Source organism: Xenopus tropicalis, chromosome 4 (assembly GCF_000004195.4).
Source record: "Xenopus tropicalis strain Nigerian chromosome 4, UCB_Xtro_10.0, whole genome shotgun sequence".
Lineage (NCBI taxonomy): Eukaryota > Metazoa > Chordata > Amphibia > Anura > Pipidae > Xenopus > Xenopus tropicalis.
The window spans coordinates 32,635,734-32,913,332 of NC_030680.2; the positions used below are offsets into that span (position 1 = coordinate 32,635,734).

The following is a 277,599-nucleotide window of genomic DNA, read 5'->3' on the forward strand; positions in this document are numbered from 1 at the left end:
AATGTGTCTCTTACAAAAACATGTCTTGTTCAGGTATACTAGGGGGCTATTCATAAAGGTTTGCTTTAGAGTTAATGCCAAAGAAAGATCCACATTGTATTTATATGACAGCACATAACACAGAAACCTTTTATAAAACTCCTATAAACTACAACCAGGTCCAGACTCATACATATTTACATATAACTTTTTTTTTACAATGCAGTACAACAACATCTACCTCTGATGAAGAATGTTCCGTATGTCAGTGGCTTTTGAGTGAATTAACAGTATAAATAAATGTGGAAGGCAAAATATTTCAGTTGTCCATAGCTTTTTTCATTCCATGGCATACTGCGCTGGTGTATAATTGGCTGCCTTGGCATGCTGCGCTGGTGTATAATCGGCTGCCATGGCATACTGCGCTGGTGTATAATCGGCTGCCATGGCATACTGCGCTGGTGTATAATCGGCTGCCATGGCATACTGCGCTGGTGTATAATCGGCTGCCATGGCATACTGCGCTGGTGTATAATTGGCTGCCATGGCATACTGCGCTGGTGTATAATCGACTGCGCTGGTGTATAATCGGCTGCCATGGCATACTGCGCTGGTGTATAATCGGCTGCCATGGCATACTGCGCTGGTGTATAATCGGCTGCCATGGCATACTGCGCTGGTGTATAATTGGCTGCCATGGCATACTGCGCTGGTGTATAATCGACTGCGCTGGTGTATAATCGGCTGCCATGGCATACTGCCATGGTGTATAATCGGCTGCCATGGCATACTGCGCTGGTGTATAATCGGCTGCCATGGCATACTGCGCTGGTGTATAATCGGCTGCCATGGCATACTGCGCTGGTGTATAATCGGCTGCCATGGCATACTGCGCTGGTGTATAATTGTGTGCTATGAAATACAGCAGAAGGACACCTAGGGGCTGTGTTTTTTCCAAGAAAAAAACTGTAAAAAAACGAAAACACGAATATACTCAAGAATATTCTTAAGAACCACAAATAGTATGTATTTATGAAAGAAAAAATCCACGAGAAGTCACCAGAAAAAACTCTGCAAGTAAAAGCTGGCGAGGTTCAATAAAAGTCAAAGGGAATTGTCTCTAACAACTTTATTTTCCCTGTTTATAAAAACATTTGTGTTTACTCATCACTTCCTTGCAAGGGTAATCCAATCAGCACTTAACTTTACTTGGGCCAGACATACTGAAGTGTCCGGTAGCAAATCAGGAAATAGACATCTTCTGTAATTGGAAATCAGAACAGGCTTTTGGGGGGTTAATGTTTTACAGTAGGGACATGCAGTTCATCAGCTAAAATTCCAGGTGGTGGATTTGCGGCATACTTCAATGTGGGGCTGTAATAGAATAGGTCAAAATTTTATTAAAAAGTTAGGATTCTCTGCTTGGAAACACCGATGCCATTAGACCTTATTATAGAATATGGCCTGTGTCCTATATAATGTTAATCATTTTACAAATTATTCAGATATATTGTGTTTGTCACAGACATGTTATGTAATGCACCAATAGATGGCACTGGTGGCTTGTCAATATACAGCTAAATGCAAAAGTTTGTATTTCTCTGTGAAAAGAAACACTTAAAGGACAAGGAAAGGTTAATATAAATTAAAAGTAAGTCTAAAGGCATTCTTTTTAAGTACTTACTGTATATCTAAATTCCCAGATCCCTGCTTGCTTCTCTGAGATATGGTGCTGGCAGCCTACAGCAGTGTGAAGCCTACAGTGACATCACTGAAATCTCTCTCCCCTTCCTGTAGGTGCCAGCGGCAGTCTTCCTATTCTCTGAGCATGTGTGTAACTTGATCCTGTCTCCTGTTCTGAGCTACACATGCCCACCAGCCAATCAGAAGCGGATCTGCCGGGGGGGGGGGGGGGATGAAAAACATGTGCAGTATAAAGCAAGGAGGGAAAGGAAGGGAGAATACCTTTTTAAAGATGGCTGCCTGTTCAAGAAAACAGATGTGAAGTAAGTGTGACTGAGTAAATATTTGATTAGGTGAGCCAAAAGTGTGGCGTTTTTACTAAACAATAGGAGGACTATTGGGCAGTATGCTTTTTAAATTTTGACTTGCATTCTCCTTTAATTCCCTTGCTTCTATTATGTACATATGGGCTGCAGTATCAGACTTCCTTCTCTCAGCTAAGACCTCCAGGGTGTGAGCCTGAGCAGCTTGTTCATTTCTCTCTCCTCCCTCATGCCCTGCGTGCTACTGTATAACCTGAGCCAATAGTTACCAGGCTGCAGCAATAGATACAGGCAGAAGGAGAGATGCAGGTAGAAAAGTGACACCAAGCTAATATGGCAGCTGCTATCTTAAACACAGAAAGCTTCTAGGGCTGTTTACTCAGGTATAGTAAAGCATTCAATGAATTAAATATAGTGTTGCACTGTTGTGGCCAATCTATTGGCAATAAACTCAGAAGCTTGGTCTCAGCAGCAACTTTTCTTCTCCTTTAAGGGGAGCTAGCGAAGTCAATGCAAGATTTTTAAGACCAAGAGAACTTGCCAAGAGAACTGCTTGAATGCTGGCCAAGAAGGCAATTTCTCATATAACTGTGAATGACCTGCAGGAAGGTTTGGTTGACAGAGGAGTGGTACTGCACTGCTCCATGGTTCAGCATTGCTTGCACAAACATGATCTGCATGGAAGAGCTATCAGGGGGAAGCCTTACCTGCACACTCATCATAAATTCTATAACGCAGCCCAAAGACTTGTGCCTATACTCAGGGCCATATATATATACATGCATCCTAAGTTGGCAGGCGGCCCTCAGGATCCTATATATTAGGTTTATTTATTAAAAAAAAAATCCCTCCAACCTCCGCCACAAAGTTCTTGCTTTCTAGTTGTTTCAAGATTAAAAAAGGGAGTAATGGCACAGGTTACATAGCAGATAACAAATCCTGTGCTACTGTTCCTTTAAATCACACAGGAAGAAGGTTTCTGGGCTTAGAGTTTATACTCTGGGAGGGTAACCTACAGGCACAAACAGGGGGGCAATAAATAATTGGTTTAACAGGAAAAGTACTCTGGCATATAATATGTTAACAGGATCAGAATGCACAAGGTGTCTGCCACCCTAAATCAGTAGTCAAAGTACAGAAGATTTTTTTGTGCTTGATCTGAATAATTAATACTTAACTTTTAATTAATCTTTCAGTAAAAATAATAAATAAATAAATAGTAAACAGTCAATCTATATACAATCTTATAAAATGAGATCCCAATTCATTAATCCATGTCAACTGGTGACATGGATTAGATATTAAAAACACACACACGCCCTGAGTTAATCTACTTATATCATTAATTAATCATTAAATTCATTTCAGAGCATGATTAGATGTGACTGACACACGGGAGCCCATTTAATATATTTACACTCATATACAGTATATACACCTAGGGGAGGCTGGAGTAGATCAATATTCAATGTGATCGCAATCAGTATGTATATACATCTGGGGGAGGGACACTGGCGTTATATACAGGGGATAGCAGTTTGAATGAATAATATTGTACACATATGAAGTCATTCAAAGGTAACTTGTGCACATAAACATAAGGCACCCAATTGTCAGGGGCCGTGCAGTATCATGGAAGGGGGAGGCAGAAAAAAGCGTTAATGGTTGGTGCAAACATGAAGGCCACGTGCTACACCATTAAATCAGATGCAGTTGCTGCTTCAAATCACGGTGCGCACTCTCCTCTCACTAACTGCCACCCCACCGCTAACCACGGCTATCAGGAGCCGCCTATTCCACTTCTGTATCAATTACAAACGCTTTCGTTCCCCGACAGAACACCACTCCCCCACTACCCGCGGCTATCGAGAGCAAGCTACTCTAAGTCCGTCCCACTTATTAGGCTCACTAGGCTACTCTACACGTAGGGTCACCCATGCCCGACTCTTTTCGTCGCAGACGTGACTTCTTCAATAATGCTAACATAGATTCATCTGTGATGTTTGAAGGGTTAACCTATGCATGCACAATTCTAAGAAGGTCTGTGTATGTGCTTCTTCAGTTGTTATGATTACCTTGACCATCCTGTCAGTATAACCCTAACAATGTTGATTTTGGTATAACCCTTCCCTACCAGTGACATAAAATCCAAAGCTAAAGTGTGCCGGTGACATATATTTTACGCTTATAGAATTCCTTGGAGCAGGCTGCGGCTGGCAGGGAAGGTGTTAAAAACAGTGATGGTTCAGAGGGCAGATATTCAAATATTACACTCCCGACACCTGTTGGTTCAGTTTGGGTCATTGATGCTTCTAATGCATAATGAATTGTTGCTGGAGGAAGAACTTGCGTTTTTTTATTAAGGCCACTTGGGGGAGTAATGTTACAGGATACAGAAGCAGCAGAAAGTTAGAGCTGGGCTTTCCCACAAAGCACTATACATGAAACTGTATAGAAGATATAGCACTGAAATAAATAAATAAAGGCTCACTTATGTACTTATTTAACAAAAGAAAAGTGCAATTTTAATGAGCAAAGTGACAATTTTTTTTTATAAAAATGCAGTGTTTTTTCTTCCATAAGTTACAATGGGCACGGTAGTATCAATAGGATTGCCAACTCACCTACACCACAACTAGTCACTCAAATCTCACCTCTATTACAACCACTTATTATTAATTATTAAAAAATAGTCCCTCAAATGTACCTCATCCAAGGCACAACCAGTCATTCAACTATATCAATCCCCAATAATACCTAAACCACAGCACAACCAGTAGTTCAAAAAATCTCACTCAAACAACAAGTCTCTCAAATATACTTTACCCAAAGCAACTCTCTCATTTGTAATTCAACCATAGCATAACAAGTCTCTCAAAAGGACTCACCCACAGAACAAGCAGTCTCTAAAACATAATTTACCCATTTCTCCACCAAACTCTAAAATATACCTTGGACTCAGCACAGTCGGTGTCTCACTTGATCTTCTCACACAGCATAACCAGTCTCTCAGTGGTACCCACTGTACAGTCTCTGAAATGTACATTAAACCAAAGCACAAACAGTCACTACACTATATGTTATCCAGAGCTGAATCAGTCCCTTACTTGTACCTACCCACAGGATAAACCACTTAAATCAGTTAAATGTACCTAAACCACAGCATAATCAGCCCCTCAAATGTACCTCAACCATATCACAACCACTCACACCACTAGACATTACCCACAGCACAATCAATTGTACTTTACCAAAAGGACAAATGTACATAACCCATAGTACATTTATTCCACTAGATCTCACCCACAGCACAACCAGACTCTCAAATGTACCTCAACTAAAGCAACAGGTCTTTCAATTGTATTTCACCAACACCTCAAACACTCAAGTATTCATCACCAACAGCACAATAAGTATCACAGTTGTACCTCAGAATAGGACAACCAGTCAATGTACTATATGTAACGCACAACACAACCAGTCTCTCATTAGAACCTTAATACCACGAGCCATTACAATAAACCCCACCTAGAGGAGATTCAGTCTCTCAAATGTACCTCACCCACAGCACAAGAAGCTTCTCAGATATTCATTGCCTCAGCCAAACCAGTCTCTTATATGAATGTAATGTGCAGAATAACCAGCCACTCAAATGTACCTCATCCACTGGATCACCCACAGCCCAATTATTCTCTCAGTTCCAGCTACCAACATCATAACCAGTCATTCAAATGTATCTAACCCTCACCACAACCACTTTCTAAAACATACAAAACCCACAGCATAAATCAGTTACTCCACAGGATCTGTTCCACAGAACATTCATGCGCTTAATAATACCTAACCCACAGCAAAAAGAGTTTTTCCAATGTACCTCATCAACAGCACAGTGACTCTACTAGATGTCACCCTCAACTCAAGCAGTATTTTAATTATACATAACCCACAGCACATCCAGTCACTCCACTATTTATCATTCATTTATCAGTCTATCAGTTGTACTTACCAAAATCGTAACCAGTCAAACATACCTTACCCTTCAATATCACCTACAACATCAAAAACAAAACCTAAACCAAAAACAACCTGACGCTCAACTAAATCTCACCCACACCACAACCGGTCTCTGAGATATACCTAACCCACAGCACAAACAATCTCTGAAGTATACCTCATCTACAGCACAACCAGTCATGCCACAATACATCACCCACAGCCCAATCAGTCTTTTAGTGGTACCTAAACACATCATAACCAGTCACTCAAATGCACCAAACCTATAGCACAACCAGGTACTCAATGAAATCTCACCCACAGATTAACCATTCACCCAATTATACAAAACTGAAACCACAAACTGTTTCTCAAATGTACCTCATCCACAGCACAACCACTCACTCCATTAGATGTCACCCACAGCCCAGTCAGTCTCTCAGTCACACCTGCCAGCATCATAACCAGTAATTCAAATGAACCTAAGCATAAAACAACCAGACATTCAACTAAATCTTACACATACCACATCCAGTCTCTCAAATATTCCTAACCCACAGCAAATCAGACTCAACATCTTAACCAGCCACTCAAATGTGCCTAACCAGGTACACAACAACATCTCACCCACAGCCCAACCATTCTCTTAATTATACATACACCACACCAGAATTAGTTTCTCAAAACTACCTTAACCACAGCACACACAGTTTCTCAAGTTTACCTAACCCATAGCACAACCAGTCACTGCACTAGATCTCACCCACATACTAACCATTCTCTCATTTATACCTCACACATACCACAACCAGTCTCTCAGTAGCACCTACCAACATCACCTATCAATCACAAGTCAGTAAAATATACCTGAGCCATAGCACAAGACATTCAAGTAAATATCACACACGGCCCAACCTTTCTTCAATTATACCTAAGCCACACCACAACACAACACAAATTGTACCTAAGAACAACATAAACACTCACTCAAACCAGACACTCAACTAAATCTCACATTCCCCACAAGTATCTCAGTTACACCTCACACTACAAGCCACACCTCAAATAAACCTAACCAAAAAGCACCCAGTCATTCCACTATTCATAACCCGCAGCCCAATCAGTCTGCCTTGCAGTTTCACCTACAAACATTATAACCAGTTACTGAAATGTAGCTCACCCATAGCACAACCAGACATTAAACTAAATGTCACACCGCCACCAGTCTCTTATTACACCTAAACCACACCACAACAAGCCATCCCAGTATTCATCACCCACAGCCCAATCAGTCTCTTAAACTACCTACCAACATTGTACAAATGTACCTAAACCATAGCACAACCAGTCACTTCACTAGATCTCGCCCACAGCCAAACTATTCTTTCAATTATACCAAACCCACAGCACAACCTTTCACTCCATTAAATGACACTCACAGCCCAATCAGTCTCTCAGTCACACCTAGCAGCATTGTAACCAGTCATTCAAATGCACCTAACCCATAGCAAATGCAATACTCAATGACATCTCACTCACAGAACAACCATTCCCTCAATTATACCTAATCTACACTGAAACCAGTCCCTCAAATATTCTCAATTCAAAGCACAACTAGTCACTCCACTCTACATAACCCACAGCCCAATGAGTTTCTCAGTTGCACCTACCAACATCGTAACCAGTCACTCAAATGAAAATAACCCATAGCACAAGTCATATCACTAGATTTCATACACAGCCCAACTATTCTCTTGATTATACAAAACCCGCACCACAACCAGTCTGTGAAAAAGACCTAATCCATAGAACAACCAGTCTTTCCAGTATTCGGCACCCACTGCCAAATTATTCTATCAATTGTACCTAATCAATCAAATGTACCTAACCGATAGCACTCCACAAACATTTTGAGTCAAAGTAGTCATATATATCATAAAAACATGTTATTTTTTATTTTTGCTGTATTGTCATGTTTTTGTGACTTCTCACTACCAATTGTATCACCCTATGTGGATCAACCGACTGCTTTTGCAGCTTTTACTGCACTGTCTGAATCTATAAATCCCAGTATTTCTGGCACAATAAAAGATAGTGTTTTGCTTCTTATCGATATTTTTTTGGCACTCATAGGCCTCTCTACTCAGACAATTGGGAAGCACATGAGTGAGTGCTAGATGAGAAACAGCTGGACAACCCATTCAGTACTAAAGCTAGTCATACGCTGTAGGATTTGCTTGTTTGGCAACCTTGCTAAATGAATAGCTCTTTACTCGAGATGCACAAGTTGCTTAATATCACATCATAATGGGGGCCTAGGGAGACCCCATGGAAGAGGGCCACATGAATTAGTTAATGAGGTCCTCCCTTATAGGATTTCTAACTTTCCTCATAGATATCAGGCTGGTTGATATACAGTTTATTACAATAATTTTCCAGTTTAGGTTTTTAGCCCAGTAGCCAAATGATATCAGGCTATCAGGGGCAGTTTGACTTTTATTCTCTCTAACACAGGGTGACAGGATAGGCTGTACCCACATAGCAAAGTAATAGAGTTATGGGACCTTATCAAGAAATCTTGCCATGCCCCGTAGGCTGCATTTTAATCAAAATAAGTCTAATTTTTAAAAATGATTTCCTTTTTCTCTGTAAAAATAAAAAAATAAATAGTACCTTGTGCTTGACCCTAACTAACATGCCATGAATCCATATTGATGGCAAAACAATCCTTTTGGGTTTATGTAATGTTAAGCATTCTAAAGAACCAGATTAATGTAAGATCTCGTCAGCAAAACCCCAGGTCCCAATATTCTGTATAACAGATCCCATACCTATTTCTAGCCAGCTTATATCTCTGCATGACACAAGCCTTGTGCACAAACGGTTGTGGAGATGGTTGCTTCAAGTCAGAAGTCACCTTCTTCTGAGAGCTGAATACTGCATTTAGGCAGCAAGGTTAAAGGAGCAATAGTTTCACCTTTTTCAACATTAGTTGAATGAATACAGTTTATGCTGAACATACATTTTGCCTATTCTTTCAATTTATTTCTTCCTTGTTCCTTTTTGTTCAATTTTACTTTCTCTCTAATCTCATATTCTTTTATTTGCAGGTATTCTTGCCCGGCTTCCTCTCCAGCAATCTTAACCATAAGTAATGATGACTATAGCTGGAGTGGAGCAGGGAATCCCAGTCAGGGGTCCCAAGGCACTCCAAACCATACACCCTGCATGGTAGATAATCCTTGCTCCCAGGTACTGAATACTAGCACTGGAAAAGTAATATGATTAGCTAGCAACACTAACATATATGGGTGCTGCTATCAGTATATTCTGTTTTATGTGGAATTGCTGTTTGTTTCAGATGTTGCTCTGCTTGGCAAGTATCACTGACACTGAGGTTTTAAAAATAATAATTTGGATGCGACCCCTAGGATCTCAGTAGTGTCAGTTTATACGCGTTTTGCACGTTTTCAACGCGTGATTAGTATACGGGTATAAATATACGTGTACATAACAAATTTCTTAACCAACAATATTAAATTATATTATATCATATTTTATCATATGTTGACCAATACTGAATGTATAAGTTTTCAACGGCTGTTATTATTTGTACTGCAGATTATTTTTCTGCATAATGTAAATATTAATGTTTGAAAATATTTTAATGCCTTTATTTGGCTATAATGTTTAAAAAAATCCCAATAAAAATGATTGAAACTTAAAAATAATAATTTGTTCAAAATATAGGCCAACTAAAACACCAGCATTAGGATTAGCATTAAATGCATGTGTCTCCTTTAATTGCCATGCATAGCATTTATATACAGATTGTTATGCTAGATATTTTACCTATATACTTCCCTTTGGTCCTGGCTCCTCATGGCTCTGATGATGTTTAGAATGGAGCACATGTTTATCTAGAACTGCCTGCAGGGCCAGTGTAGCAGTCTCACCTTTAAATAACTGGAGCAGGCAGGCCAGACCAAAAGTACATAATTTGGCTGGGTACTCAAACCAAACTGGATGCACTAAGAGCATAAACTAATTTGGTGCCAGGCCAGAACATAGGCACCCAGACTATGCTGATGATTGGGTGAGTGAGGCCATACCAGATTAAACCAGAAGGTGAGTTAGATGGGGGAAGTCAGGCCAGACCAGAGGCACCCTGAAGACAAGCTGTAAACAATGGAAGTAAGCTACCTCAAGCTATATACATAATACATACAAATTCAATAGTCTGTTTCTTTATCTTGGTGAATGCTTTATTCACTGTAACTCCGGTTGACACATATACATGGATGAACGAGCACCCTACTGTAACTGTTTAGAGTTTCATGTAACTGATGTAATTTCTATAATTAAAAGTAACCAAAAAGTTATAAAATTTAAGACTGCAGGCCAAGTTCCAGGTCGTGGACTTCTGAGGCTTACCTTGTTCCCTGCTGTGTAACAGATATTTATCAAAGTGGAGTCCAAGCCCATGTTAAAGGCACCAAGGGAATCTGTATATTTGGGGAGTACCTTTCATTTATTGGAACAGCTAGAACAAGTATACTGGTTGTAGCCGGCATTGATTTATTATCTTTGTATTGCAGTCAATAATATGTGATAGTTGTTGAAGCTGCAAGTCTGGATGCTGTACTCTGTACCATCAAACCTATGCAGGGTAAGCACTGTTATGTCACTTCTGTCTCCCCTGTCACTGGGTCTGACTCAGTATATCCATCAGAAGGAAAATCGGGTGACAATTATTAATGTACCAACAATACATAATGTACCAATGTGCCAACAGCCAACTCCATCAGCAGAAGCAACTAAATATGACAAATGTGCCTGTGTTAAACTATGGATGTCAGTATAGCTCTGTTTGACATATTTGTCTGCAGGAAAATTACTTTTGGTTCTATTTTCAGTCATATGAAAAATGTCCCCTTTCTTATTGCTAGAGTGCTGTTTTGGCACTGTAAACTGTCGTGCTACTTATTGGGGTCCACATGTTTAGCAAGATGTTTACACTTCAGCTTTATGTTTACTAAATGTCAGACTTTTGGATGCTTTCAGCTGGGAGTATGATTTAGATAACTGATCTTGACTTTACCTCTGATTGCAGGCCCAAGAAGAAATGGCTTGGAAGATAGCAAAGATGATTGTAAATGATGTCATGCAGCAGGCACAGTGGAGTGCTTCTCCAGAGAAATCTACAAAGGTTGGGCATAGTGAGCAGTAGTGTGTGTATTTAGCAACAGGTGCTAAAGCAGCCAAATGAGTTCTGACAGAGTGGAAATAATTTAATTTGTGTTTTAATAAATCTCCATGTCCTATGAAATCAATTCAATTTTCATCTCCTTGAGCTTGGTACCCGGAGTCTTTATCCTGTGTGTTGCACTTGGCTTTGGTTTACCATGTCAGCCCAATGCTTATTCTCTATAAACTTATTCATGTCTTGATGTTTCAGCAGCAGGTTTCATAAAAGATTCCCCTTCCCTAATGACATTCTATACAAGGGAGAGGCTTCGATTATCACCATTGTAAGCCTGGTGAGCTGTAAATCCACTGCAGGGCCACAGGTGGTTGGAGCCCGAATGGAAACAAATTTATCTTAAAATAATTTTACAATCTAATGTTTTGTCATTGGTACTTATTACATTATATTGACAGTTTCCCTTTGGCTTCTCCTACCTACAAATACAGGAGCATGGGATGTATCTGGGCTTTGGTGTGTCCCCAGTTATTATGGATCTTATAGGGATGTATCTGTATCACAATAAAAGCTTTCCTGGCACAAACCCAACTGTTTATTACTAAACCTATGCCTGGCTGCTGCAGCTGTGACACATGGTTTTGGGGTAACACTGTGTAAACAATGTCTTCAACCAGTCAGTTGCATTGTCCCATCCCTAAGCCTGCTTCAGCCTAAGGTGATTGGCTATCTCCTGTCACATGTTTAGCGATATTGCTAGAGATCACAGCTCATTACCTGCTCTCTCTGTAAGTACATTTTTCAGCTAAATATTATAACTTTATGTTTATCATTCATTAATAGGACGGAATTGCACATGTTGTAGCATTATTTATTTAGTAGCAGGCAGAGATTTCTGCACATTCCCTGTGCCACTGACATTGCTAAAGAGCCAGGATGGCAGTTAATGGCAGTTGGGCAGCAGCTTTATGGATGGAAATATTAAAACATATCAACACAAATGTGTAGGGATATGTCAGTATCACTTTGATTTTGTTTTGTCTGTGTATCTGTCACTTTGTAATGGTAATAGCCAGAATCTTTAGTTATTTGGGAAATGCCCAGTCAACTGCTAAACTCTGTTGGATGATGTTGGGAGTTGTAGTTGAGTAAAAGCTGCAGGGACACAGGTTTGAGCCCAAATGGAAACCAATAAATCTTACAATAATTTCACAATCTAATGTTTTGTCATTGGTACTTATTATATTATACGGTCAGTTTCCCTTTGGCTTCTCCTACCTACAAATACAGGAGCATGGGATGTATCTGGGCTTTGGTGTGTCCCCAGTTATTATGGATCTTATAGGGATGTATCTGTATCACAATAAAAGCTTTTCTGGCACAAACACACCTGTTTATTACTAAACCTATGCCTGGCTGCTGCAGCTTTGACACATGGTTTTGGGGTAAACACTGTCAGTATCACTTTGATCTTTTGTCAGAATCTATACTCATTTAGGGGGTATCTAGCCAGCTGCCAAACTCTGATGGTGGGAGTTCAATAACAGCTGCAGGGCAACAGGTACTGCTGATAATGTGTATTTTCTCACATACCTGCATATTTGCAATCAGCAATTGAGTTTGAAATGTCACCTACAATTTAGAAAACAAAAGCAAAAATGTTATTGGCTGCTATGGGCAACATCACTGGTGATGATGGCTTGCAGACTATAATAAATATGCCCCATAGTCAGCCAATTCCCTTTCAGGTCTCCAAGCTATAGAGATGGTTGGACCCACCTGTCAAGTATAAGAGCAGCTCCCAGTGGGCTCCAGCCAAGAACACTTCCCATCAGCCCTTTCTTATTCCCTACATAACTCATAACATTTAGCAGTATCTATAGCTAATATTTGTGAGTATGAGCCGTGAATATTATTTTTCCCACTGGGCCCTAGGAGGCCCATTCCAACACTGGCTATACACACAATAGCAGGTAATAGATTTAGCATTTAGGAGAATTTAAAGGAATCACAATGTTCACGCCATGTCCATGTTTTGTAGCTTTCATGTTGCCTCCATATTAGCTGTGAAATATACCAATCTCTCTTCTCTATTACAGGAGAAACGGTTATGGGTTGCAAGCTGTGTAGAGTCGAGGTAAGGATGCTCACGTGTTCCCTTTTGTCTCTCTTAGGGGCCTGGGTAAAGAATATGGTGGCACTGGCATAGGGGGGTGTGGGAGTTCAGGGCAAAACAGATGGGGGCCAGGACCAAATTAAACACCTGGGCACATGGAGCTCTACTTACATAGCTGAGACAGATAATTACCCACACACACACATTGTACTGATACAATATATTCTACACAATAGGTACTCATCTTTAAATAATGGTCACAAAAAAAATTCTGCCATTATACGGCAAAATCCAGGGTATGGTATTTTTCATACCCTGGATTTTGCCGTATAATGGCAGAAGTTTTTTCCCCACAATCAGTTTATGAGAAACCATGATCTTAACAGGTGTGGGGGGGAATGTCCTTTAATTTTTTAAACTGTGTTTTACAGAACTCAATTATTCCTACAAAGCATGAGAATGCTTACGTGGAGATCCTAGAGATCAGTGATGTGCGTGACTCTTTGGTGGAGTTTACTGCCACCTTAGAGCTGCCCGACCACCCGGCTCAGCCATCTTTCCTAGGTAAGTGTGATCAGTACTAATAAGCACTTATAATACCAATACTAAGGGTTGCATAGTTGGGTTGGACAAAGTTAAGCAAAGGACTACATTACTGGATAATAATGACATCTCTTGTGTTTTTTATTGTTATAGAATCTCCACGTCCTGCTGGGAATGAAGAGGACCCTGGCTCTTCCCACAACATCGGAGGGGCCATTCCTTTTCATGAGCCTGAGGGCTCCGTACCAGCAGAGACTATGACCAGGGATACAGCCAGCCCCACCAATTTCATCTGGCCTTCATTTGTAAGTACATTGTATGGGTGTATATACAGTATATATGTACAAACACAATTTTCTGACTGTATGCTTAATGTTCTTCTTTTTATTTTATTTAACTTGCCAATATTAAGACCTCATACATGACCCATATATATATGTAGAAGCCCTGAGATGATATTCTGCTTAATGTTTCTTAATATGCTTTATCTCTTCAGGATGCCACGGTGGAGGTCCCTGGTATAGAGAATATATCCGAGGCACTGGTGGTCATTTCCATGAGGGCTAATTCATATGAACCACCAGCATTGGCAGTTTTTTCGGGTAAGTAGGATCATGCACTGACTTAGGGTTGATCATGCAGATTTATTATACACAGTCCATTTAACGTATAGTTGATCCTTATATCTGGAAGTCAATGTGACCTTTTACTCATATAGCGTATAACTAATATCTTTCTGTCCTTTTATTCTTATTGCATTTATATGGATTATATGGTCATTTATGTTTTCTTTTAGTAATGGGAGAAATATATATGAATATAAATTATAAAGTATAGTTCTAGAATTGTACTTATAATGATGATAAACTGTATTATAATTTTGTTCCATTTTTGCATATTCTGAAGATCCTGATTGTGATGCTGGCATGTCCAATAACAACGGACTTATAGTTCCCAATCAGAAGCAAGAGTCTGAGCCAGAGAAGGACACCGAGGATGATAATTCCACCTCTTCCAGTCCTTCATTACCAGTAAGTAGATTCTACTTTTTATGTTTTACAAAAACCAATAAGTATAATTAGATGAGTAAATCTTTACTTCAAGGTTTGCATTTGCAAAGTATTCATTCTTAATGGTGCACATATGAAATTCTTGCAATGTTCATTCTGTGCATAATGCTCATTTGTCCTTTATTTGCAGCTCTGCAGTCCTGACTTTGGTTCAGATTCTGCCAATAACATACAGGGTGCTGAAGGACCATCTATCAGGTATCTGATTTGGGATATATTCTCTTTTCTTTTGGTTTAGAATTGTAACTTGCTTATATATTAAAATATTGGTATTGCATAACTTTCACTTTATGTAAAGCTTAAGCTTTATAGTTCTTTTCTCATAAGAGGGTATTATCAGTAACTGGCCAATACCCTCTGGTAATTGGATACTACAGAAAAGTCACCAAATAAACTGTATATTAGATTAATCTTGTCTGTGAACATGAACAAAACATATATTAACTTTATTTTATTTTTCAGCCCTGTTGAGCCCAGATCTCCCTCACTTGGAAATTTCAACCTGGGCCCAGTGTTGGGAGAAGGAGCATTTGGGAAGGTGAGCGACTCATTGCACAGTTAGGTTTTAGTTACTACTGATTTACCCAGAGTGATTGAACTTTCTGCCTTCTGACTCCAGGTATTCCTAGCCGAGCACAAAAACACCAAAGAACTATGTGCTATCAAGGCCCTGAAAAAAGAGGAGATTTTGAAAAGGGGCAACTTGGACAGGTCAGTGACAGGGGAGAGATTAATATTGGCCATATCTGTGTAATCTTTTCTTGTTATATTCAGCTTTATATGTAGAACAGTTTTCTATTTTTATATTTAGTATCTATCTGACCTCATGATCCTTTAAATAATTAGCAATTGGTTATTATCTGCTGTATTGCCCCGTGTCTGTTTATTAGGATAAAGGGTAAGTGTAATGTTCCCTTGTGTGAGTCTCACATGGTGATAATGGGATAATTTAACCCACAGTGTCTTCAAAGAGAAGGAAATCCTCCAGAGGGTGAGTTCTGCCGAACACCCGTTCCTAGTGTCAATGCATGGAACCTTCCAGACGGAGTCTCACCTATTTTGTGTGATGGAATATCTCCCTGGAGGTGACATGTATGAAATTGTAACATCCGTGGAACTGCAAGAACCTGACGTCATGTAAGTAGAATGGGAATGAGGGAATAAGTTTCTCTAAGGGGCACTTTCAGTGAAGCATCATCTCAGCATATATTTTTACAATGTAACGTAATACACGCAAAGCTACACCTATCATACAGATAACTGCCTTTGTTCTCACTATGATCACCTCAATTCTCACACATCAGCTTATATATCAATAAAGAAAAAATATTTAAAGTAACTGAATTTTATTTTTTCTCTTTTCAGGTTTTACACCGCATGTGTCGTTCTTGGCCTGGAGGCATTACACCACCTTGGCATTGTCCATAGGTAAGCATTAATATTAATAAAATCATCTTTATTTCCAGATCGAGCTGGTAACAGTGTGTTAATCATTCGCTTGCTGTTATTGTAAGGATTTCTTTTTGTATAACTACTAAACTATTGACTTGGTTTTAATTCAGAGATATAAAGCTTGAGAATTTGCTGTTGGACCGGGATGGCTACCTTAAGATCGTAGACTTCGGCCTCAGCAAAGACAGTAAGTGTTGCTTATAATTCTGGGGCATACAGGGGATAAGATCAGATTATTAGGTATTGTTATATTTAGATATAGTGTTATATATAAGTGGCATAAACAGATCTGAGTGGCTGTGTAGTTTGAAAGGAAGCAGTTAAGGAAAGTTCCTCATTACTTTACATTAGGGCCCCAGATCTGCAGTTTCCTCACAGTGTTTCTTGTGTTTAAGGCTTTGGATACAGCGACCGCACTAACACCATGTGCGGCACAAAAGCTTACATCGCCCCCGAGATCTTCCTGAAACATGGATACGGCATGGCCGTTGACTGGTGGGCCCTAGGAATCACCACCTATATAATGCTCATGTGTGAGGTAAGCACAATTCCTATATTATCATTGGGGAATCATTGCCATTGCTGTTTCATAATGTTACTAAACATAGTGTAATACTATAATTAATATATAAGTATAATACATATTATAGTCTCCATATTTACAAGCATAATTTCCCATACTGACAGAAATAATGTAGCATGAATAATACTGTATTTGGCTTCCCTTTATCATTTATAGAAGAAATACCCCCAAGGCACTGTACTAAGAGATGGTATCTGTATGACCAGCTGCACATGAGAGATGTAGTTCAGTACAGAGCCTGCACTAAGTTCATATAGCAAAAAATCTCTTGGGAATGTTGTTTCACCAAAGAAATAATGATTCACTTTTTCAGTTACCATTCAACAACGAAGACCCGGTTGAGCTAATGCAGAGCATCCTTTACGACAACATCGAGTTACCAGACTATCTATCAGAGGATGTCTCTGCATTTATAAAAGAAGTAAGTTGGCCTCAGCAAATTAGTATCATGTGCCTTTAGTCACTTGTTATACTAAGGGCATACATGCTGTATAGTTATTATTATTACTACCATGATATAACATATGGCCTTTAGTGTCTTTTAGTGGCAGTTACAGGCTTTCACTGAACTTTACAATATGTATTATTACCCCAGAAAGTCCCTTCTATTCCATAGGGTCAGACTATGAATGCCAGAAGAAGTGGGTACTCAGTTTAGTAAAGGGGTATTACCGATAATGGCTTGTCCCCTAAATACAGAACTTAATCTATGGTTCATATAAGCAGTTAATAAATTAAATATGAGCTTAATTAGTCCATTCAAGCAGATCAGTTACATATGCATATGGTTACTTTCTCTATGGGGTTAGAAAATTGCTTGTATTTCCTGGGTGGATACTTTCCCAGTAGAATAATAAAATAGACATAAACAATAATGATTTAACAACAATGTTTGTTTTTATTTTTTGTAGCTTTTAGAAAAAGATCCAGAACATCGCCTCGGTTCGGGTGAGGCTGGTGCAGAAATGGTGAAAGAGCACCCCTTCTTCAAAGTAGGTTTTTATTCTATTCCTTTCAATTTACAAACAGAAAAGCACTAATGAATATTGCCATAGCCTCGTAATGCATTATAATTTCTTGTACCAGCAATTCTAGTTTTTGGACCAGATACTCATCATTAAATATTACCTTTTCATTTAACTTTCAGGATATGGACTGGGACCATCTAGTACACCGAAGCATAAGGCCTCCATTTGAACTGGACAACCAAGACCACCTGGAGAGCCAAGAGAACCCTGAATGCCAAGCTCCGGCACTGACACCGCCTGCTGTAAGGATTCCATCAGAGCTGCAAGAGGCATTCAGAGGATTCTAAATGAACATCAAATAAGTAGACGGAATAGATGGGGAGGGTGGAGGGCCAGTCCATATCTATAGAAGAAGTCCATTCATGAAGATCAGAGATCTAGAATATCGAATATCCAGAAGATCCAGAATACCTAGAAAGATCCAGAACATCGCCTCGGTTCGGATGAGGCTGGTGCCGAAATGGTGAAAGAGCACCTCTTCTTCAGAGTAGGTTTCTATTCTATTTATTTTGATTTACAGACAAAAAAAGCACTAATGAATATTGCCAGAGCCTCGTAATGCATTTTAACTTTTTTTTCCAGCAATTCTAGTTTTTGGACCAGATACTTATTATAAAATATAACCTATCTTTCAGGGTATGGACTGGGACCATCTATTACACCAAAGAATAAGGCCTCTGTTTGAACTGGACAACCAAGACCACCTGGAGAGCCGTGAGAACCCTGAAAGCACTGACACCGCCTGCTGTAAGGATTCCATCAGAGCTGCAAGAGGCATTCAGAGGATTCTCAATGAACATCAAATAAGTAGACGGAATGGATGGGGAGGGTGGAGGGCCAGTCCATACCCATATAAGAAGTCTATTCATATAAAGTGACAATCAGGTGAGCCACCTTAATAAGTTCTGACTGAGTAGGCAAATGTAGGAATAGTCTGCTCATGGTTTGTAACATATTCCAAAACTTCACCTGTATAACAGGCAAGTAAGATCTAGAAGCAAGGTGAGAAACAAACTGTATTTTTATCACAACAGCTGACACTGTAACATCCTGCCTGGTTTTAAACCAGCACTCTGCAGGTTATTATGCAGTCTGTTATAACGCTGCTCTATTTGAACAGATAACTAAGTGTTTGGTTCAGTTTGCCCCACAATGCATTCTGTAATTACTGACTCCTTCTCTACAATCGACATTTGGCACCCTTGCCTGCCCCATGGGAGTCTCTGGATTCTTATATGGTAAGACCTGTTAGCACCCGAGCAGCTGAGATTTAGGCCCAAAGCCAAAGGTGGCTGTTATAGAAGAGCAGGCCAAGACTCCCTGTGGTTTGGGATTCCCTTAAGTGACAAACAGGAAAGTAAAACCTGGCACTAAGTTAGGAAACAAACCAATAGTTGGCACTACCTCACATTATTTGTATTTGTTTTCTGGTAAGGTTGCAGTTGCCACCTTGGGAGATCCAGAGAAGAAGATATTGAAGATATTAAAGATGGTTACCATGTTTATCCATGCCAAGGTATGAAAAGTAGGTTTATTCCTAAACAGAATGAAGGATGTACCATGGGGTTTTTTGCACAGGCATTCTATCCTATGAAAATCATTTTGCCTCAAATGGGCATTATGAAAGAGTACAGGGCACTGAAAGACTCAAATAGTAAACAAATATGTTATATTTGTTTTTTGCACACCATTTGTACCCCTATGTGAGTAACTGGTTAATTTGCAGAATTAATTATGAAGTCTATAATAAAATAATTTACAATGCTGAATGATTCATCTGACTGCTTATTTATTTATAATCAACACATAAGTTCAGTTGCCCTTTAGATGTAAATCCCATTGTGTGATTCTGTTTTTCAGATGTGAGATAGCGTGGCGACAGTCAAAGGAAATCTTATTCTGTAATGAAGATCATGGATCATATACTGAACATTGTACCAAACACTCACTGGAGTCCGTGTGAAGAAAGAAGCCTGTACCCCACCTGCCTAGTGCCACCCATTTTTCCTACTCCAATAGGCACTATTTCATATATAACATGTTTGTTCTGCTCACATTATGTATATAATTATACAAATAAAAATATTGCTTCTAAGAATATCATCTTCGTATTTATTAATGTCTGTAAAGTGAAGCGTGAATGTGTTGTTGCTATGCGCTATATAAATAACACAATAATAAACTCAGCAGTGCTGCCCTTTTTGGAAAAGTACCTCTGGTGAAAGAATTGCCATCAGCACCACCATGTACCTGGTTTATGTGTATATAGAAGGGAAGTCAGGGGGTTTATAGACAAGCCAACCTGCGGCCCTCCAGCTCCAGTACCATTTTAACTTTACTCTTAGGGACTACTGTGACTTCAAGTTCATAAGAAGCTGGAGGTACCACATTACTATAATACAGAGAGGCTCCTTTCCATACATATATGTATATATATAAATATATCAAAGAAAGTACACCCACACTTATCTCCAAATATTTTGTCAGGTTGCATGGTAAAAAAAATGTATATGTTTGGTAAGGACCAAAACTTTCATTTGCAGGTTGCAGGTTACACAAGATAAAGATGCAGGGAGTTGTATGTGATACAAAAATTCAGTCAAGGCAACTCCGGTGTGCCCCAAGGGGGTGTGGGCCCATGTGCAGTCGCACTCCTGCAACCCCCAAACTGACTAGTATTATTAATTCTTACCTACAGCTGTTGCTGCCCGGGGCCACATTATGTACAGGGTACAAGGCAGCCATGTATATGGTATAGGAAACAATAGGAACCATGGGGCAACACAGCGGAGTAGGTTGGTGCTGTCTTCCTTCATGCAGAGAGGGGGTGGGATTTTGTACACAATAGGGGTCATTTATAAACCCAAGTGCAATGTGTAATTTCAGATGCAAATAACCATTTTTATTTATTTTTTACCCATTATGCAGAGTAAATGTGGCTACACTAAAGTTGCATGGCCTGTGATAGTGCCCAAAACAGACACAGTTGTGCTTGTGTTACAAAGCTATATTGGTTCACGTTGCGTTAGTATTCTCAGACCTGGGATTGTGCCAGTTGCAGAGTGAGTGTCCCAGTTGCACATGGTTCACTGGGAGCAAGTCTGGCAAGATGAACTCATTGGCTGCAAAGATAAAAATGCAGGGGCATGTATGGTGCAAGTACAAGGATAGGCACTCATTATTTCATCCATCTTAGCCCACACACACTTTGGGATGTGTTCTTACCGTGCAATGTACTACAGAGATGGTGTGATATAGAGGTTAGGGGAGCCTGTGTTGTAGGAAGTGGGACATAAATAACCCTCTCATCCAGTACTGAAGGTGCAGTGGGACAGCCCCAGGCTATAAAGCACGATGAGCTGCTCTACCTGATGTTGGACTAAGTCCTGTGTTTTGTAAATGGGGGAGATAGATCATAGACCAGCCATGGTCACTCTGGTCAAGGTGATAATGAATTAAAATTTTATTTGTCCCAGCAACAGCTACCGTTGTACTGGGAGTAGTAATTTAACACCAGCTGGAGAGATAAAGGTTACCCGCCCCATGCCATGGGGAAAAGCTTCACTGGGGTGTGTTACAAGCTCTGGCATCAGTTCCTTTAGACTAAAATGCCAATATGGCCAGTAGGCTTGATGGCATGCAAAGTCATTTTCTGCTAAATACAGGGCACAGAATAATAATATCTCTCTTTGCTTTACAGGGATTATCCTTTAATATACGGAAGGATCCATCTATCCTACCTCTCTTAGAGTAGAGTTAAGAAACTCTTTTCAGTATTAGCCTTAGTGCCAGAGAGACTATAAGGGGGAATGTACTAAACAGTGCAATGTTTGCTCCTGTTTTACCAATCAGTAAATTAATAGTGCTTGCTGGTTTGCTATAGTAAAAGGGAGCATCTGATTAGAAAGTGAAGGTACTTTTTGCTTCTGGGCTTTTGAGCCTCACACATAAAAACAAGGGATCATTTACCATGCAGAATGCAGTGTGCAAGGTGCAGAAAAGGGCCACAGTCTTTTTTTTTGCACACTGCATTCCTCCCTTCTAGTTTTCCCCCATGAACACAGCTAACCTGTGCCCCCTGACACAGCTCACCACACCAAAGTGCCAGATTTATAATCTGTTACTCAGTGAAGAGAGCAGTATTGATAAGTGTGCAAAAAGGGGCACGCTCTGTCACTTGCGCTCTGGGAAATAATAAATGTCCCCTACAGAGTCAGAAAAGAGGAAAAGTTGTACTCACTAAATTTTAAACCATTAGGTGGGGGTGCAATTAAGCCGTGACCACAAAATTCATACAGACAGCAACAAGAAGTCCTTTGCACTCACCCATTATCAATATATATAGGACATTAAGATATCCTCTGCCTTAATCTACCAAGATATGCCCTCCCCTTTGAGCAAAATTGGGATTCTTTCTCCATATATTGCAATATACTATGCTGGCCGACTACTTCATCCCTGGTCATACTTGACTAAGTCAATGTCACCCCCGGTCACTTATGGCCAACTGCAATGAGTCTCCTGTTAAGGTCTTCCTCAGCAGGAACACTTATTGCCAAGTTCCAAACTCTCTTTAGAAGCAGCGTCAGCACAAGATCTATTAGTTGGGTACATAGAATTTGTATAAGTAATCAGACAGAAACATACCTAACATCACCATGTGCATTGCCACACCTGAGCCTGAGTCGTGTAACAGTCACTCCCATTGGACTGAAACAGTGGAAACGTTTATTCTGGAGACAGAAATGGCATTTCACCATCTGGCAGTTTGATGGAAAAGTCTGTGTTTGGCAGATATCAGGAGATCATTCCCTGCTAAATGCATAATTCCAACTGTAAAGGTTGGTGGAGGGGGAATAATGCTCTGGGCATGTCTATGATTTGCTACAGTGTACAATGACATTCTTGGTTCTTGACTGTTTCAGCACAATAATCCCTTTATGCACAAAGAGAGTTCCATACAGAGTGGGTTTGCTGAGAATGGACTCGTAGACCTTAATTGGCCTGCACAGAACCCCTGGATTGGAACCCCAACTACAAGTCAAGCCTGGTCCCCAACACTAGCGCCCAAATTCACTAAATGCTCTTGCAGCTCAATGGAAGTAAAATCCCACCAGTATCTAGTTCCTACTAGATGCTGGTGGGATTTTACTTCCATTCAGCCGCAAGAGCATTTAGTGTATTTGGGAAGCCTTCCTAGAAGAATAGGGGCTGTTATAGCAGCAAAGGGAGAGGCAACTTCATATTATTGTCCTTGGTTTTGAATAAGATGTTGGTAGGTGAATGTGAATATAAGTTATGTAATATAAGCCAACTCGGGGTGGTAATATTTTTGATTTACTTCCTCCAATTTGCTGCTGTATCACATGTTAGTGCAAACACTATTCACTGAGAGCTAGGGCCTAGGGGAACTATGCTCAGGTGTGAGTTGTGTAAGCACTAAGCGGCACGCAGAGTGACTAAATATAATTTCTAGCAGCCAAAATTAGAGAATGCTTTACATCCCATCCCATGTCCTGCTCCCTTTCCTATTGCCTTATCTCTGCAGTAATAATGTGCGCATCAGGAAAAACTCAACCGGCACCCGACCCAAACCCACAAAACCTTAACCCTTCACCCAACCTGCACCTGCAATGGTTGCCCAAATTTCAAACCCAATCTGCTTGACCTAAGGGTAAATTTGCAGGCTATGGGTCAACCCTTAGTGTCACATATTCAGGTGGGCCCTGTACCGCACAGCAAGGACAGTAGCAACCAAGTGTTAGATAGAGAATGCCAAAAGCACTATGAGTGGGTGTCTAAGCTGGCACTCACTAGTGGCTGTGGGATAGCTACAGCCATAAACATAATACAGGTATGAGACCTGTTATCCAGAATACTTGGAACCTGGGGTCTTCAGGATGAGGGGTCTTTGCAAGAAAAAGGAAATAATCTTTTAGAATGAAAATTATTTGCTTAAAATGGAGTCTATGGGAGATGGCCTCCGGTAATTCAAATCTTTCTGGATAATGGGGTTTTGCAAAAAAAATCCTATACCTGTATAAGGTTTAATGAAGGTGTGATCTCTCCAAAACAGCTGTACAACTGCCATATATTAGTATATAAAGTCTCTTTGAACAAGGCCATCAGTATGCAAAAACTCCAACCTTCTCTTCTGGTTACATAAATTCTGTATATAAAAGTTAACAAGCGATGAACACATTTTTTGGCAGGCATGGATTTGCTGCGAAATTCACAGTTGGTGAATTTTTTCACGTAAAAAATCTGTCAAATAAGTCACATCAAATATGTTGCAGTTGCATTAGAAAAGTCACGGTGGTGTCAAAAGAATCATGTGCATCAAAAAAGTTGAAACAGGACAGATTCACTCATCACTAATGGTAACTTGTTTGGCCCTACCAAAATTACGTGGAAATATACTGCATTATATGGTTATAATGAAGATAGAGAGAATCCATTGAATCTGTGTGCTGCTGTCAGATACCTCAATTTAGGGACCGACTCGCAATATACTGTATTTGTACAATAAAAATGTTATGATACAAGGCTGATAATTTATCAGATTCACATTTCCTGAAAGCATAGAAATTATGCATCCTGTATTAGAATGTATTAATAATAAGTAGCCTCAATTTCTATGCAACCTAATTTTATTTAATCTATGCAAGCTAATTTGTTAATGATTTCCCCCCTTAAGCTTAGTCCTTCAACAGCAGCCCAGAGCACACTGAGCATGTGCAGCGCCACTGACACTCAAAAGATGGCCTAACAGGATGGAAGAATGCATTCTCCTGTGGACAACTTTAAAATCATAAATTATAACTATTATAAGGCTGCTAAATTTCTAGACTGGCACAGTATGTTCAATATATAAAAAAAAAAATTTAATTGTTGGGCTCCTACTGCCACAAAAAAATTGTGATTGAATAACCCTCAGGCATCTCTAGCTCAATATAGTGAAACAACAAGTGAAGAAATGGGAGCATAAAATGACAATAAAATGAAGCCATAAGAGAAAAAAAGCAAAGCAATGTAAATACCCATACAATAGAGCTCTTGGGGGATCTGTCCTCTCTGCAATATGATTCTACCAAAAGTTATCCCTGATGTGTGGTAGTGGGTCCTCTATCCTGGGGGGGTCCTGGGAAAATGTCCCTTTTGCCCATTTATTAAAACTTCCCTGTTTCTACCTGCATTCTTCATTAGTTTTCCTTTAACCCATCTGATGCGTCATAGGTTGCCAATCACTGTTGTAGACTTTAGACTACATTACCTGTTTGTTCTCTCCTCCATCACTTTATTTGTGCCTCCCCACTCCCTACTTTCCTCCCTTCATTTCTTCTCTTACTCTTTCCAACTCTACATTCTATAGCAAATTTTCTGAACCATGTTAATCTTTACTAACGCCCCTGTTTTCCATTAGCGCATATTTTCCCCAAATGACAACATAACTGTTTCCCAAACCACAGCCTAATCCGACTGCACTGCCTCCACACCCTGTCCCATGAGATGGAATTTCCACTCTCCCCATGACAACAGCATTTTCTATGGGAATCAGCCTGCTGACCCAAACGTGTCTTAATATTTCTCTTTTCCATCCTCCGGGAGCATTTGCCATTACAGTAACAATGATATCTTTTGGTTGTGCCAGTTTGCAGAAAATGGCAACATTTTGTTTTTATGCTAATTATGTTCAAAGCTGTTTTGCCCCCCCCACTTGGCCAAGGTTTTTATACACATCTTTAATGCACCTGCCTCCATTACCATTTGAAACCTTTGCCATGAACTCAATAAGCAGTTAGATTATGTGATTGTAAGGCACCAACGTTTTCTGGGAAATAAATACTTCGTAAATGACTTTAATTACATTGCCATGAAGTATTGGCACCTGTTGGCTGGCAAAACACCGGCCATTTGGAAATCCTAGCCACAGGATTAAAATTATGGGACACGAGTGCATATTTTTAAAGTGAGCACAGTATGCAAAAGTGCAAATCAGCATGTTTATTTACCCACCAGCTGCATGTCTTCCCCCAGAATTCCAGCATTATTGTGACATAACCCACGAGGGGAAACGTGGAATCACCACCACGTCCAGGCAGGCAGTACTTTCACAATTCTCTTGCATCTGTATTTGAACATGTGGGCTATTCATCAGAACAGGCTGAAAACTTTCCTGATAGCAACCCAATGGCCCACTCACTGCCTGCCTAACCTTGTTAATGTTTGCCAGCTAAATTTAAAGTTGGAGAGGGCTTAGGGAAGGGGATTAATATGCAGCATACCCCGTGCTCTGCCATATTGTAGTTATGCGACTGGACAGATAACTTATAGATAAGGTTTATGATGTGTATATTGTGATGTATATATTTTTTGGGGGGCCCTTACTGCTTTGAACTCTCCCCAAGATAAAGAGAGAGTAAACATGCCAGGTAACCAGTGTCTTTATGTTCCTGAAGATTTTATTCTCCACATTAAAATACAGACCCTTTCCTATAAATCAGTCAAATTATTTATTTAGTAAGGAAAGAAATGTTAATGGGTTACTGGCTTTAGCCCACTAGGTGGTGCTGCCTTGTACCAAACTCTGCTCTTTGCTGCCATTCTGTGCTGTGCTTCATGCTGTGGGAGAAACCATTTGCGCTTTTTAGGGGGAGAAGGGAGGGTTTTGCTGGACTAGTTCATTTTCCCAAATAGAAGAAGAGTGGGCGTTGTGAGTATCCAGGCATGGCAAGAATGGGCTGTATATTTACTCACATATAAATATAAATGTGTAGTGCAATATACAGATAAGTGAATAGGGAGGTGCAAATAGTGCTGTTAGGAGGAAGCTCACAGGAAACCATTGAGTTTTAACTGCATATACACCAACTAACTACTCGCTGACTAAAACCAATACCTCCTGAATATATAGGCACTAGCATGCACAGGGGTCCTGGAGGGAACCTCTAGGTGATAGTTATGAGGTATTATTTGGTGAAATGACTTAATGAAGGAAATTTATGAGCACTTCCTGATTAAATGAGGAATATTGGTGTGTTACCAACTTTTAGTCTCCACAATACATTTTTTACTCTGAAACATACAGGGATACTACTGTGGAGAATTAGGAACCACAAACATACAGCTTTATTACCAACATAAATATTATTTATCATTGTGAATGATAACATGCAAGCCATTCATCAGTTTGCAGTGGCTGTGGAATAATTGTATTTCAGATGTTTACATAGAACTGGCTAGTACAGTAGGAATAATGAAAGTAAGCACTTTATGGCTAATATCACACTTTTACACTGCTGCAAAATAAAGTGCCATAGAGGTAAGCAGCGAATGTCCCATGTCCATGTGTGCCATCTGAGCCCAGAACTGCCGTCTTACACAAAGGGATTTTGCCGTAGAACAATATAATGATGCCCATTTTATGGACTCATAACACATTGAATAGTCAGCCAGCCACACAGAGAAAGTGCTTGACTTTGTTTTTGTTTGGGGAACGTTAAATAACGCTAGGTTATTTGGCCTATAAGTCTCATTAACCCATAAGTGTGCATTATTCTCTGCTTATTTAGTAAGAGAAGAAAGCCACTTCCCCTCCAACATCTGTAGCCTATCCAATCAGTGTAGGAGCCATATTGGTAAAATCTGTCCATGCAGATATTCTTTGTGTTCACTTTATAGGACACACCTTATGCTATTTTTGTGGTGATGATAAACTGATGAAATGAAAAATGATACTTGATGGGATGTATGTGTGCAGGAGGATAGAGATCAGAAATGCTCCCTATGAACCATTAATACTTATTTTTTCTTCCTCTTTCAGAGATTTAATAACATGCCTATAAAACCCTTTTCCTTTCCTCTCCCGGAAACGCGTTTTTTTCATACCGAAAAGGATGTATACAAGTTCAAATTCCACTACGGCACAAACTTTACGTAAGTTTTTCAGATATAGGTATCAAATATAGGGATGCACTGAATCCAATTTTTTGGGTTCGCCCGAACCCACCCTGACGGATTCTGCCGAATCCCGAACTGAATCCGAATCCTAATTAGCACATGAGCTGCACATGCGGCAAAATGTTTTTTCCCCTGACCATTTAACCCTCTTGAGTGCTAATTAGCATATTCTAATTTATGCTAATTGGAATTTTGTTTGGCTGGGAACTGTGGATTCGGCCGAAACCGAATCCTTCAAAAAAAGCCTGGATTCGGCCCGAATCCTGAACCAAATCCAGGATTCGGTGCATCCCTAATCAAATATGTGCAATATTAGTTGTTGTTTAGATTATACATATAGTGGCAGTGGCAATATCCTTTTAGACTATAGATCACAGCCACTTTAAAAATAGAAATAAAAATATGGATGGAAAAGCAGAGGTAGATATTAAGAAAATTGATCAGTTCAGTCTCATGGCTATCACTTACAGCTTATTCATACTCATTCCAGTCATACATCAACTCCTAAAGGGCTGTTTTTGCTTGGTTAACAACAAAAATGTGCATTAAATCACCTCTAAAAAGCAAATATAAATAAGACCTATAAAAAGTAGTAAACACATTATGATATTATAGAGTTAGTTATACGGGTATAGGATCCCTTATCCGGAAACCCATTATCCAGAAAGCTCTGAATTACGGAAAGCCCGTTTTTTTTAAGTTATGGAGATCCAAATTACGGAAAGATCACAGCCACTTTAAAAATAGAAATAAAAATATGGATGGAAAAGCAGAGGTAGATATTAAGAAAACTGATCAGTTCAGTCTCATGGCTATCACTCACAGCTTATTCATACTCATTCCAGTCATACATCAACTCCTAAAGGGCTGATTTTGCTTGGTTAAAAACAATAATGTGCAGGAAATCACTTCTAAAAAGCAAATATAAATAAGACCTATAAAAAGTAGTAAACACATTATGATATTATAGAGTTAGTTATACGGGTATAGGATCCCTTATCTGGACACCCATTATCCAGAAAGCTCTGAATTACGGAAAGCCCATTTTTTTAAGTTATGGAGATCCAAATTACGGAAAGATCCCTTATCCGGAAAACCCCAGGTCCCGAGCATTCTGGATAACAGGTCCCATGCCTGTACAGGTATAGGATAACCTATCCGGAAACTCATTATCCAGAAAGCTCTGAATTACGGAAAGCTCGTCTCCCATAGACTTCATTTTAATCATATAATTCAGAATTTTAAAACTTATTTCCTTTTTCTCTATAATAATAAAACAGTACCTTGTACTTGATCCCAACTAAGATATAATTTATTCTTATTGGGGGCAGAACAGTCCTATTGGGTTTAATTAATGGTTAAATGGTTCCCTTTTCTCTGTAATAATAAAACAGTACCTGTACTTGATCCCAACTAAGATATAATTACCCCTTATTGGGGGCAGAACAGCCCTATTGGGTTTATTTCATGGTTAAATGATTCCCTTTCCTCTGTAATAATAAAACAGTACCTGTACTTGATCCCAACTAAGATATAATTAATCCTTACTGAATGTAAAACAATCCTAGTTGGTTTAATTAATGTTTTATTAATTTTTTTAGTAGACTTAAGGTATGGAGATCCAAATTACAGAAAGACCCCTTGGTCCCGAGCATTCTGAATAACGGGTCCTATACCTGTATAGGCTAAAGTTACCCCAGTTTAAACTGAAAATCAAGATGAAGAAATCGTGACCATTATATATATTTTTTCATTATATTAATTTATTGTATATTTATCCTAGCACGGAAGATACAAAAAGCAAAGAACATCTTTCAAAAGAAATAGTGGTGGGTACATAGGATTTAAACACTTATGTGGCAAACAAATACTACTTTTAACAGCAATTATATTTACAAAGAACTGTAAAACCACTGGCAATTTGTAATGAATGCATATTGGAAACTTCTTTTAATTTAACTTCTTTTATTCTGTGAATTTTTAACACCAATATTACAACTAAAAAAAATACATTTGTTGGTTCAAGAAAAACATTTTGTGAATTATTTGCTATGTAAACAGTTTTCATAAAAATCATGACAGTGTCCCTTTAAGAAAACAAACATTTGTATGATGCCAAATAACCATGTAATAATATTGCAATTTTTTTCTCTTATTTCCTAGGATTCAATCAGAGCTGTCCTTGCAAATTATGAGAATTTGCATCCTTTTTGTACTGACCACTTAATTGTATTTCCATGTATCCTTTCATTTAACAAAATCTAATAGAGACTGTGATTACATTCAGGACTAGTCCTATAAAGAACTAAGAGGTAATTTGCTATGATCCCAGCCTGGCCCGTTCCCCTACGTGAGAGCCAGTGGGGAGCAGGGATTTATATGAACCAATATAGAAAGCAGACCCCACAGTCTGGGCCCCCTCACTCCTGCAGCCAGGGGATCTGCTTTCTCAATTGTTAAGCCACTGTCACACTCCATTTTGAAACTAAAACTGCTCTTTGTTTGCTAAGTTATACATAAGCTAGTAACCAGCCACCAACAACAGAGTATCAACAGGAGAACGACTGAATCATAAAATAAATCAAAATATACTGCAACCTCACATTCACTGACCCCAACAGCAAGAAAACAATTTACAGTACAGGAAAATTTAATGATATATAAACAAGGTTAGTTTAAAGGTGAAAGGTTTGTTTAAAGGTGAAATTTCCCTGTTGGATTTTTGTTTGTAGCCCCAAATGTATCACAGGAGGAGGCAGAAGATAGATTATAGATGAATCACTAATCTCAAGAATCGATGCTGGCACACTGCTGTTTTACAGCCTTAACACAACTGCCCAGATAAGAGTAAATGGGACAGTGCTACTCGCCTGAGGTTTGCATGTGGACATAAAACCTTTAACCCATTTCCATTTGTCTTTACTTTATACATAGAGCCAAAATCCTATTTGCCTGGTGAGCACATATTTCAGCTTTAAAGTATATATCACCATATACCCAGGGGTAATTCATCACTGAAGAAATGAGGACCCATCAGTCTACCAGTCTCTGAGATTTTAGCCATGTGGTTTGTGATATCACTGGTGCCCATTCCCAGTACAATATTCTTTTATGTTCAGGGATGTTATATTATGCCACACATAGCTCTGTACTCTTCCACCCATTTTCCTTCCCATAACTATCCATGTGGAAGGTCTCTGGATGCCCTCACTGGCTATTGAGTAAAGCTGATAAAAAAAAGATTAAAAATGCTTGCTCATGGAGCTCGGTCATGCACATGTTATTGCTTATGAGCAAGCAATGGTCAAGTGAATGGCAAGCAGACTACATGCAAAATGTTCACATCCCAACCATTAGTTCTGCTTTACAGACTTTAAAATATTAGTGAAAATCTCAACTGCAAACGGCATCATAATTTTATGTGCTCTTTTTGGCCATCTTACTTGTGGCAGCTTATACTGCGCTTGGTCCATCAAATTCTTCACCATGTTCTTTTTCATTGTACCGTTATGGCATCCATTATCTGGAAACTCGTTATCCAGAAAACTCTGAATTACAGGAAGGATATCTCCCATAGAGTCCATTTTTATCAAATACTTTTTTTAAAGTGATTTCCTCTTTCTCTGTATCAGTAAAACAGTGCCTTGTACTTGAGCCCAACTAAGATATAATTAATCCTTAATTAACTCCAGGTCCCAAGCAAACAGAGCTGGGCATAATAAGTAAGTGGGTGGCAAAAATTAGAAGACGGCATTGTATTGAGTTTAGTAACAAATATTCTGCTAGTACACACTACCCACCTCCCCAAACCCCTATCTCTCCCTCTATATCTCTTTGCCTCCATTTCTAAAAGTAATATTTTCATTCTTACTTTTTTCAATACAGGGAAATGTTGTCACTCCAGGGATACTGAAGAACAGAGCGGCAATCTCACTGAGGTCAGATTTATCACTACCCCCCATGACTTGGAGTTCTTGGGTTTACTCATGCTCTTTATGTCCAGATCTTTTAACATTTATATTGACATTCTTGTCAACCCTCACCTTCACTGAGATTTTAAGCAATAAGCCAATAATTCCAGCATTTCAGTTTAAAGCAGAATGTTGAAATCTATTCTTTCCTAAATCTTTTAAAAGGGTGGTTTATCTTCAAATTAACTTTGAATAAACAGTCATATTCTGAGACATTTTGCAATTGGTTCTCATTTTTTTATATTTTGTGTGTATTGTGCATGTTAATCACTAGTATTTTCAGCACATTTCTAGTCCAGTTTACCTAATCAACAAGGTAGTAGTTTGTATGAGAGAATGGGAGATGAACTGGAAAGGAACTTAGAGAATTAAATAATAAAAAATAATGATAAAATTGCTGCCTCAAAGAGCAATAGTTTTTTTGGCAGCTGGTGACACCCATTTGAAAGCTGGAAAGCAGAAGGAGAAGACAAATACTTTAAAAACTACAAAAAAACAAACAGAAGACCAGTTGAAAAGTTACTAAGAATAAGCGATTATATAACATACCAAGAGTCAACTTAAAGCTGAGCTACCCCTTTAATTAATATTTTAAGTGTTAACAAATACTCTTTTATGTAGAAACATCTTGTACTTTGGCTTTAGTCTTATTTTGTAATTGGATTACAGGAAAATGTTACTTGTAGGGTCTTGAGAGAGCTGTGTACAAGAAAGCTACACTCTAATCTCCTTCTGCACATACACAGGGAAGGCAGGGAACAATCATGAATTGTTTAATAGAGATTTTAAGAAATAACTACAAATTCCCCTTGTGCTGAATCACTGTGCCATAAAATATGAAAGTGACTGCTCAGAACAGGCCTTTTGGGAAGGGCAGGAATAGCAATGTGTGTAGTATACAATGTATTGAGATGTATTTATATCTGTGTTTGATGTTATTATCGGTGTCACTTTTTATTTGCCCCCAAGAAAGACGATGATGAAGATATGAACCATGATGAGAGCGGCACTTTTTCAGGTAAGAGTTGTTTAGGGCTAAAGTTAAGCTGTCTGTACACATAAACATCCACTCGTATGTGAGGTTGCCAAATGAGTTTATCTTTGCCTGATTTGGCCACCTACATGTAGGTATCAAATTGGGCTGATCTGATTGCTTGGCCCCCAGGAGATCAGACCACATTAACATGCTGTGGACATCTTTAGGCAGTAATGGGTCCTCGGCAATACAGGAAAGCTGTGGTCATGGGCGTCCACAGAAGGGGGCAAGAGGGGGCACTTGCCCCCCCCTGGAAAAGTAGCAAAAAAAACAAAAACCTTACTCTGTTTCTGCACTTTCCCCTCAAGCCCGTTTTTGCTGTGCTCCGATTGGATCTTTCTTCTTGTGGATTCACCAATCAGAGCACAGCTTCCTTGACAGACAGTAAAATTGACCAATCAGAGCACAGATGCACACAGGGATCGGGAGATTTTGCAAACTGGAAACAGAAATAAAGACTGAAAAGATGAATCTGCAGCTGTAACTTTACCTGAGAACCAACTCTCAACTTTTGCTGCAGTTTTCATCCCACAGGTACTATACACAGGTACTATACAGTTCTAAAGAATCACTAGCTGACATTAAATTGTTTAATTTATAATCTATCCCCTACCCTAACACATGGAGGGTAAGTTAACTCTTTCCCTCTGAAAAAGCTCATTGTGTGTTTATATATGTGTTGTTGTTTTTTGCACTTACTATTTTTTTTTTTTTTTGTCATTGTTTTGTTCATTTATAGTAAGTTACAGTGGGGCCAATGTTGTGTATCAGTGCCAGTGTTATAGTGCCAGGGCCTGAATATCTGCCATCTGTACCCACTGTGTTTCACTGTATATAATGTGCTGGGTTTGTAGATACGGACTGCGTCTCACTGTATATAATGGGGAGTCAGTACCCACTGCCTTTCTTGCTATAAAACTAACATAAACACATCTAAAGGGGTGGTTCACTTTTAAGTTAACCTTTAGTATGTTATAAAATGGCCTATTCCTAGCAACTTTGCAATTGGTCTTCCTAATTAATTTTTTTGAATAATTTGCCTTTCTCTTCTGCCTCTATACAGATTTCAAATGGGGGCCAAAAAATATTGCTCTGCGAGGCTACAATTTTATTATTATTATAATTTTGTATTACTTATTTTTCCAAGTAGGCCCCTTAACTATTCATATTCCCATCTCTTGTTTAAATCGCTACCTGGTTGCTAGGGTAAATAAGACCCTAGCAACCAGATAGCTGCTGAAATACCAAATGGAGAGCTGCTGAACAAAAAGCTAAATAACTGAAAAACCATTAAAAATAAAAGTGAATTCGAATGCGAACTACCCCTTTAAGCTAACTGATCCCAAACACAAATGTTTGCAGATCCCCTAACAGAAGTGCGCGTATGAATACTTTTACTACTAATACTAAACATTTTAGGGTAAAAAAAAAAAGCACCCCCACCCACACTTTTGTACAGTATCCCTGGGAGTCAGTGGGAACGGCAAGAGGTAGTTGGGAGGTTAACTTTTTACGTCAGCAGTGAATCCACTAAGTGTCACATTAGCTATAGGTCAGTCTGTGTATGGGCCATATTTAGCCTCCCCTAGTATCATCCTGCAAAAAAAAAAAAAAATATATATATATTTATCTGTTGCAGGATGATGCTAGCTTACTTGCCCCCCCTTGGAAAATTTTCTGCGGACGCCCATGGCTGTGGTCTTTAATAAAACTGGTACATCAAGGCTGTCTAACCTGGAAAAGGATTCCTTAGGTTGTTGTTCAACTACAAATCCTAGTATTTCCCTCAAGATATGTACTTGCAATAACCAAGTACCGAATAACTGAGTGAAAGGTTACAGGTTTCTGCTAAGTCTGAACTGGAAGTCAAAATTGGCCCCCACCAGCATCTTACAGCAGCCTATCTGGCATTTGCCAGAATCCACAGATTGCTAGCATGGTTTCTGCTATGAAAATGTTAAACAAAAAATAATGTGGTCATAATGCATTTTGCTTTCTCTCCGCTGCTGAAGAAGCCAGTAACAGGGAATTCATTACACACTTCATAACTTCAGTTGCTGATTTTCCCTTCAGTGAATAGACCCCCCCACTATACCATCTGTCATATTGCTGCTTAACAAAGGATAAAGTGATATCTCCAAATTTCTTTAACCTTTGTTCTGAGCATGTTATATACTCTCCAGTGAAACGCTATAGAGAATAACTGCAGGGACAACAAACAGCAGGGTAGAATAGTGCTGCTGCTATATATGCCACAGGGAACACAGAGGGAGTAGAACTATAATCCCATTTATACATAGCTAAGCAAAACAAACAGAAGGGAGCTATGGCACTGCTTTAATTCTCCTTAAAAGGACAGGAAGATTGGAACTGAAATGGTAGTAGTAGTTATGAGCTGTTTTGTGAGCACCAGAGGCAGGGCCACTTTAAGGTACCAGTGTGCCCAGGGCAAAGATCTCATTGGTGGGCCCCCAGATCTACAACAAAAAAAGTGCTCAACCACTAAATTTTAATCAATTAGGTGGGGATGCTACCCCAAGATAATTGAGCAAGAGAACTTGAATCTGTCAACGCAGGAAATAAAGAAATAGCTTATAGTTAGTGAAGTAGACATAAGATCCAGACATGCTGGCTTGGACCAACAGTGATCACAAATAGCATTTTATTAAAAAAAAACAAACTCCAAAGGAAAATTTATTCTAATAGAAGATTAAAGTAAATAGTTACATGAAGCTCCTCCAGCTGATTAAAATGAGGGCTCTTCCATTTCTAGGCTATGCGTAAGTCAAAAGTTATAGCAGTTGAAAGTTTGATGGAGGTCCCCCAGTCGTGGTGAGCCCTGGGCAATTGCCTCTTTTGCCCAGTTATTAAAATTTCCCTGATTAGAGGAATGAATCTATTAAAGATGTTAATTAAAAATAACTTTAGCCACCAAAAATATATCTCCAGTGACCACCACTCCTGCCCTAGTGGAGCTTACAGTCTAAGGTCTCCATCATAACTTTGTTTTTCTTTTATATCAGAAGCCAGTTAACCTGTCTGTATGTTTTTGACGTGCAGGAGACATGGTGAGACAATACAGACTCTTTGCAGACAGACATGCCTAACCTCTGAGCGAATGTGAAATACCAGGCAGGGACTCAGTTGTTGACATGACACTGGTCTGCCCCCCTTCCCAGATACCTAGACACTGCTGTTGCTCTGCAGACTGTTAAAGAATCATATGAGTCTTAAAGGGTCACTTTCTTACACAAGTGCAAGTGCAGAGCACAATGTCAGACTCATTTGACCTGTTTTTTTACAGTCTTTGTGTTTTTTAAGTCAGTGTTCTGGCATTTCCAGGACTCTGCGGCAAAATGACGTCTACCCATGAGTCAAGTCAGCTGCGTGTATTCACACCAACAGCTTGAAGGTGGCGGTAGCTTGAGGGCTCCTCTGCTCCAGTACATTATTTAGATTAGAAGTTGGGTTGGATAAACCATCTCCGAGTGTGGGAAGTGGAGACAAGTACCATCAACTAATGGCATTATTTTGTACAACGACTACGGTTGTAAATGAACCCGTAGTCTATCCTGCACACTTAGAGAAATGATCAAGAACTTTATATACACCAAGAAAAAATGAAAACTTCTTTTTATTTTGCCCCCTTTCTGCCCCCTAAACACAGCTTAGATCTGTGCATTTACCTTTACCAAGGGGTATAACTGTCACAGAAACATAGACATGTGTGCAGCCAGACAATTTTAACAACCAGGATTATTTCTGGAGACAAAAACTCCTGGGACAGAATAAGAACAATTCAAGGAAACTGGAATTAATCCTTTGCATTGTCACAAATATTGATCTTAAATTCTGTGGTCTTGTTGTATGTTTTTTTATTTTACACCTGCTAATTTCTACATAACTAATACTGTTCTGATTTCAGATGAAGCTGTTACACAGAAACCAAAGTGCCCAGACCAAGCAGACCAGGATGAATGCCCATCTTCTGACTTCAGTGGTGAAACAGGTGGAATTCTAAGATTCCTTTCAAGGTATCTAACCTGACATTAAGTCACTTAAATAATGGTCAGTTTCAGGGGGCTGGTGGACCCCAACCGGCCATCAAAGGTTTCTTACTGCAGGCTTGTCTGGAGCTTTAATTAAGTCCTGTTTAAGTTCCAGTATCTTGTCCAGTGCTCCTGCCCCACGCAGGGCTGCTTGAGATAATCTGGCATGAAATGCTAAAGACTGCTCTAATACTGGAAAGAGGATGAGAATCTGGCCAACATCCAGCAAGCAGATAGTTTGGGTGTTAGAGCAGTTTGATCACAAATATTGGTTGATAGACATGAATGTTGATAGGGTGGATAACTAGGTAGAAGTTTAGGTGTGTAGCTCCAAACAGAATGATGATCTTTATTTGCACAGAATCCTGTGCAGAAGCGGTTTTTAAAACCCAAGCCAGACCAACGACCCAGACCTGCATTTTTACTTGCTTTGCCCACTACCGAACACAACACACCACTGCCTTATCCACAACCCAATCTACAACCCTGTGACCGCCATTAAACAAAATGTGCTTGTGCTGCAAACCAGAACCGGAAACATGTTTAAAAAAAGTGAAATAGAGATAATATATAGACCAGACAGCAGCAGTGTTATACAGTAAATTTAGTCCCTCTCCTTTAAGTGTAATGCCAAGAGAAGATACACAGTTCAACTACTATAATCCAGGGTTTCTGTTTTCAGTATCAATGCTGAGGAATGACTTTGTAGAGCATGGACAGGAAACCTCTGCCCCCACAATTACTTTCGCTACAGGGTGTATAATGCTAGGAGTTTTAGTTCTACAGAAGAGGGAGCTCCAAAGCTTGTCTGCCTCTGTAATAGGGTCCTGCTATGAGTTTGTGGGGTGTGGTTTGTGGAGAGACAAGTTAAAGACTTTTAAATCACATATGAAAAGACTGATAATGTGTGCTTATAAGAGCATAACAGTACAGCCTGCCCGGGCAAGCCCTGCTTTCAAACAACAACCCTCTATCTTTAGATTGTTTCCAGCATGTGTAAATTAGGATATTTATCTCCTTGTATATTTTGAAACACATTCAAAAGTGAGAACAGACCTTGCCTATTGTGAAGCTGAGGGCCCTAGGGCCCTGTTTACACCGATCTTTTACTAAATAAATCAAATGTGTAACATACAATCAGAAGCAAATGTTAAATTCTAAACTTCCAATCTGTTCTTTAATTCTTCTGCTGATTGTACCCATTAATATTTATGGGGCAAAGGAATTAAACATGAGGACTAAAGGCAAAATCACTGTTACATAGTTACATAGGGTTGAAAAAAGACCAGAGTCCATCAAGTTCAACCCATCCAAGTAAACCCAGCACACACAACCCACACCTACCAATCTATACACTCACATACATAAACTATATATACAACCACTAATACTAACTGTAGATATTAGTATCACAATAGCCTTGGATATTCTGATTGAAGAACTCATCCAGGCCCCTCTTATAGGCATTAACAGAATCTGCCATTACCACATCTCTAGGAAGGGCATTCCACAACCTCACTGCCCTCACCGTGAAAACCCCCCTACGCTGCTTCAAATGGAAGCTCCGTTCCTCTAATCTATAGGGGTGACCTCTGGTGCGTTGATTGTTTTTATGGGAAAAAAGAACATCCCCCATCTGCCTATAATCCCCTCTAATGTTTACAGAGTAATCATGTCCCTTCGCAAGCGCCTCTTTTCCAGAGAAAACAACCCCAACCTCGACAGTCTAACCTCATAGTTAGTTGCACGTCTCTGCACTCTCTCCAGCTCATTAATATCCCTCTTAAGGACTGGAGCCCAAAACTGCACCGCATACTCAAGGTGATGCCTTACCAGGGACCTATAAAGGGGCAAAATTATGTTCTCATCCCTTGAGTCAATGCCTTTTTTTATACAAGACAGCACTTTATTTGCTTTAGTAGCCACAGAATGACACTGCCTGGAATTAGCCAACTTGTTATCTACAAAAACCCCTAGATCCTTCTCCATTAAGGATACCCCCATATTGTACACAAAACACTTGTGAAATGCAATCTGCACTCAGCGCTAGACCAAATGTCTATCACAAGGCACCAAGCCCAGAATTAGAGTTAGGCAGAGCTGCATTCTAAGGGGGGGGGGGTGCAAAGTCCCTACAATTTCATCTGTACCCCCTCTTAGCAGAACATTTGGGATAGGGGGGACTGGTGGGAGCTGTGGCAAACAGCAGGTTTGGGGAAGTAGGATTGTGTCAAAGGTTTGGTTGTTGGTGTAAAGGGGGATCTGGTCTAGCGGCTGGTTGTGAAGTGGGGAGGTGGATCCTGTCTGGCGGCTGGTTGCAGAGGGAAGCAAGCATCGGGTCTGACAGCTGGTTGTGGTGGTGAGGCGGATCAGATCTTTTGCAGAGAAAAGATAGCAGGTGGCTTCAAACAGGAAGATGAGGGGGTGGTGGGGGCAGAACTGGCAGAAATTTGTAGTCTCAGCTCTGCAAGGCACAGAGCACATCATTAGTGGTAGAGGACTCCCTATAGTCTTGCCTTTCCCAGTGCTTCTTGCTTGCACATTCTAAATGATTCCCAAGCTAGACATACTGACAGCATGCCAGGTCAGGTTTGGATAGAATTCAGAGAGGGCAGATTAGTGTTAGGCACAGGCTAACTTTTTGGTGACCCCACCCATCACTAGTTCACATGCCAGTATAGTAATATCAGAAATGATATATGCAAATAGTCCTGGTCAGCTGCAAGGGTTCCCTTGGAAATCCTTTATGATGGCTGCTGCAATTGGCACCCCCAAGTGAATTTAAGTTTCTTGGGATTTTATTCTCCCCCCGAGCTTTTGATATATTGAGTATTTTTTGTACCCTGTCCATGAGCAATGGCAGCATCTTGAGCAGCCAGCAAGGTCTCTGGGGTTGTCAACCCCCCTAGTAAACAACTGACATAGAAGGAAACTGTATTGTTCTTCCCAGCTAATCCAAAAAGTCTTAGAATCTCATATAAATCATATTGTACCCACTATAAAGATATAGGGGGGACCTTAATGATTGTTTTGCTATTCCCATGTCCAGCTGTTTGTTATTTTTCCCAAGGTGTATAAAATAATAGAGTGTGTTTCATTCTGTTTCCTGCCAGGCTCAATCCACTCCAGATTCTATTCCGTGGATGGAAGCACATTTAATATCAGCTGCCTCTGCCTGCCATAAGCCATTGCAGCAGTGCATTTATTATGCTCGGATTCATTATGCACTAATTTCATTTGTGACGGATCAGATGCCATGGATTGCATTTGGAGTCTTTTCCTCTACTGTATTCTGTTACATTATGCACTGTCAGTTCTAAATTAAAAGTTAATGAAACTGCTAAAACATCCTCTTTTTGTTTTTGCTAGCTTACACACCCTAGGGGTGCCAGACTGTGCCAGTTCATGAGGTGCCAGCTTCTCTATCCCTTTTATTCGCTTGACCGATTGCATATGAGCAAAGATAATTGCTCTTACTATTCTGATGATATTAGACACTTACGTTGTTTCCCTGGGCTAAGTGAGGAGTGGATATTGCTTAAAAGCATCAGTGTAATTCCCTGTAAATATGAACTATTTAAACATTGTCTCTAATGCAGTAGGTAGTGGGTGGGGGGGGGGGGGTGGCGTCCAGATTCCTCTGACACATGTCATAATGATAAATGAGCTGCTGAGTCCACCAGTTTATTGCTCAGAATTGATAATGGCACAAAAGGAGGAGGAGTGGCAATATGCAACACTGACATGGACCTTAGCTACCTAACTTGCCTGTAGTTAGGGATAAAGCTTGTGCTGAACATACCAGTAGTTTTTAAGGGGACAGTATACACCCCTTTTCAATATGAGCCTAATGAATAGAACTTGTGCCGAACGTAGTTCTTGTCTACTATTAATAAGAAAATATCTGTAGAAACTTTCTGTTACTTACTGATCCTAATGAACCTCCAAGGAGTTGAGAAAACCAGTCCACTGAGAAGCCTATAATAATGAGCTGATCAAAGGCTGCTTCTTAGACAAGGAAGGGGTTTGTTTGTTCGAAGGTAGAGTTGTAAACAAATGTGAACTATGATGTTTATCAAGGAAGGGAGGTGGTAAGATAAGTGAAAATAGCCCAACAACTAAATTAGTACTATAATGGCAAGGGAAATATAGATTTTTTAAAATTAAAATAATAGCCAGAATGTGATTTCAGCAAAAGTCCCATTTCTTGTGTTAATTTTTAGCTAAGTGTTTTTTATGTATATACTGTGTTTTTGTTATATCATGCAATAAGCAGCCCAATCAAAACAAATCACCTGTCCACTGAGAATGATCTGAATAATATACCCTTTTTTCCCACAGCTAAAGCCTTTGTTAGACTGTCAGATAGGGAGCATCCCATTATACAGATGGCTTCTCAGATATTGAGATATTTATAATACCCAGTGATTGTATTTATTTGGTAATATCACTGTAAAAAAACAGTTGTATTTTTACACTTTGTTATTTATCCTTCTTCTAGCTGCTGGAATACCAAGCTGGAGAGCTGCTGAACAGAACACTAAATAACTAAAAAACGTAAAAAGTAAAAAAAACAAGACCAATTGCAAATTTTGTTAGAAAATCAATGTCTACATCATACAAAAAATGTAATTTAAAGCTGAACTACCCCATTAAGGATTTAAAACATATTTAATGAGCAGGCCAGATAGCCCATCAAACTGTGTGTAGAAGGAAGTAGGGGGCCACCAGGCGTTATCCCTGTACATGTGCAAACATTTTCCTGGAATGCAGGAGTTAATTTATTGTGCAGAGAATGCTTCAGCAGTGATAACATCTTTCCCTAAATAGAGGAGACATCGGGAAGTGGAAAATGTGATTCAGGCAGATTAACAGCTCACAGACAATGTCTTCATTTGCTTTGAATTTATCCTCCCTAATTCATCTCTTTATCCTTTGAAAACGTTCTACCTCATCGAGTTCTGAGCTCAGCATTAGTGTCTGCTGCACAGCTGACATTATCGGGGGAAAGATCCTGTCTGCTGCTGCTGCTGCTGCATAGTCTGCTCTCTTCTTTAGTGATATCTGAATTGTGTTTTCTTTAATAACCATGAAATATCCAAATTGCTTTATAGATTAGAGTCACAAACAGAGGAGTGTCACAAAGACAAAATGTACAGTAGAGCTTCAAAGAAATGAAGAAGTGCGGTAATGACTGCAGAAAGTGGACATCACTCCTTAAGCCTGTGAGTCTTCCCTTAGGCTGATGCCACACAGGGCTGATACTTTGCCTGGGAAAAAGGCTGAGGATGAGCCCCTCTGCTGGCATGAGCCTTCTTCTACCATTGCAGGCACATGTGACGGATATTGACGCTGAGCCACGGGAGTTTGCATTTCGGAGCCAATTTCCGCTACATGTGCCTGCACCTAGGCCAATGCAATGGTTTTGGTTGCAGGCAAGGAAGCAGATTGACGCCAGCCGAGGGGCTCATTCTTAGCCTGTTGTTACCACAGGCCAAAAAACAGCCCTGTGTGGCATTCACCTTAAGTTGGTTGGTCGACAAAATCTGCAGAACTGTCCCCTCTAGACCGAGCCTGCAGCTGATTGGCCCATGTATTGGGAACACCCAATGGCCTACCTGACCAATCTATGCGGCAGGATAGAAAATCCCATAAGCTGAAGACTTTATAAGCATGTTGATGTGGTCCTTTCTCCTTAACAATTTGATCACTGGGTAATAAAATGGCAAACTTTGGAGACTTGCATATACATGCTATAAACTGCCTTTTATATTAGTTCAACCTGGGTTTCTAATTTAGATGCCCTTTTAGCCAATTACCCAAATAGGCAAGAGAACAGCTCCAGGCAATTTACAGTCTTGTTGAAAATAACCAAGCTTTAAGTGTGCCAATGGAGCAGAGAAGCAGTAGTGCCAGAGGCTTTGCATGGCCGTTGCACAGTGTTTAATTGACAGCAACTTGTATCTGTCAGGAGTGATCAGCATCAGTGCTTTGAGTCTGCGCATACTGGCACAAAAACCAAAACTTGCTCCAAATCAGCAGCAGCTGCATCATTTCTTATAAAATAGATTCAATCAGTCATGTGACTCCCCTAATTCTTGTTTATAATAAATGGCAATGGCATCAATAAGTACAGTTAATAAGATGTGTTTTACAGATTATTCATGGCCCTTGTGTTTATAAGACTAGGCCTTGACCTTGATGTCATGTATATTCCTTTTATGTAGCACTAATAAAGTTTGAATTTTATTGTGGGGACCTGAGCTGTCAGTGTTTCAAATAAAGGGTTGGGGGCATTCTAATGGTCTTTGTCAGAAGCACAGTAAGAGGGGAATAGCCAATCACAGTCCTGCAGTTACACAAGCAAAGATATGCTTCAGTTCCCTATCAGGTCCACCTAGCTGCTGTAACTAAAACCACTTGCAAATATACTACCTTTATATGGGCAAGTGGTTTCTCAGTGACTTCTAACATATATTCCCTATGCAATTACCACTCTCCAATATCAGAGAGGGCCACATATAAGGATAACTGTATCTGTATATTAAACAGGTTACATATATATAGATATGAAGTCTTGGAAATCCCTATGTGAAGTGCAATAGTTTTGGCTTCCCTACTGTCCATCTGCTGTTCATTCCATGTGGCCGAAGACTCCTCTCCAAAGAACATGGAGTCTGTTATCAGAAGATGAGGATGCTCAGTGTCTTTAAGCATTGTGTTATATGCGTTACAACAATGCGTACAGTATTCTACCAGAGCAATGATGAATTAAATCTCTGTCGCCTCTAAAACTGAGTTATGAGCCTCAGGGAAGGGAGTGATAGTAAAGGTGGGAATGCTAGGGTGAAAGAGGTACATATGGGTGTGTCTAAGCTATATATTTAGCTATATATACACCCACAGTTTAATAGGAAAAGCAAGCTGAAAAATTGGTACTCGCTCATCACTTGAGGTAAGTGCCTGCTGGCATATATTGAATTTACTTCTACTTATTCTATACATTGGCACATATGGGGCTGTTTAGAAAATGGCGTTGGGGAGCAATTTCTAGGGGGCTGGGGCTAAGGAACCACAGAATGTACTAAGGGCTAGTACAATAGAATACTATTTTGTATGGGATCTGTTATCTAGAAAGCTTCAAATTACAGCAAGTTAATCTCCCATAGATTCCATTTCAATCAATACATATTTTTTCTTTTTCTCTGTAATAATAAAACAGTACTTTGTACTTGATCCCAGATAGGATGTAATCAATCCATATTGGTGGCAAAACAGCCCTATTGGGTTTTAATTACGGAAAGATGCCTTATCTGAAAAAACTCCAGGTCCCAAACATTCTGAATAAAAGGTCCCATACCTGTACCAAGTATAGGGTATCTGAACCTTCCATAATTTCATACCGGATCCTTAATATAGTGGGGCTCAACACTTTGTAAATGTGCAGTCAGAAAATTACTTTTATTATTGCGCCTGCAGTACAACGAACAATTCAACACTTTGTAGGCTTATTAGACTTTTTTCCAAATGATGAGTTCACTGCTGTGGGTACTGTTCTGGTCCCCACCATTCGGACTACATTAGAAAAATCTTGCATGTACACAAGACTAAAATATTATTCATATTGGTTTACAGATATTTACACCCTTCTCGGACACGTTCGCCATGGCTCTGCTTTCAGCTTCAGTCCTGTTGGTCCTTGCTGTGATGGTGCAGGAGAGCTTGGGGGTTGCCAGGCCTGGGTGCCATCTCCATCGTAAGTCTTCTTCTCTTACAAAGCATCCAAATAGTAATTGGGGACCTATCATGAGTGGTTTCTATAGTGACTTGGCAGTATCTAGGGACCTGCATGTGAGGCAGGGTTTATCAGCCCTCTATGGTTATCTCCTTCAGCAGAGTAAAATTAAATGAGAATATTATGCTGGTATGTATCCATATTGCAGAGATTTCTAACTTTTTAGTCGTGACCCAAATATTGGTCTGCAATCTGTGTAATCCCCTTTAACACTATGTAATCTCTTCCTACAATAAAAATTAGCAATTAAAACGCGGTGCATAACTAGTCGATATTTGGGGCAGGAATACAAACCTTTAATGTCTTGTTACTTTGAAAATGACAACTGTTGGTTCACAAGTGATGGAATTTGTTAAATTTCCTGACATTTTAATTTGCAATTATATCTGTGTTTCTGGTATTCTGCCTAATGGGAACCCTAAAAATTATGAATGCCACACATGTCACATTTTCAGTCATTTGGGGGAGGAAATATCTTCTATTATTTGTCTTTTTCATATGCAGTAGAGGCTTTATACCTATGCCAGGGACAGTAATGAAGCTCCATGGGTTGCCCTATGTGCACAAATGCATATTTTTGGGGTACAGTGGGATACAGTGTAATGAGCAACAGTCATTGTTTTTTGTTTAACAATTTAGCTTTTTGTTAAGCATCTCTGGAATTTCATAAGCTGTCTGGTTACTAGGGTCCAATATACCCTAACAACCAGGCAGTGGTCTAAATGAGAGACTAGAAGGTGGATATGAGTAAGCCTGTATAAAAATAATAGTTAATAAAAAGTAACAATAACAATAAAATAGTAGCAGTCTATGGGAGATGGTCTTCCCGTAATTCAGAACTTTCTGGATAACCAGATAATGGATCCCATACCTGTATCAAGAATGACATAACAAACTACTTCTTTTTGTGTGTGATCTCTTAATGAGTACAAACTAACACATTCACTTCCCTTGCATTATAGCATTTAATGTCACCATCAGCAGCGACCGTCAAGGGACCTGCCGAGGGACGCAGGTTATCAACGCGTGTGTGGGTTATTGTGAGTCCAGCGCTTTCCCATCCAAGTACTCTGTGTTGGTGGCAAGTGGATTCAAGCACAATATAACATCAGCGTCTCAATGCTGCACCATTAGCAAAATGCAAAAGGTATGAAATAGCGACTTTAAAACACAAGAAGTAGGCAGTTATACTGGGAGGCGGGACATCACTATAGAAACAAAACAGAACTATAGGTCACCTCTCTGATTGGATGCACCAATCACTATACTTATGTTTCAGTACTCAGTGCAGACCAGCAGACAGAACAGGATTATGTGGCAGTCCCTCTCACAACAAGCAAACACCATAGACTGACAAAAGGAAAAAGCTGTGTATTGTTCCTCCAGAGCAGACAGATGGAGCAGAGGGTGGTTAAACATTGCATTTAGTTCAATAGCTAAAGGTGTGATAGAGATATAATTAAATGGAGTGATATAGTAGAACATTGAGGCATCTGAGGCAAATATCTGGAACAGTCTTTCTGGTACTGTCAAGCTGGCTCCTGAGGGCCAAGAAGGTTGCAGTTTAAAGAATCCTATTTTTGGCATAAAAGTCATATAGAATGGGGGTTAATTTGCTGTTCTATATGTTGTTGGAGCTATATCTGAATGGCTGAGGCCTTAATGTTTTGCTATATCTGTAACATTTCCTATATCTGTAACACTGTTATGAGCTAAGGAGGGCCATCACCAAGGGTTCAACCTTCAAGGGTGACTTGAACCAAATAACAGTTGTGAAGAAGTTTGCTCCTACTGTATGTGTCCATCTTCTCTATGAGCTGACAAATAGAATGGAGCTCTTGTATTTATTCCTACTATTTGGCCAACAGAACAGATCAGTGTGCCAATGTATAGGCTAAATAACAGAACGGAGCTATGTATTGGTCCATCCTACTATAGGTTGACGCAGTAGGACAGATTAACAGAACGGAGCTATGTATTGGTCCATCCTACTATAGGCTGACACAGTAGGACAAACTAACAGAACGGAGTTATGTATTGGTCCATCCTACTATAGGTTGACACAGTAGGACAAACTAAGAGAACGGAGCTATGTATTGGTCCATCCTACTATAGGCTGACACAGTAGGACAAACTAACAGAACGGAGCTATGTATTGGTCCATCCTACTATAGGCTGACACAGTAGGACAAACTAAGAGAACGGAGCTATGTATTGGTCCATCCTACTATAGACTGACACAGTAGGACAAACTAAGAGAACGGAGCTATGGGGCCGACATGTAGAGTAGATAGGAATAATGGCACAAGAGATCAACTTTGTTACATTTTATATCTTTTTCCAGGTCAAAGTTCAGCTGTACTGTGGTGGGTCCCGTCATGAAGAGATTGAGATTGGTACAGCCCTGTCTTGCCAGTGTGACATGTGCCGTTTGTCACGATATTAACACAGACACAGACACAAGCAGTCCCCTTGCAGTGATATAGTGGCAGTCTACTTGGCTCCCTCTTGAGAACAGACCCTCTCTTTCATATGTAATAAAAGGCACAAAGCTTGCCCAGGTGCAGTAACCCATAGCAACATAAAATGTAGGTAGCATTTACTAGCCACCTGGTTAGAAACAAATGCTTCTAAAAAAGTGACCAAGTAAATGTCACCTGCTGATTGGTTGATAGAGATAACTAGACCTGTAGCAAACTTTGTGCTATTTATTACATAACCCCCATTTATTTATGAGTAACATGCTGTAACGCTATTTATATTCTGAAACTTGCTGGTTTATGAAAATTTGATCCTATATTAAGTTTATTTATTTATTCTAAATATTGCAATGTCTTTAAAATAAAATTCAACATATTTAAAAAACATATATTTGGTCTTTTTTTTAAAAAAAATCATCTAAAAATACTCCAAATTGATACCAATGGTAGAAGATTTCTATCAACTGAGTGCCTGGTATGACTAAATGCTGTGTGAAACATCTTCTGTTCATTCTTACCCCCTTGTAATAAAAGATACAACATTTGCAACAGGTACAGTAACCCATGGCAACCAACACAATGTTTGTTTTTAAACAGATAAGCAGTAAATGCTACCTGCTGATTGGTTGCCATAGCTGGCTAGATCTGTAGCAAACTTTGCACCTTTTATTAATGATTTATGTAATGAATAAATCAAATACAACCCCACCACTTGACTTCTCTGTGTAGACACAAACATTTCATTACAGCATCCTTAGAGTGACTGTCCTGGGCTCTGCCTCCACCACCAACCAGAGTCCCTCACTCCTTTCCTCAATCTCAATTCCTCAGACGCAAGCAGCCAGTGCATTTACAGAGACCCTGGATGCAAGTGTAAGAGCACAAAGGGGTGCAAAACTTGCTGTTAGTTAAACATGAGGCCCAGCAAGTGGCGTTCATGGGCACAAGACAGCCCTATCCTGACCAATTGCCTGCAAGGTTCACCCTGCTCTGCATTTAAAGGGCAGGGAAAGGCAAAGTCACTTGGGGGTGCCAAAATGTTAGGCACCCCCAAGTGACTTTAATCGCTTACCTTGTACCCCGGGGTACCTGGAGCGATAGTAGAGTGAAAAGTCGACTTCTCTCAGCTTTTTCACTCTATTGCTCATGCGCGCGTGATCGATCAGGAAGGAGGAAGCGCTACAGGTACCCCGGGCTGGTGCTGTTCTCTCTGAACAGGGGCACCAGCCCGGGGTAAAAGGTAGGCTATTAAAGTCACTTGGGGGTGCCTAACATTTTGGCACCCCCAAGTGACTTTGCCTTTCCTTCTCCTTTAAATGAACCCTATATTTCCTTTAATATTCATATTAAAAAATCAATGAATAATCTTGAGCCAAACATTGCTCCTCCATCCCTAAATGTGTAATGGCATGATCCAACTGCGGCATCCATACAATAAATAACTTGTTTGAGAACTTTCTTCTACACTTTATGGCTTTACCAGTGTTACAGCTTGTGAGGGGCTCAACCACCCCTTGTGCCACATGAAGGGTTTTTGTGATATATGGGTCATGTGCCACCCCTAATATATATTGTGGACCGGTCTGGTCTTTGATTATTTTAAATTAAAGCCTAAGGAAAAGGAGGTGGTTCGCTCACTAGATTAGGCAGATTGGCAGAAATGTTGGTTTAAATGGAATAGGGATCTTACATAGTGCTGCTGGGGCACAGTAGGTCCTGGCACAACTGGCAGAGCCTCTGGTACTCTGGGAGTCCAACTGTGCATTTTTCTGCTATTTTATAACACTGAAGCAGAACCTTGTTCGGACTGAGAGGGTAACCAGTTTAAACTGGGTTTCCTAGGGCCCATTAGAGACTCTGACACCCTAGATCACTCTCACGGCAATTAGATATAGATAGCTCCAAATTGTATATTTGTATTGGCCCATGGTAAAATGAAGATGGTATGATTGAAATTATCCTAGTAGGCCAGTTTGAAGCCAAAGTGCAATCTATGTATATATCTCAGAAACATGCCTTTGCTTGATGTTTGGTGGGCTCCAAATGTATTTTAATGTGGGGCCCAGTAACTTCTAGGTGCCATTTTATTGGAGTTTCATAGAGGTTCTCAACACTGTGATCTCATTGTGATCTTACAGATACTGCAGAAAGTGAAAGGTTTTATAAATATATATATATATGTCAACTATGCAAGAAACATTGCCTACACTGATTCCAAATCGAAGAATACCCCATAATTCCCTATGAGAGACTACTACTTCATAACATAATCATATATGGGCCAGTTGAGTGAAAGATCAGCTCTCAGCCCCTGGATTAGATACAGAGTAGTTTGGCCATCCAGGTCAATGAATCTGTGAATCCTCTCCCTTTTGTATTGAAGTTATACAGTATGTTAATATATTATTAAATATTCTCTTCTGAACCAACTAGAAGATACCTGAAAATAACTTTTGCCATAATTAACAGCAATACAAAAACATAAAAAACATGTTCTCGTTTTAAGACCCAGCATTTAATTTGACAGTGAATAAGTTAAATATTGTCTTCACCCCACCCCTCCCCCTCAGCGAATTCAACAGATCAAACGTTGACCATTTTAAATATGAAATAAATAATACCATAAATAATCGTTTAAAAAAATAAAATTGAAAGGAAAAGCTGCACGTTATATATTCTGAGAGAAAAAGGCTGTAAGTGACACCTTTAGAAAGAGGAATGCCAATTTCCCTTACACAGATACCTGGGGAAAGGGGCAGAGATAGAGACTTCCCTGACCAAAATGAAATAAAATAGACAGTAAGGGAGCAAGAGGAAAAAACGGGGGGCTCCTCCTATACAGTATAAGGGGCAGGCAGTTGCTAGACAGTCTTTATATATTTAGCCCTAAGGTTTTTTGCAAGGTGTGAGAATCAGTCCCCTTCCACGTTGGTCAAAATATTTACCAGGTCAATGAAGGTTTTGCAGAACCTTACTGAAGTCACAATGGAATGTCAGAATGTGTTAGACATATGCTTTCATAGAATCCTTTTTCTAAAAGTGCTAGCCTACTATCATGGGGGTGAGCTTCCACAGTCTTGGAACTGGTCTTTGCCATTCATAACATGAACCCTTCATTGTTCTGAAATAATGCTAAAAAGCAACCTAACTGACCTGTAACTGTGGGTGGCAACTATATTATTATGCCACTGGGAAGCTGAAAGCTCCAGGCTTTTCCCCTACCTTTACTAAAACCCAAATGAGCACAAACCATGTTTAACATCTGAATAGATCTTCTTATGACTTATGGCCTTCACCCAACTGCAATTGCTTATAGCTAGACTTGAGACACAGGTTTCTCAAACTCCCAATTTATCTTGAAGACACAAACCCTTTCTATGAAAGTCCTACTAGTCAATCTACCTAGAGCTCCAAGATGCTATACTACTGGAAAAACCCCTGCTTACAGCTTATTGCAACAATAATTAAGATTCTAGGTAACAGGTAGCAGCTAAATGGCTTACTGGGTAGGTAAACGTAAATATTCATTCTGTACCCCATCCCCTTCCCTTCCCAGCTTGCCACAGTGTTCTTGTCTTGGACTGTAAGCAGCTCACTGCTTCCCTGATGTTCTTGCCATAAAGTTAGTGGGAACCATTCCAGAGTCTGTGTATATACCCAAAATACTTCATGGATGATGCTTGATGTAGACAAACTAAAGTTAAAAGAGAAGCTGTTCACAAAGCTTTAGTCTTGGAAACAAAAGGAGGCTACATAATTTTTCCCAGGTCATTTCAATCCCAAGACGGAAGCTTAAAACGCAATTCATTATTCCCATTCTTCCTTTCGTGGTAGAAGGTGGCATTACGGTGCTTCCCAGAAGCTTTTTCAAGCCAGAGCGCAATTCTGTGTACTTTCCCCCCCGATGATTCTGTGATCTTGCTATTGGCCCCAAAGATCATCTGAGAAGAGGGTTGTTGGAAGGATCTTCCCAGAAGCACTTGCAGCTGTAGAAATGAAATATAAGAGTAGCAACCAATAGAAATTATCTTCCTGGAAATCTCTAGCGTGAAAAGTTGTAACAGCCAAAACCTTATCAAGCACACTGTTTGGATATACAGTAGTCATATAAAGGATACTGAACCATGAATCATTTTCCCTCTAACTTCCACAGTGGTTATATTTTTTCCATGCACCATGACATTGAATGTAATTTATTGGTCGTAATGTCTGTTTTTAATCCAGTATTATCTAAATGTAGGTGCAAAAAGCCATTTTAGAAGTCTCAGGCCCTTGGGGGCCCTGAAGGCCCTGCTCTGACATGATGTACACTAAGACATGAAACAAGCATCAAAATAGGTGAAACATGGGTAAGTGGTAGAGACATCTTGTATGCAACATTAAGGCATGTTGACTGCTGCCGTGACCTCACGAAACGCTCTATTACTAAAAAGCAAAGAGAATGCCTTCTTGCAAAAGATGTAGTACGGTGACACATTTTGCCCAAATCCTCTGCTTTTATATCAAAAGATTTCTGTGACCGTTTGCTGGAAGAACCAGCCTATGGATGTGGGGGACGAATAGGTCCGGCTACCCAGAAGCCTTTCCTCCCATGAATCCAGCATGGTGATAGATCTCCAGAGTAAGATTTGCTAAAGTTTGTGTCCCTGAATCTTTTTTTTTTTTAAGGAATAAGTTGACTGTTTCCTGTCTGAATAATAGAGACGTGTAAGCTTATTCATAGGTGTAGACAATGATACAGTGGGCTTCTCAGAAGCTTCTGCTCTTGTTGACGGGATAAAAATGATTGGTTGAGAGACTTTCCCAGAAGCCTCTGTTCCCACGTACAGAAAGAGACAGGAGACGCAGGCCTTTCCAGAAGCCTCTGTTGTCAACGGGAAGTGACCAGTGCTGATTGTTGAAGAGGCATTCCCAGAAGCCATTGCTTTTACGTGACACAGGAGACGTGACTTGGTGACAGGCTTGCCCAGAAGCCCTTCCTTTCTAAAACAAAGGGGATCCAGACCTGCAGGGAACTTCCCAGAAGTCCCCTTTTGCCACTTGGCAGGAAGTGACAGTCTGTTCAGTGGCTTTTCCCAGAAGCCTTTGCTTTTTGTAGTGGAGATGACAAACTGTGATACATAGAAAAGTTATTCCCAGGATCCTCTGCTTTATAGATATCCAGTGGCCTTTATCAGAAGTATTTACTGTTGCTGACAGAATTCCATATAGTGTGATTTGCAGCACATACTATGCATCCTCTACACCTATCAGTAACAGGAAAAGACAACTGTAAAAAACCAAAAGGACCTTCCAATAAGTTGTTGTCTCCACAGGCTTTGATGCTGGCCACGCAATCACAATAAAAGCATAAAGAAACTTTGGTTGTCCCCTCTTTGTGGGAAATAGTGTGGGATGCTAACAGTGGTTGTGAAAATAATGGGGAGGAGGGGGGTGTGAATTGGCTGGATTGATCTTCTGTTAGATTGGTGGAAAGTGGTGGGAGACCTCCTAACTTTTACTGCCCCGGCTGTGCTGTAAATTGAGCTGGTTCATCTGTGCCTCCTCGAGACCATTCATTTTCTTAAGACGGAGATCATCCAGCTTTCTCCACAGCTCCTGGCGCTCCTTCTCACGCTTCATCTCCCTGTGATGGAAAGGAAAGCCCAGAGTTAAGAAAGGGATTGTTGCCCAGTTTAAAGTCCTTGTCTAAACAAATGCTATCAACAAAGCTAATATCCTGGATGTCTGTATCAGGTCTTCATCACTATCCACATTTCTTACTGAACACTTATTTAAGACTTATTTTCCTTTTCCACAATCAAATTGCACACTTCTACTATCCATACACAGCCCTCACCCCACAACACTACCATTAAAGTTCACTAAACTTCTCTCTCTATGAAGCTTTCCCTTTATATTGACACAATATAATATCCTCTTCTCAGCTTGACCTCCAATCTCCAGTATCAAGAATCCAAGCCACTGTCCCTTAGTAATTAGAAAGATTCTGTTCTATTTATATAGTTAATGCCACAAGGGGCTGATTTTTAGCCTGGGACAAACACAGGCAGAGAATCAGCCCCTTCAATAGCATCAGCCTTCTCACCTGGAGCCACTGTTTAGCCCTGAGTCTAAGCACACAGAGCAGATTATGGCACAAAATGCACTGGCACCAGTCTGCACTATGTGCCTACACCTGAGCCGATGCAATGGTAAGGCTGATTCCAGCGTAGGAGCTGATTCATATTTTTCTCTATTTTTCCAATAACAAAATAGATATACACAGAAGATTTAACATTGATTGTTTATCTTATGGGTGACAATATTTATATATATTGTCAACAACATTGTTTAAATACCTAGTGTATATTTATAGATTTATACTTACTGTTGTCTGTCTAGTTTATAAGATGCCGTAAGCTCATCAAACAGCTTTCCATTCATCTCCATAAAAGTCTTGAGAACATTATAAATCAGGGAGACAATTGTCCTGTAGGCAGATAAAGAAAATACAGAAGCTGCCAAAAATCTATCCCAGTAGCAGTAACTAAAAACTAACATGGGAATTGGAGAAAGAACTGCCTAGCAGTGATCCTGTGAGGGAAGATTCCTTTCATACTTTCAAAGCCTTAAATATCTTTTCATTTAAACAAAATACCATATGATAATTTAAAATAAATATTCCAATATGCATGGCATATCGTACCAGTGCAGTTATCCATAGCAGCCAATCAGCAATTAGTTCTTGTCAGTCTATTACAAGTTAGAAAATGAAAGTAAGGATCTGATTGGTTACAAAGGGATACTGCACTAATGCATATTGGTTCTTATGTTGATAAACTAGCCCGAATATGTTTATGAAGGTAAAAAGCGTCTCCACTTCTAACAAAAAGCTACAGGTGTGATGTTTGTATCTTGCTGGATTAACAGTGCAGAGGGCTGAACTTGTCTTTTCTTTCTTCTTCAAGTTAAAGATATATGTGTATATATATATATAGAGAGAGAGAGAGTGTGTGTAACAACCCAGTGTGTAGGGATCGGTGAAATCTGACTTTCTGGCTTCCTGAAGATAAGGGAGATTATTTACTATAAGTAGGCACAGTCGCTAGATATACCTATACACAGAGCAACTGCCAGTACACCTGTATGTTCAGCTGCAAGGGTGCCCAGTTCTCGCCCATGGAGTAATGCAAAGTAAGGAGCGCAGTTTTGTGCAATTTGCCCAGCATTATCTGAGCTGAGAATGCATATAACGGTCAGGAAATACTTACTGGTTCCAGTGCTCTTTGGAGACCTGGTAAAGGGTGCCGAATATCAAGGGAAGTATGGTGTGACAATTCTCTTCTATGAGGCTAAGGATGTATTCATTGTTCCAAAAATAAAGGGCTCGCTCTGCAACCTGATCGAGAAAGAACAAAAACAGATAAAAGGGGAGGGACAGGGGGAAGATTTGTGCAGTATAAGTTGGAGAAGTGGATGCTGGGGCTCAAATCCAAATGATCACATTTTTTCTCCTATCTCCTTGTGTTCTCTGTATACTGTATATACTGTACATTACCTTATAGTGATGCAGGCTCGCATAACATGAGTTACTAGTAATCATGTATGTGTCACCCTCTCTGAGTCACTCTGCACTGAGTCATCAGGTCATGTGTCTTCTGTATTTTAAAAGGAGGGGGGTAACAAATTGGCATTGTCTGGTATATACCCTGTTGTTGTAGCCTGCGTCTCTGCATTACATGTGCTCAGAACCAATGTACCTGGAAGTGTGGGCTGGAGACACAGCGGGCAATCTGCTTAAAGAGAGGTTCCTGGATCTTCACAAACTGTGATGGTTCGATAACATCCAGGATCTCCTCCAGTTCTCCCAGGAACATCACCTGGATAACAGAAGCAATGGATTCTCCAGTCAGATCCACTGGACAAGAAGGCAAATTAATCCCAAATTACACTCATCCACATACATCTCACTGCACCTTTCACTTGCTGACTGCCTTCTTCATCATAAGGGCCTGTCTCCCTACCTCTGCTTTGTTTATTAGTGTATGTCTCTTGCGTATTTAACTCATTCTTAGTCTATATCTCTCTCCTGCTGACTCCTTGCTTTGGGAGTGCATCGCCCCTTGCTGACTCCTTTCCCAATATATAATATAAGGCACTAAAGAGGGATTGCACTGTGTAAAATTGCATTTTTGTGAATGTTTAGCCCTGTTTGCAGTGTAATACTGTTCACTAAAGGTAATGTATATGGATGTTTCAGGGACAGGCCCCTTCATCAGCACTTAATGAAAGGGCCTGTCCCCGAAACGAATGCTTGATGGGATCTCACTTAAATAAAACGAATTAAAAAAAAAAGGACTTTGACTTATTTTTGCGGATGAGCAAACACTGAGCATCTCCCTACAAGTAATTTTGATACTGTGAATAAGAAGGGAATTATTAACTCACTGTAAATCTCCGAGTGCCAACCCCAATCAGAATACCCGGTGCTCCTAACCAGAACAAGCCACATTAGACTGGATGATCTAGTCACCTGTTTGATTCCAGCTTTAAAGGGGTGTTTCACCTTTATGTTAACTTTTAGTATGTTATAGAATTTCCTATTCCTAGCAACTTTTCATTTTGTCTTCCTTTTTTTTTTTATTTTTTACAGGTTTTTAAATATTTGCCTTCCTCTTCTGCCTCTTTCCAGCTTTCAAATGGGAGTCACTGACCCTGGCAGCCAAAAAACTATTGCTCTGTGATGCTACAATCGTATTGTTATTGTTACTTTTTTATTCCTTATGTTTCTATTCAGCCCCTCTCCTATTCATATTCCAAACTCTCATTCAAACCACTGCCTGTTTGCTAGGGTAAATAAGATCCAAAGAACAAGATAGCTGCTAAAAATAAAGCTAAATAACTGGAAAGAACACACAAAAAAAATAAAAAATGGAGAGCAATTACAAATTGTTTCAGAATATCAATTTTTACATCATTCAAAATGCTAATTTAAATGTAAACTACCCTTTAACCCTTCACCAAAATCTTATTCTATGGCAAATTAAAAGAAGAAAGAATATATTCTTTAAGCACACTCTCTCTCTTTCCTAATGGTCAGTCCGCAACCTGACCTTATGTGTTAAATCATAACTCCCGGTTAAGAAAGGTGCGACTGAATAACTAGGTTGTGTTTAATAAGTAAAAAAACTGGCTGGAGTTGCAGAAAACTGCCACATACCTCTTTCTGAGTGCAGGTTTTTGGCCAATATTTTAACAAACCTCGAATAACCTGCATAGAAGACACAAATATTATTTGAAAAGATTTAAAAGAATTAGAACTGTACTTTATCCCTAACATGTTTGGCTGTATCTGCAACTGCCACAAGGTGGCGCCACTATAATATGCAATATTATTTGCCTGGGATCTGAATACACTGAGTGCAGGAAAACCGGATTGGTTACATTGGCAACAATTTCTTCATGTTTTTTTTCCCACAATGCATTTCACAAAATTCTAGTGTTACTGCAGGTGCAAAGGAAGGTTGAATCTAAGGTAACTGTGATGCGCCAGCGTGCAATTGCATCAGAATGACAACCCTTTGCACAAAAGTGATTTGCCAGAATTAATAATGCAATGGTGTGTGCACTTAGGGTATGAGTGACATGTTCCACCTATGGTTCTGGCACAACTGCGCTTCAGTGAATGATGCTAGACTCTTTGGTAACTCTGGAACCTGATCAGGAGGTTTTGGTAGCTCCCGGGCTCCATTTTTTTTGCAGCTGCACCATGTATTTTTGCAGTTCCAGGTATCACTGGTGGCTGCTTTGGCTTGGCAGATGCACCAAGGGGCGCCTGGCTTTTTTTGTTCTTAAACTACCAAGTCCAGAAAATAGGATGTTTACAGGGTCGGACTGGGCCGCCGGGACACCGGGAAAAATCCCGGGGGGGGGGAGGCTATGGGCGTGGGCCATATGGGCAGGCCATGGGCGCGGGCCCCGGTGGGCCCTTCACCCCCAGTCCGACCCTGGATGTTTAACATTGCTTTTGGTGAGTTCTGTAGACTACATTAAAGGAAAACTATAACCCCCCCAAACAATGTAGGTATCCATAAAATATATAAAAGCAAACGGCTCATATGTAAAACCCTGATTCATACATGTTAGGTCACATCAGCCAATTAATGGACAAAGTTTTGTCTTTTACTCTCACATTTCTTCCTGTTACAGTTAGAGCTGCATTATTTCCTGTCAGCTGATCTCTGAGGGAGCACACAGTTCATCACTAAATATATATATATATTCAAGTTTGGTAAGATTCTTTAATGGGCCACTTAGTATGATATAAACTATCTGTTGGTTAAGTATTCATTATGGGTGTATAGTTTTCCTTTAAGTAGAAATGCAATAATCATTTATTTGGCCAAGCAGGAAATAAAAAGGATTTAACAAATTGTGCCTATTTATTTTCTGTGATTTATAGGCAAAATAATGTACGAATAGTATGGTGCTCTGGCAGCGCATAACATTTAGGTTTCTGATTTTGCCGCATAAAGCAGTTTACTTACATGTTCTGTTAATGAAGAATCTTTTTCCAGGAACTGCACTGCACAATAGGCAAGCTGGGTGGGGAAAGAATATTGGTTAAACAAGTATTGCAGCAAGTCGTATTGGAAACAGCCATTTTACTTAAATCAGGTATAGGGATAAAAACCTATCCTGCCCCAATCTTGGGCTGGCAGCCTATTCGCCTGATTCTCCCAATGATCAATATCTGTTTGAAACACATTCAGATACTGATTGGGCAGCCAGGGAAATAGTGACGTGTAAGTGCCAGACGGATACAGGTTGTGCATGGACACTGCATGTGATGCAATCACTAACCCAAGAACTTAACATTTGGATCAACCCGTTCTGGTTTGCTGCTTAGGTTGGCAGATCTGGAAAAGAACGGCTGTTTAATGACCTTAGCAATGGAACAGAACTTTCTGTGCGCACCCAGTTTAACACTACTAGAAAGTAGCTGTAAAATCATCCTGTCTGTCAGGGTTAATTACCCAGTCATTTATGGCATGACATTCACACCACCAGCTCCATAGCTGACTTGCACCTAATACAACCTGCTAGCTCCTTCTGCACTCTGATCTACATCTCTCTCATCCCTGATGTCCCCATAAGCAGCACTCCCTTCTCTGAATCAAAGGATCTAACAATCTGTCTGCTATTTATTAATCTAGATTTAAGCAATGTCATGTAAGTCCTCCCTCCACAGGGTGGCACAGTAACAAACAGACGGCAGCTGCGAGTCAGTCCTTTCTCGACACAGTACTACAGCTCCAAAACGAAAAAAACCCAATCATGTGCCCCATGGATACATTAAAAATATATAAACTTTATAGGGTATATATATATATATATATATATATATATATTTAAGAAGAAAAAGAAGCCGCTCTCTCAGGACTTAGGTGCAAAAATAAAAAGTAATTTCCTGGCCATCCCCTCCGTAGCATCTTAACACCTGGGTAGCCCTCTTAGCGCAGCGATGACAGAAGGAAAAAACAGCATAAAATCCCCTCCCTTGGTCCATTCCATGTCTTTTTTCCTTCTGTCAGCGCAGAAGTTGATTTACCGGGTGGGGAGTTCTCTCTTCACTCTCTCTCTCCCCATCCGATGCCGCGCTGCTCAGCCTCCAGAGTGAGTGTCTCAGCGCTGGTGGTGGTGTCTCGGGCTGTGGCCCCCCCTAAGGATCAGTTGTTGGGGTTTTTTCCCCCACCCATTACCTGTCCTCGGCAGTGAAGGTGTGTGGCACTTTTCTCTGACGTCAGTGGAAGCTGTATTGCTCGTCAGATGCCGCTACTCGTGGGGAAGTTGTTGCAGTCGTCCTGCCTGTGTCTCCTGTATCTTGCCACCTCTCAAGGTAAAAAAAAAAAAAAAAAAGCAGAGAGTAGAATTTTATGCTGGGTGGCGATTTATTTTGTTTGTTCTGTTTCAGTATGTCACAGACCCCTGAACATTCGGATACTCCGGCTACAGAGTTTAAGTCCTGCCTCACTTGTTATGAACCTGCGCTTAAAGGCAAGAAGTTTTGTAAGGATTGCATTCTCCAATTCCTTGCCCCAGCTGCTGAATCTGCTAAGCATTCTGGAAGTGCTTTTATATCTGTTGACCCAGAGCCAGAGGATTCGGCTAAGGAAGAGGCTTGTCCTAAGGACTTATTAGCTTGGATCAAAGATGCTGTTGCGGAGGGAGTAAAACATGCTTCAGAGAGGAAGCGTCCTAGACCCTCCACTAGCAAACAAGTTGAGGACTGCAGTTCATCCTCTTCCGCCAAGGATGATATGGAGGGATATTCTTCTTCTTCTGATGAGGATGAGGAATCGTTCGGATTCGACTTTAAACTTGTGTCTCCGCTTATTAAAGCTGTTAGACAGACCCTTTCAATTCAGGATTCCTCTGCAAGCTCTTCATCAGTCCTTATCAGTAAAAAGAAGAAGGCAAGTTTCCCTCTGCATGATGAGATTAAAGCCCTTATTGAGTCTGAGTGGGAAAAGACTGCAAAGAAGATCCCTACAGAATCTAAGTTCTCTAAACTCTATCCTTTCCCTGAGGAAGTTTCTGCTAAGTGGGATAGATTGCCAGTTGTCGATGCCCCAGTGGCAAGGCTCTCAAGGAAAACTGCCCTCCCGATTGACGATGTATCTTCTCTTAAACATCCGATGGATCGTCGCATGGAGACTGATCTGAGGAGGCTTTTTCTGGCCACAGGTGCTTTGTATAGACCCACTGTGGCTCAAATTTCTGTGGCTAAGGCCATGACAATATGGGTAGAGAACTTAGAGCAAGCTGTTAATTCTAAGGCTTCACGAGATTCATTAAGGGAGATCCTGGCTGACCTGAAGGTAGCTGCGGGTTTTTCTCTAGAAGCAGCTATCGATTCCACTAAACTAGTGGCACGCACTACAGCCTTATCCATTTCAACGAGAAGAGCCTTATGGCTAAAAGGTTGGTATGCTGACACAGCCTCTAAGAATACCTTATGCAAACTGCCTTATGAAGGAGATAGACTTTTTGGCAAGTCACTAGACGACATTATATCCAAATCCTCAGGTGGTAAGTCTTCCTTCTTGCCTCAAAATAAACGTTTTAAGGAGACGTTTAGAAGGTCCCAGTCTGAGAGATACTTCACTAGACGTCGTGAGGAAAGTAGAGGCTTCAGGCAAGGCAAGGAGTCCTTTCGTGGCCAAAATTGGCGTTCTGCCCAGTCCTCCTTGTTCCAGAATCGTAAAACCAGATTCATCAGGTCACCTAAGCCCCAGCCCAAGTCAGCATGAGATGGAGCCTGTCCAGGTTCCTCAAGTTGGGGCACGTCTTCTACAGTTCAGAGAAGCCTGGGCAGGAATTACTCACGACTCCTGGGTGTTAGACATTATACTCAGGGGTTACAAAATAGAATTTTTCAAAAGGCCAAGTCAAACCTTCTTTTGTCAAACAAGGATCCCTATACAAGCAGAGGGCCAGCTAGCAATGGACGAGTATATTCAGCAGCTTCTCACAAAGGGAGCAGTAGTGCCAGTTCCATCTCGCTCCAGAAGAAAGGGGTTCTATTCCCCACTATTCCTTGTTACAAAGAGCTCAGGAGAGCTGCGTCCGATTTTAGATTTGCGAAGGCTGAACAGATCGATAAAGGTCCAGCCGTTCAAGATGGAGTCTATAGCTACCATCAGGCCAATGATCAGCTCGGGCGATTGGCTAATAACTATAGACTTAAAGGACGCCTATCTTCATGTCCCCGTGGCAGTGGAGCATCAGTCCTTTCTAAGATTCGCCTGGAGAGACCTTCATCTTCAATTCGTCTGTTTGCCCTTTGGCCTTTCCACATCTCCCCGAACCTTCTCCAAGGTCCTTGTGGTAGTCATAGCTTGGCTCAGGCGTGCCGGTCTGGAGATCTTTCATTACCTAGACGACCTTCTAGTGGTCTCCAGGACCATGGCACAAGCTGTGGTAGATCGAGATCGGGCTCTGTCCAAGCTCAAGGAGGTCGGTTGGATCATCAATGTTGCCAAGAGTCAACTACAGCCGACCCAGGCCCTGGTCTTTCTGGGGGCTTACATAGATACGAAGGACAACAGTTTGAGCCTGTCTCAAGATCGGATCTTAAAGGTCACAACAGAAGCATCCAGGCTATGTCAGTTTTCCCGAATTACAGCGCGCCACATGATGAGACTGTTAGGGATGATGGCCTCCTGTATTGGGCTAGTAAAATGGGCCAGATGGAAGATGAGGCCACTCCAACATGTATTTCTGTCCCATTGGAACAAAGAACTAGAGAATTGGTCTCAAATCCTTCCTCTTCCAGCTGTAGTCAGGAGCTCCCTCTCCTGGTGGCGGGACGAAGTAAATCTAAAAAACGGGTTTCCTCTTCGAGATCCTTGCTGGGTAGAACTCTTCACAGACGCTTCAGCAGAAGGTTGGGGAGCTCATTGTCTTGGGCATTCGGCTCAAGGATCCTGGGGTACAAATTTGGGACACATCCCCTCAAATATCATCGAGCTAAGAGCAGTCAACAGAGCTCTGGATGCTTTCTCAGATCTCGTACAGGGGTCTTGTGTAAAGGTGAGATCGGACAATATTTCCACCATCTCATATATAAGAAAGCAAGGGGGTACCAAGAGTGTGACTCTTCTTCAGGAACTAGAACCCATCATGGACTGGGCAAGAGAACATCTACAAGATCTAACGGCCGTTCATATCCCTGGAAGAGAAAATCAAGCAGCAGACTTTCTTTCTCGAAGGTCACTAGATTATACGGAATGGGAGCTCAGTCAGGAGGTGTTTCTGACGATAACTCAGAAATGGGGGACCCCGGCCATAGATCTGATGGCGACCCCCCAGAATGCCAAGGTGGCCCGGTTTTACTCGAGATTTCATCACCCTCAGTCAGAAGCAGTGGATGCCTTAGCCCAGAGCTGGGAAGAGGGGCTCCTCTATGTATTCCCTCCTCTTCCCATGATTTCTCTTATTCTTCGGAAAATAATGGTGTCCAGGGCAACAGTGATAGCCATCCTCCCAGATTGGCCGCGGCGGCCATGGTATCCCCTCCTCAGGAGGCTTTCGGTGGAGAAACCTCTTCAGCTCCCCAGCAGGCAGGATGTTCTCAGGCAAGGGCCAGTTTTCCACCCCTTTCCCCAGCATCTGAACCTCAAGGCATGGAGATTGAGAGGAGAAGGCTTATAGATTTAGGGTTTACGGAGGAGGTTATTGCTACTCTCCTTAGAGCCAGGAAGGCCTCTACTACCTCTCAATATTGCAAGATTTGGGACCGCTTCCAAGCATGGGCTAGAGAGAGAAGTCTCGAATTCCAGGAGCCTTCTACAGCCACAGTGTTGGAATTCTTGCAGGCGGGCCTAGACAGAGGTCTGTCGTGGAGTTCTCTAAGAGTTCAAATTTCTGCCCTGTCTGCCATCCTAAATATCAAATGGGCTGAGAATCCCTTAGTTGTCCGATTTCTAGCAGCTGTGAAGCGAATTCGTCCACCCATTAGGTCCCATGCTCCTCCTTGGGATCTTCCATTAGTTTTGAAGGCCTTGTCTATGAAGCCTTTTGCTCCGATGGAAGATATTTCTATATGGCATCTGACACTCAAAACAGTTCTGTTAGTGGCAGTCACCTCGGCAAGGAGAATCAGTGAATTAAGAGCCTTATCGTCTGAACCTCCCTTCACAGTTTTCTATCCAGAGAAGGTTGTTCTGCGGACCATGCCTAACTTTCTACCCAAGGTAGTTTCTACCTTCCACCTGAATGAGCCTATAGTACTTCCTTCCTTCCATCCGGTTTCATCTACAGAAACGGAAACTCCGAAGAAGAACTTAGATGTCAGGAATTGCCTTGAAACCTACATTCTCAGAACACAACCCTTTAGAAAGTCTTCTAACCTCTTTGTCATTCCGGGAGGAATAAATAAAGGTCAGATTGCCTCGGTTAGGACCATTGGAAGATGGATCGTGATGGCCATAACTACAGCATACAGAGAGCAGGCGCTTCCGTTACCTAGTGGGGTCAAGGCACACTCGACCAGAGGATTGGCAGCATCCTGGGCGGCAGAAGCACAGGCAGCGCCAGAATCGATTTGTAAGGCTGCGACTTGGAAATCCACTAATACTTTTCTCAGACATTATAAATTAGATGTTTCTGCTCAAAATGATTCTTTATTTGGCCTCAAGGTTTTGCAGGCCGTGTCTCACTGTGATTAAAGTTTTCTGTTCAGCATATTAATGTGTTCCCTTCCCTTTTTTTGGTATTGCTCGGGTACTTACCCAGGTGTTAAGATGCTACGGAGGGGATGGCCAGGAAAGGAGAAAATTGTTTCATACTTACCGTAATTTTCTTTTCCTGGCCATCTCCCGTAGTAGCATCTTAACACCTGGGTAGCCCTCTTAGCGCAGCGATGACAGAAGGAAAAAACAGCATAAAATCCCCTCCCTTGGTCCATTCCATGTCTAGTAACAAGCTTCTGGAATATACAACTCAAAAATGATTAATAGGGAGGGAAGATGCTACTACGGGAGATGGCCAGGAAAAGAAAATTACGGTAAGTATGAAACAATTTTCTCCTTTATTGAGTAGACGAACTGACGTTTCGGCTGAACACCTCAGCCTTTCTCAAAGTCAAAAACACATTGTGAATGCTAACATTAAATACAGTGACTGGCGGGAAAATACAAACAGAAACTGGGCGTGACGTCACAGTTTCACGTAGTCCAATACACATCAAGCGTGAAATACTCATTAGCATAATAAACAAATGCGTGTCTCATTGTTTATGTATAAACAAATGCTTTGTACATCCGCAATAAACATAACACCTAAAGAAAGAACCGATACCAGTGGACAGAAAGAGTGAAACTAAAAGTATCACGTATAAACAAACAATGTATCAGATATTGAGTTGAAAGAAAATTATCCAACATGTAACAAGTAGTGAGAGACAAAGTGACACAGGGGTGAGCTTACAGTTAACACGACCAGGGGGAAGCAGTATATAAGGAGCAGAGAGTATAAGTAGCCACAAGAGTATATATACCTGCTTGTTAAGGTAGCGGGAGCTGTTAGCTATGAGTGAGAGACAAAGTGACACAGGGGTGAGGTTACAGTTAGCACGGCAAGGGGGGAGCAGTATATGTAAAGAACAAAGAGTATAAGTGGCCGAAAGGGTATATATACCTGCTTGTTAAGGTAGTGGGAGCCGTTAGTAAAGAGGCAAAATGTCAGAGGCACCAATGGGACCACATAGTGCCCTGAACAAATGCTATCTTAAAGTGCAGCAGTCCTTGGGCCAACATTAGGTAGTAAATTGGGTTCAGGGTTACCACTCACTTTGCCAGTTGTAGGCATAATCATAGAAGGCTTGTCTTTCAAAGTAGAACCATCCCGGATAATAGGCTGCACTGTTGCATGATCCCAGGCAGTATGTGCATGCAATCAATTCAACAGGTCTTGCCTACAGGACAGGGTTTACACAGTTTAACGCTGTTTGTGTTGTGGGTATATGGCCCATAAATAAAGAGTTGGTACCCAAATTATGGCCGAACGGCCCGAGACAGGGACTGGTCAGCACAGGTGGTATTAGTACCCCCCATATGGAGGACATAAACCAACCAGGCATTCCTATAGTGTCCCGTCAAAATGGAAGTAAAAAACAATGCCCATGTTGGAAGCTTGGTCATAGGTTGCTGCAGGTGTCTATTAAATAAATCTCAGTAGCACAACCGCAAGTCACTGCAGTCGTGTGCCACAGTTAAGGGATGCTAGAGATATTAAGCTAATCTACACAAGAGCAGGTAGTTTGTAAGTATTTTATAGACAGCAGAATTGAAAACAGAAATGTCAAAAGGACGTATTTTAAGAGGGAAAATACATGCACTGTAAAGAGCGGAGCCGGGAAGCAACTGAAACCCAAACGAGGGGAGGCACACTTATTGATACAAATACACCGACTGTGACAAAAAACACGTAACACATAACAATGATTAAAAAGTAGCTAGGCATAACAATGATTCTAGAGTAGCTAGACACTATATAGGAACTTGTAGGAACTGAATGTTCAAAATTATTGTTAACCAACAAATCCAATAGCAGTGCCTACAAGCCTGTATTACATTCAGTGTCAAAATAGGTGTATAGAAAAATGTACAGACCAATTACTGCTTTGCATATCATGAAATGACGATTACATGCATTTACTCGTGTGTTGTAATAAAGGTGATGGTTACAAGAGATCAGTCAAGCTAATTCGCCTTCAATTATGGTAAATAAAATGGTGAATATGAGACAAGTTCATTCAATCCAAAAGGACTCAGCGTGTTGAGTTTGTGGATCCAGCGGAGTTCAGCTCGCAATAGTAGCTTTTCTCTATTACCACCACGAACCGGAGGTGGAATAAAGTCTATAATCATGCTCCTCATACTAGCCAGCGAGTGATGGTGTGTCAAAAAATGTAGGGCTACCGGAGTGTCTGCCTTTCCTGTGTCTATTGCAGTACGGATTGCCGATCTATTGTATCAATAAGTGTGCCTCCCCTCGTTTGGGTTTCAGTTGCTTCCCGGCTCCGCTCTTTACAGTGCATGTATTTTCCCTCTTAAAATACGTCCTTTTGACATTTCTGTTTTCAATTCTGCTGTCTATAAAATACTTACAAACTACCTGCTCTTGTGTAGATTAGCTTAATATCTCTAGCATCCCTTAACTGTGGCACACGACTGCAGTGACTTGCGGTTGTGCTACTGAGATTTATTTAATAGACACCTGCAGCAACCTATGACCAAGCTTCTAACATGGGCATTGTTTTTTACTTCCATTTTGACGGGACACTATAGGAATGCCTGGTTGGTTTATGTCCTCCATATGGGGGGTACTAATACCACCTGTGCTGACCAGTCCCTGTCTCGGGCCGTTCGGCCATAATTTGGGTACCAACTCTTTATTTATGGGCCATATACCCACAACACAAACAGCGTTAAACTGTGTAAACCCTGTCCTGTAGGCAAGACCTGTTGAATTGATTGCATGCACATACTGCCTGGGATCATGCAACAGTGCAGCCTATTATCCGGGATGGTTCTACTTTGAAAGACAAGCCTTCTATGATTATGCCTACAACTGGCAAAGTGAGTGGTAACCCTGAACCCAATTTACTACCTAATGTTGGCCCAAGGACTGCTGCACTTTAAGATAGCATTTGTTCAGGGCACTATGTGGTCCCATTGGTGCCTCTGACATTTTGCCTCTTTACTAACGGCTCCCACTACCTTAACAAGCAGGTATATATACCCTTTCGGCCACTTATACTCTTTGTTCTTTACATATACTGCTCCCCCCTTGCCGTGCTAACTGTAACCTCACCCCTGTGTCACTTTGTCTCTCACTCATAGCTAACAGCTCCCGCTACCTTAACAAGCAGGTATATATACTCTTGTGGCTACTTATACTCTCTGCTCCTTATATACTGCTTCCCCCTGGTCGTGTTAACTGTAACCTCACCCCTGTGTCACTTTGTCTCTCACTACTTGTTACATGTTGGATAATTTTCTTTCAACTCAATATCTGATACATTGTTTGTTTATACGTGATACTTTTAGTTTCACTCTTTCTGTCCACTGGTATCGGTTCTTTCTTTAGGTGTTATGTTTATTGCGGATGTACAAAGCATTTGTTTATACATAAACAATGAGACACGCATTTGTTTATTATGCTAATGAGTATTTCACGCTTGATGTGTATTGGACTACGTGAAACTGTGACGTCACGCCCAGTTTCTGTTTGTATTTTCCCGCCAGTCACTGTATTTAATGTTAGCATTCACAATGTGTTTTTGACTTTGAGAAAGGCTGAGGTGTTCAGCCGAAACGTCAGTTCATCTACTCAATAAATTACTTTTTATTTTTGCACCTAAGTCCTGAGAGAGCGGCTTCTTTTTCTTCTTATCTCGGTTTCACTGTGAAGACTGCACCCAGGCGGATTTGAGATTTATACGTGAGTGCCAGTATTGCATTTTGACTTTCTATATATATATATATATACATAAGAGCCATAAATATTATGTATATTATATCCTAAACGGTGCTTTGTGATGTCATCAGTTATAATTGGTGCTAAGTGATGTAATTTCTGTCACATAACTCACTCAAGTTTGTATATTATAATAAATAATGTACCCCATATTGTAAAATAGGAGGATATTATAAGTCACCTTGGGGTTCCATGACATGAATAAAAGAATTCTATAAGAAATATAATAACATAACATAATATCCTTATATTATTACAATATGGAGTACACTGTTCACTATATATGCATATATATATAATACTCATGTATCATAGCATGGAAAAGCTGCTTTGTGCCCACACTGCCTTGACTCCTTACCTGAGCATGGAATATAGAGAGAGATTTTGCAGAGTGCAGAGGTATCAAAACCCGGACAAGAAACTGTTTGTGCTCAGACTTCAGAGGTAAAGCGAACCCATTGATTATGCTGCAAAACAAGGTGGGAGAAGAGTATCATGAGAAATAAAGCAGGACCAGCTTAGTGGCCCTTTAAAATACTTGTTATTATAGGGGTAAAGGAGATCAATTTAGGAATACAGTGGCAGGCAGATTGTAAGCTTTATGGCAGGGGTCCCCACCCACTGGGCTGGGGACCAGTGCCGGGCCGTGGGCTGCGCTAAACTGGGCCATCTCTGGTCCCAATTACCCGTGATCCCAACTCTATGACAACTGCTATGTGAAGCCCAGGAAGCTTTCTACTGATCATGAAAAGGACCAAAGTACTTAAAGCTCCATATTAAGCCTCAGGGGATGTCACCACTTAGGTGGGAGTAAGAAGAGCAAGGGTGCTGGGCGCATCTAGTTGCAGGGAAACAAGCTCAAGTCTATACCCACCACCCCTGGTCTTGCTTTAAACCGGTCGATGGTGCAAAAAAGGTTGGAGACCACTGCTCTATGGGACATACAGCTCTGTTGGTGATGTAATGGATATAGCCCTATAGAAATTCAACCCATGGTCGGACTGGGCAGGCAGGATATCAGGAAAACACCTGTGGGCCCCACTGACCCAGGCCTAAGTCCTTGCTCTGAACTTTTGGCACTTCGTCCTCACCCTGATTGCAGCTGGAAGGAGAAAGTAAAAGGTATGCAGGGTGGAAGCTGGTGATTGGAGGCTCCTAATGTGGCTGCCCTGGTGGGCCCCATACACCCTGATGCAGCTACATTTGCACTTTAAGGTCAGATTAAGAACATGGTCCCATTAAGGACATGTTTTCCCACAGGATTAAGGATGCAGTCTCTGTAAGGTTATGGAGAGGAACCCTAACATGCACCTGCACTGGAAACAATACAGAGCACAGAACATCTGAAGTCTCCCCACATACCATTGCTCGAAGGGGTCTGTTTGCTAAATTAGTCGGTTACTTTGATTGTTCCACTGACCTGCCTAGAATTTCCAAAAGCTCAGCAACTCCATTGAACCTCTCTGTCTCATAGATGAATCTGAAAAAGAAACAGATGCGACATTTTATCTGAATTATAGAAGCAGAGAAGCCTTTATGTGTATGTAGATATGCAACTTTTATACAGGAGAACAAATACTGAAAAGAGGAAAAACACACGATTGCCCCTGCCTTTCCAGCTGGATTAATTGGAAATTAGCACAAAGCACCAGCACAAGTGAAAAGTGGTGATTGGAGTGGCAACTGGAGTTGGAGAGGCCTTTGATAAGACAGGGACTATATTATTCATACTGAGGACCTGATCCCACCAGGCATAATCACATTACTCTCACTTGACAACTTGCAAGCTATTTAGCTTGGACTCCTGACCCCTGAGTGGCTCCTCCCAGGCAGTGCCCATTACAGAAACATGAAATATTAAGGTTGCCCTGCTAAATCTGTACCTGAGGAAGATGTTGTTGCACTGTTTACGTATATATGCTCGAAGACCGAGGAATTTTCCATATACACGATGCAGGATGGTTTTCAGATATTCCCTCTCTCTTGGGTCTTCACTGTCAAATAGCTCAAGAAGCTTTCACAGCAAGTGAGGAAAAGAAAATAAACAGAATTATAGAACAATTTTATGTTGGAGACAGGCCCGAATTGGCAATCTGTGGGTTCTGGAAAATGCCAGAGGGGCTGCTGTAAAATGCTAAAGACAGTCACTCTTGGGCTGGTGGGCGGCTGTTTGGGCCTCTGAGTACTTGAAACACCAGGACCAATTTTGAAGCCCAGTCTGGGCCTGGTTGAAGGTAATGATGCAGAATATGAATGTGTGTATTTGAAGGAACACTAAAGAACATTTAGCATTTCCCCACCAAGTACCCTAGTGATGTTGGTTAGGCCTGCCCACTGTACATGCCCTAGAATCAGCCCTAGTGAAACAGTAAATAAACCCAATGAAGAGGGGTAAGACTTTTGTATGGGGGAGATAAGAATGAGTGTGATGGAAGTCAGGGAGGTCTTTCCCTCAACGTATCCTGTTTGGAGACTGGGTAAGCAATAAACAGGGATTCAGTTTGACCATAACGGTACAAACCACTTTTTTTCACAGCAGTAAATATATCATTCATGTGTAACATCTTTTATGTATTTGTAATTCTACCTCCCGGATGGATTTTAGGAACAGAGGGCAAATGAACGTGGCACATATGCACTCACCATGAGGACAAACTTCTGGTCCACATATCTCTTGGCCAAAGAAGGCTGAAAGTCTTGACTCTCCAGGAACCGAAGGAAGAATTCATACACCAACTGGGGTTGCAGAGAGACAATGGGGAGGAAAGGGGGATTTAGGGTTGATATAGATAAGAGCATCCAGGAGGAAGGGTAATGGAAACCAGTAGATAATGAGGAAAGGCAGATTTAGAAAAGACAGATATAGAGAAGTGAAAGACATTGTGGGGAGAAATGTGAAGAGAGGGAGAGAGGCCGGAGAAAGAAGGAAATAACGAAAGAGTGAGAAACAGAGTTAGATACAGAGAAACAGAGAAGATACAGAGGGAACAAGAGATGGAAACAGTTATTTATTTAAATATATATAGAGATTGCCATAGAGACAGTGAAAATGAAGAGATGACATTAAAGAGTGGGAGGGAAATTTTGGAGTAGGAGGGAAACAGAGGAAAGAGATATTAATAGGAGTTCTCATAGAAATTCATGCATAGTGGAGCCTATGTAGGCATTAAACTGTCAGACCCACTTCTGTCATCCACTTATTGCCATTGTTCTGTTGCTATAAATAAGACACGTAAATGGCAATATGGCAACTATTCCATTGTAAAATATTAATGCTCAGGAGCACATGGTCATATGACCTTTTGTAGAGTCAAAAATATTAATATTACACATATTTCAGTCTACACGATGCACTCCTATCAGTGACTGATGCGAAACCTACAGCAATATGATTTCCATTTATAAGACGAATTCTGCATTTTTTTTGCTTAGTAACAAGCGGGAAAAAAATATTTAATACTCCTACACTTTTTAGAGCATTCAATATTTTATTTTGTTTAGATATCCTCTGTAGACATATGTCCCTGCCATAAAAATACATAGAGTTGTCTGCAAACAATAAAAGACGGAATATATAATGTCACCACAACTATCTCGCCAAATATCTGCATCTCGGGTAGATACCATGCCCTTTATCTTTAGATTTTATTTGTAAATCCATTCTGGAGCCTGGACATCAGCAATAGAAGTTATGGAGATATACATCCACATGTATGCAAGCCTTAGGCAAGCAGGGGCCGGGCACGAGACAAGCCCATAAAGGGTAAGAATGCCCAATAACACGAAATTGGCACACACATCTTTAAGTTTTCTCTATATCAGAGGTGGTTACAGTCTATAAAACAATTAAAAGCAGTGCAACCTTTAAAAAAAAAAATGATCGTTTGTGCGTGCTGACTGTAAAGGATTACCCTATATAGCAACTAAGTCAATAAATTATAGCAAATGAGTACTGTATAAGTAACAAAACATAAATACCTTTCTACTACATAGATCAGTGCAGTCAGGGTCAGACTGGGAGGTACAGGGCCCACCGGGGCTATTGCCTCAGGGGCCCCTGTACCCCCGAATGGGCCCCTGACGCAGCCTTTACACACCCCCCACCACCCATCGGCCCCCCTCCCCTAAGCGTGCGTAAATCAAACTTAAATTCAGAGAGCCAGGGCAGGGAAACCAGCAGCCCAGGGGAGTGCCCTGCGGGGATTGAGTCTGGGCCCACCAGGGAAGGGGCACGCTGGGTTTTTACCCTGAGTGCAATTCAACCATTAATGGCCTGCAGAAAACCGAAGCAATGCACATACCTTCCAAATTTATTGCTGGTAGGAAGGCATTTCGGGATGATGCCCAACATGCTGGGCTATTACACTTTAATTAAGAAAAACTATATTTATGCTACGTTACTTATTAAGTGCCCTGTAGCTATCATTTATTGACTTGCTTCAAGGGAACGACTGTGAAACACAGACTATTCAACTAGCAAATGGTGTTAGTCTACAGGCAAACATTTTCCTAGATTCTGCATACTTCCGCACATAGTTACAGTTGGCTTGAAAACTGTACCTCAAGTTCAACCCCAAATGAACCCCACTGTACATACCTACACAGACCTATCTTTACACTCACATATATAAGCTATATATACCTATATCTATATTAACTAGCTGAAAATCTCGAGATCAAAATAGCCTTGGATACTATGCTTATTCAATAAATCATCAAAGCCCCTCTTAAAGGCATTAACAGAATCTGCCATTACCACATCTCTAGGAAGGGCATTCCCCAACCTCACTGCCCTCACCGTGAAAACCCCCCTACACAGCTTCAAATGGAAGCTCCGTTCCTCTAATGTAAAGGGGGGGCCTCTGGTGCACTGATGTTTTCTATGGGGAATGAAGCAGGAAGCACTGTTACATGGCAGCCTCTGTCATGCTCTGAATAATAGAAAACTGATTAGCCTACTCTTATGGGCGGGGAGGTCTGAAACCAAATCATCATTAGCTCTCCAGTTGATCTAGTCCCAAGCATGCTAAATAAAAACTGCCATAAATGAAACTTAATAATATCAGTGAGATGAGTAGAGGAACACAATGAAGGGGTTAATTGGGAAACACAAGTTGGAAATCACTTATGATTATTTGTAAGTATCATGCACAAAAATTCCATATAAATAATTCAGCAGATGGACTTTATAAGGTAGATTTCTCCAAGGAAACATTCTATTTTTACCATTAGAAATAATTCCCTTTAATGCACTGAGGCTACAGGCCTTACAAAATAATTGGTATGTTGTTCATCAAAATGAAGGCCAACTTGCAGCAACACACTTTCTTTATTCAGCCATGAATATTAAAGATTTGGCAAACACCCACATGCAGAGAAGAACATTTAAAAGGACAAGAAAAACATTCTAAATATACATGATGTAATGGAATATCACGGAGCACCACAATTTAGCAAATCAGAAAATAAGGTGGGTGGCTGTGTTTTCTTCTAAACACACTCTCGTCTCTCACAAGCCCACACTTACAATTGCCAGCATTGGAAAGTGACAAAATTAAGGCCTGGACATTTTTTTAGTCCACATATTTTTCTGAAATTTGGCACCAATTCTCACCAAACATATGCATATGGGTATTAACAGTCATAAAATCCCACCCGTGGAAGCTGATCAAATCATCAGTGTCATGATTCTGTTGCCTGCAGGCACCCACTTACAGACAGCAGGTCAGCTCTCTAAGGGATCATTATATATTTTCTTCAAATTCTTCATGTAGAATATTGTCCGCTGCTCAGCATGGAAAGCGATATATTAAGTTCAGGGGCAAATGTCACTTTTGGCTTTTACTGACAATTCTTTTTTATAATATTAAAAGAGTAATATTTCTATATGTACTGTATGTCTACCAAACCTATAATTTATAGGAATTATATATATGGAATTATATTAATGATAGATAAAGGCAGTTAATCAACTTTTCTTCACTGCAGAGGGAATGACCCATGGGCCATTAGCTTTATATGATCCTTGCAGAATGGCACTGCTGCAAGAGCTTCAGAGATCACTGAATCAGCTCAGCATTTTCATCTATTTCCTTATGATAGTGCTGGGCTATCTAAGCATACAGGAGCACATTGGAGTGGCTTAAGGGCACAGCCTGAAAGCCTGTTAGGGTTAGGAAAGCAGTTTTAAATATTCTTTGAAATTATGTCTATATGGCTGGAATCTTGGCATGAGGTAAGGGGGCTTCTATGGAATCCTTTTGCTAACCTTATATAGCTCATATTTATCTCTGTAATTGTCTGCCTACTTGGTTTAAAAATGTGAGCCACACCCTTCCTGGACTATAAATCTAAAGGTGGCTATACATGGGCCAATAAAAGCTGCCAATGGTCTGAGTCAGCAGCTTATCAACCCATGTATGGGGCCATCAGACAGGTGCAGTCCTCATCCCGATAGTCTGCATCCCATAGTAACATAATAAGCTAGGTTGGTCATGTTCAACCTTTTATACCCATATATATAATAGCTAACTGCTAGTTGATCCAGAGAAGGGCAAAAAAAACCTTCTGAAGCCTCTAATTTGCCACAGAGGGGGAAAAAATTCCTTCCTGACTCCAAGATGGCAATCGGACCAGTCCCTGGATCAACTTGTAGCTATCTCCCATAACCCTGTATTTCCTCACTTGCTAAAAAGCCACCCAACCCCTTATTGAAGCTATATAATGTATCAGCCAGCACGACTGATTCAGGGAAAAATGGGTGCCCTTGTGCCTGCTGCATTGACCTACTGGTAAATAAAGTGCCTCTTTTCCTATGTAAATAACACTAACTTGGCCAGTCTTGCTTCATAATTAAGACATTACATACCCATTCTATATCCTTTACCAGCTTAGTTGCCCTTCTCTGGATCTTCTCTAACTCAATGTCACATTTGAGCATTAGAGACCAAAACTGCATGGTATATTCTAGATGGTGCCTTACGAAGACTCTGTAAAGTGGAAGATGTCCCTTTCAATACAGCTCAAAACCTTGTTTGCCCTTGCAGCTGCTGCCTGGCATTTCCTGCTACAGCCAAGTTTATTATCTATAACAGTGATCCCCAACCAGTGGCTCGTGAGCAACATGTTGCTCTCCAACCCCTTGGATGTTGCTCCCAGTGGCTTCAAAGTAGGTGCTCATTTTTTAATTTCTGGCTTGGGGGCAACTTTTGGTTGCATAAAACCCAGTGTAAAGCCAAACAGAGCCTCCTGTGGGCTGCCAGTCCACATAGGGGCAACCAAATAGCCAATTATAGCTCTTATTGTCACCCCCAGGAACTTTTTCCATGCTTGTGTTGCTCCCCAACACTTTTTCCATTTGAATGTGGCTCACGAGTTAGAAAGGTTGGGGATCCCTGATCTATAAGGACTCCAAGGTCCTTCTCCAAGTGCAGTTCCATTAAGGGTATAAGTGGCTTACATATTTTTATATCACAGGTGCATGACCTTACATTTATCCACATTAAATATCATCTGCCACTTAGCCGCCCAGATTGCCAGTTGGTCAAGATCCTTCTGCAAGGATGCCACATCCTGAAAGGAATAATTGGGCTGCAGAGTTTTGTGTCATCTGAAAACACTGGTGCATTACTTACAAAACCTTCCTGTCATTAATGAACAAGTTAAATAAATGTGGACCCACTGAGAACCTTACTCCAAGTAGAGAATGTACCATTAATAACCACCCTCTGTACCCGATCCTGTTGTGTAGTCAGTTTCCTATCCATGTGCAAATAATTTCACTAAAACCAACAGACCTTAGTTTATAAAGCAGTGGTTTGTGGGGCACCGTATGAAATGCTTTGATTCCAAACAGATTACATCTACTGCACCCCCACTGTCCAGCTTCTTACTCACCTCATCATAAAAGCAATTAAATTGGTCTGACATGACCTGTCCTTCATAAAGCCATGCTGATTACTGCACATAATGCCATTCTCCAGAACATAATTCTGAATGTGATCCCTAACAAGCCTTCTAAGAACTTGCACACCAAAGATATAAAAAATTACTGGCCTATAATTGCCAGGTTGAGATCGTAATCCCTTTTTAAATATATGAATGCCATCCAATCCACAGGTACCATACTAGATGATTGTGATCCGATAGTTCACTGACCACGCCTGATCCAAGTATGACCAGCTAAACTCCTGGCTTCCAAATATCCTCCCATGCAAATTGCAAAGGCACCAAAATGTTTCATGGATTCAGCATTATAGCATAAAAATAAATAAATATATATGTATATATGTGTATAATATGAATTATAAGAAATGTATTATATTTTTAATGAAAATAAAATGGGAAATAAATTCTACCTAAGCAAAAAGTACTTTGGGCTTTTTACGATTACTGAGCCATAGATTTGGACTCCACTGGTATATAGGGTTGCAACCTGGTAAGATACCAGCCACGGCCAGTATTACTCACTTACTGGCAATGTAGCCTACTTATTCAGCTCCTGGCCTGCCTCTGAACTGCCCTCGCTTCCCTTCCCCTGTATGCCTGAAATCCGGCCTACTCACAGAATTTGGTCCGGCTCTGTCAAGCCCCATCCCCTTTGCATCCATTCCCTGCCTCATGATGACATAACTCTGCTCTCTTTTGGACCCACCCCTTCCCCTTCTGCTTTAATAATCCTAATTATTTTTCTTCATATCCTATCAGGTAATTTGAGGTATCCATACCTGTAAATGGGGCCAGGAGGGCTCAAAATTTGGCTCATCTTCTTCAGGGTCAAACTCTGGGTTATCAGTAGGAGGCAACGTCCGAAATATATTCACTGAGATCTGAGGGGAAAGAAAAACAACATGGCTGTGTCACAGCATCAACCCACAGAGCTACAGAAACAGTCATATCTTCCTTCTGTCTGCAGGGATTTGTCACCCTGCCGTGGGAGGGACATGCTCATTAATCCTCAGCAATTAGAGTCCATTTTCTTTCCTAGTACATGAGAATTCCCTAATTATTTGGAGCATGTTTTAGGAATAATATATTTATATTGCACAAGATCTTTGGATATAATTGAATTCATTTGTCTGGTGTGTCATTTTTGTCAGTTGGTTTGGACAAATGAATATATTATAAAAAAAATTGTACTCCCTACTTTAAAATTAGTAGTCTCCTTGGAGTTCAGTGACCTTTATAAAAGCACTCATCATGCAGCCTTGTGCATTGATATGTTCATGGAACTTCTCAGTGAGTTCTAAAAGAGAAACAAAGAGACTAGGATAATAAAAAGATTAAATGAGCAAAGGAGGAATAATAGTTTAAAGAATGGGCCCATGGTCCAAGGTTTTCTGGTGGGCCCCTGGCATCTCAGTCCGACACTGGTCACTGCTCCTGGGCAAACTTAGTGCTTTTTATTACATAAGGGGGATAATGTTTTAATGTCCTGATGATGAGTGCAGAGGACCTCTTGTCTATGTCTGTAAGAATTTTGCGGCAATCAGGATGGTTGTTCTAGGTAGTGGACAGTGGTCCTAAAACAGATCACATAGGATTTAGCCTCTTTAGCAGCTTTGTTGAGATTTTTGAAATTTGTTCTGTACTTTTCATGTTTTCAGCCAGTGTATACATTGTATACCATGTTTACATATGCATTAACTAAAAATATGAACAGTACAGTACAAATTTCAAAAATTACAACAAATCTGGCTGCAAAGAGGCGAAATCCTATGTGATAAGTTTTAGGACCACGTCTACTACCTAGGACAACTGTCCTATAAGTCAACTTTTCCCAAAGTCTGTTTTTTTCTCTTACCATTTTGATGACCTCAGGATACACCGGCTCTATTAGAACTCCCCTGTTTGTTGCAATGCACTCTACCAGCTCGTTTAGAGCTGCTCTTTTGATCTCTTTGCCTTTGAGATCTGCCACACAGTCCATGAACTGGAAGATAACAGAGCATTGCTGCAGTTTCTTACAGAACAAATCATGCAGCTCCGAAACCGGTGCATCTGAGAAAAAACAATCAATAAAAATGCAGGTTAGTCATATATATGGGTGTAGTTTTAGAGAGCAAACCAGAATGCCATGGAGTTTGTGGAATGTAGAGAGTCCTGAAGGGACTGAGTCACTGTTTTGCTATATCTGTCCATAAACATCATCTATGCAATTTTTGGGGTTCTAAAAAGACTTTACTTTGGGGCCCTGTATTATCTTGTTAAATCATGTAACACACTAGTCCCACTGTTTATTGTCACTTTGTGCGTAGGCAAGACTGACTATTGCGTATCATTATAGTGCAATACAGTTTGAGCTGGCTTTCTAGCATCAACCTATTCTTCTTATGTGGCCAAAGCAATGCCACCTCCATCAATCTGTGACTAAAGCTTAAGGTGTTCATATACTGGCCTATTCTCTACGGAAGAGGTCCCCAAACTTTTTTGCCAATAAGTTAGTGAGCAACACAAGCATTAATATAGTTCCTGAGGGTGCCAGTAAGAGCTATGATTGGCTATTTGGTAGTCCCTATGGGGACTGGCAGCCTATAGAAGACTCTGTTTGGCAGTACACCTGATTTTTATGCAACCAAAATTTGCCTACAAGTCAGAAATTCAAAAATGATCATCTGCTTTGAGGCCACTAGGAGCAAAATCCAATGGGTTGGTGAGCAACATGTTGCTCATGAGCCACTGGTTCGGCATCCAAGAGATCAAGAGAAGCTGCAGATCCTTGTCACTTACTCATCTGCCAAACACCTGTCAACATGGTGCATCAGCAGAAATTTGAAATTTTCATTCAGGTCTAGTGGCGTAACTACCGTGCGCAAAAAATTCTTTAAAGGGAACTGGCACACAGCTATCCAAACATGATCTGCTGTCCGTACTCTCCCCGTCCCCGTCCGCCCATTCCCCACCCACTCATGTCTCCCACTCACGTCCCCTATCCACCTACATCAGCAGGTAGGAGAGTTGCCGGGGAGGGAGCAGTTCTTTTCAGCAGAACCTGAGATCTGGGCACCCCTATCCACCACCCCCCCCCCTTACCGAGACCGCAGGGTCTGCTTCCTTTAGGGCTTTGGCACACGGGGAGATTAGTCGCCCGTATGCCATCCCACCAGCGATTTACAATTTCGCAGGTGGGATGGCAATCCGGGGAGATTAGTCGCCCGTGAACAGGAAGTTTTGTGGCGGGCGACTAATCTCCCCGTGTGCCAGAGCCCTTATAGTTACGCCATTGTCCAGGACCAGTCTCATTTACATAACCTTTGCTTAAATGTTTAAAGTACAATGTCAATTTAAAGGGGCCTTTCCCTTAACCCTTGAGCTTGCCATAAACAGGCTAATAAAACTGTCAGCTTGGTCCCTCCAGAATGAGTTGGCAGCTTATTGGCCCATGTATGAAGCTCTCCTGACTGTTACACTAACTGAAAAGGTTAGAAAATCCACTTAGACAAGGGCCGCATCAGCACATCCATACAGTCCTCTCCTCATGGGCCTGTACAATTGTTGCTCAGGGGCCAAATGATTGGATCAGCCCTGTTTGGCCCAGCCCACAGGTTAATAGGGAAGAATAGCAATATTAAAGATTTTTTTTCAGAAAAAGGTTGCAACCCTAGAAAGAGGAGGTAAGGCCAGTCACCCTAAAAAAGGCACAGATTTGCTAAAGAAGGGCATGCTCCCTAGTGTAGTAAGCCTGCAACTCTGATTCAATTTGTAGATTTAAGTGGCAGCGCCCCACTGATTTGCTGCAGTCAAAATTGGGACTTTTTATCACCTGTCCACTGGATTTTGAACTTGACAATTGAACTTTGATACCTGCACTATGAATACACTATAAGCTTCTCCATATTATCTGTGTATTACCTATAAGTAAGCACCCCACCTGTTCTCACAAAGCTGCAAGGTACACCAGCAACAATAGGGAGAAAAGCATGAGGCAGTTAATTAACATCACCTTTTTAATAATATAATTTTTTTAAAAAGAAAATATAGTGGCCCTTTAAATTGGCAGGTTTCTAGAATCTTTTTCTCTTTTCTAACCTCCATGGAGGAACTGCAGCCTATTCTCATTGATGCACAGACAAATTATTCATATTATTGTTGTTCCTGTGAGGTCAGAAATTGTGAGGCATCATACAATAACACTGACACACCCCTATTCACCCTTATCTGACCAAACTCTATCACTTTTAAAAGGAGAACTCCGCCCAAACAGTAAGCATCATTTCAAGCAACTTTGTAATATCCATGCATTAAAAATATGCAGCCTTTTCACAGTATGGTTTGGAACAGTTACGTAAGAAGAGAAACATCACAGTGCAATGCATTGTGGGTTATGTAGTTCCTGCATGCTGTCTGTAAGCTTTGGAGAAGTTGCTACAATTTGTAACATCAGTGTTTTAGTTCCTCCTCCCCTGCCAGGATTTCAAATGATGCAGAAACAAAAGAACTGTTTTGCTACTGGATTTCAGCAAATAAAAATGGTATTTATTCATACTTTTGGAGGGGCTTTTTAACAAATTTTGGTTCAGAAAACTGAGGCCCTGCCCTTTTCTCTGCAATACCCCCTCCCCCTCATGACTGAAACCTTGGTGCAGCTGGGGTTTGTAGCAAAGTACCCACTTGTTCTTCTTTTCAGCAAATAGGAGCTGCAAAAATATGTGTGATATTAACCCAAAGTTACCAGATAATGTCAAAAATCATAGACTACTTCAACCCCAGGACTTAATAGTTAATGGGCAATTGTATAATTTCAGAATCTAGAGACAAGGAATACACTCGGGTTATCAGGCTTGTGACCTACCAGCTACTGTCAATTACTAGCCCACAACGTCTGTGAGTCTGACACGCTGCTGTAGGATGTAGTGAGGGAGCAGATGAGTGCAATTTGCTGATGGTGGTTATGGGAGTGGATAGCAGAGCCTAATGCACAGGGGAAATGGTGAATGGGAAAGAACATGGGGAGGGCGAGTAGAAAGGAGAGAAAGGGAGGATGCAGGAGAGGGAGAACCTGGAAAGACAGAGAAAGCCATACGGCAGCAACAGATCCACCAGGGACGCTGCCTGCAGAGGCTGTAACCAAGGACACCCACAAAGTGTCAGTGCCACCATATGCCGCCTTGTTGCAATTGATGTGTGTTACAGTACTGTCTCTGTATTCATATGGAACCCTTTGTTCTGTGCACACAGACTTTGTAGTGTATAATAATGATAATATTAATGATCATTTTGCCTCTCATTGAGGCACCGAGGTTTTGTTCTGCCTACGAGCACACAGATCTGTATAGTGGTACACGCTTACCCGGGACCTATATAGGGAAAAACAAGGTATGACAATAAAACTCATACTGCATAATGTGCTAGATTAGTAGCAAGTATAGTAGATGCCCCATTAGCTGCTGCCAGTTGTCTGCGAGTAAAGTCACTTATGATTGGCCCCCATTAAAGAATATCTATAAATGCTTGGCTTTAATGTACTGAGAATGTGCAGACTGCACTTTGTAAATAACGATCATTTACAAAATCATTTACATTATGCACACTGACAGCAAGACATACCATTACCATGCACAGATAATGAAAATGATAATGCATTTAAGCACTTATTATATACTATATATATACTGATACCCTGCTGTATGTACACACTATGAAGTGATACACTGTGATCACTGCCATATCAGGATACTGAATATACTGATCCACAACAAACCTTAATATACATTAATATACTGCAGTATCTATACACTACATACAATGCAGCACAGCCAGCGACTGCTAGAAAAGGAGGGGTTGGAAGCATGGAGGACCCAGTGGAGGTCCCTGCTAATGAAATATTTCAGTATACTGCATTTAGCAATGTGCATGTTATATGCATCCATACACTCCTATCCCCATATGTAATAAGAGGCATGACATTTTCCCTTGGGCAGTAACCCATAGCAATAAGATGTTTGCTTTTAAGCAGGTGACAGAAAATGCTTGCTGCTGATTGGTTGATACAGTATCTTTACAGTAAAGACACGGATGCAGTAGAAATGTGGAGCACTTTGTACAGATCAGGTATCATATTTAACTACAGTACTGTATATACTACATTTAGTGATACCCTTCGTAAACTGATATCATGCATAAGTATGATGCAGGACTGTACCATTACATTAAATATAATAATACAGTATCCAGTGCCGTAAAATATGGCAGCCATGTTTGCCTTCAATATTCTAACCACACAAGACCTATAAATGCTTAGCAGGGTGTGATACAGAGTGGATCTGTTGTTAGAATTTGTGCCCCAGCACATTACATGTTACAGAACTGTGAGTCTGGGAAATTAGGAATGGGAATGATTGCCTCATTAAATTATATGGCACATTTTCATTCTTTCACAAATTGGTTTTACAGAAATTTAGGGATGGATGAGGTGTTGGAAAAAAGGATCACTGCAAAGATCAGGCTAAATACCTATATTTATTTTTGTACAGGTGGAATGCATATTTAGTACCTGGAATGCTTGGCACCTGGGGCTTTCTGGATAAGTCGTCTTCTCTTAATTTGGATACCTTAAGGCAGTGGAGGGCCGTGCAAAACAGGCACCCTAGGCAATCCGAGTGACAACCTTGGGGTGAAGTGAACAAGTGGTGGAGGGATTCTTGGCAAACCAAGAAACTTGGCACCCCCCCCCCCTCATTGTTGCACCCTAGGCACATGTCTCTTCTGCCTAACCCTAGTTTTGGCCCTGCCTTAAGGCTACTACAAACAATTAAACATTAAAAACCCAATAGCAATGGTTTGCAACAACATGGTTTTATTCTAGTTTAGTTAACAAAGCTAATGTACCTCAGTCAAAATCTGAAGTAGAATAAAAGGTAGAATCAGTGGGGAGAACCAATTTGTTCCCCGGTGATTCTAGTTGCTTACTTGCTACCATGGACCAAGGCACATCTTAAAATAGTGCACCAGCCTGGGGTACTTTTCATCTGAGACCCCCCAATTCATATTGTTTCATTGTCCTAGGCACCCCCTGCTCCCACGCAAGCTGTGCATGTGTGCAGTACAGAAATATGTGGAGGTTCTGTAATGCACATGTGCTTGCCCAGGGCAGCTGAGGTGATGCCCAAGACACGGTAATAATGTGGCCGAGTAACAGTACAGGTTGGCATGTTTCTTGAAGAAGAGCATCAGCGCTTTGATGGGGTTGAAACTAACAGCTCAACACCACTCACCCAGAAACTCTACCTTTTTGTCCTTCTTTATTAGTTGTTTATTTAAATTCTATGGGAAATGGCGCATTCCACATATATTTAGGTTTTCTAGGTGATGGTTTCCAGATAATAGACCCAATACCTGTACTACAATAACATCACTGGCTGCTGCCGATTTCAAATTAAGTTCAGCAGTAGCCTATTAATATTATGGCAAGATTACGTGGTGTTTTGCACTATTTATTGCTTCATTTACTGAGTATCAGTAACATTCAATCCACAACATTATCCACCTATCTACAAAGCAATTTTTGGTTTCTGTGGTATGCTAGACCTCCGGGTGCACCTGGTGTACCTCCTCGGTGGTACTTTTATTGCATTCCCCTTAAAGTACATTAAGTTGTGCAATGTGGCTGATGTATCATTGTGATGGCTGCTAAATAACAGTCATAAGAATGCTGTTGATCACTAACAGGAAATTTAGTGAATAGAAAGTTGAAAGAACTAAGAGTCGGCACTTAGCGAAGATGCATTAGATGCACAAAATGAACTCCGAATTGGAGTCTCGGTCTTATATAGCTTTGTAATTATATAGGATCACATGAAATATCCAACTATCAATCATTAGGATTATGTCACACATAATGTAGCTAAAATACGCTGGTGGAGTAACACCGGATATCTCTTGCGCAGGGCTGGAACTAGAGATTGGCAGAAAAGATACGTGCCTAGGGTGCAGTGGTGGGGGGTGATAGACATGTACCTCTTCTTTCTCCTACCCTTAGTTTGGGCCCTTGTCCCCCCCACTGCCTGCACTTTGTTACCTGCCCAATTCCCACCCCACACACCAATGCAGCACACACATGGGGAGGCAAGGTGGCCGTCCTGTGCCTGATGTCATTCATGAGCCAAAAATGCTCAAATGTGCCCCTAAGACTGAACACCACCTGTTGAGAGTAGTGATGAGGCGCAGGGGCATATGGGGCATATGCTTGAATGTGTACAGTGACACTACCCTTCACTGCAAACCTAGCTTAAGTGTCAAAATCTACAAGAGCTGAAATTTTTAAAATTCCATTAATATACAAAGCAGCCAAGGTTTCCAGATCATTCAAAAATCAGGGTCATTTTTAGAAAGCATGTAGATGGCAAGTTACCAGATGTAACCTTACTGAATCTGGCTATGCACGTTAAGATCCACTCAATAGTTTGCTTTCTTTGCCCACCCACGTAATGAGCCAAATTGGGCAGATCCAGTTGTTTGATCTGATAAATTGAAGACCCAAGCTTGCCAACAGCTGGCTTTTATTGGCATATGTATGGCCACCTTAACACTGCACTTATACGCACTACTTGCACTTTTTTAACTTTATATGGATCCAAAAAAAGACAAAATAGATTCAGTGAGTTATATAGTAACATAGACACTAAACCTCAGTACAGTAACCCAATCAGATGCCTGCTTACATTATTCTAAGTACAGTTCCCCAGTAGCTTTTAAAATGGGCACATTCTCTACATATTTCTACATTGCCCAGTCTTTGTCACAGGTTTTGAGCACCATTCCTGAAACTCACATATTTAGACCTAGCTTACAGGTTGGGTTCTCATCTATAAAATGTATTTACTGTAAGTCTGATAAGGAAACATTTCAGAAGCATAGTGCATGACTGCACTGAAATGAACACTGGCCATGGCTGTACATCTCAGTGCAAAACAATAGCCTATGCTAGCCACAAGCACACACATTTTTAGATACTGTGATGTCTACTAACCCTCCATGTCATCAGCATGATAATGATCCTGCCTGGGAATTTTGGATTCCATCTAAATGTATTAAAGTGCTGTAGAAATGTGTCAGTGGTATGTAAATAACAGGAAATAAATAATGAGTAAATAATTAGGAATTAGGTTTTAAAATATCCACCCTAATGACATGGGATTAGTTGTGCAGGGTGGGTGATGGAGGGAGCGGAACAATGACATTTAGGGGCAGGTGGGCCAATATAGGCAAAATCAAGACTAAATCAGGGCAGAGTCCTGATTGTTTATCATAATTCTAATATTGAGATAGTTGACCCACAAGTATAGGATGTTATATCTCGAAAAGAAAGAGAAATACTAATTCAAGGCAAAGGCAGCAATTGGCATCAGGCTTTGAAGTCCCCTTGGTTCACCCCAAACATCAGCTACTGGGGACACAAATTGCCCCTGCCTGCTAGAATAAGTGGGCAAGGTAGTTGGTAATGTTCTAATTATTGCACTAATCGATCTGGTGATTATTCATCCGACATTGGTCACAGAATCGATTGGGCAGGTCTAAAAATTTTCATTGTTAGCAATAAAATTTGCCCATTGTCTAAGTGTTTGCAGGACCAAGCAGGTAGATTTCCTAGCTTCAACTAGACAATATCGCTTGAAATACACATTTTCATTGATTGACTTTTTCAAGATAAGCTTGGTCCTGCAATAAATAAAAGATAAACTAAAGATAACTAAAGAGAATTCTTAATGTGTCAGCTTTAGAGCTTATAGCACAGTGGTGATAGTGTTCTATCATTCATATCAACCAGGAAACAATGGATAATATAAAGGGGAACTCCACCCAAACACAACTTAAGCTTATTTAAAAGTAAACAAAATTTCAAGCAGCTTTGCAATATACAGTGGAGGAAATAATTATTTGACCCCTCACTGATTTTGTAAGTTTGTCCAATGACAAAGAAATGAAAAGTCTCAGAACAGTATCATTTCAATGGTAGGTTTATTTTAACAGTGACAGATAGCACATCAAAAGGAAAATCGAAAAAATAACTTTAAATAAAAGATAGCAACTGATTTGCATTTCATTGAGTGAAATAAGTTTTTGAACCCCTACCAACCATTAAGAGTTCTGGCTCCCACAGAGTGGTTAGACACTTCTACTCAATTAGTCAACCTCATTAAGGACACCTGTCTTAACTAGTCACCTGTATAAAAGACACCTGTCCACAGAATCAATCAATCAAGCAGACTCCAAACTCTCCAACATGGGAAAGACCAAAGAGCTGTCCAAGGATGTCAGAGACAAAATTGTAGACCTGCACAAGGCTGGAATGGGCTACAAAACCATTAGCAAGAAGCTGGGAGAGAAGGTGACAACTGTTGGTGCGATTGTTCGAAAATGGAAGGAGCACAAAATGACCATCAATCGACCTCGCTCTGGGGCTCCACGCAAGATCTCACCTCGTGGGGTGTCAATGATTCTGAGAAAGGTGAAAAAGCATCCTAGAACTACACGGGAGGAGTTAGTTAATGACCTCAAATTAGCAGGGACCACAGTCACCAAGAAAACCATTGGAAACACATTACACCGCAATGGATTAAAATCCTGCAGGGCTCGCAAGGTCCCCCTGCTCAAGAAGGCACATGTGCAGGCCCGTCTGAAGTTTGCCAATGAACACCTGAATGATTCTGTGAGTGACTGGGAGAAGGTGCTGTGGTCTGATGAGACCAAAATAGAGCTCTTTGGCATTAACTCAACTCGCTGTGTTTGGAGGAAGAAAAATGCTGCCTATGACCCCCAAAACACCGTCCCCACCGTCAAGCATGGGGGTGGAAACATTTTGCTTTGGGGGTGTTTTTCTGCTAAGGGCACAGGACAACTTATTCGCATTAACGGGAAAATGGACGGAGCCATGTATCGTGAAATCCTGAACGACAACCTCCTTCCCTCTGCCAGGAAACTGAAAATGGGTCGTGGATGGGTGTTCCAGCACGACAATGACCCAAAACATACAGCAAAGGCAACAAAGGAGTGGCTCAAGAAGAAGCACATTAAAGTCATGGAGTGGCCTAGTCAGTCTCCGGACCTTAATCCAATAGAAAACCTATGGAGGGAGCTCAAGCTCAGAGTTGCACAGAGACAGCCTCGAAACCTTAGGGATTTAGAGATGATCTGCAAAGAGGAGTGGACCAACATTCCTCCTAAAATGTGCGCAAACTTGGTCATCAATTACAAGAAACGTTTGACCTCTGTGCTTGCAAACAAGGGTTTTTCCACTAAGTATTAAGTCTTTTTTTGTTAGAGGGTTCAAAAACTTATTTCACTCAATGAAATGCAAATCAGTTGCTATCTTTTATTTAAAGTTATTTTTTCGATTTTCCTTTTGATGTGCTATCTGCCACTGTTAAAATAAACCTACCATTGAAATGATACTGTTCTGAGACTTTTCATTTCTTTGTCATTGGACAAACTTACAAAATCAGTGAGGGGTCAAATAATTATTTCCTCCACTGTACATCACTTGAAAAATATGCAGCCTTTTCATGATTTCTAATGCAATAATATGGTTTGGAACAGTTTCCTAAGCCCCGCCCCCTGTCCCCCTGCTGATCTGGCTTACTACTTTCAGACTTAAATAAAATGTGACAGTAGTTGACTGTCCTCAGACTGCCTTCAGCCTGCATTCTCCAAGTCCCACAATTCCCTGAACATGTGATGTCAATAAGAAAAGGAACATCCTTCCTGCATGTTGTCCGTAAACTTTGGAGACGTTTTTACCATTTGTAACATCAGTGTTTTAGTCCCTCCTCCCTTTTCCAGAATTTCAAATGATGTATAAAAAGAACTGTTTTGCAGCTAAATTTCAACATATAAAAATGGTATTCAAGGTAGATTTGGGTACAGTATATTAAGGGTTTCTATGTTGTGTGGGTTTTTTAACAAATTTTGACTAAGAAGCCTCTTTAAGAAAAGACAAAATAGAAGCAATTTTTGGGCATACAATTCTTGCTCCACATTAACAGAAAACAGAGCATAGAATTAAAAGTGCTGATAAATATGGAAACATCAGTTCCCCCAGCAATTGAAAAATATGTTCCACGGTACAAGAAGTACAAGTCAGTACTGACAGACACTGAGCACGTTTATTGTAACATGATGACAGATTTCTATCTGCCCCCCTTGGAATTAGATTTTTGGCCATACGGGCTATAGGGCAGCAGTATGGAATAAGGCAGAAAGAATCAGCCGGAATTGAAGGGATGATGGAAGGGGAAAAAGAGGAAAATATAAGCCTGGGATGTCTGGTTCACGTCAGCCTCTTAAAAAGACATTAGGAAGGATGTTAATGTTATGTGTACAAAAAGTGCTATTGATCTGAGGAATCACATTAGAGAGAGAACGTGAAGGTGGGGAGGAGAGAGGAGATTAAGGGGCGAGGAAGGCCTGGTTTATATAAGTGAGTCTGAACAGCTAAATGAGAGCAACGTTTCTCCAGAAAGGAGCAGCAATTTATTCTTGCCCCCCATTCACAAGTAGGTGATAAATGTGCAGAATAACTGCATTTCTTTATGATGTGACATCAGCTGGTGACCTTGATAAGGCCATGGATATCTCCAGCAGCTTATTCAACCATACCGTGTTATCCCACTATAGTGCGTAGAGCGGCAAGGAACAACGCAAGCCATTAATAATAGAACGTTTGCTGATTGAGATTGCTCAGCTCTTAATGACATCAGTTAGTATGACGTTGTGCCTTGCATACCCATAGGCTACAAACTGCTCTTCACTGCTTGATTCTTCATACAACTGTCACCCGCAAAATTGAGCTGAGGCTGTTGAAAAAAAAGGTGACAGCTATAGGACAGGAACACTAGAGCCTCCATAGGAGGCTACTGACAAAACTTCACTGCCCTGACATCTAAGTGAATGAATACACAGATATTTGTCTTTTAATGGGGTCATGCATGTTGGGGGTAGGTTTTCCAGAATGTCCACAGTGCTGCTACCACCAACTGCAGGTACCACTGCCAGACACAGATAAACAAATGCTGATCTTTTCTTGCCAACCTCAAACGTTTGCCACCCAAATACATGCAAAGCACATCAACTCCAGGTCAGAACAACTGATAAATGAAGTTTAAAAGGGGCAACTCAGTTGGAACATTTCACCAATATACATAATATTGTTTATTGAATAATAAATATATTCCCCAATGGAGCCAGGCGTTAACTGGTTCCTCACATGTATATATGGCTGAGAGAAATTTCCACTTATGATCTGTCAGGGGAAAGAGTGCACTTTCTCTATTGGCATCCACAAGCAAAACAGGCAGATTAGGGATTAGTTGCTGGTTGCAGATTGCAAACAACCAATAGCAATAAGTCTGCCAGGAGGACAGCTGCTTTGGGCCCCCTAGGGATGCATACGCAGACCCAGGCATACTGAGTAACAACCACTTGTGTAACCCTAGCCTAAAAATCAATGCCTCATGCTTCTTTCTGTCATTGATAGCACCTCTATTACTGCATGAATGCCTCTGACAATGACTTTCCGATAAACCACGTCACTTGTCTAGGTTTTTCAGTTCCACTCTACAAGATGTAAAATCACTATAACATTGTGTGTGTAACCAAGCCTGAGAGAGAGAGACTGAGAAATGGCTGAGCACTATGTCAGCTGGACTCAGGCCCGGACTGGCAATCTGTGGGTTCTGGCAAATGCCAGAGGGACTGCTGTAAGATGCCATAGGCAGTCACTATTTAGTGGGCTAGTGGGGAATTGTGTGGGCCTGTGTGTGAAATGCCTATTCTGAATCCCAGTTGGAGCCTGACTGGACTTGGAAAAATAGAATAAACGACATGCTCACCTTTGAGAGGGGGCAAAGGTGTCAGTTCTTGCTGTTTGCTCTGGTACCGGAACTGAGAGGAACTATGTGAGCGACGTTGGCGGGATCGGCGGAGGGAGCGCCGAGAAAAACCATCCACCTTATCTGCAGCCAAAACAGGGGACAGTCCTGGGGAGGATGGACTAGTTGGGGTGACGGGAAGCTTGGTCTCCATTTTTGTGAGGTTGATGGCAGCAAACCTTTACAGTTCAGCAACAGGCAACAGAGGGTGATGGTAGCAGTCTGGGGTGGACTAAATAGTTAGCTCCATGTATGTACTCGATGAACCAGGCTCAGCCATTGCACCAGAAATAAAGGCTGAAATTAAAAGGGATTGTAAATTAACATTCAGGCAAAGGTACAAAATTATCTTGTTAACAGAAAAACACACAAAAAAACACATTTAGCATGATCACTCTGTTACCAGAAAATGAAAGCAAAACTCTGATTGTGCAAATGCACTGGCGCAATTTACAACCAAAGGCCTATTGAATTCAGCATAAAAACGTGGTGCCAAACAATTAGGGACAATTTTAGGCTTGGATGGGGAATGCGGGTGGGTAACATTAGGGGAAGCAGATTGTAAGAGTACTTTTGGGGCACCCAGCAGTTAATGGAAAAGGCTCTTAAAATGATCTAGTTATGATACTAAGAGAGGGTATTTGCCCTGAGCCACCAGTATCAAAAGGTACAATGTATAGAGTAACTATTGCAGGATATTACATACATCAGCTGGATCTCAGGGGGTGCAGAGGATTGTAGTTTAACAAGTGGAGAGATACGGATTAGACAGTCCTGATGATTGTAATAGCCCCCTGCATGGGGGCTTAGTCTCCAGTCCAAAAAATAATGTTAATGGAAATTATTGTATATAAGAGAGGTTAAAGTCTATAATTATTATAGCTAGGTGTACAATCTTCAACGACCCAGCTAGGAAACTGCATACAAGTGCATTTCATTGTGGCCCTTTTATCAGTCCTTAGTGAAGGTAAGTGCTGTTATCTTGAGCGTTAAATACATTACAGCTGCCTTTTCAGATACATTGCCAGGCAAAGTGCTGATATCATGTTCTCTGATGATGGATGTGAATTATTAGTCTATATATTCGATTTGACAATATATTCATCATGTTACATTAAAGGAAAACTAGCCCTTATTTGTAGGTAGCGTTTACTGTATATACCATACATATGTACCATCCCTTTCATTGTAGAATAAAAGCAGAGCAATACAGGGCCCTGGGTTACAGCAAGGCTGTTGCAGGGACAATTAGTAGTGGGACTTTCCTACTTATAAGCATTCGACTGTTGCTCAAGTTCGGTTTTCAGCACCACCTGACAGGTTGAGTTATACAGTATCCATCTTGCCCTGCTATTGCCATCTTGCTCTGCCACACCTGGTTTCCACCCTGTTATCTTCCATTACTCCTAGCTACAACTACTGCTATGCAGGGCCTCACTAAGTGCCAGACCCAAGGCAACCCCTGTCAGCTCTCATAGTTGTGATTAATTACATATATACAGAGAGATCATAAGGGCTTTGTCCACTGTGTTTTGTTTGTTGGTAACTTTGCAATGATGGTTATGGGTGGCCCTGTAGCTCTGAGTGAGATTATCACTGGAAACTACTCACAGCCAAGTTTTCAAACAATTCTGGGTTTAGGGCTACTTACTGTGTTTTCAACTACTGTGAATATCCCACTGCACATTACTGGTGTTTTGGTTGCTAAACACCAGTACCAGTATAAAGTTGGCAGATACACTAGCTGTCTTTGAATGCTGGTTTGCCCATCCTTGACAGTCAGCAGCTTATTGGCCCAAGTATGAGGCCAAAGAAATGGCTTCTCTGACCAATATTTGGTGGGCATTTGTCATATATCAAGCAGGAAAGATAGAAAATCCTGTTGGGCAATGAGCATATTAAGCCAGGGTTGTATTCTCTCCCGCAAAATGGTGATGATCTGGCAACCTTGCTAAAAGATAGGATCCTTCATTGTACAGGTATAGGACCTGTTATCCAGAATGCTTGGGTCCAAGGGTATTCTGGATAAGGAGTCTTTCCGTAATTTGGATCTCCATTCCTCTACTAAAAAATCAATAAAACATTAATTAAACCCAATAGGATTATTTTGCATCCAATAAGGATTATTTATATCTTAGTTGGGATCAGGTACAGGTACTGTTTTATTATTACAGAGAAAATGGAAATACATTTTAAAATTCTGAATTATTTGATTAAAATGGAGTCTATGGGAGATGGGCTTTCCGTAATTCAGAGCTTCCTGGATAACGGGTTTCCAGATAAGGGATCCCATACCTGTATAGCCAATTTAAAGCAGCTAAGAAATATGGCTGCGCTCTAGGTGCAAGTGCTCTTAGATCCAAGTGGCCCTTGGTGCCCTTGCACTTGTGCCCAGGGGCTTTGAAAATGAACCCTAATAACTGTTGTCCTCATACTTAACTGCATGTTTAAATGAGAAGCACTAGAATGAAAAAGCTGGAATTTTGCCTAAACCTAACCTTGGCACTTTGCACCTGGCGCAAAGCAGGAAAAAGATCATGGTGCTCACTCAGAAATTCTCTGGACAGGTGCAGTTTTCTGATAACAGGAGCACCGGCCTGGGGTATCAGGTAAGTGATTTTAAAACTAAACTTGCCAATAAGGGTCATGTCCCTTGAATGGTGTACCTACCAATACACTGCCACTCCATGCAAATACATTTTTTGCAGTTAACAACAGCAGATGTATACAGTGAGAATACAGTGTTGAACTGGCCCACCAGGGTAGCAAGAAAACCACTGGGCCCTCCCACTCACCCAGCCATTTGGCCCTTTTAGCCTATACCGTGGCCATTCCCCATTACTGTATAGAGAAGAAACTGCTAGAAGGATAGATGAAAGTATGTAAAGAGCAGAGAATTGGAGAATAAAGAGGTGAATTAAGACAGAAGAAAAAATAGTTTAGAGAGTTTAAGACCCAGGTTATCACCCTACGTGCCATTCTTTGACCTTTTTTCTTATATCCTAAAACTGGATCTGGTTATAATGAGCCTTAGCTCATTTGGATGGCACTGTGACACTGTGCATGTACAAGTGAGCACCATAGCCCTAACTGACCTGGCACAAAGGTCTCAGCAGGACTTTGCATGACATGGCAAGTACTAACCTCTGTAACTTTCCCTCCTGTATTCTCTTACTTTGATATTTCCCTTTCTTGCAGCGTTGGTATATAATTGACAAAGAGACCAAAAAGAAAAACCCCACACAATCCAGAATATTTCCAAAAGTAATTCGCAATGGGACTAAAACAATGGCAGTAATCGTGTACAACAATGGCTTTAAAGGGACAACAACTGCACGTACTGTTGTCAAAAATACGAGGTGTTTCTGGTAATAAAGAAAAGGCTGTAAAGGTCAAGACTTTATCCACAGGTCCTTCTTGTTGCATCCCTTAGTGGGTTTCAGTATTCAGTCTTCAGCTTGTCACAGTGTAGCTGCACTGACAACCCAGTATGTCCAGAAATTGCATTCTAAGGCTCTCTCTACAATGGGCTATAGGTGTAGGCTTGTAGGGTCCAGCCAGCAGGATTCTGGGAGCAAGAGCTGGGATGGTCTCCTGGACCGGGGAGTACAAAGCCAGGACTAAATTATCAGGCCCTAAATCTTCATCCAAAACAGGATGCTGTCCTTTAGCAAATGGTTGCAATCCACAATCCACTATAGACTTGGCTGTCTCTTTGCTCTTTTCACTCTCCTCTGTCCAGTCCTCCCTTAGCACAATTAACCGGCCCTTCTTTCCTTAGAGCATCCCTGTGGGATCTTGCAGAACAGAAATATGGGAAGATACTGGGAATGCATGGAAATGAGCCGTAACACCTACCCCTTGGGACCTGTAATGATGGTAATGGTGCAGTCCGGCAATTTAATCAGAAAGCGGCGCAGCTGAGACCCTCGGCGGAAAATGGGATTCTACTTTTAGGATTTCCTTCCTTATGGGATTTTTCTTAGGCCTCTGTGACCCTCCTTTCTGTCATCTGTCCTTGATGCAAAGGGTCCGTCTTCTTTCCCCATATAAAATATCTGCAGCTTCCCTGTTCTTTTAGTGGCCAGTGGATGAAAAGCCTATGGAGGATTAAAAGGATTTCCCTTTTCCTAAATAACAGCAGCCCCCTCTTTATCTGAGGCTGCAGGATCAGTACAATGACAAAACCCAAACCAATACCTCCCCCTCCCCTTCACTTCTCCCAGATGTCATGTGATCCTGGCTATGCACATCCATTGGCCTTTTAATAATAGGGTCTGCGTCACTGCTGGGGGGTGATGTCACCACCCTATAAAGCCATTGGCTGTGATCATGCTGGATTTAAAGGAACAGCTGCTTGTAGTTATATAGGCTGCATAGGAAAGGATGGAATGAATGAGTGTATGCAGAATACAGATAGTATTTCAGTGTGTATCTATCTATCTATCTATCTATAAAATGATGACTAAGAATCTGTCAATACAAATGCACATATTCCCTATTTAAGCAAGGAATGCCCAGCTGCTTAAAAATATTAATGTAGTTAGATGCAGATCTGTATTAAAAAGCACATACGGAGGCTGTAGCTTTGGCTTAATACAGTAAAGGTGCTACAATTAATGAAATCCTGCATATACTTGTGATTTTTTTATTTGTATAATACAATATATCATGCAGGCATGTTACACTGGTTGCCTGCATCTATTATGAACTACAACTCCCAGCAGTCTCCAGCAGCATGGAAACTGAAAGCTGTAGTACTTGCTTTGTAATTAATTACAAAGCAAGTTAAGATTAATTAATCTTAGTTGGGATCAAGTACAAGGTACTGTTTTAATATTACAGAGAAAATGGAAATCATTTATAAAAATGTACATTATTTGATTGAAATTGAGTCTATGGGAGATGGCCTTTCTGTAATTCTGAACTTTCTGGATAATGGGTTTCCAGATAAGGGGTCCGATACCTGTACTGTTTTACTATTACAGAGAAAAAAGAAATTCATTTTAAAAATTATTGCTTATAATGGAGTTTATGGGAGATAACCTTTCCGTAATTCAGAGCTTTCTGGATAATGGGTTTCCAGATAATGGATCCCATACCTGTACACTTAGTAGTATTAAGGGGTTATCGAGGGATATTGTGGCCTAACTGAAGCATATTTGGGTGCATGGGGTATATGTTACACCTTCAGGGTATTGGTGACTGTATGTTTAAATTTATGGGATTTTTTGGTATATGGCATGTTGCATGGGGAATGTGGGCTATGTAAGGTATTGTGAGGAATACTGTGGATGAGCTCATGTACCTTGGGGCACTGACAGGGCTACCAAATTTATTTGATCGAAACCCCTGACCACATTTTTGTGAGCCCCACTAGAATTAAGGTCCCCGTACTCGGGCCGATTCTAGCTGGCGATATCGGTCCCTTAGACTGATTTGGCAGCTAATCGGCCCGTGTATGGGCACTACCGACGGGCCTGATATCTGGCCTGAAATCGGCCATATCTCGATCGGGTAGGTTAGAAAATCTAGTCGGATTGGGGACCGCATCGGCTCGTTGATGCGGTCCCCGGACCGACTTTTCCTATGCCCGTCATTATAATTCGATCGTTTGGCCCCAGCTGCTTCTCAAAGTGAGGAATCCTCTATATCTGTAAATAAATTATACATTAGCATTTTTGCATCATATAGGAAATGTAAAGATAATTGTTAAGGGCCATATACCTACACAAGTGCAGTGTGCAAAGTGCAATTTCTGATGCAATTCGTCATGTTTGTTACTCAGAATGCAGTGTTTGTCACACAATTCCAAAGTCACTGCAGCCACGAGGGGGAGTTGCGGCTGATGTGTCTAAACACGCACATTAGCACTTGCCACAGATTGGATGAATTGCACTGAAAATGTGCAACAGGGTCATTTCCAATTCTCTGAATCATGATAATGTCTGCACGGGATTGTTTAAGTGCAGTTACGCCGCAATGCCAACCCTTAGATTTATCACCAGCCTAACAGTGGTGGTAGCAGCTTTAGAAGTAGCTTTAATGAATGGTGTCAATAAATGTACTGACTGCCTCCATTTTTGCGTGGCCGTGGCTGGTGGCTGCCGTGGTAAATGAACTGTTTATAACATATGTTCAGCTGATGAGCCAGTAACAATATACTTATCCTCACTAAAGCAAAGGGGATTAAATGACAAAGAATAAGACAGTGATTACCTCCACTGAACAATGGATATCATTAGGCGGAGGCCAATAGCTAATGTGGTGCCAAACTTAACCTCTTCATAGCCATGCAATGGTTGTCTATATCATGCTTTAACCCTGCAGCATTTATATACAAAAGTAAGATGGAAAAAGGATCAGCAATATCCAATTCTGCCCATTTATAGTCCCATCCTACAGCTGTGCATTAAGAATTCCTTATTAGACAGACAGGTTTCACCATCAATATAACATGTGCCATTAAAGGCCATCTATCTGTGCCTAACCTGGCCCAGTGGTTCTTGTAAGTTTCAAGGAGATGGGCAGGAAGATGTCACAAATGAGCAGGGAAATAATCACAGATGGGTGGGAAGATGTCAGGGCAGGAAGATGTCACAGATGGGCAGGAAAATGTCACGGATAGAAGGGAATATGTCACAGATGGGCAGGGAGAATGTGGACATGGGAGGTGAAGAAATGGAAGTCTTCCTGGTTTACACTGGCTGAGGATGCTGGGATAGCTGGTGTGATGTATCTGCAGGTATCTGTTAGCCATCTAAATGTACTACTCACCTGATACCCATTACAGAAGCAATTTCTTGGCCGCATGTAAACCCACCACTCCTATGGGTTTTGAGACAGCCTGTGGGCTCTAGTGGGCATTTTTCCACCAGGTAAATCTGGAGGTGCTGCCATGTATGTTGAGTGTATATACATCTAGGGGGCATATCTTTATAGTGTGTAAGCTAACATCAATGTAATGTTGACTATAGCAAACCAATCAGATCTTTGCTATGACTGGTTGCTATGGGTAACATCACTGGTTACACACTAATAAATATGACCACTAGTGTTCCTGCCATAAGGCAAGATAGGGCTTCTGTTGTGTTACAGTAAGGAAACAGAAATAGCTAGATGAGTTGCAGGAAATGGATTTCTCCATGCAAGCACAATAGGTGCCAATAACATTTCCAGCAGACGCTGCTTCTCTGTGTTATACTTCTAAAGGTAGAAGGCTTATTGCATATTTCTTCCTAAATATGAAACTAATACAAGTCACTTTGTCTAAGTGGGCTAAAACAAGAAATACATCCTCACTGGGATCCACTGAGGTCTGACACAGACAAGTTATCACTGGGAAACAGGGGTGTTACCACAGAGGAAGCAAGGCTTTAATTAATGAGCAGTTAAAATATATCTGAGTAGAATAGATCAACTGTAATTTGCCTTTTTCTTGATAACCAGAGAATCAACAGGACAAATTGTATGTAGAAGAAGGGTTGATTCCCTTCACAGAATTACAGGACTGACAGTGATAGATTTAAGTCCCTATCAATTATACTTGGATCAGTCTGATTGGAACGCTATTAACCTGCTTGTGTGTTTTTATTTTTGTGTGTGGAGAAACCTACGCAGACATGGGGGGATCACACAAAGCTTTCTGCAGGCTGTGTCTGGGTTGGCATCAAAATCAGGAGCTCAGCGCTGCAAGGCAGCATTGCTAAGAACTGTTTCCCCCTTAAAGGTAAAGTTGTAAATACACAGTTTTCCAAATGTCTTTCCACCCACAGAAAAAAGGCTGTGTGTGACATTGGCCAAAGTCACAGCTTCAAGATAAGCACAAGCCAAATTCCAGGGACACAGCCAATGTGTTATTTCATAATAATTACAGAACACATTTTTAATTAAGACTGCTTTCTCTTCTGGAAGTAACCATCCTAAATTCAGTATTCGTTCTGCCTGATATGTGTATACACTGAATATACAGATATGGGTCAGCTTCAGAGCAACCTGAAGTACAAAATCATTTCAGGGCCCCCTGTAAAACATAAAATGGAACAGCTTAATCAGTGCTACACTAGGCCCCCTAAACCTCCTGGGCCCTCTATAATAATCACTAGAGAAAACCATTGATAGGGATATTCAGTTTCTCTCAATGCACACTAGATGTCTCTTTTGTACCCTTACTAGATAAAATTCTATGTTTAGCCCTAAAAAAGTACAATAATTTTAGTTATGGCAGTTTGGTTTTCCTAATCCCTGATAAAACCGCACAAACATTTTAGGTATCTTTATGTTGCCCAGACCATAACTATCAACCTGTTTGCCACTTGGCAGGTTCGAAAATGTAATCTGGTTATGCACCATTCTGCTTAGTACATTGGCAGATGAGGAAGTAATGAGGAGCCATATAGTGTCGGACTGGGGTGTGGGAGGCGCACTGGGACTGGGACTACCATCTCTGTGCCCCCCCCCCCCCCACTCCAGTTGTGAACTCCTCCATCCACTGGCAGCCTACCCCCTCCTGCACACCAAGTCGCATTCCTTTTATTTGCACTGGTGATGGAGGGGGGTGAAGCCCACAAAGTTCCCCTGGGGGGGAGGAGGTCTGGGTTGGCAGGGCCTACAGGATTGTTTTTCTCAGTGTCCTGCTGGCCAAGTCTGACCAAGTGTTTTCATGGAGCTCAGCACCTTATCTGAATCGTTGAAATCTCAGGAACTTCACTGACCACTAACACCCATCTTTAACATGTGAGGGGTTCACGATTTGGCCAATTCTTTTCTGTGCTACAAAATAGGCTGTTAAAGCCACAGTTGTTAGTAATGGTCTGCTCAGTATAAATGACAGGCCACTCATTTTTACATTGAACCGCCTGTTTAATCAGTTTAATTGCATATTGTCCAGTTAAAAATAAACTTTTTATTATTATCTCGAGCATATATTTAGTAACATACACACAAAGACATTATAATGCCAAGTAGGACGCCATGCTCAGATGACCCTCTGGTACTTATTAGCATTATTTAGGAAATGCAAACAGGAAGAGGGCAAAGGGTGCGCTTATAATACACAGTTTCGGACACAAACATCCTGTACTGAAGGCAATATTTAATCACAGCCACTAACTACTTCATAAGAGGGAGAGCATGTCAAAGGCTGGTGAGAAAGTGCAAGGACTGTTAACTTGAAAAACGTATTCCTAAACATTTGGAAGATACTGAGTTACAGGAGGAACCAATGATTACTGTAGGTATAATTGATTTGGATCAGTGCCTACCTCCCAGTTTACCTTTCCTTTAGTGGAGCCATGCCTCATGCATATTTCCTTGCACAATAAGTAGAGGGTACACTAGGGCAAGATCCAGGCTGCAGGTTGGGCTAAAGGGCTCAGCGAGGAAGAAACTAGAGATTTGCATGATAAACTTTACAATGTTGGAATGGCCTCCCTGGACCCACCATAAAACCTGATATCCAGGGTTGCCAGAATTGCTTTTAGCCTATGGAGAAACAGAAAGAGCTGATAGGGATTGTCCATTGCTGGGGCCCCCTGAGGTATCTTCTTGTACTCTGGGCAGTCTGACCCTGTTAGTTTGTTATTCATTTCAGCCCAAACCTACTGGAGCTTACAGTCTCTGTCAGGAGCCAGTTAACATGACTATATGGTTTGGAAGGAAACTGGAATACCTGGAGGAAACCAACACATAAATGACAGGGCAGATTTATTAAAGACTGAGCTGGCACATTATTAAGAATTCTGAATAATTTTTAACGAATTGACACATTTATAAAATAATATAGCTGTGTCAGTTTGTTAGTTTGCCATCAAACACTAGGCCCAAACTGGCAATCTGTAGTCTCTGGTAAATGCTGTGCTGTAAGATGCCATAGACAGTCACTATTAATTGGGCTGGAGTGGGGCTGTTAGGGCCCCTGTGTACTGGAAATGCCAGGGCCTATTTTGAATCTTAGTCCTGGAAATGCCACTATTTTAACAATTACAGCCGTGCTTCAGATTGGATTGGAATGCACTGATCTCACAGATGGACTAATACAGAAACAATAATATACCAGCTATTATCAATATTCTTGCAATGGAGTTTGGAGCGGCAGATTGATTTTGCATTGAAATCACCAACAATCATCATTGTTTTTCAAAAACACATAGGGGCCGATTCACTAAAGGTCTATAACGCTTATTGCATGATTTTTTGCGTTAAAAAGCATGCAATAAATAAGTACTGATTTCGCAGGTGTTAATCCGCATATCGCATGTGCAGAAAAACGCATCATCACAAAGCGTTATTTCTAACGCTTTGCGTTAATTAGTGAATAGAAATAATACTAACACATGATTCACAAAAGCATATGAAGCGTTAAACGCACAAAATATCGCATTGATCTGTGCGAATATTAACACCTACTTGGGGCAGGCAGTACTTAAAGAAATTTGCAGTTTGTGAGCTTTTGGCAACACAACATGGAGTTTGCAGTCGTATTTTTTCAAGTATGTGTTGGCCCTAGAGTGATGCATACTCCAGTTTTCAGGGAAATTGTAATTTTCAGAACAGTAGTTTTCTGAAAGTAACTGCTACGTGCGTAATATCGTGCTATCGTAATATCATGGGCTAAATATCACACGCAGTGGGACATAACAATGGGAAGGAGCAAGATATAAGCTCCCAGTAGGTATCAAAATAGCACTCAGTAGTAAGAAATCCAAGTCCGGCTTGGGACTCCTACAGTTACATGGGAGTAGGAGAAACAATAGGTTACCTGATAGCAGTTCTAATGTGTAGCGCTGGCTCCTTCTGAAAGCTCAGACTCAGGCACAATGCACTGAGATGGCTGCCTACACACCAATATTACAGCTTAAAAATACATTTGTTTGTTTAGGAATAAAATGTTAAATGGTAGAGTGAATTATTTGCTACGTAAACAGTGTAATTTAGAAATGAAAAGTACATGATAAAAATCATAACAGAATCCCTTTAAGCATTACCAACAGTATAAATTGCGAGCCTGAGAGGTACAGAACAAAACTTAAAAATAATAAGACTCGTTACAAATCATCATAAAGTACTATATTCTACATCATAAAGTTTTAAGGATAACTACTGCAATTTTAACCCATTCACTGCTTGGAACCTTTGACCTTGCCACTCCACATGTTAACAGAAACTTCTGTATGATACTGTTTTAATATATTATGTTAATTATAAATAGCCAATAATATTATATTGGTGCCATTGGTTGTGTAACATAAGACATAATCAGCTCCCATACACATCAAATTAAGATATGGCAGTAATGTCTGAACTGTAGTCCTTCCTGGTATGAATTGATATCATCTCCTAGAGCCAAAACCTGTTCAGGATCCTGCTAGTTCTTATTCAGCCATAGCCAGAGAGTATCAGACTAGGTGTTGCAAGAAGTCACCCTGAAGAATTCCATATTATTTCCAAAACTACCACTGAAATGAAACTTATAAAATATAATCATAAGATATTGAATAATTGAGTAAATACTGCGCTTGTCATTGCTCAGTGATGTTGTGGCTGAGAACACTGGCATCACTAGAAATAACAGCGGCATTACAAGAATCAATATAAAAAATTGTTCCCATATGGCTTACTCGAGTCAATGTCTTCCATTTATGAGTATTAAAAAAATGCAGTACTGATAAACTAGATTCTTGGGTGTTTGACCCTAAGGCGCATTGCAAAGCCAAGCTATTTCTCTATTTCCAGCTTAAATTTGTCTCTTTGTAGATTTATTTACTTTGACCCTGCCAGTCAAAGCAAGTAATGCTCAAAAATGCGGACCAATTTTGAAGCCATAATTGCCTAACCCACAGGAACACTACCAGCAGGCTTGGACTGGCAATTGGTGGATTCTGGCAAATGCCAGAGGGGCTGCTGTAAGATGCCACAGACAGTCACTATTTATTGGGCTGGTAGGGGGGCTGTTTGTGTCTCTGTGTACTTGAGATGCCAGAGTGGCTGCTGTAAGATGCCACAGACAGTCACTATTTAGTGGGCCTGTGAGGGCTGTTTGGGCCTCTGTGTACTTGAAATGCCAGGGCCTATTCTGAATCCCAGTCCAGACCTGACTACCTATGTTGTTTTCTAGCATCTCATAAAGAGAATGCAAAGGAAAATGGGCATTTGCTTGAAAAATGGCAGGCAGGCTGCTGGTTCGACATTTCCGTTTTATACTTGCCTTGGACTTTGCAACCCAAATGTTAAAACAAACTAATTCTGTCTCTCACAGTCAATTTACAGTTAATTGTCAAAATAGTGTCAGTTTGGTGCAGCATAAAATATAGTTAATTAGTGATTGTCCATTCCTGTAGGAGCGGAAGTTGTTTGGCCTCTGATAGGGGGCTGTAGTTGATTATCCAGGGGTGGGAAAGCTAATTATTCATGCTGTGTTAAGCTGGAACTACGTCAGTGATCTTCAAGGGCCTATTTTGCTTCCTGCTCAGCCAACCAACCCGGCTGTACCCGGAGCATTAGTGTCAACAGCAATTGGCTTAAAGAAATATAATGAATAAAACAATTTCATTTTATGAAATTTTCTACTTTTAGAAAGAGTCATTTTTTTAAGCAATGATGAAGCAACCAACAGTTAGAAACTGTAAAGTAAATGTAAAGTTAACTTCAATATACAGTAATACAATGTAAAATTTACAGATTGTTATGCTGAGGTTATGTAATAAAAGGTGATATGGGTCTACTTACCAATAGTATCTGATCCATAATGGTGGATAAAAAAATGTTATATATATATATATATATATTCATGGCCTACATGAGCTGGTTTGACTTGCTTGGTCCTACCAGCACCTTTGCATGCTGTAAGGTGCCATAGACAGTCACTATTTATTGGGTTGGTGCAGGGCTATTTGGGCCTCTGTGTAGTTGAAATGCCAGTGTCTAGGGTGGCAGCTTTTGGGGGTTGCCCTTGGGTGCCTATATGGCAAATTAAAACAAAAAACCCATCCTGCCTCTGGATACTCGCTGCTGAGCTGAGGAGGAGAGGGTACCCTAGTGGAATTACAGAGAAACTACAGTATGACCCTACAGAAATGAATGATTTCAGTAGACCAGTGCTGTCCAACTGGCGGCCCGCGGGCCGCAAAAATAGTTATTTTGCAGACTGTAGGAGCAGTGCCAGCATTGTGTCACTGTAGGCTGCCTGTGTGTGCCATACACACAGGCATCATAGGGCAAGCAGAGTATGGCACACACAGGCAGGGTAGGGCAGGCAGAGTATGGCACACACAGGCCAAGTATGGCACAAACCAGCCAAGAATGGCAAACACAGTGAGAGTATGGCACATGCAGGCAGGGTAATGAAGGCAGAGTATGGCACACACAGGCAGGGTATGGCACACACAGGCAGGGTATGGCACACACAGGCCAAGTATGGCACAAACCAGCCAAGAATGGCACACACAGTGAAAGTATGGCACACAGACAGGGTAGGGAAGGCAGAGTATGGCACACACAGGCAGGGTAGGGAAGGCGAGTATGGCACACACAGGCAGGGTAGGGCAGGCAGAGTATGGCAGGTTTTTGCTGTACTACAACCATTAATATGGGTATGGTCATGTGATAACATGGGTGTGGTTTCAAGTAGGTGCGGTTTCAAAAAGGGGAGTGGTCAAAACTGGCTTCCATTATCGGCCCTCCACCACGTAGGTCGGAAAAATTCCGGCCCTCGGTACAACAGAAGTTGGACAGCACTGCAGTAGACAGCTGACTATGCAGATAGAGATCTGGGCATGTTCATCAGATCAGACTTCATTCATTCGATTAATGTTGTGTATGTCCAAGAGTAGTCAAGGGTGTCAAAGTCAGTAGCCACTGTCTTTTCATGTAATAGTGGCAAACAGTTTAATTCCCTCTAGGTGCAGTGGGGGGGGGGCAAGCATAAACCTTTTCTGGCTGACTTGGCCCTACATGTTCTATGAAAAATATCATTTGGGTCCCTAAAAAACCTGTCTGTAAGTCTAACAGCTGGTCATTAGCTCTAATGGACACTAAATATAGCAATAGCTTTTAGTAACAGGGAGACCGTTAGTCTGCTTTAATATCAGACATCTGTTAAAAGCAGCTAAATCATAGCATGTACTTATTATAGGTAGCAGAGCACTAAGAACATGCACAACAAAGCCTCTTGTTCTTGCTTAGCATGCACTTTCTGTCCTCCCTTTGGCTGGCCGCTCTCTCTGTATGGCTGTAACCTTCCCACTATTACTCCATCCCATAGGAGCTTGGGATGCCGCACACTCATGGTTTAAACTGAAGAAACACACAGTATGCTGCTGGAAGGTATTTAAGCAATAGATTTTCATTGTTAGGTATCCATAGCTACTACCTCTTTTTAATCTATTAGGAATCAAATTCAATATTATACCTAAACAATTCATATACAGTATGTTCACTGTTATAATACATAAATGTATTTAGTAACACTACATAAATTGATATCGGAGATGTGTTCCCTTATACTTGTCTCCGCAAGTTCCAAAGTCCCACATACTGGCAACCACATTTAATACAAGTCAAAAGATATATAACACATTTAGTATTACTACTGATATATTCTTTAATAGCATATGATTTACCATTATTTATAGATATAAAAGTATTAAAGCATTGTACATGGGAACAAGTGACACATCTAAACATGCCCCTCTGGGATAATATATAGGTGTTGTTTTATGGCCATTATATTCCTTGAGAAGGCTAGGAGGTAAGATATTAGCTGCGGGCAACAAATCTACACCATTGGCCAGTATCTTATCTAGAGTAGGGTCAGTTCTCAGAATGTATGTATGTATGTATAACTTTATTTATAAAGTGCCACAAAGGTACGCAGCACTGTACAATCTTGCAAAATACAAAATTACACACAGGGAGGACAAGTCAAATTCAAGATTTGAATGTATAGATTTTTTTTGTCAATTCAATTTGACAATTACTATATGGTTACTATAATTAAGGAAGCAGGGTGGCGCCTTATCTAAAGACTTTTTTTTATTGTGAGTAATATCAAGTTCCATGGAGTCAGATATAATTCGTTCACTCTGTCTGTTGTATTTCCTAAAAAGGGTATGGCGAGGTGTATTCAAAGCTCACAAAAAAGATGTTTTCAGTACACACAAGGAATAACCCATAGTGATTAATCAATCACTCACTACTGCAGGTAATAGGTATTATTGAATAGAGAATTCTATAGCATTCCTAAAGAATGCTTTAAGAGGTGGTTGGTAAAACTGTATTTGTCTAAATGAAATCATAAAGCTTTAAGACCATTTTCATGTGGGATACAGGAATAAAGAAGTCATGTCAACTGTTGCCCAATGATACACAGTATTCCATACTAAAGTCTGCATAATGTAAAGTATATGATCACTTTCCCACATGTAGTTGGGAAGGCGTAAAACCATGGGCTGTAGATAACTATCCATTAATTCAGACGGGTTCTTCCAGTGACCAGCTACAGTGGGTCTTTCTGGTGGGGGAATAATGGATTTATGAACTTTTGGAAAGTGGTGGAAAATTGGTGTAATGGGACAGGGTACTTTGAGAAATTCTATTGCCTGGGTAAATATAACCCGGATTTTATTTGCTGAATCAATGAGATTGTAAAGAATGACTTGGTATATTTTAGTAGGACTGGAAGAAAGTATAGCATAAGTATTAATTTCAGCCAATTGTCTTTTTTCCCTTTGCAACATACATTGGTCTAAATATAAACTAACCCCTTTTTGGCTAAAAAAGCCTTAGGACTAAACCATATAAATAAATATGGCTGGAAATTCCATATTTTATAAACTGTACTTACTGCACCAGCCTAAAGATTTTAAGCCTTTCAAAATTGTCACAGGAGCTCACCATGCTCAGTGTGCTCTGGGAAGTTGTTGAGAAGCTAAGCTTAGGGTTGGTAGTAAACCATCAAGCAGAAACTAAAGATCACAAGTCATAAAAGTGGATTCTATAGGGATGATTATTATATTCTGATACAAATGACACTGGTTTTTGAGCTACCATTTAATGAAGATCTGAATTAATTATGAATCAGCCTTGTATGGGTGCTTTTTTATTTTATATATACTATATAATACTAATACAATTCTAAATATACTATATAATAACATAGTATATTGTAAGTCTGTCACTTAGGCATTCCCCCTCCGTCCTCTACCCACCCCTACCTTGCTCACCATTCAGCCAGGCATAGCACAAAGGGGGGCACAAGTGCTCCTAGAAGGGGCTGTTGCTCCCCTTAGTGCTCTTGCACCTGCGATCCCTGGAGTTGTAAATAACCCCTACTGACAGAACCCACTGCAGGAACCCCGGAATTACCTCCACATTCAGGGAAGCAGCAATTCCAGTGTTCCCCAGTATCCCTTTGTATAACTATATGGAAGTGCAACACACACAACATTTTAGTGCAATGTCACTTGCATCTGCTTTTATAAGGACTATTTGATCTCTAAATGTGTTGCACAGGGGTTGGAGGGGGTTTGTAGTAAAATGAAAAATAATTTGTAGTAACTGTGTGATTTTCTGAAGCCACATTTAAATTTTACTCTGCAGCTAAAACTATCGGGCTTATTTACATCCACAAGTGCAGCTGCAGTCCCTGCAATTTTCCCGCTTGCATTGCGTGTCACAACCACTTTTTAGGGTTGCCACCTTTTTTTCTTGTAATACTGGCCTTTTGGTCAGTGGAGTAGGAGGGGTCTAACAGGGCCCACCAGGTTTTTTTCTGGTGTCCCGCTGGCTGGGCCAACCAAGTACCAGCTGGGTGGTAACCCTACCACTTTCATTTCCATATAGTTGCACTCAACACTGATCGGTCCTTCCTGCCTTTTGCCGTAAATCAGGCGCTGCTGCACCTACTGATGAAGGGGAATCCTGGAACTACCACCACTGCCAGACCAGGCAGCAGCTCCAAGGTTCCCTCAGTGCCCCAAGTCAACTGCCACAATTAGTTGCACTGAAGAATAGGGTTCACATGTCACTCATATGCTGAAAACCAGAAATAATACCAGTGAAACCCCACAAATGACGCCAGGCACTTTTTAAAATATTTTCCCTGTGCTTTGTTAACTTATTGTCTCTGTTTTATCCTTCATGGAAAATTGCACTTTGGCCACTGCACTTGCGGGTGCACAAGAGCCCTTCCACTCAGCCTTAACTTTACTGCCTTCCACTCAGGGCCAGAACTAGATGTAGGCAGGAGAAGCACTTACCCAGGGTGCCTTTATGCCTGCCTGCCACTAGTTTAAGTCAGTCTGATGTCCGAATTCAGCATAAGAAGCCGGGATTTGGTGTGCGCCGGCGATCACCATTGCATGTGGGCAATGGGGTCTGATCAGAGGTGAGGAGCGGAGTGTCTATGGGGGGACTTGCCTTGGGCATTCCCAACCCAAGGCCCGCCGCTGATTCCACTGAGAGAAACCAGTATTGTACTTAACTCATGTTTCATAATGTAACTATTGTCCCGCCAGTACTTACGCAAGTGCATGTTTTTTATGAATTCAAAAGCAAAGCACACAAAAGGGTGACTTAATGTTGTTTGTGGGCAATTCTGCGCTTCATTGGATCACTATAAAACTTTGTATTTTACAAGTAGATAGACAAAATAGATAGACAGCTAACATTTGTACATCTAAATGGGAAAAAATATAACTTTAAGTAAATCAATCATTGAATGTGGCAGTGATTCTTGGGCAGAAATTGCTTCTTGACTGTGCTGCCAAAACACTCGCATCCAGGAATCTGAGAAGCAGAGTTGATTTTAACATTCAGACTAGAAATTGTTAGCGTGGGCAATTTCCATAAATGTCAGCAGAACATTCACTTCCATTCATTCATGTCCTGTAAATCAGCAGAGGGAGGAACTGCCAGCTACTGACAAACTATGCCAGGATGAAATACTAATGCAGGTATGGGACCCATTATACAGAATGCACGTGACCAAGGGTATTCCGGATAAGGCGTGTTTCCGTAATTTGGATCTCCATACCTTAAGTCTACTAAAAAATCAATAAAACATCAATTAAACCCAATAGGATTGTTTTGCGTCCAATAAGGATTATTTATATCTTAGTTTTATTATTACAGAGAAAAAGGAAAGCAGTTTTCAAATTCTGAATTATTTGATTAAAATGGAGTCTATGGGAGACAGGCTTTCCGTAATTCGGAGCTTTCTGGAAAACAGGTTTCCGGATAAGGGACCCAATACCTGTACTCTTATGATTTCTGGTTTTGCCAAGGTGAATGAAGCTTGGCAGGGTCATTAACAAAAACGGAGCAAAAAGTGGCCCAAATTGGCATTTTTTTTTACCAACGTGGATGCAAACTAATGATGAATGGTCATGTGTTGATGTAGATTTATGTCAACTGTATGTGTGTAGGCGCAGCACTGTGTAGGTGTAGCTTTTTGCACTTACATTCAAAAACAATCCTGCATATTTTGCCTTATTTGATGCTGGATGGGTGGACTAAATTGGTCTGATCAGAACAATGGGACCCTGGAACAATGATCTGATCATAATGTGGGTCTATCTAGACTTGCTGGGTGAGGACTGCAACAGGAAAATCTCAGTCTTGTGCAGTGATGTAATTAACAGGGGAAGGGTTTCCAACTTTTCTTATATTTTTTATCATTCTTCCCTATTAATAACATTGCCTTTGCACCCAGGGGTTTTGCTAAATAACCCCTATGGTCTTTTAGCTAAGGTGCTGCTGGTTCTGCTTCCTTACAGTCCGTCACTTGTTACAGCTAGGGATGCCACGTCCCCGGTAAAACACCCGCCAAGGTCAGGGCTGGTATTACAAATTTACCAGCAATATAGTTGCTTCTAAATTTGTCATATCCCTAAATTTAGCTCCTGGCCCGACTACCTTAGCTCTCAACCCGCCTCAATCCACTTTCTAGCTGCCTGATGTTCCGCAGCTCCACCCCTGTGACATCACTGCCATACCATTCTGCCATTTATTGCATTGGCCCAACCCCTTTTGTCACTGCCCCCAGTGAATTGGTAAAACAAATTTTAAAAGGTTGATACATAATGCCATGACTGCTTCCACATTAGAATGAACTGTATCATGCACTACACAAAATAAAGTCATTGTCAAAAAAATGAGCTGGGACCTTGTGTTCTGGTAGTGAAAAGTCTCCAGTGAGCAAGACGGTACCTCAGGAGGAGATGTAAATGTTGGTGCACACAGTCAAATGCTCCACTACTGTACCTAGGAAATGTAATGCATGAAGTTCTGAGGAGCAAACAGCCAGTGCTTATATAATACAGCAAAGTCTCACTCTCTGCATTTCTTCTAAAAGAGAAAATGTAATTTGTTTGAACTTTGTCAGGTTGTTTTGACTAAGGTGAGATTCAGTGGCTTGTGTTCAACACAGCAATTATGTTATTAAGAGAGAGACGATTCCAAAGTACCTTGAGAACAGCTAATGACAACCCCAATGACATTAATAAAGCAGCAGTAAATGTTGAACAAATAGAGATTTATCCACAAATAGGTTGTTGGACATCATTTTTTATTATGGCTGTCTCAGCAACACATGAAGAAAGCAGTCTCATCCAGTTCCAACCCTGTGTAACCAGAGAATGAGGGGAGGATTGTGTGTCCAGCAGCCATGGCACAACCCAGATTCTGTTAGGGTCAGTCTGTCAATTAATATCTAAGTAAATTAAGTGGGCAAACTAGAATTAGTTACTTCCCCTTTAAAAAATAACAAATACTTTACGCTCCATATGTAAAAATAAATGCACCATATGTGATGTACATAAGTGATATACACCCACTAATACAGCAATTATCCCTGCAGCACGGGGTAGCAACGCATGAATGAAATGCTCTCAGCAAGGCATTTTAGTAAGGGAATTATTAGAAACACAACTGCAGGCAAATAGGTTTGTGGAGATGCTGATATTTGTGGAGAACTGTCTATTCACAATAAAGTAAATTTACTGAATTGAGTAAATCTGCTGCTAAATGAAACATATGGGGTAAGCTCTAGGGACAGGGCAGGGATATCCCACTTCTTGTCTCTCTTTTCTCACCTTGATATAAAACCTTAATATAACTATACATTTATGTAGTTTGTATATGCCTCTTGTCCTCCTGTTAGTGCTATCAGGGGCAGATATATCAAAATGTGAGATTAGAGCTCACTGCTGCAAAATGCACCCACTTTCTATTCATTCCTATGGGATTTTTAGAAGTTTATTTATTAATGGATTAGAGTTAGAGTTCACCATTTGATAAAAACTTTTCTAAAAATCCCATAGGAATGAATAGAGTAGAGAAGTTTTTCTGTGGTGAGCTCTAATCTCACATTTTGATACATGCCCCTTAATGTGTGGTAAGAGACATGCAGTGCTGCATACACAAGCATAACTAAATACTGTAAAGAAAAATGTTCATCCATGGGCACCTTAACGCAGTAAGGAAAGTTGTGCTCAGAAAGACTGAGCAACAATGTGATTTTTAGCTAAGATTAAAATAAGAGCTGAAACAGTAAAAGCTTAAAGATAATGGCAGACAGGGTGATTTCAAGCATTTGGCCCCCCAGCCATTTTGTAGCTCTGTAGAAGGGGACCAAATACTCTAAATAACCCCCCTTCCCTTAAAAGAGAAGAGAAATCATCAGCAAGTGCTGGTCATGTGAATTAACAATTGCTTAGCGCTTAAATACGCGTACTGTGAGCAATGGCACACTGGGAAATTAGTTGCCTGCAGTTAAATCTCTGCTACCGCAGGCAACTAATCTCCCCAAAATGCCTTTTTACCAGCAATAAAGTGAATTACAGTGGGGAGACATATGTGGGGCTTCATTTTCTGAAGTCCCCCAAAGTTTTCTGCGCATGAAATTTCAGGCAATTTCATAAACCGAAGAACTGAGTATGCCTGTCCACTGACCAGTGCCATTTGGAAGGCATATCGGGGGGATTAGTTGCCTGAGGTAGCAGAGATTTAACTGCAGGCGAATGATCTCCCTGTGTACCATCACCCTAACGTACATGTCTTTCTGATGTGTTAGTTAAAGAGTGGCATCTGAATCTGAATGCCACAGCAGATTTATCTGGCACAAGGTGCACAGCACTACCGTTCTCTACAGGCAAAAATGGATGACAGTGGCGTTGCTACAGAAGAAGCAGACCCCATGGCCATGGAAGGGCAAGGGCTTGCTTCTTTTGTAGGTGGGCCCACAGGTGACCTATGATGCACATGAAACTGTGGGTGACCCGTGATTTTTTTTTTTTAATTTGCTTTGTGGGTGACCCACAATTTTTTTTGCTAACCCTTGCTTTCATCAGGTCGATGGTGGCTTGGAGCAAAAAATCTTGCCGGGGGACCGTGTCCATAAAATTACGACACTGGCCATGCTTAGTGCTCTTGCACTTCTTCCTGTGAGAGAAGTAAATGACCCATTTAATGTGATTCTTTTAATGTGATCCTAGCACCCCTGCTCATCTTCTGTGCTGCTGTACACTGAGCCCAACTGCGTGTGTGTGTGTTTGTGTACAGACACACACACAAATAAATACTTAACAATGCTTCTCAATGCTATGGACAAAAAATTACCTTCATTATAATGACAAACTGGGAAAGGTTAAAGGACACACTTAAATGCTGTGACATCCGGTACTCTATTAGGAAAAGAGTCATCATAATTGGGACATCTGGCAACTGAGATTGGATAAAAGTTTAACAGGGTTGGTTATAAAAATAGACTGCGTTTTCTGTTCACCCCAGAGCATCCTGAGACTGTCTGTGTGTGCTATGAGGGAAGACCTGCTCCATACAACATCATTGCTCCTGGGCAGCTATTGATAGCAGGAACTCAGTGGGAAGCTTTTGGCTTTAAGGTTTGAATTGCATTTACTAAGTAATAGTATTTAGCAGATAGTATATTTCTTAAAAATGTATCATTATAGGAATATATTAATTACTTGAATAGATATATATATATATTATTTCTTTATTAAATCAACTGAGAAATGCTCTGAGTGCTGTCACTAGTACCTTTATATATAACAGTATACAGTATTTTTTATATATATATATATATATATATATATTCAGAAAAGCGATCCGCACTCACGATTACTGTAGAATAGTGCCCGGGTGCCGTTGGGAAATATCAAATATACTTAACTGCTAATGAGCGCACTCCAGGGTCTTTAGCTTAAAAAATTCGATCTTTTTTTCAAAGTTGCCATCATATCAACGTTTCGGCTCTGGCCTAGAGCCTTTCTCAAGATACAGATATATATATATATATATATATATATTATAAGCATTGGCTTAGGGACACACTTAGTCAGCTCTATGCCTTGGTGCAAAAAGAAAAAAAGAAAATGTATACAAAAATGCAAAAAAGGCAGTTCTTTTTATATGGGTTTGAAATGCCAGTACCTTATCTGCTAAGCCTGACCTTTTCTTCTAGAATTTCCCAAGACAAATTCCATGTTTTTATCTTTTGTCTAGAAAGAACCAAGATCCTTCTTGCTCTTAATGTAACAATAAGCAGTGAGAGAACTGAAGACATCCACCTGGCTATGATACAGTATATCAGCTACATCTTTCACAACATCTAAGAAAAAGAGAGCGAAACCAAAGGCCAACCTGTACAATCATTAAATATAATAACTTTCATCCATCATAACTTGGGCTGTTGTCCAGGGCATTTCAGCTGGATGTATATTTATATTTTTGACTGGTCTTTAAGCAGAATTTCTTACCTTTAATGCGGAATCTGGAGCAAACTGTTTACAGACACATCTCCCGATAACTTCTCCTTCCTTCAACTGGGACATCAGCTTATCACTTCAGCCGCACAATAACACTTTAGTCTGTTTGTTGGCTTTCAAATATGGCATTCTCTGAGCTTGTGGAAAAGGTGGGCAGCATGGGACTGTTCCAGATCCTCACAGTCATTTTTCTCTCCATTCCGGTTCTTTTTATTTATGGCCACAACCTGGTGCAAAATTTCAGCGCGGGAGTCCCTGGCTATCACTGCAGAGTAAATGTCACTGATGAATTCAACCCTGCGGTTCAAAGGCTTGGTCATGAGATATGTCAGAGGGTGGCGGTTAATGATACAGGAATTGTAATAATGGAGTCGTGCAAAACAGGCTGGGCCTATGACAAAAGCATCTTCTCCTCTACTATTGTGACAGAGGTACAGTAGATTCATGTTCAATATACATGGCATATAAATCAATGTTTATATTTGTTGCTATAGAACTTCAAAAATAAATCTGTAGATGCCATTAAATCTATCACAAGGCCTTATATCCTAGAGCAGGAATGGGCCTGGCATTTATAGTACACAGAGTCCCAAACAGCCCCCACCAGCCCAATAAATAGTGACTGCTAAGGGCATCCCCTATGTCATTTGCCAGTATTTACTGATTGCCAGTCCAGGTCTAATAACAATACATATGAGCGTTAATATTAGGTGCGCAAGGAAAGGTCAATGTATAAAATGTAATTTAGTACCAATATTTTATTGCTTCTCAGTGGGACCTTGTGTGTGGTTTGGAGTCTCTGAAGGAACTCGCACAATCTCTGTTTATGGCTGGAGTGCTACTGGGTGCGCTCATATTCGGCCATCTTTCTGATAGGTAAGTACAGATCCAGCTTTAGCCCTTGTGCATAGTTCCATATGTATAATATATGTGGTCTTGAGAAAGGTCTTAGAAGGAGACCAAAACGTTGACCTATCTTTTTAAAGGATCCCGGTGTGCAACTCTCTATCTCAGATTTTGTATGACAATGCCTATTTAGTAGCACCTGGGTCAGCTGTTTGGGATTTTGGGAGTGCTGAAGTCTTTTGGACATTTATATATATATGTGTATATATATTATATAGTGCTGCTGCAAAGACTATGCGCCTAAAGAAACAGATCCAAACGGACACTGGGGACTCAGAAATCATGTCTAGTGATTGTTGGATTTCATTTCTGACAATAAAATATAGTGTGTTTCCTACTGTACCAGAATAGCGTTATGTGATGGTGCCAATATAAATGGGTGCATACCAAGATCCCATTTGACTTCAGTGTAAGTCAGTGGATAAAATTTCTGATTATCCTTAGATGCCCTTGCATTTGTAAGCAGTGGTTTCAACTGCAAGCGTGTTTTAAAAGGGAGCCATTTTTGTTTGCGCAAGTACTTTTTAATATGTATCTCCTCACAGAGGCACTACTTTGCAAAATCAGTTTGCTCAATGATTTAAGGCCACTTTTTGTTCTGTGCAGGTATGGGCGGCGTGCTATTCTGCTGTGCTCTCTCTTTATGATCGGGGTGATGGGCACTGGAGCTGCATTTTCCCCCAATTTCAGTACCTACTGCTGCTTCCGGCTGTTATTAGGCGTTGGATTGTCTGGACTTCTTCTCAATTACTTCTGCTTAAGTAAGTCTGTTCAGGCTACAAAATTAGGTTTACAGGATACAACATTTCAGAAGACATAACTAACACATTACTGGAGAAATCTGGTGCAAAGCAAATGCTCCATTAGTATGAAAGAAACAGTAACGACAACTCCCATACCATATCAGGAGAGTAACTTTATAGTCTTGGGTCCTCCAGCATATGAAAAAGTTCTGGGGCTCATCTACCCTGTATTGGTGGTGGCAAGCCCCATTATACCAACCATGCATGTACTGTGATCCACCCCCCCCCCTTAACTACAGAGTCTGCTCCCCCTTATAGTTATGCCACTGTATGAAGAGGTTGTTTTTGTATAATCAGTAAATGTTTAAGCAAAGGAAAAAGTGTTTGTGCCTTTATAAATCAGGATTATTTTTGCTATAACCATAAAGAGAAAAACAATGAGTGCACTTGTATTAATGTATTATTTAGCTTGAAACAGACCATGAAAGCTATGTGCCTCTCCACCTTAGGAAACATCAAACAGATTCTTCCCATTTGTCTGCAATGATAGTCTTTTTATTATTATATCTAGAGAATTTGTTTGATTTATTCTCTGTCTCTCTACATAAGTGATGGCAGGCTGCCATAGTGTAAATCCAATAACAGTAATATGAAATTGTGCAGATTCCATCCACTGTTTTCAGAGGGGTGGGTAGCTGAGCAGCAAAGATAATTCTTCTGATGATTAAGCACAGCTTCTGATTTGGAGCTTAAAAACTGCTCATCTAACCTACCTATGGACATTAAAGGCCTCATTTATAAGGGTCTGTCCAGGGCCTTGCTGCCAGCTTTGCTCTTTCCATGAGAAAAAACCTTGTGCCAGGCTTGCTCAGTTGTAGCTTGCAAGGTAGGGGGTGCAAGATGGCATGCCCACGTGCCTCGCCAAGCCCGCAAGTATATCTATAGGGCAGTTTTGAAAATCCCATAGTCTTTTGAACCTATCCGTACACTGAAGGAAGCTCATAAAAGGCCATTATTGGAAATGGTCAGCGTAACAGTTGATCAATTTAAGTTACAATAATATAAAATAGTTTTAAAATAGTAATCTTAATCCTGACAACAGCATGATATACAGCGGTGCTTGAAAGTTTGTGAACCCTTAAAAATTTTCTATATAACATCAAGTCCTAAAAGTAGACAAGAAAAACCTTATTAAACAAAAAGTATTGTATAGTTCAGAATTCATTGTTCCATCGATGATGGCAATCCATCTGGGCCCAGATTCACTAAAACAGGCCCAAACTACAACACTCAAACCACCATGTTTTGCAGATGGGATAAGGTTCTTATGTTGGAATGCACTGTTTTTCCTTCTCCAAATGTAACGCTCCTCATTTAAGCCAAAAAGTTCTGTTTAGGCTTTATCTATCCACACATTCTTCCAGTATCCTTCTGGTTTATTCACATGATCTTTAGCAAACTGTAGATAGTTAGCATTTGGTGGTTGGTTGGTGATTGGTGAAGTCTAAACTCTTTAGAGATGGTCTTGCAGCCTTTTCCATCTTTATAGGGCATCAACAACTCTTTATCTGAGGTACTCAGACACCTCCCTTGTTCAAGCCATGATACACATCCAAAAATGTGTTCTATGTGTGATCAGGCTTTGCAGGATCTCCATTCTTTAAATAAAACAGGGTCTTTCACTCACCAGTCTGATTTTTTTCAATAAATACATGACCAAATATAATATTTTTTGTTTCATTTGTTTAACTAGGTTTTCTTCATGTACTTTTAGGACATGTTTTGAATTAGATGTTTTAGATCACATACATATAAAAATATAGAAAATATTAAAGGGTTCACAAACATTTTTGAACCACTGTAAAATCATATATATAGTTATACTGCAGGGACATTATTACAATGTCAGGAAGCAAGGTTTTTTGAGACAAATGAAAACAGATTTGGGTAGGGTTTTTGTCATCTTGGTACATTATTAGCTAAATAGAAGTTGATGAGCAAATTGCTATGATTTCAAGTCTGAAGATCATATTTTACTCATATATCATAACTCTCAATTCCTTACAGGTTTAGAGTTGGTGCCCCCAAAGTCCCGTACCCTGGTTGTCGCCATACAGGGTTATTGCAGTACATCTGGGCAGGTGCTGTTGGCAGGGCTTGCTTATGCCCTGAGAGACTGGCGTTGGTTGCAGCTGGCAATTTCCTTGCCCTTTTTCATCTTTTTCCTCTATTCCTGGTAAGCTTGTGTCTATAGACTATTGATAAGCATCAATATCAATGGTGTATGGCCTTTTTGTCAACTTTTTATAACACAGTTTGGAAAATTTGGAGAAAGGCTTTAGAAAGTGAGATTAGCATAGAATGATGCTACTCTAGCCTAGACTAAAACCTTTATATTATACCCTTTATTCTTAAGAAGAATTGCTAAGCATACACAGATCTATACAATGAATTTTTTAGACATAGAAGTGAGTCGTTGCCCTAAATAGCATCCTATTTGTGGTTCCTTAAGCAGTTGTAAATCGAGGGAATGGCAATATCACATTGCACTTCTGTAAGAAACCCTCCACTTTTCAAAATTAAGGCTTAGTTATTTTAGTAACAATGGCAGTTATTGAACCCATGCAATGACCCATAGCAACCAATCAGCAAAAAGCTTTGACCAGTTTACTCCGGTTTACAAATGAAAGTAGAAATCTGACCATGGGTGACTGCATTTGTGCAATTTAGCCCCTTATTAGTAAATTAGCTTCTCAGGGTCCTAAACAATAGCCACACATTCTCCCAGCAACAAATGCAATAACACTTAAATAAATTAGACTAAACCTAAATAGTTTGCATCACTTCTAATGATATTTTATGATACTCGGGTATTTGGGCAATAGTTGCAGTATGTGATCCCAGTCAGTCGAATCCAAGTTCAGTCCCATTTAATTTGCCCATACACGGCCAGTATCTGAACAATCAGTCTGCCAGCTGAACAGACTGATACCAAACAAGGGGCCATAAAAGATATTGTTCTGACTGCTGGCGTAACAGAGTGAACAATTTGAACATCAGGAGGTGAAGGCACTGTAATACTCTTGACTGCCTCATCTGCCAAAGCACCATGCCCTGGTGGCCGGTGAATCAATAAGTAATATATTCAGACCTGCCTATTATTTATAGTACATATTAAGCAGGGCAAGCATACACATATGGAATATCGATACTGTACAGGTATGCCCAGCTGTACCCATATAGTAACTGGAAGGTCTTTAGTGTTGCCAAAACCTCCTGACATAAAAACATTTTAAAGGAGAACTAAAGTGTAACTAATGAAGTAGTGCAGAAATGCTGTAAAGGTATGAGACCCATTATCCAGAATGCTCGGGACCTGGGGTATTCCAGATAAGGGTTCTTTCTGTAATTCAGATCTCCTACCTTAAGTCTACTTAAAGATTTATTTAAACAGTAATTAAATCCAATAGGATTGTTTTGGCTCCAATAAGGATTTATTATACCTTAGTTGGGATCAAGTACAAGGTTCTGTTTTATGATTACAGAGAAAAAGGAAACCATTTTTAAAAATGTGAATTATTGATTAAAATGGAGTCTATGGGAGATGGCCTTTCCGTAATTCGGAACTTTCTGGATAATGGGTTTCCGGATAGGGGGATCTGATACCTGTACATTATGTTTCGGGCCACTGTACGAGCCCAAGGCAACCACAGCCCTTTAGCAGGGAAGATCTGTTCCTCCAATGATGCCCCAGTAGCTCCCCTTCTTTTTTTTCTGCTGATTTACTTTACATGCTCTGTGCTGCTGTCACTTACTGAGCTTAGGGACCAACTCACAATATACTGTACTTATAGAATAAAAACAATATAAGGCTGATTAGTAAATAGTAGACTGTTAGTTCATGTTGGCTCTGAATCCAGCCCAGAGAATGTTCAGTGCAGTGACCTTGGGCTGGTACAGAATCCCAAAACATAAGTTGCCACATTTCTAATTCGTTGTTTAAGCTTTAGTTCTCCTTTAAGCAAAAAATAGGCTTTGGAAAATTGTGTCTTGCTCATCATTATCATTCCATATGGTCAGTTACCTGAATGGAATTCTCACCTAAATTCTCTCCATGCATTGCAGGTGGCTTCCGGAATCTTTCCGCTGGCTGATGGTAAACAACAAACCAGAAAGAGCACTAAAAAATCTACAGAGAGTTGCAAAACTGAATGGAAGAAAGGAAGAGGGACAGAAAATCAGCCTGGAGGTAAGAAAGGGCATACAAAAGGGTCACAAACAATTCAGCATTAGATGTTACACAAAAACAAATTGAATGTGTTCCAAGTGCATGCCTTCTCTACACACAGATGTTACAGTGTGAACTACAAGAAGAATCATCAAAAAACGAAAACCCAAAGTTGGCTGCCTCCTCCTCCTGGTTAGACCTGTTTAGGACCCGGGGCATGAGGAGGATCTCGTGCTGTATGCTGTGTATAAGGTCAGTAGTGTTTTGCTTTGTTTTGCCAATCTGTCTTTTAATAAATGTATCCACCATTACACCTGAATTCCTGCCATTTTGAGATATAAGTGCACACTGCAACTGAATTTTGCTGTATATATCAAAAATATTCAGCTTTGAAAATACTGGATCTACACGTAATTGAAGAAAAATTGTAGGATTATTTACTTTTTTTCTAAAACTCATGTTTTTTCTTTCCCCTTTTTACAGTTTTTCCATCAATATGTCATATTTTGGCCTTTCGATGGATCTGCCTGTTTTCAGCTATGGCCCTCATGTGGTCCAGGTCATTTTTGGAGGTATAGACCTTGTTGCCAAGTTTATGTGCACTATAGCCCTCAGCTTCCTCGGTAGGCGATGTGTGCAGTCTGGAACTCTCTTTTGTGCTGGAGCCCTACTCCTTTTGACTATGGCCATACCTCAGGGTAAGTTGGAAAGGTATTGTAGAATTGCAACTCCTTGACATTTAATCCAGTTCTTTAGATGCATGAAATGCCTTAAAAATGTACTATTCTTTACAATGTTCTCCTGGTTACTTACTACTAGTCCTTGAGTTCCAAAGCCAAACATACTAGCAGCTATAACTTCAACAGAATGTCTACTAAAGGGTTGTTACGGTTGTTTGAGAGGAATCTTCTGATTCTCATGTAATTTACAATACTGTATCTGAATGTAATAAGCTAGATACACCAAGGTATATCCAGTCTACCAACCAGACTGCTTATCAAGCAGGTATAGCCAAAGGGGGGCATATGGTGGTGGGCCAAAGTGTACTAGCTTAGTTTTTCAGAAACTGAAAAAAATTAGCAACTATGTGGTCACATCATGATGGAATACATTTACAAATGAAATATTCTGCCAATAGTATTTCCCAGAGAGTCTGAACAATGACAGATCCTGGTTTGAATTGGAAAAGGGCCAACAAGGAAAATATCAGCATTCATGCAGCTAGACACAGGGATGGCCAAGATGTAGTCCAACACTGATCAGTGCCCTAAGCAGTAGACAAAATAGTAATACATTTCTAATATATTCTAGGTTTCTATGTTTACAGTTTAAAGAAATGCAAATATAGAAGATAGTTCTATTTAAATCTTGAAAGACATACTACTACCAAATACATTTCCCTGACATTGAGAATCAGGTTGTAGCAATTAACCTTCAAATGTCCTCAATTCAGATCCTGCTCCTCTTGGGACTGGGCACTGCAGAGGACTTTTTCAAGGGTTCTGTGCCTGTTATGCAATCCTTTGTCTGCTAAATTATTGTGCAGGATGTAAACATGAAAACGTCATAGCATTATATATGGATTTTTCTGAAAAAAATCCTCTGTATATTTCAGATTTTCCTTTGCTACGAATAGTTTTTGTGGTCCTGGGCAAGGGCTGCCTCTCTGCCTCCTCGTTGTGTTCCTATCTCTATAGTGGAGAGCTGTTTCCTACAGTAGTCAGGTAGGTTCCAAAGAAACAAACAGTAATGTTCCATGCAACCCCATGCTCACTTTGTTTTACTGCAATTTTGTACAAATATGCAGGTGATCTTACATGAGATCATTAAAAACAGTAATTTTGGCTTTTGAGACTTAACCTTATAAATTCCTATCATTCCCTATTGATTCTTAAGCTGGCTATACTATTAAGATCTGCCCATCTGTTTAGGTCTTCGAACAATCAGATCTCTGCCCCACATGCCCTAATCAGGCGAATCCCACAGTTGATTATCATACAGCACACTTAAAGAGACCCAGTGATGAAACACAATCAATATGGGGCTTGGTCTAAAAAACAAATGGATATAATGGAATAGCAAAGGCTAGTATAACAATAAATGTAAAATCACAGCCAATCAAAGCCAATTATGATATATAATATGATAGATATAACTGAAGGATTTACCTATATTAATTTTCTCATTCCACTTCACTTTAAACCGAGAACCAACATTTTGACTTGCAGGCAAAGTGGTATGGGCCTTACAACCATGATGGCTCGTCTTGGGGGAATTGTTTCTCCAGTAGTACTGATGGCCAGAAGTTCATACCCTTTTCTTCCCTTACTGTTGTTTGGAGTATCTTCTATTGTCTCTGGGATCACTGCTCTTTTCCTGCCTGAACTGCACAATGCACCCCTCCCTGACACCATACAGGAAGTTGAAGACAGGTCAGTGCCTTGAAGTACTTTGTATTTTTACTATATAAATTAAAACATGCCTTTAAAACTAATACTTAACAAACAGTTAATGTTGATTAACATAATAACTTACCTATGAAGGATCTTAGCTAACTTGCATTTACATATCGGTTGCTATTCCCCTTCCTCATCCTTTACCTTAAGCCACCATTTTGTGATGTTCTCTGTGCCAATCACTGATCACGTGACGGAAAACAATGTAGGTTCTACCTGTAACAGGAAGCAGTGTAGGAGTAAAGGGCACAGCTCTGTCCATTCATTGGTTGATGTAACTTGTATGTATGTGTGCCCTTGCTTTGTTTGTGAGTACAGCGCCTCATACAAGCCAGGATAGAATGGCAGTTATTTTTATAGGATTATCCCATGGTTCATACAGTGGGTTTTATGAAAAGGCTTTATTTTATTTTTATTTACATATAAAATGTTTTATGTAGTGTATTTTCATAGAGACCAGCAATGTTTAGAGGTATGGTTTCACCTTATGTATAACATAATTAATAGGACTTTTTGTGCTATTGTCCAAAATTCCCCCTGTGTTTTTTTGGTTTCCTCTGCATTAAGGATGAACTTGATGGACGTGTCTTTTTTCAACCTAAATTACTATGTTACTAAATTCCATGGGTATACTGACTAGCATCTTACATCAGCCCCTCCAGCATTTGCCAGAATCCACAGATTGCCACTCTGGGCAAGCTTGTGCAAGTAGCTGAAATATATACTATGGATATATTGTATGTTAGAGTCATCCAAAGTGTGCCCTATAGATGTAAATTATATGTAATTCCCAGCACTCTGACAACAAAAGATTGTCAGGAGGAACCCCAACTAGAGTAGAATGGGTTGGAAAGCCCTTGTATAACTGATCTGCACAAGGTTGGTGTTTATAATAGACAAAACAGAAGTGAGAAGGGTGGAAAAGGTGTGATGTAGGCCTGACTATTACTAACATTAACTATTATTATTACCCACACTCTTATGTTACTTACCCAGTTCTGAATTTCTGGGGGAAACAGGCAATGTTACTAAGTATGCTTATTCACTAGTTATTACTTGTTACACTTCCAGGGTATTTCAACCTGTGATCCATAATTTATGTTGTAGAGAGGCAGAAATAACGAAATGACTTTGATCTTTCATTACAGGGCCCGACAGAAAGTCACCCCCAGAGAACGAGAAGACGAAATTGTGATCAGTGTTGTTTATTCAACCAGATTCTAAAAGTTCCACTGCTGCCACCATCTGGGACATATGTAGAAAATGTCCCACCATCTGGGACATAGCAACACAAAGCTACCAAGATTGTGATTTTAATAGGAGAGTGAAAAACCAAGGTGCATATATGGAATGTGCTTTATTCAAAGGCTGCAATTTAAACTGGCTGCCTTCATCACCTCCTGTGATGTATATGGATGGACAGATAGACCATCTTTATTTTATAAACAGGAGCCGATGCTGCAATGGGCTGACAAATTTGAGGCATACAAAGTTAAGAGAGAAAGCAGCAAGGATAAGCACGAGACAAATATAATGAAGATGAGGAATTGTATGAAGAAAAAAATAAATATCGGGAACTACAAGGCTTTGAAAGACTGACAAGAAAAAGCTTTAACTACGTAGCAAGAAGAATAAGTATAACGATTTGCCTGCCTGTTGCACTGAAGCCAAAGTGACCAAATGACTTACTGGTTAAGTCAAGGCAAGGACCAAAAAAAGGATACATGTTAAAACATGTAGACAAAATATATGTACATATTTAAGTTGTCTAATTAATTTATAATATTAAAACTTGTGTATAAATTATATAAACACTGTGTGGCTAAATATCTGTTAAAACATTTTTGTGGAGAAATATATTATTTATGTCTATGTTTTTGTTGGCTTATTTTCTATTCAGCTACACTACACTAATTCCTCTTGGTCTTATTGCAAAGTCCTGCTTTTGGGAGGCTAAAATAACCTATGCAATGTGGCAGCTTTGCCTTTACCCAACACCACTGTTGTAATGCACACTTTAGAGCAGCAGTTCCCAAACAATGGGGTTGCCCTCCTGAGGGAGCCTGGATCAGTGCCAGGGTGGAACTTTGGCATAATGCCTATTTGTTCTTCTAGAAACCCCCAAAAGCTAGAAGGTCATTTAAAGGCTAGATTTAGTGTTAAACACTTACCTCTTCCCCCAGATATTTTTAAACCTATTGATGAATGGCTGATACAGCAAAGTTTTCCTATCCTTATCTCTAACATTCTTTCAAGCTAAATGGGCCCCAAACAACATTAGTCCCTCAAGGGATGATTAACCCAAAAAAGGCCAGCCACTGCTTTGATGACTAATAAACTAGAGGTCCACACAGTGCTTCTAGATGAACAAGGTCCTCCTAGTCTAGTTAGCACACACTAATGAGTACGCCGACAATGGTTTATAAGGAGCTTGGTAATACTGACCCTTTCACCAAGTGCCCATTGGGTTCTAAACCCTCATTAGGACCCGCACTGCCTGGCTAGCTGGCCTATTCCTGGCTCTTTACCTCTAAAACTAGCTTTATAATATCTTCCCTTACATGACTTGAATACTGGTATTGACTCTCATCTGAGGTCTCCACTTCACACTATACAAACTACCTGCACCACACACTGCCCTTTAGTGACTAAAAACAGCAATTGCAATAAAACTGAATTTAACCATCAAAAATTTGCTCTTATCACAACTTACATGCTTGCTGAACCACATTAAGGGAATTGTAAAGCAAATGAACCTTGTCCAGGGACCAGGACTGATATAAGGTAATTCTAAAATGACAGTACTAACAAGGGCATAATTTATTAGGCATGCTGCTACTGCAGTCTATAGAGGTTTTCTCAGCAGCTGTAAGGAATGTGCAGATAAAAATAGTTACTAAACATATTATAGGTTAGGAAATTATTATTTACTTTCATTTAGGGAAAATAAATGGAAGATAACACAAGCTTTTAAATAGCGTACAGATGTTTTAGAAGATCACATTATGATAGAATGTTACAATTGTGCTTATTTATAAACAAGGAGTCTAAGTCAGAACAGCAAAAAAAGGGTATAGCTCTAAATGTCCACGGACACAATTCTGCGTTACATTTCTGGTTTTCACCCAGGCAGCCCGGTTTTAGAAAGGGTGTCCAGGTGAAAACTGCCTGTCAGGATTGTTAGAAACATCATCTCCCCAACCCCTACCTGGACACTGCAATTTCAAAAGGTGCCAACCCTACTCTGTGCTCTACAGTTGTACCTCTTTCTGCATATGGTGCTGCCAGCGCCTGTATGGGCTCTATACAGGAAGGACATGGGAACATACTGGTGTTTTGAAGGCCAGGCCACTGAAATACCAAACTGGATGCAACCATACCTGCATATGCCAGGTCTTACATAAAGGTTTCTCTGGTGCCTTTCAGCACTGCACTATATGACTTGCACTAGATTTTCTAGGCTTTATGTATGAGTCTCTTAAGTCAACAGTTTTACAACCCTTATACCTAGTCCTTGATAAATAAGTCTCAAAAAGTTCCCTAAAGGCAGAAATTGTTTGTTTTGTTGTGTCTTGAAAGAAACTGTGTGTGGTTTGAAAGGACTTGGGGGGGGGGGGGGGGGGGTGTGGCCAAAAAAGTCCCAGTGCTGGGATTTGTGACATTTGAAAATATTTAGCTATGCAATTTAAAAATGTGGTTATATCTAAAAAAAAACAAATACAAATAATTTTTATCACTAATCTAACTGAACTGAATTTCACATTCTTCTATTGTTAATGATAATTTTCTGGGGCACAACAATATCCCTTTTAAATATAAATATATCTTGTACGTACAGTCAACTGCAGATCCCATGACTGCTCTGTTTTACATGTATCCCTATATATTCTTGATAAAAGAGCCGTTCAATTTGCATGGATGGGGCCTAAAAATGTATATACAGTTTTGCAATTTTTTTGCAAAAAACAGATGAGCAACGACAACCCATAAGACTGAAATATCTTCTAGTCTTTAAAGGATAAGTAAAGTTAAAAATCACTGGGGGGGTGCCAAATGTTAGACACCCTCAGTGATTGTATTTATCTGATACCCCAGGCCGGTGTTCCTATTAGCAGAAAACTGCACCAGTCTGGGGTACATGCAAGCGAGTGTCTTTGTCTTTCACCATGACAAATGTGCAATAGAGTGAAAAAGATTGCATTTTTGTTTAAGTTCACTTTAATGCACATTTGCAGCTGGCACGAAGAAAGAATATGGAAGAGAATCTCTTGCCTTCATGTACCCTGGGCCAGTGCGGTGTTCTGCTAACAGGAGCACTGGGCCTGGGAAATCAGGTAAGTGAATACAATCACTGGGGGTGCTTAACATTTTGGCACCGCCCCAGTGATGCGACCTTTCTTTCTCCTTTAATCAAAAGCTCAGAAGGTGTCTAGTGATGAGCAAAAAAATTTGGTAGCAATTTTGCAGCAAAATTCCCCATTTCACCATCTGCAAATATTTTTGCAAAGCTGCTGCAAAATTTTGCTGTGACAAACCACCCATAGATCCCGATGCATTTTGAGTGAAAAAAAAGTATCTGTGAAAAAACGCCCAAAATACTCCCAAGTATTCTACACAGAATATGTTGTTGGGAAATTGGTCACTGTGGAAAAAAGCACCACAGAAATTGTTCATAGACAAGTTTCAGGATTAAATAAAATACAGCTGTAGAAAAGTTGCTGCAAAAAAAACGCCAAAAAAAACGCCAAAAAAAACGCCATTGACTTTTGCAAATTTTTTCTGGAAAAGGTTCACGTCTCACTAAAGGTGTCTAAAACAGTCTTACTAAATTATTCAGTAGAGTGGCTTACTTCCCACCTAGCTACCCAATTGGGCTATAAGGACCATGCTTGTTTTTTTTGTTTGAACGTGTGGCAACTTAGATCATCTTAGTTTGTTTTCAACGGGGGCACCTCCACCCTAAAATCCTGTGCCCACTACTACCATTGTACTGTACACTACTGTGATTGCAAAAGGTAAGTGGCAGCAGTTATTTGGTGTGTAATTCTGCTAGTTCCTAGTCATAGTAATGTCCCTATGAGACCTTTTAATACCAATACAATATTAAATTCCTTTTATGCCTTGGCACATATGTCTCACAACTGTAGAACAAACCAGTGCTGTGATCACGTCATAATGTAAATGTTTAATGAACTTATGGCAGTCGTTTGTTTTTTTAAGTTAGAAGTGTGAATCTTTAACACTTTTTAAGGTGCCAAGTCATGCTTACTTGTCCCACACCTTCGTGGTAATAAAGTTATCTTACTCATTACAGATCAGCTTCACTTAGTGAAGGATCCAACAGGACAGAGGGAAGCCATTTCTGCACTCTAGAATTCAAGACTTGGTAGTTATAGAATCTGCAAGTTACGCTTATTAAAAGGCAGTTTTGGATATCACTCTCTAAAGCATAATACCGGACTCATTGATGTTACTCTACCTCATTAACATGCATCTTTATTCATGAAAAAGCAATTAAGGAAAGGTGTTTCACTTATTACCTTCATCTTCGCCTACTTGAATGCAACCTTAACTACACTTGCAGTGTGTCTCCAACTCTAGCCATGTCCATGGCACTGAGCGTATTAGATAAGGACAGCCTTTTCTCTCCATTTCAGGCAATCATGGTAACCCTTTTATCGGCTCCACTGTGTTTTGTTGGCACTCATAATTTTATGCCGGTTTTTGCAGCAGCTGTGCCCCCTTATAACTGCCGCTCAAATATGACAATGGACCAACCCCGCTATCCAGAAGACCCATGCACTCAATATGTATCATCACTATCCAACAGCACAAAGCCATGTGAAGAGGGCTGGGAATATGATCATAGCATATTTACCTCTACAATCATCAGTGAGGTAAGTGATGCTGGTTGCAGTGGTAAGGAGCTTTCAAGAATCAAATTTATGCTCATTTTTAAAATAGTAATCTTGTGATATTAATATGGCTATACCCCTCTTATACAGTGGGACTTGGTATGTGACCGTCAGACTCTGAAGGAAGTGGCTCAATCAGTTTACATGGCAGGGGTGTTGGTGGGTGCAGCAGTGTATGGTGCCCTTGCAGACAGGTGAGATAACCACTTTTTTTTTACATGGTTTCTGCATTATGTATTAATAAAATGTTATTCTATCTATTTATCTATCTATTAATACTATATAACATCAGTCTATGAAGATTCTCATTCATCCAGGTCATGATATACAGTATCTAGTAGAATTAAGTCTAAAACAGTCATGTACTTTGAAGGATTAACACCTTCATCAATGAGAATCTTGGTACCATTGTGATTGGATCATACCTTCTTACACCTGTCAGTTTCAGCTAACACCTAACTGAACAAGTTCAATGGAACCATTGTGATTGGATGTCTGTGACTCTACTACCATCAAGAGTTTAAATACCGGGGAATTCCCTACCAGTCATTTGAACTGAAGAAGCCACTCGGATGAGTGGTGAAACGTTTTCAAGAAAAACTCAGAAAAAGTCCAGTTGTTTTAGACTTAATTCTACTAGATACTATATAACATCAGCTTTATGTTATGTATGGAGCTGCTTCACTTCAATTTAAGGGGGAACTAAACATAATCAAACATAATTTTAAGCAACTTTACAATCTACATTAATTAAAAATATGCAGCCTTTTAATGATTTTTAATGTAACAATATGATCTGGAACAGTTACTTAATCCTTGCCCCCTGTTCTAACAGTAGTCGACTGACCTAAGCCTGCCTTCAGCCTGCATCCTCCAAATTCCACAATTCCCTGCACGTGTGATTTCAATAAGTAAAGGAACATCACAGTGCAATGCATTGTGGGTTAAGTAGCTCCTACATGCTGTCTGTAAGCTGTGGAGAAGTTGTTACAATTTGTAACATCAATGTTTTAGTCCCTCCTCCCCACCAGGATTTCAAACGATGCAGAAAGAGAAGAGCTGTTTTGCAGCTGGATTTTAGCAGCAATAGTATTTATTCATACTTTTTGAAGGAAAAGATTATAGTGATAAGTATATTAGGGGTTTCTGTGTTGTGAAGGCCTCTAAATGCTAAATATTAATCTTAATTTCATGACTACTAGAGATTTTTCACAATAATATATTATTCAGGACTAGCTTTATCATTTGCTTACATATCTATATCCTATCTATATCCTTCCAGAAAGTTCTGAATAACAGAAAGGCCATCTCCCATAGACTCCAATTATAAGCAAAAAATTCCAATTTTTAAAAATGATTTCCTTTTTCTCTGTAATAATAAAACAGTACCTTGTACTTAATCCTAACTAAAGTATAATGAATTCTTATTGAAGGCAAAACAAGCCTATTGGGTTTCTTCAATATTTAAATGATATTTAGCAGACTTAAGTTATAGAGATCCAAATTATGGAAAGATTCCTTATCCGGAAAACTCCAGGTCCCAAGCCTTCTGGATAACAGGTCCCAAATTTAGTGCCTTTTATTACACATAGGGGTAAGTGTTATAAGTGTATCTTGATTGCATATTTACTCTATTTTGCAGCACCATGATCTGGATACTTCCCTGTCACTGAGTGTCATGAACTCTATTTTATATCAAATTATTCAAAAAGCATAATGTCAGGCTATAGGGCTCATTAACTAACAGCTAAGGAGGAAGCAAAAAACACACAAGTACTTTTTATCCAATCACACACTGAGCAACTACACAGGTGCAGGTAAGTGAGTCTTTCTTTGGGTCTGCAGGTCACAGGTCTTAAAATAAGCAAGTTTTTTTTCATTAAAACCATTTTTACACAGTTTAATCAGCAGGCAGTGGGTCAGGATGTGGGTAGGATTGCAACCTTTTCTAGTTTTCCTATATTTTCATCCTCCCTTTTTATTAAGAGGGAACTCAACCCAAACACAACTTTAGCAACTTTGCAATATACATCAATTAAAAAATAACTGGGCTGCTATCCTTTCATAGGCTAATTCTGAATAAAAATAGTACTCCAGCCTATGGAAGGATAGCACCGCCCCCAGCTCAGTGTGGCTGAAATAACTACAGAAATGCTTTTAGCAATGTTGGAGTGTTGGGCTCAGTAAGTACCGCTGGGGGCAGCTTTGGGGGACTTTTGATCCAAAACATTCACGTGTCCCAAATGATAATTAATAACAACACATACTACTAATACTGACATGTTCCTCATAGGAACATGTCAGTATTAGCGATGAGCAAATCTGTGAAACTTTGAAAAGATTTACGAAACTGCTAATTTTTTTGATGCTCTGCGAATTTTTTCACTCCAGAATGTTGTGCCCGTTTTGCGAAACAATCTACCAATTGCCAAACGCAAAAATTCGCCATGAATTCATGCCTGGTGAAAAATTTCACTCATTACAAGTCAGTATCACTGAACTGTTTTGCAGTTCGATCTAAGCATATAAAGGTGGTATTTATTCATACTTTTTGATATCACTTTTTGTGATAGGTATATTAGGTGTTTCTGTGTTGTGTGGGGTTAACAAATTTTGGTTCGGAAGCCGGAGCATCACAAATCATTTTTAAAAGGGCAGGCCTGTAAAAGATCAGCCAGATGGCAACACTAGTTGCGGGTGAATTAGTTGCAGGTCAGATAGCAGTTCCAAGCATGTAAAAATCCAGGGTGTGGGTCTAGGTTTCAAAAACTGGCCCCACACAGGACTCCACCTTAGTGCTCTATCACTTGTAGAAGGGTGATTTGATAAATGGGCCTTTATATATTTAGTGAGGTGAGCTTTAGTAGGGTTATGAAGCAAAAATGATTTAGGTCACTTTTTCTTCTTGCATGAGGGAATCTCATAAATCCTATTTCAAAAATGAGCTGATGGTCAGAAATTCTTCTATCGTATAACCGTGAAATTTATTTTTTTTAAAAAGCAGACAGAACCGCCACATATGTTCATATAATTTTATGAAATTGGATTCCTTGACATGCAGTATTAAATGAGAACATTGGGCTCAAACTGAGGCAGAGAAGGGATGAAGATCAGCATACTGTGTATATGCCACAGAGCACAACATCAGGCAGGTACTGCAAATTCTAGGAGATATTACATTGCTTGGAATTCATAGTACAAAAAATCCTGCCTTTAAGTCATGGGGGGAGAAGCATACTTCATTGCCTCCTATGAGCAGAAATTAAGTGGATTTCTTACCTAACTTCAAGATCACCAAAGGGGCTTAATGCGGCGTTCGATGTCACATGCTTTACATACGTTAAAACTGTGAATCAGAAGGTACTGTTCCACGGAGAAAACTTTTCTTACTTGATTTTCTCTTGAAATTAATTCACATGGTAATGTTGTTAAAATATACATATAAAAAGTAAAAACAAAATCAATCAAATAAATATATATAAAGAAAAAAATAGATTTTAAATTTAAATTCACCTTTTTGATTAATATAAAGAATTGAAAAAAATGAATTAAAAATAAATTGGACTATTTCACTTAATTGATTATTTAAGAACAATGGACCATATTCAATTCAGTGGGAAAAAGTTATCTCTTGGTTTATAACCAGAAAACTCATGTACAACATTTAATTTGAGGAAAAATAATTTTTTTTCCAAACTCAGTTTAACAGAGTTTTCTGAATTGACTTGAATGTCAAACGGAATCTCATCCATGAGTTTTCACACAACAAACTTTTTTTCTCACTGAATTAAATCTGGCCCAATATTTATAAAAACGGGTGATTAATGAAGTCACAATCACTTGAGGGTGCCAAAAGTTACGGGTGGGCGATATCGGGAGAATCCAGGCCAAACGATCGAATTATAACGATGGGTATAGGAAAAGTCGGTCCGGGGACTGCATCAACGAGCCGATGCGGTCCCCGATCCGACTACATTTTTTAACCTGCCCGGTCGAGATCTGCCCGATTTCAGGCCAGATATCGGTCAGGCAAGCCCGTCGGTAGTGCCCATACACGGGCCGATTAGCTGCCGAGTCAGTCTAAGGGACCGATATCGGCAGCCAGAATCGGCCCGTGTATGGGGACCTTTAGTCACATCCCAGTGATACTCTGAGCCTGGGCTCTTATTAGCACGGGTTCTTTTTCTGCTTCTTTTTACTTAAAAATCCCAAGGCCGACACGCGCACAGTAAAGTGTTAAAGTTCGGCTTTTCAATCTACTGCGCACACACACCCATGGAAAGAAAGAAGAGAATCACTCCATGGTGCTCGCTAAGAAGAACCCGGGCTGGTGCAGTTTTCTGCCAATAGAAGCACCGGCTCAGGGTATCAGGTAAGTGAAGTGAAAAGGATGCCTGACTTTTGGCACCCCCCCACCAGTGATTTTTTTATTTTCCTTCTGCTTTAAGGGTTAATGTGTAACAAAAAGGTGTTAAGGTGTAACTGATTTTATAAAGCCTATGATTATGTTCCTTGTGAATAAAACACGTTAGGTGGTTTTGATGTTTGTTTGGGAACAAAGGATTTTAAATTTTATCCAGTGTGCAAGACTCTTACAGATTTAGGCTTACTAGAAGAGGCAGACATCAAACAGAACATTAAATTAATATATACTCAATTGTTGGCTTGTTTATTAATAAGTTGTGCAACCATCATTCAGCTGAATCTCTAGTCAAGCGGAAAGTGTCCATTCCTATTTGTAAGGTTTAAAAACAACCAATGAGCAAATCGCTACTGTAGCGGAGAGCCTGCATGCAGGAGCTGTGGAAACATCTCGTATTGATAATGGTTTTCATTTTATGCTGCAGATTTGGCAGAAGAGCCATGATCTTATGTTCACTCCTGCAAATAGCTGGTATGGGAATCGGTGTAGCCCTTTCTCCAAACATCATTGTTTACTGCCTTTTTCGTTTCCTGACTGGCATGGGAATATGCGGCCTTATCATTAATGACCTTGGTCTTGGTAAGTTTTTGAATTCTATGCATATTGGTGAAAAGGTAAAGTACACTTGGGGGCCTATTTATTATGCTGTGTAAAAAAACAGTGATAAAATTCAGCACATGTGACCAGGCTTCTCCACATAACAAACTGCACAATTTTTTAATGCTTTTTTTCTGCCGGCACTTGTGTAAAATAACCTTGTAAAATCTGGCATTCAGACAGCATAATTCGCCATTTATTTTACACAGCTTTTTACACCGTTCTTTCTGCAAATTTTATGTTACACATCATAATAAATAGGCCCCTTGGTTTAAAGCTAAGCTTACAGTGGTGTGAAAAACTATTTGCCCCCTTCCTGATTTCTTATTCTTTTGCATGTTTGTCACACTTAAATGTTTCTGCTCATCAAAAACCGTTAACTATTAGTCAAAGATAACATAATTGAACACAAAATGCAGTTTTTAAATGAAGGTTTACGTTATTAAGGGAGAAAAAAAACTCCAAATCTACATGGCCCTGTGTGAAAAAGTGATTGCCCCCCTTGTTAAAAAATAACTTAACTGTGGTTTATCAATTTCAATTTTCAATTTCAATATCAATTTCTGTAGTCACCCCCAGGCCTGATTACTGCCACACCTGTTTCAATCAAGAAATCACTTAAATAGGAGCTACCTGACACAGAGAAGTAGACCAAAAGCACCTCAAAAGCTAGACATCATGCCAAGATCCAAAGAAATTCAGGAACAAATGAGAACAAAAGTAATTGAGATCTATCAGTCTGGTAAAGGTTATAAAGCCATTTCTAAAGCTTTGGGACTCCAGCGAACCACAGTGAGAGCCATTATCCACAAATGGCAAAAACATGGAACAGTGGTGAACCTTCCCAGGAGTGGCCGGCTGACCAAAATTACCCCAAGAGCGCAGAGACAACTCATCCGAGAGGCCACAAAAGACCCCAGGACAACATCTAAAGAACTGCAGGCCTCACTTGCCTCAATTAAGGGCAGTGTTCACGACTCCACCATAAGAAAGAGACTGGGCAAAAACGGTGCAAACCACTTTTAAGCAAAAAGAACATTAAGGCTCGTCTCAATTTTGCTAAAAAACATCTCAATGATTGCCAAGACTTTTGGGAAAATACCTTGTGGACCGACGAGACAAAAGTTGAACTTTTTGGAAGGTGCGTGTCCCGTTACATCTGGCGTAAAAGTAACACAGCATTTCAGAAAAAGAACATCATACCAACAGTAAAATATGGTGGTGGTAGTGTGATGGTCTGGGGTTGTTTTGCTGCTTCAGGACCTGGAAGGCTTGCTGTGATAGATGGAACCATGAATTCTACTGTATACCAAAAAATCCTGAAGGAGAATGTCCGGCCATCTGTTCGTCAACTCAAGCTGAAGCGATCTTGGGTGCTGCAGCAGGACAATGACCCAAAACACACTAGCAAATCCACCTCTGAATGGCTGAAGAAAAACAAAATGAAGACTTTGGAGTGGCCTAGTCAAAGTCCTGACCTGAATTCTATTGAGATGTTGTGGCATGACCTTAAAAAGGCGGTTCATGCTAGAAAACCCTCACATAAAGCTGAATTACAACAATTCTGCAAAGATGAGTGGGCCAAAATTCCTCCAGAGCGCTGTAAAAGACTCGTTGCAAGTTATCGCAAACGCTTGATTGCAGTTATTGCTGCTAAGGGTGGCCCAACCAGTTATTAGGTTCAGGGGGCAATTACTTTTTCACACAGGGCCATGTAGGTTTGGATTTTTTTTCTCCCTAAATAATAGAAAACCCTCATTTAAAAACTGCATTTTGTGTTTACTTGTGTTATCTTTGACTAATAGTTAAATGTGTTTGATGATCAGAAACATTTTGTGTGACAAACATGCAAAAGAATAAGAAATCAGGAAGGGGGCAAATAGTTTTTCACACCACTGTATATACACTAGAGCCCCAGTCTTACCATTACAGGTACTTAGGGTTCTGATGGTTTCTGCTTCCTGTTTTAGAAAAGGCATAGGGCTTTAATGGGACTTGGTCTATCTTAAGGGTTGGTCTATCTTTTCCTGTTGCTTTTAAAACTATAGAACATTTAAGTCAAGAAAAGCAAACAAACATTTATGGGGTACAGAATAGCTAAGAATTAGTGTGTGAAGTCCCTCATCTATCTTAAATTAGAAATGTAAAAAGTTTCAAATGTATTTTTTGCTGAAAGCACTGCCATTTACTGGCCATAATAATATTTTTAAATTAGACATATCCAGAGCCTTTATTGTCACTTTAACGATAAGGGCACACTATGCAGACTATGCTTTTAATAGCAATTAATATTCCCACTGAAAATCTATTATCAATGTATACTGGAAAGTTGCTTAGAATTACATTTTCCTTCCATGTGTAAAAAATTGTTTTTGGGAGGACCCCCTTATAATAAATTATGCTAGTTACATAGTTACATAGTTACATAGGGTTGAAAAAAGACCAGTGTCCATCAAGTTCAACCCATCCAAGTAAAACCAGCACACCTAACCCACACCTACCAATCTATACACTCACATACATAAACTATAAATACAACCACTAGTACTAACTGTAGATATTAGTATCACAATAGCCTTGGATATTCTGATTGATCAAGAACTCATCCAGGCCCCTCTTAAAGGCATTAACAGAACCTGCCATTACCACATCACTAGGAAGCAGTGGCGTAGCGTGGGCTTTCGTCGCCTGGGGCCGACCGGAAATTTGCCGCCCCTCTATTTAGTTATTCTAAAAAAATAGACAAAATAAAAAAAGCAGCATTAAATTTTTTTTTTTTTTGATTGATTGAATTTGAAATGCGGTGCGTGGCTGCCCATGGTGGCAGGGCCGCCATCAGAAATCACGGGGCCCCTCCCATCAGTACAGGACACACAGACATAAAAAGTATTAGGGTCACCCTACCACAGTGCCCCCTAACACTATGCTGGCCAGGCCCCCCTAACGCTATTCTGGCCACGGTCCCCCCATACAACTGCCCCATAGACAGTACCCCCATACACAGTGCCCCCAATTGCCCCATACACAGTGCCCCCCACACACATTGCCTCCAATTGCCCATAGAAAGTGCCCCAATTTCCCCATAGACAGTGCCTCCAATTGCCCCATACACAGTGTCCCCATAGACAGCCCCCTCCACACAGTGCCCCCAATTGCCCTTAGACAGTGCCCCAATAGGAAGTGCCCCCATACACAGTGCCCCAATTTCCCCATACACAGTTCCCCCATAGACAGTACCCCCCAAAGACCTTGCCCCCCCCACAGAAAGTGCCCCCATACACAGTGCCCCAATTGCCCCATACACAGTTCCCCCAATAGAAAGTGCCCCCATACACAGTGCCCCCATAAACAGTGCCCCCAATTGCCCCATACAAAGTGCCCCCAATAGGAAGTGCCCCCATACACAGTGCCCCAATTGCCCCATACACAGTGTCCCCATAGACAATACCCCCCAAAGACCTTGCCCCCCAATAGAAAGTGTCCTCATACACAGAGCCCCAATTGCCCCATACACAGTGCCCCCAATAGGAAGTGCCCCCATACACAATACCCCACAAAGACCTGCCCCCCCCCATGGAAAGTGCCCCAATTTCCCCATAGACAGTAGCCCCCACACAGTGCCCCCAATTTCCCCCATAGTACATACCCCCAACAGACCATCGGCGGCAGCTCCTTCTCTCTTACAGGCAACAGGCGCTTCTATAAGGTTGCGCCTCGTCGCTGACGTGTGACGTCATACGCACGGGCGCAACCTTATAAAAGCGCCTGTTGCCTGTAAGAGAGAAGGAGCCGCCGCCGCCCCTTCTGATACGCCGCCCGGGGCCATGGCCCCCTCGGCACCCCCCTCGCTACGCCACTGCTAGGAAGGGCATTCCACAACCTCACTGCCCTCACCGTGAAAAACCACCTACGCTGCTTCAAATGGAAGCTCCTTTCCTCTAATCTAAAGGGGTGACCTCTGGTGCGTTGATTGTTTTTATGGGAAAAAAGAACATCCCCCATCTGCCTATAATCCCCTCTAATGTACTTGTACAGAGTAATCATGTCCCCTCGCAAGCGCCTCTTTTCCAGAGAAAACAACCCCAACCTCGACAGTCTCACCTCATAGTTTAAATCTTCCATCCCCTTAACCAGTTTAGTTGCACGTCTCTGCACTCTCTCCAGCTCATTAATATCCTTCTTAAGGACTGGAGCCCAAAACTGCACTGCATACTCAAGGTGAGGCCTTACCAGGGACCTATAAAGGGGCAAAATTATGTTCTCATCCCTTGAGTCAATGCCCTTTTTTATACAAGACAGCACTTTATTTGCTTTAGTAGCCACAGAATGACACTGCCTGGCATTAGACAACTTGTTATCAACAAAAACCCCTAGATCCTTCTCCATTAAGGATACCCCCAACACACTACCATTCAGTAGATAGTTTGCGTTTATATTATTTCTACCAAAGTGCATAACTTTGCACTTATCAACATTGAACCTCATTTTCCAGTTTGCTGCCCAGTTATCTAATTTTGTCAAATCGCTCTGCAAAGCGGCAGCATCCTGCATGGAACTTATAGTTTTGCACAATTTAGTGTCATCAGCAAAAATAGAAACAGTACTGTCTATGCCCACCTCCAGGTGTAATAAACAAGTTAAAAAGCAAAGGCCCAAGGACTGACCCCTGCGGTACTCCACTAACCACACTGGTCAAATTCGAAAATGTTCCATTTACCACCACTCTTTGTAATCTATCCTTCAGCCAGTTCTCTATCCAATTACAAATATTATGTTCTAGGCCAATATTCCTTAATTTGATTATTAACCTTCTGTGAGGTACTGTATCAAACGCTTTAGCAAAGTCCAAGTAGATGACATCAACTGCCATTCCAGCATCAAGGTTCCTGCTCACCTCCTCATAAAAGGCGACTAAATTAGTCTGGCAAGATCTGTTACGCATAAAACCATGCTGGCACAAACTAATAGTATTGTGAACTGCAATGTATTCAAGTACCCTATCCCTTATTACCCCTTCCAAAAGTTTTCCTACTACTGATGTCAGACTAACAGGCCTATAGTTTTCAGGCTGAGAACGGGATCCCTTTTTAAATAACGGCACCACATTAGCAATCCGCCAGTCTCTTGGCACCATGCCAGACCTCAATGAATCCTGAAAAATTAAGTGAAGAGGTTTGGCAATCACAGCGCTCAGCTCATTTAATACCCTGGGATGAATCCCATCCGGCCCTGGACCTTTGTTTACCTTTACATGTTCAAGTCTCTTTTGAATTTCCTCCCGAGTGACCCATGCGCCAGTAGCTAAATTACTAGAACTGGGCATATTACAAGGGAAGCCTTCATTATCTGGCTCCTCAGATGTATAGACAGATGAAAAATAAGAGTTCAAAATTTCAGCTTTTTCCCCGTTCTCATCAACCAACTTACCCCCCCGTGATAATAAAGTTCCCACCCCTTCTTGCTTCATTTTTTTACTATTCACATAATTAAAAAATAATTTAGGATTCTTTTTACTCCTAGCAGCAATATCCCTTTCCTTTTCTATTTTAGCTTGCTTGATAGCTTTTTTGCATGCTTTATTTGCTTCCTTGTACCTGATGAAAGTTTCCGCTGTCCCAGCTAACTTGAATGCTTTAAAAGCACGTTTTTTCTTACCAACCTCGACAATAACACTTTTATTCAGCCATAAAGGTTTTGCTTTGCGATGCCTCTCCTTGCTTACAAGGGGAATATACTGTTGTGTATACCTACAAAGCAATGTTTTAAAGATGTTCCATTTTCCTTCTGTGTCTAACCCCATGAAAAGCTTTTCCCAGTTGACACATTGCAGAGATGCCCTTATACTGGCAAAGTCTGCACGTCTAAAATTGAGCGTTTTAGTTACTCCCTTATAGAGCTGTCTCTGCAGCATTATCTCTAAGGAGACCATGTTGTGATCACTGTTCCCCAAATGCTCACCCACACAAATGTTAGAGATAAGTTCATTATTATTAGAAATCACCAGGTCCAAAATAGCGTCATTCCTAGTGGGTTCTTGAACTGCCTGAAATAAAAAGTTGTCATTTAGCATATTTACAAACCTACTAGCTTTTTCTGACTTAGCCACCCCATTACTCCAGTCAATGTCCGGATAATTAAAATCCCCCATAACAACAACTTGACCCAGTTTTGAAGCCTCCTCCATTTGCAACAATAGCTGGGCCTCATCCCCCTCATCTATACGGGGTGGTTTATAGCATACACCAATGATCATTTTCTTTGTGACCTTCAGCCCTACTGAAATTTCTACCCAAAGAGATTCGACGTTTTCATTGGTAATGTCTTTATTACATGGCTTTAAGTCTGACTTTACGTAAAGACAAACCCCTCCACCCTTTTTAATCTCTCTGTCCCTCCTAAAAAGTGTATAACCATTTAAATTCGCAGCCCAGTCGCATTTATCATCCCACCAGGTCTCAGTGATACCTATTAAATCATAATTTTCAATACATGCAATAGCTTGCAGCTCCCCTAATTTACCCGACAAGCTACGCGCATTAGCCAGCATGCAGCGGAGATTTTTACTTCTCCCTCTGATGTTTACATTAGCTAAGGGAGAATTAGAGCTAAGGCAATTATGAGACTGCTTTCCTTGTAACGGAAGCTCCTTATCTGATAAACTATATGCCCCCCTCACTCCTCCCCCACAACCCTTTGCTAGTCCCCCTACCCCGTCTACACTAATTTTCCCATGGAATTCTAGCTCACCCTCCCCCCCCTTGTCTAGTTTAAACACTCCTCCAACCTCTTAACCATTCTCTCCCCTAGCACAGCAGACCCCCTTCCATTGAGGTGCAATCCGTCAGGGCTGTATAGATTGTACCCCAAGGAAAAGTCAGCCCAGTGCTCTAGGAACCCAAACCCTTCCTTCCTACACCAAGACTTTAGCCACGCATTTAGCTCCCTAAGCTCCCGCTGTCTCCCTAAACTTGCGCGTGGCACCGGCAAAATTTCAGAAAAAATGACTTTGGAGGACCTTTGCCTAATCTTAGAGCCTAGATCCCTGAACTCACTCTTTAAAGTCCCCCACCTACCGTTCATTTTGTCATTAGTACCGATATGTACCAAGACAGCCAGGTCATGCCCAGCCCCTCCCAATAATGTGTCAACCCGATCAACCACATGCCGAACCCTGGCACCAGGAAGACAGCAAACTGTCCGGTTGAAGCGATCCGCTTGACAGATTACCCTGTCCACTTTCCTAATGATCGAATCCCCTATAACCACCATCTCTTTAGGCCTAGCTCTGCTCTCCTCCCCACCACTACTAGTGAAACTGGTCTCCCGGCTGTTAGAGAGATCAGCCTCACCTAGAACCGCCAATCCAGAGTTCACACTCCCATCTTCTTCACACAATCTGGCAAATCTGTTGGGATGCGCAAACCCTGGAGCAGCCTCCCTTTTCCTTTTCCCCACACTAGATTTTCTAACTGTCACCCAGCTTACTGCCCTATCATCCTTTTGCTGCTCCCCTCCCCCCCTACTATCTGACCCCACTAGTTCTTGTTCAGTTAACAAGAGACCCCTCTCAAGATTGTTGATTGAACGCAGTGTTGCGACGTGTTCCTCTAGGACTCTAACGCGAGCCTCTAAAGTGGCAATTCGCTCACATCCACAACAGAGGTATGCACTTTGGAACTGTTGTTCCACAACTGCATACATGTGGCAGGCTGTGCACTGTGTCAGACCTTCAATGTTGCTACCACTCATTCTCCCAGTTACAAGAACAGTTAAACAAAAATAGGTGTAAGGACTTGTAGTAAATATCTTGTTTTACCTTGTTTTTAACTCCCTTAGTGTTTAACTCCCTGAGTTTATAACTCCACTTACAGTGCCCCCACTTCAAGAGCAATCACTTACAGAGCACCTACCACCAGAGCAAGCTCCACTGGAGTGCCTGTGGTTCTATTTATGCAGTCTGTAAAGGTGAACTAATCAAACCCCACCCTCCTCAAGCTGAGGGTAATTACAAGGGAATGTAACCTGCTGTAAGCCTATGGATCCCACAACTTTGTAAATTAGCTCCAAAAACAACAATTACTTATGAAAAAATATAAATAAAACCCAACAGTTAAAAAAACACAATGGTTTTGATAAAGTTAGTAAAGAATACTTATCCTTTTTAGTTGAAATGAAAGCAAGTTGATTCAACCAGCCACCAGCCTGTTAGTAAACAATTCTACATGGAAAAATATGGTCAGATGTTAGGGCCCTAACTCCCAAGTTAGCCCATATATTTAATCACCTTGCTCTCCATTATGGAGAAACTCAAACTTTAAACACCTTCTATACCTCCCAGACTTTCACTACTGGCCTAATCTTGGTGTCTGACATCTACAAGACCTCCAGATCGAGGGCAACTTTCCAACCCTCGACCAACTAATAGTAAAATTAAACCAGACAAATATTGTCCTCTACAGATACCTCCAATTACGCCATGCAGTTATATCGCAATTCGGAAAGTTGCTTAGAATTACATTTTACTTCCATGTGTAAAAAATTGTTTTTGGGAGGACCCCCTTATAATAAATTATGCTAGTAAACAATTCTACATGGAAAAATATGGTCAGATGTTAGGGCCCTAACTCCCAAGTTAGCCCATATATCATTGCCTCGCTCTCCATTATGGAGAAACTCAAACTTCAAACACCTTCTATACCTCCCAGACTTTCACTACTGGCCTAAACTTGGTGTCTGACATCTACAAGACCTCCTGATTGAGGGCAACTTTCCAACCCTCGACCAACTAATAGTAAAATTAAACCAGACAAATATTGTCCTCTACAGATACCTCCAATTACGCCATGCAGTTATATCGCAATTCGGTACCCAAACAATAACTACAATACTAGCTCTTGAAGCTCCTTTTGAATCAGCAAAACGCAAATGGGTGGGTGATATCCCGCAACTAGACGATGATAAATGGGCAGACATAACAAATGATCTGTATAGTTTCCTGATCTCTACCAAAGATAAAATTATTCAGTTTAAAATAATACACAGGACTTACATTACTCCCCTACGACTAAAGGCAATGGAGAAAACTCAAAGTGCTTCTTGACCCAAATGGCAGACGCTGAGTTTTTCCACTTAAAGGAGAAAGAAAGGCAAAGTCACTTGGGGGTGCAAAAATGTTAGGCACCCCCAAGTGACTTAAATCTCCTACCTTTTACCCCGGGCTGGTGCCCCTGTTCGGAGAGAACAGCACCAGCCCGGGGTAGCTGCAATCGCTTCCTCCTTCCTGGTTCCGTGCGCGTGCATGCGCAGTAGAGTGAATAGTGGAACTTTAACAGAAAAGTCGCTTTTCACTCTACTGCACATGCGCCGACCACTGGCATTATAGGAAAAGGAAGTAGGAAGCGTCCGCTACAGGTAACCCAGTACTGTTTTCTCTGAACAGGGGCACCAGGCCGGGGTACAAGGTAAGCGGTTAAAGTCACTTGGGGGTGCCTAACATTTTGGCCCCCCCTAGTGACTTTGCCTTTCCTTCTCCTTTAATATGGGCTTGTCCCATAATACTTGAGTATTTGACAAAAGTAACTAAATACTTAAATTAACTAATTCCCCTATACTGGGAATTTTATCTCCAGAAGTATGTCTATAGGTTTGATTGTCGACCTAGTACCCTTGAACAAAACTAGAACACTACTCAGATCACTTTATTTTTATGCAAAAAAAAGTGGTGGCAATGAAATGGATGAGTCCTCATCCACCCGATATTCAACAATGGATACAACTTGTCAATACCAGACTCCCACTTATCAAACTAACGTACCTTGCAAGGGGCTGCCCCAATAAATTTGATAATGTATGGGGAACCCTGGATAGAGGCTTAACCTGAGACAAACCCTACTATATAATCTCAAGACTTATGAACCAATGGACTCCCTAACAACCGCAATGCCTCGCTCAGGACTGCCCATGTCACACTGGTTCGAAACTTACCTAACTTTCTCATTGACCAGTGCTACCTTTCTGTGATCATAGCACTGTATATCTCAGTATATTGCTGTGTTGTTAAGAAAACAAAATAAAAACCTTTTTTAAAAAAAAAACAATTCTACATGGAACAAAGACAGCCTCACCTTCAATCTCTGTCTCTAGTTTGGCTTCATTAGTCTATCAAGCCTAACAAGGAAACCACTTCTGAGGTCGTTTTGTAATAAGGAGCCAAGTTCCAAGGAAATTAGCTACTCTTTCTTTTTGTTTGGTAAAGGACAATAGAGAGTACTCATTAATAAAATGTCCAGGCCATTTGTCTATTAAGTGCAGCATATTTTGTAAAGCTGAATAGTAAAGCACATTTGCTTGACGTTATCACTGCTGTATATATCTTCAGCCTCCTGTGATAGTAATTTGAACCATGAAGCCTTTCTTTAGATTCTCACTTAATTTGACTCTAACGTTATCTCTGTTTTGCAGCTATGGAGTGGACTCCAAGACGATATCGCCCAATAGTATCTATGATACAAGGTTACGGTCTCACTTGTGGAGCAATAATTCTTGTGGGGTTGGCATACGCCATTAGAGGCTGGCGCTGGCTACAGTTAACTGCGTCCCTGCCCTATTTCATTTTCTTCCTACTCATGTGGTATGTGTTTAATGAAAATGATGTAAATGGGAAAAGGAGGGATGGTTCCTGGGGAAAAACCAGAGCAAACTAAAGTATGAAGTTTTTTTTGGTAATTCTTTCCACCTCACCCCTCAAAATATGTTCTCACTGCAGTTGGGTCCCTGAGTCTGCTCGCTGGCTTTCACTCAAAAAGCACTCAAACCAGGCTCTTGCTAATCTGAACCGTGTGGCCAAAATCAATGGAAGAAAAGAGGGAGGTCCCATAACTCTTGAGGTAATAAGAACCCCGTATTCAGAATGAATATTATTTCTCTTTTGGTTTTTGCTCCTGTTTTTCACTCTTTGTCTTGAGAATCTTGCATTAATATTGGTCTTTTTAGTTTTGTTAGTTATTGTCCTTCTTTCTTGCTTAGATGCTGAAACTCGATGATCAGCATAGCACAAAAGCAATGACCACCAAGCTGACACCATTGGACCTCTTCCGTACACCTACTATGCGAACTATCACTCTTATTCTCTCCTTAAGTTGGTACGATACCTATTTCTGTAAAACAGAAGAATTCAGAATTCAGTATTCAGTGCAATTAATCAGCCAGTGTGATCTTGCATGCTTAATTTCATTCCTTTCAGTTTCCCATCAATTTTCTTTAGATCGTCATAACCAATACACCATTTTTGTTGAACTCCATCTCATTTGCTTTAGTGCTTATTTTGCTCTGCATTTCTTTGGTTTATCTTTCCTTGACTTTCCCCAGGTTTTCCAGCAGTTTTGGCTTCTTTGCGATCGCCCTGGATGTGGACCGTTTTGGCCTTAGCTTATATCTGACCCAGGGTGTATTTGCTGGCTCTGAGTTACCCATCAGGATCCTTGCTACCATTACTGCTTTCTATATAGGCAGAAGACTCACCATCTCCTTCTTACTCATCTTTGCAGGGACGCTTTTGCTGTGCACCATGGCAGTGCCTAAAGGTCAGGAAGCTGAAATTTTACTTCCTTGTGTCTATTCAAATTATATTTCTATAAACGCAGACCTGTCAACTCCCCCTATTTTCCCAGGAGTTAGCAAATTTCAGTCCCCTCTCTCCGTCAACTGTAACTCTGTCTTTTTTCCCGTTTCCTATCTTTCTCGATTTTACAACTGTCTTGCAAAAAAACATAGCCTACGCATGCACAGTAGTAAAATGTGTGTTTTGCACATGTGTAATGGGGGTCCAGCAGCTTCAAAATCACTTTAGCGCGGTGATATTACATCTGGTGACTCCACTTCTGTTTTTTCCGAAATTTTGCGGCAGAGCACTAGCATGTGCTGCGTGTCCCCCCCATAGTACCCTTTAAAGTTGACAGCTCTATAAACATATCCATCTATTCATATATTGTTAATGTTGTATTAACCCATCTCTGATGCTTTCATGTTGATAATCAGTGCTGAACTGGAGGGATGCTATGAGCCCTGCGTGTATCATGGCATGCCAAAAATAAGCCCCACCCACAATTATATGCCCCACCTACTGTTATAATGTACTTCTCCCACCAACACTTTTAGTCATTTTGCTACGTCCATCTACTGAACAGCTGGATGCCAAATATTCATAGATTAAGTATGTGGTCTGGTAGCCAACATAATATATATCATCCTTTTACCATTCCTCAGTCTGCTATCCAATCCACCTTTCTCTTGTGTTCTCTACATTCATTTTCTCTGTTTACTTCTCCTATTCTCTGCTCTCCTATTTTCTGTAACCTTCTCTGATGCCTCCACCTTCCTCATGTGTATAAGACAGCAATCTTTTCTCCCCCTTTATCTTCTATATGATCTTTTCCCATTGCTCTTTTAACCTTTTCTTTTTAGTACTTCCCTTCTTAAAATGTTTCAACCATTTTATCCTGTTATCCAACCCCTTTTATCTTTTTATTTCTTCCCTTTTCTTCTTTCACCTAATAACGTCTGTAATTCAGGCATAACCATTTCCTAACCTCCTACAACTTCAGATATGGCTTATATATGCCAGCATTGCCTGCAGGTTACCGTATGTATTTTAAAGCATGCTGAAGTGCAGAGGAGCAAAAGAAATTTCTGGTATAACAATAAAGAAGCTCTGGGGTTCAAAATGATTGCATCCCCCTAAGGGTATGCTATTTCACAAAAAAAAAAAAGATTTGGAGGCATGGCATCCCTACACTGTTCCCCAATTCCACCACTGTGTTTACAAATTTTTTTATTTGTTTCTTTATTATGTGTGCACAAATATGTAAGCATATATAGTTTGTGGTTCTCAGACATGCTACTGCTGCAGATGATTTTAACCGTTCTGGCTAAGGCAAGTCTTGGGTCTTGCATTGTCTGCTCCTACCTTTATACTGCTGAAGTGTACCCTACAGTGCTCAGGTAAGCATAATATTTGATGCATAATAAAGGATAAACTGTCAGAAAAACACTATTGGCATAGCAAAGCCTTTAAATTTATACATAATGACAAGATGATGCCATCAATACAACAAAACACACAGGTGGTAAACCTGTGTGTTTTGTTGTATCCATGCAAAAGAAGATCAAATTCATTTATATACACTTTTGCACACACGTACCATAAAAGTAATTATATGTTTGACCCCCTCAAAGCCTGCACATTGCATACATCTGGACTCCACACTGCTGTAAAGCGCAGAAAAATTCTAAGTTCAGATACAGGGAATATACTAAATATTGGTATTGGTTTTCAGTATAGGTAGGCTGCATTTGGATGCAATACCTGCACAAAGACCCAATTTCTAATCAGTCAGAAAATGTTACTGAATCCTGCTTATGTTTTACTAAGTGGCTCAAAGTGGCTGCTGAAAACCTGTAAACTGTGTTTACAATATTTGGCTTTAGGGAAATAGCATATGCAGCGATCTTTACTAAGTAACATACATATTTTCATGAGCATACCATGATACACAGTGGGGTAAAGTCTTCTAGAATGATGTCAGCCTCACACTTTTTTCCCTCACCTGGATAGCAGGCTGGGTCAGACAGCACTTCCAGTGGGACATGCATAGGTGCCCTGTAAGATATATATGATCATTACAAAAAGTAGTGAATAATCTTTCATTACTCAACTGAACATTTCTTCTAATTTTTGTAATGTTTAGGTGCATATTTTGTTGTAAAAAAAACCTATTAGTGTGGTTAAAGCTATTTATTTTAGTAAATCTAAATGTTACACAGGTAATTTTAATGGAGAATTATTGTTATTTTGATCATCTGTGCCTACAGGCAAACAGGATTGGGATTCACTAATATGATGATGAGGTTGGGTGCCATCATTTCTCCACTGGTAATGATAACCAGGGTATATGTGTCCTTTCTGCCCATGGTAATATTTGCAGTCATGCCTATTATCAGCGGACTTCCAATTTTGTTGTTACCAGAGACATTGAATTGTCCTCTTATGGATACAGTGGAAGAAGTGGAGTCAAGGTGAGAAGGAAATTATAGACTATCAAGCTGATAAAATACTTTACCCAAAGTATGAACAGATTTTTGCCCCCTGCAGTCACTCCACACATTAAAGGAAAACTATACTTAATTAACAGATTTATGTTACAATATATTCAAGGTAAACTATACCCCCCAAACAATGTAGGTCTCTATAAAAATATATTGCATAAAAAACTCATGTAAAACCCTGCTTAATCGAAATAAACCATTTTAATAAAAATATACTTCTTTAGTTGTATGTGCTATTGGGTACTCCTAAATAAAAAATTGCCATTTTAAGAATTAAGGACAAGCAATCAAGGCACACATACATGCTAGGCCACATCAGCCAATGAATGGACAGAGTTCTGCCTTTTGCTTCCACACTTCTTCCTGTTACAGTTAGAGCTGCATTATTTCTGGTCATGTGATCTCTGAGGGAGCACACAGCCCATCACTAAATGGCGGCTCAAGGGAAAGGATGTAAAAGGGCAATATTTAATGATATACATATTCCAGTTTGGTGTGATTCTTTAATAGGTCACTTAACATAATATAAACTATGTGTTGGTTAACTATGCATTCTCAGGGTATATTTTTCCTTTGATGAATCTTTCCAAAATGGCATATATTGCTCTTTTATATCTTTTACCTTGAGCCACCCTCTGTGTGCTCCCTCAGAGATTACGTGACCAGAAATAATGCAGACTCTACCTGGCTGATGTGTTGCTTCTGTGCGACCACAATGAATTGCACAACTCAGGGGGTAGCCCTTAGTATAGGGATTCCCAACCTTTTATACGTGTGGGCCACATTTAAATGGAAAATGTGTTGGGGAGCAACACAAGCATGGCCAACGTACAAATAAGAGCTATAATTGGCTATTTGGTAGCCTCTATGGGGACTATCAGTCTACAGAAAGCTCTGTTTGGCTATACACTGGGTTTTATGCAATCAACACTTGCCTCCAAGCCAGAAATTCAAAAATGAGCCCCTACTTTTTAGGCCAATGGGAGCAACTTCCAAGGGGTTGGGGAGCAACATGTTCCTCATGAACCACTGGTTAGGAATCACTGCCTTATTATTACCAGTGACCAGTGCTACTAGTAAATAGTTTATTAAAGTGAAACAGTGCATATGGGATATTTTGTGCAATATTATTTATATGAAACCTGCAATATTCAGTAGTTTAAACTTTACAGGTGTATCCTCCATCCAATGAGCAAGACAGAAAGACATACCAAACTGCAGTACTTAACTGGAAACTCTTGTTATGACAAGTTGTAAATCAGTATCAAAGTTGTGGTTCATTATTACTTTACACAAATTGCCAAAGCTTGGAAGCTAACAAACAAAAAAAGTTATATAATCAATGTATCCATCTATGTATTCAAAGATTAACAATGGCACTACAGTAGAGACACTTGTGGGCTATAGATTAACAGATTCAATATTAACAAAGACATTAGGAGCCCTAGTTAAAAATGACATAAAATTCCCAAACACTAGTGGATTTGGATGTTACACAGAAATATACAAACACTTGCAGGCAGTTAACCATGCACAAAGGATAGTGTGCTATACTTCTGGTTAACAATGACATTAGGGACAAATAAACACTAATGGGCTTTACTGCATTTAAAGTTTAAATGGTAAAAATGCATACAAACAAGTTGAGTGCTATCCAAATATTGTTAACAATGCACAACAGATGCATAAATAATAGTTGAGTACAAGTATAAAAAAATCTGTAAAAAAAAATTGGCACACCATTAGTTCTGTGTATAAGAAGCACAACTCTAATGTTTATACTTAACACATTTACATTTCTTTTTAGGAACCGGGAATTGAACTTTCAGATAAAGATACCAAAGGAGAACTCAGGGCCTGGAACCAAACTGTAGATAAACAACAATACTGCAACTTGTACTACAAATAGTTATAACTATGGCAGCCATCAAGGGGTACAGGTGGAAGTTAGGACCTTTCATTGTGTCACCAAGGTCCCAATGTCCCCCTTATATAAAGCCTCAGAGCAAACATGGCTTCTTATAGCAGCACTGAGTTACAACAGATAATATATTCAGTAATGAAGAATTCCATATTACTACAGGTATGGGATCTGTTATCCATAATGCTTAGGGCCTGGGGTTTTCCAATAACGGATCCGTGGTTTGGATCTCCATACTTTAAAGAAGTGGTTCACCATTAAGTTAACTCTTAGTATGTTAGAGAAAGGCTAATTCTAAGCAACTTTTTAATTAGTAGTCATTATTTGTTTTTCATAGTTTTTGAATGATTAGCCGAACTCTTGGCAGCTTTCAAATGGGGGGGTCTGACCCCTGAGCCAAAAAACTATTGCTCTGTAAAGTTACAGTTTAATTGTTATTGTTACTTTATATTACTTATTTTTCTATTCAGGTCTTCTCCTATTCATATATCAGTTTTTCATTCAAACCACACCCTGGTTGCTAAGGTAATTTGGATTCTAGCAACAAAATAGCTGCTAAAACTCCAAAGCTGGAGAGTTGCAGAATAAAAAACTGAAATAATTAAAAAATTGCAAATAAAAAAAAGATCTGTTGCAAATTGTCTCGGAATATTACTCATACTAAAAGTTAACTAAAAGGTCCCCACCCCCTTTAAGTCTACTAAAAAATAATTTAAACATTAAATACACCCAATAGGTTTGTTTTGTATTCGATAAGGATAAATTATATATTAGTACAAGATACTGTTTTATTACTACAGTGAAAAAGGCAATAGTTTTTTTTTTGTTTTGTTTTTTTTTAAATTGGAATAATTTGGTTAAAACTTAGTCTATGGGACATGGCCTTCCTTGTAACTTGTAACTTTCTGAAGAATTTCCGAATAAAAGATCCTATACCAGTACAATAATTCTATCAGCAGCAAGAATATCAACAAGAATTGTCAACAAGAACAGTTGCTGATTGGATCACGGGGTGCACTTACCCATGAGATGAAAAAGAAATATTAATCACTAAGAACAAGTCTAACAACAAAACGAGTTTCACATTTCTAACTTGTGCTATTATCAAATATGCATATAAACTTCTACAGCACAGATTTACCAGACTATTATAGAATTATCCTAGTGTTTTCTAATGTGAAAATAAAAAAGAAACACTCCTGTGTTCTACACACATGAATATCAGCAATTTTGATTGTTTGAAAAATTTTGCACCACTTAGGAAATAACAGTTAAAGATTCTACTGCTTCGCTCGTGTACCCTCAGAGTGGTTCATTATCATCTTCTGACATCTGCTGGCTGTGCTGTTTAGACAGAATGTCTAGCTCCACTGCCCTGGCCTAAAGGACTAAAGTTGCTTTTGTTTTGCCTTACAACCCATAGAACTCATAGCAGGATGACAAAGTGGCAATTCTATGTATAACACCCCTAGAACTTATAGCAACATGACCAAGTGGCAATTCCACATATAATATACCCAGATATTTTGAGCAGAGGCTCTGGTGGAGGTAGGTTATTGGCAGCCATGGATAAAGGTGTCATTTTGTTGTTCACTCTCAAAAATAAAAACCAAGTGGCCATCTCCAGCAATAGTCTTGTTTCCATACAAATGTGTACTTGTTTAATGATCATATGAATAAATATACATCCCTGGTTAAAGTAAGAGAAATTCAACAGGTACTGCTGTAAATTGATATAAAGTTTCTGTAATTGGTTCACTGAAAAAGGAAAATTGCAGACTGTTAAATTGATTCTAATCATTGTCTGTTTCTTAAATTTTTTTTGTCCCTTAATTGTGAAAATTTTGGCCCTTATTTGCATTGGGATTACCTGATGCCAGAGTACAAAAAAAGAAACTTTTTTTCTGGTTGCAAACCCTAGTTTGCACAAAAAAAAAGCACTTTTACCCTCTGATGTCAAAGTAAAAAAAAAAAAAAAGCCTGAACACTCAAGATTACTTTTAGCTGGTTGCACCCATTACCTTCTCTTAATTTCATCCATATATTGTGAAAAATGTGGTCCTTGCTTGCACAAAAAACTGGAATGCTCTGATGTCAGGGAACAACAAAGATTTTTTTTTTTGGTTGCCAACACTAGTTTGCACAAAACACTGGGGCCATTGATGCCATAATATATAAAAACTGAAAACCGATCATACATTTGCCCATTTTTACACATCGTCTTCTCCTAAATTAGTCCTTTCTTTGGGTCCTAAAGCTGTAAATAATCTGGTGCTAGGTTGCACAAAAATAAATGCCAGAGTTAACTTGCCAGAGAAAAAAACAGCCTAAAATCTCAACATTGGCTTTGGCCAAATATCCCCCAGTCTCCTAAAGTAACCCTTATCTTTTTGCCAAAATTGTGAATAATCTGGCCCTTGTTTGCACAAAAACTGGGATCCTCTGATGCCACCATTAAAAAGAACCTGTGTGCAAAGCAATACAGTCTGCATGTAAAACCTAAGCAAGATTTGGTAATATTTGATAATGAAACCAAAGAGCTTACAAATACAGGTATGGGTCCAGGGTATTTTCCGTATAATTAGTTTTACTATATCTTAGTTAGTAACATAGTAAGTTGGGTTGAAAAAAGACATACGTCCATCAAGTTCAACCATAATGCCTATATATAACCTGCCTAACTACTAGTTGATCCAGAGGAAGGCAGAAAACCCCATCTGAAGCCTCTCTAATTTGCCGCAGAGGGGAAAAAATTCCTTCCTGACTCCAATATGGCAATCGGACCAGTCCCTGGATCAACTAGTACTAAGAGCTATCTCCCATAACCCTGTATTCCCTCACTTGCTAAGAATCCATCCAGCCCCTTCTTAAAGTTATATAATGTATCAGCCAGCACGACTGATTCGGGGAGGGAATTCCAGAACCTCACAGCTCTCACTGTAAAAAATCCTTTCCGAATGTTTAAGTGGAACCTCCCTTCTTCTAAACGAAGTGGGTGCCCTCGTGTCCGTTGGAAGGACCTACTGGTAAATAAAACATTAGAAAGGTTATTATATGATCCCTTTATATATTTATGCATAGTTATCATGTCACCTCTTAAGCGCCTCTTCTCCAGTGTAAACAGACCCAACTTGGCCAGTCTTTCTGCATAACTGCGACTTTCCATACCCTTTACCAGCTTAGTTGCCCTTCTCTGGACCCTCTCTAACTCAATAATGTCCCGTTTGAGCACTGGAGACCAAAACTGAACAGCATGTAAAAAAACATGTAAAAATTAAACCCAGTTGGTTTGCTTTACCACAAACATGGAGTAAAGCAGTTTAGCTACCATGAAGTACAAGGTACTGTTTTATTATTACAAAGAAAAAGGAAATAATTAAAAACATATGAACTATGGGAGACGGTCTTCCAGTAATTCTCTAGTTTAAAAAAAAAAAAAAAAAAAAAAAAAGAGAGAGCAAGATCCTCTTACACCACAGCCTTAAAATGAATATCTTTTGTTCAGTTTCACCCATTGTCTACTGCTATATCAGCCATTTTTGTGTCTCTAAATTAAAAAATATGACCTTTGGTGGTTCAAAAACACTTTTTTTTTTTTTTTTGACACTCCAATGCCAGAGTAGAAAAACTAAATGGAATTTCACCATGCCGTTTCCCCCAAATCTCTTCTAAATCTATGGCAGATGTTCTGATAGCAGCACACATTCTTGGCAACCACCACGGAAAACAAAGTGGCTTTACTGTTTCTCGGCACAAAAGCTGAAAAATACATAATTATTTCATATCAGATACAGGTATGGGATCCCTTATCCGGAAACCCGTTATCCAGAAAGCCTGTCTCCCATAGACTCCATTTTAATCAAATAATTCAGAATTTTAAAACTGATTTCCTTTTTCTCTGTAGAAATAAAACAGTATATTGCAATTGATCCCAACTAAGATATAAATAATCCTTATTGGATGCAAAACAATCCTATTGGGTTTAATTAATGTTTTATTGATTTTTTAGTAGACTTAAGGTATGGAGATCCACATTACAGAAAGACCCCTTATCCGGTATACCCTTGGTTCCAAGCATTCTGGATAATGGGTCCTATACCTGTACTGGGAGTGGAGGCTCTGGTTGCAGCTAACACTGCTGGAAACCAAAAGGAAAAACATTGTTTTTCTCTCATTCCCTGGCAGAAGTAGTAGCTCTACTAGCAGGAGGCTTTGGCTGCAGCGGATATTTCTGGCAACCAACAAGAAAAATACAACCTTTTCCTAAATAACATAGGGTCTGAGTGACGATACCAACACAACTGTGCGCTACTAGCGATAGCGCCTCTGTGCAAACACTATGAGCAAGCGGCTACGTGCCGCGTCACTGCGCTTATTTACCTTCTAGTCAGGAAATCTCGCGAGATTGTGGCGAAACTGTGTGAGAGCTTGTAGGCAGGAGCAGAAGAACTAGACATTTGTACAGCGTTCCGGGTCAGAGGGCTGTGTTATGGAAATAAGAAGTGACCCGTGACAGTCGCCCCTTCTGGCCGATATGGTGTTATATACGGTTTTACTTTGTTATATTGACTGAAATCGCAGCTGGTGTAGCCGAAAGGACACATTCTGTGAGTGCAATTTCCTGCCATACTGGCAGCTCTGTTTTGCTGTCAAGGGGATACGGACGTTTCGTGTGGCATGACTTCCAGCTTGTGTGAGAGTGCTATGGCGCAGTGATTGCTACCTGCCTGGGACCTCTGGTTCCCTTGCCCTAGGTTATGACGTTAGAGGAGGTGCCATTTTTCCTACCCCTTCTATAGCCTTTACCCCTGCCTGCTTCCCAGCATGTCTCGCTGGCTCTTTCCATGGTCCAGCTCGATTAAAACGCGGGCATGCAGGTATCTTCTGCAACATTATCTGGGCCACTACCTGGAGGAGAGACTGAGCCTGGAGCAGCTGAGCCTGGATCTCTACAATGGAAGTGGACGTTTGACTGACATTCATCTAGACATCTGGGTAATACAAGTTGTTGGTGCTTAAAACTCTCTGCATTTCTGTCTTCTAATAGATAGAACCATTGACATTATCAGTCCTGACAGTGTCTCCTTTAAAGTATGAGCTTATGACATTAGTCATATTTTCTAGACCTTGTTCTTTGAAGGTATGCATTATGCACATAAGCCCAATGGGGCATATTTATCAAAAGGTCAAATCGAGCTCACCAGACGGAAAATCTCACTTTGTCACTTTGTATGTATGTATATGTATGTATATCTTTATTTATAAAGCGCTACTTATGTACGCAGCGCTGTACAGTAGAATACATTAATACAAACAGGGTGTTAATAAGATAATAATAGATAAATACAAAGTATAACAATAAATACAAGATAAATACAGCTGCAATAAGTTAAAGCTGGCCATACACGCACCGATACTATCGTACGAAACCTCGTTTCGTACGATATTCGGTGTGTGTATGGCATGTCGGCGAGTCGACCGATATCGCAGGAAGCTGCTGATATCGGACGACTTGCCGATCGGCCAGGTTAGAAAATTTTGAAGGCATAGAAGGCGCCTGACCAAAATCTGCCGTCAGGGCTGAATCGGCAGAAGGAGGTAGAAATCCTATTGTTTCTACCTCCTTATCTGCTGTTTCAGCCCTGACTGTGTGTGGCGGATCTGACGATGTTTCGTGCGACCGATGGTCGCACGAAACATCGTTAGATTGCCACGTGTATGGCCAGCTTAAGAGTCGAGGACACAAGAGGAAGGAGGTCCCTGCCCCGTAGAGCTTACAATCTATATGGCAGGGTGACTTACAGACACAAATAGGCAAATATAAGTGCTGTAGGTCACAGTGGGTGACAGTACAATATAAGTGTTAGTTCCCAGATCAGGTGCTGGGTGAGTGCTCCAAAAGGTAATCTTTAAGTTTAGTTTTAAAGGAACAGTAACGCCAAAAATGAAAGTGTATTTAGGTATTTAAAATATAATGTACTGTTACCCTGCACAGGTAAAGTTGTGTATTTGCTAAAGTAACACTACTATAGTTTATATAAATAAGCTGCTGTGTAGCCCTGGGGGCAGCCATTCAACCTGGAAAAAAGGAGAAAAGGCACAGGTTACATAGCAGATAACAGATAAGCTCTGTAGAATATAATGGGGCTTTATCTGTTATCCTCTATGTGCCTGTGCCTTTTCTCCTTTGAATGGCTGCCCCCATGGCTACACAGCAGCTTTGTTTATATAAACTATAGTAGTGTTTCTGAGGCAAACACACCAGCTGTACCAGCACAGGGCAACAGTACATAATATCGTAATTATTTTTATACATTTTCATTTTTTGGTGTTGCTGTTCCTTTAAAAAGACTGAGGGAGGATTCTCTCCGGAGGAAATCAGGGAGGGTATTACAAATGTAAGGGGCAGCCAGGCAGAAAGGTTTAAGGCGGGAAACAGCAGTAGTAGTGTTCATTTGTATGGAGATTTTTTAATCAAAGTGCTTCCCTTTTATCTCAGAGTAACCCTATAATAAATGTGTCCGTTAATACTATACAAGTGAATAGAAAGTGGTTGAATTTCACTCTGATACAGTCTGGTAAATATGCCCCATTTAATGGGAGCTCACATCTCATTCATAGTTGGAAAGATCACCTCTTGGACTACACAGTTGGTGTTACGTTGGTCCAAGTTGCTGGTATATGGTACGCAGAAGAGTAGGCTGTCACTGTGACTGTTGCTGACAGATGTAGGTACTGTTACATTTCAGAGTGCAGAGGTCTGGTGTCTTGGTATTAAGAATATGCATGTACTGTCCCAATATGTGGGCCAACATCCACACATGATTTGGGGGTTGTGGGAGGGTTCGGGCTGGCCGAGCTCTTCTTCCACCCAATCCAACCGTGACTTTAGTTTGTTCAGCTTCCACCTTGGTCAGTCTCTCTTTATAGGCATGTGCCTGCTTTGCCCCACCCCCTTTGTGACATCAGAGATGGGGTGGGTTGGGTGTGGGTCTATAAAGAGAGGCAGATTCCATGGCAGGTTGGTTAGGGTCAGGCACAAGTTGACTTTTTGTTGACATATACCCCCATATGTAATAAAAGGCAGTAAGTTTGCCCAGTAGCAGTAACCCATATCAACCAATAAAATGTTTGCGTTTAAACAGGCAGATTTGCTTATATATATTTACATACATACATACAGGTATAGGATCCCTAATCCAGAAACCAGCTATCCAGAAAGTTTGGAATTATGTAAAATACCATCTCCCATAGAATTCATTATAGGAAATAAATGTAATTTATAAAAATGATTTCCTTTTTCTTTGTAATAATAAAATTGTACCTTGTACTTGATCCCAAGTAAGCTGCATGGATTGGTGGCAAAACAATCCTATTGGTTTACTTTATTATGAAATTATTTTAGCAGTCTTAAGGCATGGTGATCCTAAGGATGAAAAGACCCCTTATCTGGAAATGCCCAGTTCCTGAGCCCTCTGGGTAACAAATCCAATACCTGTATATATTGAGTGTTTTAGTTGGTTGTTGTTTATGAAGTTTCACCAGCAACATTTTTAGTTGACAGTATACTTAGCTGGGTTTAAGACCCCCCAATCAGGTTATTCTGCTGGTTGCCATTATACTGCATGTATTTTTAAATGTGCCTATGAACATAAGTATATAAATAAGTACATGAATCTGTATGAATGATATGGCCACAAGGAAATTAAGGAACAGTTATAAATTAATAAACTGTATTTTCTAGTTTTTAGGCTGTTTGCTTATAGTTTCACAAATCGCATGTACTGGTACTCTGTCCTTCACTGTGGTATTGTTGTATTGCTGTATGTAGTTTAGAGGGTACATCTAATTCATTATCTGCGGATATGTTTACTATACATTTTATGATTATTATTATTGTTTTGGGAATAAAGATCTGAAGAAAAAAAAAATATATATAGTTATTAAAGACTGCAATATTGCTGTATTTTTACCTGCATTTTTTAAAATTAATATATTTGTTAATGCCATAACACACTCCCCAGAGAGATGAGCCAATATGTTATCAGGTATTGTGCCCAAGTATGCCATGAGAACTTATTTAACTTTTTATAGCCCACAGTCTGGTGACCAGTGGCAGTGCTGGCAATTTTAGCTAATTGGCATTTAAGATGGCCATAAATGCACCGATATTATCGCATGAAACCTCATTATGTACGATATTCGGTGCATGTAGGACGGATCGTGTCGAGACGACTGATTTGGATAAGATTTTGACCAGGCGCCGTTGAAGTGTTAAAGGAACAGTAACACCAAAAAATGAAAGCGCTTTAAAGTAATAAAAATATAATGCACTGTTGCCCTGCACTGGTAAAACTGGGGTGTTTGCTACAGTAACACTACTATAATTTATATAATAAGCTGCTGTGTAGCCATGGGGGCAGCCATTGAAGCTGGAAAAAAGAAGAAAAGGCACAGGTTACATAGCAGATAACAGATAAGTTCTGTAGAATACAATAGTGTTTTATCTGTTATCTGCTATGTGCCTGTGCATTTTCTCCTTTGAATGGCTGCCTCCATGGCTACATAGTAGCTTATTTATATAAATTATAGTAGACTTTCTGAAATAAACACACAACTTTTACCAGAGCAGGGCAGCAGCACATTATATTTTAGTTACTTTAAAACACTTTAATTTTTTGGTGTTACTGTTCCTTTAAGGGCTGAATTGTCAGGTGGAGGTAGCATCCCTATTGTTTCTGTCCCCATATCTAACTATTCAGCCCTGAACGTCAATGGAGGGAACAAACGATGATCATAATGGGTTCTTGTATGGCCACCTTTACTCTATGGGAGGAAGTATGGTGTAACTCAGAGCTTTGATTGTTGGGTATAAACAAAACTGTAGCACAGAGTGTCCTGAATAGAATGAAATGAGAAGTAAAGTTACAATCACTGGGCAAATGCTAGGCCGGCGCTCCAATTAGCAGAAAAACTGCACCAGCTCGGGGTACCTGTGACAAGTGATCCTCTTCCATCCAACTTCGTTCTTCCAAATCCTGGGACTGGTGCATGCGCAGTAGGGTGAAATTGTCAACCATTTCAGTCTTTTAAGGTGATTGCACACAGGGTGCTTTTTCGCCTGTAAGAAACCGGCTCTTCCACCAGCTCTGGAAACTGTTCTAATTTGATGCATTAGTTGATACATTCTTCTGAATGTTCCTGTGACATTAGCCTAAAGCTAAGCAAGTATTCTTTCCTAGAAACTGCCTCGTAATGGGATTTTCTATAATAAATAGTCAAAAGGCCACTGTAAAAGCTACTTTTTATACCTGTTCTTCTGTCTCTCTGATCAGTTTTCTGAAGGGATGGGAGTGGTCTATTTTGAACCTGACAAAGGGAGGGTGTATCCCCTCAACAAAGGGAGGGTGTATCCCCCCCAAAACATTGATGAAGGTGGTCACAATGAATGGGGTAAGCTCCCCGACTGCATATATTTGTGTTTGCGGCTTAGTTACAAAAAACAGTTTCGCTGAGGATAAGGTCCTGCCAGTCGTACGGAAGGCTTACACCACTAGTGCAGTGGATGTGAAATTTACAGGTGTGCGGCTTAAATAAGTCTATTTTGAACCTGACACGCTGAGAACCCATGTGCCTACATCATCTTGTCCAGACTTTGTCCTTACTTTTTTCCTATTGAACCAGTTCGTTGGTTGCTTGTGCACTCTAACCAGTTCCATAAATTGAAAGGTCATTGGTTAGTTTCTTCCTTGCAATGTAATTGGGAAACAGACTCAGCATTTCACATATTTAACGTACTGTTATGTTAGATTTACAGCACTCTGTCACAGGCACAGGAAGCAATGTCAGACTGACAGGAGACACAGCCAATAGGGGTTAAGTCTGCTGCCAGTGCTATGCGTGACATCATATAAGGAAGTAAAAAAAGCAACTGTAGTGTTTATAGGGGTCACTGACCCCCCCCCCCCCCCCCCCCAGCACAGGGTATGTGCAGAAATAAAGGATCAGCAGGGAGATGATTTGGAGGTGAATATCTTTTTAGCTGCACATTTTTGTTAATTATTTATGTGGAAAACATTGTTCTATTAATGTGACCTCTTTATTATCCTAGTCTCTTTGTTCCTCTTTGTTCTCACACAGAAATGTATGTATGTATAATTTTATTTATAAAGCGCTACTTATGTACGCAACGCTGTACAGTAGAATATATTAATATAAACAGGGGTATTAAAATAGATAAATACAAAGTATTACAAGAAATAGGGAATGACTATGAAATAGGGCACAGGGAGTTTTCCTGGAATCCGATTGACCAGTCCAACTCTGGCAAATAGTTAGAAGCAAGAGGGCCCACTGACACCTGGGCCCAATGGGAATTTTCCTGGTATCCTGGTGGGCCAGTCCGACGCTGGGCAGGGTTACAGGATTCGGAAGAAGAAAAAACATTAATTCTGAAGGGTTATTACGTTTCTTTAGACGTTGTAACTTATGAAAATATCTGTTGAAAATGTGACCATGAGTGCCAACAGAGGTGAGAATTGCACTTTCACTTTACATAGCAAGGCAAAGAAATCCTGGGCAGATTAATGACATGTAAAGGAGCCATTCTGTGGATGTCCTTACTGATTCCAAGAATGTAACCTCTGCTACTTTCCTAGTGTGAAATTCTGAGTGAGCTCCAGGGAGTCCTCAGCTGCGAATCTCTATTCCTTTTTTATAGGACAGCATGTACCAACTGATATTCTATACCGTTATCCAGGACTTGTTTTAGTTTGCAGCATATCATCCAGAAACATGGACTTTCATTATTAGAATTACAAATTGCACATGGTTAGATTATAAAGTTGTAGAGTTTTACAGGAGTAGGTTACCTTTAAAATCGGATTTTAACAATGAAGTCTAAGACAATTTCTATAATTAATAAATGATTTAGTTTTTACTGCAAAACCACTCCAGTTTGGTATTCCAGCTGCTAGTTGGTTGCTGGTGTATAATTTACCATAGCAGCTAGGCAGTGGTTTGAATAAGAGGCAGGAATATAAAACAAGGAAAGAAGAACAAAAAAGTTCAAGGAAAAAGAAGGTGGAAAAGAGAGAGAATCAATTAGTACTTTCCCATCCCAGATTTTCAAAACTGGGGTTTAGTTAAAAAGTTATAATCCTTGTGGGTTTTAGTTGCAAAATTATAATCATAACGTTTTAAAGCCACCATGCCCCATAAAGGTGGTTTTATTTAGTGCTGGTCATATTTTTCATAGGCTGACATCAGCCTTGCAATATGAGCCTTTTAAACTTGGAAACTTAAAGTGAAACAAGAGGAGGAGAAATAATTTAGAAACTATAAAAAAAAATCTTCTGAAAAGAAGCGAAGATAGGAACATTTTGTAAGATGCTAAAAGATAACATCAACACCCCTTTAACCCCTAAGTTTTCTTTTCTTTTTTTTTTTTTTCCCTCATGTTGTCCCTGTGACTTTAGAACATGGAATACAAAATGTCACTATGTTTTAAAGTAAAGTGCTGTTTGATGTAGTACATTGGAATATATACCCTAGGGAGTCATAATGAAACTTAAAATATTAAAAGGTCACATACCTTCATTTTACGTTATCACAAGTATATTGTCCCTTACTTTCTAAATTTCATGTGGCGTTTAGGAGATTGCAGGCCAGGAGGCATACATACACAGTGGTTAGAAATAGAGTACACCCTGGCAAAATATAAGTATTTTAAATGAAATGATGGTACAGACCTATGTTGAAAAGAATGTATGTACTGAAACTATAATGATCTTAAATTGTGGAATTAATCTGTATTATAAAAGAATAATTGTTACTATGAAGCAAATATTTCATATTAGGTGCATTGCAAATGTATTACTCCATAGTCTGTAAGGTTCTGTGAGCTGCTCTCTATATTTTTATGCTTTTATCCACATTTTTGTCCCTTATCGCAACATTTCTTTTCTGTCCCTCTTTAGTCAGTGAATGAACTCCTGGACTCTGCAGGGGCTCCTCTAGAGATTATAGATGGCTTTATTGGCAGCATATCGGTTACCATTCCTTGGTCAGCGCTTGTCACCGAAAACTGCACCCTGGAGGTGTCTAAACTTCAGGTCACATGCCGTCCCAAGTACAGAGGTGGTGAGTGCACCTTATATTATGTATATTATATGTGGTTAAAGTGTTATTATTAACTTTTATTCAGCAGATTTCCTGTTTGGTATTTTAGCAGCTGTCTGGTTGCTAGGGTCAAATTTACCCTAGTAACTAGGCTATGGTTTAAATAGAGACTGGAAAATGGAGAGGGCATAATTAAAATAAGTAATAAATAGCAACAATAACAATACCATTGTGGCCTCACAGAGGAATAGTTTTTTTTGACTTCCAGGGTCAGTGACCCCCATTTGAAAACTGGAGATAGAAAAGTAAGAACGCTCTAAAATATTTAAATGCTTTAATACTTAAAGGTGAATTGCACCTTTCTATAGGAAAAATAACTTTTTCTTTTAGAAGTGTTAAAGTTACCTTTTAATTCTCTTTGGTTAAGAATTCAAGGTCAAGGTAGAAAGAAAAGCTACTACCAATGGCATAACTACGAGGAAGCACCTCTCATGGGTGCAAGGGGCCTGGTCTGCTTTTTTTGTAGGAGGAGCCTGTGGATGACTTGCGATGCAAATTCAATTTTGAATCACCTGCGATGTGCAAAAAGAATTGTGGATGACCCACAATTCCATGTGATTACCACTGGGGAGACGACTTAAGGTGGCCATAAACCTTCAGATCGATGTTGCCAAGCGAGCGGATCTTCTCCCGATATCCCCCACCTACTGGTGGGTGATATTGGGCGTATCCAGGCTAATTCAGTCGAATTAAAACAACGGGTATAGGAGAATTTGGATCGGGGACCACATCAACGAGCCGATATGGTCCCCGATCCGACTAAATTTTTCAACCTGCCCGATCGATATCTGCCCGATTTCAGGCCAGATATTGGTGCCAATACATGGGCCAATTAGCTGCTGAATCAGTCGGGACCGATATCGGCAGCTAGAATAGGCCCGTGTATGGCCACCTTTAGTTACACCGCTGGATATGACTTCTGTACTTTGTTGATGATTTTATCAGGTGGCTCAGAGCAGTGGTGTATACTATTTATTCATTGTCTTTAAGTCTTCATTCAGATTCTTTCTTTTTAGAGATCTGATCAACTTCCAATAATGTGATTCTCCTTTTCTAAAGATAAAATTTCCATTTTTGTTATAATCTTTGCATGTTAATAACAAGATAGTTTTTCTCAGACTTTGTACGGTTTCTGCATATTACCTGATATTACTTTTATTATAATTTTGCAGACCACCATAGTTTATATATAGTTATATAGTTTCACTCAAATATTATTTTTCTTCCTTTGATGTTTGTTTCTCTCCTATTGCACTCACATGCCAAATTTACTTAACATTTTATTCGTACACTCTTTTTAAATTTATTTATTTTCATTTTGCTGTCTACTTTTTTAGCTGCTCAGGGTACCGAGTCACAAAGCTGGTCCTCCTGTATGACTACTAGTATGCAGCTAGCCCAGGAGTGCTTAAAGGAGCAGCCAGAGGAACCATCTGAGCCCCCACAGCCAATTGAAGGACTTGAGATGTTTGCACAAACCATAGAAACTGGTGGGGATTTATTTATTTGTTTGTTTATTTATTTAAATTACTAATAGTTTCTTCTTACTGTCATTTAGAGGTGGAGATTTTAAGTTCTCTTCTCTGTGAAAACTGACTGTGTGACACACATTAGGAAGGGCAGATTTATTGTTCTCTCTAGTGCCTGCATTGATACGTATTCCATTTTTTTCTTTTAGTCCTGAGAAGGATTAAAGTGACCTTTATAGACACCATTGTTCGAATTGAGAATAATCCAGGTGATTCTAATTTGGGAACTGCCTTGGAAATCCACATAAAAAGGTAAAGGTTATTGTTCCTTACTTCTTTTATTCCCTCTTTTTATACTCATTTTCCTAGATTCTATCTTCTCTTTATGGGTATTTGTAACCCATCCCATCTTAACACCATCATTTTTTTTAATAATTTTGCTGTTCCGTCACTTTAAGGATTGTCTCTTTACCTTTATGTCTACTGTGTCTTGTTTCTACCTTTCATCCATGATCAAACCTACTTTTCTTCGTTTTAGACTGGATTATTGTGATGAAGCAGTGAGGGACTCACCTCACACTGTTCCTGTGGATATACACCAGCCTCCAGCCTTCATCCAGAAAATCTTGCAGCTCAGTGGTGTCTCCCTTCATTACGAGGAATTTAAGACCAGTGTACAGACCCCATCCCCTACCCCTGAGGTACTTGCACATAGAGAATGAGAAATATACAAGATAAAGGCAGAAATAGATGATGTTGGAAAGATAAATATTTAAATCTTTAAATATTAAGAACTTGAAAAGAATTGGAATTGCAAGAGAGACTGCCATAATGAGATTTTGAAATTGGCTAAAAGAAGTCAGTAAGGGAAGAATAATATGAGTTTACCGTGGTAAAACCCCCAGTGTTTTGCTAACTTTTATCATGTACCGGTGCTTCTGTTCAGTCTGGGGATCTTGTATATTTAATGTATACACCCATTTAAAGGAGAAGGAAAGTCATTTTGGCATTTTACTGCCAATAGATTAGCCACATTAGTGTAAGCTAGAATGTTAAATTTATTCTGCAGAAAGCTTTACCATACCTGAGTAAACAGTCCTAGAAGCTCCCTCCGTTTGTTTAAGCTGCCATTTTTTCAAAGGTGTTTATTTATGCATTTAAAACATATAACAACATGAAACATTGACATTGGTTCTACAAGCGTGTTTGTTCAGGATATATACGGTACATTGGTTTGGGTAGTCGGTGGTCCTACTCGGGGTAATGTTCAAGTTCTGTTAAAGGCGGGGAGGATTTGGGATTACCGGTGAGGGTTCAAGTTCCCGGGGGGGGGGTCCTGTGGAATTATTCCATGGCTTCAACCCACGTTCCCCATACTTTGTCGTATTTTTGGGGGCATCCCCTTGCTATATAGGTGAGTTGTATCAGTGGCAGAAGAGCTTTAAGTAGATTGAGCCAACTGGCGATTGTCGGGGGAGATTGTGCCATCCATTGAAGAAGGATACTTTTTCTGGCATAGAACAGTAATGTTCTATAGAGGATGCGAGATGCTGATTGGGGAATTATATTATCCACAATGCCGAGTAGGCAAACCTTGGGATTGAGTATTTTAGGTAGGGATGTTGTGTTTTGGATGTGGTCTAGGACCTGATTCCAAAAGTGATGTATTTGTGGGCATGACCACATTAAATGGAGGTAGTTGGCCTCAGGGGCACCACATTTAGGGCAATGGGATGAGTTGCGGATTCCCATACGATATAGACGTAGAGGGGTCAAATGGAGCCTGTGTATGATTTTGAACTGGATTAACCTGTCTCTTGTAGAGATCAGATAGTCGTAAGCCCTGTCTGTCGCTTCCTCCCAATCTTCCCTGTCTAGTTAAGCTGCCATTTTAGCTTTCTCTCGGTAGCTTCCTGGTGCAGCTCTAGCAGTTGGTAGCATAGATCACACATTCTGATGAGAGGGGGAGCAGGAGAAGGGAGAGAGAAGAGAGCTGCACAGACTGAAGGAATGAAGGATTTTTCTGAGAGAGGAAGTCAGATATCAAAGTACATGTATACACAAAAGAAGACAAGAAATCCTGTGTTTCTTTTGATAGAGGACTCAGCATTTCTGTGAGTGCTTATGGCTGTATTTACATAGACCTTTCTGATAAAGCTTACTTAGCTTTTACCTTTCCTTCTCCTTTAATGTACAACACTGGGAAACATGTTTGTATTTTATAAATGCATGCTTATAATATGTTAAATTGGACCTTTATATTTCTGTTCGTGTCCAAATAATGCCTGTGAAGGATCATTGCCATTTTTATGGATTCTGGCCAAATGTACTGCTTTTATTTCCTAACTACAGCTGAGTGTACTAGGACACAATCATCTCTGCCAGTTTGTCTGCTTCTAACTAAACTGGGTGACACTGACTGGGTGGTTAGCATATCTGCCTTATTAAGGAACTGGGGTCCTGATTTCTTTGTATGATGGCCTTTGTTTTCCTTCCACACTCCAATGGCATGGAGGGAAGCTAACTGCTTGTTAAGAAATTGCCATTTTAAAGTGGTAATATTCAAGGCAGCTCAGCAACAGTACTGAGCATTTTCACTTGTTTGAATTCTTGCCCTATGATTTGTATTGCATATGGGGTGAAAGGATTCAGACTATTATATTCAACAATTTTGGATGGACGTACAGTTCTTGGTAATGTCACTGTTGTGCCATATTTTCTTCACTTGATGATGACTGTCTTCACTGTGTTCCATGGTATATCTAATGCCTTGTAAATTCTTTTGTACCCGTTCTTCTGTCTGATATAACAATGAGATCCCTCTGATGCTTGGGAAACTCTATGTGGACCATGCCTTTTGCTGTGGGATGGGACTAAAAAATGTCAGGAAAGACCCAACTAGAGCAGCTAAACTTTATTTGGGGTTAATCAGACGCACTTCAAATAATGGCAGGTGTATTCTGACTCCTATTTAACATGATTATGAATGTGTTTTTCAATTGAGTGGTACAGTTTATAGGTCACATTAAAGGTGGAAAAAGTTCTGAAATCTTTGTCTCATTTTTGTACAGCACAGGAACCTGACATTTTACCAGGGATGTGTAGACTTTTTATATCCACTGTGTTTTCATCTAGCGGTAACTATGTTTATAAATATATTGTACATTAATATATTAATTTCCCCCACTGGGACAGGAAGTTAATAACATTCTAGAACTTTCTGAATTAAACTCCATCCAGCTAGAATAAAGAGATATTGTAGCTAAAGTAATTCAGCATCATTCTTTTTTTGTAGAATCCCCTGGAGTCTGAGCCAGTGCAACCCTCTAAAACTCCCAGCTGGCCTGAGGAGCCACAACCTGCACCTTCCCCTATCCAACAAATTGGCAGCTGCTCTGGGTGCACAGAGCTTACCATCAAACTGAAGCAAAATGACCTTTTTCCAGGACCAAAGGTGAACTACTACATTATAGCATTCATGAACTTAACGAAATAATAAATGCAGCTTTGAAAAAGGTGCCATATCTTTATTGTAATAATTGATATATATATATTTCTTTACTGTGTTTTTTTCATTGATAGCTGGATATAGATGGTAAAATCGGATCTGTGCATTTGTTTCTTACACCACGTCAAATAAGTAACCTACAAGAAATCTTGGATGCCTTAAGTATTTCTGGTGAGTCCCACTAATTCTAAAGGTGTCTTTATGTTAAAGGAACAGTAACACCAAAAAATTAAAGTGTTTTAAAGTAACTAAAATATAATGTGCTGCTGCCCTGCTCTGGTAAAAGTTGTGTGTTTATTTCAGAAAGTCTACTATAATTTATATAAATAAGCTACTATGTAGCCATGGAGGCAGCCATTCAAAGGAGAAAAGGCACAGGCACATAGCAGATAACAGATAAAACACTATTGTATTCTACAGAACTTATCTGTTATCTGCTATGTAACCTGTGCCTTTTCTCCTTTTTTCCAGCTTGAATGGCTGCCCCCGTGGCTACACAGCAGCTTATTATATAAATTATAGTAATGTTACTGTAGCAAACACCCCAGTTTTACCAGTGCAGGGCAACAGTGCATTATATATTTATTACTTTAAAGCTCTTTCATTTTTTAGTGTTACTGTTCCTTTAATGGAATTTCTAACAAGTATACAGTGCTGCACAACCTACATGGAGCTGCACACACTCTATAACATACAGACGGGGGCTTACCACATTTATTGTGACCATCCGTGCATCAAATTTTTGAAAGGAGCATTAACCCCCCACAGATAGGTGGATGTGCAAGTGGTGCTGTTGTATGGATGTTATATATACTAGTTTATTTGTTTGCAATGGGGAGAGGATTTTCTAATAATTTTATATTACATCCTCAGAATCAAGTGCTATCAGAGAAAAGCTTTTGAAGAGCCGACCTCTGGACCTGGAGGATTTAAAGCTCATAGAGCAAGATCTGAACCAGCAACTGCAAAGTGGCCCTGGATCTCTTTTTGTGCCAGATCCTGAACTTGTACCTTTCCAGACTATTGAGAATGGAGGTAAACATTTTTGTCCTTTCTCTGTATTGTGTCTTGAATTAACAGTAAAGTAGGATATATGTATGTGGAGAGAATAAACTCTTCATATTTTTCTCTTATATATCATAAATATTAAATTGCACTTGTGTATTAGATGTTTCCACTACACCTTTTACCAGACCTGACACTGTACTCTGTTGGCCATGCATGTTCCAACATATTTGGTACTCGTATGCTGTATCAGGGGACATAAACTAGTATTTCTGGTTTATGTGAAAAGAAGCCACAGAGCTGCAGAGCCTCTTTACTTCCCTTTGGCCATCCGATGTGCACGTCTCATACTAGCTAGATTTTAATGGTGAATTTCCTTCCTTGCTTAAGTAGCTCAAGATTCCCAAATGGTGAGGTCTTTGGGTCTAAATCAGCCATCTGTCCAAAGATATCAGGGCATATATGGAAAACTGTAAGAACCTTTTTTTGACTTCCACTGGATTCAATCTGCTGTCGACATGAACACTCAACTTACTAACTCCTTTTGATGTTTATATACCATGGATCTTTGGTTTCTTACATTCTTATGACACTGGAAATATAAATTAAGCTTTTACAAGAATTACCCTGTAGTGTGCAATAAAGTAAAATCACCTTTTAATCCTGTACATAAAAATAATACATATTATTTTGATTTTGTAGATATGTTTTACTCTATGGCAGCTATGACAAACAGCATGACTTCAATCAGATCTGCAAATGAGTTATCAGACATAGACCTGGAATCTTCTATGTACAGTGATTATAGCAGCCAACAGATTCCATCTCTAACTCCTGGGGTATGAAAATACTTTGTGTCCTTTTCCATAAATATCTTGTTATTAGAACTAAGCAACTTAATTAGATGTTATAAGGTTATGCCACATAGGGCATCACTATGCCCGCTACCTTCTGCAGATCATTTACTACATAATTAGGAAACGGGTACATGTTTCAATGATTTTTTTTTTTTGGTAAGCTTAAGCTATGAAGATACAAATTATGGAAAGATCCCTTATCCAGAAAAATCCAGGTCCCGAGGATTCTGGATTCTCCATACCTGTATTTTAGTTAAAGGAACATAAGAACCTCTTGTGTCAAAGTGCTTAAGACACTGGCGTGTCACTTGCAGAGATTGTTTCCACCTGTGTGCTCTTAAAATAGTTCTCTCTTTTCATAAACTGAACACTTACCCATATTAAGTGTGTGACATAAGAGTAAAGATCTAATTGTGCTTCGTACTGAATTACTATGATTCTCTAGATAATGTTGAGCAGCCCCAGGAAGTATGGACGAACTCCATTTTCTGCCACCCTGCCACAAAATTTGCACAAACTTCCAGGTGAGCCTTTCACATGTGTTACAGCTTCATACTTACTGACAGCCTGTCTCTTTTTGATTTGTCATTAGAATTCTCTTCTCCTTCATAAAACTAAGACATGATTTTTTTTTCTGGAAGTTACCTTATGTATGCTAAAGTCATATAACATGAATATAGAGATTTCAGATGTGGGCTTCTTCCCTGTCAGTTCAGCAAAGCTCTGGATCAGTCATATCTGATTTTATTTAATATTTATATCATTAAGAAAGTTGAGCCAAGAATTGAAAAAAAATAATTTAGAAATGCAATGCAGTTTTTCCAGTGTGAGTAGTTAAGACAGCTAGTGTGCCCATGGATAAGTAATATCCATTTAGACAATTAGATCTCACATAGCTACTACTAAACATTCCAGCAAGCCTGTGAGGTTTCCTCTATTCTCTGATGCTGTCATTGTAGTTATCTACAAACTAGGTAAGGACTTGGCTGTATTTAGTTCATGCTGCCTAAAGCCCACTTCCCCTGTGACAGAGAGATCTATAAAATATCTGTGCGGGTGACGTTCATGGATCTTTCCAACAAAAAGCTGCATTGGTTTGGGAACACAAAATCTAATGTAAAGCACTCATCTCTGGTTGAGAGGATGCTTGCCAGGACTTTTGCATTAGTGTTTAAGAGGCAAAGTCCAATATTATCCCCTTTAAACTCAGCCCAGTATACGATTCTCTTCCATTGGGCAAGATTTTTCCTCTCTGCTACCTGTCTGAATTCCAGTACATCTTTCTTAAATCCCCAGCATTGATCCCCAAGCCAATCAGGTGTGCTACCTTTCATTTAAAATAACAAACCACTAAGAATTGCGTGTGACTACCACACCCAAACCCAAAATTGCATGGCAATTATATTGCACTGGTATTCTCAACCCAACCCTTATAACTCTAATAACTTGTAATTAATGTAACTTCCTTTATTGACAGGAGACTTTGGATATGTATATATGATATTGGGTGCAGGTCCAAATAATGTTGAAGGTGCTTTGGAGATGGTCAGCACTCACAGGACTTATATAAACAGAGGAGTCTCCTCTTTAATAAAAATAATTTGTTTATATGAGTCCTGTGAGTGCTGACCCTCTCTCAAGCACCTTATATATATATATATATTATATATAATATTCTTGTTTCTGCTTATGTGTTACATCTTGCTTCATAAATTTGCTACACTAAGCAAAACAGGTTATCTTATGATTTGTCATTACATTGTCAGGTAAATCTTCTCATCCTCCCTCCATGGAGCTCCTTAAACCTGAGATGTTACTACGATTGACTCTTGGTGGCCTTACAGTCACTGTCCCCCACATTTCTACTTATATCAGCCCTCAAGAAGACCCTGCCTGTCCAGAGGTTGCCAGACATTTCTTCAGAGAACTGGGCTACTTTAAAGATTCGGCTTTTAGTGGAAGAGACTTCAGCCACCTCCGTGGGCAGTTTGAGAAAGCTTGCCATTTGAGCAATATCCGGTAAGAATACAAAAAAGGAATAAAGGAATCTGGTGCCAGATATGCCAGATTTCTAATTGACAGCAGAGGGTGCTAATTCCAGAAGTATATGGCATTTTCTGACACATGTTTTCTACTGTTTTACTAAGCAAAGTTCAGGAGTGAACTAAGGTTAGATAAGCTGGGCAGTTTGGCTGCTGTGGCTGATTTTCCTGTCATTGGAGTGGTCGGCCCCAATGAATGAAACAACACAAAGGTGGTCATGCACATGTATGGCCTGTTGTACAATTTCTGTCTATTTGACCCAGAGCCAGTTGGTCAGATAGCAGGTTGAGCCATGTATGGCCATTTTAATGTACATGAAAAGTTACCTATAGGTTATCTTGATTGTTTATCCCTGATAGGGCTGCTTTTGTAAGTAATTGTTATTGAAAGTTCCTAAACCTGACTGTTTTGCCAACCTGACTGCCTCATCTCAACCTGTCAGGTATAGCTTTTAATACTTATGAACTACTGCTGCACAAATATTCATTTCTGGTTTCAGTATAGGACAAGATATTTAATTAAAATGAGGTGAGCTTTGCAGTTCAAAAACAGAATACTAACTTAGTATGGTTTGGAGACAAGGACTATAAATTTCCTGGAAGTGTCAGTTTGCATTTGTAGATATTTAATATTCCTCCCTCCTCCCCCCCCCCCTGCACATGAGCACATTGAGGCCTCATATTGATGCAGAATAAGGCAAGTAATGCAACAAAAGAAAATAAATTAAGTATATTAAAATACAGCAAATTTTATAATTACACACAGAAGTTATATTATTGTACATGCTGATACCTGTATAAGCCTTAACTGGCATTCCTTATATTTTGTTCAGTGCTTTTAACAAAGAGGGACCAGCACATACTAGTATATCACTAAGACGTGAGACTGCTTCACTGAGCCGTGATTAACTCAAGACTTTTACACATCCTTAATAAAATAGTTCATAGGAAGGACCTAAACCACATAGGTTAGACATTGCATTCTTACTGTTCAGGTATTGGACCCCTTATCCAAATTACGGAAAGGCCATCTCCCATAGACTCCATTTTAATCCAATAATTCACATTTTTAAAAATGGACCCCTTATCCAGGAAACACCAGGTTCCGAGCATTGTGGATAATGGGTCCCATACCTGTACTTAAAACATTAAGAATGGTCTTGGCTATTACATTTTTTGGGTTCTGCATAATCACTTAAAACATACCCCATGTTTTCTTTTTGATTTACCCCTCCTGCTTTTTTCGTACCACAGAGTAACAGCGGTTGCAGTTCAGTTGGTGTGCGAGCAGAGAGTTGGTGGAGGGACACATCAGAGTAGTGTTGACCTTAGTTGTGGTAGGCTAGAGATTTTGGAATGTCTGCGGCAAGGAGAGTCAACATCCAGAAGGACAAAGAATACAGAATACACTAAGGTAAAGTTAAATAATGATTGCATAATGCAGTTGATGGAAATAAGCTTTACAGTAGATTTAAATATGAATATGGATGCCTTCTATTTAAGGACATGTCATACTGTATAACGGCAAAGTGGCCATTTTTTTGACATGACAATGACTTTATCAGATATATCGTATTAGCCTCTTGCACTAGAAGCTTAGAAGATTTTTCTCTCGTCAGTATTTACTTAACATAGTCCCACTGGTGGCATGCATATTTTTATACTCGTAAATAACCCCACACTTAAGGTCCCCATACACGGGCCGACTATAGCTGCCGATATCGGTCCCTTGGACCGATTCGGCAGCTAATCGGCCCGTGTATGGGGAGAGCAGAGCGGCCTGGCCGACCGAGATCTGGCCTGAAATTGGCCAGATCTCGATCGGCCAGGTTAGAAAATCTGGTCGGATCGGGGACCGCATCGGCTCGTTGATGCGGTCCCCGATCCGACTGCCCCATTGCCGCCGACATAATCCGATCGTTTGGCCCCAGGGCCAAACGATCGGATTATTTTTTTTTAACCTAAATGCCCCCCGATATCGCCCACCCGTAGGTGGGGATATCGGGGGAAGATCCGCTCGCTTGGCGACATCGCCAAGCGAGCGGATCTGCTCGTGTATGGCCACCTTAAGGGTGAATGTCCCAAGGGGAGATTAGTCGCCCTTGGTTAATCTTGGCTATTGCAGGTGACTAATCTCCCCTAAGTGCCTTTCCACCTGCAAAAAAGTCACCTTTGCATATCACCTTTTAAATTATTTACGAAGTTCATACATCTGCCCTCACCATTATCTGTGCAAATCACCATATACTGATAACATGTTTTCTTTGTATGTAAAAATACACATTGGCTATCCCAGGCTGCGACAAAAAGGCCATAGACTCCAATGGGTGAAAAATATGTCACACACTTAAGGCAAAGACACATGGAGTGACTAGCCTTTTAAAAAAGCCATTGCGGCAACAAATCGCAGCGACTTTCCCACCATCGTATACTGTATAAGTCGCTGCAACTAATCACGGTTTTTCGCTACGTGGATTAATCGCCACAACACACTAATCACTGCGTGTCTAAACAAAAAAATGTTGCCTATTGACTTCAGTATTTTGAGACTTATTATCATTTTGAGGTGAAGTAAAACACAACATATTTGATTATCACTAATTGTGAATATAGTACCATTTCTCATGACTGCTTGCCTCCTGTATTCTTTTTTTTTTTTTAGCTAATGACCTTCTGTAGTCCTTCCACCTCCTCTCGACCCTGTGCGCAGATACACTACAAACGCAGTCAGAAGACACCCACCAGAGTGAGTATTACACTGCACTCTGGGCTCTCTTTATCTTACCACTCTTTGTACTTACCCTCTATTTGAATGAATCCTGTATTGAATCCATGTTTGTATGTTTTATCCATATTCAGGTCTTTTTTTGATGACCACTTCTCTTAACATTCTATGCAATTTGTGTTTTGTACTGTTCTTGTACTGTTCTTTCTAACCTATATGTCTCTCATTTATTTCTCTTCCTCCTATCTCAGAGCAGCCGTAAAAAACAGGAGATAAAAGTGAGTTCTGAGATCCTGGTTGAACTGGAAGAGTTTCAGACTGATATCGATTTGGGTTTGTTAGACCGGTTGGGATCCATCTTTCAGAACGGTGCCTGTCGGGAGTCATATTCCCAAAATGATCTACACATGGTAACTAAAGGAGTACACAGTGAAACATAAAATCAAAAAGCACTTTAAAGTATTCCTTTCTGCATATTAGATTCATACTTATAAGCAGTAACTGCTTAGTGTATTTTCTCTGCTAGGATCGGTGGAAAATATACAGCCTTAACTCTGCCAATGCAAGCATTATACCATCTTAAATTTATATTTCTATGGTAAACGTAAATATTAATAGAAGGTAAGCTTTGTCAAAGCAGTAAATAAGACCCTCTGTCTCATGAGCATAATATAAAAGGAAGATAAGTGGAGTAAATCCTGTGCAATCGTGCAGTTGCCATATTCTGTAACCATAGACATTAAACATTTGTGATAATCACAATCCCTATGGTTTTAATTACCTAGGCATCTGTGTCTACTATTTTCCATTATTTCAATGTTCCAAGTAATATGGTAATTTTTTTTAATAATGAATCTTTATTTTTTTTAATTTTTTTTCTCCTCAGACAGATGTCCCCCAATCATCTGAGGACATGGAAATCCGTGTGGTAGCTTCAAAGTCTCATATATGTCTTCAGTTTCCAGTACCAGACCTGAGGCCAAGTTTAGAGCGACGACCTTGGGCAGAGAAAGCAGTGAGGAAGGATTGTTTACAAATGGAAGTTGCTGACTTGGATATTCACAGTCAGTCAAAAACCGGCACAGACGAAGCCAGAAAGATAGAAATAACGTTTAGTGATCTGCATGGTAAGACATAAGGGCTCATTTGGTAACAGGAGGGCAGTGTGCAAAGAGCAAAAACATGAACCCAGTCCACCATTTTTTTCCACACTGCTTTCCTTGCTACTTGAATTGACATAGGTCCCTGTGCTCCATTTTGGAGCTTAGAGACATGCAGCTGCCCTCATGAATACCACGTTGTTTGTGTTTCTCAGTGCTATATTACTGAGCAGCGAAGGGGAGGTACAATAGGTGCCCTACCCCACCCTTAATTTGTGCATCAAACTAGCACTCAAGTTGGAGAGTATAATACTGTGGCATGATGACTTGCATTCAACATGCCTCTGAAATGTTCTGCATTGAAGGAAATATTTTTGGTTTTCATCTGCTTTCATTTATCAATATCAGGTGTGTACACTGATGGAGAGAAGCTGAACGTACCTTGCATCAGGGTCAGCAAAGGAGCTGATCCCTTGGCTAAAGCAGGAGGCAAGAAATTCATCTTTCCTAGGTAAGTCCTGTAATACTATCCCTTTTATTTTAAAAGATCCGTAGCACATTTAGATTGCCACTGTCACTTAATTTCTCAACATGCAATAGGGCTTATTGAATTATCTATCTAACTCTGCAGTATCTTGGTGGCCATCCTTCCTCAAAGTAAGGTTTCTCCCTGGTACCTGGCCCAGGACAAAATTGATGATATTGACCATCCCTCTGTGGAGAGTCCCTGTGAGCTGAAACAACCTGAGCCTTCCCCTTTCTCTTCAAAGAGAACAATGTTTGAGACAGAAGAGGTGAGACCTATGTTAAAACCCTATTTTTTGTAAATGTTATCCCCTGAATAGAAAACTGCCAATACATTCAGTGGAGAAAGAAAAATAGCGCCATTATTTACATATACATGATGTAAAACTAAAACAGCAATCTGAAATGCATGCTGGTAAAAGATAATCCATACAAGCCTTAAATGCATGAAACAGACAGCTTTATCTTCTGTTTTTTATCGATTTGTTTTTCATTGTACTTTCCATAAGATGGTGATCCCTGCTGATCCCAATGAGATGGCAGATTTTCAGCATGTAACCTTGGCCTCCTCACAGTACACTCTGGAAATTACTTTGCCCCGTGCTCATGTCTTTTTCCCCAGTAAGGAGGTATATGAGAGTCTATACAACAGGTATTGATTTATTTTTCTTTCAAATCTTTTCTTTCATTTTATATGTTCCTAATTGATTCTGGTTTCCCACAGACTGTGTAATGATCTATTGATGTGGGAGCCGGTGCCTGAATTGGGGGCCTCCATCTCTGACTCCCTGCTGTCTGCTGAGCCCCACACAACATCCAACTATCAACAAGACACCTTCCGTATGTGCAAGTCAGCCTTTAAACTAGGTGAGCAGAAAATGAAAACTATATTTTGCTCAAGTTTTTTTGTGCAGCCCAAGTTACCCAGACAACCAAATGGCAGTGAGAAAACAACCACAGCTTTGTTAGAATGGGGCCTTACAATTTTAAACTCTCAGGCAGAGGATCCCCTGATTTATTAAGAATTCTAAGACATTTTCACAGGGACTAAATTATACCTGCAACTTGCTTTCCAAGATAAAAACCCTGATGCTTGTTCTTTTTATTGGATACCACTGGAAATGATGGACACTGCTCCTGTGTAAACTTTAGCAAAAGGGAGAGTTGTGTTCACCGCTAAACAGGTTTAAACCATTGGAAAGGGATGCATTGAGGATGTGACCAAAATTCATTCATAAAAGGGATCCTCTATGCTCACCCTTATCAGTCTGTTAAGGTTATTATGACATCCTATACATAAAGCTACTAAAAAAAAAAAGTCCCCCATCCCCTTACCATACAACTTGGATAGTCTGTCCATATATTTCAAAGTATTCAGTCTGAGCAACTGTGTCTTAAAATACACAATAGTTAAATTTACCTTAGTTGGGGAGGGGGCACAGGTTTTCTTGCCTTCTAATTCCACTTTGCTTGCCTTCTAATTTCAGTGCAAATATCCTCCATAACATTAATCCCACTGTGAAAAGGGCTGTTTTGCTTATTTCCATCTCATGTTTGTTTTGAGAAATATATGTAGACAATCCCTGAATTTAATTTGCAATAGATCAATTTGGATATCTGCAAAGTGTAAGCAGTCATATCTTATGCGATTATATAAACTCTATAAGTTCCTGAATTGCCACATATAATTAATTATAGTTACTTTAGAGAAGGATTACATGAAATGACAGGAAGCAGTGTCTATCATTGCCTACCCACTTCACTGTTTTTTTATTTCTATTTATTTTGCTTTCTGCTTTATTAGACTCTGACTCTGATGATGAAGACTCCCACTTCTACTCAGTGGATGAAGCAGCAAGGCACAGACGAGGAGCTCAAGACGGTCAAAGCTACTTTTCGGCTTCTGTTACAATATTAAAGGGCCGAATCACAGCCTGGACAGAAGCCAAGGTCACATTAACTTTTACTAACTGTTGTTAAATTTTGCCTTCATTCTGAACTATGAGGTTCCTGTGGCACGCAAAGTATAGTTTAACTTACATGCATTTTCTTTAGACTCCTTGCAGAAGCTTAATACAGTACCTTCGCCAGATGGGAAAAGTCATGCATAAATCACTTTGCTCCTTAGAGTTATCATAAGTTTGCACCTGGATTTTCTCAAACATGTTTTTTTATGAGTCTCTGATTTTTAGCCTATGTCTGTACCCAAAACAACCATATAGCAGAACCCTAAATTTACAGCCTCAGAATGAACTGAGTATTTGCCGTTTATTCTCCACCTATATATTTAAAGATGTCACCATGTTTTTAATCACGTCAAATTTTTTATTGCAGTGCAGTGCTGCAGTTTTGTTTTATACTGTTTTTCCTCCTTACAAAAAAAGGAAATTTTTTGAGTACTTTCTGTTAAATCTCTTTCTCTACAGTCCCTTGGGGGACACAGAAACAGTGGGGTATATTTGGTACAACTAGAGCCAGGTCACAACAAAACCAATGAAGAACTAGTTGGTCTTCCACTGGCTATACCCCCAGTTCAGATTTGTGCCAAAGTAAACAGAAGTGTAAACCCAGCAAGAAATAAGTTATAACCTAATAAGGAACATATACAGGCAACTGAAGAGAAAGCGATTTAACAGTGAGTACACAAAATCTCCTTTTCTCCACTGTCTGCCTTGAGTGTAGGGTGAGAAGGAGAGGCCTAAGCGGCAAAAATTCACTGTGACTTGGAGGACCTTACTGCCAAAAGGATGTCAGATGCTGTAAAAGTGTCAAATTGGTAGAATTTGATGAAGGCGCCGATTGAAGTCCATGCTACTGCCTTGCACAGCTGCTCTGCTGATGCTTGATTCCGAAAGGCCGAGGACATGCTTATTCCCCTTGTGGAGTGGGCCTTGAGTCCAGATGGAGGTGTCCGGCTCCGGGGCAGTGTAGGCTCGCTGGATGGCTTGTTTGATCCAGTGGGACATAGAGGATTTGGTCAGTGGGGTACCTTGGCATGGACCAGAGTGAACGATAAACAGGGAGTCTGACTTACAAATGTTTTGAAGCCTGTGGAGGTAGAGCTTGAGGGCCCAGAAATGGTCCAAGGAATGAAGAGTCACCTCCTTGGGATGACTTGAGGAACAGGCGCAAACCCATGGAGAGGCCATCCTGAAGAAATTCCAGGATGTTGGGAAAGGAGAACTTTTCAAAATCCACTTTCTTTGATGGTTTTGACGTATGCAGTTTTGTAAGCTGCCCACATGGTGCACACCACGGCCTCCGAGAAACCCTTTAGGATCCGGGTCTCAAGAGCCACACCTTCAATTTAATGCTTGGCTGGGTTTGGGTGCAAAACTGGGCCTTGGGTTAGCAGATCCAGCAGAGCAGGGAGGACCCAAGGGTCTGTCACCAATATGTTTATAAGGTCCAAAAACCAGATGTGGCCACCTCAGAGCTTTTTTGATTGTCCTGGGGATGAGAGAAAGTGGGGGGAAGGGGTTTTGCCTTGTCGCCATAAGGTCCACCTCTGGGACTTCCTATTTTGACTTCTCCTCCTCCTCCTTTAGTGACCATTCACTTGGGTCCAAGGACTGCTTAGAAATTCTTCCAGTTTAGGAGGCTTGGAATGTAGATAGCCGACAGCTGAGTTTGATTGTCTTCTGCCCAGTGAAAGATGTGGTTGACTGTTTATGGCTGTTCTGCTCCTCATGCCACCTTGGTTTATGTTGGCTCATGCTGCCAGTGGGTCAGACCAAGATGAATTGCTCTGATCTCTAGTAGATTGATCGGCAGAACTTTTTCACCATTATTCCTGTATGACCGACCTTCTAGTACCGCTCCTCATCTGAAGATGCCCGCATCGGTTGTCAGTAGGTGCCAGCATGGTTCCCCAAGGGACTTGCCTATAGAGAGATGGCTGGTCCACAGCAACATGATGCTCGTGTTTGGCGGGACAGTTGTATGACTGACCACCTCAGAGAGGAGGAGACTACTGATCAGGCAGGGATGTTTGCCTGGTTTGTGTGGAAGCCTGGACATGAAGAACTGGCAGGGAGGGGGGATGAGAATTCAATGTGATAACCTAGTGTCACTTCGTGAAGTGGCATAGCTTTTTTCCTATGGTCGTATAACCTGGCACATGGGGCACACCGTCATGCTGAAGGGGACTTTTAGTATGGCCTGGTGGAGGACTTACGGCTCTGCCAGGGCCTCTAGAACTGCTTCTGCCCGTTGTCGCCTAGTGTGGAGAGGGTGGACTTGTGTGCTTTTTCTTCGAGCTACGAAAACAATTTTTTGGTAGATGGTTCTGATCAATGCTACACAAGCATGCATGCAAGATCTGTACTGTCAGGCTTGGCGGGCCATTCAGGCATTTGCACCTAAGGGAAGGAGTGGTTGCTGAACTGGCAAACTTTCTTCTAAATATATGCAATTATTGCACAAACAAATTTGTATTCGATGAATAAGCCTCAACTGTACATTAGGGTGTGTATTTATTAATATTGAAGACAAACATCACTTGTGATGTTGCCCATAGCAACCAACCAGACATTTGCTTTCGTCTTCTAACTTGTATGGGACCATTAAAATCTAATTCCTGATCACCAGTGATGTTTGTCTCCAGTGTTAATAAAAACTCCCCTAGGACTTTTCTACACTGGTATACAACAAATTAACTGTCCAGTTGTAATAATTTGCTCAGGTTATGTATCATTCTGAAGCTAGCCTCCTACATACTGTATGTATGTGTGTGTGTGTATATATATATATATATATATATATATATATATATATATATACAGGTCCTTTTCAAAAAATTAGCATATTGTGATAAAGTTCATTATTTTCTGTAATGTACTGATAAACATTAGACTTTCATATATTTTAGATTCATTACACACAACTGAAGTAGTCCAAGCCTTTTCTTGTTTTAATATTGATGATTGTGGCATACAGCTCATGAAAACCCAAAATTCCTATCTCAAAAAATTAGCATATCATGAAAAGGTTCTCTAAATGAGCTATTAACCTAATCATCTGAATCAACTAATTAACTCTAAAAACCTTAAAAAGATTCCTGAGGCTTTTAGAAACTCCCAGCCTGGTTCATTACTCAAAACCGCAATCATGGGTAAGACTGCCAACCTGACTGCTGTCCAGAAGGCCATCATTGACACCCTCAAGCAAGAGGGTAAGACACAGAAAGAAATTTCTGAACGAATAGGCTGTTCCCAGAGTGCTGTATCAAGGCACCTTAGTGGGAAGTCTGTGGGAAGGAAAAAGTGTGGCAGAAAATGCTGCACAACAAGAAGAGGTGACCGGGCCCTGAGGAAGATTGTGGAGAAGGACCGATTCCTGTCCTTGGGGGACCTGCGGAAGCAGTGGACTGAGTCTGGAGTAGAAACATCCAGAGCCACCGTGTACAGGCGCGTGCAGGAAATGGGCTACAGGTGCCGCATTCCCCAGGTCAAGCCACTTTTGAACCAGAAACAGCGGCAGAAGCGCCTGACCTGGGCTACAGAGAAGCAGCACTGGACTGTTGCTCAGTGGTCCAAAGTATGTCATTCGGAAATCAAGGTGCCAGAGTCTGGAGGAAGACTGGGGAGAGGGAAATACCAAAATGCCTGAAGTCCAGTGTCAAGTACCCACAGTCAGTGATGGTCTGGGGTGCCATGTCAGCTGCTGGTGTTGGTCCACTGTGTTTTATCAAGGGCAGGGTCAATGCAGCTAGCTATCAGGAGATTCTGGAGCACTTCATGCTTCCATCTGCTGAAAAGCTTTATGGAGATGAAGATTTCATTTTTCAGCATGACCTGGCACCTGCTCACAGTGCCAAAACCACTGGTAAATGGTTTACTGACCATGGTATTACTGTGCTCAATTGGCCTGCCAACTCTCCTGACCTGAACCCCATAGAGAATCTGTGGGATATTGTGAAGAGAAAGTTGAGAGACACAAGACCCAACACTCTGGATGAGCTTAAGGCCGCTATTGAAGCATCCTGGGCCTCCATAACACCTGAGCAGTGCCACAGGCTGATTGCCTCCATGCCACGCCACATTGAAGCAGTCATTTCTGCAAAAGGATTCCCGACCAAGTATTGAGTGCATAACTGAACATAATTATTTGAAGGTTGACTTTTTTTGTATTAAAACACTTTTCTTTTATTGGTCGGATGAAATATGCTAATTTTTTGAGATAGGAATTTTGGGTTTTCATGAGCTGTATGCCACAATCATCAATATTAAAACAAGAAAAGGCTTGAACTACTTCAGTTGTGTGTAATGAATCTAAAATATATGAAAGTCTAATGTTTATCAGTACATTACAGAAAATAATGAACTTTATCACAATATGCTAATTTTTTGAAAAGGACCTGTATATATATATATATATATATATTGTTCTCTCATTCCTTTTTTTTTTTTTTTTTTACTCAATCTTATCAGAGTTTTATTTTTGCCATTTGGGGCACATAATGTCACTGCTAATCTTTCATTAACTCATAATTTATAGGGAGAAGGAGCTAAGAAACTAGATGATCACCACGGAGAGGTTGTTTTGGATGTAGAGAATGGATGCATTTTCAGCGTATCTAAATACAGAGGGAAAGAGGATCTTAGCTACCTGTGTATCCAGTCAGAGAGTGTAGCTCTCTATCACAAAGGTATTAAAATTCAGTCTGTTTTTGTAAAGTCTTAAAGGAACAGTATAACACCAAGTCACTGAGTTGAATAAAAAAAAAAAACCTGGAAACACACAACAATTGCCTTATGAAGCCATCATTGCTTTCCTATATTTTTCTTTTCTTTGGCCAAACTGTATTCTTCCCAGAAAAAAACAATCACAGGTCTGAAAAAATTGAGCCTAGTGGGTGGGTTGGTAAAAAAAAAATATTCCTTCCCCACCTCTTCTGACCTAAAATTATAGTTTTTACAGAAGTCGATAGAACTGTGAACTTCAGCAAATACAGTGTTCTGTCCTACAGGCTTCTGTAAGGAAACTTTTCCTCAATGTGGGGGCCAGTGCTAAGCTGGGCAGTAAGGAAAACCTGCTGGGTAATGTGTCCAGCAAAAAGGGCCTGGGTACAAAATTGGCCAAAGGCCGCCTTCGCTATATGTAGCCACAAGGGTCTCTTTGACAAAAGTTGGTCACCCATTATTGTGGGGTTGTAAACATTATATTTGCTAATGGCAACAAAATGCAATAATTATGATAGTATGCATAATACAATACAATTATATTTGCACCAGACAAATGGGGGGTAAAAATTGTAAGGGAACTAAGTGCATTTCATTCTTTAGCATTCAATATACATAGCAGATATGCCGCTCTGTACAGATTATTTGTGTTCTGTGTCCTTGTGCTGGTTGAGTCTTTGACAGCCCATCCTTTGGCGAGTGGTAAGTGCAGGGCTTCTGCTGTGTCTTGGATCCACCAAATGCTGCTTCTAGTGCTTATTGAATGGAGCAAATATAAGGGGTGTGCATATGGGTGGCCATTGACCTCCCATGTACTGCTTCTTACATGGGGGTAAAAGTTGTGACAGGTTGCATCACTTTAGTTGTCAGTTCTTTGCACATTTGCATTAAAAGAAGAGGGTAAATATAAATTTAAATATAAGGGAATAAGGTGCATTTTGGGCAACAACAAATGTTTGTTGTTTTTTTTTTTTCTTTTAACTTTGCATTTTGCTACCATTTAGTAAGTGAGAGTTAACATCAAATTAAAGAGCAGTGAAAGTATTCTGTTCAGCAATGGTAAAATCTTTCATGCAGAGTGTAGGGGGAGTGGGATGCTGCAAAGATACTTGAAGTAAATTGGAACCATACTTTGCATTATAATGATTCATTTCAAAAAGGGTTTAAAGCACCTTTTGTGCCTAATGTTAAGTTGAATATGTATTTGAGGAAGTCATTTCTGTTCCCTTGGTTATTGTTAAATTATTGTGTAATTAAAAACATTTGGTTTGGAATTGCCATACAATATGCATTTTTCCCTGCATAGATTTTTCCAGTCTTTAAGCCGCAATGGACAGTTTGGCTACTTTTGTTATTCTTGTGTAACAGGCAATAACTCTTGTGTCTCTTCCAGCCACTGTAAAGGATTATTTGGCACCTGTTAGTCTGGAAATACCCACATTTTTGCACCCAACAAACCTGGACCCAACTATCTACCTCTCTGAAGAGGGGGTTTCTGCACAACTCTCAGGGGCTCGGAAAGACCGGAATCAAAAGATGCTCTCACTAGCAGTTCGAATTGATCTAAACCTTGTTAAGAATGTGAAGGTATGCAGCAATGTCTATACTTTTTTTATTCATGCTAACATTGCTATCCTAGAACAAATGTTTCTAGAATAATAGCACATACATTGTAGATTGCAGCATAATACAACTGGAAAGCCATAGCTACTTTCAGGGATTTAGTGCATTTGTGTACATTCCATGTTCAAATGTACTGTATCTACCTGCTCAAATCTGTTGTTTTTCTTTAATGGAAGGAATTTCTGGTGGCTTTGAGACTCGATGGTGCCACCTTGCGTCACCACATGGCATTGCCTTACCAAAGCTGGCACAGTCAAGTGAGTATTTTATGCTTTTGTACCCATGCGCTTAATAACTTTAAATACTAAATTAATATTAAAAACTTCCAGTGCAAAGCATGTCTAATGTTTCTACATTTTTTTCTTTACCAGTTACAACAACCAAGTTAATGTGGCCATACACCGTGCGATTGTCTCCCGATATGCCCACCTACCATGGGCAATATCAGCCTAATTCAGTCGTTTGGCCCTAGGGCCAAATGATCAAATTTAAATGGCAGGTATATGGGCCATCGGACCGAGGACCGCATAAACAAGCCAATGCGGTCCCCAAGCTGACGGGGAAAATCAAACCTGCCCGATCGAGATCTGGCCAATTATAGGACAGATATCGGTTGGGTAGACCCGTCTGGGGTGCCCATAAATGGGAAGATAAGCTGCCGAATTGGCCTGAAGCTGCAACCAAAATCTGTCCATGTATGGCCACCTTTAGTGTGGTGTCAGTTCAAGGCTCAACTGGAAATTAGCCATTAAGATTAACCGCTGAATGCGCACTGTACAGCATGTGTGACACAGAGCAAACTTGTAGTACATTAAGCATGTTATCAACCAGTTGTACAGCATATGGACTACAGTGAGTTAAATACCTTGCTCCCAAATTCCCAGCAATGAATGTAGCATTCTTCCTTGCCTTACACATGTATGAACTGGACAGAGGTTGCTTGGATGAAACCAGCTTCTTTTTTTTTTCTCTAAAGAGCCTGACCAGCTTTTGTACTCATGCGCTTAATAACTTTAAATACTAAATTAATATTAAAAACTTCCAGTGCAAAGCATGTCTAATGTTCCTACAAGTATATGGGCCATCGGACCGAGGACCGCATAAACAAGCCAATGCGGTCCCCAAGCTGACGGGGAAAATCAAACTTGCCCGATCGAGATCTGGCCAATTATAGGACAGATATCGGTTGGTTAGACCCGTCTGGGGTGCCCATAAATGGGAAGATAAGCTGCCGAATTGGCCTGAAGCTGCAACCAAAATCTGTCCATGTATGGCCACCTTTAGTGTGGTGTCAGTTCAAGGCTCAACTGGAAATTAGCCATTAAGATTAACCGCTGGATGCACTGTATAGCATGTGTGACACAGAGCAGCTTCTTTTTTTTTTTTCTCTAAAGAGCCTGACCAGCAGCAACCATACCACCTGATCTGACAAAGTGGCCCTCATTCTGGGTCCCCAGCTGTTTAGGTTGGCGCTCCAGTGTTTTTTTTTGTTTTTTACTAATTTAATTTCCTTTTATGAGGAGATGAGCAGAAACCTCAAAGCTGGAATGGCAGTGGATGTCATCTACTTTGACTTTGCTAAAGCATTTGATACAGTACTGCACAGAAAGTTAATGATAAAATTGAGGAATATTGGCCTGGAACATATTTGTACTTGGATAGAGAACTGGCTGAAGGATAGATTACAAAGAGTGGTGGTAAATGGAACATTTTCTACAAACCGGATTCCAAAAAAGTTGGGACACTAAACAAATTGTGAATAAAAACTGAACGCAATGATGTGGAGGAGCCAACTTCTAATATTTTATTCAGAATAGAACATAAATCACGGAACAAAAGTTTAAACTGAGAAAATGTACCATTTTAAGGGAAAAATATGTTGATTCAGAATTTCATGGTGTCAACAAATCCCAAAAAAGTTGGGACAAGGCCATTTTCACCACTGTGTGGCATCTCCCCTTCTTCTTACAACACTTAACAGACGTCTGAGGACCGAGGAGACCAGTTTCTCAAGTTTAGGAATAGGAATGCTCTCCCATTCTTGTCTAATACAGGCCTCTAACTGTTCAATCGTCTTGGGCCTTCTTTGTCGCACCTTCCTCTTTATGATGCGCCAAATGTTCTCTATAGGTGAAAGATCTGGACTGCAGACTGGCTATTGCAGTACCCGGATCCTTCTCCTACGCAGCCATGATGTTGTGATTTATGCAGAATGTGGTCTTTGTTGAAAAATGCAGGGTCTTCCCTGAAAGAGATGACGTCTGGATGGGAGCATATGTTGTTCTAGAATCTGAATATATTTTTTTTTTGCATTGATGCTGCCTTTCCAGTTATGCAAGCTGCCCATGCCACACGCACTCATGCAACCCCATACCATCAGAGATGCAGGCTTCTGAACTGAGCATTGATAACAACTTGGGTTGTCCTTGTCCTCTTTGGTCCGGATGACATGGCGTCCCAGATTTCCAAAAAGAACTTCGAATCATGACTCGTCTGACCACAGAACAGTCTTCCATTTTGCCACACTCCATTTTAAATGATCCCTGGCCCAGTGAAAACGCCTGAGCTTGTGGATCTTGCTTAGAAATGGCTTCTTCTTTGCACTGGCATCCAGTATGGTTTTACGGCCTTGACCCTTACGCACAGAGATTGTTCCAGATTCTCTGAATCTTCGGATGATGTTATGCACAGTTGATGATGATAGATGCTAAATCTTTGCAATTTTTCACTGGGTAACACCTTTCTGATATTGCTCCACTATCTTTCTGTGCAACATTGTGGGAATTGGTGATCCTCTACGCACAGAGATTGTTCCAGATTCTCTGAATCTTCGGATGATGTTATGCACAGTTGATGATGATAGATGCTAAATCTTTGCAATTTTTCACTGGGTAACACCTTTCTGATATTGCTCCACTATCTTTCTGTGCAACATTGTGGGAATTGGTGATCCTCTACCCATCTTGGCTTCTGAGAGACACTGCCACTCTGAGAAGCTCTTTTTATACCCAATCATGTTGCCAGTTGACCTAATTAGTGTTATTTGGTCTTCCAGCTCTTCGTTATGCTCAAATTTACTTTTTCCAGCCTCTTATTGCTACTTGTCCCAACTTTTTTGGGATTTGTTGACACCATGAAATTCTGAATCAACATATTTTTCCCTTAAAATGGTACATTTTCTCAGTTTAAACTTTTGTCCCGTGATTTATGTTCTATTCTGAATAAAATATTAGAAGTTGGCACCTCCACATCATTGCGTTCAGTTTTTATTCACAATTTGTTTAGTGTCCCAACTTTTTTGGAATCCAGGTTGTAATTGGGCCAGTGTTGTTTACTTTTTAACTTATTTATTAATGACCTGGAGGTCAGCATAGAAAGTACTGTTTCTATTTTTGCTGATTATACTAAATTGTGCAAAACTATAGTATAAGTTCCATGCAGGATGCTGCCACTTTGCAGAGGGATTTGATTAAATTGGAAAACTGGGCAGCAAACTGGAAAATGAGGTTCGATGTTGAAAAGTGCAAAGTTATGCTCTTTGCTGGAAATACTATAATTGCAAGTTATACACTAAATGGTAGTGTTTTGGGTGATCCTTAATTGAAAAGTATCTGAGGATTTTTGAAAACAAGTTGTCTAATTCCAGGCAGTGTCATTCCATGGCTACTAAAGCAAATAAAGTGCTGTCTTGTATAAAAAAAGGGCATTGACTCAAGGGATGAGAACATAATTTTGCCTCTTTATAGGTCTCTGGTAAGGCCTCACCGTGAGTATGCAGTGCAGTTTTGGGCTCCAGTCCTTAAGAAGGACATTAATGAGCTGGAGAGAGTGCAGAGACTGCAACTAAACTGGTTAAGGGGATGGAAGATTTAAACTATGAGGTTAGACTGTCAAGGTTGGGGTTGTTTTCTCTAGAAAAAGGTGCAAGCATAGTATCCAAGGCTATTGTAATATTAAAATCTACAGTTAGTATTGATGTTGGTATATATGGTTAGGTCAGTATGGGTTTATGTATGTGAGTGTATAGATAGGTCAGTATGGGTCTGTATGTGAGTGTATAGAGAGGTCAGTATGGGTCTGTATGTGAGTGTATAGAGAGGTCAGTATGGGTCTGTATGTGAGTGTATAGATAGGTCAGTATGGGTCTGTATGTGAGTGTATAGATAGGTCAGTATGGGTCTGTATGTGAGTGTATAGATAGGTCAGTATGGGTTTATGGATGTGAGTGTATAGATAGGTCAGCATGGGTTTATGGATGTGAGTGTATAGATAGGTCAGTATGGGTCTGTATGTGAGTGTATAGATAGGTCAGCATGGGTTTATGGATGTGAGTGTATAGAGAGGTCAGCATGGGTTTATGGATGTGAGTGTATAGAGAGGTCAGTATGGGTCTGGATGTGAGTGTATAGAGAGGTCAGTATGGGTCTGTATGTGAGTGTATAGAGAGGTCAGTATGGGTCTGTATGTGAGTGGATAGAGAGGTCAGTATGGGTCTGTATGTGAGTGGATAGAGAGGTCAGTATGGGTCTGTATGTGGGTGGATAGATAGGTCAATATGGGTTTATGGATGTGAGTGTATAACCAGTGCACAGATAAATCCCCCTGCATAATGGGGATGCATACCGCTTACAACACTTCCTTCTTACGACCAAGTCGAGAGGGGAAGCTTTGGCGCCCATAGTTATGAGCGGGGGTAGCGGGCTTGGGGTCACATGGCCCATTAGGTTATCTGTGAGTCAAAATAGTCACAACAAAGGGTGAGGGGTGTTTTTATACAAAGCTCATTATCTATACCTAAACTAACTTAACCAATGGTAAGTGTGAAAGCATAATAATGCTCTGTTACTGCTTTTTATTACTAGTAGCTAAGAAATATACATTTTTTTAAGTTAAAATTATAAGCAGCATGTATTTTCAGGGTAAGTTCTGTTGACTTTGCTCATGTTTAGAAGAAGTGTTTATAGGTTTGTGTACACTGTCCCTTAATTATCCGTTTGGTTGAGCACGCAATATAAAAGTAAAAGCAGTAAAGCCGTTCAGCTAAAATCCTTAAAGATGGCATTGCTGCAAAGGCTCCAGGCATCATTAATAGTGGCCCTGTCAGTATTCTTATCAGTCCCTTTAAGGTAACTTAACATCGCTTGTAGACAGCTAGGATTGTGCCTAAACAAGCCCCCAAGAAGATTTGTAATCAGAATACATTTTATATATATTTTTTTAATATGATATATCCATGTATTCTCTGTTTAGGTTCTAAGAATTAAACCTACAGCTCTTAATTAAAACTGATAGTGGCCTTTATCCATATATCTGAATCTCTGCTGCACCTGTCATTAAACCTGGTTTCTTCTTCAACCTTTCCCCAGATCCTGGATTTCCTGGATGTGGTTGATGAACCAATCTTAGGCTACAGTCCTCCTGCTGTAATAACAGTATTGCACACTCATCTCTTTAGCTGCGCTGTGGATTACAGGTATATAGAATACTTCATTATATGAAAGGGTAGTTGAGTGGCTGATGTTTTAAATATATTACTGTCATAATATAGCTTTTTGCTTAATAGTCCTTTATATTTTATCTTATTGCTGTGTGTATTTCGCAACAATCAGTATTGTATATTACTGGCCTGAGTGGAAATTGTTATGCTTGAAGCCAATTCTTTTTATTGAAAAAATTGCCAGTATTTTTTTCCAGAAAAGGTGACAACCCTAACCACAATGTAGAATTTTATTAGTAGTTTCAGTTTTTTGTGTGTGTCACCTTAGATGCTTGTTGTACTGTATAACAGCATGCAAGATGTCTGGATATACTCAGTGTCGGACTGGGGTGTCCTGGCTCACTGAGGCTGCCGCCTGATGGCCCCCCTAACCCAGTCCAGAGCTGCTACATTCCCCTTACCCCCCACTATGTACTGCCTCCATTTACCGCACTTCCTTCTTGCAGCCGTAATGAGAGGGAGAGTGTAGGTGCCTGTAATTAGCAGTGGGAAGAGGGAGTGGGCCCAGGGCGCACCGGTTTTTTTCCTGGCCAGCCCCGTCCAGCCCTAAACGTACTGGCTGGTACACTGGGAAATTGGGAAAACCATTTTCTGAATTTTATGTTTCCCTGAAAGGCCCCAGTTTCAGTCTTTTGGCAGTTGCCTAAACAAGTGTACTGGGTAGGGAGCCCAGAAATAGCAGATGATCATTTACTCATCCCATGCAATCACAGGCTACTTGGATTTAACGATGTGTTGTATCAGAATCTGCTTGATTCAGAGGAGATTGCTATAAAAAAACCAACATGTAGCTGGTTTGGTATAAACTGGCCAAATTGGTCATCTTTATCTTCTTGAGTGCACCCATCTTTAGTTTTAAGAATAGGAAAAGGTTGCTAGTTTTTATTTCCAGATATATCCATACAATTATTTTTCTTTCTTCTGTACCAACATAAAGACAGAGAAAGCTACATGCTATTTATGATGCTGCAACTCAGCCTTATATTATATATATTTGGTTACACTATGTACAAGCAAGAATGTATATATAATGTTGGCTTTATCACATTTGCCCATTGGATACCCTCTTTTAATCTATTTCTGGTTTTTTTTTTTTATTCCCATACAGACCTCTCTACCTCCCGATCAGAGTGTTGATAACTGCAGAAACCTTCACTCTTTCAAGTAACATTGTGGTGGACACATCAACCTTTCTGCTCAGGTGAAGTGAGCTTATAATACAGCTTTAATGTGTAACACTGGGAAATATGATATTCTTTGTTTTCTTTTATGCCTTCTTTCTCTTGCTCCTTAGTATCCACTGTGTAACAACACTTGCTTTTATCTGCATCTAGGTTTATTTTAGATGACTCTGCTCTTTACCTGTCTGACAAATGTGATGCTGAAGTCACAGATCTAAGGAAAGGTAAGATGGCAGCTGTATCTCTAATACTGGTTCTCAGAGGGAAGGAGCAATTACCTGTAGCCACGGGGTAAGGTCTACATCAGTTATCCCCAACCAGTGGCTCATGAGCAACATGTTGCTCACCAACCCCTCCCACCAAGCTCCCAGTGACCCCATGCAGGTGCTTATTTTTAATCCCTGATTTAGAGGCAAGCTTTAATTGCATAAAACCAGATGAACTGCCCAACTGAGCCTCCTGTAGGCTGCCAGTCCTCATAGTAGCTGAAGAGAAAACTTGATTATTTTAGAAACAGTCAATAATATTTAACTGATTATATTTTGAAAGTTTATTATTTCAGTATGATAAAGCTTATATTAAATTTTCATTTTCATGAAAGTTCCCCTTTAAGTAGATCTTTATGATTTCTGTAAAGATGCAAAATGAAGACAGGAAACCATGATTATTTTCTCACTTGCCTAAATATTGTACCTGTCACTACATAAACCAGATTATTTCAGAGTTAAGAATATAGGGAATAATGAAAAATATAAGATGGCCAGGTGTTTTTATACAGGTTATGGAACTCTGAAGTGACTTCTAATATGCCCATATTTGACAAAAAGGGTACATTATTTTTTAAAATAACCTGTACACAAGTTCAGTGAGTTATATGAGAAAAGTAATATCACTAAGAACTGATTGTCATTACTGATGACATTACTGAGCACAATTTATAATATCTTCCAAGGTTTTCTAGGTTATTATGTAATATAACACAAGAAATATTAGAAGAATTTTATTGTTCTTTTTCTGACAGTCAGTGCTCTGCTGATTCTCTATTTCTTAGATTATGTCTGTGTCTTGGACGTGGATCTTCTGGAGTTGGTGATCACCACCTGGAAGGGAAATGCTTCCTCCAAACTGGTAAAAATTCTACTTTACATTTTGTGCTATGTAATCAAACTGTCTGATCCACTTTAACTGAACATAGTTCTGTATATCAGAAACCTGGGGCCTGTTTATTTAACTATGACCTGACTAAGTTCTGTTGGTTTTAGCTGAAGAATATACCTTTCTCTTACAGGTGTCTGTGGGACACAGGGACCATGGGGTATAGTATCTACCAGCAGGAGGCAGGACACTAGAAGAGGAAGAAGAGGAAAAGGCCCCTCCTCCCTGCTACTATACCCCCTGTAGCTTCCTTAGAGCGCCACTAAATTTTACAGATTTGAGATTTTTGCGGCATCTGATGCTCACTTCGGGAGAAAGGTGCTGCAAGCCGCAGTTACCTAAAACCGTTTCTCCCACCCTTTCTTCTGTTGGGGCAGCTTTGGTATGTCCCCATGGTCCCTGTGTCCCACAGACACCTGTAAGAGAAAAGGAGATTTTGTGATTACTCACCGTTAAATCCTTTTCTCTTAGGACGTCTGTGGGACACAGGGCTTCCCCCCCTGAACCGGTTCCTCTGGAAAGTTTTCTGCTTATGTAGATAGTTAAGTTATACTGTCTCTTTCTTTGTTGACAAAACTGGCGCTCTAAGGAAGCTACAGGGGGTATAGTAGCAGGGAGGAGGGGCCTTTTCCTCTTCTAGTGTCCTGCCTCCTGCTGGTAGATACTATACCCCATGGTCCCTGTGTCTCACAGACGTCCTAAGAGAAAAGGATTTAACGGTGAGTAATCACAAAATCTCCTTTTTTTCATTTTTGGCAACCTTTGAGTCTTCCCTCTGTCTCTATTAGACACAGCCTCTCTTCGAACTGCGCTGCTCTAATAACGTCCTACATATTCATACCTGTGCGGACTCCTGTGCCATGTTGGTTAATCTCACCCAGTATGTCATGAACAATGGTGACCTACATTGTCCACCCAAACCTGAGCCTCCCACCGAGATTGCAGGACAGAAGCTACAGGTATAATTAGATACTATTGAAGAAAACAAGTTAATAGAAATGTATTAGTAGAATCAATATATACAGTGCCTAATGACTGTGCTCAAGGCTCCACCCTAAAACGTTGGGTGTTACCTCTGAATAAACACAGGCATAGGACCTTGCATCTTCCTTTGCAGTGTCACCTTTTTATGGTAATTTAAAGCCTGCCTAATGACACTGGCATGTATTAGTGCTCATAGAGGTATATGGATGTACTGGAAAAGATTGCTTAAAGCAGAAGGCCTAACACACATAACTTGTATGTACACTGGGCAGCTTATTCATATGCCTACAAGTTTACATTACAAATTATTGTAGTCCAATTAAAAAGGAATACATTTTCAAAATAAACCCTCCTCCCCAACCAGCCTAAGGCTATTGTGAAGCAGTAGATTCTTTGAAGTCACGATACTATGCAAAGAATATGTGTACCATCTACTACAGTGGGACATCAAGTCCCAGAATCCATCACTTCACAGTGAAACAAGGGATGGGTTGACTGTGAACCTAAGTGGGGGGGGGGGTTGGGAAATAGTTAGGCAGAGTAACATGGTTACCTTTTATTCTGTGAAATCTGTTATATCTGTGTACCCGATTTCATAGCTTTAAAAGGGAAAGCAAGGTTTGAATTCACTTACTTTTAATAAGTCAGCACAAGATTGTCAGGCTGTGTTGCTCTAGAAAACTTTTTAAGATGTTTAGCTTCATACCAAAGATGTAAGAGTGTGTCTTGCTTAAGATATTGATTGAACAATATTGACTTACAAGAACATGAATTGTTTCTTGGGATACCTGGTTTAGGATCACAACTAGTAATGACTTGAACTAATAAGAACTGCACACAAATGTTCTTAGCCTATTTCATAAGCCAAATGACCTGTGAGTAAAAAAAAAAGTGGAACAAGTAGCAGGGCCAAAACGAAGAGCCCGGGGGAAAGCTCTGGATGTTATCCATCCCTCAAATTGGATTCCTATTAATAGAAGGCATTCTCTTAACCTCTCTTAATGATAAATATCAGAACAGCAACTTTACTGGTCATTTTGTATAATGGATCTGTTTGACTGTAAGCTCTCACAGTCAGGTCTCTCCAACCCCATATGTAAATGTATGCTTGTTTCATGTTTTGGAATTGTTTTCTTCCTTTCTGTCAAACTGTGTTTGTTCTCCTGAATTCATTGCAGAATAGGTTGGTGTTGGTGCTTTTAATAAGAGACTCTTCTGATAATAATACATAACCTTAGAGCAGCCATGGAGGTGGTATATGCTGTAAAGTGGTCCCATGATCACATTTAAAATGTGTTTTGAGGAATGCAGATATTTATTGTGATCATGTTGCTTGAACAGTAATTTCAAAGGTTAATAGTGCATTGCACCTGGGGACATTGGCTGGTGTTTGAGGTGCAATGTCAGAGTTTGTTTGTTGTTTTTATAGTACTAAAGAACTTTTAAAAACAAACGATAAACTGCTTATATAGTTTATTTACTGTATTTTCACTCTCTCATCCTCTAGAGTGCAGTAATGTTACCCATGTAGAAGAAAATACAAGTAAAATGTTTTTGATCATGTACAGGCCCAGAATAGCAATTTATTGATTCTGGCAAATGCCAGAGGGGCTGCTGTAAGATGCCACAGGCCGTCACTATTTATTGGGCTGGTGGGGGCTGTTTGGGCCTCTTTGTATGAAATACAAGGGCCTATTTTGACTCCCAGTCTAGACCTGATGATGTATAACAATAAATGTAGGAAGACATCAGCATACCACTCACTTTGGGGTGCTCCACTGTCCCAGGGTCCTTCACACCAGTCTCCATATAATAACAAAGACAGAAAGGGTACACAGGCTTTTGCTTGTGGGCAATCTCCCTGCAACATTGATAGCAGAGATGGCACAAACTTTTGGGGCAACCCAGTTAGGCAGGTACAACTTGGCCTGAGTCATAAATACCACAGACAATAACCGTTTTCTAAATCCCAGTGCATTTTTTTCAAGTAAGTTCTAGTCAGTGCAATATTAAAGGGATTGTATCACCAAAATGTGTTTTGTCTAATTTAATGGTTAAGTTGTGCTTATTTTGAATTAGAGGAGAAAGTGTAATTTGTGGTTTTCATATCACTGCACCTGTTTCTTTCCTAACTGGGCTCCTTATAAAGCCGCAAACTGGAATATATATATCAGTAAATATGGCCCTTTTACATCCTTTCCCTTGAGCCACCATTTAGTGATGGGCTGTGTGCTCCCTCAGAGATCAGCTGACAGGAAATAATGCAGCTCTAACTGTAACAGGAAGTAGTGTGGGAGTAAAAGACAGAACTTTGCCCATTAATTGGCTGATGAGGCCAAGCATGTACGTGTGCCTTGGCTTGTTTGTGTGCTCTGTGAATCATATGATCCCTGGGGGCGGCCCTTAATTTTTAAAAGGCAATTTTCTATTTATGGATTTTTTTTGGAACTGGTTTATTTAGATGAAGCATGTGCTTTTACCAAAGAATTTTAAGGAAGAATATTTACCGTATGTACTCGAGTATAAGCCGAGTTTTCCAGCACTCAAAATGTGCTAAAAAAGGAATCCTCGGCTTATACTCGAGGCAAATAATTTTGTTAAATAAAAATGATCATACCATGTAGCAGGCAGGTACACACACATGTCGCACCCCCCCCCCCCCGGCAGCGGATCCGGCGAGTCCCTGTGGGAACCAGACATGGAGCCTGAGGACTTATTTGAGACAATCTCACAAGCCATGCTCAATGCTGTGGACAGAGATGCAGTGTCTGGCATGGGAGTCGTTGTACATGTGATAGAAAAAGATAAAATAACCACAGGGACACTGAAGGCACGTATGGACTAACTCTCTGCTCGGGTGCCGGATCCGCCGCTGTGACGAGTAGTCCTGCAGTGCCCGGGCGGCGGTGCGGGGGGGCGGGTGCGACAGCGGTGCATGCATAAAAAATGTGTTTACCTGCTTGCTACATGGTATGATCATTTTTATTTAACAAAATTAAAACTATGATTATTAATTATTCAGTTACCTCAAATTGTTGTACTGTGGGCTATACTGGGTGCCTGTGTGTAGTTGTGTGTGTGGTGCCGGGTGCCTGTGTGTAGTTGTGTGTGGTGCCGGGTGCCTGTGTGTAGTTGTGTGTGGTGCCAGGTGCCTGTGTGTAGTTGTGTCTGGTGCCGGGTGCCTGTGTGTAGTTGTGTGTGGTGCTAGGTGCCTGTGTGTAGTTGTGTCTGGTGCCGGGTGCCTGTGTGCAAAAATGTAGCAATTAAATTGAGAAATTAACCTGTACAACCTTGCATGTGGTTATCTTATGTTGGATGCACCCATACCTTGTGTTTATTAATATGGTAGTCATGTAAGCACTTGTGAGTGTCCTTTTATTAAAAAATTTGATTATTGAAACTTAGCAGTAGCGGCTGCATTTCCCACCCTAGGCTTATACTCGAGTCAATAAGTTTTTCCAGTTTTCTTAGGTAAAATTAGGTATCTTGGCTTATATTCGGATCGGCTTATACTCGAGTATATACGGTAACAGCTAAGTACCAAAGAAGAAATAAGTCCCTTATTTGTGATTTGAGGAGGCACAAATGTAATGGAGTTACTGAAGACAAGAAGAGGAGGGTAGAGAGACAGGAAGCAACAAATAAAAATGGTTGTTCACGTAAAAAGGAGCCTCAAAGGGGTTGGTCACCTCTACATTAACTTGTAGTATAAAATAGACAATGATATTCTAAGACAATTTTAGGTTTTTATTTTTTTTTAGCTGTGGTTTTTCAGTTATTTAGCTTTTCGTTTAGCAGCTTTTCAGCTTGAATTTTTAACCGCTATCTGGTTGCTATGGTCTTGTTTACCTTAGCAATCAGGCAGTGTTTTAAATGAGGGACTGGAATATGAATTGGAGGGGCCTAAAAAGAAAGACAAGAAATACATAGCAACAGTTTTTTAGCCCCTGGGGTCAGTGACCGCATTTGAAAGCTGGAAAGATGCAGAATAGGAAGGCAAATAATTAAAAAAATAAATAATGAAGACCAGTTTGCAAAATTGCAAGGAATGGGGCATTCTATAACCTATTAAAGGTTAACTCAAAGTTGAGCCACCCCTTAAAGACGTGGCCCTAAATTAGAACCAGTCTGGTTAAATCTGTATGATGATTTTCTGTGTTACAGCCACCAGAGGGTCCATCCTCATTACCTCCATGCCTTCCCGCAGAGACTGCTCAGATTAATCAGGGAGACTTGACTGATGCTCTGATAGACACAGGAAGAACTGGCAAAGAACAGCCTGAAACAGGTACAGGTATAAGACCCGTTGTCCAGAATGCTCGGGACCAAGGGTATTCCGGATAAGGTGTCTTTCCGTACTTCTCCATATCTTAAGTCTACTAAAAAATCAATAAAACATTAAATAAACCCAATAGGATTGTTTTGCCTCCAATAAGGATTAATTATATCTTAGTTGGGATCAAGTACAAGGTACTGTTTTATTATTACAGAGAAAAAGGAAACCAGTTTTAAAATTCTGAATTATTTGACTAAAATGAAGTCTGTGGGAGACGGGCTTTCCGTAATTCGGCGCTTTTCTGGATAACGGGTTTCCGGATAAGGGGTCCGATACCTGTATATATAATAAGAGGTGTATGCAGTGTGCCACAGGTGCATGTACTAAAGGGTTAAACAGAAAGTTAGGCCTGCTGCTTCTTACTTTCCCCTTGTTTTTTCCCAGCCATTTCTGTTGATGCTGCACTTCTTGAAGAGTCTCCAGTTTCAGTGTATCTTTTTCCTGAGGAGATTAAGTCTGGTAACAAACGTCAAACCACCTCGCCATCTCCTCCACCTCTGACTGAAGGCCGGGTATCCCAGGAGAGCTTGGGGCTCTCAGACACCAGCGGGGATAGTGAACTGACTGATACGGATGATTTCTGCATTCTCGATGCCCCTGGAATTGGTGTTCCGGTGAGGAAATAAATTACATCTGTTACTTTTAAATGGCTGCTTTGAGGCTACCTGTGAAATTAAAATGGAGTCATATATGAGTTTTTTTCTTTAGCCAAAAGATGGCGAGCCTGTGGTGAGAAAATTGGTGGACAGCCCTATTGCAGTTAGAGACGGGCACTTCTCTCGCCCACTGGGAAGTACTGACTTGTTGAAGCCTCCAGCTAAGTTCCCTGTTCCAGAAACGCGCATTGTCCTACGGGAGATTTCTGTTGTGTGGCATCTCTATGGTGGCAAAGATTTCGGCAGCAGCCGCCCAAACTCAGCTCGAGCTCAATCTCCAAGGTGGGAGTTTTTGTTTTCTCTCTCTCTCTCTTTTTTTTTTTTAAGGAGTTCATCTTTAAGTTAACTTTTAATATGTCGTAAAAAGTCCTATTCCTAGCAGCTTTGCAATTGGTCTTTATTATCTGTCTTTTATAGTTTTTTTTAATTACTTGCCGCCTTCTTCCACATTTTTCAAGCTTTCAAGTGGGGGGGTCACTGACCCTGGCAGGCAAAAACCTATTGCTCTTTGAGGCTACAATTTTATTATTATTGTTACTTTTTATTCATTATCTTTAAATGCAGTCCCTTCCCTATTTATACTCCAGTCTCTAATTCAAACCACTGCCTGGTTGCTAAGGTAAACAAGGCCCTAGCTACCAGATAGCTGCTGAAATTTCAAACTGGAGAGCTGCTGAACAAAAAGCTAAATAACTTAAAAACAACAAATAATGAAAAATAAAAACCAGTTGCTAATTGAATATCATTGTCTACATCATATTTAAAAGTTTATTTTAAGGTGAACAACCCCTTTAACCCATAAAGTTCATAGCAAGGTCACAAACATATAAAAAATATGGCCCTAACAGATACTATCGGATAGTCCCAAGGATGCAGCGCTGCACAATATGTTGGCGCTTTACAAATACATGTTAATAATAATCAAAACAGTAAGCAATTATTCACCATTAAATTTCACCCTAACTGGCCTTCACCCTGAGCTGCCCCATCCACTGCCCTATGTGGGCCAGCTCCTCCGTTTGAAAGCCGCTGTACTAGAGGTTCTGGCTTCATGTTTTATATAGTTTAAAAGTATATTGCCTCAACTAAGCCTCCTTATCTCTTTCACACTGGTCAATGGCACACAGTGCATTTTAGTACCCACATAAACATTTACACTTTTTAAACACATACACTTTTTAAACACGTACACATTTTGACAGGCAAAAAATACCAGAATTACCTTTCTATTAAATGGCAAAGCTCCCTGTATGCCATTATCTTGAGCAAGTCACCAGCAGTGTAGTTGGAGTAGTCATTCAGATAAAGAGTATTTGACCCTGCTTTGTCTTGTGGGGCTCAGTGCTTGGTTTGGGGAGTATATGTAACATCCCGGTTCATGGCAAGTAAAACATATTACTCTCGGCAATCCAGTGTGATTGTGGGAAAATGTGAAAGAAGGCAGTTTTTCATGATTATCGTGGATTGGCATGAGTAATATGTTTTACTTGCAGTCATCCTACTGTTATCCAATGGCAAGGCATTTTCGGGAGATTTGTCGCCCGCAGTAGCGCAGATTTACTGTGGGTGACAAATCTTACCATATGCCATTGCTTTTAAAGCTGTGGTAAAACACTTGTTTCCAATACAACATTAATTTAAGAAAAAAATATTGTGTTAACCGTTTCCAAGATAAGTAAAATTTTGATAAATATCTGTAAACGGTCTTCACTGTCGTATTTGCTTTTGTTGCAGGTCAAGAACGAGCTTTCATAATGCACGGGGGTCCCCTTCCCGATCATCAGTCACTAACCGTCCTCAAAACACATGGAGAACCCAGGGTGGAAATGGCAGGATCCATGATATTCTGATGGAGATCCAGCTTACCAAGGTTAGGGGCAGTTTGTTAGAAATGTATTTATGCATGGGAAGGACACAGTAAAAAACACCTTTTGAAAGAGACAGGAATGTTCTTCCACTGTGACAATCAATGTTCTTGTGAGGCCAGAAGGCTGCTTTCCATTATTATGTATTGCTTGTGTTAGCCTCACTTTGCTGTACGTTTTTTTTATATTAGGTGAGCTTCCAGCATGAGTCTTATCCAGAACCGTTGGCTGATGGAGAGGAGAAGCTGCACACAGGTGACCTTGATGAACTCCCCCTCGCACGTCAGGTTTTTATAGTGCAAGAGCTGGAGATCAGAGATCGCTTGGCTTCATCCCACATCAACAAGTTTCTGTATCTGTACACGAGTGAGAAGATGCCACGCCGGGCTCACTCCAATATGGTATGGGTGCAAAAGGAAAACAAAGGAGAACACAAGGGAAATAAATGGTGTATGGAAATAATACTCAAGAGTGGGGAGATATGAGGGGTGGGAGTTGGACAACCTGGACAGCAAAATCCATTTTAGCTCAAAATGTTTAAAAGTCAAACTATGTGGACAACAGGGAAGGTGGGGTTAAGAAATATGAACTGATTGTTAAGATAGTAGATAAGCTGGAAACAACCAGCTAGGGTCAAGGCCTAGAGAGATGGTGAAGAATTAGAAAGTAAATAAAGATATTTCTGGTAATCTATATTAGGGTTGTGTCTGTATAAAGTCAAACGTTAAAGAACAAGGAACACCAAAACTGAAAATTATTCATTTGACTTGATATAGCCTGTGGTTGGTATCAGCTTTGCTGTGTTTATCCATCTTTTATCTGTTGGATGAACAAAGCCCCAGCAGTTCCATCATGTTCAGTGGAGGTTTAGATACAGGTATGGGACCTCTCATCAAAAATACTCGGGACCTGGGGTTTTCCATATAAGGGAATTTGGATCTTAAGTCTACTAAAAAACCATTTGAACATTAATTAAAGCCAGTAGGATTGCGCAGCCTCCAACAAGAATTGATTATAGTTTCATTTCTATGAAGTTAAAGGTACTGTTATTACAGAGAAAAGGGAAATAATTGTAAAAAAATGTAAATTATTTGCTTATATGGGAGATGGCCTTCCCATAATTCAGAACTTTCTGGATAACAGGTTTCCAGACAACAGATTCCATACCTGTAATACAAAACACAGAAAAAGTATAGGTATTTTGAAATAAAAATATCGTCCAATTATTTTGTGTACACGATGAAGTAATTTCAAATGTGCATATGAAGTGAAGATTATGTGAAAATGCTTTTGCGCCATTTTTATTTTCTGGTGTTTACTGGTTCTTTAATTTTTAGTAAAAGTTGTTGTATTCTTATATTCTAACACCAATGTCTATGTCAATATAGCTCACTATTAAAGCTCTTCATGTCAGGCCTGAGGCTGGACTTGGGGGACCAGAGTGCTATCTAAGGATGTCCTTAATGCCGCTTCGTCTGAACATTGATCAGGTGAGTAATCTGTATATCCTGTCTGCATGACCACCCCATAGTATCCTACTAAATTACTAATTAAAGGACTAAAATAGGTATCAGAGTGGGCCTCCAGGATTCTTCAGAGAACATTGGAGCTCCCCATAGATCTGCTATGGTCCTTGTCCATGTTTCAAAGGACAGGTGGGAATGTTCTGATGGTCTCTGCCAGAATTACAGGAGGAGGATAGCCAATCACAGCCCTGCAGTCACACAAGCAAAGACAGGCTTCAGTTCCCTATCAGGTCAGCCTAGCTGCTGATGGTGGAACAGATAGGTGGGAGTAGTAGGGTTTTTAGACAAATTTTCAATAAATCAGCCTAAGACAAATTTTTAAAGCACATTCCTTCTGTATGTAAATGAGTATAATAAACTGCTACAATATGCCTCTTTTAATGCCTCCACAGGATGCTCTCTTCTTCCTGAAAGATTTCTTTACCAGCCTGGCATCTGGAATTCAAACAATAGTGCCCATGGAATTGGGCTCAGAGGGTGAGTATTTATGACAAAGGCAGTGAAAACGGGGCCTGTACTGGGATTCAAAATAGGCCCTGGCATTTCCAGTACACAGAGACCCAAACAGCCCAACCAGTCTATTAAAAAGTGACTGTTGATGGCATCTTACAGCAGCCTTTCCATTCAGGGCCTGCTTCATATAACGTGTTCTTTAAATATCTCCTTTAGCCTCTCGTCTGGATGGTCCTGCTAAATCCAGCTCTGATTGTGAGTTGGAACAGGAAACTTCCCAAGGATCAACTGAAGATGAAACCATGTCTCCTAGCTCATCCACTGATCAGCCTATTTACTTCAGGTACATTGCAAAGTAAAAACTGCAGTGAAAGCAAAAAGTGACAAAATACACTAAGGTTTAGTATAATCTGTCTATGTATGATGAGTTGTGATAACAAGGGGATGGACTGTGGGGTGTTACACATTGCTCCAGTATGGTTTAATCTATAGGTATAGGCTAATCCTGTTGCTTTCCCACAGGGAATTCCGTTTCACATCTGAAGTGCCAATATGGTTGGACTACCAGGGCAAGCATGTTACGACAGAGCAGGTGGTAAGTTGTGGAACAGTCTGACGCAATTTGTACAATTTCCCCTTTGTTTAACAGTAAAGCAATGTTCCCCTTGTTTAACAGTAAAGGAAAGCCCTGCCCTCTAAATTGTACATCATTCAGGAATTCAGCAACTTACAAAAAAATTTTTTTCTTTTATTTTTCAGGGCACTTTTGCTGGAATATTAATTGGGCTGGCACAACTAAATTGTTCAGAACTGAAACTGAAAAGGCTATATTGCAGACATGGGTAGGTTCACATTTTAGACAAAGCTATGAAGTACTTTATTGTGAAATGCAGTTTTGAAGAACTGTACCAATAAAGGGAGGGGTGAAGCAGGTGACATTTGATGGGGGGAGGCCAACCAACCGTGGGTGATTACACAAAATAGAGATACAGGGAAAGGTTCAGGTCAGTAAAAAAGCTCTCGAATGCCATAGCATTAAAGGAGAAGGAAAGGAAAAATGAAGTAATCTTTATCAGAAAGGTCTATGTAAATACAGCCATAAGCACGTACAGTAATGCTGCACTCTATCAAAAGAGTCCTCTATCAAAAGAAACGCAGGATTTCTTGTCAATTTTTTTGTAAACATGATGTTCCAGTGTCTGACTTCCCCTCTCCGAAACATCCTTAATTCTCCTCTCCTGCTTCCCCTCCCCCAAGAACTCCCTCCCACCTCCCTTTGGAAAGTGTGATCTCCGTTATAACTGCTAGAGCTGCAGGCAGGAAGCTACTTAAAATGGCAGCTGCTATCTTAAGCAAACGGAGAAAGCTTCTAAAGCTGTTTACTCAGGTATGGAAATGGTTTCTGCAGAATAAATATGTTGTTCTAGGTGGCACTAATGTGGCAAATCTATTGGCAGTAAAATGCCAAAATGACTCTCCTTCTCTTTTAATGCATTGTACTGATTAGTGTTCAGACCTGAACCCCCGGCAATTAAATGTTAAATTTATACTTCCTACCATTTCACTTAATGGTAACATCAACTTGCCTCCTCATATTTCAGACTGTTGGGAGCAGACAAGGTTGTATCTTATGCTCTGAATGAGTGGCTAACAGACATTCGCAAGAACCAGCTACCAGGCATTCTGGGAGGAGTAGGGCCCATGCATTCGGTGGTACAACTATGTAAGTAAATGATGTGTTGCATAGGGTGTGTAGGCTGTAAGTGTGTGAGGCAATATGCTGAGAGTTATTTTCAGTCTCTTGTGATCCCCGAGTCTATATTTCCACTACATTTTAATGCAACAAGCGAGACAGGTTATCGGATTCTCATAGGGATCAATTCAGCTCTTGTAGGCAAACACTAAAATAAATAAATGTCCGATAGAGCTCAGATGCAGGTGATATTTAATTAGCAGAAGAAAGGGCAAAGAAAATTAACATTTGTATTTTTTTTTTATTTGCAAAGGTAAGGCTGTTACCATTTATATAGTTACATCATCACACAATGTTGTTCAGATATATAGAGAAATATGTGTAGCGCTGCAGTCAGCATAGAAGGGAAGCAGGGGAAAGCATAGACTACTGTAGTACCACAGGAATACCAGGCCCAAATGGCACCCTTCTCCCCACCCCTTTTGCTCTAAACTTGCCTTCGATTGTACCACGTGAGGAGAGGAGTGCAGTTGTGCTTTCTGCACTAAATATCTGGTTAAAAAACAAAAATTGGGCAGCAGGGCCTTTAGAAAACCCTTACGGACTGTACTGAGAATAGCTAGAAATATAACATTTGAACTGGCACAAAAGAAATTCAGAAAACTCCAGATGCGGCAACACTAGCAAAACAAAAAGTGGAATTGTATTTAAAACCTAAGCTGCAGTGGGTTTCTACATCCTTAAATAATTCCAAATCTCTAGTATGTGCTCATTCACTGCCAATCCTGATTCTTTCACATATACCCATATACACACCATCCCACATAAATATATACAAACCCAAATAGATCCACACAGATTTCTCACTGTGTATAACCTATGAAAAGCAGCTAGAGCCATTTACTTCCCCACAGCAGGTGAGGCTGTAGAGAAGATTCATAAAGCTGTGGCATCACTGATCAATATGGCAGTTTGTAAAGTTCGAACCTTGTAAGATGCTCATAATGTGCACAAAATTGCATGCAATGGAGAGGGGTGTGTATGCTACAAAGACAGAAATTGGATCACTGTTCTTGGGTTTGATCACATTGTTGGTAAGGCAAACATCACCTTGAGAAGGCCTCCTTCAGAGGTACTTTTGCTACGGGATGGCAATTCTGTAGTGTAGTGTATGTATAAGCTTATTGGTCATTCTGTTACCTAAAACCAATGTCAATTACCTTCCCCCCCCCCCCCCACCCAGTCCATGGGGTGCGGGATCTCTTCTGGTTACCCATTGAGCAATATCGGAAAGATGGGCGCATCATCAGAGGACTTCAGAGAGGGGCAGCATCATTCGGCACCTCCACAGCCTCTGCTGCATTGGAACTCAGCAACCGGCTAGTGCAAGCTATACAGGTACCAGTAAACAAAGAAGAGCCGTCTGTTTAGAGTTCAGCTACTTCAGGAAATAAAAGCTGACTATCTCATAGAAAAGAGAATGTAGTGTTAAAGTCACAAGCGCTGATCAGACATGACACTACTTATATTTGTATTCGGCCACTCCTCTATTCATCTCCCAGGCTGCTATTCAGAGCTCGGAACCTTATACACCTTATAGCAGGTTAAAGGGAATGGAAATCCAAATAGAATATTTGAAATAATGAAGCAGCTTTCCAATATACGTTGAAAAGCAGGATTTCTCTTTCCTTTGTCATTCTCTGCATTGCTTGTTTTGCCTACATGTATCATGTAGGCAGGTCTTCAGAAGTCAGCTCTCCTTTAACCAAGACTCCAATTCCCATAATGCTTTGCATGTTTTTTTTTCCCACAGTTTTGTTATTATAGAATATGCAAGGCTTTGTGGGAACTGGTGTCTTGGCTGTACTACTGCTACCATATGTGAATTTATATGCACAGTTATGGGCATTTATGGGGCCCAGGCTGCCTTTAGAAATGGGTCAGAGTGGGTTGGGGGGAGGGATGCATCGCTTGTGCAGAGAGACCAGTTGTGGTTGCACTTTCTGTACTATGTGTCTCTTAGAGTTACAAGGAGCAGCTTTTTGACACTCCTGGTAACTTATGGGGCACTGCCGCCTGAGGCAAGGTTCTCATCAGCTCCCTTGTGTAGTCGCAACCAGCATTGCAGAGAATAGCAAAGATTTAGCTGAAGAGTTAGAGCTTTTAGTAGTAATTCAATTAACAAATATTTTTAATACCACAGAAATTTGGTGAGTGACGTATGTTGGAAATTAAATATCTTTTTAATATGAAGATTTTTTGGGGGGGTTACCAAGGTTTTAAAGGTTTGTACTAGGGAGTAAAGCAGCACACTCAGCATTACACAAAGTGTAAGGGGTACAAGAAATAATGCAATTAAGGTTAGCACTAGAACAGAATTTTTGAAATAGAGTCTATTGCTCCGGTGATTGTGTGTCTTTATTAAATCCTTCTATTTTTGTTGCTCAGGCCACAGCAGAAACTGTGTATGATATACTGTCTCCAACCCCACCTGTTTCACGATGCGCTCTAGATGTCAGACAGTCTCGTAAATTGCGGCGGGGCCAGCAGCCAGCGGATTTGAGAGAGGGTGTGGCCAAAGCATACGATACTGTTAGGGAGGTAAGTTAACTACCTTATAAGTCTAAACCTCAGAGAAATGGGGCTTTTGTGGGTGGTGCTGACAGGTTATAGCCCATAGATGTTCATGGTGGGCAGTAGTGACCATAATTCGTTTAAAACTGCAGCAATTGTGTTCTGCCCATTTATAGGGTGTCATTGACACAGCCCATACAATATGTGAAGTGGCTTCTCGTGGGCATGAGCAGAAGGGCCTGACGGGAGCAGTAGGCGGAGTCCTGCGCCAGATTCCTCCCACTGTAGTGAAACCCTTCATTGTAGCAACTGAGGCCACATCCAACCTGCTGGGAGGCATGAGAAACCAGATCAGACCCGATGCCCACAAGGAGGATGCTCTGAAGTGGAGAGCAGATGAAGGACAAGACTGAAGAGATTCAGTTATTTACCCTGAAGTGCCAAAGGAATGCTGATAGGTGTATAAGGATGAACAAGAGTTACCCATGAGCTATGTGTTCAACTGGCCCTGCAAACATTACTGTACGGCTTTCCCATCCCAGCTGCTAAATTCTTTCTACTAAAATTAATTTGCACAAATTTTTTCCTAGTCCTCATAGTACTCTGTGCAACTGCAACACTGTATTGCCTTTTCTTAGTCGCCAGTAGCCTAACTTCACGCCAATCCTCTTCCAAATGGCCCAATCCTGGTCACAATGGTATGGGTTTCCAGCAAAAACAAAATTGGTCCCCCTGCATCCCCTGAGGCTGAGCAATGCACTTGCAATCAGGAAAGCCTTCTCTCATCCTACAGGATGTCACACTTGGATCTTGCAATGGATTAAACAAAGCACAGGAACTGTCCATTTAAGGGACTTGGAGCACATCTATAAACACTCAGAGCCTGCCGCCTTCTCCCACTACAGTGTGCAATTTTTATATCCTTCCCTATCTCTCATCAAAAGCTTTTGTCCTCTTTGGAGGCCAAATATGTATAAATATATATATATATAAATACAGACTGTAAAGGAATTCCAGTGTGGCATGCATGTGAGGCTGGCACTGTCCTTGCCAGAGTGTATAAGAATGCTGACTGTGTGATGTTAAGACTCATAATTAATAATTTTGTATTCAACAGAACGTGGATTATTTAAACTGTGTCAAAATCTGTTTCCTCACACATAATGGTATAGTGTACATACTGTGGCATTGTGTCAGCTATCCTTGCTGTACCGTGACCGACATGGGGCACTGTGGGATCCTGTCTCGCTGTGAGAGTAGCTATCACTTCATGGCTCACAAAGAAAACACTCGGGCCTTCTGCATACTTGTGTTTTTCATTCAAGAGCTGTCGTTCTGTCTGCGCACACACAAAAGGGGACGCAAGAGCACTTGCACTGAACTCACACCAAGGATTCTAACTGCTGTACACAAGCACAAATGTCTGATTTCATATGAAAGCTATCCGAGCAACTGCTTTTGCATATAAAACACAAGTATTCACGAGGCCGCAGCCTGTTTCTTGCTGTTGACTCCATCAGAATGAAGATCAGCACTCTCGCTATGCTGAGATGAGTTGAAGAGTCTCAGTGTGGTAACAGCTGCCAAAAGGGTGCCAGATCTGTGCCTTTCATCCAAGTTATCCCAGAGCATTTCTCCTGACCGTCACAGGTCCCTGCTTCTCTCCTGCAGTGATACATTCTGTCCTCTTTCACTAAATGTGGCTCCTAACTCCTCTCTCCTTATAATCTCATTGCCCTTGTGTAGCGCTGTTTGGTTCTCCTGGTCTCCGCCTGCTGGGATCTCATGCCTGTCCCATTTTAGTTTCTCCCCTTTCTCTTCTGAGGTTTCTACTGTTTTGCCCAGGATCTCCATCATGTCGTTCATGCCAGCTATGGTGTCCCGGATGGTGTCTGTAAGGTTTCTCAGACCTAACAGGTATCCATCCTCGTGGTTTCCATGCTCCCAGGCTACATCATGGCGCAGAGTAAGGTGCGTAGGTGCTGGGGACGTCTTCCCGAAATCAATCATCCACACGCTCGAGAATCCACGGCGATCATGAACAAACAGGAGGGAACTTCCAATCACCTGAGTCAGAAGAAACTTGTTATCTCATCTATCTATAAATATCAGCTGTCTTAGTACAGGTATGAGATATTTGATCCAGAATGCTTGGGATCTGATCATGGGGATGCCCTACTGTAATTTGGGGTGCCATGCTTTATTGCTACTGAATTCATGTGCACTTAGCATGTATGCTACGTTAGTAACCATTAAATTAACTTTTAGTATGTTATAGAATGAGCTATTCTTGGCAACATTTTAATTGGCTTAAATTTTTTTTAGTTTTTGAATTATTTGCCTTTTACTTCTGACACTTTCCAGATCTCAAATGGGTGTCACTGACCCTGGCAGCCAAAAAAACTATTGCTCTTTGATGCTACAATGTCATTGTTATTGTAACTTTTTATTGCTTATCTTTCTATTCAGACCACTCCTATTCATATTCTAGTTTTTCATTCAAACCACTGCCTGGTTGTTTGGGTAAATTGGACCCTAGCAACCATATAGCAGCTCAAATTCCAAACTGGAGAGTAGCTGAATATAAAGCTAAATAATTACAACAACACAAATTGTTAGAAACTGTTTTATAATAGCACTCTTTACAACATACTAAAAGCTTATTTAAAGGTGGACAACCTCTTTAACATCAAACTCAAGATACTGCCAATTTCCATAGTGTCCTGTTTTCTATTTGAGATGGGAATGAGCAATGCTATATTTGTTTTTTCTAGATAATGGATTCACTGATTATAGGTCCCATTCCTGTATGTATTGCAAGCTGCATGCAATCAGAACAAAGTACTGAGATATTTATTGAAACAAGTATCACTGGTTAGCCTGCCAGCTTGGTTCATAGCCTCTTTGAAATCTTTCAATACCTGCCACACTGGTTGTCCAGAGGTTAATAGTAAGGTTGCAACATCCCCTTAATCACTTAGAATTCCTTCTCCTCCTGTAACCCACTCTGCCCCCTCCCTCAGGAATTTGCTTTGACTTCTGGCTTGTGGGCATGCTCAGTTGTTCTAAGCTCAGATTACATGCCCCCAGTCTAGCAGCCAGTAAAGAGATGGCATTGCTGGTTCCCATAGAAACTCAGCTCTAGCTGTCTGCTTCAATTTTTTTCTCCCAACCAACTCTCCTGAGCACAGCTTAAACAAAGCAGAACATTTATCAAAGACAGTTGTGCCTGTGTGAGCCTGTATTCTGGATGAAATGTATGCTGAATAAGGGTTTGTGTGTGTGTATGCTGTTTGCAGATTTAATTGTATCTGATTATGTATCAGAGGAAAAATGGCCACAGCTGCTATTTGCTTTAGGAAAATGTGATGGTGCTGGCAAGCAGAGGGGATATATGCAGGACAAATGATGCCATTTGGGTGGGGGCGACGTGCCCAACTGATATACATTGTAGGCAAATGTAGGCTTTACATGTCCTTTAAAGGAAGTCTATCGTTACCTTGAAATAGGTTGGTCTATTTGTTTAGAAGCATGAAACCAACTGCCACAGCCTTCCAAGTGTAACATGTGTTTGCCCTGTGCATCTGCTTTGGCAAACATAATTCTGGCATATGCCAGCGCATTCTTGCCCAGAGCACAGCTAACACCTGCGGGCATAGACTGGGTGATGGGGCGCATAGTTGTACTTTAGCTGTATTGAGCTTTATGGCTGCCAATGGGCGGGGTAACTTTCTGTTTCTGCACAGGCAGTTTTAAAAATAAAGGCAAATTTCAAGAATACTCTCTATTCACAATCATAAAGGGTCTCATTTATGGACATTGCCCACAGCTAAAACCAGCAATATGCCAGAACATGAGCTGCCATGCCGACTTACACAGTGGAAACAAGCCCCAAATCCTATTACCACCCCAAACAAACCAAATACTTTTCATGCAGCTATGAGTAAATATCCCCAAACTGAGTGCCATGTTTTCTTGGCAGAGTGCATGCCACAGAAATGCTAACTGGTGGGAATGCGGCTCCGTTCTCTGGAAAGGCAGCACAGGAATGTTAAATTGACACTTAAAAGGGAGATTGCATAAGCAACGGAGCTGTGAATATTTATGGTTCTGTTGGGGCTTTGTGACACACACCAGTCATTGCCAGTTAGTGGTAAAATATTTGCATGTGGGCTCTGGTAATAAGGTACTATGAGCATTAATTAAACATTACCTGATTTCTCTGTCCACACTACTCAGTGTGCCTAAATGCTGTACATTATGATTTGAGATTCTATAAGAGCCTAAGGCAACCATAGCCCTTCTGTGCCCCCAAAGATGCCCCAGAAGCCCCCCATCTTCTATTCTGCTGATTCCCTGCACATGCTCTGTGCTGCTGTCACTTACTGAGCTTAGGGATTAACTAACAATATACTGTATATACAGAATATAAATGTCACAATACAAGGCTGACTAGTAATTCATTCAGATTCTCATTAGATGGCAGCTCCGAAACCAGTTAGTATGAATTAGAATTCAATAATCAGCCTTATGTGATATGTGATTTCTGCTTAAGGATTAGCAACAACCCCTAAGCTTAGCTTCCCAACAGCTGCCCAGAGCATGTGCAGTGTCACTGACACTCCTAACAGGATCCAAGATGGTTATCCCCATGTACACAACTCTGAAGGCCTTGATCATTACTGCTATAGAGATTCTTTAGGTTGGTGCAGTAAGTTCAGTATATAGATTATAGCATTTCAACACATTTGTTTTTAGGATTTAGTACTTTTTTAAAGCTATGTATATCTCCTTTATAGCAAGTATGTAATGGAGTTTCACGTTCAACCTCCAGGGGTTCTGAGCATGTACAAGCACTTTGCCCTAGGTGATAAGGGGTGCTGTATGGCTGATCAGGACAATCGGGAAGAGATTTAAATAAAAGACTAATAGTTCTGTATTGGTCAATAATCTGGACCTATACAAACTGCAGCAACCAATAAACACATCTCATTTACTGATGCTATGGGTGGGACGTGCAGATTGCAACTCTTCACAGGCACAAGGCAGCCATGAAGCCAATGCTTTGCACCCCTGATTGCTCTGATTCTACATCTGAGTGATGTGAAAGTTGTGGGGATGGTTTTTGGGGACATTTAAGGCCACATGTCCTCTTTGGATGGAGGATGTAGCTTTCTGTGCCCTGTTTTAGGAATGCAATGAGCTATGCCAGAGGACACATGAAGCAGGCCAGAGAACAAACTATCATGGAGCTATGGGTGACCTGTGATGTTGCCCCACTGCAAGGAACTGTGTGCAGAAATTCTAATTATTTCCATTAAATGGCCATTGTGCCCTTAATCATGTCAACCTGACTTGGTTCTTCTCGCCTATCCCTAAGGTTACAGCTTAGTTCAATGAAAACACCATAATCTTGCTGCTAAAGTCTGGAATTGAATTGGGACAAAAAGGTTTTCTCGTTAAATCTGTGCATGATAATCTCCACACTCGGCTTTAAACTGACCTCATGCGTGCGGAAGAATGCGGATTCCTGAAGCACCTTCTCCATGTTCTCTAAACGGCGCACATACGCCTCCTGAAATAGCAAAATGTTCATTTTAGTGATTTCCCAGAAGTGGCCACCAGGTGGTACTGACACGCAGGCAAGGAATGCAGGAGGTGCAGGGAACACAAAAAGGAAATAACAGCCAAAAATGGTATTTTGACCCTAGTGCTTCAGATTAGAAGTATCTGATTAGTATCACCCCTTCATTATGTTTCCTTGCACAGACTTGACAGATATATTCAATTGCAAAAGTCGACACTCCCCTCTTGTAACAGATGAGACAAGTCTGGTTACATTCCCGAGATTCTAGCTGCAGAAATGTGTGAGAGTGGGTCACTACCCAAATGAGAGGCTGTTGGTTAGGGCTTCAGGGCAGAGTGAGCGATTAAGTGAGTATGTCTTCCTGGCCAGTCATACAGGGGGAGTGGGAGTGTGGGCAGAGTATGAGAGTTCAGTAGGTAGGGGGGTGCATTACATTAACATTTATTTATAAAGCGCCAACATATTCCGCAGTGCTGTACAATAAGTGCATTATAGGTTTGGTTAGAACAGAAATACATGTACAGCTGCAACTCATCACTCACAAGGATGTTCTTCTGTCCCTTTGTAAAGGTCACAAATGTCTCCATGATTTTCTCTCTGCTCTTCATTTGTTTAAAGTCCTTATGCACTGGTCCACCTTCAATCTGTCAATCACAAGGCAAGAGTTTTAATGACCCCCACCCCACTTTGGCACAAAACTAAGCCAGCAACTGATTTGCAATCTTAAAAGCCACGGCCACATAGTTGAGTCCTATCTAATGTGGCTTGCTCCCATAAGGTATCAACTACTCAGACAAGGTAGGCCAATGGTCAGTCAGCATATGAGCCCCCTTAATGTCACCCTGTATGCTAGCACGGTTGAGTGAGAACACAATTATTGATTGCAGGCTAATGTCTTGCACAGGTGAGAGGCAACCAGCTGCCCATGGCCTTAAAGGGGACATAGAGCATAATGTAATCTTGTAGGCAATATTCAACATGGTACCAGTTTGAATCTGGGTTTTAAAATAATCCTTAGCTTAAATCTTTAAAAATGTCCCCATTATTGGAGCTCCCCAAAGATCATGCTGGTCTGTTTTATATGAGTGTTGGATGTGTCCTAATGGTCCTAGCCAGAAACACAATGGGAGCCAATTACAGACCTGCATTCACTCAAGGAAAAACCAGTCTGCAGTTCCCTGTCCGGTCTGCCTAGCTGTTGATTTGAGAAGTATAAAGCAATGGAAGTGTTCTCTCTAATTTCTTCATGGCTTTATGCACAAAACATTCCTTTTGTGCACACTTTTAAGAAACTGGTGTGTGCAGTACAAAATTACATATTACATGTTTTTGCACAAAAGTATTTTTTATTGGTCTCAAAATCTGTGTGTGGGGAACAGTGTGCAATGGCACAGTCTTGTTTTGTGTTACACATGCTCAGATTTGATTAGCTAGGTTGGCAATAAGCTGAGAATTTAAAAGAAATGCTGGAAATAAATGACTTTTGATTGCTAAGTTGTTCTTTGGTGCCACCGGCTCTTTAAGGCATGTGGTTTAAAAAAAGATGTTCTCCATTTCCCACTACTAATATTTGTATTGGAAAAAAACACTGTTCCCCATAGCAACCCAGGTTTTGTAGTATGGATTTCTGTGTGATGTGATAAAAAGCAGCCGTTACAGCGGCAAATGATGATCCAAGCCAAATGCATCATGTAACGTGACTCCAAGGGAAACGAAACCTCTCTGACCACACAGTAGAACTGCTCACTGTTCCCAGGCTTCAGTGCTGCTCCTCATGTAACATAATGGGCATCCAAAAGTCCAAACCCTGGCTGGCAGGGGGTTAAATATGCAATGATACACCTCTGTAGCTACAGCTAATCCCCCCCAACTCCTAGGTACTCACTGTGGCGCCTTCAATGCGAAATCCAAGCAAAGAGGTGGAGCTCACTGTCTCTCGCCACTGCATGTAGCGAGGTTTGGTAACGCCTCTCTGCAAATGCTCTTCCTCGGTTGGGGCGAAAGGGTCCACTTTCACCATCTTGTTATACAGATCTTTCCTTGGGGTGGGTTTCAGCAGTGCCTTTTCGAGCTCTTCTTCCAAGTATGTCCTACAAAGATATGGGGTTTTTTTGGTATTTCAATATACTATAAACTACAACAACATACAGATTATTTGCTTGCCTTTTGGAACATAGGGCTTAGCTTCTACCTCAGCTAAAGTCAAGTTTAGCCATAGAAAGGCTGAAATGTGTGTTTATATATAAATCCCATAATGTTCCCCCTGTTATTTATTCAAGGTCACCATGGAGCTCTACCTGAAGCCCATCTTGCAGTCCATGATGCTAGGGCCTTCCAAGCCCATAAGTAAATCTTCCATTTTGATGTAGGTTTGCCCTTCCTTCTCCTCGATGCCTTGGTAGCTGGGCACATATGGGCGCAGGGCATCATCCATAAGTGCAACCAAGCAAGCATTTTCTATAGGACTGAACTTCTTTAGGATGTGGCCTCGCTCACTAGCCTTGAAGTTACCTGGATGGACATACAAATGCACATTCATCAGACTGTATTATTAGAGGAGGACTGTCACCCTAGGAAATGATTCCAAATTCTTTTCTATTGTGCTAGTCAGGCAAAATAAACTGTATAAAATATATAAATCGTGTCTCCTTGGAATTTACATTCAAAGCAGGCAGGAAGGTGCCACTTTCTGGACACTGTTATTAAGGCAAGCTCTGCATCACCCCAATATCTTATTTACCAGAATGGGGGGTTTGATATCCATGCACAGGCTACACAATTATAGACCCTGAGAAGTGAGGGGGGAATGAGAGGAGTGCAGTGACATCTAGGAAGTGCTGAATGGAAAGTGAAAGTATATGCCTGCCCCGCGTCGATGCCTGAGGCAGGGCAAGCAATATATGATTCACAGCTGAGATTTGTAAATACCATAATAAAAGGTATGTGGATGCCTTAATTAAAAAAATAGTTTGGGCTTCATGTTTCATTTTAAAAGAGCTTTTATTATAGATTTTTATGTCTGGGTGACAGGTCCCCTTTAATGGCCTGAATTGATCACCCCTGACTCCTTGAGCTTTAAATCATATCTGTATTTATATGTATGATGGTTTGTTGGATTGCAGAGGGACAATTAAATAACTCAATGGCTACAGAGCCATAACCCTGCAACCTTAAAGAGTTATTCACCTTTTAGTATGTTATAGAATGGACAATTCTAAGCAACTTTTCAGTTGGTCATCATTATTTTGTTTAATTATTTGCCTCCTCCTTCTGCCTCTTTTCAGGTGGGGGTCACTGACCCCAGCAGCTAAAAAACTTTTTATGACTTGCCTTTGTACTCAGGCCCTCTTCTATTCATATTCCTGTCTCTTGTTCAAATCAACGCCTGGTTGCTAGGGTAATTTAGACCCCAGCAACCAAATAGCTGCTAAAATTCCAAACTGGACAGCTAAATATTTCAAAAACAACAAACAATAAAAAATGCAAATGGTCTCAGAATATCAGTCTTTACATTATACTAAAAGTTATTGTAAAGGTGAACAACCCCTATTGACTAAAGTTGCTGCAATTAAACACCACCTTAAAGAGGATCTTTCACCCGGTTGCTAATTGCAGGTCTTCACCTAAAAGCAGAGCATGTATTTAGGCAGAGGCACATACACACACATGCATCAGTTGCTGTAGAACCAAATGAGTGATTTCACGTAACATCATTCCCTGCACCCAAGTCTGCTCTCTACTAACAGGGAAAGCGGACTCGTGCCCAGCCGTCACACAGCCCAATAGTACTGCTTCTGTGGGAGAGAAGGAGCTGGCACGGGCAGATCCACTCTGAATAGACAGTTAAGCAAGAGGGCACAGAAGGTTGTTAGAAATACAGGACCCCAAATGATGTTTGCCTAAATGTGTATTAAGGTATGACCACTATTTCATGTTGTCTTGCATCCACAATGAATAGAAGAAATATGATTGCTGAAAGGGGTGACTTGATAGGAGCTGCCCTCAGGTGTCATTGGCCTGGGAAGCACTGACCTTCTGTCCCTTATACACACAAAAAGGCTGAGGCTACTGATATGTGCCGCAGGTCAATGAATATAAACATCAAGGCTTTTTCATTGGAAAAATGCCCTGCAAAATAGTCAGCCTCTTGGGCAATTCTCTCATTTTACAGAATAACAATTCTTCTGTTCTAACATAATGCGCAGTTCCCATTATTGGCGGAAGCAGCTCCACAGCGGGATTGTACCACCATACGTCTCTGTAGTTATAGATCACCTCTGCATAACAATGGTCTGTATGGAATGGTGTGAACAAATGTCATTAAATAATCATGTGACAACATGTCAAAAGCATAAATGTGACCCATTTGTAATGGGAAAAGGGTTTGTGAATAGCTGAGACCCAGATACCTCAGAAAGAACCTGTATGAGTTTGCTAAAAATCTGAAGCTTGAAAATTCATGAATGATCCCATACACAAGGCTAAAATAACAAGTTAAATGGAACCAGGGAATCTCCTGTTGGGTCTTGGCCCTAGTCCTGCAAAATTCCCATAGGCCCTTTTCTTTTCTAATCCCATAAGCCTATATAAACTTTATACCATTTGCCAATGTCTCCATCTATCTGTTGTGAGAGTGGCCCTGAATATCAGGCTCTCTGGTGGGTCCTAGTCCAACCCTGATTCAAGCCAACTTAGAATCTGTAGCACTTTTTTAAGACTGAAGTCAACAAGCATTATTCAACTAAGCTGGCCAACCAGGAGCAAGTCTGCCATAATCACTTCCAAACAATGGGCAGACCTACTATGTGCTTACCCCCCAGAAGACTTAAGGTCCCCATACACGGTAAGATCCGCTCGCTTGGCGAGATTACCAAGCGAGCGGATCTTCCCCCGATATCCCCTACCTACGGGTGGGCGATATCGGGGAGCTTGAAGTTATAAAAAAAAATAATCCGATCGTTTGGCCCTGGGGCCAAACGACCGGATTATGTAGGCGGCAATGGGGCAGTCGGTTCGGGGACCCCATCAACGAGCTGATGCGGTCCCTGATCCGACTGGATTTTCTAACCTGGCCGATCGATATCTGTCCAATTTCAGGCCTGATATCAGTCGGCCAGCCCGCTCGTTTCTGCCCCTACACGGGCAGATAAGCTGTCGAGTTGGTCCAAGGGACCGATATCGGCAGCTTCTATCGGCCGTGTATGGGGGCCTTTAAAGCTGTAATTGCTGCAAGAGTTGGTTCTACAAACATTGAAGTACTATTTGAGCATCTGAATACTTTTGTCATAGAAGATAAGACATTATAACTATATATATATATATATATACTATAGTGCAGCCAATCAGCAGTGATGCACTCATGCCTCCCTTCTGTCATTCATAAGGCTATCTGATTCATAATTTCCTTCATTCTGTTTCATACCTTCATGCCCGGCCAACTGCACCCAGGAATTCTGTCGCCGAAGGGACCAGTGTACCATTGTGAAGAAAGTCTTCCAGGATTTGGTCTGCAAAATGTTCACAGATCAGATTACTTCAGATTAATCCTCCGAAACAAAGGCCCCTGGTAGGACCGTGTTAATAGGCTTAGCCATGATGCATGAACATGATACATTTACTAAACCTGTTGCAAAGTCCAATGACATTTTTTTTCATTATCAAGCTAGAATAGACAAGCAACAAATTATGGACAATTATGTACAAACCAGCCCAAAATACAGACAAAAAGTAACCCAGGAAAGGTTGTTACACAGGACATTATGCATTTTATAAGCACAATTGTATTGTGGTCTGGAAAGATATTTTTGCAAATAAATATATAATTCTGTAAACAGAACTGTATTTTATATATAAAATAATGGATTTTGTTTTGATTGCTCTGATTTGTAGATGCTCCCCTGCCCAGGGCATTAATCCTATGAGTTCTAGATCTAGATCTAGTCACCTTCACTTATTTTTATATATACTTTAAAGTAGAAAAAAAGCATTAGGTGAACACATATTTTTCTGAGATCATTCCAAATTTTGGCATGACAAAACCGAGCAACATACTTGAGAAAAATATATGTGTTCACATGCAATGTGCAATGTACCAAGTGGAGAATGGGAGTTCTGTAGAATGTGATGCCAGTTGTGCAAGTTATTGAGATAACTGGTGTGCTGGACACCTGGAAAAGAGTCTCCATGTTATGTATTGTATGGCCTAATGATGGAACCAGTATGGCATCCCTGTGCATTAATACAAATTGTCTAAATATTTCAGGGTGGTTGTATTAGCTCCCATTTTGTAGAAATTGCTTAGACTAAGGGCTACCAATGTACCTGTGTGATATTAGAAGGCACTGAATACATACATTGAAGACATAACCTGTACAGGTTAGAACCAGACATAAAGAGGTTAAGTTTAGATTGTGGCAAATAAAGTATATGGAAATATCCACCCCCAATGTTTTTTTAAAAAAATTTATTTTTGCTTTTTAACTATTACAACAGAAGAAAAGAGAGAAAGAAAACAGGTTGAGAGACAGAAAAGAGCACGTCATACATGGTCAGTGTGGTACTATTATAAGAAACTTTACAGAAATTATGCTTTAGTCCATCAAGTTTGAAGTTTATATTGTGATATATCCATGAACTAATGGGATGTTTCATGTGATGAATCTGGTGCCAGGCAGAAGCGGCTTTCTTTCTTTCATGTGAGGGAGATTTTCCACCCCTTAGGCAACTAAAGTTAATTAGATGTGATGATAGAATTAGAATTCAAATGAGTGACGGCAAAAGAGCAGAGGGCTGGAAGAACAATGAGAGGAAGAGCCAAAGTCTATTATAATCACAACTTATGTCAAAAGAATGAGAAAAAGAGTCAGCAGTGCTAATGGAGGGAAGGCCGCAGTGCCTCTGGGGGCATCCAAAGACATCATTTCCCAGTGTAGCCAATGCTACACTGGATATATGTTATAGCAATAGACTATATCAATAATGAATGAACTCACAGCATGGGAAACGTTCCCAATGCTCTGAATTGTCCTGTGGGCCCCTCCTGTGGGTCTATTTAAAAACTTATGTGCTGGGGACCCTCTCTGCAGCAGCCTCTCTGTTGCTACTCCGTGCTCATAAACACACCTTGAAAAACCCTAATGGGTAAAACATTCACCATTACACCATTCAGTCATTCAATATGCAAAATGATATAAACATGACATAACTTTATTAACCACTTATTTAGCTATCATAAAGTTGCATGCTGTATAACGTCACTTATACAAGGTGCCATGGGTCTGCGGGGACAGTAGGTAGGTTACTTAAGTATCTAAACAATGAACTTAAACACCAACAGGTCCTCACAGATAACTGGGCCTTGGTTATTTATCAATCTATACACATCATTTTACATATTGAATTACAGAAGTATTGGTATTTGTTTTTCCCTATTAGGGTTTCTTATTAGTTTACATTCTGGATTACTAACTCTTGAGTGGGCCAAAACCACTGTGCTGCATCAAGACACTATTCCTTCAAGAAGAGAGCCATAGGGCTTAATTGGTCCAATAACTATAAGGCACATTTACAAAACTGAAGGCAGTGCAAAAAGCAAAAAAAAAGGCTCATGGGGGACAGATGCAGGCCCTGTTGTCTGAATTTTTTTATTCAGCACAAGATGCAGAGCACAAACATGCCAGACAGAAGTGCTCTCAGCATGAGCCCTAGGGGGGCTGCAATTGTGCATTTGCTGTCTGGGGTCATAGTAAAGGACCCCTTATATGTTGCGCAATTTAGAAAACTGAGGTATCAGGTTGAACCTATCATACCATAATTCAAGTATTTTTATCAGATTAAGGATGAAGTTGCAACCAACATTTTGATGGTTAAATCCATGACTATGAACATAGGCTTAGTCTCCTCAAAAAGCAGTAACCACTGATCCTCCATTGTGGATCTGATAAAGTGGTAACTCTCCCCAAAGGCATTCTGGGTATGTGCTTTTTCTTTTCTTCACTGTGCAGCAATGACTGATGCCGCCAACATCCGAAAACAACTTTTCATTCTGTTAAGTGGGGGCTCTGTTCCAAGTCTTCCTAAATCAGCTCTAAGACACGCAGATAAGCACAAAATAAAGTCAAATAAGAGAACTGAAAGCACTTGCACACTGCACAAATGTCACAAAGGTTACTAAGTACTGCAGTTGCTTCTCCTTGCCTTGGTTCCTTTTCTACACATTGGACCATGCTTTCCCCAGCTATTGGGTTTTGGTTCTGTTCCGTCACCTTATGTTCTGTTTTGTATACATTGATGCCTACATTTATATCATCTAATACAGGGGGCCACAGAAATCTGGAAATACTGAATAAGGCTGGGTAAAAATGTGGACTGGTCTTTGAGGCGGATTGTGGAGCTTTAAATAATATTGCTGTGGGCCCAGTAGTGATGCAAAGGCTGGTACTCTACCCTTGGGTTGGCGCAGCTGGGCTGAAGCCTGCATATGTATATAGGCTTTGTATTGGGTTAATATGGACCAGCTGCAGCGCAAAGTAACTTTTAAGTATGTATGAATGTATATCTTTATTTATAAAGCGCTACTTATGTACGCAGCGCTGTACTTTAGAAAAGATTAATACAACAGGGGGTTATTAAAATAATAAATACAAAGTATAATAATAAATACAAATAAATACAAGGTACAGTTGCAATTAGTTAAGAATCAAAAAGACAAGAGGATAGAGGTACCTGCCCCATAGAGCTTACAATCTGCACTGCAGCTTGTTCCTTGCTCCCCTACCAATACTTGGAGTGATATTATTTTGCCAAGTCTGCTCCCATTTGACATCTTCTCTAATGGTGCGATAGAGGGTAGTTCCAGTGTGAGTAGAAATTTACCTTCTTAAAGGACAAGTAAAACTCACAAAAAATGTAACAGTGAACAGCCTCTTTGAAATCTTTAAATACCTGCAACTCTGGGTTAAAAGGTTAATAGTAAGGCTGCAGCATCCCCTTAATCGCCTGGGATTCCTTCTCCTCAACTCGCCCCCTAGTGAAAGCTATTTGCTCTAAGAAAATGTGGCAGTGCTGGAGTTGATATATGCAGTACAAATGATGCTGCTTGGGTGAGGAAGATGTGTCCGTATTTATGGGAAGAAAATGTAGGGTTTACATGTCCTTTAACCTTAGGCCAGGTTGGCCTGGGGGTTTAGAAGGTTGGGTGAACATAGGTCTGGAAATTCCTGACCCAGGTATCACTGTGAGGAACACGTCTTGGTATGTTAGGAATCGGGAAGCTGGGTTCCAGTATAATTAGGGGCTGGCTTCAGGAGTATAATCAATACTGTGAATACAGGGCTCCATTTAGATTATTAGGCAGATTTACAGAGAATGTTTATTTTCTTTTGCAAATGTTTTTCAAAAATGGTTCTGAGCTTAATGATAATAAAATAAAAAGTCAATAAATGTGATCATTCTAGTTGCTGGGAAAATGTGAAGAATCCAAATACAACCTCTGATAACTATCCCCCTATGCTCCAGAGTGAGTAAGCCACTGGTGGAAGGGCGTGGCCCCGTAACACAGGGGAATGGGTATCCCGCACCTCATGCTTCCTGCCCCTGTCTAAGGCCATCTGCAACTGGTATACTTTTTTTTTTTACGCTTTGTAATTTTTGAATGAAGTTGGGATTCCTTTAATTGAGAAACCTCTGGCCATTTAATCAATCTGCTTTGTGATTAGTGGGCATTACTGACTCTGCCAACCAAGAAGCATTTACAACTGCACTTAGATAGAATCACATCAGATAGACATAAAATGTAACAAAAGCGGAAAAGAAAGGTCAGTTGCAAGTTTCCTCAGCTTATCAATTTCATAATACTGAGTTTCTTCTAACATGCACTTCCCCTTCCTATATCTGCCAACTAACACTGCCAAGTGTCATCTGACCTGGAAACACACAGCTTGTTGGCACAACTAGGGAGTAACTGTATCTGCTTTTTGGTATATCCAGGCAGGGCCGGATTAATGCATAGGTTTACCTAAGCTATAGTCTAGGGGTCCGGTGTGATCAGGGGCCAATCTAGCTTTTATAAAATTGTTATTTTTCTTTTCAAATCTTATAATATTTATTTTTATTTTTGCTGGGTCCAGTCGGGTGCACCGGGGAGAAGAAGGCAGGCAGGGCACCCGGATGTGTGCAGATCCAGGCATGCGTGAAACCAAGCTCTGTATGCTGGGTGGGCATAGAGCACACATGCCTGGGTCTGTACACATCCCTTGCCTGCCTTCTTCTCCCACATGCACCCGACCCAGCACAAATAAAATTTAAAAGATCTGGAAAAAGAAAATAAAAATAATAATTAAAAAAAGCTAGATGGGCACTTAATCACACTGGACCCCTAGGCACACAAGTGAGACATGCCTTGCCTGCTGACTGTGCTGTGTGTCTCCAGGCGGAATTACTCTAGATGGGGGGCCTGTGGAAAGTGTAACCTAGGGGCCTCACTTCTCATTAATCCGCCACTGGGGCTGCACAGTGCAGTAATGGCCCTGGTAAAGGGCAGACAAATATCAGAGAAAGGTGATCTCTTAAGTCTTCTGTACAGCAAAAATGTGAATTCTCCAATCCTATATCCTGACTTTCCTGATGAACAAGGTCTGGACTGCCCTCGAGCGTTAGTGTTTGACTTTTTCAGGAAGGCTCTAATCAGGCAAAGATCTCTTATGACTCCATTCCCTAGTTTTTCAGGTTCCTTTTCCTTCTTTTAAATCCCCAGGGGCAAAGCAAGAATTTCTACACGGGGAGTTTCCAAAAGCAAACTATGCAATAAACTTGATTTTCTTCTCTGCATTCTGCTTCCCTGAGCCATATCAGCTGCTTGTAGCTACAGAAATGCTATATAGCAGCCAACATGTCTTGTATATTACTCTTATCTTACAAGGAAATTTGCCTGAATAGTTTGCACTGAGCAACCCTGTAGATTTCTCATTTAACTGTGGGGTTTCTCTGCATTACTGAACTCTGTAACTGAGCTGCTGTCTCCAGATGAGAGTGCAAACCATGAAGAGGCAGTGTCATCTCTTCATTCCTTTCTAGGCTGGAAGATATATCTTAATATTCTATTTGAAGATATTTATCTCAAGTGTCTTGGGCTGCCACCCTCACCAGGCCAAGAACTCTCTGTACACCCTCATTCCAAACAGGAAGAAATGTATCTTCTGCCCCTGTTCCAGAGAGAGTGAAGACACCTGAGAAACATGCAGGGGTCTCCCCAGTTCACCATATTATCTCAGCCCCCACTATAAAAAGTATATTGTTTTTTACTTAAGCTCATGTTTGGCTGATACCCCTTTGCTTTTCCTTGTAGTTCCCACCTAGTCTTTGAGCCAGACATGAGTTCTCCCTGCTCAGCACCAGGAGGGGTCTCTCCCCACCCACCACCCCTCTCCTTCAGTCAGGGATCTCTCTCTTCTATCCCTCTGTTTACATTATTAGAATAGTTTCCATGCTGCCTGTCTCCTTAGGGTCTGTTTGTTCAGCCGTTACTTCCCCTCTTAGGAACAGACACAAACAGGAACACACTATACACAGATACACACATATTCAAATCTTACACATCACAACACAGTCACACTGACAAAACTACGTGCAGTGTGTGGTCAGTTATGTGCAACCCGGTTTGTATCAGTGCTGTGTTACAAGAGAAGGAAAGCCTTGTTAAATAACCCTTTCAAGACGTGTGTTATACAAGGCCAGTGCTGTGGTGCAGGACATAAGGGGGGGGGGGAGAGGAATCCCCGGATACACTGGGAGTTCCCTTATTGTGCAGCTTACTATTTAACCCTTAGTTGCCTCTTGCAGCCGGCGTCTACGTGTGCTAAGGTGCGGCTGAGAATGAGAAAGCATATACTGTTAAAACCACATGGTATGTAGAAGTAGGTTAAATAGAATAGGCTGCCACCTTGCCCCTTTAGCACCAGACATAGATTAAATAGCTCAGCGAAAATCTTTCCAAGTCCAGTATTCCAGTTCAGCTACCTCATTCAAGCAGGCTATCACTCCTGTGCTCCTGTTGTAGCACTAATTGCATGTAGACATCATATAAGATAATGGAGGACACCTGACACTGCAGGGCTTTGCTGCAATTAGTGTTTATTAGTGTGTTCCACTACATGTTTCGGGCAAAGCCCTTTTTCCCTCCATTATCTTATATGATGTTTAAATAGCTCAGCGGTTACCTACTGGAGCACAAAAACATTATTTTCCCTAGTCCTTCACTTGGTGCACTCTTACCTTTCCAATTTGTGCCTGTATGTTACCCAACCACTTAGACTGTAAGCTCTACCGGGCAGGGACCTCCTTCCTACTGTGTCTCATACCACATGGCACTTGTGCATTTATATATATTTATTGTATTTATTTATTATAACACTTGTCCTCCCTGTGTGTCATTTTGTATTTTGTACTTTTGTAGCGCTGCGTACCCTTGTGGCCACACACAGGGTTTTCTAGCTTGGCAGGCAGGCAACAAATAGCAGGGAACCAGCCAAGCCCACGGCTGCGCCCAGGGCCAGGGAATGCATTAGGGCGATAACACACAGTTACTTGTTGCAGCTTCAAAAATAGACAATGCTGATCATATACTTATATTTTAATAGCACCTATACCCTTAATTTACTGAACCCCTATTTACCAAACTGTGGCCCAACCAGTAATTAATACACTTTATGGCATGATTATTGATCTATTGCAATCCTATGGAAATTATAGGGTTCTCAGTGCAGGCAGGGGGTACATGTCTGGCTTATGAAAAATGTAAAGGGCAGATGTGCAAAGAGGGATTCACCAATGTACCTCCAGGCACCTACTAGCAATATAGTGTGTGATGCCCAACAAGTGCAACAAGATGGGAAAAAATGGAGCTTAGTTCTTCCTAGACATTCATTATAATAATACCCTGCGTCCCATCTTTGTCTAGCTCCAGCCCGGTATGGGCAAAATAAAAAGCTTCCATATTTAGCAGATTCCTCTCTGGAAACAGCTGGAGGGGACAATCTGGGAATACTGGCAAGGAGTTAAGCACAGCTAAGGAAATCTCCATGTAGCGAGGGGATTTCTCTGCAGGCAAATACAGACCGGTAACCCCTGGTACGTAGAAAGGAAGAGCTTTCCACCACTGCACAGACATGAAAGGCAGCACAGCTAAACTATGAGAAGGAAATAACATTGCAGAACCATGTGGGTGACCGCAGTGCTGACAGGCAGACTATCCCTGCCCTCTGATCTAATAATACTCTTTTTCTCCTCTTACAATCAGATCAAAGAACCAAAATGTAAGAAAGAGATGCAATGGTAAAACACAGGCAGGAGGGGTTTGCTATGTACTGTACAAGGTACTCCCATAAATACTGCGGGTGCCACAGCTAGAAAAAAAACTCCCAGCAGCCTCTGTAACAGGGGTGTTTGGTTATGGAGATACTCAGTATGTCTGTTGTTTGATGCAAACTGTAGCCATTTTTAATTGTACAAAAGACATGTCCACTTTAGGTGTGTCCCTCTAAGGCTCTAGGCCCAGGGTATATGCCCTCTTTGCACTGCCCACAAACTGCGCTGTACAAAAACAACAGATGATACTCGCTGCCTCACTTTTGCTGGATTTTCTCTCTAAACTTGCACTTCACTGTCACCCCCCACCCCACCCCGTGGCAGCCAAGTCACGGCCAAATTCTTAGAACTGTTTCTCTTGTTTGCAAACCACAAACCAATGACGTCAGGGGCAGGAGGGAAATCCTCTGCAGCACAGAGAGAGCGAGAAGGGGAGGGTGGGAAGAGCGCCCAGAGGGGAGGAAAGGAGTGAATGAGAAAGAGACAAGAGAAAGGTAACAGAAAGAAGTCCCTGCACCTGTAATTATCTAATTTTCTTAACACAAGCACCCAAACCAGGGCCAGATCCATCAGAAGTCAGTTAAAGGAAAACTATACCTCCAAACAATGTAGGTCTCTCTAAAAAATATATTGCATAAGCAAGCTCATATGTAAAACCCTGCTTCATCTAAATAAACCATTTTCATACAAATATACCTTTTTAGTAGTACAGGTATGGGATCCCTTATCCGGAAACCCGAAGCTCTGAATTACAGAAAGCCCGTCTCACATAGACTCCATTTTAATAAAAAAATTCAGAATTTTAAAACTGATTCCTTTTTTCTCTGTAGTAAATAGTAGTAATAAAACAGAACCTTGTACTTGATCCCAACTAAGATATAAATAATCCTTATCAGATGCAAAACAATCCCATTGGGTTTAATTCATGTTTTATTAATTTTTTAGTAGACTTAAGGTATGGAGATCCAAATTACGAAAAGACCCCTTATCCAGTCCCTTGGCCCAGAGCATTCTGGATAATGGGTCCTATACTTGTATGGGCTATTGGGTACTAAAAAACTGTCATTTTAAGAATTAAGGGCCGTCCCTGGGATCATAGGATTCACAGTGCACACAAACAAGCCAAGGCACACATACATGCTAGGTCACATCAGCCAATGAATGGACAGAGTTCTGCCTTTTGCTCCCACACTTCTTCCTGTTACAGTTAAGGTGGCCATACACGCACCGATATTATCGTACGAAACCTCGTTTCGTACGATAATCGGTGCGTGTATGGCCACCTTAACTGTAACAGGAAGAAGTGTGGGAGCAAAAGGCAGAACTCTGTCCATGTCGGCGAGTCGACCGATATCGCAGGAAGCTGCTGATATCGGCCGACTCGCCAATCGGACCAGTTGGAAAATTTTGATCGGGCGCCATAGAAGGCGCCTGACCAAAATTCTCCCTTCAGATCTGAATCGGCAGAAATCCTATTGTTTCTACCTCCTTTCCTGCCGATTCAGCCCTGAATGGTGTGTGGCGGATCTTACGATGTTTCGTGCGACCGATGGTCGTACGAAACATTGTCAGATCGCCACGTGTATGGCCACCTTTAGAGCTGCATTATTTCCTGTCATGTGACCTCTGAGGGAGCACACAGCCCATCACTAAATGGTGGCTCAATATTTACTGATATATATATTCCAATTTGGTGAGATTCTTTAAGGTCAGTTAACATAATATAACCAATCTGCTGGGTAAGTATTTATTCTGGGGGTATAGTTTTCCTTTAAGCAGCCATCCTGTGTGGGGCTATGAAAGCATAACCACACAAACAATGGGAGATACTACAACAGATAGGGCCATGACTAAAAGAAACCCCAAAAGCCAGTACTAAGAGACAGCAATGCCAAGCACTACACCAGCATGCAAATATGGAAAACAAAGTAAAAATGGCAGAGAAATGATGCAGCCAGTGGACTCCCAACAGCCTGGAAGCTTTAGAAGGCCATTCAGAACTATATTTAAGTGCTATTATCGGGTTAGAAGATAGTCCTTAATTGCTGCAGGTCTCTTTATTCCACAGAAAAAAATAGTGAAAACCAGAGGAAAGGGGAAGGAAATAGCTTTAACTGGTGTTTACATCTTTATATTTGTTTGTTTACCCCTCTTAATAAAGATTTTTTTTTCAGCAGAATTTGTCCAGGGGAGAGAACCATGCATTTTAATGACAAAACCAAACATGTTCTGGCCCATAGCATGCACAGTGACAGGTAACTAAAGACAGGGCAAAATAAGGTGGTGCTGGTGTTGCCAGATAAAAGCTTACTGTGGTGGGTTGTACGGTGCTCAAAGCTCAGTTCTGTTTTTCTTCCCACCACAGGCACAAATTTGCTGCCTCTTGCTTAATACAAGCACCCATTGCAATGTGGCAGTTCCAGCTAGTAACCATATTCACACAATAAGCTATTCGTTCATACCTTTTGAAGGACACACACAGAAACCTTCCAGAATGAGTTGCAAATGGTTGGAGGTTTCTCATTCCTGAACAAGTTATTATTTACTTTGTCTGGGGAACTAGCAATCTACTTGATGCTTCAGCACAGATAAAATCACATAACTTCATTAGTTAGGAGTTCCCATACAAGCAGCAATAATATGCAAAGTAAAATGCAGGATACCCACTGTGCAATTCAGCTTTTATTTTGCAGGGCTGTGCCTTACTCTTTATATTTGTAGCAGCCTGCAAAGAGCTCTCAGGTAACCTCAGACCACACAGACTAAGAACCTGAGACCAAGAATGGAACATTTTTTCAGATAATGACAAACCCCTCTGCATGGGGCCATAATAGCACAAATTTAATGAGCAAGCTCCTCATGCCTTACTGAGATGGAGGAGCAGATACAACCCACGTACAATACTGCATTCAGAGCGCCATGTATTAAGCAATACTTAATGATTTATAGTGCTTATTCACCTTGGCCAGGCCCTTACCCATAGCTGGAAAAAATGCCAATTTTTTAAGTGATGCAGCTAATACTAGTTACTAGAGATGCCCCGCTGTTAACCTTCTCAAAACAACAACCAGATTTATAGGACAAAGAAAGGGTTAATCACTTTGGGTTGCCCTTAGCCCAGGGAAATCACAAGGGAACCATAGGACAAGAAAGAAGATGTCATGTTGCTCTTAAAAGAGAAGTACACCAGGCTGGTGCATTTTTTAGGGATAAGGGTTCTTTCCTTCTTGCCTAAGGTTAGTGATTATACTCACTCACAGGGGTGCCTGACATATTGCTCCCCCCAGTGATAAACCCTTTCCTTATCCTTTAAGTTACCTGAGTGTAAAAGCTGCCCAAACTCTGCCCATTCTTTGTTAAGACCTGTCCACTTTGTGGTCTTTTGTGCATTACAATGGGGCTCCAGTCTATGGAAGTATTGAACTGCCCTCGGGCCGAGCTTGATTTACAGAAGCAGCTCCGCTTTGGGATAAGTAAGAACAGCTGGACTGAGGGTGGATTTGGGGCATTTCAGTTAAAAAACAATATAATTTAGAATTTGCAGGGAAGCACTCAACCTTTTCATGTAGATTGAACATCTATTGGGCAAGGAATTTAAAACTTCGGATAGTGATCCGACTCTGTCTTCTCCATCTTGTCCATCCCACATTCCCTGCAGGCAGTACATCATGCAGAGATAAAGATCATTTTCTAAATTCAGGTTAACCTTTGTTTTACTGTGCATGTGGAGGGCACTCTCAAAATAGGTGATCCTTTAGTCACCTTATTGAACATAATAGGAGGCCTGCTTTTTATTTACTTTCTGCAGGACATTAACTTTGCGAGAGGAACTGCTACTCACTGGTACCTGACCCAACAGTACAAAAAGTAATTTGTTGCAAAAATACTTAGGGAAAAGTCAGGGTAATGGAGGAAGCAAAGGGACAGACATGATGATGTTGTTCATGGCTTTTCCATCAACTGATGTCTTATCAATTGATATCAATCGACTTTATCAGTTGTAATTCCAGTGCACTCTTTGTGTCCATAATATCTTCACAGTCCCTAATCTATGGACCCCAAGAGAGGCAAAGTTTTAATCAAAGGTCGGTGGGGGTTTTCATTAAATGTGGTATATTGGAGGGCCATGGTGCTATTTGATTTTTCTATGCAGCTATGTTAGTATATCAGCCCCGCAGTGTTGGGCTTGCATTTCTGAATTGTGTAAATGAAATATTTAGTCTAGAAACCAAGGATGTCAATATTAACCACTCCGGGGGGGGGTAACACAGTTTCCTTCAATAGGAAATACCTTATACTTTGTGAATTCCTTACCCACTGCTACACTAATTGCCTGTTTCTCCGAAATAATAAACCTCATGCCTCTTGCGTCCTATGTGGTTGTGTGTAAAGGACCATAGAATGTACTAATCATCATCCTGTGCTTAGTACATTTTGTTTTGAAGTACCCTAACTAGAATGCAGCATATCTTTTAAGTTATTTAGAAACATCACATTAGCAAATGATAATGCAAGTTCAACAAAAACTGCTTTTTACTTATAATGCAGCGTTTTTGCTAAGAATTCCAGCATAATCACATGTACCCAGTACGTAACATTTTTGCCAATGCTAGTGCAAAGTAGTGTCCCCTTTTGTGACTCATAAGCATGTTATATTTTTATTAAGGTATCACTTCTTGTTGCTCCAATGCGCGGCGGCAGTTATAGGGTTAGCCTCAGATTAACGTTGGCCAAGACGGATATGTTGATGAAAAAGAATCGTTATAATTAATGACAGTTTGAGTCTGGAGGCAATTTAAGGGATGCTTAGTGTCTGCCCAATTGTGTAAGGAGCATGTATTCACTAGTAACTTAGTGAATAGCGTCAATGTTGCATTGTGTTTATCACTTTGAAGTTGCTCTTCCATTCATGCTTGAACCCTAGAACGTCAAATAAACAGCTATACCATTCCTCCAGGTTGCACAAGGGAACAAATTTTATACTGTTGAACCTATGATTAAGTGATTAAGTGCATAAACAATCTCTGCCTCTCTCCCTAATGATGGGTACTGCCACTAGCACTGTGGCTTGCTTTCTGTTATTCTTATTACCTGGCACACATCAAGCTAAATGTGACTCCAGGGGATACTCATTTTTACAGATGCGCAGTCATTTTCCATGGTTTTAGGCTATCTTTATAAATCCAGCTTTATCCTGTGTAATTAAAAACACCATAAAAGGTCAATCTCTTTGCTAATGTTGTAGCGCTGGCCCAACTACAAAAGCATCATCTGCCCATATGTTATTCATAGGATAGAAAGTTAATCTAGATGGAATGGAAAATAAATTAAATAGTAGTGTCACTCGGCAATAACAGAGCTGGAAGTAAATAATGATGCACAGCCCCGAGATACAACAGGCGGGAGACAGGTCTGTTTTATTGTCAGCATGCTATTATCTATAACCCCCAGTGCAGGGTTCTACTGATCCAACAGGCAGATGGTTGGAGGAATGCTCTCCTACATACAATTTTAATGTCTTTTCTGAAAACAGTGACTATTATTTCAATTTTCAGGAAACAAAGGGCCCTAATTTACTAACATGTTTTCGGGCAACAGTGAGACACTGCAGAATATCTCACTGTTGCCCAAAAACATGTTAATTGCCTTTTTTCTGGCAACAATCAAGCAGGTATGTCATACTCACATTTATTCCAACTGTCAATAGTTAAAATGGCTAAGGAGAAAATAGCTTAAAGGAGAAGGAAAGGTAAAAACTAAGTAAGATTTATCTTTATGTAAATACAGCCATGAGTACTTACAGAAACGCTGCACGACAAATCTCCGTTGTCTCCCCGCAATGCCATCCCACTGGCTAGAATGTAAATCGCCAGTGGAATGGCATACGCGGTGCCACAATTTGCCGGCAAACTTCGGCAAATCTCCTGTGTGTCACTGCCCTTAGGGCACTGCATTGCCAAAAGCACTTTGTACGGTCCTTCATTCTGCACCCATTAAGGCTCCCATCTGAATGATGAGCAAGCTGCCCCTCATGAAAATATCTATGCTGTGTTGTTCTTATGGGAAAAGCACCTTTGGGACCCAAGTGCAGGGTAGGATACAAAAAACATGCACCATGCTTTGCACCTGTTTTTTCACCCTGTTCCATGCTTTGCAAATAAGACCTTGTGTCTTTATCTTGAGATCCAGGATCAGCTTAATCTTTAGGCCAGCTCCTCCTATACATTCCTCTTGCTGCTTATTAAAAATGTCAGTGACTGTAGGTACAAACCATTACGGCAATGGCACAGGTAGTAATTCTGGTTGTTTTATCACCCAATGGGACACAAAACACCCAGAATCACTGTAATGGCTTAAACATAATAACATAGTAAGTTAAGTTGAAAAAAGACTCATGTCCAACAAGTTCAACCTTTTTTGCCTATATATGACCTGCCTAACTGCTAGCTGATCCAGAGGAAGGCTAAAAACCCCTTCTGAAGCCTCTCTAATTTGCTGCAGAGGGGAAAAAATTCATTCCTGACTCCAAGATGGCAATCGGACCAGTCCCTGGATCAACTTGTACTAAGAGCTATCTCCCATAACCCTGTATTCCCTCACTTGCTAAAAAACCATCCAACCACTTCATGAAGCTATCTTATGTATCAGAAAGTATGACTTGACATTTAGGAACGAAAAATCTTATCTGGTAAGCCAAACCACTTTTGGAGGAAATAGGGGCAAACTGGTTTTATGTGCCCCCATTTGGAAGGTGCGTGCAGCCTCAGGCCATGGGCTAACAATCCACAAATTCAGGCTAAATAAGTTAAATTCTTTCCACATTCTCCCTGCCATGTAATAGAATTACAAAGCTCCAGATATAGATTCCCAACCTATAATTTTGTCTCTGACATTCCCATCTACTCTCTAACTGCTCATTCTTGTTTGTTTCTTACCATTATCAACTCAGTAGGTGTTATTTGCATTCTGCGCCCACTGATAATGATGTTACTTTGTACAACAACAACACAGAGTATTTTCTTTCCTTGCTTAAGGGGATGCTGTAACCTGAACAAAAATAATACCCGAAAGTTTTCATTAGAATAACATAAAATTAAAATGATGTATATAATTTTTATGGTACAGCTACTGTCATATGTTAAATGGTTTTGTGTTTTTTATGTCAATAGCTGCCCTTTCTGCAGTATACTATTTCATTATACTGAATATCTTGCTACCCTTAGTGCAATGGTTAGCACTGCTGCCTTGGATTCTACGTATTCCAGCCAGGTCACTATCTATAAGCAGTTTCTCCCTGTGCTTGTGTAGGTTTCCTCCAGATACTTTGAAACTCTCTTAAAAAACACAGGAAGGTTAACTGCTTCCTCATAAAACTGACCATAGACTGTGTGAATGTGATAGGGACCATAGACTGTAAGCTCTTCTGGGGCAGGGACTTATGTAAATGATCTAAAGTTTCTGTAAAGTGTTGCGGAATATGTTGGCACCTTTACAGGTGTGATGTAGAGAATGCTATTGCAAAGGTCTTCATTTTTTATTATTAGCGGTTTTTGAATTGTTTAGCTTTTTGTTCAGCAGCTCTCCAGCTATCTGGTTACTAGAGTCCACTTTAACCTAGCTCTGAAAGAGAGTATTATGAAGAAAGGAGGGCCTAAATAGAAAGAGAAGTAATAAAAGGTAAAAAAATAATAATATTGTAGCCTCATAGAATAATAGTTTTTGATTTCTGGGGTCAGTGTCCCCCATTTGAAAGATGAAAAGAGTCAGAAGAAGAAGGCAAATAATTTTAAAACAATACAAAATAAAAATAAAACTAAAAGCTTACCTGAAAGTGAACAACCTAAGTCAGCTTTGCTACCCTAAACATTGGCTTAGAAGCAGTATATTCCCCCATTTTTATTACTATTTTCTGTTTTAGGAAGAAACTTCACATCATTACACAAGATTCTGAGGACCAACTATGTAACACATTATTGAGCCCCAAACCATACGTACAGAATACTTGCTCCATAAGGAAAACTATACACAACTTTGTTAAATTGCTTTCCAGACCATGCATAAAAATGTGACATGATTCAGTACAGGTATGGGATCCCTTATCCCAAAACCCATTATCCAGAAAAATCTTAATTACGGAAAGGCCATCTCCCATAGACTCCATTATAAGCAAATAATTCTAATTTTTAAAAATGATTCCTTAAGTACCTTGTACTTAATCCCAACTAAGGTATAATGAATCCTTATAGGAGGCAAAACAAGCCTATAGGGTTTATTCAATATTTAAATGATTTTTAGCAGACTTAAGTTATGGAGATTCAAATTACGGAAAGATCCCTTATCCAGAAAACCCCAGATCCAAACCATTCTTATAACAGGTCCCATACCTGTACTCAATTCTCCCACAGCAATCACTCACCTTGCGCAATATTTTGCGTTTGGCCGGCGTCTCCTCTTCCTCACTAAACACCTGGTCACTCTCTGGGGATGAATAGGCCAGTGAGGAGCAGGTGGATGTGCTGGAGGTAGACCTGTTTGAAGTTCTCATGGATGGACATTCTTTCCTAAAGCTTCCTTTATTTTTCTTCTGTTCCAATAGAACATCTGGTTGGCCTGGTGAGACTTTATCACAGGTGTCCATGTCTCTCTCTCCCAGGGAAACAAATTCTTGGAAGTTCTGGAAACCATGCCCTTTGCTCTCCTCTTTTAGAGACTCCATATCTCTCACATTGGTTGGGAAACTTTGCTTGGTATTTCAGATTTTTTCTTTTGACAGTTCTATCTTTGTGCTTGATGGATCAGCCACAGCTTCTGCATATTTGTTCTTTCGTTTGTTTTTTTGTATCACACTGAGCCTTCTTGCCAGGATGCCATCTGTAAAAAGAGTTTGACCAGTACTCAACACAGATCATGTAATCTGCATAAGTTATACCATGACTTTATCTTTACCATACTCCATCTTTACCAGCTATGGCTCCTGGCTGGTCCCCTAGCCAACTTTGGCCCTGGGCTGGCTTCCAACTCTCAGTTTCAGCCTCAGCTAGCTTTCCAACTCATCAAGAAACTCCCTGAACCAAATCTGGAGCTGCTCCAGACCAAATACCCTGTGATGCTCCATCACCCACCCACTTTCAAAACCTCCATCATCCAAGTTAAAAAAAACTATAACAACTCAATATTTACTTATTTTATATGCTTTGTGTTATTTATATAGCACCAACACATAGTTTTTAGTTTAAGGAGTTCATATTATTGACTCTAGTGTAAGTGTAATCTAATTTGGTCTGTCAAATACCGGATCCAACCATCTTTGGTCCAACTGTTCATAGCCCATTGGCTATTACTATGTGTGAATCAAGGGGTAGAAGTCTATATAAGATCACCATAAACAGATTGTATGTTCACTGCATTCAGTAGTGAGAAAGAGCCCTTTGAGTCCAATGCAAAAATTGTAGCTCCATTTTTTTTTCAGCTCAAACAAACCAGCTTCAGTTCTGCTGCACAGTTTAAAAGATACAAGGTCCTATAAAAATACTGGCCTGTTTCAGAATGCATTAGAGGTAGCAATTAGCTTGTGGAAGCATTTGTAACCCAAATGGGTGGCATATAAAAGTGACAATGGCTTGGACTTCTGTTGGTCAGCAAGGGGTCTGCTGTGTAACAGTGCAGCCTACTCACTGGGCTTAAGGTGCATTCACTAACTTAACTTCAGTCATGCAACTCCTTCCTCACCTTGTTCCAAGCGATGAATTTTGGCACTTGAAGTGCTTTCCAAAGAATATGTGCGTTACCCATTATGGAAAACAGGGGGACTATAAGTCCCAGAATCCATCACTTCACAATTGAACAAGGTGAGGGAGGAGTCACACTGTGAGCCCAAGTCGGGTGGGGAATGGTTTGTATGAGTATCAGGGTTTCCTTTCAATTTGTGCAATCAGCTAGCGTGTATAAAGAAAAAATACATTTATATCTGGAAGTTAAGATAGTGTTTAGCATCTCTATACTTTCCCTTTAAGCTCTAAAAGCTCTGAGATGTGGGGCACCAGCCATACCTATCTGACTTTTCAAACATAAGAAATACATAATTAGGTTTAATCAGCACCGATAAATTGAACAAACAGAGTCACATATACAAGGAATGCCAAGCATGACACTTATCATGGTATTGTATTGCATTAGACTCCAGATCCAGACTTCAGTGGAGACTTCAGTGGTACCGTACTTATTGAACCCTTGAGGACCATACTCAAATGGAAGAGTCATAATTAGTGTCCAATATTAGCTTAGTGCTGTACAAACCATGCACCATAAATGGTTACATAGAAATAGAATCTGCATGTTTTTATCTAGTTAATTATTTGCCTTATTATTTATAAAGCCCGCTTTTTTTTTTTTTATTAGCATCATTTACAATGCACCACGCGATGTGCAAAGTGCAAAAAAAGCCTGAACTGCCCATTTTTTTTGCACTTTACACACTGTTTGGTGCCAAGAGCCACCAGCCTCTGTGCTTGGTAGTAATGTGTGGGTTGGGCTGAAACCTGAGGGACCCATGAGTTTTCTCACTGGTTGAGTGGGTTTGGGCTGGCCTCTACATAAGTGGGTCGACCTTACTATGCCCACTTCCACCTCCGGCAACCTCTATTTATATGCGCACATCTGCTCTATCTGCCCCCTTTGTGATGTCAGAGATGGGGTTGGTGTATAAATAGAGGTGGATTGCTGGGCCATGTTGGCCATAGGTTGGGAGAAGGGGGTTAGGGTCGACTTTTTGTCAACCCACACATTACTAGTGCTTAGTTTTGCTGTGCCAAGAATTGTAGCTGCCTTCATTAACACACTGAGTTAGTCAGCACTGTATTAATGAGGGGCAGGGGGTGGCATACAGGGTGTCCCCTACCCTGCGCGTCATTCAGAGGTGCAAGTTAGGAAGTGGCAGCTGGCGCGGCTATATATATATAAATATATTTATACAATTTTAGAGCATTGTAACCTGCATGTAATGGGTAAAGATGGGAAGGGTAACAAATAAAGAAAATATGAGAAAAACAAGATATGAATAAAGTAAACCAGGCACAAATACAAAATGTCCTGTTACTTTGGGAAACACACCTGTTTCCTACTGAAATGCAATATATGTTAGTATTATGTAAATACAATAATAAAGGCCAAGGGGGTGAACTGTAGATTGCAAGCTCATGGGGGTTAGACTCATTTGACAGTGTATGCATGTCATTTAGTTAGTACTATGAGTTGCATGAATAAATCCCAACATAAAAGGGGGGGACGAAGCCAGCTATAGCTCTCAAAGCAGTGAGTGAAATAAATTCAAAATTTATAAAAAAGTAAATAAAAAAGAGGAGGGGCAGTAAATAATAAAATAAAATGGGCTTGGGAAGATTCTGAACATGGAGTATAAACAGACTGACTGGTATCCACGGTGACAGTTCATCGGCGCAGTTCCTGCCCTCCCGATCTCCTCTCCCCATTCTCTCTGACTTTCAGATCTGTAGAGCAGTATTGCTTGGCCCCCGGCCAGAGGGAATAGGGAAAGCGGAGGTTCCCACAAACACACTGCGTGTGTCCTTAGCCATCATGCCAAGTCTGACAAAATCAAGGCCAGGGGCAGGAATACAAAGCCTGGCATCTCCGAGCTATTTAGGGACAGGAATACAAAAATCTGTTCCATTGGTTTACACAGGGGCTTCACCATAATCCTATGCAGAGAGGAGACAGGTAGAAAAAGGCAGCTCCAATTTAGAACTAAGTTCCTGACAAGGGCTAGTCCCACCTGCATTCCTCTGGATGTTGTTAAACCACAACTATCAACCATCCAAATGACAGCACAAAGCAGAGTCCTGCATGTTGCAGTCCAACAATGCCATATAGAAGGAGCATAGCTCACGTCATTTAAGATGACAAAGCGGCCATAGCATGGATATCTTTCTAGGCCGTAGTGGGCCCCAGGCCAGGTCAATTCCCATCTTCCCTTTTTTATTTCCACCTTAGGTCTACATTGTATATAAACAAACACCTTTACCATTTGGCACGGTTTGCATCTTCTTTTGGCAAGAGTGGGGCCCAGACATCAGGTTCTATGGTGGGCCTAGGAGGTTAACCTGCCTATGACAGGTTTTATGTAGTTTAGTACTTCTAGAATGTGGGGTCCCTGGAATTGTGGGAAGGTTGGATTCAATATAATTAGAAAAATATAAATATGCTTCAGGGATGTCCCACCAGCAAACCCCCACGTTACGGAGCTGCAAGGCTGCAGGTGGTCCATCTCTGATGCACTTATAGGGAGCAATGTACCCCTGTTGTACAATATAAGGATATAAGTCACAGTGTGAGTGCATCTGGGGCCCATACTTTATAATCCAAACAACAATTATCCAGCTTGTCGTTAAACTGCTCCTTCCAACATTCCCTGAAATCCTTCAGCTGTCAACAGATTTTGCAGGGTTGCAGTTCAACAACTGGCAACTTGATGTCTGCAACCCCTGAAAAAACACAGAATGTTCCTGACTCCTTCTCAGAGGCACAAATACATCTAAAGGAGTTTATTTACATTCCTACTGCTATCTGGGGCATAGGGCATTTAAGCAGTCACCTCTGCCTGCACCCCTAAAGTAAAGATAGCTACCTCTGCCTGCACCCCTAAAGTAAAGATAGCTACCTCTGCCTGCGCCCCCTTAAAGGACAGGTGGCCACCCCTGCCTGTACCCCCTAAAGAATAGTTAACCATTACTGCTCTCATTCCCTAAAAGATAGGTAGCCTCCTCTGCCTGCATCCCCTAAAAGGACAGGCGGTCGCCTGCTGCCCGTACCCCCTAAAAGATATGTAGCCATCCCTGCTCTCATTCCCTAAAGTAAAGCCACCCTTGCTTGTACCTCCTAAAGGATAGGTAGCCATCCCTGCTCTCATTCAGTAAAGGATAGGTAGCCACCTCTGCTTGCACTCCCTAAAGGAAAAAGTAGCCAGCCCTGCTTGCACCCCCTAAAGGAGAAGTAAACATCCCTGCAAAGGTAGCCACACCACCCTAATTGCACCCCTCAAGCAATGGTAGCCGTTAATGCTTGCACCCCCTCACGGAATGGTAGCCACTTACGCTTGCTACCACTAAAGTGCAGGTAGCCACCCCTTGCTTGCACTCCCTCTAAAGACATTAATCTATCTATCTATCTATCATCATCATCTATCTATATATCATCTATCTATCTATCTATCTATCTGACTATCTATATATCTATCTATCTATATATCATCTATCTATATATCATCTATCCATCATCTATCTATATATCATCTATCTATTATCTATCTATCTATCTATCTATCATCTATCTATCTATCTATCTATCTATCCATCTATCATCTATCTATCTATCTATCATCTATCTATCATCTATCCATCTATCTATCTATCTATCTATCTATCTATCTATCTATCTATCTATCTATCTATCATCTATAAGAATGATGTAAATGCCACTGAGCTATTGCAGGAGAAACCATATTCCATCATATGCCTGAATGAAAACCCTTGAAGTGACAATGTTTATCTTGTATATTATTTGCCTTACAGACACCCTGGAGCCCCCTCTCCTGCCCTTTATCCATACGCAGCGCTATTATTCTCCCTTATACGCACATTGCCCATCACCAGGTGATCCCATATACACTCCCTGCACAGAGGGCTCCAACAAGAACTTTTTTGCCCAGAGTCAAACTTAAAGCTTTCCAAATTCACATAAACCTCCCAGCAGGCACAGCGCATAGGTGCCCCTGCCGGTAAGTGCCTGCCCCTCAGCGCCCCTCATATCCCACTGCACCCACCTTGTGTCTCACCTCTTCTCCTCCGCACTCAGCTCCCGCACATTGCGATGCGCTAAGACAGACTTTTTAAAAAATGTCCATGTGATCATAAAGGCGGAGAGAGAGGGAGAGGGGGAGAGGCGAGGGGGAGGGTTTGGGGACATAACAGAAAGTGGAGCTGCTGGGGAAAATGAGTGCGGAGCGCCCCCTGCAGGTCAGGGACATGTAGCGCGTTTAGGGGACAGGGCACAGAAAGAAACATTTTGAATGAAATCGTCTCTGCTGTAAATCAGGGTGAGAGACTTGCAGTTTTCATATTAACGTAGCAAAGTCCTGTTCTTCAGCAGGAGGCGAGTGACACCTAGTGGTTACCTCAGGGACTACTTATTGGGTGGTTAGTTATAATGTGAGGAGGCAAGAGGCTGAGAAAAACCAGCGGCATCTTTATTCCTATAGTTCAGGGACTGTGTAGGATGAAGGTGCTCTCACTGTGGCATAGAGCAGTACTGAAATATAATAACTGGAATATTATACCCAGGTTCCCTGACATTCAGCCTTTGTGTTCTACGGGCACTGCGCTAAATGGGGAGGCAAAGCGGCACCCCTAGGCACACACCGCCGAGCCACACATGGCACATTAGATTATTTTCAACTAGGGTTCACTAGAAAATGCTAGTGGGAGAATAATTTTAGTTCATGAATGAACACATTCCCTGCAGAGTTCACAATGTATTTTCACTATTACTGTGGCCACCCATCCAGCAATCCCAGGACACCGTGTATATTAGGTGCATTCTGAAGGCAACAGTACCTTTAGATGCAAAAAAGGGGTGATCCCATGATCCCAAATAGTGAGTGTAGGCAGGCGCGGATTTGTGCTGAGGCCACAAAGGCAGAAACTCTCATATAGATTTAGCAAAACAGCACCCGTTACCTGTAAAAAGTTTACCAAGGAGAACAGGATGGTCCAGGTGCTCCCGCCCCAGATCTAGGGAGCGGACAAACCATTAAGCATCAAAACAAGAAGAAAAAAGGGAGAAGGGCGCTCTGTTAATCCAAAAACACGCCATTCCAATAATTAAAAAGAAAAAATTACACTTAATGATAGGCTCAAATGTGCATACAACAACATCAGTATTTAAAAGGCTAAACACCAACAAAAAACAAGGTAATAGGAGAAGACTATGCATCAATAAAATTTAAAATAGCAGCACCTATGTAAGAGGAAGGGCATGAAGAAAATGCATTTGAATAAGTTTGAAAAAATGTATAGGTGCACTCAGAAGATAAATATATAGATGCATCCAGAAGAGAAGTTAAATACATCTTTATATGGATATCAATATGGAGGAATAAAAGTTCAATGATAATAACAAGAAACATCAAAATTGGAATTCATTCCTCTTGATAATCTAGAATGGAGAGTGAATATCCAAAAACTTCTTGTTTTAATATCTTATATGTTAAATCGCCACCCTTCCGAGATGGAAAAACCTTCTCTATCCCTTGAACCCGGAAAATGTCTAAATTCTCCATAGTGCAAGACAAAAAATGTCTTTATACATTTGTCTCCTTAATTATTTTGTTGTCAGAAACGTGTTCCCGAATATGTTCTTTAAAATTCCGCAAAGTTTGTTCAACATATTGCATACCATATTTCTGACATGTAATCAAATATATGACATTTCAGGTACTGCAATTAATATATTGACCAACTGTATAGGACTTATTAGTCACAATGTAAATGTATTAAACCTACGTATGAGAGGACATAGAGCACAACGTGTGGCACTACATTTAAAAGATCCATGGTACTGTAGCCCGGTGGGAGTCTCTAATTTGTTGCTCATTACCATGCTGGGAGATAGATTTTTCCCCAAGGTACCACCCTTTCTAGTTAAAAATTTGTAGCCGATCCTAAAATGATCTTAAGCTTAGGATCAGTACATAAAAGGAATCCAAAGAGCTCCTTGACTTCTCAGAAGAATTTCTAGAGTAACATTTCAATAGGTGACCCCATAGGGTCATCATAGCTCTTCTAAAAGCTTTTGTAAGACACTGTATCCCCTTAAAAGTAATCCCTTGAGGACCCTTCCCTGCTGTAAAAAGATTGAGGAAAGGTGGCAACCCTAATGGCAAAAGTAGCCCTAACTGTCTCCAAACCAGACTGTCATAAAACCAGAAGTAACATCATCTAAGGGTGAGGGCCTGCACCCAAACCCACATCCCCCATTTACCTACCCATTACCCACCTGTATTATTGGTATATACCCACACCTATACCCGCAGCAGGACTCTAGTCTCTGCTTCACTGGCTGCTCCATCTGGTGGCAGAATGCAGAATCTAAAACAAATCAGTCACAGAAACAAAAGTCATGTCCCAATGTGTAATCAAAGGCACAACATTTAAATGTATTTTTTAATTTCTTCATATTCAGTATGGGGGAGTTATATATTTGGTATTTTACAATTTGTAACATCAATGTTTTAGTTGCTCCTTCTCTGCCAAATGATGCAGAAAGAAAAGAACTGTTTTGTAGATGGATTTCAGCATATAAAAATTATATGTATTCATACTTTTTGAAGGAACAGATTACAGTTATAGGAATACAAGGGGTTTCTATGTTGTTTAAAACCTAGAGTTCCCCTTAACACAGAAAAATGCACAAATGTAATCAAATATATTTTATGTGTCTCACCGTCAGACATTTGGGGCACATTACCCAATAGACTGGAGTAACAACACCAATGCTGAGCCAATTAGACTCCTTGCTGGATGTTCAAAAGAACCATAATCATCAACATAGTTAGCCATCTATGTAGATGAACTATAACCCACACACACAAACATATATATATATATAAGCATGTAGAACACAGAGCACTCATGAAACTTCAATTATGTACAAAAATGTAATGGTGTAAGTCGACGTTTCAGTCCTACACAGAGGATCTTTATCAAGACATCAGAGGCCTCTGTGTAGGGCAGTAGCGTCGACTTACACCATTACATTTCTGCACGTAATTTAAGTTCCATGAGTGCTCTGTGTTCATGCTGAAATAATTTTTTTTGGCAGCACCTGGGCCTTTCTTGCTTTTTTGGGTGAGCAGCCCTTATCCCATGGATTGTTAATGCATTCCCCTGTTTCATACTGCAGGAAGGAAATTCAGCCTGTATTACATACAAAGAGAGATGGATGACACCTCTATCCCCACTTGTCTATGAATGATTCTACAGTAGGGGGCAGTCAAGGCACCTTACTTCAAACAGACAAAAAATAATAAACCACTTGGAACACAACTTATTGCTGTCAGTGTCCCCATGACACAGAATCACAATTGGATTTATGCCGCTGGTGCAGGGTATACCCTTGTGCCTCCTGCGAGACTATTTTTTGGGGCAGGGAAATAGATAGAATCCTAGTTAAAGCACCCATGCTGTCTGGGGAGCCAGATAAGGAAAGTCAGGCTTGGGTGTGTTCCCTGTGAGAAGTGCTGAGATACTGCAGAATGCAGCCCTGAACCAAGATACTGTTTCTAAACTCCACGACTAGTATAATATGAGTGAAAGGGAGTGTGAATTGTGTCAGGGCAGGCCCAGGTAGACAGAAAATGCTCCTAGTAACATGGCAGATTATACAGTTGTGCCCATGCTGTGGTGGTTCTCGTGCCACTGGAGGGCAGCACTGTAAATATACTACTTTTTTTTTAATTAAACTAGGAACCCTGGCCTCCTACATTGTCCTGTGGTTGTTTGTTTTCTAACTTTTCACAGAAGAGTATTGAGAGATAATATGGTCATTCATGAATCAGCAGTTCTTTCGAAGGCCACTTTCCTGATTGAAATCCAGTCTTGGGCTCATTCAGATATCAATCAGGCCAAGTACAGAATCTGCACTGACACTGATATTGAGCTGAATATGCAGTTCAATGCACTTTAATGGCCCCTAATATGATCCAGAGGTTGAGCCCCTGTGGCAGCATCATGCCATGGGTCTGCTTTTCATCAGAACAACTGGGCATCTTAAAGGGATAGTATGCCCTTTTTACCATTAGCCCAAAGAATAGCTTGTGCTGGACATAGTTTTGTGTATGCACACTTCGAGCACAATTAAAAGAAACCCACTCACTCCATACGTGTTGGATTCTCAGCCTTTCTTATAAACTCATGTGTATCCATCCCTATGCTTGAATGATTGCTCTTCTGTGTCTGCACCTGGAGCCACGGTGTAAGCCTGGGTGCAGACACATGGAGCAGATTTTGACTGCATTTTGGAGATAAAATCCACTCCGTGTGCCTACACCCGGGTCAACAGAGTAGTGCTGGGTGCGGACATTGAAGACCACTGATTCATGTGTTGGGGCAGATTCTCGGCCTGCGTTTATCTACAGGCCAAGAATCCGACACATGCAGCGTAAGCCTTGGGCAGTAAGATAAGGAGCAACTCATTACAGAGAGGTTTCTTATTGGACTGCTGGATGTTTATATTTGGTTGGTAGGGGTCAGGAGGTAGAATGTGAAGCAATGAAACAAAAATGTAGGTATTTCCTAATTCAATCAATAGGCAAAAATGATGTTCGGCACAAGCCCTATTCATTTAACACACATAGTTATTCCTGCAACCAACATCTTTCCACTGCCATCCGCTCCAGCAGCACAGATAGGTACTAAGTCTGCCTGACGGTGTGTGCACAGTAGTGATGTGTGGGTAGCCATTTTGTAGCCTCACAGAGCAATCGTTTTTGGCTGCTGGGGACCGTGACCCCTTTTAAAACATAGATAAAGCAAAACAGTAAGGCAAATTATTTAAAAACTATTTTAATAAAACTAAAGACCTATTGAAAATCAGCCAAGAATTGGAGATTCTATAACATACAAGAAATATTGTACATTAAGTTTTGGGCTTCTGTACCAGCCTGAGGCAACCCCAGCCCTTTAGCAGGGAAGATCTATGCCTCCAAAGATACCCCAGTAGCCCCCCATCTTTTTTTTAGCTGATTCCCTGCACATTGCTCTGTGCTGCTGTCACTTACTGAGCTTAGGGGCCGACTCACAGTATACTGTGTATAGAGAATATAAATGATACAATGTAAGGCTGATTAGTAATTAAAACAGATAATTACTACATGGCAGCTCAGAAACCAGTGCCATTAGCATCAGAATTTAATAATCAGCCCTGTAGCATCAGCTTATATTATAGACCATCCTCATTTTCTGATTAATAATTTGCCCTAAGCTTACCCAGCCACCCAGAAGCACACTGAGCATGTGCAGTGTCACAGACACTTTCCAAGATGGGGAGCTCCTGTGACAACAATTAAGGCCTGGATCATTGCTGCTGTTTAGCTGCAGAAACTTAAGGCTGGTGCAGTAAGTTCAGTATATAAAATATAGCATTTCTAACCATATTATTTGCAGGGTTTAGTTTTCCTTTAACTTTTCTTCTTGTTCCTTGTCCTTTTCCCCTGTGCTTGTTCTTTCTCTCTGTAGCTTCTATATTAAAAGAGGGCAGATTTGCAGAAGTACTGTTAATTGTAGCAAGCATTTAAACATTTCTAACTTGTAGAATTCTTTTCTAAAAAAATTTGCTGAGCGGTTGCTATGGGTTACTGAATAAGGGCCAGATTGTCCAGAGTTTATAAATTTGCCCCAGTGTCTGCTCCTGATACCTGAGCAATGATACCCCCTCAGTATCAATCCTTTTGTACAGGTATAGGGCCATAGCCATATTGAAGGTATGCGTTGTGATAATGATATATGTCAGAATGTGTTTCTCATTAATACTGTAACAGCCCATAGGGCTCCTTGTACCAATGACTCCAGTCTAACTAACCTCTGTACTTTCTTATCCGGGAAGGAATTAGGAATCCTGTGATCTTCCTCCTCCTTCACATACTTGTACCTTGAGCCCTCCTGTACATCTTATCAAAGTCGGACTCACCCCCCCCCCCCCCCCCCCCCCCCCCCGTCTCATCTTTTTAACCTTTAGCACTAGCCAAGGATTTCATTTGCTTTTCTGTGTTTTTCCTTTTCTTTAGCCCAGGCTCCTTATTTGCAGCTTCATTTCAAATGATTTGTTTGTTTATTATGTGTTATTGTGGCTTTAGTAACAGCAGTGCATTGTATTGTGTCCAGCAAGTTCTACTTAGGGTGAAGACACACACAGCTTCTTGTCACGGCTACTAAACCCCAGAAAATCCCCTGCCATAGACAATACTGAGAATTGCCTCTACTAAAACACACGTAGAGACAGTTATCAGTAAATAATCAGCATTGTCTGTTTTAGTAGCTGCTACTAAGTAGCTCCATGTGTCTTTACCCTTAAGGGCTCTGGTACACGGGGAGATTAGTCGCCCGCGAGCAGGGAGTTTTGCCGCGGGCGACTAATCTCCCCGTGTACCAGAGCCCTAAAGGGACAGTATTGCCCCTCCATTGTTTGACATGAGATCAATAAACAGGGCTTGTGCTGAACTTACTTTTTGCCTATTGTTTTAATCACAAATAAAAATGTTTTTTGTAATCTCTTGAAATTAAAGCCACTCCATACATGAAATTAAAACTACTCCATGTTTGGTCCTTGTGAGGTAGGTAATTAGATAACCAGTATTCAACCACCTTCCCATTCAACCTTTATTGTGACTGTTTTGTTTGCAGGAGTCCATTATGCAGGGGGACATTCTCTACACTGGTAATCCAATTATTACTTAGATTGTAAGCTGTACAGGCAAGGATCTCCTTCCTCTTGTCTCTTTAACACTTAGCACTTTATATTTAACTGTACTTTGTATCTATTAATTGTTCTGCAGTACAGCACTGTGTGCTTAAGTAGAATTATATAAGCAGAAATATACACGTCTGCCTCACCAGAATTAAAACACTAGGCAAAAATTAAGTTCAGCTTGTGCCTACTTACTGCACTCATTTTGGACAAGGGGGTATACTGCCCCTTTAAGCTCCTATTACCTTTTCCATTAATTCCCCACTCTCATCCATTTTTTTCTTCCCTCTCCCACTTTCTACTACATTTTCTTTCTGGTTCCAGTTCCTCCTTGAATTTAACTTTTTTGCCATCTTCATCTGTATCAGCTTGTTATATCTTCAGTCTTTGTCAACACCACCTAATAACACTAACCTAATAGTTATGTCACCTTTGTTTTCTGCTTCCCAAACATGGACATAAATAGATGCCTGTTGGCTACACAGCAAAAGCTTTGTAGGTCCCACCATACCCAAGTTCATGGATAAAGATTATCTCGTTCACACACACACACACACACACATACACACGTATAAATATATGTTCAAAATGCACAATATGGCCTCCACTGGGCCTTTATTTACCTCTCCTCTCTGTGGAGTTCCATGCCCTGTATAAAAAACTGGACCGTAGACCTTTAAATGGCCATGTGATTTATCATTGACTTCTAATATCCTTATATTTTACAAAATGGGGTCAGTGTCGGGCTGGGGTGTGCGGGTCCCACTGGGGCTAGCACCCCAGGGGTCTGCCACACACCAACAGGGGCCCTTGTCGCCCACGCACACCCCGCCTCTCCCCCTGGGCATGCATATCTGATACGTACCTAGTCACGTTTGGGGGAGGTCAGCTGGGGAAGCTCCGGCAGGGATCGAGTCTGGGTCAGCAGTGCACACCGGTCAAGTCAGACTCTGGAGGGGGTACATATTCCCTATATATACAGGTATGGGATCCCTAATCCAGAAACCCTTTATCCAGAAAGCTCAGAATTACGGGAAGCCATCTTACATAAACTACATTTAAATCGCATAATTCAATTTTTTGATTTCCTTTTTCTCTGTAATAATAAAGCAGTACCTTGTACTTTATCCTAGCTAGGATATAATCGATCCTTATTAAAGGCAAAACAATCCTATTGAATTTATTTCATGTTTACAGTACATGAAGCATGTTGACCCAAATTACAGAAAGATCCCTTATCCAGAAAAGCCAAGGTCCTGAGCATTCCTGATAACAGGTCCCATACCTGTACTATTCAGTAGCCTCTAATCTGTATGTTATAGAATCTAAAGCAGTTAAATCCTTACATCTATGTTATTCTGTACCAGGGTGCAGGGTGAAAAAATATATTTTTATGAATTTGTTAATTATTTGCGTCTTTACAGCCACCTTTGTGTGTGATGCCATTGGCCTCTTGCAGGACCTCCCAACTATGCATCAGAAGCTGCGTATTTTAGTGCAGGCTTCAATGATCAGATATACCGGTATGCCTTTAAATTAAGTTTTAGTATGGTGTAGATATTTTAGTATGGTCTTTATTTTTTTATTCTTTTTGTTTTTCAGTTATTCAGCTTTTTGTTCGGCTGCTCGCCAGTTTGGTAATTCAGCAGCAACCTTGTCGCTAGGGTCTCATATACCCTAGTAACCAGGGAGTGATTTAAACAAGAGACGGAAATATAAATAGATTAAGGACTGGATACAATAAAATTATAGTCTTCTGGGGTCAGTGACACTTATCTGACAGCTAGGAAAAGGCAGAGAAGGAAGGCAAATCATTAAAAAAAAACTATAAAAAATTGTTAAGGAGAGGACATTCAACAAATAATAGACAGAGAAAGAGACCATCTAATACAGGGATCCCCAACCTTTTTTACCCGTGGGCAACACTCAAATGTAAAAATAGTTGGGGAGCAACACAAGCATGAAAAATGTTCCCAGGGATGCCAAATAAGGGCTGTGATTGGCTATTTGGTAGCCCCTATATGGACTGACAGTCTAAATGAGGCTCTGTTTGGCAGTACAACTGGTTTTTATGCAACCAGAACTTGACTCCAATCCAGGAATCAAAAAATAAGCACCTGCTTTGAGGCCACTGGGAGCAACATCCAAGGGATTGGGGAGCAACATGTTGCTCACAAACCACTGGTTGGGGATCACTGATCTAATAATTATGTCTCCCTGATAGGTCCTGCATTTAAATATAAATAGTCAACAAATTTAACAGTGGAACAAACAACAATTGTTAACAATTTTAGCCAATAAATGGTTGTTTGTTTCACTGTTAAATTTGTTGATTAAGGAGAGGACATTCCAGAGGCAGGTCAAGCCAGCTGGGCACTCTAGGCAACCTGGCCAACCACCTTGCCCCCCCCCCCCCACATACACGCACTAAAACAGGAGGGGAGGAGAGTGCTGTGACAAGTGGCAGTGGCAGTGACAGGGGCAAGGGAGCCCAGACTAGGGGAAGGCAGAAGAGGTACCTGCCTAGCACCCCTCCTCTCCCCACTGTTGCCCCCTAGACAGGTGCCTTTTCTGCCTACCCATAGTTCCAGTCCTGGCAACATACTAAAAGTTAACATCAAGCTGAACCACCCCTATAAAAACTCATTTTGTTAACACATCGGTTAGCAAAAGTTTAATGTGAGATCCTAAACCAGCCATGTTATGTGGTATTTTGACACCAATATTCCTTTCCCCTGGGTAAAAATAAAAGGGGTAAATAAATATTTGAATACATGGGGAGATGCTGTAGAAAAAATTGTCATTGACTGTAGATTTAGAAATCTGAGACCATCAAAGGGCTAGTCCATCCACCTACAGGTATACTAGGCTTGGGGAGGCCTACATTAATAAGAGGTATATGTTTTCCTGTATCTCTTTTATCCCCCAAAGCTGGTCATACATAATGCAATATGGGCAATCAAACTAGGAGACCATCTTTCCTCGTGAGGGCCATGTTAAACTGCAGTCTGTATGGAGTATAACAAAAGCACTAATGCAATATATCTGTATACTAAGGTTTTAATTGTCAGATTGCTTAGACAGTGTTACGTGGACAAATAATTATTCAAATAACGGACCAATGGGGTGATTATCACTACTTAAGCTATATGGTGGCTACTACGTCCCTCTGCCTGCGGGTGAAGACACACAGAGCTATTTCAGCTACTTGTCACGTCTACAAATCCTCTTCCTCTACAAATCCTCTTCCATTTATTATTATTATTATTATTAACATTTATTTATAAAGCGCCAACATATTCCGCAGCGCTGTACAATATGTGGGTTACATACATTGGACATACAGAGTAACATATAAAGCAATCAATAACTGATACAAGAGGTAAAGAGAGCCCTGCCCAAAAGAGCTTACAATCTATTCCATAGACAATACTGACAATTGCCTCTGCTAAAACACACAGAGACAGTTGTCAGTAAATTATCAGCATTGTCTATTTCTGTAGCCGTGACAAGTAGCTGCTACTAATATCTTCGTGTGCCTTCACCCTTATAGTAATGTCATCTCTGTGCTCAGCAATAGTGATGAGCAAGTCTATCCTGTTTTGCTTCCCTGAAAAATTTGTGGAACTGCTGAAAATTTCACAATATGGTGAAACATTTATGAAATGCGCCTGCAACCTTTTATTTTTACGCACACAACTTTTTTCTCCAAATGCATTATAGTCAATGGCCTTTTTTTCTGATGTGATGATTTTTTGTCAAATTAAATGCAACTTTTGCAGCGAATTCATGCCTGGTACAAAAATTAGCTCATCACTACTCAGCAACCCAACCAAGGGCTCAAGTAGACGTGGGACCCACAGTAAAAGCTTTTTAGGGCCCACCCTACCCAGTGCAGCCATTGGCCTTTTCAGAAATACTGACTGAATGGCCACTTAAGGGCACGCTCCTGTGCTAGTTAGTGGTTTTGTACTTTTGCCTTTGGGAGGGCCCCATACACAGAGCAATAAGCTGTGTATTGCCAGTGACATGTTTGTGCATAGTGCAGGCATACAGTACTAGATTAGCACATACCTCTGCGTGTGACAAATAAAGAATGTATCTAATCCATAATCTTATTATTCTGCCAAAGATCAGAATCCTGGATTCAGTGCATCCCTAACAAATAGACATCAGTAGCTACAATGGGAAAGAAAACTCAGGGCTGCGCTGTACAAACTGATGCTCTGTAACTGACATAAAATAATAACTATACAAGACAAGGACCAAGAAGGCATCAGGTGAGTTTTCTGTAGGATATTTGGTTTACGCCACTAGGAAGTCTGACCACTCTTTATTTATCATATTGTCATATGTTATCTAGGGGTTAAAGTTCTTTGCTGGTGTCTGTCACTGTGCTTAGCAGGGTAATTAAAGTATATGACAGCAATGATAACCACAGGCCAAAGGTTGATGTCATAAAAACTGAGACACAGGGCAAAGTCACGCAGGAATACACAGTCTGATACTGCCACAGAGACTGCACAATAAACCAATATAGTGGTGCCTAAAGAACAAGGAGAAAGGCACAGGAGAAACACAGCCAGGCACTCTACATAGGTACATAGTTTATATGTATGGATTTGAAGATAAAAGCCAAACTAGGCAAGTTAGTGAGAAAGCCCAAGTTTAAAAGCTCCAAATGAACCCCAGTGCACATATATTCACAAACATATACAGACCTCTACAGTATATACACTCACACATATAAACTATATATACCATCTACACTAACAGTCTAACTAAGATCCTAATAGCTTTGCTTGTTCAATAAATCATCCACACCACTCTTAAAGGCATTTTGGGGAATGTTCTTCCATGTGATGTTGTGATGGCGGACTCTATTAAAGGAGAAGGAAAGGTGGAATCACTGGGGGATGCCAAAAAGTTAGGTACCCCCTGGTGATTGTATTCACTTACCTAACTCCCAGGGCCGGTGCTCCTGCATGTAAAATAATGCACTGGCCCAGGGTACATGCAGGCCAGCGATCCTCGTCCATCTTCTTTCTTCACGCCAGCGAAAAGTCACACTTTAACGTAAAACATACTGCAGATGCGCGGGCCCCGGCATCACAGTGAAAGGAGAAGAAGCAAAGAGGATCACTCGCCTGCATGTACCCCGGGCTGGTGCAGTTTTCTGTTAAGAGCACCAACATTTTGGCAACCTCCAGCAATTCCACCTTACCTTCTCCTTTAACAGAATCTGCCATCACAACATCGCTAGGAAGGGCATTCCCCAACCTCACTGCTCTAGCCATGAAGAACTCCCTACGCTGCTTCAAATCAAAGTTGTGTTCCTCTTATCTAAAGGGGTGCCTCTGGTGAGTTGATCTTTTCTATGGGAATAAAACCCATTATGTGTTTATAGTCATGTCAGTCTTAACTTATACTTCCATCCCCTTAACCAGTTTAGTTGCAGTCTCTGCACTCTCTCCAGCTCATTAATATCCTTCTTAAGGACTGGAGCCCAAAACTGCACTGCATACTCACGGTGAGGCCTTACCAGGGACCTATAAAGGGGAAAAATTATGTTCTCATCCCTTGAGTCAATGCCCTTTTTTATACAAGACATCACTTTATTTGCTTTAGTAGCCACAGAATGACACTGCCTGGAATTAAACAACTTGTTATCAACAAAAACCCCTAGATCCTTCTCCATTAAGGAGAAACCCCAACCCCCAACACACTACCATTCAGTAGATAGTTTGCGTTTATATTATTTCTACCAAAGTGCATAACTTTGCACTTATCAACATTGAACCTCATTTTCCAGTTTGCTGCCCAGTTTTCCAATTTTGTCAAATCGCTCTGCAAAGCGGCAGCATCCTGCATGGAACTTATAGTTTTGCACAATTTAGTGTCATCAGCAAAAATAGATACAGTACTTTCTATGCCCAGGTCATTAATAAACACATTAAAAAAAAAAAAACAAGGACTCTACACGGAACACTGTTTCGGTTCAAAGATGTCCTATTACCACCACTCTTTAACAGTCTAGCAACAAGCCATAGATTTAGTTAACAACCGGAATTCTAGTGTTGCAAATATACAGTTCAGTCTGAATTCAGGTAACTGCTAATAAATGGAATGGAATGGGATATCAAACTGGAAAAAAATTGTATTTTGTGACCACTACATGACCTCATCCTCCTTTACTGTTGTATAGCCACATCCATACCTTGTAAAATATGAAAAGAAAAAGAGCTAAAATGGCCTTTTCCAAAATGTGGGTCCCACATTATAGTTAGAAAGTCCAGGCACATTAGGTGACCAGACCATTTTTCCATTTCTAACCATACTGGATCTGTGTGTGAGACCCCTAAATGAGTTGTGAGTTTGTTTTACGCACATGTAATCTGGGCTATTTGAGAAGTAAATCTGGCCATACACAGGCTAATAAAAGCTGCTTGAGACTCAATCACCAACTCATTCACCTGTGTATGGGGCCCACCAACGGCCTGTTCAACTAATATCTGATTAATCGGGCAGTTCTGAAAATCCCATCCTATGAGAAAAACATCAGCACGTTGATGTGATCCTTGCAGGTCTCTATAGACCCTACTGGCCAATGATCTGATCAACCCAATTTGGCCCAGAGTGTGGGTGGTGAATTCAGGCCCAGGTCCACTTGTTTGACAATCTTTGGCCATAGAAATGCACTTTATAAAAGGTAGTTACAGCTCCTCACTGTACTTCCTTGAAGTGCCAATGTGTCCACCCAACCTGCTCTGATGAATATTGCCCAAGTCTGCCTGTTGTCACCAGGTCTGGACTGGGATACAAAATGGGCCCTGGCATTTTAAGAACACAGAGGCCCAAACAGCCCCCCCCCCGCCACCAACCAATAAATGGTGACTGTCTATGGCATCTTACAGCAGCCCCTCTGGCATTTGCCAGAAACCACAGATTGTCAGTCTAGGCCAATTATCGCTAGGAACCCTGGAATTACAACCAACGTAGAAGAGTCGGTAATTCCAGGTGTCCCACACTTGGTTGCATCAATAGCTGCTACTGACTTAAGCCATACATATTACATGCTAATGATATTATTAATTTCAAGCACATTGGAGCGTTGGAAGTGATGCCTACTCCAAAAATCTATATACAGTACTAATATAAAAGCAGGGAGAAAGGGGTCTTAATGCATCATTGTAAACTAAACACTAGTTATATATTAAAAGAAGTTGAAGACCCAAGTCCATAAGGTTTGCAAATCTCCTCCATGTTAAGCAAGGGGAAGGAAATCAAACCTTTTTGCCTAGGAAGAGACACTATTTTACTTACAACTTTGGAACTACTAGTCCAAAGTGATAGTGTCTGGCAATCTGTGGATTCTGGCAAATGCCAGAGGGGCTGCTGTAAGATGCTACCAACAGTCATTATTTAATGGGCCTGTGAGGGTTATTTGGGCCTCTGTGTACTTGAAATGCCAGGGCCTAGTGCACTAGTGAAGTTGCCCCTAGCTACCACTCATTAATTAGTTAATTAGTCTGCTAGAAATTAGAAAATAAAAGCAAACATCTGTTTTTTATGGTCAACTGCACTGGTGCAATTTGGTATCTATGTTTGTAAATCAGTCCCCTGAAATATTGCAAAGCAAGGTGCAATGTCCAAAAGTGGTGGGCACATGGCTGCACCACAGTAGAGCGCTCAGTATGTTATTCCCCATCAGCAGGAGAAACACCATTGTGACATCCGTGATCCAAGCATTTATTTTCTCCAATACAGGGGCCCCAGACAGCCTGGACCTCAGAGCCCTAGAAAATGCACATTATATATATTGTGTATGGGCATTATTTAGATCAGGTTTTTCAATTTTGTTTTCAGCTGTAATTAATGCTTGTTTGGATATTTTAATAGCATATAATTTCCTTGACATCGTCATATAATTGTCCATGAGATAACTAGCATGACAAGCACCATGCTCAAATGTACAATTCATGGCTAATAAATAGATCTTCCATAGAGTCTGAGTTCTATATATAGTGTGAATATGTGTGAATGTGATGCGTTAGTTTTTCTTCTTAGTAGAGAACTCTGAACTGAGGAATTGTAAGGAGTTTATTATGGGGAGGGCAAAGTTCCCTCTGATTTCTTTTTGGCTGCATGTACAAAAATGTTCTTTTGTGCACACCTTTAAAAATCTGTTTGCTTAGAGAGATGAGAAGGTCCAAGTAAATACTTAATTGGGTCTTTACTCAAATTTCTTTATGGGCACCATTATTGTGCATGTTGGACTCAAGAGTTTTGATATAGTACATTGTGGGGGGTTAAAAGTAACATGCAGCCTATTTTTATGTATAGTTGGTGCTTGCTCGGCTTTGCCAAGCCACTACTCTCTTTCAGACCTGAGTAACTTTGCTAACTCCACATTTTTGCCTGTACTCCCCTGCGGTGGGGTTCTCCTGTGTTCAACCGCAGGGAAGCGCAGGAAGAAATGCACTCCATTCTTATTAATTGAGCTGTACTAACACAAGTGCATGTAAGCGCCAAACGCAGGAGGAATGGGATGGGTTTCTTCCTGCACCTCCCTGCAGTGGAACACAGGAGAACGCCACCACAGGGGAGCACAGGAAAAAATGCTCTTGAGTATGAGCCCTAATAAGGTCATTTACAAGTGCAAAAATGCTTGCAAATCATGTTGTTTTACCCACGATGCTTTGTCATTTTAAGTGGCCATGAAATAGAGTAATAGAGTACACCACAAGCTTTGTGAGCAATGTTGATCCAAATACGTATCTCTGTGCCGCCTCAGGGGTCCTAGCCTCCCTGAGATGGACAAGTTGATGCCGCCCCCCCTGCTCCCCCTGTGCTTTGTTTTTTTTATGTTGGAGGGAGTGCTGCATCGCTAGCCAGTAGTGCTCTCTTGTGCAGCGCTTTACAGAATAGAGGGGTACAAAAGACATAACAGTTAATATGTACATATAATCAGTTCACAAAAATGGTTTGCAATTACATTGGATGAGGATCGGAGACACTAGGGGGAGGGCCCTACTCGCAAGAGCTTACATTCTAAAAGGGAGGGGTAAGACATAAGGTCAGGGTAACTAGCCTGGCGTTGGAGTTCATGTAGGCGTGTAAAGTGACAGTAAGTGAGGAGTGAGAGGTGAAAACCACTGGTTAGTGAATGTTTGGGGGGGTTTAGGTTATAGGCTTGAGTGATAGAGGTGAGTTTCTTAACTTGCGTCTTGGCAGCAGCACTCCTGATGCATCTATATTAATAATGGCCAGGTTTATCTGAAAAGTTGAATCTAACGTGCAGGAGTCTGCCAAAGGATGACTGGGAAAGGTAAGAAAAATGGCAGGGTGTCGCTGTATTACAAAGGAATGGTAAGGGAATCATTTATATAGCACTTTTACTCTTGTGGGACTCAAAGCGCTTTACAACAATCAAGGCAGCCATTATAGTCACACTAATTATGCTGGGACACCGGAAGATGAAGTGACTTGTCCAGGGCCACAACGAGTTGCCACAGGCAGGGTCTCACATTAAATACTAATCACTTACCTATAAGGTGCTACACTAATAAATCCACCCTCCCACCTCATTCCGGTACCCACACTCAGTGTGGGACATGGGTATCTGGGGTCCACTAGGGGCCATCACCGACCACATGCCTGTCACCTTAAGGGCACACCACTCCCAGCCATGGAAGCCCTCTTCCAATGTTGTGAAGACCCAACTGAATACATCTTCTTGCTGCCAGCATCCAGTGCTACAAACCATTCCCTTGGGCAGTGGGGCCCATGTGGGCCAAGGTCCCAGGTAAGTGTGGGATCATGGACGGATGGGGAACACAAAGCACCCTTGGGTAGAACACTCCTTTGTGAGAAAAGGGTTGGTATTAAATATAAGTGGGATCACTAGTACAGCAGGTGAAGATGCCACAACTGGGCACACCTGTGATATAACTGACAATATGCATCCTGGACATAAGAGAGCATTTATGTACTTGTGATTTAAGTGGCACAATTCTTTAGCCCTGTACCTACCTCCCAGTAAAGGCAGTTGTTAAGCAAAGATAACCCTTCTTACTGAGCACAAGCGCAGCAGAATGCAATAAGGCACAGGCACTTTGTGTATTCATTTAACAGGTGCAATTCTGCATCAATTTTTGCATCTAATGCTGTGCTTAGCAAACAAATAAAATAAGCCCTTTTGTCTTTTATTCCTATGCACATATGAATCCAACCTATGCAAGTGATACAGAGCAGAAGCATTCAGTTTTCACAAATTATCTGCAGCTTGATAAATATTGACCCTGCTGTTAGTGTGTAGATAGTGCTTGTATGTACATAGAGGTGATGCCATGCTGTGTTTGTACATATAGTATTTCCAAGGTGATATGTTGCCTATGTTTGTCTGGCACCATGAATGCAGTCCCAGTAGGAAACTGTATTTTTGTATAAATTTGTTGAAGCACCATTAGTACATGCAATATCTGTATGTAGCCGTGTACATGTGTACAGAAACTGTCAATCCTTCAGCGGCGACACACCTCCTATTCTCCTAACCTCCACACCCATTTCTTGTTCACCACAGCCACTGGCCTTGTCACTATGTGAGTGACTTCTGCTCTATGGTTTATCAAACATTTACAGCCGGGGTTAATGGTTAACCCCTCGCTGCTGGGCTGGGCAGCACCCCTCCTCCCTGAGGCAGTCAAAAAGATAGGAGGCTGTTTTACAGACCTCTCATTTCCCTTCTGGGCTGCCCAGGTGACGTTCCAGAGACACTCCACGATGGTGAGCTATTATATATATATATTTTTTTATACTTTATTGGGATAGGATTAAATTCGGAAAGATTCTTCTCCTTAAAATAAGTATCAATATAGATATATATATATAGATATATATATACTAAGCTTCATTGCAAAGTAATAGCTATTGACATGCTCAGTCCTTCACCACTTACCACTTACAAACACATAATACATACAATCCAGTCAGGCCCAGACTGCCAATCTGTGGATTCAGGCAAATGCCAGAGGGGCTGCTATTTATTTATTGGGCCTGTGGGGGGCTGTTTGGGTCTCTGTGTGGGTCTCTGTGTACTCTCAGTCCAGACCTAAAACCAGTCTATCTGTAATAACAATTGCAACAATTTCCACTACAACTAATTCCTTTGGTTTCCGTTCTTATTCTGCAAGCTGCTGTGTAAATAGGGAAGCACAGAGAAGAAAATACATCTCTATTTGTCAGCATACACACAGCTTAAGGAGCAGGCAGTATATTACAAATAGCATTAAATGAAAGAATTAAAAAATCCAGAGAGGGTATAATGGATTCATAGAAATGGAGTAAAGGGCAAAGGCAGAATAAGAGGCCCAAAAAGAGAGTAATAGCATAGGAGTGTCCAAAGCACTCCTTTTGGCCTTTCTGCCAGTGAATGTGGTTAAAGGCGCATCCCTGTTAAAGTTTAGCAGCCTATAAAGCATGCAGCAGCTGAAAAACAATTCACTTTTGAACTTTGCAGCCTGAACACGAGGCAACGGCGAGCATGAGTGCGGCTTGTGTGAAACATGAGAGCTCCGGAGAGGGATTGTACTGAGGGTTAGAAATAGCGTATTAGAGTGAGGAAAGATCTGTCTGCAAACTGTAATAGCCATGCTGCCTATCTGCCTATGTGCCGTCACACCCCTATCTACTGTAATTGTCATCTCATAAGTGTCATTGTCTGCCCTGAGGCCCACAGGCTACAGTAGAACACTCTCTAGGGCACTACCTGTGTAGAGAACACAGTGGGCCGAACCTTGAATATCATGGGCATAATGTCATCTATTGACTTCAGATGTAATTGTAATTTACTAACATGACAGTTTGAGAACAGAATGCGATTACCCAGCGTGTGAAAAGTAATTTGTCCTGTCCAGTGCCTACCATTGCCATTACATTTAAGACAATTGTACAGAAAATGGCAGCTTATTGATTTAACAAGTGTTGTACTTTATTGCTTTGTTTGTCGCTACCCCAGGCCATAAAACATACTGGGCATGCTCCATAGTGGGATGCTCCTGTGTTCATTCACAATCTGCTAATTTATATCCAGCCTGGATTGTGACTGTAATGTATCATTCTACCTGAGCAATATTCACAAAATAGCTTACAGGGGGTACTAAGATCTGCTTCCTAATATGACTTTCTTATAGAGTTTCCTTTAGTGATTTGTTTTACAATCAGAAGTATGTGTGATCCAACACAGACCTCTGGAGCATCTGCAATCGGACTGAAATCTGTAATGTGAGACAATGTAATGTCAATAGTTCCATTCATGCCATATTTTAAGGCAAACAATATTGCACAGTTAAGATTTTTTTAGACTTGCTAAATAAGCAAGACGCCACCAAGCAAATATGTAATGAGGTGTGTAGGGTTGCTCCTTACAATTTATATGAGGATACATGATAAGAGAAGGTAGACATCACCTTTATACTCCTGGGAGTGGCTATAATGAAGGACTGTGTACTTTCCCTGTAGGGTGGGGACAAAGGGTAGCAGCACTGCCCCTACTGGTGAGGGTTTGTATAATGATGTAGTCCAAGACCCATTATTTGGTCCCCATGGTGTTTATTCCATAAATATTACAATATGGTGCAAAGGAATCCTACTGGAGTTCTTGGATCAAAGGGATTATGAACCCCAGGTGTAAGTAGCTGGAGGCAGAAGAATAACAGTGATGCATATTGATATCTCAGTATGCAATAGGTGTGTAGGTTTTTTGACTGGGGCAAATGTAGGGTAATGTCACAAAGAAGTCTGTTTACATGATGTGACCCTTGCAAAAGACCAGGTTTACCTAAAGGTCATCACTATTAATATACTAAGTGGCTTCAAAACAGAAAAATGCCACCCTGAAGTGCCACAAACTTGGCTAATGTCTCATCCTGCTCCAGATGAAAATGCTGGAACTTCCATGTGACATGCAATTGGCAAAGGGAACTTACATCAACAGGGGTCTCACAACAGAGATAGCAGATCAACCAGCAGCTGCCACAGACCCTAGGCAAGTGCTTCTCTTCACTGAAAAACGCACCAGCACAGGAGGGCACTATATTATAGAGCTACATTCCGCCATCTTTTTGTCGTCCTTAGGATTTTTTTTGCAGCCCCGGGCTGTTGCAATGTTTAGTAGAGAAAAAGATGGACCTTTCACGCATTAGTTCTGACTTTGCTATACTGCACTTGCACACAGCCCAAACCCAAAGGCTGGTGGCGGGCGCTCACTGTAATAGTGCACATTCCTTCTTCTTCAAATTTCAAATGCACACCTAAAGTTAAATCATTTAGAAACTAAAGGCTCACTGAGTGTTGTCCTAGAATAGTAGGGGGCTCTTTTGTGTTTTTTCAGGTGTGATTATGGAAATGTTTTTGCCCTTTTCTATGTCAAGGTTAGCTCTGAGATATGGCTGCAATGCCAGTCTGTAGTGAGGTGCAGTATTTCTGCCAGCAGAACTATGAACAGCTGGTTTTGTAGGCTAGATGTCCAGGGCATTAGTTATGGCAACAGGAAAAATAATATGAGCACAACCATGTGTTTCAAACAGATTTATTTAATTACGTAGACTGAACTGTTCCTTGTATTATATATATTATTCAACAATACACTGATATAAGAATATACTATATACTTGTATATGATAAACCCTATGGGATGTACTAACACATTTGTAATATTTCTTAATTCATTTCTACAGTTGCTGGATCTATGGCCAGGGTTGAACTGGCCAGCTGGAACACCGAGGACATCCCATGTACCCTGGGCCTTGTGGGCCCCACTACACCTGGCAGTCGGAGGTTTGCCACATGAGAAGAAAGGTAAGCGGTGGGGGGTTGTTTGTGATGGAGATGAGGATGCCTCAGCAATAGGGGTGGGGCAGTTATGGTGAAGTTTCCTGTGGGCCCAAATACCCCAGTCAAACACTGGCTATGGCAACTTAAATTGTTAGCCAAACTATTTCATTACAGAGTGGGTTAGGAATTTTTGTGCACTTTTATAGTGAAAAGCAGGCAGCTACTTGACTTCCAGTGCTCCATAGTGAGTAGAAATAAGGATTGGTTAATAGCCCTGAATAATTTGATTTGAAAAAAAAAATGCAATCTCCAGTATATCATCTCTTGAGTATGGCATAGCATTACATTCTTCAAACACATAGCAGATCACACTCAGAAATACTCTTCAGTTCACTATTTTATTGGCATCATGGCATTTACAATGTCTGGTCGCTAGGGCCTTTTTGTTTACTGGAAATATTGTGTGCTGCCTGTTTAAAGAATCTGTCTTTTAATAATCTACAGGCATAAACCACCAGGAGATATGGGTCCAAGTGATGACTAAAAAAAGCTAATACAGGTATAGGACCCATTATCCAGAATGCTCGGGACCAAGGGTATTCCGGATAAGGGGTCTTTCCATAATTTAGATCTCCACACCTTAAGTCTACTAAAGAATTAATAAAACATTAATTAAACCCAATGGGATTGTTTTGCATCCAATAAGGATTATTTATATCTTAGTTGAGATCAATTACAAGGTTCTGTTTTATTTCTACATAAAAAAAGGAAATCAGTTTTAAAATTCTGAATTATTTGCTTATAATGGAGTCTATGGGAGACGGGCTTTCCGTAATTCGGAGCTTTCTGGATAACGGGTTTCCGGATAAGGGGTCCGATACCTGTATTAAAAGATAGTAACAATCTTACAAATCTGTCAGTATCCCTATAACAGTAAAGCATTTTAGTGGCCCAATGCAAACACCATGATTTTTCCGTGTGACATCACTAACTAGTTCTAGATCTCTTGCAGTAATGGTCTCTATAACGTGTAAAGTTTTTACAAAACATTCTCTATGCAGTTTGTGATCTCAGGTTTATTCCGGGCCTGCACAGCTACCATAGCTTTAGGAGTCATATGAATGTATAAGTTACAAGGTCCATTCATTGAAGCTTATCACTCCTGTAGCATACCTTTCAGTTTGTGGTTACTGCCAAAACACATTAATCATTCATTGACTCATTAATAGGATTTTCACGTAAAACACCCTTATAGCCTTAGGAATGCTGTTCTATTGACTTATCATGTAATTAATGTCTTCACAGGGCCCACTTAACAAGTTCACAGGCGTGGTCATTTAAAATGGGATATCATTCTTTTACTTACATAACTAGATATCAGATAGAGCTATAAGCTTTGGTGGTAGGGGATATTTTAATAATTATGTGAATATTTGATAGGGATAAAAGTGTGGTTTCAATCTAAGTGGGCACTAGGTTGAGCCATGTATTGTAGGAGGCCTTTGAAGATAGCAGAGGATGTCCAATGTATATAAAATAACACAGATAGGCACATCTATATATTAAACTTCTCAACTACCCCTCTAATGTGGGTGCATAGAGGTCAGTCAGCTTTCAAAAGAAAAAAAACTGAACTAAATATAGTAACCCCTAGGGCAGGGGTCCCCAACCACCGGTCCGGGGACCAGTGCCGGGCCGGGCTGTGCTGAACCGGCCACCTCTGGTCCTAATTACTTGTGATCCCAACTCCCTGATGCGTTACAATAGCTATGCAAAGCCCAGGAAGATTTCTACTGATTACGACAAGGACCAAAGTACTTTATTAAGCTGATCCCAACTCCCTGATGCGTTACAATAGCTATGCAAAGCCCAGGAAGATTTCTACTGATTACGACAAGGACCAAAGTACTTTATTAAGCTGTATCTAATAATAATATTAATAGTAAAGTGCATAATATAAAATTTAACTAGCACTAGTTGCGCCACATCCCTCATTCCCAGTCCTTGGAAAAATTGTCTTGCTTGAAACCGGTCCGTGGTGCAAAAAAGGTTGGGAACCACTGCCCTAGGGAACACCAAGAATGTGCTTCAGACTTACCAAGAACTATATAGAATAGGCTAAAGTCAGCTGTGAGGATAGCCTGATGTAGTGTTCTCATTGACCAAAGATGCCCAGGATGAGATAATCAGCAAGAGAAATAGATATTGGTCCATGGAGGGAAAAGTTTTTATCATATCTATTGCTCTCTGGATGTTGCTCAAAAAGAACCACCATCATCCCAAGATTGTAAGTGGTTATTGTATTATGACCAGGGTTGGAGGTCAGCAATGTTGCAGGTGACTAGTATAGAAGTTGTAGACAAAGAGATAAGAAACTACAGATAAAAAGCAATATACGGGAGTACATTCCTGATATAAATTCTAGCTATATAATACAAATGCAAAAATGGACATGCTCCAAGTGATAACAGCTATTCTTCTTTGCTTTCTTTTTAGGCCTACTGTATCAGATTACCTGTAGGACTCAACAACCCCATGGAGATACTGATGCTCATAACCTGTAACAGCAACTCCATGTGGAAGTAGATATAATATTCCGGTGGAGATGCTGTTATCTGTAATGTGTATCTATAATTCTTTAAGTGGAACTGGCTGCTGAGAAAATGGATTTAGTTACTAAGGAAATTGTATATCCACAATGCATCCGAATCAATTCAAGTAATAATATACCTTGTGTAAGTAGGTTTGCTAATCCTGTAGGTCATTTAAACACTTATCAATTCTCCAGCGCATCCCCAGTACTTTAGACCAAATTTGGGTGGGGCTGGGCGTCATGCCGCCCCTAAAACTCTGCCGCCCTAGGCCTTTCCACAAATCCAGCCCTGAACGCCATTGCAGGGGAGCACAGGCAGAAACGTCTATATGAGCCCTTTCAGTTTCTCTATGTCTCATTGTTATTACAAACCATTGTAATCACTTTTTCTAGCTGTGTGCCTACAACATGGGCAGGGCTCAAACAGACCTGTAGCTTGTTGCTAGCGTAAATAGGTAGGTGGAAAACAGAATGTTCCAGAATGCAGTTGAAAGGTACTACAGATTACACACCTAGTTATATAGAACCAGAAACTAACTGCAGTCTAACCTCTATAGTTTGCGGAGTGTGTGTAACTATAAGGTTCCAAAGGGGCAGATTTACCAAAACGCTGATTTTTTTTTTTTTTAGCAACTCACATAAACTCCTAAGAGTTTTTTTTATTAATAAAATTAGATCAATGATGTATTTATTACTAGTCATGATAATTTGTAAGTTGAAAATTGAGAATTTTTATGAAAGTTTTATAAAATTTTCAAGAATATATTGCCATTTCTTTTCATGAATCCTCTTTATTTTTCCCAAAAAGGAAGTTCTCCGGTGGCCATTTTAGAAATATTGGAAAACAATAATGTGTTTAAGTTTCACTTGAAACTGTGTGAAAAAATAATGATGTGAATAATTTCCCCTTGAAAGTGTGTGAAATGAAAAACAATGATGGCATTAAGTTCCCCTTAAAAAGTATGTGATTATCTTCCCCTTGAAAGTGTGTGAAATAGAAAACATCAATGCATTTAACTCCCCCTTGAATATGTGTCAAGGACAGGCTGTCACTGACTATTTTATTTCTCTACTATTCTAAGCCTCCACAGGACTCAATGGCTCTCGGCAGCTTAAACCTGGCGTGCTTTTTATACGTCTAGAAAAGTTACATAAAGTTTAATAAATGTCAAACGTTTGTGGTTTTAGAATCTTGAAAAAAGAAAAAAAAACTTTTAAAGAAAACCTTAGTAAGTGGGCCCCTAAGTCTTTACTGTAATTTGTTTATTGGTATTTATTATTGTATTGACCCCTATTTGTTCTGCTGTACAGTGCTGTGTGCATACAAATGGAAATATACATACATAAAATACAATATTAGCATGATTAGAGATGCTTCCCTGTAGTTTTAATACTCACGGCTTTGCTTGCATACATATGGACAAATCTGACCAACAGCAACAGATCCAGGAACCCACGTGAAAGCTTGTGGCTATTCAGTAACCTGGCTGGAATCTCATACATTCATGAACGGCAAAAACAGAGAGATAAAGAGAGTGTACGGGCCTATGACCTATGAATTGACAGCCAGTGGATGTGAAGTCTGCCTGTCAATTCTGTAGGCCACAGGTTCGTCCACCTTGTTGCGATAACAAAGAGCAGTTGTACTGTGTATCACTTAGCAAAAAGATGCGACAACCAGGCCAGTGCCAACCAGTGCCTTGTTTTTAACTGATTTTTTTCATACCTTTGGTTCTTGCCTCAAGTGCTGTGAAACATTAGCGTCAAAAAGGTGGCCCATTGGGGTCATTTCTGCATTAAGGTTAATTGAAAACCTCACCCTTTAAATAAAAGATGTTCCGGCTAGTGATTGCTACCCCTCCAGACCCTGCTAGATACAGTATGACCCAGAAGCTGAATTATAGCAACCACATTTTGCCTATTGGTACTTTTTTAAATTCTACACTAATTTCATTGAGTTATAAAGTATTATGTTTTTTTTTTTTGTTCTGATTACTGTGTTTTGTCTTTTGTCATTTCCTCTTATCTATTATAATCAATATAACATATAAGGGCATGAGCAATATAACATTGGATAACATTGTGTTTTTACTGATTATGACTGATCCCTGTAAATAACTGACTTGCTACAACATGCTTTTTGTATCTTTTTAATTTAAATAAAATGCTGTTTTTGGTGTCCATATTGCTAGTGTCTATGTTAAATAAATATTATATCATTCCCATCCATGAATAAGGCAGGGGGTGGGGGGGAGGGATTTTTTTAGAACTAGAATGGGGTTAATAGAAGACCTTCTCATATGTATGATCCTGTAGAGGAAGTGGGTTGTATGCAGGGCTGGAACTAGGGGCAGGCAGAAGAGGCACCTGCCTAGGGTGCAACGTTGGGGGGCACCAGGTAGGTAGATCTTCTTTCACTTACCACTGCTTCTGGACCCTTTCCCCCCATTGCTGCAGCCCCGGTAACCCCGCCACCCTGTATGCGCGCGCATCGTCAGTGCACACACGGGGAGGGGAGGGTGGGGGTGAGTGGGCCAAGCCAACCAGGTTTCCTGTCCGGCTTGGCCCGGCAATGGTTGTATGGCACCTTTTGCCAGGGAGTAGTGTTTTTCCAAGGGTAAGGTTGGAGCAGCATTTCAACTGTGGTGCTGCCTTGCCAGGGTGGGGGCATAGCATTGATTGGGGGGACTGGAGTTAAGGCCAGTTAGGGGCAGATTCGAATAGAATACATAGTAACATAGTAACATAGTAACATAGTAAGTTGGGTTGAAAAAAGACATACGTCCATCAAGTTCAACCATAATGCCTATACCTAACCTGCCTAACTACAAGTTGATCCAGAGGAAGGCAAAAAACCCCATCTGAAACCTCTCTAATTTGCCTCAGAGGGGAAAAAATTCCTTCCTGACTCCAAGATGGCAATCGGACCAGTCCCTGTATCAACTAGTACTAAGAGCTATCTCCCATAACCGTGTATTCCCTCACTTGCTAAGAATCCATCCAGCCCCTTCTTAAAGCTATATAATGTATCAGCCAGTACGACTGATTCGGGGAGGGAATTCCAGAACCTCACAGCTCTCACAGTAAAAAATCCTTTCCGAATATTTAAATGGAACCTCCCTTCTTCTAAACGGAGTGGGTGCCCTCGTGTCCGTTGGAAGGACCTACTGGTAAATAAAACATTAGAGAGGTTATTATATGATCCCCTTATATATTTATACATAGTTATCATGTCACCTCTTAAGCGCCTCTTCTCCAGTGTAAACAGACCCAACTTGGCCAGTCTTTCTTCATAACTGAGACTTTCCATACCCTTTACCAGCTTAGTTGCCCTTCTCTGGACCCTCTCTAACTCAATAATGTCCCGTTTGAGCACTGGAGACCAAAACTGAACAGCATATTCTAGATGGGGCCTTACCAGCGCTCTGTAAAGGGGAAGAATAACCCCCTCCTCCCGTGAATCTATACCCCTTTTAATACAGCTCAAAACCTTGTTTGCCCTTGCAGCTGCTGCCTGGCATTGCTTGCTACAGCCAAGTTTATTATCTACAAGGACTCCAAGATCCTTCTCCATTATGGATTTGCCTAGTGCAGTCCCATTAAGGTTATACGGGGCTTGCATATTTTTACATCCCAGGTGCATGACCTTACATTTATCCACATTAAATCTCATCTGCCACTTAGCTGCCCAGATTGCCAGTTGGTCAAGATCCTGCTGCAGGGATGTCACATCCTGGATAGAATTGACTGGTCTGCAGAGTTTTGTGTCATCTGCAAACACTGATACATTACTCATAATACCCTCCCCTAAGTCATTTATGAACAAATTAAACAAAAGTGGACCCAGTACAGAACCCTGAGGGACCCCACTGAGAACCTTACTCCAAGTAGAGAATGTGCCATTAACAACCACCCTCTGTACCCGATCCTGTAGCCAGTTTTCTATCCATGTGCAAACGACTTCACTAAGACCAATAGACCTTAGCTTAGAAAGCAGTCGTTTGTGGGGAACGGTATCAAATGCTTTGGCAAAATCCAAATAGATTATATCTACTGCATCCCCACTGTCCAGCTTCTTACTTACCTCATCATAAAAAGCAATTAAATTGGTCTGACATGACCTGTCCTTCATAAAGCCATGCTGATTACTGCTCATAATGGCATTCTCCACTACATAATTTTGAATGTGATCCCTTAACAAGCCTTCAAATAACTTGCCCACCACGGATGTCAAACTTACAGGCCTATAATTGCCAGGCTGAGATCTTATTCCCTTTTTAAATATGGGAGTGACATTCGCCTTCTTCCAATCCCTAGGTACCATACCTGATGAGAGCGAGTCTGAGAATATCAGAAACAAGGGCCACTGCAATTCTGCCCCTAGCTCTCTCAGTACCCGAGGGTGTATTCCATCTGGCCCAGGTGCCTTGTTTACATTTATCGTGTGTAACCCTTTAAGCACCATATCCTGTGCCAACCACTGTATAGTTGGAGCTGAGGCAACAGTGCAGCTATTGGGTGGGACTTGGCCCAGTGGCTCCTCTACTGTATACACAGAAGAAAAGAACTGGTTAAGCACATCTGCCTTTTCTGTATCCGCTGTAACCATATTGTTATTATAACTCAATGAGGCCACACCCTCAACCTGCATCTTTTTACTATTAATATACTTAAAAAACTTTTTGGGGTTAGTCTTGGCCTCGGCCGCGATGCGCTCCTCATTTTCTATCTTTGCCTTCCGGATTGCTGTTTTACAACACTTGTTATAGTGTTTATATTCATTAAACGCAGCTACTGTCCCCTCTGACTTATATTTCTTAAAAGCTTTCCTTTTTTTCCCTATTAACTTCTTTACCTCAGAGTTAAGCCACATGGGGTGATTCTTAACACTTCTACTTTTTCTTATTAATGGAATGAATTGAGAACAGTAATGATTTAATATCATTTTAAATGACAACCATTTCTGCTCTGTATTTTTATCAGAAAACATAATTCCCCAATCTATGCCCTGAAGCGCTGCCCTTAAGGAGCTAAAATTTGCCTTCCTAAAATTCAGTGTCTTTGTTGCCCCCGTGTAAATTTGTTTCCTGCACCAAACATCAAATGAAATAACATTATGGTCACTATTACCCAGGGGTTCAACCACTTGCACATTTGCTATACGTTCTGGGTCATTAGAGATCACTAGATCTAGTATAGCATGGTTCCTGGTTGGCTCCTCAACAACCTGTGACATAAAGTTGTCGTGCAGCAAGTTTATAAACTTGTTCCCATTTACTGTCCTGGCAGTACTATTGCCCCAGTCAATATCTGGGTAATTAAAATCCCCCATTATTATCACTTGCCCCAAACTAGCAGCCTTTTCTATTTGCAACAGGAGCTGGGCCTCCTCCTCTTCGCTTACATTAGGGGGTCTATAACATACCCCTACAATTAGTTTGGTAGATTCTTTACTATCTGTGAGAAGCTCAACCCATAAGGATTCAGCTCCCTCTGTTACCCCCATCACTTCCTCCTTAATATTTGCTTTTAAGTCGTGCTTAATGAACAGACACACTCCTCCTCCTTTCCTATTGCCCCTGTCCCTCCGAAACAATGTATACCCCCCAATATTAACAGCCCAGTCATGAGACTCATTCAACCAAGTTTCAGCAACACCAATCACATCATATTTCCGCTCCAACGCCAGTACCTCCAGCTCTCCCATTTTACTTATTTGTTCTCCAAGATATTCCTGGAAAGCTACCTTGGAGGTCAACTAGACCTAGACATTCTTGAGACTATGGCTAAATGGCTAAATTCCAGTGGTGTAGCCATGGGGTGAGGATAACAAGTAGAAGCGGGTGTGCAGGAGGCAAGGTTATGGAGTGCGGTGTCAATTTTGCCCCTGCTGTCTGATTCAGCAATGTTTGTAACCATGTATGTTGGCAAGACTATTACAGATATAGGATCTGTTTTTTTTGGAAATACATTATCCAGAAAGATATGAATTACAGGAAGATCATCTCTCATAGACTCCTGTCTCTCTCTGGATTCTTTTCCCAGAGATGCACTGGGGCTCCCAGCATCTACACCATCATTTCTCCCTCTTTGGGCAAATAAGAGGCAAATTGATATGTACTTCATCCTTTGTCATTTACATTATTACGCGCCTGCATCGCCTTTTTGCTCTACAGGAGATTGCCACCTAGAAACAGCTAATGGGTTTGGTGACAGCCTATCAAAGATATGCTGGAAAAATGTATTTTACCACTACAGCCACGTTTCTGTGTTCCCCTTCTGGTGTGCTTGTGCCTTTAAAGGAGAAGGAAAGGCTAAGTGCCAAAATGTTAGGCACCCCAAGTGACTTTAATCGCTTACCTTGTACCCCGGCTGGTGCTCCTGTTAGGAGAAAACTGCAGTAGCCCAGGGCAGCTGTGAGCGTGGTCTCCTCTTCCTTCTTTGTGAGCTTGCGTATGCGCAGTAGAGTGAAAATCTTTTAACAAAAAATTTGGCTTCTCACACTAAAGCGCATGCGCCGGCCCAGGGATTTTGACACAGAAGGAAGGAGAAAGCACTCGCTGCAGGTACTCCGGGCTGGTATGGTTTTCTCCCAACAGGGGCACCAGCCCGGGGTAAAAGGTAAATGATTAAAGTCACTTGGAGGTGCCTAACATTTTGCCATCCCCTAGCCTTTCCTTCTCCTTTAATATGTGGGAACAAGTACAGGTCTGCTCAGTGCTGATTGGACAGAATACAGCAGTGTGACATCACAGGAAGGGGAGTAGCTGAACAGGGAAGTTAGATTTCAGCATTCATGGAGGATGTGGTTTCTTTATATTCTACAGACTCCATGATGTTTCAATCTCAGTTTCCTCCTTTATATTGTAGACATTTTCTGAGGAAAACAGGCCTTAAAAACAAATATATTGGTTTAATTACACTCAACCATTCAATTCAAAGTGGCCAATGCTAGTAGTCCATCACCACTATTAGGCGATGCGATCCAAGAAGGCCTAGAAAATAAATTCTTGCCTTGAACCTCTCTTATTGCTAATTGGCTCTAGAGAGCAGCTCTATTTATTGGCCAAACCTTCAACTGGGTGACAGCCTAAGAGGGTCTCTCCACAGACATGGAGTGGAGAAACCATCCCTTAACAGAGGCGGGGGACTTCGACACCATCTGTCTGCTACATCTGTTCTAACATCTGTACCCCGGCAGTTTCAGAACTCTTCACACATCCATTCATGCAACTCTAACAAGTAACACCTGTTTGAAGAGTTGCATGATACTTTGGTAATCCTTTCAAAGTAACTCCACAGCATTCACACCTCTGTGAGTTTCAGATGTCACCTTTCTGAAGAGTTACATAGTGCCATTGTGATTGGATTAGTGGAAGAGTATATATGCTGAGGACTTCCCATACCAGTCAGTTGAACTGAAGAAGCTGCTCGGATGAGTAGTGAAACGTCTTCAATGATTACTAAACAAGTCCAGTTGCTTCAAATTTATTTATACTAGATATACCATGACCTGGATGAATGAAAATCTTCATAGACACTTTAATAAATGTAAATGTTTTCAAAAGAGCCCATGATGCTTCCAGACAACAGAACCTCATTCCTGGCATTGTTACCTTCTCCATAAAGGAAATCAGGGAAGGCAATGCATTGATTAAACATAATGTCAGAGGCCTGGTATTCAGGGCAGTATAAAGGGTAACTGGTAGTATTTACAGATATTACCACTGTCTGGTATTTGACCTTTTAAAACATTTAAAATCTCTGCTCTTTTTTAAGGGCTTTATTAATAGCTGATCTGTGGTTACCAATCTGTTCCCTTAGCTTTGTTTTACCCACAGTTTTACCCACATAATAGATGTGTTTGCAGGGATCTATGACCTGCTAACAACATTTGTTCTAAGTATAGGATTGCCACCTAGCTTTGGTTGCAGACTCCCGAAGATATACTGGAAAAATGTATTTTACCATTACAGACACATTTCTGTATTTATATGTATTAGGGATGCACCAAATCATTTGGCCTTTTTCAGCAGGATCCATGGTTGAAATTTTCACTCCTCCCGTGCATTACTTTTGCATATGCAAAGATTTGAATTCAGTTTGTTATTCGGCCGAATCTTTCACAAAGGATTCCGGGTTAGGCTGAATACTAAAATACTGGGTTCGGTTCATCCCTAATATGTATGCTATTCAAATATATATAACTATTCTTTCACTAGCATGTTAAATTCCTAAATCTCTCACTACCTACTAGAACTGATCTATGCCCCCTGTATAATTAGTACTAATTAGTATGATCATCATATGATTGACTCCTCCCTTTCCTTCTCTAATCACCTTAACACCGATAGTTAAAACCTGTTAGTAGGGGCGTTCTGGCCCCTAGTGCTGCCCTGAGGTGCCCACCCCTCGCCCTTCTGCACTAGCAGACCTAAAATTCTCATTTAAAAATCAGAATTTTGGCTCTTTAAGTTACCAGGAATGCATTGTTGTTGCCCATGGTAAATTTAGCTTTACTGCTGCCTGAGGCGAGCATCTCAACCCGCACCATAACAGCAGCACCCCTGCCTGTCAGTGCTTTTTTCTTTCAATCAGCAGTAAAACACTAACTGACCTCCCAACCTTTTACATTGTAAGCGCTACAGGATAAGGACCTTACTTTAAGTTCTTGTAACATTTAGCACTTAAATATAAAGTAATGGCATATACTGCATATACTTCCATAACTCTTGGGTTTCCATAGTGGCCTGTGTCAATAGCAGCAGGGCTGTCCTGAGGAATCATAAGGCCCCCACCAAACCCTCACCCATTCCCTACAAGCCCCACCTCCTTAATGACCAGCAAATAACATTTTTACATATCTTGGGGCCCCTTCTACAATGGCAGCAGTACCCCTTGGTGTTAGTTCTGAGTCCGAGGAGGCCAGAGATAGATGTCACTAGGAGGGGATGCTTGCTGTGTCTGTAAGGCAATGGTGCTGTCAGTTCTAAAGAAATCCTGCTGTGTACTTTCCACAAGTTAAATGGAGGTATGCAGGAACAGATAGGGGTCACTCTTTCCATTATTGGAAAATATTTTAAGGGTTAGGGGTGGGCCCAAGTTGGACACTGACAAGCAGAATGTAGCGTAGACATGGTAATGTAGAAACACACCATCATGAGGAATATATAGGGAGTTGCCGGACAGCTGATATTCATCAGTTCTGCAACATGACTATTAACTATTTTAAGATGGGGCAGACAACAGAATCCCAGCTATTTAAGTCTGTGAAACACTAAAGAATTTTAATGCAGAGTCAAATACCTTGGTGTGATCCCTATGCCTAGATATTGCATTAGACCTAACTGTCTTTCAAGAAAACCATCTCTAACACAAAGCTGTGTGTATAGAGTGCTGAGAGTAGTAGAGAAGAGTACATTGGTTATTTCAGAAAAAGTACAGAAGTATATTGGACAGTGCCTTGCAGTGTATAAGATTGATGCAAAAGATCTTTGACATGACCTTGACTTTACACCATAGGCTCAAGTCTGCAGTGTGAAAATCTGCACTCACCCCATAAATATAGCTCCACCTGCATTCTGCAGTGCAGTATTCCCAAGGGAAGGGCTGGAGATGGAATGTAGCCATCCCTGTTTCTGCCCCCTAATCTGCACTTCATTGAGACAAATAAGTTAGAGAGTGCCAGCAGGCATAGGGTGTTAAGGAGCCCTGTACTTATTGCCTACTTATTGGAGTTTCAGCAGCTATCTGGTTGCAATTGTCTGTATTGCCTTAGTAACCATGATGTGGTTGGATTGAGAGACTAGTTTATGAAAAAGATAGGACCTGAATAGAAAAATAAGTTATACGAAGAAATAATAACAATAACATTGTTGCTGCACAGAGAATAGGTGTTAGCTGCTGGGGTCAGTGACCCCCATTGGAAAGTTGGGAAGAGTCAGAAGAAGAACTCAAATAATTTAAAAAACTATAAAAAAAATAAGCCATGAAGACCAACTGAAAATCTACTTATAATTGGCCATTGTATATATACCATTATTAATGCAGTGTGCCTGAAGTAACACCATTCTGATACAAATCTCATGGAAGTTGAGTCCATTGTAACTTGCAACCAATTTGACAAACATATGCTAATTTGTGTCCATATTGGTGCATTGTGTGGGAGTTACAATGGTCACAACTTGGCCTGCACCTGAAATTAAGCTACATTGTGGTTAAAAAAAAGTACTTTGCACAGTGCACCATATATGTATGTAAGCGTTAGGGACTTTATTTCTGTATACATACAAGGAAATAATTAGAATTGCTGTTAAAACATTTGGCTATATTACAAAAAAGTAAACAGGATGTCATTGCCTGCTCAACCCTTTACACTTCATAATACACATGCACGTACCCATGGCAGCCAGCCTGACCAGATCCCAACCAAACAGACTGGTTCCAGATTGGCATTAGACTAGAGAGCTCATTTACTATATGCAGGACATTAAAAAATATGGCTGCAACCCACCATGTATTTTACACTCTGCACAAAGAAAAATTGCTGCCGTTCTCTCTGCTGAAAAACCTGCCCCATGAGCATGAGTTCAGCTCTTCTTGTCCACTAATTATTAACAACTAGGGGTGTAACCATCAGGTATTTATGATGCAGACTAGGATTTGGTAGAACCAACATGAAAGACACAGAAAAGATCTTCATTATAGTGATTTGTCTATTAAAAAAAAAAAACAGAATTATCCTGGCTTTGTAATTTTGTGCGATTGCCCATTTGGCCAGCAGTAGTCAAAACCCACTCAGTGATAATAAATACATATGATGGCACTTAGTAATTAGAAATACATTATGCTGAGAATTACCAAGTTTTTTTTAGATCTGTTTCCAAACCTACAACTCTTTACATCACTTTATAATTATGCAAAAATGTATATTGGATAATGTGTAATGTGATAATGTTGGTGTTTCTATCTCCACTCCCATGAATAAGCCCCATAACGTTTTGTGAAATGAACAATGTAATCATTATAGGGTCATTGGGGCACCATGTCTGGGAGAGAAGCAGTGCACTCTTGTGGGGCATTGTAGTTATTTATGTGAGCCTGTGATTTGTTGTTTGCACAAATAAACATGTTTGCCTTGACTACAGAAATGCCCTGCCTGCAGGCATCACAGTATTCACTTGAGCACAGAGACTTGCACCAGTTTTTATAGGACAGGGAGCAAAGTGCATTAAACATAGTGGCTTGCCCTCATTTCTTGCACTTTGCACCCTGCCCTACACTTAAATGGCTCCTTAAACCTTCTGTCTGTTATACTCCTTTGTGACCATCAGATGGCACCAGGTGCTGCACTGCTGGCTTCTGCTTTGTTTGTTCTGCACTTAGACCAGTCCATAGCAGCAGAAGCAGGAAAAACCTTGTTTGCTCATAGCCTGTACAATGTGATACCATAAACTTTCAACAGCATAGGCACACTCCTCTACCCACTAAAGGTCCCCATACACCTTAAGATCCGCTTGCTTGGCGATGTCACCAAGCGAGCGGATCTTCTCCAGATATCCCCCATCTACTGGTAGGCCATATCGTGAGAATCCAGGCTAATTCAAGGCCAAACGATTGAATTATAACAACGGGTATAGGCGAGGTTGGTTCGGGGGCCGCATCAACGAGCCGATGTGGTCCCCAGATTTTTTAACCTGCCCGTTCGATATCTGGCCGATTTCAGGCCAGATATCGGTCGGGCAGGCCCGACGGTAGTGCCCATACACGGGCCGATTAGCTGCCAAATCGGTCTAAGGAACCATTATCGGCAGCTAGAATTGGCCCGTGTGTGGGGACCTTAAGTCAGAGCAAATTCAGAGTAGGGCTGTCCACTGAGAATAAAAGACATAATCACAGTACCCTGACTGGCATCCATTCCATGCTTTTCTTCATATAACATCATCATTTTCATATAACTTTGCCCAAGAATATGTTCTGTTAGATAAAAAATGCAATCATATTTATAGAAAACATTTATTCAAAATTAATTAAAAGCGCTGTACATAGGCAACGTTTGCTTGAGTATTGTGCTTGCCTTTTAAAATTTACATTAGATTTAGTTCATTGTTCTGCCAGCATCTCCCCAGCATAGCTTTTATGAAGCTACATTGCTACGTTTCTATTTTTGTAAATAATAAAACTGTTACAAACAATAGATGCAAAGATTCAAGAAAAATAAAAAGAAAAGAAAGGAAACTTTTTCAAAAAAATAAAGAAACACAAAATATCAATCATTCAGTTACAATAATGGCAATCCTGGCAATAGTTATGAAAAGCCCCCTGCTCTATTACATGGCCTAGGTACAATTGTTAGGGAAGGTCACGAAATTGGTAAGCATTCATATAACTTGAGAGAACTGAAATTCAGAATTAGATGAGGAAGTGGCAAAATAAATAACCACAGAGCTTTATAAATTTCAGAAACAGGAACAGGACTCTCTATAAGTGAGCAACCACAGGCTTCTCACAATAAAGTAATGACAGCATACCCAGAAAACACAGCAAAATTATTGTCAGTAAATAAACGTATCACTGATCTCTCCCCAAAGCACTTATAATACAAATCTGGGTTCTGGGGAGTTCTTAAAAGATAAGGAAAGCTATTATCACAGGGAGGTGCCACCCCTGGTAACTGGCCACTCCTTGCCACCTGAGGCAACGTTCTCACCACTGTTTGGAGCAGCCCTGGTCAGCAACAAGCAATAGAATCTATAAACAGCTGAATGCCACAGCAATGAGAAGCTCAGTGGTGTCTTTAAAGGCAGAATGTATATGTGTTCTCACAGTCTAGAGCAGTGATCCCCAACCAGTGGCTCGCGAGCAACATGTTGCTCCCCAACCCCTTGGATGTTGCTCCCAGTGGCCTTAAAGCAACACATTGCTTGCCAACTCTTTGCGGGTATAGGTGCTTAATTTTTAATTTCTGGCTTGGAGGCAAGTTTTGGTTGCATAAAAAACAGGTGTACTGCCAAACAGAACCTCCTGTAGGCTGCCAGTCCACATAGATATGTTGGGGCGTGAGCAAACCAGGGTGGGATTGGAGTGGATTGTGACTCATTCTGGGGTTCTAAGAGATATTAATCTGCCAATTAATGCAGAAAATGCAGAGAAGAGTGTAATGGCTTGTAAACAGTAAGTTCTAAGTGAAACAGGCTGGCCAACTGCGAATGTTTACTTAGCAAAATGGTAGTTTTTGGGTCCTTCTTGCTGTATTTTTACCTACACAAAAAGTTAATTAAACTTTTTTTATGGTTTCATAATAAATGAATTTGGGGTTATTAAACTGGAAATTCAGCTCTTCTTGGTGCAATTGCACCTTCTGCACTAGCGATCATCTTTAACTGAGGATACATCAAACTGCATCTTGTTAATTAGAAAGTTGTTTAATGGCTGTTTACTGCAATAAGAAGAAATGCCCATGGTGTTGACGAGTTAACAGTTGTTGTGATTTCTAAATCTGCACACACACATCACTTAGTGCCCCCAGATATGGGTTGAAGGCTGGACTTGTTGCTAGCTCAGCCCCTCTCTGACCTCCATGCTGTCCCAGCCACACTGTTGATGGGCAGGTCTTACTTATATACTCGCCCTCATCCCACCACACCTGATTATATCAAGGATGGGGCAGGGCTGGTGTGGGTATATAAACCAGTGTACTGGGTCAGATATGGATTAGTTGCTCTTTAGTGTTGAAAAAATATTCAAGCCGTGCATCACCAGTCCCTACAGTATGTCTGTCACTGAGTAACTAGAGATTACTGGGGCCAATCAAATTTTTAATGCACAGTACTAGTTGTAGGACTATGGTTTGGGTCTCTTGACCCAACTCAAACAGCTGAATTATAAAAAAATTATTCTTTCACTGGAATAAGCTTTTGAAATATAAATGCTAAGCAATATTGAGCGAAAAAAATGGTTTCCATTTGCCTCAGATTAATGTGACTTTGTTGAGTGACTGTGACTCTCTCCTTTAGGACAAGAGCAGAGTATTTCCATCTTCTCTGTAAACACAATAATATACACATTTACAAACTCTTGTTTCTTACCTGAGGAAGGGCCCAGGAGCACACAATCGTTGTATGGTATATTCATCCTATGAGGCACTGATCATAAAGAAATTTTGTACATGCAGTTGTTCACTCTCTTGGCTTTTTGACAATATGGTGGTACAGAGGCAGAGGAGGATTAGAACCATGGCTCCTGCAGGGACCAGTGAATTGGCAAAGTGAAGCCTGTCATGTTGCTGTTTGTATAGCCCTAAAATTAAGACACCTGCCTGGCAAGTTGGAAAACCCTCGGGAAGCAGAATGAGTAGAATTACACCTGGTGCCATTACCCTTACATACAAAAATGCAGCCAACGATACTCTGAAATAATTCAGGTTTATCTTGAGCCACCTATACCCAGTTATACAGCTTAGTGCATGGCTGCAGAGATAATTGTCCCCACTTCAATCCAAAATGAATGCAGCTGCCAGGCTTATACATTTCACCAACCACTCGGTCTTTAACATGCCACTCTGCCAGTTCTACACTGGCTTCCAAATAAAATTCCTTCAATGCCAGTACTGAATCAAATTTAAACTATCAAGCCTGACATTCAAATTTAGAGCTCTGTCCCACCTTACACCTTATCTTCAAGTATTCACCAAACTGCTCATTGCACTCTTCTGATAATCTACTCGTCCACTCTTCACCCACTGCCTCTTTAGAAACACCATCGCTAAAACTGCACCCCTCCTCTGGAATTTCCTCCCATGTTCCATCAGTATTTCTCACAAACCTTCAGCCTTTAAATGATCTCTTAGAACATATGTCTCAAGAGAAACTTACCCTCATCTAGCTTAGCATTCCTTAATGATGCCCTATATGCCCCTGCCACCAACTCTATCTCTCTAGTATAATACCACAATAAACATATCTCCTTTGCTATTCCCGATCTTGTACAAAGCCACACCTTGGTTTTCATAGCCCTCTCTTTTAAGCATGTATGCTGATACAGGAACAGAACAAGGGGGAGCAGAAGGGCTGCGGAAGTGAAAACTGGAGTCTAAGAAAGTAAAGTAGGTAAAACACTGACAATCAATACACAAGGCAGAGACCCACTGACTTAATATCAGAGATCACAAAATATAAAAACCAACAGGCCCTAATTGTCTACGCATTATTCATGTGGGTACTGCTGCTTTTCTGGTTTCTTAGAATACTCTTGATTATTGGTAAATGTACATAATTTCATGGAACTTTGCAATATACGTCAATTTAAAAATATGCAGTCTTTTCATGATTTGTAATCTAATATGCAGGGCCGGAAGTAGGGGTAGGCAGAAGAGGCAGCTGCCTAGGGCGCAATGATTAGGGGGCGCCAGGCAGAAGCCTCTGCTGCCTACCACTGGTTCCCCTACATTGCCCCCGCCGCTAATGACAAGTGGCGGGGGCAATGACCCACGGCATCGCACACACCCCCCCCGAACTGTGCATGCGCACCAACGGAGGGGGCGGGGCGGGCGAGGTGGCCGACCGGGTTGCCTAGGGTGCCCGGACAGCTTGGCCCGCCCCTGCTAATATGGTTTGAAACAGTTCCTTAAGCCTGGCCCCCCTGCTGATCTAGCATTTCATGAAAATGGACATTTTATGGTTTCCTACCCAGTGTTTCTTCTGCCTTGTGAAGTAAATGGAAAATAGCAGGCAGGAACTCCTAAATACTGAAATTCCTTTATGATTAGTTCATCTTTTAATGCATGATTATCAGTATAAGTTACATCTGTAAAAACAGACCTCCTACTTTTTGGCCAGAGACCAAAAACAGACCATTTTATCTGACTGACTTGGTAATATTGCATCATATTTTTGGAAATATACTGTAAGTTGAATGAAAAATATTCTATCAAGAGAAGTCTCTGATTACAATTTACAGGCAAATGGGAATGCAAAATAAGCACAGAAACAGCAAGAAAAGCATTTCTTTAGTAAGAATGTGCACTTTAGGGATACACCAAATACTGGACCTGGTTCATTATCCTGTCCTAACACTGTTTGTAGAATCTAAACACTGGCACAAGTCCTTGTCATGGTATCTGAAGGGACAGTATATCCCCATGTTCAATGAATAGGGCTTGCGCTGATCACACATTTTGCCAAGCAGGGCAAACAGGAAACTGAAACTACTCTACGTTTAGAGCATGGTAGATAGATTCCCAGTCCACTGATAATCCATCTGCTTAATGGACTCCTGCTATAAATCAGTCACAACAAAGTGTGAGCCCTTCTCACTGTGTGTGGCTGGGTTATACACCAAAACTAGTTGTTGAGCACCAGTAAACTGGCTGACCAAGTATTTTTTAGTGTAGATAGCTTTATATATTTCTCATGCATCTCCCTATGACCCACCAATGGAATCAGCTCAGCCCTTTAGCTGGAGGTAGTGGCAATGCCTAAATAAAATCCCTTCCATGTTTCCCTTTTACTACAACAGATGGAATCCTGGCAGAACAGTTTCATTTTCATGGAATTACCCTACAGGTTAAAGCTCAGGCCCCACTGGGCCTCCTTCTCTGGATTCCTTTTGCTTTGCAAATGCAAATTCCTTACTTGAAATGCTTTCCATACAGGCAGTGATGTACAATGCCTTTAACTATAGATGCTTCTTATTTACAGGATTTGTTATCATTTCCCTGAAGGCAGAAGGTTTCCGCTATCCCAGATCCTTAAGAGGTTCCTGCCTAGCTGTTCCTGCTTATTCAGAGGCCAAGGTACAGACACATAGGAGAAACAGAGTTTCCCACAAGCACACACACACACAGGCCCCTAAAGCTCACACCTGGGGCTCAGTAGTAAGGAAGGTGCACTGCCAAGCAAGCATGGATGCTGCAAAAAGGGGCAAGAGAGGGCACCTGGAATTTTGCCCTCAAAGCCAACTCTCCCTGCTGTTGCAGTCGTTCCCACCTGTCTGTCAACATTATCATCCAGTAGCTGCCTTCATAGCCCCTTCTCTGGAAAAATAAAATCTCCTGCCTGCCCACTCCCATACTGTACGCCCTCAATACTGAAGCAGAGAGAGGCTGCTGAACATCCCTGGCTGTGTCCCTCACATACAGTTCCCTACTCTGTGCGTACATGCAGGGTCAGAGGCTGCTTGTGCCTGCAGTCATCACTAAGGACAGTGGAGTTAGGTGGGGATATTGGGGGAAGATCCGCTCGCTTGGCGATCTCACCAAGCGAGCGGATCTTACCGTGTATGGGGACCTTAAAGGTGGGCGATATCGGGGAGCTTGAACTTAAAAAAAAAAATTCCGATTATGTAGGCGGCAATGGGGCAGTCGGTTCGGGGACCGCATCAACGAGCCGATGCGGCCCCAGATTCGACTGAATCTTTTAACCTGGCCGATTGATATCTGGCCAATTTCAGGCCTGATATCGGTCGGCCAGCCTGCTCGTTTCTGCCCCTACACAGGCAGATAAGCTGCCGAGCCGGTCCAAGGGACCGATATCGGCAGCTTCTATCGGCCCGTGTATGGGGGCCTTTATTAGTCTGCTGGAATAACAGCTAGTGGTGCTAATGTAGTTGGACAGGCTTGTAGAGACCATATTGTCTGTAACAGTATCTTTCTTGCTACTAGATGCTATGTTCTGTGCTCAAACTGTTCTGTTCTAAAACTAACACTTTGCCTCCCCTTGGCGCCCCATTACTTACCTGTGTTAGCCGGTAATGCCTCTTATCCCAGCTTAGACCCAAGGGTGATGCCGTACTTTAGGGCAGAGTAAAGACCCAGTAGTCTGGAGCACTGTATACATATGTCCTACAGCCTAGCCCTAGGTCTTTGCCTTTCTCCCCTAGCCCCAAATTTACTCTTTATTGTCTTATAACAGTGTCCCCTTGGTATATGTTCCTATATAACCTATAACTCATCAAATTCACTGTGGCTAAAACATCAGTTTGAAAGTCATAGCAACTTTACATCCATTGCTGGAAGCAGCAGATCATGACTACCAGCTAGAATTAGCATTACAGATAAAACAACAGATGTCTGAAACTGACTTCAAAGTTCTAGTCACCATACTCTCTAAAAACATTTTCCATATAGGAAACAGCATGAAAGAAGGACTTGATACCCCTGTACGATCTCTTTCTGGGCAATGTATGCCAGCACTATACAATGAGAGAGCTTAGGGACTCTGTATGTCTGCGATGCCAAGACTCTGACAAGCTTTACTTATGTCGGACTTTCCTGTTTACATAAGAATTTGAATAATTTCCCGCACTCTAACTATGGCGAACTCCACCTTCCTTTGTTTAGGGTATTTCAAAGACTTTGTTTTGCAAAAGGAGAAAAAAATGCAAAGTTTAAAGGATGTGAAAGAAAAACATAAAAGAGAAAATACAGTTATATTATATTTGGCTGAACTCAACAAATCAGGTAGGGGACCAGACTTTCTGCTTAAGGGAGGTTTACTGACACAAGGATGGCACAAAAACAGACCGAAATAGCAGAAATAATGCAGTAAAAAATAGTTTTATTTAAAGAAAAAAATCTCACAAGGACAAGCCTTACACATTCCATGCCGAGCTTGAAAGGCACTTAATCATTGGCTCAAGTTGCCCCTCAAGGCACGGAATGCGTAAGTCTTGTCCTTTTGAGGCGTTTTTTCTTTAAATAAAACTAACAGTGCTCTTCAAAAGCCTTTCCCAGTTAATAGTTCATAGGAAAGACTTCAGAAAGTTCTTCTGAGGCTTCTGACCTCCTTTCTGAGCAAAGCAACATCAGAACAGCTTAGTTTTCTTTT

At 40.7% G+C, this 277,599-nt stretch overlaps 8 protein-coding genes and 2 non-coding genes across 16 annotated transcripts; 8 read left to right on the forward strand and 2 right to left on the reverse strand.

Moving 5' to 3' along the window:
- Positions 1-9,761: 9,761 nt before the first annotated feature.
- Positions 9,762-20,071, forward strand: LOC101733271 (protein kinase C-like). Of its 3 annotated transcripts, XR_004222306.1 has the most exons (17): positions 9,762-10,647; positions 11,092-11,187; positions 13,281-13,318; positions 13,729-13,861; positions 13,994-14,145; positions 14,337-14,442; positions 14,747-14,871; positions 15,041-15,108; positions 15,373-15,448; positions 15,530-15,621; positions 15,871-16,338; positions 16,473-16,900; positions 17,259-17,366; positions 17,857-17,937; positions 18,093-18,460; positions 18,609-19,489; positions 19,834-20,071. XR_004222306.1 is itself a non-coding variant. In XM_031900625.1 (11 exons), exons 3-11 carry the CDS (start codon positions 13,292-13,294, stop codon positions 16,049-16,051), a joined length of 960 nt encoding a protein of 319 aa, XP_031756485.1. In that variant the 5' UTR covers positions 9,762-10,647; positions 11,092-11,187; positions 13,281-13,291; the 3' UTR covers positions 16,052-17,226. The 3 variants fall into 3 exon arrangements, 1 of the variants encoding a protein (XP_031756485.1); XR_004222305.1 differs by having other exon boundaries at positions 15,871-16,900; XM_031900625.1 differs by lacking the exons at positions 17,259-17,366; positions 17,857-17,937; positions 18,093-18,460; positions 18,609-19,489; positions 19,834-20,071 and having other exon boundaries at positions 15,871-17,226.
- A 7,731-nt stretch (positions 20,072-27,802) lies between these two features.
- majin (membrane anchored junction protein) lies at positions 27,803-40,451 on the forward strand. Of its 2 annotated transcripts, none has more exons than XM_031901392.1 (8): positions 27,803-27,909; positions 29,717-29,762; positions 30,097-30,172; positions 31,626-31,655; positions 31,819-31,871; positions 32,874-32,922; positions 36,866-36,974; positions 40,103-40,451. In XM_031901392.1, exons 1-8 carry the CDS (start codon positions 27,809-27,811, stop codon positions 40,146-40,148), a joined length of 510 nt encoding a protein of 169 aa, XP_031757252.1. In that variant the 5' UTR covers positions 27,803-27,808; the 3' UTR covers positions 40,149-40,451. The 2 variants fall into 2 exon arrangements, with proteins under 2 accessions (XP_031757252.1, XP_031757251.1); XM_031901391.1 differs by lacking the exon at positions 31,626-31,655 and adding an exon at positions 30,775-30,888 and having other exon boundaries at positions 40,103-40,335.
- A 3,877-nt stretch (positions 40,452-44,328) lies between these two features.
- On the forward strand, positions 44,329-47,607 carry gpha2 (glycoprotein hormone alpha 2). Its single transcript, XM_031900626.1, has 3 exons — positions 44,329-44,745; positions 45,747-45,931; positions 47,129-47,607. Exons 1-3 carry the CDS (start codon positions 44,655-44,657, stop codon positions 47,228-47,230), a joined length of 378 nt encoding a protein of 125 aa, XP_031756486.1. The 5' UTR covers positions 44,329-44,654; the 3' UTR covers positions 47,231-47,607.
- Positions 47,608-51,917: 4,310 nt separating this feature from the next.
- ppp2r5b (protein phosphatase 2 regulatory subunit B', beta) lies at positions 51,918-93,366 on the reverse strand. 3 transcript variants are annotated; one of them, NM_001100279.1, is made up of 14 exons: positions 92,300-92,343; positions 89,117-89,452; positions 77,095-77,291; positions 76,019-76,120; positions 69,936-70,028; positions 69,176-69,306; positions 68,713-68,772; positions 67,651-67,759; positions 57,794-57,847; positions 56,467-56,517; positions 55,007-55,126; positions 54,518-54,645; positions 53,635-53,736; positions 51,918-52,890 (listed from the first exon to the last, which is right to left on the reverse strand). In NM_001100279.1, the coding sequence occupies exons 2-14, from the start codon at positions 89,307-89,309 to the stop codon at positions 52,755-52,757; spliced, it is 1,476 nt and encodes a 491-aa protein (NP_001093749.1). In that variant the 5' UTR covers positions 89,310-89,452; positions 92,300-92,343; the 3' UTR covers positions 51,918-52,754. The 3 variants fall into 3 exon arrangements, with proteins under 3 accessions (NP_001093749.1, XP_012815864.1, XP_012815863.1); XM_012960410.2 differs by lacking the exon at positions 92,300-92,343 and adding an exon at positions 93,014-93,366 and having other exon boundaries at positions 52,469-52,890; XM_012960409.2 differs by lacking the exon at positions 92,300-92,343 and adding an exon at positions 92,497-93,366 and having other exon boundaries at positions 52,469-52,890.
- A 17,584-nt stretch (positions 93,367-110,950) lies between these two features.
- On the forward strand, positions 110,951-122,084 carry LOC116410345 (solute carrier family 22 member 6-like). The gene is made up of 11 exons (XM_031900627.1): positions 110,951-111,054; positions 111,677-112,370; positions 112,712-112,815; positions 113,452-113,606; positions 115,656-115,824; positions 117,714-117,837; positions 117,938-118,068; positions 118,300-118,514; positions 119,432-119,540; positions 120,045-120,248; positions 121,421-122,084. The coding sequence occupies exons 2-11, from the start codon at positions 112,062-112,064 to the stop codon at positions 121,494-121,496; spliced, it is 1,596 nt and encodes a 531-aa protein (XP_031756487.1). The 5' UTR covers positions 110,951-111,054; positions 111,677-112,061; the 3' UTR covers positions 121,497-122,084.
- Positions 122,085-125,589: 3,505 nt separating this feature from the next.
- On the forward strand, positions 125,590-147,458 carry LOC100490946 (solute carrier family 22 member 6-A). Its single transcript, XM_031900628.1, has 10 exons — positions 125,590-126,169; positions 126,278-126,381; positions 131,035-131,189; positions 141,669-141,837; positions 141,973-142,093; positions 142,233-142,348; positions 142,575-142,789; positions 144,098-144,206; positions 145,077-145,280; positions 147,118-147,458. The coding sequence occupies exons 1-10, from the start codon at positions 125,876-125,878 to the stop codon at positions 147,182-147,184; spliced, it is 1,554 nt and encodes a 517-aa protein (XP_031756488.1). The 5' UTR covers positions 125,590-125,875; the 3' UTR covers positions 147,185-147,458.
- A 4,310-nt stretch (positions 147,459-151,768) lies between these two features.
- Positions 151,769-203,447, forward strand: atg2a (autophagy related 2A). The gene is given in 42 exon segments (NM_001079186.1): positions 151,769-152,226; positions 159,210-159,372; positions 160,749-160,901; positions 161,090-161,192; positions 161,419-161,581; positions 164,176-164,334; positions 164,463-164,559; positions 165,262-165,423; positions 166,096-166,232; positions 166,696-166,774; positions 168,017-168,269; positions 169,547-169,706; positions 170,955-171,038; positions 171,269-171,427; positions 171,904-172,144; positions 172,526-172,628; positions 172,749-172,911; positions 173,152-173,294; positions 173,367-173,509; positions 174,447-174,592; positions 179,141-179,291; positions 180,719-180,912; positions 181,125-181,205; positions 186,315-186,421; positions 187,554-187,646; positions 187,780-187,850; positions 188,678-188,754; positions 189,570-189,740; positions 193,930-194,053; positions 194,486-194,715; positions 194,810-195,039; positions 196,492-196,627; positions 196,814-197,023; positions 198,011-198,112; positions 198,541-198,625; positions 198,818-198,944; positions 199,124-199,196; positions 199,361-199,443; positions 200,203-200,324; positions 201,538-201,692; positions 202,743-202,895; positions 203,045-203,447. Coding segments are annotated over 42 exon segments (5,994 nt in total). The 5' UTR covers positions 151,769-152,055; the 3' UTR covers positions 203,282-203,447.
- Positions 203,448-204,165: 718 nt separating this feature from the next.
- Positions 204,166-235,750, reverse strand: LOC100491113 (inositol-trisphosphate 3-kinase B). Of its 2 annotated transcripts, none has more exons than XM_004913655.4 (8): positions 235,664-235,750; positions 230,234-230,688; positions 213,878-213,962; positions 210,753-210,966; positions 210,341-210,545; positions 208,998-209,099; positions 208,372-208,443; positions 204,166-204,935 (listed from the first exon to the last, which is right to left on the reverse strand). In XM_004913655.4, exons 2-8 carry the CDS (start codon positions 230,531-230,533, stop codon positions 204,513-204,515), a joined length of 1,401 nt encoding a protein of 466 aa, XP_004913712.1. In that variant the 5' UTR covers positions 230,534-230,688; positions 235,664-235,750; the 3' UTR covers positions 204,166-204,512. The 2 variants fall into 2 exon arrangements, with proteins under 2 accessions (XP_004913712.1, XP_002937559.1); XM_002937513.5 differs by having other exon boundaries at positions 235,652-235,742.
- Positions 235,751-258,727: 22,977 nt separating this feature from the next.
- mir194-2 (microRNA mir-194-2) lies at positions 258,728-258,813 on the forward strand. Its single transcript, NR_049602.1, has one exon. It is a non-coding gene; the product is annotated as a microRNA mir-194-2 (primary transcript).
- A 1,495-nt stretch (positions 258,814-260,308) lies between these two features.
- Positions 260,309-260,395, forward strand: mir192 (microRNA mir-192). Its single transcript, NR_049599.1, has one exon. It is a non-coding gene; the product is annotated as a microRNA mir-192 (primary transcript).
- The last annotated feature ends 17,204 nt before the right edge of the window (positions 260,396-277,599 follow it).

Coding starts and splice junctions, on each gene's coding strand:
- LOC101733271 (XM_031900625.1), top strand. CDS start 13,292: ATGGGTTGCAAGCTGTGTAGAGTCGAG. Junction 15,109..15,372: donor GCTGAAGGACCATCTATCAG/GTATCTGATTTG, acceptor TTTATTTTTCAG/CCCTGTTGAGCCCAGATCTC. Junction 15,449..15,529: donor GAGAAGGAGCATTTGGGAAG/GTGAGCGACTCA, acceptor TTCTGACTCCAG/GTATTCCTAGCCGAGCACAA.
- majin (XM_031901391.1), top strand. CDS start 27,809: ATGCCTATAAAACCCTTTTCCTTTCCTCTCCCGGAAACGCGTTTTTTT. Junction 27,910..29,716: donor CACTACGGCACAAACTTTAC/GTAAGTTTTTCA, acceptor TATTTATCCTAG/CACGGAAGATACAAAAAGCA. Junction 30,173..30,774: donor CCACTTAATTGTATTTCCAT/GTATCCTTTCAT, acceptor ACAACTGCCCAG/ATAAGAGTAAATGGGACAGT.
- gpha2 (XM_031900626.1), top strand. CDS start 44,655: ATGGCTCTGCTTTCAGCTTCAGTCCTGTTGGTCCTTGCTGTGATGGTG. Junction 44,746..45,746: donor GCCTGGGTGCCATCTCCATC/GTAAGTCTTCTT, acceptor CTTGCATTATAG/CATTTAATGTCACCATCAGC. Junction 45,932..47,128: donor CCATTAGCAAAATGCAAAAG/GTATGAAATAGC, acceptor ATCTTTTTCCAG/GTCAAAGTTCAGCTGTACTG.
- ppp2r5b (NM_001100279.1), bottom strand. CDS start 89,309: ATGGAGACCAAGCTTCCCGTCACCCCAACTAGTCCATCCTCCCCAGGA. Junction 57,848..67,650: donor TCTCTATATTCCATGCTCAG/GTAAGGAGTCAA, acceptor TTCCCCACCCAG/CTTGCCTATTGTGCAGTGCA. Junction 54,646..55,006: donor TCTCCAGCCCACACTTCCAG/GTACATTGGTTC, acceptor TTTCTCGATCAG/GTTGCAGAGCGAGCCCTTTA.
- LOC116410345 (XM_031900627.1), top strand. CDS start 112,062: ATGGCATTCTCTGAGCTTGTGGAAAAGGTGGGCAGCATGGGACTGTTC. Junction 112,371..112,711: donor CCTCTACTATTGTGACAGAG/GTACAGTAGATT, acceptor ATTGCTTCTCAG/TGGGACCTTGTGTGTGGTTT. Junction 117,838..117,937: donor GACAGAAAATCAGCCTGGAG/GTAAGAAAGGGC, acceptor CTCTACACACAG/ATGTTACAGTGTGAACTACA.
- LOC100490946 (XM_031900628.1), top strand. CDS start 125,876: ATGTCCATGGCACTGAGCGTATTAGATAAGGACAGCCTTTTCTCTCCA. Junction 131,190..141,668: donor CATTAATGACCTTGGTCTTG/GTAAGTTTTTGA, acceptor TCTGTTTTGCAG/CTATGGAGTGGACTCCAAGA. Junction 145,281..147,117: donor GTGGAAGAAGTGGAGTCAAG/GTGAGAAGGAAA, acceptor ATTTCTTTTTAG/GAACCGGGAATTGAACTTTC.
- LOC100491113 (XM_004913655.4), bottom strand. CDS start 230,533: ATGGAGTCTCTAAAAGAGGAGAGCAAAGGGCATGGTTTCCAGAACTTC. Junction 210,967..213,877: donor GCAGTTGGCCGGGCATGAAG/GTATGAAACAGA, acceptor ATGTCCATCCAG/GTAACTTCAAGGCTAGTGAG. Junction 204,936..208,371: donor CATTCTTCCGCACGCATGAG/GTCAGTTTAAAG, acceptor CTTCTGACTCAG/GTGATTGGAAGTTCCCTCCT.